The following is a 288,358-nucleotide window of genomic DNA, read 5'->3' as shown; positions in this document are numbered from 1 at the left end:
TCTGTAAGATGAGCCACTTTCAAAGGTAGGCATGCAGAAGCTCAAAAGGTAAATTAAAACCCATGAGAATTATATAATGTAAATAATTTTAGGATTTACATATTATTTGTTCTAGATCTCAATGTCCCAATACTTTTGAGATAAAACATAGACCTGCTTCCCACAGAAAAGTCTTCTGGAAGTATGGCCAGGGGGCTCGGAATACATCCTGACACTCCTGCCTCTGGAACAGGTACCTGGGAGTACAGGGTTGTCCTCCTCCATACCAACACTATTTAAAAACCAAAGCTGTTCAGCAGTGAATAAAATAATCCAGGTTAAAGAATCTCAGCAGATGTTTATTATCTTTTCAGCATCTTGAGTTGATGTTTTCTTTGCAAGATGATGACTTTAACAGCTATGAATTGCATTTTTACTATCAAGTTCTCATGCAGTTTCAGCTGTACATTTCACTTGCATTTACTATGAATAAAGAAATAAGAAACAAGTGTTCTCAATCCTTCTGTGTTTAAAATCTTTAGCAACCCTAAGACACTTGTTTGTCACCAATTCTCTTTTTGGTTAAAAAATTTATTAGGCTTAATACATAATATCTGTGTTGTATGTACCACTTTGTGTCAAACATATTTGCTACCCTAATGTTGACTAAAGGTAGTGGAAAGGCTGGTCATGGTCCCACATTGGGCCTTCCTCTTGGTGAGCAGCAATCCTGGAGCACAGACAATTGAAGGAGCAATTTGTGTGTAGGTTTCAAGTTTTTATATCTAATTTCTTCCTCTGGCATCCTCTTCTTATCACTGTGGTTGCAAAAAGGGCAGGCTTTCCTGCAACTTCTACCACACATGTGTATGAGAGACAGAGCATGCTTGCTCCCTTTCATTTAGTATTTTGTCATGATTTCAAGGCTTTTGTCCTTTTTGATGTACTTCATGCCTCACATGGTGTTGCAGGTACAAGGAAGCAGCAGCTCTGAGATGACAGAAGAGTTAAACAGAGAGGCAGAGACCAAACATGGCATTACACGAACCCCAGAGCTAGAGCAGCCACCAAGAGAAGACAGGCAGGTCCTGCCCCTTCCCACCCAGCAGCGCTGCTCACATCAGGTCTCCATCACCTTGAACAAATGGCTCTGTCTGCTAAACCAGCAGAAAACAAATCTTTTTTTTCTTTCATGGGATCAATTTCCACATCAACTCACTGCACATTCACATGACCTGCAGACACTCTGTGAGGGAGGGGCAGGAATATGTGAATGGGGGCCAAGAGAAAAAAAGTAGATTGTATCAGGTTAAATTGAAGCTAAAACTGCACCCCAAATCCCCAGTGACACATCTAAATTTATCATGGCAGTCATCAGAAGTCGTAATGGGATGCTGAATTACTGAACAATCTGTAAGGCTTTTCAACATAAAGAGAGAAACCTGAATGTTTGAGGAACTTCAGCAAAAATTTTTAGACTCTATATCACATCAGAATATTCATCAGTGAAATTAGTGTTTAGTGGTCTATTTTAATATAACAGAGATAATTTAATTGCAAGCATAATAATAATCAACATGCAGTATATTAATATTTAAAGACTGAAATGGTGTTTAAATGGGGAGCAAGGATGTGTCAGCAGAAACAGTCCTTGTAAGTTAACCCTATCAATAGGATTTGTTCTTCATTAACCTTTTAATGTTTGATAACTCTATGATACTGTAATAAAATAAGTACTACTAACACCAGTTAAAGGAAATGTACTACATGTTACATATGGTTTCTAGCCCATGGGCCTACTTCCTGCAACACATATAATTTGGATGATTTATGGATTTTAAAGAAAACTAAGATTTGTGTTTGAGTTAAAAGAAAATGTTAAAAGAAATCTCTAAATACTGTTATTAGAGATCTTGGTTTTTATTATATGATAACAAGCTGTTAAAATCTCCATGTATGAAGCTTGCAATGAAGAGTAATGAAGATTGTTTATCTTGTAACTTGTATTTTGTGCTGTATAAGCAAACAATATTTTTACCATCCTCTGAATATCTTTCATACAATTGCAGAAAGCTGAACCTTACTAAACGATAGGCATTTGAATATCCTAGATTTCTCTCCATATTTGCTAAAAATATGCAATATAAAGTAGATCTTGAAAGGTATTTTAGTAATATATACAACATTACTGATAATTTGTCAGAATATAAGTTCCAGTCATCATATACATTTTCGAGAAGTATGTTGATAATGTAAGTTCTGAAAAGAGCTAAGAGGATAATGTGTTTTATCAGCCAGATCAGTGAGAAATAGGACTGTAACACCCACAGAAAGTTTGAACTAATTTTAGAAATTAGTTCAGGTATTGATATTGAAGCTTATGCTGAAACATGCAAATTCCTGCCTGTGCCTGTGTTAGCCCTATTAAAGACATATCAATTGTCTCTGCAGATACCCACACCTGCACTCTAGACTAAACCAGAGTGACTTTTGAAGCTAAGGTTAGGAAGAGCTCCAAAACATAACCTCAGCTCAACAGTAAACTCTGCAAATATAGAATTCAATGAGACAGGAGCAGAAGTGCAAAAGTAAAGATGTGCTTTTCAGAATCACAGCCCACAAGAGGAACTAGAACTATTAAATACTCCAGTAGAGAATCAATAATTTGAGAACTAACCCACTGAGGATCTGTCTACTTTTATGGCTCTGTGGCCAAAGAACATGCAGTCATATATTGAATTTTTTAAGTTCCCTTCTGCCAGAAGGGAAGCATGTTGCCATAACTGTTTGTGTTGCAAAAAATATCCTTTCCCAGACATACACACAATAATGTGAGACATAAACTCACCATACTCATGCCATTAGTTAGATAGGACCTTGATGTCTGAACCAAATGTTCCTTTACTGAAAACTGGGCCACTCTTGCTGAATCTGATAGAGAAAATATTTATGAAAGGTGTGAGGAGCCCATTTGTTAAGATATGACTGCTGTTAGCAGAGCAGCTCTGACTGACATAAGTTATTAATTAAAAATACACTGAACTGTCTCACACAGACAGAATACAGATTTGAGAGGGGAGGTCCAGGCTAAGCCCATGTTTCTCCTTCCAGCAGATAGTATTGGAATCCTGGTAAAGGAAGACCATATCCCCTCCCCTCTATTTTTCACCTTTGTGTCTCTGTTCTGAAAAACCCAGAATTGCCACAGTAGGAAAAAAAAGGCTTTTTTTTCTTTGGCAATAGACTGATGACAAAGTGCTGGTTCAGCAGGGCAGGAGAAGGAAAAGGGAACCTGACTGCCTATCCACAGTACTCCCTTCTGGGTTTGCAGTAATAGTTTGACAGTAGAAACCAGTTTCCACATTGACTATGTGTTTCATTTAACAGAATTATACATGTTCAAAAGAGAAAACATTTACCAAGGCTTCTAAAAGTTAGAGAAGTCCAGTGAGAATGAAAAGCTGTCTATAAACCATGTATTTGTTGGAATAAAGGGTCCACTGTGTTTAAAATGAGGATGAGGTCTATGTCCATCCATGTCACAGTTGTATCTGCTGTTCTTAGCAGTTCTATAACCTTTATTGAATGAGTGAACCAGAGGAATGAAAACATGAACAAATTTGGCTGGGGGAAATAAGAATTTGGAAGCAATGCTGATGTGTAGGTGAAGTCTATACAAGACATCTGTGCTGCTCCCTGCTAACTAACAGTGGCAATTCTTTGTTACCAGCCATGTTACCTTTCTCCTGCCTTAGCCTCACCTTTCCCTTTCCTTCCCTTTCTCCTCCCTAGAGGAGAAGCAGTACATGGAATGGCTGAAGGCTCTGGGCTTGTTCAGCCTGGAGAAGAGAGGCTGGGGGAGGATTTCATTGAGGTCCACAGCTTCCTCATGAAGGGAAGCAGAGGGGCAGGGACTGATCTCCTCTCTGGTGACAGTGACAGGACCCGAGGGAAGGGCCCAAAGTTGTGTCAGGGGAGGTTTAGGTTGGGTATTAGGAAAAGGTTCTTCACCCAGAGGGTGGCTGGGCACTGGAACAGGCTTCCCAGGGAAGTGGTCACAGCACCACGCCTGACACAGCAAGAAGGATTTGGACAATGATCTCAGACACGTGGTGTGAGTCTTGGGGGTGGTCCTGTGCAGGGATGGGAGCTGGGCTCAATTATCATTTTGGTTCCTTTCCAACTCAGAACATTCTGTGATTCTATGATTTTGACAGCATTTATTTCTTTGGAGAGAGCAAAAGGACACTTTGAAACCTGTTAACTGTACCTCCAGTAGAAGAAGCTACTGCTGCATCTAGTCTAAAAGTCCTGTCCACTTTATAGGGTTTTCTGAATTTCAATAAGCATTAATAGTCTTGCCTGCTTATAGGCATAGCTCCCAACCAGTTCTGAGGATTTAGTTCTATGGGCTTTAGCTTTTTGACATGTAAAGCTGAAATTATAATCTTTTTCTTCTTCACATGAACACTATGATTTATTCTTTAGTGTGATATTATAAATTATGTGGCAGCAAGGACTAACTGTGAAGTTTTTAGACAACATCTATTCTAATGAGTTAAATAGTGCCAAGGTCATTTCCAGACAAGAGAGCTTGATTGTTACCACTTTTGATAGTCCCTAGTACAGTTTGGTTCTGTGCCAGGCAGTATTCACTGAAAAAAATCCCAAAGCCCAGTTTAGAAGCTTGCATGGACCAAAGACCATTTCCAATAGGCATTTTGGATTCAGCCAACCTATCTGGTATGATAAAACAGATTATTTGTAGGAGATGGGGCAGTTGGGCCCAGTGCCAGAGAATGGGTACACTGTATACCATTTCCTGCCTGAGTGTCCATCCATGAGTGAGGGAACAACAAAGAAATTTGTTAGTGGCTCTGAAACCCTATTTATCACTGCCATAGGCAGACACAGAAATAGATGCACAAGATATTGTTATCCTTAACTATCCTGATGCCATATTTCTGTGACTATGATTGTACTAAGTTAAAAAAGGCCAGGACCTGTCCCTGGATGGAATTGCTGATGCCCAGGCAGCTGGACTGCCCCTTCCCTCCCATACCACACTCTCAGGTGCTGAGCCATCAGCCCAGCCTGCCCCCAGACCATGCCAGAAAAATGCCCAGGTGATTGTAGGAGTGAGCTTTGTCCCACAGTCTGACTCTTCATGTTAGTGCTGCTGAGTAGCTCTGTGTTCTGAAGCCCTTAGCAAATGTTCAGTGCAGCAGGATGAACACTTTTACTGAACACCTGTAGCACACTATTCTACATTCCCTATTTTCTTTACCTTCGAGACATACATCAGTTAAGTGAGGTGCCATGAGGCCCTTGCATCTTCACCTCATTATGAAACTCCCCAGCCAGTGAATGATGCAGATGGAAAGAGTCTAAGGCTCCAGAAGGAAAATCTCTTGTAGGAAGCAGGAGGCAGAGGTCCCCAGCCACAGACTGGGTTTTTGTTGATTCAGCACTATGAAAACTCTTTCTGTTCTCATTCAAGAAATGCAGAATTTTTTTTTAGCATGTTTAAGTGCAGAGCTGGAAAATAGGTCAGGTAGAATAAGTGTGACAAGACAGGCCACTCACAGGGAGGTGGAAAGTTCATCTATTATAAGTACAGTTGTGACAAGTTTAGATTTGGCAGTTGCTGATCAGGATCTCTCAAACCTCTAATAACTTCAACCTTCTCCTGAAAGGACGGTGTGCTTGTATTTGTCCTTAAAACATTTTGTGAAGTTAATGGTAGAAAGTAAAGGATTTATTTCAGGGGCTGAATATTCAATTAAATAAGCAATTCTAAGGTACTTATAACAGCATAATATGGTAGTTTCAGAAATTACATTTAACATTATACAGTCAGTTTTAGGGCACTTCATTCTTAACTACAGTGTGTTAATGAGAAAGATCTGATTAACAATAAAGCTAACAACTGTGTGTGATGATCCATGCCTATTAAGACTTATTAACACAACGTAATGGAACATTTTAAAATCATAACATTACTTATTATGCACAAATGTCTTAAACTTAATTTGGTACAGAAATGAGCAATACTAGTGTTGGTTATTTTATTTATAAAACAGTCCTCAGCTTTCAGAGAGATGTCAAAAAATAATTATAGTAAGTCCATACTTTTAAATATCTCCTTAATATACATACCAGTAAAGCTGGAAATATTGTATAATCTATATATCTACAAAAGTCAATTAAAAGTCAAAATTTCAACCACAGCAGTCACAAGGCTGATCACTTACAGACTAATAGATAGGAACATGGAATTCATATTTCTGCAGTCTTTGTATCAAACCCCACCACACATCGACAGAGCCACACTCATCCAGCTCAGCTCATGCTCATCTCATAGATCACCTTCAACAACAGAACTGGTCTGATATTGCCATTGCACTACAGAAGTTTGTAACAACTTTGTCACCAAGTCTGACAACAGGAACAGGACACTAACACGAGATTTTGAAGATGTCAGTTCTAGTCCCTCCTGGGTCACATGAATCATAGGCCATTTATATTTAAGGACCCCAGAAAAATTATTGCTCCTTTTCCTGCTGGAGTATGCAGAAAGGAACAAGGGATGCTCCACAGTGCTCAGGTACACCAGTGATGAGGGTCACAAAGCACCTTCAGTGTTATAGTATTTTTCATTGTCATCACCCCAAGTCCTCATTCAACATTCGTACACTAAAGATTTATGCCAATGCTAACAAAGGCGATTACCTTGAAAGGTGGAGAGGGACTTTTTACAAGAGTATGTAGTGGTAGGACAAAGGGGGATGGCTTTGAGCTGCAAGATTAATTCAGATTACGTTAGGAAGGAATTCTTTACCACGAGTGTTCCAGACACTGGAAGATGTTGCCTGGAGACAAGGTGGATGCTCCATCCTTGGAAGTGTGCAGGGTCAGAGTGGATAGGCTCTGAGGAAACTGTTGCAGTATAAGGTGTCCTTGCCCATGGCAGGGTGGGTAGAACTAGGTTATTTAAGGTCCTTCCCAAACCAAACTATTCTATAATTCAATGATCTAGGAGGTTTGGGTGGCTTCAAAGTAATCTGAGAATTCATTCAAAATGCAGCAATTTGCACACTTTATGTACTAAAGTCTACTAACTTCTGGCAATAATTTATTTTCCTCTTTCCCAAAAATGCCAAAATCCTGCCTGTTTAAAGAAAAGCCACTCCACAAGCTCTGAGATTTTCATCATAAACATGTGAATGGCCTGCTAGTGCCCCCATACTATAGAAAACCCTATTCCAACATAGAATAGAATCATAGAATTATCAAGGTTGGAAGAGACTTTTAAAATCATCCAATCCTACCATCAAACCAGCACCAGTGTAACCCCTAAACCACTAAACCCCAACTCCAGATTCAGACACCTCTTAAACACCTCCAGAATTGGTGATTCCACCACATCCCTGAGCAAACTGTTCTAATGCTTGAGCATCCTAGCAGTCAAAAAAAAAATCTAACATGCAATCTGAATCTCCTCTGTCTCAGCTGAAGGTCATTTCCTCTGGTTATCTCACTGCAGGTTATGGTTAAAAAGACCAAACGCCCACCTCCCCACACTCTCCTGTCAGGGGGTTGTAGAGAGCAATGAGGTCCCCCTGAGCCTGCTCTTCTCGAGACTAAACAAACCCATCTGCCTCAGCCACCCCTCATAAGAAATGTTCTCTGGTCCTTTCATGAGCCTTGCTGCCCTTCTCTGGGCACTCTGCAGCACCTCAATGTCCTTTTTAAAGTGAGGAGCCCAGAACTGGGCCCAGCACTCGAGGTGCAGCCTCACAGTGCAGGCTACAGAGGAGCAATCACTTCCCTGCTCCTGCTGCCCACTCCGTCCTTGGTGCCAGCCAAGATGCCCCTGGCCCTCTGGGCTACCTGGGCACACACTGGCTCATCCTACCCCTAGCTCCAGTTTGCATACTACCATTCTCTGAAGCACCAAAGTATCCAAAGACTAGCAGCATTTTTGTGTGGTCATGCTCAAGCCAGGCAAAGCTTCAGAGATCAAAACAAACTTTCAATCTCACTTAAATAGCTACAGATACTTGTTGTGATGCTCAGAGCCCTAAGACTCTCTTGGGAATAAAATTTTGGTACAGATTTCACCATATGTCTGTTGTTTACACAGGAAACAATAGGTATGACTTAATAGTGCTGTTATTAAGTTTAGTAAGGGTTTTTAGATTTACTTGGGCATTGTTTTGCAGGGTTTTGTATCCAGGAAAGTAACAGATAGCAGAGTAAAGTGGGTGTAAAGCATTTGTAGAAAGGCTACATTTTGCACTTCAAAATCACTCTTCTGTACTTGGTATTCTTTGCATTTTTAGTGTACATTAATAATAAATTAATATTTAATTTCTTCAAGAAAAAAATCAGACATTCTGAGTTACAAGGAAAATTTGATGCATCTCTCCTACAGACATGAAAAATTTTGTGAGATACCATAGCTTTTAGTGGTTCCTGGCTTTTCAGTGCTTCATCTCACATGCATCAGACTGTGAAAATGCTGGGGGATTTTGAGGGTGACAGGAAATGAGGGGATTCTAGTTTTGTTTTGGCCTCTTCTTTTGAGGTGGAGATTTGTTAATTCTTGTTTTGCATATAATTTCTTGGGTATTTTTAAGCACAAAATAAAGGAACAAGAAAATCTAATTAAGTGTCTAAGTTTTACCTGTTCTCACACTTTTTAAAATCTTTATTCCATACAAAGCCAGTGGGTACGTTTCTCCCTGTGGATCTCCTCAACTCTTGCCTGGCATCCATCACGCATGGAGAGTTTTACTTTCCCTTACATCTATTTGTACTCTTATTGAACTTTTCCAGAGCAATTCTTCTTTGAGATGACCAGCACACTCGTAGGTCATGCACACAAGTCACTGTGTGTGTACTACAGGTTCAGCAGAGCTCTCATATGAACCCCTAACAGAGCCCATATGGTATCAGCATGCACCACACCATAATCCAGTGGGGCATCATGTTCACAAACTCATTTATCCACTTATGTACATGTTTAAGGACTGTGCAGTATCTGGTCCTTAACCAGCAAAATGGAAATGCTGCTTCTTTCTGTGCACTGTCTCTTATTGGCCATTCAGTCACCCATTGTTTCTTAAGGAGGCAATTGTCAAACAAGTAATCTTTGGACAAAACTGAAATCAAGGCAAAGGGAAGGTCCATAAAAAGACTTCAGAGATGTCAGGGGTCTCTTCTGCTAGTTCCCGGCTAAGACCATTTGGTATCTAATGGTTGCAATGATTTTTAGAAAGCCCACTATTCTTCACCATGTCCATAGCATGAGATGAAAAACAGTACAGAGACACCTTAAATGATACAGACACAGCATTTCCTGGGGTGAAGAAAAAATCCATTCCCAAGACATTTTAGGCTTGGTACAGAAGACATTTTCAACCAGATTCAGAAACATTAAGGCATTTATGTTTAACCCATTCCTGGGTTGCTGAGGCTGCCACAGAATTGTGCCACACCAAGTGGATATGCTGGCTTGATCTTTACACATTCCTTTCTCACCCAAGGGCAAGTGCATCTGGAGCCATATGATTATAGTTTTGCAAAGTAAGTGTACTACTGTGGAACGTGAGCCATTTTGATGTGCACTGGAACCTGGCCCAGAATGAGGAGACCTCACAGGATGTGTCAGGTACACTCGGCAGCAGAAGTTTGGAAAAGTCTGGTTTATAAATACTGGCATTAAGATCAACTTCTGGACAAGATCATTTCCCATCCCAGGAAGTCTGATGCCCAGAGAGGAATGTCCTAGATGGCTGCATGCTTATGGACAAAAATTAGCCCTTCTGAATAGTCTCTCAATAGGGTCTTCTCTTGGGCCACTGTTTGTATCTCTTCTTTCAAGCAAGGGCGTGGGGTAGTGAGGTTTGTTTGGTTTTTTGGTTGGGTTTTTTGGTTTGGTTGTTGGGGTTTGGTTTTTTTATTTTTGATTGGCTGGTTTTTCTATTTTTTGGCCACTGACAGCATGTGATTTCATTAGACATGAGTAAAATTATGAGTTTTGTGTCTTCCTCCTGTGAACTCCCCTCCCACTTACCCCATTGCTTCCGAGAAACAAAACCTGAAACAGGCTGCTTGAGATTTTTCTTTCTGTCGAACTGAAAGTGAGAGAAAAGCTGAGAATTTCTGAGCACAGCTGTACTTTCCCAATCAATAAGAGCTGATTGAGAGCCCAAAATGCTCTGCACACAGCTACAGCCCTGTATTTCCTGCCACTGCCCGAGGTGAAACCTTCCATCGCCTGCTGCGATGATTCATTTCCAAAACTTCAGTTAAATTATCACAACGGCAGGTGACCTCTGATTTTCACCCATGTCTTTTCCCCACCCTTGCATTCTTTTATTGTTTTTCAATTAAAATGTGACTCACTGTGGTGGAATTTTATCAGAGTCCATCAACCCCAATCCTCTTCCTCTCCAAGCCTTGCTCCTAATACATCTGTCACCAATTTTATTTTAGCTTCAGTATTCGGTGCTGTCATTTTGTTGGATGTGTCTGCAGCTCCAAAAACCGAATTCAGAAGGGCTCTGTTGTGCCAGGTGCTGCACAAACATAATGAGACCTGTCCCCAGGAGCTACTTTAAAAAGTCCTTTGTGTCCTTTAATGATAGGCTTGCTCTCTGTGTGTTTTCTTGTTTCTCTTGCTAGTTCTCTGTTGAAAGCAGAAGCCTGGCTGCAAACTTATCTTTTGTTACCATTGCAGCAAACCAAATTGTCTTACTGGAGATGGCAGAACTACTCTGTATTCCTAATTTGAGTATCAAACATCAGGACATGCTCCCATCTTTCACTCTTTAAAAATTAGTCATGATAAAATGGCATGATAGGTACTAGAGAAAAATATTTTAAGGCTAGAGATGCAATAAACCTTCCTTCTTTTTTTTTTTTTTTTTGATTTGGTGCAATCCTACCTGTTTTAAGAGACTTTAATTACTAATTAACTATGCTGCTCATTTGTTTCATTATATTCATCCCTCCTTTCTTCTGGGATTTCAGCATCTGTTGGGGAGGAAACCTTGGAAGAAAGCCAAAAAAACTGTGGCTAGAGGTGTTAGTGAGGTGCTCTTTTCAAGTCAGAACTGGAACAGGGACACCATTTGATGGTAGTTACCCCACTGTGTTACTGTCTTGGATCATATCCTGGGAATGTGACACACCATGTGCTCATAAGAGCTTAGAAGTCCTAACAACAAACTGCAGCACATTAAGTAAAATTCAACTGATTGAATGAAAATTAATTTTTTTTTTTTAAGCACTATCTTATAAATTGCCCACTCTGATTAAGAGACTACAGAGGAGCCCTTAAATTGAGCACCCTTGGGTGAACTCATCCTCATAAGCAAAAGCCTCCCACTTTCTCTATGAAAAATTATCTCCACTTCAAGAGATAATAGGCAACAGCCTGGCCTACAGGCAGCCACATGCTGGTGGTGGAGTTAATTGATGCAAATGGCTCCAGGGTGTTTTGCAGAGCATCCCCAGAGGATCTTCACTCTCTTTACCATCCACATTGCAGCACAGCTTTCTTAAAGAAATAGATTACTTTCACAAGACCTTCCTTGAGAAGGAGAGTCTAAACCAGGGTGAGAAAGTCATCACCAAACTCTAGTACTAGGTCTCAAATACCTGAAGTTAGGTGTCATTATTGTTAGTCTCTTACACATTTCAGTCAAGCTCTAATAATATGTTTTCCCACATAAAAGAGCAAATGCTCCTGTGTGTCATACCTTATATTTTCACTTCAGAATTAACTCAGGTGAAGTTGTTCTGTCTTCTTCCTTCATAGAGAAACCCCAGATCTGGGGGTGTATTTTTCGTTCAGAGAGGGATTACCAATTGATGCTCAGGACCTCTTAGTGAGGGCTGGTGCTCTCAGTGCTGAAAACGCAGTCGCAGCATTTGAATGTGGAGTTCCCCAGTGTTTTCCCACACCTCTCTGTCCCCAGAAAATCACTCCAATTTACATATACTTACCTGGGCGGGGATATGTCTACACCATCATCTCACTCGCACTCTTGTTCTGGATTCACTGATCCTCCATATTGCACAAACATTAATTCATTCTCATGCTATTTTTGGAATGTATCAGGTAGGCCCTTTGAAAGAAAAATCAAAGTGTTTTGTCTTATTTGTTCTGCTCTGGGAATATCTCCCAGCAGGAAATATGGATGAGAATGTACCAGGCTGTCATTCTGCTCTGCATCTCTCCTCCAGCAACTCCCTATGGGCTTTGCAAACTCAAAAACTCCAGACCTGCCATGTCATACATACAAGACCAAAAAGTAGAATCTCAGCTTCATTCCATGAGCACACCAAGCATCAAGACTGCATCACAGCTCAGAATTTGAACTGAGAAGGGACCCAAAATGACAGCTATGTCTTAGGGGAGGAAGGACCAGAGGAAGGACATAAGGTGTAGTAAGGAAAGGACAGAGCAAACCTGCTGTCAAGGAGGCCAGCCAGCCTAGTGGGGTTGTAACCACTAGTGGATGTGTTCAGCAGGGTAGATGTAGCCAGAGAACATCATTCAATGCAGTAAAAATAATTATGGGATATTACTTTGATAGGTTCAGGGGTGCAATGGGTGTATGCAATCCCTTTGTGGAAATAACAAATTCAGAATGTGACCAAGGTTTGATAAATGGAATCTAGATGCACATGGAATTCAAGCACATTTCTGAAATAAAGACCTTAATGTGTGATTGATAGTGGTTCTTTTAATGGATTTCAAACTTGAATTTTGTCAAGTAAAAATATGACAGATTCCTTAGATTATGATTTTGTGGGGGGAAAATGCCATTGGTATTTCCTCACAATTCAGAGACCTTTGGGTTACTCTGCTGTGATTTTTTTTCAAGTATGTTATATGGACCATCAGTTTAGGGGCAGCAGAAGCCAGAGAGCTCTCTAACATGGATAACTGCCCCCAGTGTTGTTTTGAATGTGGGTTTCCTTCTGTGTTTCTCTTACAATCAGAAAGGATTATATGCATTTGTGGGTCCACTAACATTGCAACTGGAAACCTGATGTAGTGAAAACACAACATGCAACAATTGTCAATCCACCTTTTGAGAAATGACCTGCAAGTGTGTGCTATTCCATTACCAGCTTTCATGCCCAGCTGGTGCTAGGAACCTGACTCAAGAAGAACCATGAAATTCAAATCTGGGGAAAACATGTTTAGTTTGCTGTTGGTCATGACAGAGGGCAAACTCTCTGCTGCGACCTAAGATGAAAAGGTTGCAGTAATTAATCTAGTTTAAGACTGAAGAGTAGTCTTGTGTATATCTACAGGGATGGGAAGGAATGGAAAAATCTTCTCTGTGCTCTTCTTAGCTGAGGATTGTTTAGGCAAAAGCTGGGTACCTTCAATGCAAGACACAGTGGCCACACTATTTCTGAGGACTTTCTGCAGTCTGGATTTTGTCTGTGGACACACTTAAGGGTTAAGGTGAGGAATTTCCTCAGGAACACACTGTACTTTATGTATCACTGTCTGCTTTATCTAAACCCCTTATATCTGCATGTTTGCCTTGGAGGGCTCAGAAGAACAAATATTTGCATAAGATTTCTTCCGATTTTTACTTCCAGAAAAGTCAGAAATAGTATAAGAATTTCAAGAATGACCTCTTTACTTCTGCTTTGGGTTCTCTGTAGAAGGAGGAAGTACAAATCTCTTAATATATTCAATCCAACAATATTTTTTTCCAGGTCTTTTTGTCAAAGTAACTTCTCCACATTTAAGGGTGGAGAAGTTACAAAACCTGCAAGAGGACAGCACAGGCATCAGAAGTGTTGGGTGGAAAGGCAATAATTCATCTATGCACCATTATGCAGAGGAAGTGTGCTATTCATGGAAGTCTCAGGACTTTCTTATACTCTGGAATTGCACTGACACAGATATTTATTGTGTGGTGGGTATTGCTGGGTGTGTGGTGGGTATTGCTGGAGACAGAAGAAAAATGAAAAAAATCTGTTCCTAAGTCTGCCAAGAGTCCTGTTCAATAGCAGAATGTTGATCTATGTGATCATCTTGTTTAAGTAAAATCTCTCCCAGATCACTTCAAAATATCACTGCAGTTGGCAACTCTGTACCTCCAGTGTGCCTGACCCACCAGCGTGGTCCCTGACTGAGCACACAGCAGAGGGGTCAGGAGCTTTGTTTAGGACAAAGAACCATTTACAGCTGCTTCCCTCAGTGGCGTGGCTCTGCTTTCTGATGTCAGTGGCATTTTTTCCCCTTTCCTTTCACCAGAAAGGCAGTTAAATCTGCATCAGGGACAGCATTACCGGAATGTAACTTGTTAGTGCCAGAGGTATTGTAACACATCGTCTGCACTGCAAATAGGATGGCAGATAAGAATTCTTCACATCTGGGGTGGGCTGCATATCTCCTTCACACTGGCAGAGTAAGCAAACAACTCTGCTAAATGACAGTTGTTGGATCCAGCAATCCTTTGGCTCTGTCCCTTTTCACATGCTGTAAATATGCGTACCAGAAAGCCCACAACTAACCCATACTGAATCTTTGGCAGATAAAAATCAAAGGAGAGATACTGAAGTCTGATGTCTTCATCCAAAGCTGACTGAAGTCAATCTCCTAAAAGATTTGGCATTTAAAGCAATACTTAAATTACTCTTTCATCCTGGGGATGTTAGCCTGGGCAGAAATCTCTCCAAAGAACGTTTGAGGGGCAAAAGCATGACACTATGTGAAACTGATGTTGCCTTTCTCAGATTGTGCCCACAGAATCTGTAGGACTAGCTGAAACCTACACATCTATTGTCAGCCACATAAATCCAGGCTTATTGTAAAATAAATAAATAAAATTAAAAGCCTCCATAGTTAAACTGCCCCTTTCAAATTCTCACTGGCAACAGGAACGTCATTACCAATCACACACTGATGGGAGCACTGCAGATCATTTCTAACATGAGGTACTGGCCACTTTCAATGGCTTGTGCAATCAGTGGGTTTTCTAATTGCTTTGGGGATTAATAACACAATAGGAGGCCATTTCACATTGGTTGACAATTATCCAACTGTATAAAGAACAGGTGATAAATTAATAAATTATAATCAGCCAGTTATTAAAGCTTAATGGCAGATGGTTATAACAAGAATAAAGAGAGACTGAGCCTCACAAAATGGTATTTTGATAGTATTTTTCAATGCATTTTTAATGAGAGGCATATAAAATGCATAAAACTTATAAATCATTTATAGAAGAACAAACTACGGAGTTGAATGGTCCAGTTATAATGCTATCATTATATTATTAATATCACAAGATCACACAGCATCCAACAAATCTGACTGGCAGCTTATTGTGTTGGGGGCTGCACAGAGAGGGCTGCACCAGCGCTGAGGAGCTGCATGGCCACAGCTGGGTGCTGGAGGGCTGCCAATGTCCTGGGAAGGTCCCAGGACTAAAGCTCACTCACCAGCACAAGTTCTGCACTTAAGTCCTTTGTGGCTGTTGAACCCAGTTTAGGACTCCGGAATTTTAATCCAGACGTGTGTGTATTTTTAAGGCATTTTAGTGTGCAAAGAGCACTGTGCTGTGAGACCAGGAAATATCCTGCAAGACCTTGTTTGCCTATGTGTTTGCAGGCATATGACATTTCACAGCACAAATGACTGTGCATGTATTTCTTGAAAAAAAATCTTTTTTTTTGTAATGTTTGTCCCAAAATACAGTCAGTCAAATCAGTCTAGGGCGTCCCTTGTTTTCCTGTCTCCCTTTGCTTCCTCTGGGGCACTGAATAGCCTATTTGTATTTCATAATCCTTGTATACTTTGATGAAATTCTCAGCCTTTTTAGATCAGTAGTAAAACACTTATTGAGTAGAGTTGAGCTACACTTTCAAAACTTGTCTTATACGCTGGGTTATAGGTCTGCAGAATACAATTTCTCTTCTCTTGTACTCATACAGCACTCAGGTCACACCTTGGAGTCCTGGTCCAAATCCTATTAAGAACAGATAACAGTCTCAGAAGCCTGGCTGGTTAGTGACTGGTTCAAATTCACCCCAGCCAATTTTAAGTTAGGGTTTTCCCCATTGGAAATTTGGTGCTAGAAGGACACTGCTTATGGGACATTGATACACATCCATGCACACAAAAATTCAAGCTCCTCCACCTCAAAACTCACCTTAACAAAGTCTTCCTTTATTCCTCCCTGCTGAATATTAGCCAGTGGCTTAGTAAGTTGCATTGAATATTCCAGCTCCATAGAACCAGATGCATTGCTCACAAAAGAGTCATCATGGGCAATATCCTCCCTGGCTGTATTAAACCAGAGATCAAGACCTGAAAAACCTCTGGAAAACAAGTTATGTTTCTTATCCCAAACGTAAATGCTTTGTCATTGCGAGACTTTAAAAATGCAGTTGACAGCCGAGCAGTCACCCCAAACATGGTTTGCCAGTGCAACTGACCCTGTCTCTTGGTATCCCACATCTACTCTCCCTCCCTCCTCTGACTATTGACTGCTTGCTTCTATTTCCATCCTATACCTGAGGCTCTGTAGAAGGAGCATCTCTTTGGTTTTGGCACTTGTACAGCCCTTACAGGCATGAGGATTGGTTGGTACTTGAAAAGGAGCCCTTCCCACAGAACAAATCAGAAAATAAGGACAAATACTCAGGAAGTATCTTGAGAGCATCTTCCCTGCACTGAGTTTGCTGGAACCAGCCTTTGGCTGAACACAGGAACACCAGTCTGGCACCTTTTCCCAGCAATGACACTCATGCTGTTTTCTCCTCAGGCAAGCAAAAGAGTAGCTCCTCTACACATATACTGGCAGAGACTTTTGGGGAGTAGCAGACAAGAGAGAGACTCTTACGAGGTCTCAAGGGGCAGGGACAGTCCAGAGACATGTCCTGGACCCTGGCTGTGAGCAGACCCTAGGTGGGTGTGGGAAAGAGGTGATGCTCAAAGTGCATTTGACCCTGAGTGATCTCCCTCCAGCAGAGCTGTGCTTCTTCTCATGCCTGCTGCATGATGCTTCCCTCAGGCAGCTACTCATTTCACTCCTGACCTCCACTTCCACATGTCCATCTTGACCCTCCACCTCTACCTGTCCTTCCTCTTCCATCAAAGTGAAAAGTGATGTGTGCTCAGCCTCATGCTAAATTGAAAAGGAGCCTCATCAACAGAGACATATAGGCAATAATCTTTCAAAACACTTAAAATTTCATGGTTATTAAAAGAAACACAAGGATTTCCCCATTTCCTTCCCTTCTAACACCTGTTTTCCATCTTCTAATAATGGTGCCTTTGCTCAGCAAGAAATAAAACCTCCACTGAGTCACAGGACTGTTCCTCATCCCCTTCAATGAGCTCTCAGGGTCCAGCTCTTGCAAGCAAAAGAAAGTACCTGGCTTTCCCAAGAACTCAAGAAGGAAGAACTGCTTATGTAGAAAGTGGGTCAAGAGGCTGCACCTGAGTGAAAGTGCTACATCTGGGCTGGGAATCAACCCCTCATCCCTACAGTCCAGGGGTGAACAGCCCTGATGAGACTTGGGAGTGCTGATGGATGAGAGGCTGGGCATGACCCAGCAATGGGCACTTGCAGAAAGCCAAAGCTGTCCTGGGGTGAATCCAAAGCACTGTGAGCAGAGAGGTGAGGGAAGGAACTGTGTCCCTCTACCATTCTCTTGTGATACCCCTCTCAGGTACTACATCCAGCTCTAGGGTCCCCAATACAGGAAGGACATTCACCTCCAGGAGTGAGTCCAGAGGCCACCAAGACAATTAGAGGGAGGAAGCACCTTTCCTATTTGTAAAGGCTTAGACAATTGGGATTGTGCAGCCGTGAGGTGACCAAATTCCAACCTTCCAGTACCTGAAGGGAACCTACAAGAAAGCTGGAGAGGCACATTTTACAATGGTGTGTAGTGAATGGCTTTAAATTTGGCGAGGGTAGGTTTAGATTAAATATTAGGGATTATTAGGAACAAATTCTTTCCTGTGAGGAGGGTGATGCACTGGAACATGTTGTCCAGAGAAGCTGTGGATGCTTCATCCCTGGAAGTGTTCATCGCCAAGCTGAATGGGGCTTTGAGCAACCTGGTCCAATGGAAGATGTCCCTGCCCCATGGCAGGGGGGCTGAACTAGATAATATTTAAGGCTCTTCCCAAAGCAAGCCATTCTATGATTCTAAGAAAAGAAAGGCAATTGGTCTTCTGCAAGCTCTGAGGAGTACAATGGGATCAAAACCATGCAGTTTCCCTGGCTCTGAAGGAATTTCCAGGTGGTGGACAGCTTATGAGGACAGCACCCTTACTCACAGCATACAGATATGCAACAGGGTTCTGAAGGCCTAGAAGTGGGCAGCACTGCACTCAGCTGGTCCTGTAGCCTGTGGGATAGCAAAGCAACCAGGTAAGAGGTGTGAAGAGCTCAAATGGCTTCTCTGCTTCCACATCCCCACTGACTCAATCCCACACCCCAGCTGAGCATCCCTCCACCATGAGCTGTCCCTCAGCTCCAAGCCCTGCTCCTGCAGCACTGAGAAGGTTCATGCAAAACTCTACTTTTCCTCAGTCAAAATGTGCACTTAGGAGTGATTTCTCTCTCCCAAGTATAACTTTAAGCATTTTTAGATTCTGTTTCTGCAAGGATGTGGGAAAACTGCATCTCCTGCCATTCCCATGTTAAAGCTGTCAATACACAGACAAACCCTCCATCCACCCCACCTTTTCCCTCTACTGATTCTAGGCTCTTTGACTTATTATCATGATGCTACATTTATCTGACCTTTATTGAATATGCCATCTGCCATGCTAGAAACTTTAAAAAGCATTTAACTCTTGCTGTATCTAATTGCAATTTTCCTCGCTGTTCTCCAAATTTAGCACAAGATCATTTGGAAACATTGCACCTTTCAGTTAAATCACAAAAGACAATTAGATCAATCATAATAATAATGAATTTATTTTTTTAAGAAGTAAAATATTAAAAGCCATAATGAACCCAGGATTTCAAGAACTAAGAGTTACACTCCCTGCAGGTTTAAATACCAGGTAATTCTGTGTTATATTTTTACCCACTCTGTAAATGTAAGTATCAACCCCAGGCCTTCCTAAATGTGTTTTATTCTCTCCCAGACCACCGAGATACACAATGGTCACAGTGAGTTGCCTTTTTTTGGTCTCCCTGAGCAGCAATATCCTCAAAGAATTCCAGCCAGTTAATGAGGCATGCCCTTCCCTTCCTGAAACCATATTAGATATCCTTAATTAGGCCATGCTTTTCTAACTGTTCCTCCCTTAGTATCTCAAAAGAGGAGCTGAAGACTTTCAACTGCACAGATCTGCAGCTTCCTGGTGCATCCCCAGGCCTTTGTAAAAATAGAAAAAGAGATCACATTACCTCCCCCTCAACCCTAAGATACCTCTCCCCTGAAGGAAGCAAACTTGTAAAAATAGCAACTACAGCTTCTCCAGTTTCCTAACCAGAGCAACAGCAGCCTAAATAGATGTGTATTTTTCTTTCCTCAGCAAGGATGAGTCTTGGATAGGTTGGAAGTGTGTTTCAGATGAGCTTGAGAAAGCAAGGGAGCACATTCCTCTGCTCATCCAGAGCTCATCTTTCTATTGTTTATTCTGTTCACCTGAAACTTCACAAGATAATTTTATGGTTTTCTAAGATAGAAGTTTCTTCTGTTTTTCTTGGTTAGGATTTTCAGTGGTAACCAGAACCGAAACATACCTCTTCAGGTCATGCAAAACTTGGCCTTGTACTGGAAATACCAGAAGCTTCTGGAATTTCTCATTTTCATTTTTCTAAAGATTGACCCAACCCAGATGCTTGAAAGCCCCATGGTTTGTACTAGCTGAGTTTAGAACTGAGGTTTGCAAACCATGGCATAACTAATAAACTCTACCAAAACAGAGTGATCATAGTTTAGTTTTCCAGTCCTGCCCTAGAATAAACCCAAATCTGGCCCTTCTCTGCCTGCAGCGACAGTACTGCCCATGCCTTCCCCATCACTCTTGAAAAAACAATCTAATTTTCAAGCAAAACAATTTCCTATAATGATCACTTTCTTGCCTCACCCCATCACTACACATTTTAGTGTAGCAGCATTTTTTTTTATTTTATGGTTAATTTTATTTTATGGTTCTTTCCTCTTTATTTTCTTGATGCAGGTATATTTTTTTTCTCTTGGTGGAACTAAAGACAAACAGAACATAACATTAATTCTATACAGGCTAGTCCAAAAAGGAGGAAAAAAAACCTGAAGTCCAGCATCAAGTAACTCTGAAAGGTGTGTGCAGGACCCAAATGGAGCCCAAGTCTTTCAGAGTGGTTAGACATGGACTGAACTCTATCTTCCCCCAAAGTGTGGAAGCTGTTACATCTGACAGCAAAACTTTAGAGGCTCCACAGCAGCTGCAGAAATGAACATCTGGCACACAGAGATGGCCACACAGATCTGTGGGACTGTGGATTAGGGGGTGTGAAGGTCTGTGCTAGTGGCCTGAACAAGATGCTGCAGGGAAGCCGAGTTCAACACTGAGAATGTGGTACTCAGAGGAGAGGTGGAAGCAGCTGCTTCAGGGGCAGGGCAGGGTTTCTGCCAAAATCAGCTTCTTGTTTACTGATTTACATTATTCTATTCAAATTACACCAGTAGGACTGAAAGAGTAATTTCAGTGCCTGATACCTGCACCATAAAAATTATTGCCCCAGAGAGCTCCAGATTTTGCCAATGGGTGACAAAATTGGCCTGGAGATAATCTTGGATGTGTCTCAGCTCAGCAAATATTTGACTTCAGGGACAGAAGCTACTTCCAGTATTATGAAAAATACAAGAATTTGTTTAGTCTTCCAAAAGCCTTGCAAATAATGTTGATCTCATGTAGCACTGGTGATTGTCCTGATTCAAGTGGCAGGTGAAATGGGAAATACCCAGAGATTGCAGCCTTTCAACAATTTTACAGATCTCTGAAGTTCAAGTAGACCTCTACAATCCCATATAATAAGAAAATATTGGTGAGAATTATTTTTATAATAATGGTCCAGTGACAAAGACATAATTTGTGACCTTTGAGAAATAACCAGTGTCTGAAGCCACTGAATATATACCAGAATTAAAGGCAGACAAAAACATGAGACTATTTCCATGGGAGACATTCACGTTTGCCCCTATTTCTTACAATCACTGCCATCAAAAATAACTTTCAATTTTGTTTGCACAGAAAGAATACTTGCCCCCTTGTCATTTCTTCAGATCAGTGTGAGAGAAATTTTAATACTTTCTGCAAGCAAAACACATGTCCTATCTCTGTCTTGCTTCTTTGTTTCTTTGTTTCTTCTTTTGCTGAGGACTATCTCTATGGCTAATAACAAGTCATGCTTTCCTTTAGGAAAACACAGACAAGACATCATAATTTAAAAACACAGCACAGTCAAAGCATTCCAGTTTTACCTTGAGGTAAATTCATAAAGGTCAACATCAAATGTGGGTACAAACCTGACCCTGAGTAAGGTGAAGATGCTTTTATGTGCACACATGCTGCGTGTCTGAGTGGTGCAGGTGTCCATCTCTGTGAGACTGCCTGCTCTCCAGCTTGCCATTCAACCCAGGGAACTGCAGCCCTTTGCAGAGGAATTTCCCTGAGTTTTGGGTCAGAGACAGCCCCCTGCCAATATCTGGAGGTTTCAAGAATGTGTGCACATCTGGGGCTGATCCTTGGTCCTTGCAGCTGCACCCCCACATCCTTTGCTGCCATTTCAGGATGGTTGGGTGCAGATAATCTCCTCTTCACTGCCTGGGTTTGTCTGTGACCTGGGGAGAGCTTTTCCACTCACATTTTGTGTAGTATATTTTAACTTTTGTCATTGTTCATTCTCCTTTTATTGCCATGGAGGGACGTTTCTTTCACTTCAGCATTTGCTCACATCAGAAACCGACAAAGCTGTGGGAGGCAGAACTTGTCCTCTTTGCAGGGAGGGGCATTATTGTCTCACCTTCCTCCTTGAATTCAGCATCCCTCTTGCACCAAGTAGTGCTGAGTGCCAGTTCCACTCTGCCATCAGTGCTCCTGCTCCCTGCTTTCCTTCTCCCAAGGAGAGCATCAGAGGCCAAAGGGACCTCCAATACCAAATTCAAAGCCAGACTTACTTTGGTGAAGCACTGGTGGCCCAGCTGCCCACCATGTGTTGCCACATACATGAAGCCTCAGAGCCCTGTCCATTCACACACCAGCTCTAAATAGCCTTCCTGTCCTTGCTACCTGTGGATTTATCATCACAAGATTTCACAATATTAAGGAAAGGCTATTCCCCCTTTTTCACAAATGAAAACTGAGAATCATAGTTCAAAGACCTTAGAAATGTTGGGTTTACTATATCACACTGATTTTACTACACTGTTGCTAAATGGGAAGCTCCAAAGACAGAGAATCAACACTCTGAATAAAGCCCAGGTCCGATTTTCCAAATTATAAATTAATTGTTAGAAGGGCACAAATAGGAGTCAGGTCTCTCTGTTTGCATCCCACTTTTCCTTTTCACCTCAACTATTAAAAATTTGCAAGAGCTGGAGCAGTAAAGCTTAACCAACTTAGAGGAGCCACTGTGGTAGTTAGCAGGCACTCGGTGCTGGAGCCCTGAAAATCCCATAAGCCGTTCATTAAGTGGAAGTGAAGTTATTCCAGTGATAAGCATTTATGAAAAACTCACCCTCAAACTCAAGTTGGAAAAAGCATTATGCTTCCCTTCCTGCTCTGCTCTGGAAATACAAATGTCTCCTTTGATATGTCACAGGCATTTCCTTGGAAAAATTTAAGTAGGAGTGAGGAATTCCCAGAAATATTTCACTTCAGACTAAAAATGTATTAGAATAAATAGTTTTCTAAAGGCAATTTACATCATTAAATACACTTGAATTTCAAGATCACAGAGCTGTATGAATACTGGATCAAACGTGGCTCTGTTCCCTGAGTTTACCCTTTAAAAAGAGTTTGTTTAAAAACAAAAAAGACATCCCTTACATACAGTATTATTAATATTATAATTAAAAGCTGATGCAGATTATTAAAAGAAGATGCATCCTTCTAAGAAATTACTGCGGTGGTGTGTTTTTCTTTCATTTAATATTTGTTTAATATCTGTTTCCCCCCCCCCAACCCCCCAATCTCCTCCTCTCCCCAGTGTCAGTCTTCCCTAGCTCTCCCCCAACCCCCTCATCTCCAAGTGGTCAATCCTCCCTTTCCCTGCCCCTTTCCCTGGAACCTTCCCTGTCTATTTAGTGAGGCTCAACACTCTATTGATCCATTTGTACTATTCCACTCCCCTGTTTCCCCTGATAGGTTTGTGATATGTTAGTTCTGCCCTAAACTCCTCCCCTGCTATTCCCTTAGTGGTTACTGTTCCTACACCCGTCCTCCTGAGTTCTGTATAAAACCTCTGCTCCCACCCCCGAGGGGGTCTTGGGGCTCAGTGAATAAAACCATCCCGTTCACCCCCAAAGTCCCGTGTCACCTTCGTCTGTCCCCACGCGCCACGAACTGAACTGCAGAGCTTGCAGGGGAAAGCGGCCGCCCGTTCTCTTCCCTCACCGCCCAGCACGGCATGGCTCGGAGTGCCGCGGCGACAGGAGCGCATGCCGCGCCACAACAAATTACCCAACAGAAGTAATTCTATGGGAATTCAATTACCAAGTGTTGGAATTGAGGTTGGGGCTGAGGTGAAAGTTGCTCATCCTCATCTGTGTTAAGCCTTTTATGTTGTGAAGACATCAGTTTGAGATGTCTGAGCATGTAAAGACATCACAGGAGTTTAAGCTGTCACATCCAGCCACAGTACAGCACCACTGTATGGTTGTGAGGGTGAGGGATGCTTGTGCAGTGGTCTGACTACAGACAGGAGTCTACACAGTTTGTGTCACCAGGGCTTACCGTGTCACTGCTGTGTCACCATTGACCTTATACCTGTAGGAGATCACCTTCTGGGGAAATAGCCACAAGAAATAAAACAACCAAAGCAGCCAGCTTGCCCCACAAAAAGCAAAGCTTGTGCCTGAAAAAAACAGCAGCTGAATCTTAAAGTGTGGCTGAGGATTATTCCTCCTCACAGCAGAGCCCTTTCTCTCTTGCTCAGCTCCTATTTGGGTCATGTTTACTTCTGCAGCCTGAGCCCTCACTGGTTTTTAGAATGTGGTTGTTGTGACTGAAAACAAGAGTCCCTGAAGCAAGTGGCAGCTCCCTTCCCTATGATTTTACAGCATCCTGCTTTATAGAAATTCCCTAGCTAAAGAGACAATCTAAAGTATTTTTTTTCTGTAGTGGGAATCACAAAGGTGAAAAATTAGAATGCTAAAATCATACTCTGTAACTTTATATTCTCTTATAAAATTATTTGACTACTATAAGAAATGGGCCAAATATCTATTTCTGTGGAGAAGGTTGAAATTCCTGGGAAGCCCCATAAAGAAATAACACAAGCAGATAATTCTCTGGATTAGTTTAAAATAGTCCTTCTGAAATGTTCCCATTTTCCTTTTAGCTGAAGAATTTTCCATACAGATGATATCCAGGTACCATATAGCTAATCTTATGATGTTATTTTAATTACAAAAGCAAAACAACAGTTACCCTCTATCTCCCTCGGTATGAAATCCAAAGAGCAAAAGAAACAAGCATTGAAGTAACCCTTTTTCCTGTTTTCTGTTTGAAACATCCTCCAATTACATACACAATGACCAAAGGAATTGCTTCTAATTTACACTTTTTCTCTCTGTAAACCATAAACTGCCTTTTAGTTGATTCAAAAGGTGGGTAGGGATTAGCAGAATCAAAGTCACATAGGAGAGGGAGATGGTTTTAAAGACTTACAGTCTGTAATACAGAGAAAGGGGTAATGCAAACACAATTAAACTCTTGATGCAAAGGAAGCAAATGCTCACATTGTGACTTGCAAGAGAATGAGTCAAGAAATGAAGACAATCAAGCTATGTCATGTTTTAGCTCACAGTCACTGTAAAGTCTGGGGTTATAAACTCCTTCCTTTCAGACAGGCAAACAGTGAGTGCTCTGTTCTGTTTTCAAGGGATGGATGCTATCACTTAGACAAGATCCTAACTCCCAGTGGGTGATAAAAGCTTATCACACCCATGAACAACACAGCCCAGTAACTGGTGGGTGCCTCTATCTTGCAGCCCCAGCTGCTGACTTCCTCTGCCTTGAAGTAAGGGAAACATAAATAAAATAATCACCATATGGATATTGCATTATATAAATGGCAGTGGTTGTAAGAAATGCAGTTTCATAGAGTATTGGCAAAGAGCTGAATTCATCATCAGCATTTCAAGGTTGGTTGAGCAGAGAAAAATGTTTCTCAGACATTTTCCTCCAGCAGCAAGGGACAACTGAGCATTATCTTCAGGACACAGCCTTCCTGGCTAGCTGACATGGAGACCATGGTGGAAATGAATAGTTGGTGGCTGAGAACAGATGGCTCAAACAAGCTGACTGAAAAGAGCAAGACTTTGTACCAGCAGAAGAATGTGCTGCCCCTTTTTTCTAGCTGCATTACATGTAACATCACCTTCCAGCTTGCTCATGCAGCAAAGGGTGGTTTGGGACAAAGAGCTCCAGGAAGCATCATACTGGGCCTGATTCTTTTGCCTCGTTAAAATCAGCAATAGTAGCACTGAAAGATGAAACACAATGATGCAGTGTGACTCCTGGATTGCAGTGGGAGGGACTTTTATGTTTTGCTTTAGCATGAGAAAAGGCCTTTCTAAGCCTTCCTCCATCTCAGCAGGGCTGTGTGTGCTGGGGCTGATTTGCTGCTCCCATCCATTTCCAGCCAAAGTCTCTTATTCTGTTAAACCAATGCAAAACAGGAGCAACCCCAGATGAAGCTACTGAGGTATCCTCTGTCTAGTAGGGGTGCATCTGCCAGCAGATTTCAGCCCTCTGTTGTCATTTTATTACTGTAAGCATGCAGTTGCTCGGCACTGGATGGGACCAGGCTGATTTACAAGTTAGTCACCAAAGTACACCATGAGCAAATCCCCTGAAGGACAGCCAAAGACATAAGTTAAGACCTCAGACAATTTTTAATGGTTTGAGCATTGGCCTTGAATCATTGCTGGCCACCTAGAAGCAGTTCAGGATTTAGGAATCAAACTGATTCTGACTGAAGCTGTATATCAGTGCCTAATTCCCAGACTGAGAGCAGCAGCCCCATGCTCTCCTTTCCTTACCTTTCTTCAAAATATCTGTGGCACACATGTGTTAACTTTTCTGCAGGCACCAGTCCCAGGCTGGATTCACACTCTGCAGAGTCAGGGCTGCCCCAGCCCAGGAGTCTGATCCATGGAACATGTTCAGAGGGTGCTCAGCACATCCTCAGAGGTAAAAGGTTGTTCAATTTTAAAGCCTAGTCCATGACCTAAAACCAAGGAATTGCAGAGCCCTATGCCTGTTACCAGACCCAGCCCTTCATGTCTGTGCCAGGCTCTCAGTCCAGGTGTGATTTTCAGCCTTAAACAGTTTGAGAGACTTCATTTAAATAAGCCATCAGTCTGAGTTCTCTTTAATCTCTGAGACTGGGGATTTTTTTTTTGTATGTTCTGTGGTTGTAAGAATGAAAAATGAGTGGTCAGACCGGTAGTTTGCAGTTATATTGACTGTTTCCTTTTCCAAAGATAATTTTTTTTTTTTACTCAATGAGTTGGTTTTCTTAATGACTTGCTCATTTTTTTTAACTTTCATTGTTAATAATAACTCTGGAGTAGTCTTAAAGCAGAGCACACAGTTTTACAGAAGTGTGAATGCTCTGCTGTGAACCCCATGCAAACAGACCACAACCCCTAGGAGAGACACACAAGCCTTAAAACCAACAGAGTAAAATGAGTAAACCTGCTTACACAAACCTCCACATAGTCTAAGAGACAACAATTGTTCATTATCCTTTTATTATATTTAAGCAGAGGAATCTTCAACAAAGCAATAGGCTTGTAAAAGTTCCCACCAGTTTAGAGCCTCTCAGAAAGCCATCCCTGCCATTCAGTGCAGGGAAACTCTCTTATGATAATGTTAGGAATACACAGACATAGCAGCAACCATTCAGAGATTTTAGAAATAAATAGATTTCTGGGGTCCTTCTCATGAGCTACAAGCCAGTGTTACTGAAAACACTTTTTCATTTATGTAGTTTTGCCCATTATGAGCCACTTAAAAACATTCACTTTTCTCTTTCCTCCAGCAAAGTCAGATACTGCCAAGCTTGAAATCAGCGGAAAAAGCAGGGCTTCGGATATCAGTACAATCCCAATGCCTTTTGTTCTTTGTAGTGGATATGTGGTCCTGAAGACTGGAGATACAAGCAAAAAGAAAAAATCCTGTAATCCTCAGGATACTCCTAACAGTGGTAGCACAATGATTCCTTTAAGAAATCCACAGAAGATAAGGGGCCTTCAGCCATCGAGGTGCTTACAGGCTGCCTCAACACAGGGCATAGAGACAAGCCTCTGAGATCAGTTTATTGAATTGCACCTGTCCCAGAGCGCCTGAGAAGCAACTTCTATAAATGAAAATGTGAAGCCAGAAAAACATTTCACACCTGAAAGTATTTTCTGATTGTTGGGAACTGATTGTTGCAGTGTACTCAGTTCATATTTTTGACATCCCCTTTTTGTCAACAGAAGACAGAAACAACTTTTGAAGATGACATTGGATCTTTCTGCTCTACAAAGTTTGACTGAGCCTGCATGCCTGAAGCTGGCTAGACTTATGGGGTTACCTAAGTATGAAAACAGATCACTTTTTTTCAATGTTTTTACATCCTTCTCTGTCCCATGAATAATTTCTAGCTTTAACTCTATCAGACCAAGATTTTCTTTGCCTCCAGTCCTTACACAGGTCATTATCTTAGAACATCACCCTGCCCTTTGGATTAAAATTTGCAAGATGCATATAGCTTGTATAATTTTCTGCAGTACCCATAGGCTCTTTGAAGTGATGCCTATCCAGGGACTTAACAATTTAGCATTTGTTGATACACCCACAAGAAGAGCTGCCTCCTTCCTATACAGGCTACTTTTTTCTCTTGCCATCACTTGCACTTTCTCTTCCATAGGCAGGAACATGGTTCCCAGATTACTCACAAGGTATGTCTCAGCGGCAGTCATTACTCATCACAGAGACACAAAGCACAGAATTAACTTCAGGATTCAGCCTGGCCTGAGCAGAATAAATACCCATGTCACGATATCTATGTCACTTTGAGTGTGTGAACCAGCCTTACTCAAGCTAACTCAGAGGTGCCAACAGGGTAGAGCAGAAAAACAAGGAGTTTCCTAAAACACACATTCTAAATTCTGACTTACTAGAAAGTTCCACAGGGTTTGGATGCTCTTGAGTTAGACACAATGGGGCAAACATATTTTTAGTCCTGATCTTTGCAGCAAGTGGAAGAACACCATGGTCACAACAGAGACTAGAGTTCACCACCATGACTACAGGAAGGACCCATAATTCCCTACACTGATATTTAGCACTATTTCAATTTTTGAACCCTATAGCAGTTGCAGTGCTACCCTTTCAACATCAGGAAGACCTTCCAGAAAACTTCATAAGTTGTCTGTCCTCAGTTAGGCTGCTGAGCATAAAAGACATTGTAATTACTCTTTCTTTCATTGTCAGAAGGATGAATTAAAACAACCATTGAATTTCTTCCCATATGTATCTCAAAGCTGACTGAATAATTTTTATTCTTTTTATATTTAGGACAATGCATGAAACCTTGAGTAGCAAGCAGCAGACAATTAGGGAACAATTATTCATTTTTTCCCCTAAAACAAGAACTAGAAAGCAAGCAATGAGTTATCAGTAGAGAATTTAATCCAAAAGGAAGTACCTTTTATGTGATGCATACCTAAACAAATGGAACCCATTGCTACAGGATATTGTAGGTGCCAGAAGTTTAGATGTATTTAAAAAGCCATTAAAAAAGTGTATTGAATGAAAATCCATTAGCAACTATGAAAAATAAATATACACCTCCTTTACCACATGTTGCTGGAAGGAGATGCCAGGGGAAATGAAACTGGAGGCTTGATTCATTTTTATAACTCGTCTTTAAACATTTACAGCAAATTGGTGTCAGAGATGGAAATCCTGGAATACCTGGATCTTGGCTGTGGAGGTGCTCTTGCATTTCTGTATTTAAAAGGCATTACATTTCCTCAATTGCTGTATCAATACCCATTTCTTCTTGGGGCAATTCTTCCACCATCTGTCATTAAAAATATGAATGACCCAAGTACCAGGCAGTAGTTTCAATCTGTTTCTTCTGTGATGTGACCTCAGTTGCTAGCAATCCCTTCTTTGCCAGAAGTGACTGCCATTTTTATTTAGATATTATTAGAACATTTACAGAGCTGCTGGGCATGCTTACCCTCTACCATTTCTCATTTTTATATTTTCAGCTACCATAAATTAAAACACGTCATCATGCCTTGTGTGGCATTATCTGTGGAATAGCTAATTATACACAGTATTTCTGAAGTCTCTGGGCTTCATCATTCCATTGAATCATAGAATGGTTTGGATTGGAAGGGACCACTAAAGGTCATCGAGTCCAATCCCACTGCAATGAGCAGGGGCATCTTCAACCCAATCAGGTCACTCAGAGCCCCATCCAACCTGGCTTGGAATGTTTTCCAGGAATGGGGCACCTACCACCTCTCTGGGGAACCAGTTCTGGTTTTTATATACCTTTACCAATGTCCTTGTGCAGAATACTGGGGTGTTCACTCTTGCAGTTTCTCCTAATTGGTCTCGTGTGAGCACCTCATGAAATCACTCAGAGACTGACAGACAATTACTTCCTGGCAGCCTTATGTGTTCTAGCATTTCTTGTTGCTTTGGACCACTGCCCAAAAATAAAAGCTGTTCATGACATGAAACATCTACACTTGAAATCTCACCTCATAGGTGGGAGTGTTTTCCCTTTATCTTCTGAATCCATTTCAGCAGTACCTGGAAGAGATAGAAAGATGCACTGGCAAGCAGAAATATCTGATAATTGTGGCCACAAACTCCCACTTTCCAGACCCTAGTAAAAATAAAGTTCACATTCTTTTAGTATGTCCTCAGAAACACTGGCATTTATTTAAGGATCCCTCCTGGAAAAATCAGTTAACGATTAGACTGAGTGGGGATTAACTACACAGGTACAGAAGACAGCTGCTAATTGGCTGTCAGTGAAAATAATTTTGTTCTTAAAGGAGAAAATATTAAGCACAAAAGTTCCACACAGCATTTTAGATTGAGGGCCTCAGCCTGCAGCCACATCCGTTTTCCAGGCAGTGTAATCTTCCTGAGGGATATTCTCTGGAGAGCTGGGTACAAATCAGCAGTGCCCAAAATCACTGGGCAGCCCACAAATGCTGATTTAACTTTGGAGCTGGCTGTTCTGCACAGGTGCAAATTTTGTCCTTGGCAAATATAAGCAATGTAAGTGACACAGAAGCAATGACTTCTGTGACCTCTCTTAGATGATTTGCATCTGAAAAGAGACAGTTTTGGAAATAGAACAGTTTTGTCTCGATGTCTCCAAAATTCTCTTTGATTCAAATTGACTTTTAATTTTGAAACTTCCCTCAATGCTCAGCTATTAAAGTTTTGCCTTTTTTTTTTTTTTTTTTTTTTTTTTTTAAGGCTAGACTCCAGAACAATTTTTTTCTTTTGATTTTGACCCCTATATGACTTAAGAGCACATTGCCAGAAGGGAATCCATCAAACTGAGTTATTAACAGTTATGTCAAAGTGAAACAAGGGGGAACTTATCACAAAAGGTGTTGCCCACAAAATTTCCAGAGCTTTGCTCAAAACATGAGGGTCTTTTTTGCTATTTTGGAGCTATTCTTTAAATGTGTGGACAGCAACACTGACATATAAAGAATTAGCAGCTGAGGTTACAAAGGGATCTGTGTGCCTACAGAATTCTGTTCCAGGGACCTCACTGTAGTACTGGGCTTTTGATATCCATGGAAATGTGGATTCTCAGGAATTGTAAGTAACCCTGTGGGCAAATTTATCTTATAACACTTGGGAAAAATAAAAGGCACCAGCATGAGGTCATCAGTTCCTACTGGGGGAACAATTGACCAAATGTGGTTTAAAGCAGAATTCACCTGAAATCTCTCTACATCTGGAGCTTACTTCTCATGTTACAGGAGTCCCAAATGTTCAAAATAGCAAACCATTAGTGACTGAAGGAGCAGCAAAACATCTGTATAATGCATGAAATGTCTGGAAGTGTCTGACTCTCTGGGAATCAGCTGAAGCTTTCAATTGATGCTTTAATGGTGGTAATTGAAGTTTGCAGCACTGGCACATCCTAGCTCAGTAATTAGATGGATTACAATCTTTCTTGTTTGGCAGCATTCTTTAAACAAGCTTCAGCTTTTCATATAGTCAACACTCTAGCAGAGATAAATGTCACATCAGTTCAGAGTGAAAAGTAATTTAAGGAAAGACTCAAATTTATCTTCACTTTGTACCAAACAGGAGATATTTCAAAGACAGGACAATGGCCCTTTCTATCTTAAAAGAATGGCCCATTTCTCCCATATAAAGGCTATCTTGTGAAGGGGAATCTATGGGTGTGCCTTCCCTGAAATCACTGAAGCTAAACCTGCTTATAATATTTCAGTACTCAGTGTATGTATTAATGAATGGATGAAATTCTGGCAAGTAGAATTCTGTAGGGGAGAGAAAAAGGGAGAATTCCAAGGGAGAAAAATATATTGCCTATCTCTTAGCAAGATAGAATTTGTCAGAGTGATTGGTAACCAAATGGCCAGTGGAAAAAAAAAAGGTTAAAATGAAAGCATGAGAAAAAGCTCTATGCTGAGGTTATTTTAAGTGAAATTAAATAAAAGTAGTTGAGATCAAGAAACAACCTCCATTTATAGTGAAATGGGTGACATGTTTTTAAGTCACTTACAACCAAACATTGCTTTTGTAAATAATTTTCACTCTTAGCTTTAAAATGGCAGCATCTAGCTGGTGTTTGTTTTCAACCTCCTGACAAATGTGCTACATTTACCCCTCTTATTTTACTGACAGCCTTTACAATTCCCGAAGCAATGTTTTGAAACAGCCTCTGTTTCCTAGAGCTCATGTTTAGATTTTCTCCTACCTGGATATTTTAGTTGAGTGAAATGAAAATTTCTAAATATCAGTGATTTTGTTTACCTAAAGAACTGAACAGACTGAGGATTTAACTGGGCAAATCCTCATCTCTGTGTCCTGGGAAATGGATTGCATGGTTGTCACCACTGTGATGGGAGCAGACCTCCAAAGCAGAGCAGACAGACAGGGATGACCTTGTGGTCACAATATTGCCTCACTTTCCTCTACAGCATCACACATCCCTTCATCTCCTTCATCCCTCCTTTAGCACTATCCTACCCAAAGACAGAATCAAAATGTTTCATGTCTAGAGCAAATTAGGCTGCCATCATTCCAAAAGAACAAAAGGGGATTGAGAAAGGAGCTCTACATCCTCTCCCAGTCTTTATTCGTGGCCCTCCAGTCATGTGCACTACATTTGGAGGAAATTTAGTACCTGCCACCATCATTATTCCCTTTACACATTTTGCATTCTGTTTGATTCTCCCATGACTGAACAGAGTTTTGCAGTAAAACTTCTCCCCACACTTTTGTTTTAGTACCTTGAAACAAAAAGAGTTTGTGACCTCCCTGTGTGAGCTGGTGTGTCCCATTTTGGTAAAATTTATTAAGGATATAGCTATGGAAATCTGAATCACTGAGGCATTGACCTAGTACCCATTGTCATCAGTGAAGGATCCTGGTAATGGTAACAGCCAGGATCTCATTCAGTCTTCAGCAAAAGTTCCCAAAAAAAAAAAAAACAGCAGACAGGACATGCTTCATTTTCTCTGTAATTTTCAAGGTGCACAGGTACTTAAGTGGTCAGAATAAATAAGCAGAATGACTGACATAGACATATGACTGATAGAGACTTTTTCTGACTGCAGCAAATCATTCAGCACAGGTTGCTTTGTGAAGGCGACAGCTTACTCAGCAGATCTACTTTCTTGAATAGTCATAGTGTCTTCATGTCATTTAAAAAAGGTAAAAAAATTAAAGGGTTATTGGTTTTTGTTATTTGAAGATCTGAGCTATAGGCTGCCTTCTGCTTACTCAACAGAAAAAAATAGTAGTGTCCCTGCAACCTCAACATTACAGGCAGTTCAAACAAAGTCCCTGTGGACTTGCTGGTTTGCACAATGTCCAGTGCAAAATCTGCTTGTATTTCTAAAAATGAATGAGTGTAAACTGATTTTGATGAAAGACTGCAGAACCTCTAAACATCAGGGCAATAGTTTACTAGAAAAAGCTTCATGTAAGAACATTTGGGCATAAAACATATTAACCACTTTAAATCTGAGTTTAATCAGTTCATAAAAGGGATTATATAATGTGATTGCCTACCCACAAGAGGCCCCTTTCAGGCCTGCACTCCTTAACTGCACAATACATCTTAAGGCTAAGAGATCAATTGATGGTAAGGACCCTTCAGAGATTTGCCCATGTACAAGAGGCATAGTATAAATGGAAATGCTATAGCCGTACATCCCCTCCTGTCCTACAAGACACTCAGTAATGTAGCACATAGGAGGATTATGAGAAATTGGTAGCATAATGATAATGCAGGGACATCCTGGGTGAAAGAAAACCCTGGGTAATGATGCTGGCAGGAGTGGTTCAAGTGTCACAATCTTTACCATTGCAGAGGCCTCCAATCCAACATGGTGCAAAAGAAGAACTTCAGTGGAGGTACAACATGAAGCACTGAATCATAACAAGCTGCTTTTTGAGAAGCAAGCTCTGGGGGTGATGGACAAAGCCTCCCATGGTGGCCCTGTGGGACCACCCCCACATTCAGCAAGGGGTACATAAACCCTCTGACTGCCACAGGGTGGTTTCCACACACCTCTGCTGCTTATGAACCAGTGCTGGATAGGGACCTCAGGATCTAATTCAAAGCAATGGGGCTTATCAACAGGCTCAGTGCCATGTAAATTGAAGTATAGCAACATTATTTTGAGACCAGCACTGGCTCTGAGGGCAGCATAGGCACATGCACGTGGCACTGTGTTTGCACTTGGAAATGACGGCTTGGGTGGTTCAGATCTGGATCTCTCAACACCTACTGCATGGCTTATAGGCAAAATCCACCCATGGATAATGGTGAATTGACTATACAGCTAAATAACTTCCTCTCCCATATGCACTGCATCAAACCAATGGCCACACACAAATACAGAAACTGAAATCTCCATGGGAAGCCAAGATAGAATTGCAGGGGCTGCAGGATTTACTACTATCCAACTTAGAAGAATTGCCAACAGCTGTCATTCACACATCCATAGTCATCTGCTGCTGAGCTTTACAAAGCCCTTATCAACAGCTCAGCTGTATCATTCACAAGCACATTTTCCCTCTTTCTCTAGGATGGATCTTTCAGCAACATAATTTGAAAAAGACCATTTCAAAATTCCTTTACAAAACCTACCATCTCATCACCCAGGAACATGACTAAGGATTCTTCAAGGTGACCATGAATACCTGCAGCATATACAAGGTACCAGGTGTAAAGAGTTGGAACAACTGCATCAAGTATGCAGCATAAACTGGATGTTGAATTGTTACCATTGCCATCTGATTTGGGGGATTTGGCACAGGTGAGATACAGAGGTTGATAATCCTTTTTTGCTGAACTTTTCTATGGAAATACATTAATAAAGCATGTTCTCCAAAACACTCAGTTTCCAATGACTCAGGTGGCATAAAAACTGTATAGGCTGTGTGTACCTTGGAGATCAGACCTGCAGCCTTTGGGAGGTCTGCAAATGGCATGGAATTGATATGGCATGATTGCAGTCAAAGAGATGATGCTTGCTGTGGAAACATGGCCAACTGGCTCTACTTTTCTGCTTAAGGGTGGCCAGAGGTCAGACTGATTGCACCCCAGTGCAGCTTCATATTTCCTTTATACTAAATAGAAATGTGCTCTAGCAGTTCCTTTTTTTCCTTCAGATCTTGCTTCATACCATCTCATAAGTAGCTTGCAAGTTGCAAATACATGCATATAGGAGTTTTGTCTTCCATGATCCTTGTGGCTCAGGATATTTTATGATCCTTAATATGCATAATTTTGGATGGGGCTGTAGCAGTTCTTTATGAATAAGATAATATCCATAGACCTCATTCATGCACAGGTATGAGTGTGATCAAGGTAGGACAGAATAATAGTTTTAGCTTTAGCTCAAAATAATTCAAGAAAATAAAAAATGCTGTCTGTGGAATCCAAGTGAAGAAAGTCATTCACACAGTAAGAAATTAATCATGGTGGGCAGAATTAATTTTATCTGAGATTAGCTAAGAGGCAACCATCCAACAAACCTAAGGCAGTTTTCGAGGCTCTGTACTCAATTGAAAGAGAAGGCAACACTCCTGGGCAGGACCAGTGACCCTCTGAGGACCACTCCTTCTGCTACCTAGAGAGGAACATTGCATTAATTACTACTATATTTTAAATGCTTGAGTTTTATGAGATTGAGGTTGCAAGGGAGAAAAATCCTTCCAAATATTTAGCACTTGCAATATTTAAGAGTCATGTGCAGTATGCCATTTTGCCTGGGCTCCCCACCCATTTCTGATAATGGTTTGTTTGGTTTGTTTTTTTTTTTTTTTTCTGATATTAGAATATATCAGATCATAAAGGAGTAACGAGCATCACCTTTGTGGTTCTCTGAATAACACAGAGAGGCTGGGTGTCCTTTCCCTTCATCTGTAAGAAACTTGGGTCATTATTGGATTGAAGAGGGCAAACCAGTCCTGAGTTTCAACAGGATATTCATAAGTACCTGGTACTGCAATGGCTGAGAAACAACTCTCGTTTGGTCTAAGTGCAGCTTAACAGAGTAGGGATGAGAACCATAAAAAAAGTGGACACTCCTGGATTCTTGCATCCTCAGAAGTGTGTTTGAGAAGTAGTGAGTGGTTCACTGCACTATTGTTCAAACATTAAGACAAGCAGAACAAAAAAGCAGCAAGGTCATCCAGTCCATCACAGAAGACACTTTCTGCACTGTGTTTCTGAGTGTTTTGTCTTCTCTCCTTTTAAAATTCTCATGCAGTGGGGGCTACACCAGCTCTTTGGGGAGTTTGTACTAGTCCAATAATAGATTTTGATGTTTGTCCTGTAGTTGCCCTGTTGTTCTTTGAATGGCATTACTACATTGCTACATTTAGCTCTTGGATATTTCCAATAAGTTTTCCTGCAAATTTGTGATTTTCAGATGTCACTGGACATGTCAAAGCACGACGCGAGCCGCTGCTATTGCAAAGGTGAAAAAGAGAGCGTTTATTTTCTGACTCCAGCATTTATACTTTTCCAAAGGTGACAGTGGATTGGAAGGTGAAGGTGCCACCTCTCCAATGACATTGGACAAACTACTAGTACATCAAGTTTCTCCACCTCTATGAAGGAAGTCAAAACAATATGTTGTTTGCAGAAAGTTGTGTGAGAAAGTTTTCTAACAGAATGTAAACTCAGAAGGCTTTAGAAAATCTTAAGAATCAAGGTGACATTCATATGCTTATACACAAGCTTCACTTCATCATCTTATGGATAATACTTCAAAACTTTGCTGCTAGAGACAGCAAAGGCAAAAGACTTTATATGTGAGGCTCAAGATGTGAGTTCAAGCTCATGCAAATACAATAAATACATGGATTTCTGTTCTGGTCAGTATCAAAGGCTTCTTCCCATCCATGTAGCTACACATAAAAGTGAGCTGGATGGAGGAACAAAAGGTAGTTTCTCAGGTGCTTCCAGCTATGGAAATCTCATATGATTTATCTGCTCATTCTAGTTCCCAGCACTCAGGATGTTTTTTTCTGAACTTGGCCTCATACTTTCTTGATGGACTTTCTGTTTGCCAGCACTGTTTTGACATAACAAGGGTCCAGCACTGAATATTTTGTCATAGGTATGGCTATGGAAAACGAAAGCTTCGGTTTCTGTGAGCATCAGAGATGTTTCTCTAGCACCTAGAGGCTTTGATGCCATCATACATGTTGTAAATAAAAAGCATCTACTCTGTCTTGTAATTAAATGATTCATTTTTGCAAGGGAGCCTAAAACAGTATAACACGCTCATTTTCATTAACCCATTGATGACTTCCACAGTGTGACTGCATTTTCTGATCAGACATTAATTATCTCATAATTTTCAACTGAGAAATACCCAGTGTTTGATTAATTTTTCAGTACTAATTTAGAGGAAATGGTGTCAATACATTTGCTATTTCCCAATAAATCAAATATTCAATGACAGTGAAGGGGTTTGTTAAAATTACAACTGCTGTTAAAAGCAGAGATAATATTCAAGATGGAGAAAAGAAAAATAAACTGGTTTTCACTAATAAAATCAAATTAAGTGGAAGTGAGCAAAAGCAAGCCTGAGGAAGAGGGCTCCTAAATATCAGAGCACAAGGAAAAATATACAGAAATGCAAGTAGAGAAATAAAAAATATAACATTTTTAATTTTAGACTGGTGCTAATCTCAATGTATTTAGTATAAATCCTACCACCATGGAAGTTCTAATTTATGAAAAAGTTGCCACTGTTAGGGAACATAACCATAGGAGAAAGTATACAGTAGATTTAGAAATTCACACACCCACATAGTCTTCTTCTGTCCCTCCACCCCAGTTGTGTCTGTCATTTTTCTCATAGAACTTAGTTTATTTTGCTTTCTTGATCAGTATCTGGTCATGGTCTTGGCTGGGGCAAATTTCATGTTTCAGTTTCAAAGCCTCTGCATTGAGAGTAGATGTGTCCTGCCCAGTAGGATAAAATTGTCCAGTGCTTTACTTATCCTAAATCCATTGACTCTTCTTATTAGTAGATTTTTTTATCCTGCAATGCACCACAACCTGCTTTTCCATTTCCACCACATGAACATTTTTTACTCTTTGGTATTCTTCTGACTCTGAACAGGCTTTTCATTAGGCTTTCACTGATGCAGTCAAAGCACCAGTGTCTTCCTTTTATACTACTTTTATTGACAAATGAGCCTGGTGCACTCTTCCGTGATATGGGGGGAGATAAGGCTCTCGATGCCAATCAGTCACTCAACACAGGAGATACGGCATTCCTCTAACAAATATTTGACTAACCTTTCTCCCAGCCATAAATATCTGAGTGAAACTCTGTAAAATTCTGTGACCTACCAGATCCATATGATTCTTCAGGGAGAGGACTTACTGGAAGTTTTAAGGTGGGAGGAGTGGGGTGAAGAAAAAAATGAAATTAATGACCTAAAATTTCAGCTGGTATGAAATAACAAAACTTCACTGAAGTAAGGAGCTATGTCATTTTACTTTGGTTAAGAATTAGATTACAGAAGTTTATATTCCCAGAACCTCTTCTGGTATAAATCTTAGAATTGAAAATTGTTTCAGTCAGGCAATGATTTGGCACTGAGTTCAGTCACTTAATGGGTTCAATATAGAAAAAGTCCTATATAAAAAGCCAGATGAAGTCAATTCACACTGACATTTTCAGTGGTTTCAGTGTAACTCTTTGATCTTTGGAGAAGACCTGACTTTCAAAAGATCACCTCTTTACTGACTTCATATGAATGTCTTACTCTCAGCTTGACTGCCAATCTTTTGTAAGAGGATCACTCTTGGAGGGTGAAAGCAAAGAAAAAATTTCTTCAGAAGGCAAAAGAGGTGGGCAAGAAGTCAGCTGGTGGGAAAGTCAGAGAAAATAATTTAAATGGATGTTGTCTGATTGGGACCATGGAGCAGCCCACAGTGATCAGAGCACAGAGTGACACAGCAACCAGGGCTACTGCAATTCCACATAAACTCAGTTAAAACTCTGACAGGGATGAAGATAATCTCTTTCACATTCCTAGACTATTTATGTTGGAATAGGAAGCAAGACTTGAGATTTAGGCACTTAGGTTCCCAAGTCTGAAACATGCATGCAGAGCTTGCTACCAAAAGGTATCAAACACATATGGAGGTGTTTCAGGATCCAGCTGCCCTCATCACACTTTGGCTGTGACATGTTCCAGTGTCTAGGATGTGGTGACAATGCAAATTTAAAATGTGAGGCACTATTCAAAATTGGACAGAAGGAACTGACTAATGGGGAGATGACAACGGCCTGCGCGCAAAGTGGAACTTTTGGGCTAGAGAGGATATTTTTGGAGTTCCTCAAGGGCTGGTCTCAAGACTGATGTGACAATAATTTCATTAATAGCATTACTTAAAAAAACAAAAGCAGTTTTAAATGGAATTTGCTGATAAGAAGTTTAAAATATTCATCATTATCAATAAAGTAACAAAAGTATGAAGAAATCATACAGTAAGCAGCAGATAATGTCAGAGATGGGCATAAGAGAAAAAGAATGACTTTCAAGAGGCAGAATAAATTTGGCATTTCCCTTACAAGTTAATGCAAGAAGGATATGTGGATCAATGGTATGGGTATATTAATGCAAGTTGAAACAATATGGATGGATCCTTCTAAGTTTCTTGCTGACCAGTCTGAAGGAAGAGAAGAACCAATCAGATAAGCTGGCCTCAGCACAAGCACCTCAACTGAGGGCTGAACTGACTTGCAAAGTCACCAATAAGGAAAATAACTGGGGACAGTGGTGCCCTGTCTGCAACCAAACATTTCTGAACTTTCTCCATTTTATATGGAGACGTGCTTTCAGTGACACAAACCATAAATCATTACCTTGTAGAGGTTGCAGTGCAACTCGTCAAGGACTGGAACTCATCTTTGTGCTGATGACTTTTTGGCCTTCATGTCTTTGTGCAATATTTCCTTCCTTTTTCACTATCCCCTCAGTGAGGAGGAAGCAACAGGCACAGGGCAGGGTTTGTCTGCTGGGCACTTAGGAGGAGCCCGAGGGACATTGCAACCAGTGCCTGCACTCCTCAGTCAGTCTGGGACAGGCTGGTGACTATGGGAGAGGAACAAGTCAGCCAGAGCAGCATCCCTGACTGAGGCTGTCTGGTGGCCCCAGCAGGGTGTTGGAGCACAGTCAGTGAGTCAGAGAGGAGAAAACAATGTCTAGAGCCTGTGAGCCTGGGTCCCAGAGCCATTGCTAGTGCTGCCAAAAGGCTGAATGCAGAAACACCACCCAGGTGACCAGCACTAATCCCTGCTGTCTGAGCTACTGGCAGTCTCACAGAGGTCAAAAATCAAAAATCTGGCCTAGAAGACAGCAAATCCCAAAGCACTCACTTGACCAATTTATCCTGCAAGCCTGGTACACACATGCTGCAGGGCTGGGCATCTTGGAAATGCTTGCTAATATCACCCAACACATTCATTTGGGATGCAGGAGGCACACACACAGATGAATGCACTATCTGGGAGAAACACAGCTCTGACAGGTGTACAGAAGCCTCTGCCCTTGGACAGAAAGACAAAGCCACACCTGCGGGCTTCCATCAGGCAGAATAAATTGCAGTTTTGGATTATAGCCTTTGGGCATTAGTGCAAGCTAGCATATCCAACCCTGAAGTGTTTCCCCTTAAGGTATAAAGCACAGAGGGGTTGAGTTTTGTCCTACAAACTGGTTTTTAGTACTAGTATTGGTTCTGTTTCAAAGCAAATAATGTTAAATGTGGTTTCGGGGGTAGGGGGTGTTTCACACCAGGTTTTTCATCTCTTCCAATAATGTAAGAAATTGTAGGGACCAAGATCCACAGCCTGAATATTGTAGAAGCAAAGGAAGAAAAAAAAAACCACTATCATTTCAACTCCAGGGAAATTAAGTCAAGGTCCATAGATTTCCCACTCTCCACTGCTTTTTGCAAACAAGACAAATATGCCTGAGCAGTTAACAACTCACTACTCCAGTAAGTGAATAAGCCCAAAGCTTCCACTGAAAAAGAACACCTAAAACTACTTCTGAATATAACAGCTAAGACTCATTTGGCTCAGAATTTTCAGTCAATCCATTAAACCAACAGCAAAACACTTGCAAGTTCCTTTTTAGCCACATGCCCCCAGTCCTAAGCTATTCAAACATAAAAGTTTGGTTCAGGCCTATTCCCAGTGAAGATGTTATCAAAACTAAAGATGACTTACAGCTGCTGGTAAATCTATTACTCAGAAACTCTACTTGTCTGGTTTCTTGTCAGCCTATGGAGATTTTTTGTTGTACCTTTTTTTTTTTTTTTTTGACAGCATAGTAACATTTTCTTTCTTCAATGCTTCATTAGCTTGTCTTACTCATGCAATTTTCCCCATTTTACTTCATGTAAATCAAACTACTCATCAGCTCTGTAATGTCATTAGTGTACAAAGAGCCCTCTATTTAAAAATAATCACATAGTAAAAGAATTAGAAAAAGAAAGAAAAACTTAAACTTATGCAGGCAATATAAGTTGTTGGAGAACTATTGATAAGAGGTATATAAAGCTAGAGGCTCTTATGAAGCTAGAAGGACATGGAAGGAATTTTAACAGGATTAGATTTTCTACTGTGTGGCTGAGGTAGGATGGTCAGGAAATATTTTACATAATACGGGATTTTTGCCTTACTATACCTGTTTTTTCTTTCTTTTAGCAAGTGTGGCTAATAGTGTTCATGCTTCAGTGCCTTAATCCACCTGCTAAATATTTCCCTCTTAAAAGGATGTGTCATAAGCAGAATATTCTGGTTTTCTCACCAGCTTAGACAGGTGAACTGCAAGCAGTTTACAGCTTTGCATGTGAGTGTTTTTTCATCTCGTGAAGGATCCAAAATGACAGCAGAACCGAGCAGTGGGGCTGTCAGTGCAGAGCTGTTTGGCTGTGAGAGAGAGGTTTTGATGTGAGGCCTGGACTCACCCACAGCCATGGAAAATGGAGATGCACAGGCTGGGTGAAAGAGGGGGTGGAAGCAGGGTGTGTGCTAGGACAGGACATGAGATCCTTCTCTTGCCTGGGTATCTCCCCACTGAGGACAAAGCCTCCTTACATGTGTAGGACGCAGGGCAGAGAGGTAGAAAGCAGAGGGAGGGGTTGTGAGGATCAGTGCCCTAAAGACCCTTGTAAATCACAGAGTCTGGAAAAAGCAGCTCAACTAGAAAAACCCCAGTTTTTCATTTATTAATTCCTGCTATAAATCTGATGACTGATATTCAGATGCACGGATATATGTGCATGTGCACACTATTCAGTATTTTTGTCCCATTTTTCCACTGCTTTTTATCCTAACATTAGGATAGAGTCAAATATTAAGCAAAAATCACACCATCAAAGCAATAAGAAAGCAAATGGCTGAAGGCTGAGTGAGCACATTAGAAAACAATGCAAATCATACCTAGCAAAACCTTGAGGGTCTTTCCCAAGCATGATCAATACCAAGTCAGTCTTCTGAGAAGACGGAATTTTTTTCTAGGACAGACAGGCAACAGCACCTGACATTTTTTTTTTTTTTTTCATAAACAGTGTATATAGGAAAAAATTTACAGATATCATTATTTGGAATCCAAGAGACACCAGCAAAACTGGTGACTGGTAGGATTGTCTCATATATACTGAAAACGGGGAGAGAGAGTTCCAGCAATGTGCAGGTTAACCCAGAAAGACACGGAAGGGGTGTCAGTATGATGAGACACAAGAAGGAGCACCTGTGAGACTTTTTTTTTAATATTAAAATATAGACAAAACAGCTGTTCAAAATCTCAGGAAGAAACTTGATGTCAATTTCGTTAAAAAGAAACTTTCACTTGTAACTAATGCCCTTGCTTGCAAAAGCCTTTTGGTTTTAATAGAAAAAGAAAGCTGGACTTTGAAAAGATCACTGCTCATGGCAGGAAAGCACTAATTAGCTGGTGGGGACCCTGGGGAGTAGATCTAGTGCCCAGTTGTGAGGCACAATATTTTTGGCTAAGTTTCCTGTCAGCCTGCAGTGAGGCAGGATGCACAGCCAGCAGCAGGCTTTTCTGACAGTACCACTGCTTTCAGCCCTGTCTGAAGCTGGGAAAGGTACCAGTTTGTGAGAGGTAAAAAAATATCAGCCAGCTTTTCACCACAGATTTCAGTTTTCCCTCTCATTCTGGATTGCATTTCCAACACTTTAGCCAGTAATGGAAACAGCTGCAGAAAACATAGCAGCTGTGGCTAGTGAGCCTTCAGCGTGGCTTACACTCCAGCTTCCATTCCCAAGGACTTCTCTGGGTCAATGCAAGGAAAGAAATGATGGGGACATTTCAACATCTACCCCAGTTCTTGCCTGGCAATTGTCCCTGAAATACACACAATAGCATAACAGCAATCCAGAGCCAGCACCTGACACATCTCTAATTAGCATTGTTCTTACAGTTTTACTTTGGATTTTTCCCCTGTGAAATCATTCTTTTTTCAGTCAGGACACTGACTGCAATTTAAAACTCTTTCTGTTGTGTTTGTTTGAGATTATTTTTCCCTACCTGAGCACACCTAAACATTCTTGGAATGGATGACTGTAGCTATCTTTCCAAGCCAGGGGAAATCTTCAGATAACCAAGAATTTAGTACAAAAATGTTGTCCTTCATTCCATTAACTCATTCTTTTACATGACTGCAACTGACTGGGTGGAAATTTGCAGAAGGTAAATGCTGAGCAAAGCTTTCTCCTTGCTCTAACCTCATTTTCACAAGAGAAATCTTTCTGAACTTTTCACAGACTTACTTTATGATTTTTTTCTTTTCATTCTTCATATCCAAACAGGTCAAATCCCTACCTCTAAGAACTTCATCCCGTGTCACTCTTGGCTATTGGGAATCATATCCACCCCAGATGCCTCATTTTTAGTAGGAATTGGACATAACAGATTTGTTGTTTCCAACAGCTCAGTGAAATAAAAGTGTTTTATCAGCATGGGGCATGGATTACCCCATGAACTTTTTTTTTGAGCTCTGACAGCTTCAAGGTCTTCACACATAGGAAGCCTGGAGAAAGGGCTAAAGGACAGAGAGGTTCAGGTGGTCTTGCTAGCTCAGTGTTAGCCTCACTACCAGACTGGGAGGAAAGTGGAGATACAGGAAGGGGTGAAGACATGGCCAATCTGCTCAAAAGAGGCTTGGCTGTTAAAAGGTTGGGAGCTGCCCATAATGATAGACTGCTGCCAGGTCCTGCTCCACTCCTGGAACAGAGAAAAATGTCAACTTGTACTGAATCACTCCCAATTAAAGAAAGAATTTTTAGCTGATTTACTTGCATTTGTCCAAAAGTTGAGAGGATGGAGAGTGTAAGAGCTGTTGGTGAGCAATGGAGTTTGTATTAGGGCTGAGAGAGCCTCATTAAGGCCTTGGTGCTGAGTGATGCCCAAAAAGTGTTTTATAACTGGGACAGAGGGAACTTGCAGGGCAGGCTGCCACCCTGCATCGTGTGATGGTGGCTGGGTTGCAGTCCTGGGAAAGCTGGGGTCCTACAAGGACCACAGGTTCCTATGGAGTCTACAAAAGAAACCAAAGGAATTTTCCCTAGGATAGAACATCCTACATGGGGATCCCGTCTTGCCAAAATAAGAGGATTCATTACGTGCAAAGGAACTGAAACCTGCAGAGATACATGGTAGCATGAAATGCAGGACAGAGAACTTTTTGCATTTTCTGTACGTGCTCTGCTGAAGGGGCACAGCATTTTCACAGCACCTTACAGAGTGTCAGTTAAAGTTTCACTCTTGCCTTCCACTTGTGATGGCTTTCACCCCCACCTTGACATCACCTCCAGCTGTGTCTGCTGCACTTCCCTTGCCACTGCTGCACTGAGAGCAGCCAGACAAGGGAAGCCAAAGGCAGCATCTCTCTGAATACAGATTACACAGCTGAAGTCACAGGGGGAAGATTTCAGAGACAGTCCTCCTGCATCAGGAAAAGCAGGCACTTGCTCTGGCCTCAGGTAGCTCAGAGGGCTACATGAGGATGCTGGTGCTTGTCCCAGGATAGTTTTAACTTGATTGTGTGCAAGGATTATAAAATTCTGGGAAAATAGACTGTGCAGGGTTATTTCAAAAGGGCCCAAAGTCCCTTCTTGTCAGAGGAGAGTCACATCTTTCATTCTGCCCCTCCATATTCTTCTGGGTTGCATAGCTATGAGCAAGGATAAGACCCAAGAACATGGCAGCCCAAATTTGTTGCTGTGCTTTGCAACTGCTGTGGGACGACCTTTGTGAAAATTCTCAATGGCAGGAGGACATCCAGTATTGCACCATTCCAAATAATCCCTAACTCCAGGAATGCACTGGGAGAGCACATGTCACAGATTCATGAGGTTCACTGTACTGGGAGTGCTCTGATTTGTTGTATTGAAGCAAAATATCCATCTGGTGCAGGGATCTGGAAGAGGTGGGCATGTGAGCTTCACTAAGCTCCTTAGTGAATATTGCCGAAGTGAGCTTTCTGAATCCTCAGGTCTTATAGGTGTTGTAAAGAATATTTCAGACTCTCTTTGAGCTCACTACAGGAGTATGTTTTGAGGAGGAAGATGCTAAGATTTTCTCTCCTCTTTCTTGGAGGCCTGTAGATTGTCTATGCAGGGCAGGAAAACTCTCCCCTCTCTCAAAGAACTGGGAAACCAGAGGTGCTGCTGTTGTTCACAACCTCCCTTACCTGCCTGCCCTGACATCAAATTTCTGTGCTGCACTTTCAGCAGAGGTATGCTCTCAGGCTTGCCCTCAGTGGTAGCTGCTTCATCCTTAATCCTCCCAAGAGGTTTCCCCAGCAAGTCTCAGGCTCCTCATAATAATTCAATGACACATATTAATGATGCTCAGGAGAGAGGACACACTCTTTCCTCTGCTCAGCACCAGTGGCCTCTGGTGCAACCTACACAGAAACTGCACCTCTAAGGCAAAGCAGACACAATTTCCCCAGTCCACAGAAAGTAAAAGTATTTGATTTCCATAATACACCAAATATATGCAAGATACAAGCTGTTTCATGCCTCTTATATTTTCTTATATAAAGTCTAAAGTAATAACAGAATAGTAATTTCCTTATTCCACACAACTACATCATCTCCAAAGCACTGGCAAGAGGTGCAAGGGGTCCTCTGAGCAACTGCAGTGTAGTTGTAAACAAAATTAAGTGCATCTGGAACTGAAAATATCACAGGCAGCTACAGGACTACAACTCTGGCTGCTTGCTTCAGCAGATGGTGGAAGAAAGGCTGATTAAGGTCCTCTGTAACACAAGGACCAAAGGTGAGCTTTGATACCAGTTACAGCTCTTTATCCCCTGATAATCTTCTGTGCCCATGGTGGGAATGTGCAGCCATTCTAAAACCAGTGGTCCTTGGGCTTCATGAAGACTTGATGTTTAAGATGTCATCCATGATACAGAAATTAAAGCCAGATAAGAAGTACTGGATCAGTCTGTACCTTCCCTTTCTATAGCAGGGGCCTCTCCTAATGTGCATCAAGTGGTCTTCTCATTTGATTTTTAAAGGACAAATTTGATCTATCAATTTATAGGTGGCTCTGGCATTTTCACCGCTTTTGTCACCTTTCTGATATATCCAACCCTCCTTTCACTTACACCTACTTAATATGAGGGTGAGATGTCTACTTAACATCTCCACCTGTAGCAGGGGCCCCTTCATTTGATAACTTAAAAGACTGATGAAGTGATTGTGGGCAGAGCTAACTTCACCATCCACATAGTGCACAACAGTCAACTCTGATAGGAACTTTAATTATTCACATATTCAGTTTCCCTGACTCAGATAACACATTTTTGGCACCACGAGTCTCAGAACAGCATGAAGCTTGCAAGGCTGAGGCTCACCTTGGCCAGGCAGAGGTGGCCTGTCAAGTCTGTCACCTCTGCCGAAGTGGCCGCGAGTCACAAGGTCGTTAGCAAGAGTTTGCCAGCACACCACACAGTGAGTCATACTTAATAGCCCATCTGCTGTCACACTTCATAAAACATTTTCCTATTATTCCTCCTTCCTGTTCTATTCCTAAGGAGCAAATCAATCCTCAGTGGATGTGTAACTGCCAGAGCCCATTTTTGCAAGTAAAAGAGAAGAAACAGTTGTTGCCTTTTCCGCTACTCCCAAATATCTGATGCTTCTTATGATCCTTGCTGACATTTTAGCAGTGGTGAGTGCTGTTTGGGATAAGCATTAGGATTCCTAGTCACAAGCCAGTGACCCATTTTACTGTGGACTGTAAAGACATAGCACAAAAGCTGCACCCCAAACAGTTCCAGACTAAAGACATTCAGAGGGCAATTCCCCTCTCTCTCAGCATGGATTCTCCTTTGGGAGCAGCTTCCTCATTCTTGATGCTAACTTTAACCAGCATCTCTTTCTGAATACCTAACCAGACTCTTTCAGAATACCTAATTCCTCATTCTTTTCCTTTATTTGCATGCTCAAATCTAAGTTAACGGAACAACATTTCAGTAGGTGCGTTATTTTATTGTTGTCTCTCTCTCTTCTTTCAAAAAAATAAATGAAAGAAGCTTGCCTGTATTTCTAAAATTATCTAAGTAGAAACAATCTTCACAGAAACTGTGTCTTCATCCTGCCATTTTATTACTATGTAAGTCCCATTAGTCATCCTGAATTTTAGTGGCTCCATTTTGCTGTCTGTTGGGGTTTTGTTCCTAGAGGATCTGAAGGGGGCAAGAAGAGATTATTGTGAATGAACTGATCATTTTCTGAACTCATTAAATATGCCATCAATTATCAATAATTAATGATAACAAGGGTACATTCCACTCCTTCCCATGAAGCCAAGAATGCTCTTTAATAGCTGTACAGCAATCCTTTGAACAAAAAATATATCTGCTCCTTAGGGGTAACAGTAAATGATGTGGATTGATGTTTTCCATTCCTCTTCCACTACACTTTGCATTTAACATGAACTTTAAAGAGAAAGGATTTGCTTTCTAGTCAGATGATATTATGTTTATTTCACCTCGGCAAATGCCTCGAAGTCTAAGCAGCAGATGTCACAGAGCAGCCTCTGGAAACCTTTTTACTACTTCAGCTCTGTGATGGAGCTGGACTCTGCAAATGCCAAAAGCCTTCTGCTGAAGAAGCCTGCAGAGACATCAGCTCCTGAAACCCTGCAGCAAACAAGGCACCCTTCCCCTGCCATGGAGGAGGGTGGTGAAGTAGAAAGAGTGGCTCTGAGCAGCCTGAAAGCCAGGGGACAGGAAGGAAAAGTGAGGGTGAGCAGATTCCTGGGACTGGCAGCTGGGCTGTCCTCGTGCAGCCCAGGCAGCATCAATCCTGGTGGCAATGGTCACGTACCCCACACCTCCTCCTGCCTGTCTGGACCACCAGTGGGATGCTGCACATGGAATTTTATTTCACCAGTGGGTGATACAGCTACGGTAAAGGAGGGATCTGAAGGGGAGAATGAAGCCATCTCACTCCGAATGCATGAGGTTCAGAAGATCTGCTTGTACTTTTATTGCAATGAATATTGTCTGTTTCGATCTTATACAACTTAGCTGTTTACCCACAGGCAAAGGGCTGATGAGTTCTGGTCACGAAAATAAAAGTAAAACAACTGAGAGAAGAAAACAAAAGGAAAAGTTAGCTAATGATCAGCATATTTTTACAGAAATTCAGAGTTTCATGTAAGGATTAGTTTGTCTTTATGTCAAAGGGGGGAATGAGATTGCAAGTTAATAACTCTGGTGAAATTTAACTGTTTTTTAATGTAACACAGGCAGAATCTCTTCATCCTTCCAGTTCTAGTAACAGAGGATGCACTTATCCAAAAATTTAAGGACATGGAGCAGAAACAGTAACCCGTGAGTGGACCAATCATGCATAAACCAGTTCTACTGTCCTTTGCATCTTGCACTGCACTTTACAATTGTTTAAAATAAACACATAAATTAGAATTGTCTTTCCTTATTCCAAATGCAAAACTGGAACATTACTGCCCTACAGAGGGAAAAAACAAACAAACAAACAAAACAAAATTAAAAAAAACTATTTAAAGACAGAATAGTATTTCATGGATTTGTTTGTCAGGAAAAGTTATGGTTTCACCTGTAAATAAAGAGGAAGAACTGATTTGCTTTAACTGAAAATAAGGAGACTTATAATTTCAGTATTTCCATCTAAAACACAGGTTCCTTTCCAGTGGCTGATGAAAAATGGGGCACTTTTTTCCATAATTAATTTTTTTTTAGGAGATAGGATAGTGAGATTGCCTGTATGGGTCTGTCAAAGGATGTGTTACTGATCCTGATAGCAATTTTACTCTATTGCATAAACTGACAAAGAGGAAGGAAATGTTCATCTAGAAAAGTAATAGCAATGAAAAATTGAGATTCTTCCTAGCATGGAGAAATAAATGTGTGAAGGCAGTTGTGATCATGTGTAGTGGGGCAAATTATACTTGGAAGCTGGTGTCATGAACAAATTAGGGAAAAGTCTCAGGTTACTACTTTGCAAGTGGTCCTGAAGTGGGAGAAAGCCAGGCTGGACAGGGCCCTGAGCAGCCTGGGCTAGTGGAAGGTGTTCCTGCCCATGGCAGGGGGATTGGAACCAGATGATCTTGAAGGTCCCTTCCAACCCCAACCATTCTGTGAGAAGGTTGAAATTAGCAGCCAACTAACCCAATCCTTGCACTGTGATGACTTCTGCAAAGCTGAGGATGTGAGCCCTGGGACAGTTCTGTGAGATTAGTTTTCCAAAACCACATCCACTTCTGAGATTTCTCTCATTTCATACCAGGACACTTCTGTGATATCTAGCAGATTTTCTTGGACTTCTGATAGGTTCCCTTCTCAGCTGGGTCAGTAATGTCATGGGCAGGGCCTTCCTGCTGGATAGAGATGACCAAAGTTTTTCCCAATCATGGGCTGGAGCTCAGGTTTTTCATGTGCCAAGCAAGTTCCATAAATATCTGTCCTGCGCAAGGCAAGGTTATTAACTAAAAGAATACTACCTCATATGACTCCATATGAAAAGCACAGATTAAAACCTTAGAGAACTATCAGGAAAATTAGTGCAGCTAGGAAAGATTTCAGTCTGGGGAGACTTTCTTTCATGGACTGAAACAGTTTGCACTTATACAGCCCACATGAGCTTCAGGGGGAAGAAACAGTTCTGTGTGAACAAAAAAACCATTAAATTGACTGTGAGAAAAAAAAGACATCGACTTCTGTATTAGGCAGCCCCAGGAAAATGGAAAGACAGTGAAAGAATATGAGCTATACATTGGAAGACTCCAGGGTGAAGGGAAATAGCAGGAGAGAAACCAAAGGGAATATTAAGCTTTAAAATTAGTGGGAAAAATAAAATTATGAAAGAGGTCTCCACAGGAAAACAAGCAGAGGTGGTGGCTTAGGGGAAGTTCAGAGGGTTTCATCTATAAACAAATGCAAGAGATTTCAGAAAAAAAAATAAGGAACTAATAGTAACAGGAGGAGGTACACAGAGGAGAGTGTTTCAACATCATGGGCATAACCAAATCAGAGTGAGGAAGTGAAAGTCTGAGGGGATGGGTCTGAGATCAGGGAGGGGAGTGATGTAGCAGGTAATGACCCAAAAGCTTTCAGATTTTAGCCTAGCAAAATTGAGATATTTTGTCTTGCAGTGGCTTTTGAGCTCATCTGCATGTCAGAGCTGCACTTAAGTCAGCTTCACCTTCTTTGTTAGCAAAAAACTGCCCTCAAGATGCCAGGGATTGTGTATACATGCTCTACCTGGGAAAATTACTGTCAGTTTAAAGGATCAAATTACCACTGAAATCAAGAGTTGGAAGGCATCTTAGGAGGTTTCCTAAGATGGTTTTATCTCCATGCTCAAGACAGAGATATCTGAGCCTTTTTCAATCCTGACAGATGTTTCTTGAACATATTTGCATCCAAATTGAGTCATTGATGTGTTAAGACTGCATCAACTTTTAATAAATAAATCTGTTTAAAACTTGAATCTACTTCTACCCAGAAAGTTTTCATCTCTATAAACTGAGTGAGAAGCCAGGTCTGTCATGGGGCTGCAGGAGGTTGACCATCTTTCTTTGTGAATAGGAATGAAGTTCCATATATAGAATAATCCTATGTGCTATGTACAGTTTTCTTCCTTGAAGCACATATCTAATTCACTCACATATATACACTCAGCATACAAAAAATAATCTGAAAAAGAGACTTTTTTTTTTCAAAAACAAACAAAAATGTAAACATTGCTTTAAATTGTTCCACTTTAATTTGAATGTGAAAGTAGATGATGTCATGTTGCTCAGTACAGCTACAGATCAGTCTTGGGTAAAGCAAACAGCCATGGCACCATGCAGCTTCTTCTCCAGCCTCAACCAGATGCACTGTTCACACCTCACCTGCTTTGTACCACTCGCAGTTTTAAGCCACTCCAAATGCTGTGTTTGCAACTTGTAGGGACTGCAAGACAGATTCCTACAGGATGCCACAGCTGATAAGGGGCTGGATGGTTGGAGTCAGGCAAGGCTGATGGCATGAGCCAGCCTAGCTGGTGTGGCCACCCCAACTCACTGCATTTCCACCAACACTGTCCCACAGCAGCAGCCACTCAGCTGGCCCAGCCTTGGTCTTGTGTAAGCAACCACAGCACAAAAAGTTCACCCTGAGCAACACCACACTGCCAGTTGCCAAATATTTATTGTACAAGCCTGGCTAACCATAATAGGAACTTAGCTTGACTGAAACCAAAAGAAAAAGATGCTTTTCTTGGGATGGAAGCCAAGTCAATTATTTTGTAAACAAGCTTGGTGCTCTTCCTAAGAATGGAGGTCAGATCCTCATTTGAAGTAAGTGGGTATGGTTTAAACTGGTCTCAAAAAGCAAGCCAGGAGAAGGAGCCAGATACTAAAAGTCACCTTATAATGCCTGTCCTGCTCTTTGATGATCTTCGAGAGGTCAATCACAACCTCTCCCTGCTCTCCACGTCCACTCTCCTGCACAGGACACCTGCATTGCCATCCTTGACGACAGCTGGAACTCAAAGCTATCAATGGAAGTGCATCAGCAGCTGAGTAGCAAAATGCTCTAAAAGGTTCTAGACTTCTGCTATGGGAGGAATGCCTCAGAAGGGCATCGATACCTCTCTGTGTAGTTTGCTGCTTTACCCATGGCAGTAGAAAATCAATTTAGTGGGTGATGTCTGTGGGATGAGATGACCCTTCCTCAAGTTACTCCTAAAGGCCACCAGGGAGGCAGCAGAAGAGGGATAGAACCTTGGATGCCTGGTGAGGTGGTAGGCAGGGGACAGAGAGAGTAGAAGAAGAGCCAAGCTGTTCTGCTGTGATTAATTTTCAACTTGAGTTTGTATCTGTTCTTATGGGGGAAAAATACCAAGGCTGTTTTGGGGTCTTATTTTAAATCTTTGTGAGTCAAACAGAGCTTTTCTGCATCTTTTCTGTTTTTCATCTGGAATTTTATTTCTTAGTATGGGAAAGATTATGTTATTTTTATGTGTTACCCCATTTGATAGTTACAGATGATGTGGTAACATTTGTTCACATTTATAAAAAACATAATTTTTTTTTTTCTTATTATGCAACAAATTTGGAATTTGGGCTAAATCTGATTTTCAATGGAAGTCTGTTTCAAAGACTTGCTGTTCTAACTTACATTTAGGGGATCTGAATACATTTACTAGCATTCACATAGTTTGTCTTAAGCCCTCTATTCTTTTATTTTTCTGGCTAAAGATTTATATATGTTTTACTTCATCCATACAAAACAACCTTTTATATATGGTTTTTTTTTCAAACACATGGTGAGATATTTTTCTCTAAAGGGGGATCTGAATCTCTGTGAAAGGAAAAATAGCAAAGAATCACACCCCTGCACACGTACACACACACACACACACACACACACACACACAACCAATGGATTCATTTCAGCAAGAGCAGAGGGAAAACCTGGCAGATGAAGTTTTTCATCCTCTGAGGCATTTTGGCTAATTTACATCCTCGTTTCAGAGCTAAAGGCTCCCACTGAAAGGCAACCATGTGTTCCTTTTAAACAGGTAGATTTGATTAAAGGCTGGACTTCTGGAGCATGATCCTGCTGCCTGTGTACAACCAGTCCTACCAAGGATAATGAGATTACTCACAGGAGTAAAACACTGCGGAGCAGAACCCTGGAGTCTCACCAATTAATAGGAGAATTTTCTTCTCTTTTTCCATCCTCCCCTTTCTTTATTGCCCTTAAAATGCCAGGGGAACTTCAGAGTTATAGCAATTATTGTTATGGAGAACAGGGCATAAAATGAACTGTTATTGCCTTTAAAAGAGCTGGAATATCTTTACCTTTCAAGAGTAGGGTACAAAAATCTGTATGCAAATGAATAAATATAAATGCAAATATAATCTATGCCAGGAAAAGCTGTTTTTCCCTGAGCTAAAGAAGCATAACGATAATCAGGCTCCCAACTGTAAATGGTACTCAGTGTTTTGTAAGAGCTGTGGAAAAGCGAGGCAAGGGTTTAATCCATTTCTCCTCTGGTTGGAGGAAACAGGTGTGGCTCCATTTGCAGGTAGCTTATTATTTTTCATGAATATATTAGAGGCACTCTTTGCATATTTCAAGTGGTAGGAAATTCTGCTGCTCCTGCTCAGAAGCACTCACTGGAGACAGAACAACATGGACTGAGAGGTCTAACTGTGCTGCTTTGCTCAACTTCAATGGTTTATGAGGATTTGAAGAGACAGTAAAACATCCTCTGGCAAACAAAGTCTTCCAAGTGGATTGAATATCAGGCATGCTTTGTTTATCAATGGACAAAGAAGAGTGGAATAAAACAGCAGATTTTCTTCTCAAACAACCTACCTTGTAACATACATCCCATGTGGGAATCTTCCAGGAGATGCCTTCCCCCAGCTCATGTGGGAAAATTGGGATCCCATGGCTGAGATCTTGCTGCCAGCAGAGATCCCTGAAGAAATATTTGGATCAATCCACAATTAAATACCCAGAAAAATGGTGAAAGAATGAGGAGGGCACAGAATATATATCTGGGCTGAGGCACACAGGTGAAAACACAGACACCTGAGTGAATGCTGAACCAATGAGAGCCATGTTATTCCAGCACAACTGGAGGAAGACTGTTGGTGTTAGCACTTAAATTTTCTATGCTTATGGTTCCCATGGCCCAGAGAAACTGTGTTGAAACAAACCCACTCAATACCGCTAATCACTGTGGTTTCAGCACTGAAAGGAAAAAAATAAGGAACAGTGTGCTCTGGTCTCAGTCAGAAGGATTTGGAGCATTTTGGAGGAAACTCAATAGTGCCAAGGAAGGGGACAGAAGGACTAAGTGACCCCCAATTGTGTACTTTGTCCCAAAATTTAGCTTGGTCCCTGTGGCAAGTTGGTGGGAATGAAGTCCATTTAATGAAGAAGACAGTGAAGAAAGCAAGAAATGTGAAAAATAAAGACCATAGGTCATGGGGAAGGAGAGAAACCAAAATGTCTCAAAGAATACCTTTTCAAAGGAAAACTTCTTAAAATGCTAAATGAAAAGACCAGTAAAATTCAGATGCAGACAACAGTCTGGAGAAACTAAGAGTTCAGCAAAGGAGACAGGTTTAAATCCTCACAGGATGTGACACAATTTATTGGCAGAACAGAGAAGACGTTAAAAAGTCACTGGTGAAACAAAAATTAAAGGGCACTATTTTGTTGCAACACTCACAAAAAGACAACAGCGAAACAAACACATTTTCCAGGAGGTGCGAAGGTCAGAGTAGACAGAAAAGAAATCTAAACTGCTAGAGATTCGATTGTAGTGATAGGATTGTTGCCAGCACTGGGAAGAATTACAAACTTCTAAAGAGAATTTGGCAATAAACTAATGAGTCAGGAGACAGCAATGAAACTAGGACACAATGATGACCTTAACTTCTGTATTAGTGGAGAAGAAAAGCAAGGCACAAGATACTTTTATCTGGTATAGAATAATGTACCATTGAGACAATAGGTAATGTGGGGAAAAAAGGAAACAATAAGCAAAATTAAGAGTCAGGAAGAAAACCTTGGGAAGTTTCTTCAGATTTGATGGAAACTTTAGCAGAGATATATAATGTCAGAATCATGGAATAATTTGGGTCGGAAGCAATCTTAAAGGTCACCCAGTTCCAAACCCCCTGTCATGGGCAGGGACACCTTCCACTAGACCGGGTTGCTCAGAGCCCCAGCAAGTCTGGCCTTGAGCACTTCAGGAGAAGGAACATCCACAACTGCTCTGGGCAACCTCTTTCACCCTCATAGCAAAGAATTTCTAATGTTTAATATAAACTACCTTCTTTTCATTTAAAACTTTCTCCCTTTACCCTCTCACTGCAGGCACTGTTAAAACGTTTTTGTCAATATTTCTTATAAAAAAGACAGGAAAGGAAGTTGGTGCTAAATGAAGGCAAATACTCCTGATGCCAACTGGCTCTACTGCATCCCAGCTGGAAGGGTGGCAGGGAACCAGCAGGGTGACAGCCAGGAAAAAATCATGGTATCAAGGAGAAGGGTGCCCAGGAAAACCATGCGTGGGTGGGAGCCATACCACTGGCCTGAAAAGAGCATCTGTAAAAGAAAGGTTGGAGAGAATACACAATGGGGAAATGTCCAGGGAGCCAAAGTGTCTCAGTATGACACTCTGCACACATTGATAAGTCTCTTGTGTCCAAAGCAGGTGGGGAACCGTGTATGGCCACAGCAAGGGAACCAGATGGGACACAACAGGCAGGGTGCATTGGCAAGGGGAGCCATTGCAAGGCACGGAGTAAACCCTTACAAAAACACACACATCAGGCAAACAGCTCTAGTGTGAAACTGGACACAAACAGCCTGCAAGGAGCAAATGACAAATGAGGTCAAGTCTAAGAAGATAATTATCAAGTGCATGATAGAAAAAGAGACCCGAATTTTGTGAGTCGTTCTGCCTGGGCAGGCCCCTAAACTTGCTCAAAATGGTACTGATTTCAATGACTCTCATATCTCTGCTGGCATCGGTCAGAAAAAAGCACCAGGATGAGCTGAAAAGTGCTTACACACTTCAGTAGCTCATTTTCCCTGCAGCAGACCAAGACCCAAAACAAGAAAAGAAGCCTTTCCATGGGCCTTAGTTCAAAAATATGGCCAGGGCAGAGATGAATCATTGGGAATGAAGGAAATCATAGTGAAAGCCCCAAAATGATCAGCAGAGTTTTCAACAGCAGTTGGAGAATTACTCACTGGTGATTCACATATTCTATGCTCAGAAGGGGCTGGTGATCATACCCTCTGGTCCCCTGCACACCAGGCAGCTAAAACCTCACTTTCCTTTAGGCTCTTTATCACTGGCTGGACTGGAGAATGTAATTTAAACTGAGTTCTTCAGAGACTCAGCCTTCAGAGACAGAGATAACCCACCTCCATCTAGGTGTCTGTCATGTCACCTGGTGGTCCTTCTGCATCTGGTGGGGTTAAGGTCAATATATCCACTGGAGCCTCAGAACTTTCTTTGTTTCATCCTAAATTAAGTGACTGTCCTTAGTTGGCTGAATCACACCCTGGTGCTGACTGGATCATCACCCAAAAAAAAAAAAAAAACCAAGACACAGAGTCCTAAAAAGTGGATATAGATAATCATAGGCATCCAGAACTGGGTGATATGTCCCAGGCCATGAATCCCAAGGTCCAGAGCATCCTTACATTTATTACAATTGTTAATCTCATTTATTCTGAATGTGTAGATAAATCACACTAGAAATTAGATATAATTTTTCTACCTTCAGCTTCCAACCACTGACTTTTTAATATAATTTTCTACTTAACTGAAGAGCTCTTCACAATTAAATTACTCTGCTATTATACTCTCATTTTCTCTGGATCAACAGAGTTCATTATGGTCTAGATCTGCTATTACTGAAGACTAGATAATGACATTGGATCAGATCAAATATTTCTATTAACCAGAAAAGAAGGATCTAAAAGAATTTGTGAACCAAATGCTCTATAAATGGGATTTAGTTTGCCACTACTTCACCTTTTCCTGCTAAAAAAAAAATATAGAGCAATAGCAACTCCCACATATTTCCCCAAAATCTTTTACTTCCAAAGCAATTATCCACATAGACAAGTGTGGATATTGACAGATAAAATAGAAGTTCCTTTCATGGGGAAAAATACAGAAATATGTTAGGAGCAAAAAACATGGCAAAGTAATTTCCCCTACTTGTTTGTGCTGGTGGGTTTCCTCTTGGATTGCACAGCAAGTACTCACAAGGTGAAGGCATTGCCCACAAGAATACAGCAACCAAAATGAAGAGTCATCAGATTCTATTTTTCTCTCAATCTCAAAACACAGTTTCTTCCTAAAGGCCAAAGAGAAGATTTAAATAAGCAACACCCACTGCATGTGGATCACAGAAGAAATTCTGAAATCTACCTGTAAAGCTGACAATCAGTTATTACAAACTACTGAATGTTTGAGTAGAAAGCTGCCACTCTGAATGTTGTATTCATGCATAACTTATCTGGAAAGGTGCAGCTTTCTTTTTTATTAATGCATTCTTTTTTCACTAAAACTACTATTTTTATTCCAAAAATAATTTTTCTCTTCTTTTTGTTTCAGAGAGCCCCAAGCCAGAGGGGAAAAATAAAAATCAAACAACATATGCTGCCAGAAAAGTGATACATCATATTTCACACTGCTAAAGGATAGAAGGAGCAGCTCAGAAAGCACCAGGTTAGATTTGGAGCATCTGCACTGTTTGCTTAATAAAAATTGATGCCTGCTTTGCTGTTTCTCTTTCCCCATTCCAGTTAGCTGGAGGCAGACCAGCCTTTCTCAGAGCAGGATCCTGTTGTTAATGAGAACTACTGAAATACAGTGTTGGCAAAGACTTCAAGAGACATCCAGCTCAGTCCCTGGCAGAATCAGGAACACCTAAACCATCTCTGACAAATTCTGATAGCAGATGACTCAAAGGTGCTTTGATGCTGCCTGGAGGCTGGGGGAGATCTGTGCACGCACTGACAGCCCAGCTCAGACAGCAGGACTGGGTTGCACTTGCTTTGGGAGATGCTTTTCCCACCAGCCCTGAGGGCTCTGGGAATTGTGTAACAGCATCCACAGCCCAAGGGCTGACCTTACCTTCAACACTTATCTGCTCCAGGAGCTCAAAAGGAAAGGGAAGCCAACCACAGCTCCCCAGAGGGGTTTCCCAGCATATACAAGGTCCACAGATAGAGAGGAACCCAAGCAACCCTGATGACCCCTGCAGCCCCAGAGCTGGAGGAACGTGAGGATGGAGTCCTCAGTAATTTCACAGAGGACACCAAGCTGGGTGGCAGTGTTGATCTACCAGAGGGCAGGGGATCTGGGCAGGCTGGGTTGATGGGCTGAGGTCAAATGTGTGATGTTCAACAAGGCCAAGTGCCAGGTCCTGCACTTGGGTCATAACAACCCCTGTAGTGATACAGGGTAGGGGCAGAGTGGCTGGACAGCTGCCTGAAAGGATCTGAGGGTCTTGACTGACAGTGGCTGAACATGAGCCAGTGTGTGCTCAGGTGGCCAAGAAGGCCAATGGCATCTTGAACTGTGTCAGTAATAGTGTCACCAGCAGGACCAGGGCAGTGATTGTCTCTCTGTACTCGGCACTGGTGAGGTCACACCTCATATCCTGGGTTCAATTTTAGGCCTCTCAAAACCAGAAAGACATTGAGGGGCTGGAGTGTGTCCAGAGAAGGGCAGTGGAGCTGGAGAAGGGTCTGGAGAGTGAATCACATTAGGAGTGGCCAAGGAAGATAGAGTTTTTTACCCTGGAGAAAAGGAGGCTCAGAGAGACCTCTACAATTCCTTGAAAGGAGATAGCAAGGTGGGGGTTGGTCTCTTCTCCCAGTCAGGAAGCAACAGGACAAGAGGCAATGGCACCAAGTTGCACCAGGGGAGGTTTGGGATGGACATCAGGAAGAACTTCTTCACTGGTTAAGCACTGGAATGTGCTGCCCAGGGAACTGGTGGAATCGTCATCCATGGAAGTGTTCAACAAATAACTGAACGTGGCCTTCAGTGCTGTGTCTGATTGTCATAGTGGCATTTAGTCAAAAGTTGGACTCAATGATCTCGGAGGTCTTTCCCAGCCATAATGAATGATACCATGAATGACCCTGTGAGGAAATGGTGTAGGCCTGAGGGACCACAGGCTGTCAGATACTTCTTCTGAGCTCTTTTGAGCTATTTCCACAGCATTTGCTGTTGCTTCTTTACTGCCTGAGGTCCTGGGAGAAACTTGATCATTATAACAACACAGCAAGACTCCAGCACCTGCAAAACCTGTGCCCCAGAGGGCTGAGGTGTCCCTGATGCCACCTCGCACCTCTCCCACATAAAATACCCGTTCTCTGGTATGCTCACGATGTCCATGTGACACTACGAGGCAACAGCAGGTTCCAGCCTTCCTTCTAACTTAACATCCCCATCTCTTTATCAACTGGATCTCTAGCAGAAGGCTACAAAGAACTTCCCAAGCCTTGGGCACTTAATGTGTTAAGAATTCAATCCTCTTCAAATTCAAGTCATATGGTAGTACTCTCTGCAGACAGACATCTGATGCTTGTAGAAAAGAATGAATAGATAGAAAACAGTAGCACAGAGGTGAAGACTGGAAATCAAAGTCATCAGGGAAACAAATAAAAACTATAAAAAGTTAGAGACAAAACCTCTCTGATAATAATAATAATAATAATAATAATAATAATAATAATAATAATAGTATAGGATGGTTTCATTTCATTATAATATCATCAAAATTGCTCCAAAAAGAAACAATCCAAACATATTTTTGCACCTTAGATCTGGATTGCACCAGCCATATTAAACAAAACCAAAGAAAATAAATCCAAAGGCTCCTCCCCCTTTCCTCTCAGAAAACCCTAATAAACAAAAATTCTTACAAAATGAGCTCTACAACCCTAAAAAATAAAAAAAAGAGGGTTAAAATCTAACAAAAATAGTTTCTAATTAATGACTATTGACAATTTGGATGGATTTATATGCATGACAACAGTGAGCTTAGTCTTCCAATATATTTTTTTATATATATAATCATCAGTGCAGAGAGATGAGCTCTTTTTATCTTTACATATGTCAGTTCTGTTCTCTCTTCTCTTGGAAGAGCAAGAGCAATGTCTGACATGCTCCAAAAGCTGCTCTCAACTACTCTTCTTCCCAGTTCTTTTTCAAAACCAAACTGGTTTCTTAAATAGTGAAATTAAGACATCATTTCTGCAGCAGGATCCCACTAAAGTGTCTTCCAGATACCACCAGATACCATCTTTCCTGCCCTTCTTTTCAACAATTCAAAAATATTCAAATGGCCTCTACTCAAGCTGGGGCATTCTGTGATAATTCTTGTCTCTGAAAAATGCTCTTACCCATTTAGTTTCTTCTTGTCCCAGTGTAATTTTTGCCATCACCTCCCTTTAGTCACCTGTGAAGCTCACCAGGAGAAGATGTGGCAGATATGCGAGTGTGGAAACTGGTTTGGGAAGCAGACAGGCACCCAATTTACATGAGAGCTGGCAGAATTACCTTTCTGCTTAGTGATATCTCAAACTTCCTGAGCAACACAGGGCCCTCCTCTGATTAAAACCAAAGTTATTTTAATTCAGTTATTTGTATTCAGCTATGGCCTTTGTTCTGGGAACACAGCCAAGTGAAGTACTGAATACTTAGTGAGTATAATTAGAAAGGTAAGTGGTTCCAAAAGGAATGAAATCAACATACACATACACAGTCATTATACAGGATGCATGAGGGGAAAGCTGAAGAGCAGAGGGCAAAGATTTGGACACATACACACAATAAAACTCCCCACACCCTAAGTGACCTGTCTCTACCAAACTGACATCTCTGTCAAATTAACTCCATTCCCCTGATAATTTGGAGAAATGTTTGTTTGTGGAGTGGGTGGGTTGGACTCATGACCTATTTGCTGAGGCAACAAAAGCTCTTGAAAAAGAACCTTCCAAAGACCTGACAGGCTTAAACCTTCAGCAAACAACATGTTCAAAATAAGCAAATAGTGAGCAAACTTCATCGATGAACTGCCAGCACAGAATGCCTTGAGATCTCCTGGAGCAGCTCCTGCCTGGCAGTCCTTCAGGCCTTTTCTCATGGCCCCATGTAATCACATGTCCCTTCTGCTCTTCAGCTTTGTTTCCAGCATTTGAGTCATTGCTGTGTTTAACATTCAGTGCAGCTTCATAAAGAAACCAGCTTATCTCTATCCAGATTGTTACAGGTATTTACATGCTACTTGATCATGAGAGAATCAATAGGAATCAAGTACCTAAATATCCATGAGAATACAGGCTGCAGTGACTAAAACTGAGAAAATATGTTCAAAACAAGTGGCTGCAATCACTTAATTGCTCCTGGGTTTATGGACATGCATTTGTTCAGATGAGTCTTTTCGAGCAAGTTAGGCTCTGCCTGAGCACATTGTGCCATCCCTAAAACATCAGACTGTCATCCATAGAGATACCAAATCCTAAGAAGAATCCAAGTTCAAGCCTGATAGAGAAACTACAGGAAGGTCAGCAAAGATTTCCACTAGCTTAAAATTCTCATTAGTTCCTAGCTAGCGTCTGCTTGCCCACCTTAGTGGGGAAGTCATGCAGCAGCTATGCAGGGTGTGTAAAAAGAAGTTCCTCTCCTATGATAAATAATGGTTGAAACCTGCAGGATAAGGACTACAATACGAAGATGCTCACAATATGCTCTTTTCACCATTTAGCAGAACAGCAACCCAAGAATACAGACCTCAGGCCCTATCAGTGTAAGACACACACCCTCATAACTTCTGCAACCTGCTCAGGTCTGCCCTGGTTTCTAGAGCAGGGAGAAGCTGTTTCACAGAGCCCACTATAAACCATCTTCTTCTCCCAGCAGTGAAACATGCATTTATTTCCGAGACAAAATTCTGGATCCAACCCACGTGCTCATTTGAAATCTCACATCTGACTTTACAACCAGGAAGCTTCAGTATCTGAGTTAAGATGATGAGAACATGTAATCTGAGGTCAGGCTAAGGCTACTACATTTTGCCATCCCAGCTTTTTCAGATTTGCACTGGCATAGCTGTGCTAACTCCAGAAGCATGAAAGAAGCTCCTGCTTGCAGAATTTGTTTTGTTGGTGATCAGATGATGGAAACAACAAGCCGAAATCACAAGGCAAAGCAGAGCATCATCAGAATAAACTGCTTTCCCAGTAGGAGATTTGGTCTGAGTATTTCAGACAAATTCAGGTGTTGGTTTAACTTGTAATATGGGTTTAGTTTCTTCACCTCACAACTCATTCTGCTCTGCTCTTAAACCACTGCCTATGTCATGGCATCACAACTGCTTTTCTTGTTTGCTTTTACTTCTACCCATAAATTGCTTTTCCCAAACCAAAATTCCCCTACTCCAAATCTAGTTTTAGATTTTATTTTAACTGATTCCCATGACAGACCATTCACTCAAGCCTGGAATGAAGTATTAAAGTTGGGCCAAACTCCAACAAGCCCAAGGCAGCCTCATTCAGTGTGACAACATACTGTTAAGGTGACTTCTATAGCTAAGGATCAGACTCAGGACTCAATGTTTCACAAGCATTGCTATTGTCAAGCCATTCTCTATTTAATATTCCTACCTTTACTTCAGCCTTCCTTTCAAATCCAGTGTTTTGAAAGGGGGCTGTTTTTCACCTCCCTCAGTGCCTACAGGATAGGTATAACACGTGTGACCGGCACACTCAGGATAAATATCCCCATGCAAGCACATCATCCATATACATGTAGCATTTTTAGGCCCCACAGAGTCAATTGTCACACTCTGAATTTCCATTTTGCCAGTCTGGACCAGGGGCTAATCTCATTGTCAGTCTCACTGCTGTTATCACATTGTGACAAAACATTCAAAGTAAAATCAACAAAATATCCAACATTAAGGGAGATTTCATACACCACAGACTCAGATAAGATATTTTCAATTTCCTACAGTGTTCATCTGTATTACAAGAGACTGGAAAATGCAGTTTTGTTGTGTCAGTCTCCTGGCTAATATTTTAATCATTTTAACCATCCCTCTGCCCTTCAGTTGGAAGGGGAAGTCTTCACTTCTTGGCCTGGTATTTCTGCACATTTCTACTTTCTGCTTCATTTTTATTCCAGAGAGGGCTGGTTTTCAGCTGTGGACAAAATGACCTTTGAATATATGTCTACAAAGAGATTTGAGGTCTTTTGGCTGGTGGTGACAGTGTCTATCTGCCACCACTACCAATGCCCTGATTTAAGTCGGGATTTGACTTTATTACCAAGATTTAAAAAAAAAAAAAAACCAACAAATTACTACAGCACTCACACTGCATACAGAAATCATGTCCAGCTTATGCACTGCAGTACATCTGAACTCACTGTGCCTTTGCTATGCTGTGGCATTACCACTATTCACTGCCACTCTCTGTGAGCCTGTAATAATGTCTTCCTGGTTAATTGCAAGTTTTACTGGTATTTTTTCTACTTATGAAGATGCTTTTTCTTGAACTAGGGTCAGGTTTTCATCATTTTCAGTAAATAAGTTTTGACCAGAGAGCACAGTTTGTGCTGGCTTCCTTATGTGGCCAACATTTCCCTGTGAAAAGCGCGTCATGAAGATGCAGCTCCCAGTAAGTTGCTCACAGTTTTGGCCTTGTCTGCGTTGCCGACAAAGTGTGTTTTTCACACAGGGATTAATTAAGGCACATTAGTCATCTCCTGAAAGCCAACAACAGGGCGATACAGTGCTAACACAATAGGTCTTCTCAACTGCTTGGCAGCGCTGTACTTAAAAATGTGACTGACCTGAGCCTTGCTTCCTATGAGACCCTGTGAGCTCTTACTGCACACTTCATTTCTGCTTCAGAAAAACTCCTTTTCTGAGTAATGAAGAGGCAACCATAATTTTTAGGTTTTTTTCCAGTAAGTGGGTGTGAAGGTGACAGAACATGAGTGCTCAGTGCAGGCATAACATTCTACAGTATTAGATTTATATGTGATATGAAGAGATGTTAAGGCACAAATCCAACCACAGATGATGCAGCAGCCCTAATGGCAGGCAGACAGGTTCTGATCTGAGCCATGGTGATTGCCCCATCTCACACCCAGCTCTGGTTTTGCCCCTAGTTAACAACTGACAGTGAAAACCCATGAAGCTGGAGTATAACGACTGCTCCTACACTTTCAGCACGGCAATCCAAAGCACTTTCTCCTTGATGGGAGGAATGACCAGAGAAAAACTGAGACTGCTGCTTGGCTACCACTGAAATCTAGGTGCCATCAGGATTCAGGTCACTGATGCTCAATTCAACACTGAGCACTCTGCACAATCAGAGTTTGTGTGTGGGTAAGTAGGTGCATACAAAACAGCTTCATCAGCCAGCTTGGGACTTCTGATCATGGTGGTTTGTTAAATGTCACTAAAATTGAAGTGCAGAATTTTGGGGAAAACCCACTGGCTGTCAGGACCTTCAGCACACACTGTCTCCTGTCCAGAAGGAACACAAAGCAAAGGGGAAGTAATTTCTTTATGACAGTGCTCTTCCTGAAGGGAAGGAAAGAAAAACAAGTACATGAACAGGAAAAGGCACCCAGTACAGACTGTCCAAAAGAAGGAAGGGCTAAAAAGTGGAAAAGTCCCCAGTCATATAAAACTAGACTTTAATTTGTGAAAGAACAGTACTCAGCACCTAGGGAAGTTTGAGGAAGAGATGAGCCAGATGACTCAGTTACTTAGGAGGAGACAGACTGTGAGACCAGACAGAAAGAAAAAATGCATGGTAAAGAGAGATGATTTGTGATCGTAGTACAAACACAGGAAAGAAGGAAAAAATTGAAATAAATATGTACAGAACATTGTCAAATGTGAAGAGCTCATGCTAATTTTTTCCTAGTCTTTGGGAAATATATCCCACAGCTTGATGCAAGACCATTTTATCATTCAAAGCTTCTCTGAAGGCCTGGCTTCATTATCCATTGCCATCTTAGCTGCTCCTTCAAGTATTAACTACTGGATGAAGACCTGAGGAATGAAGAATAGAAGTTTGCAGGTAGACAAGAAAAGAAACAGCATCGGAAAGAGACAAAACAACTGGTTTAAAGAAAATGAAAGCTAATCCAGTAGTTTAAAAGAGGAAGGGCCCTGGCTTTAGCTCTTTGAAATACATGTTTCCAGCTTCAGCCTCCAGCTTCCTCTAAAAAAACCAAATAAAATTCTGTGGATTTTTTGAAAGTGCCTGTTTGTCTTAGAAAGAGCCCTTGGAAGCTGAGCAATGACTTGCCCTGTCAAATGTGTAACACTTACCAGCTTATAAATATGCAAAACTAATATAACACAGGCATGGTGCTCTGTTGCCATCTGAAAACTCAGCCATACTCAAGGGTGATTCAATCTGCATTCATTGCTTCTGTGGGAACAATCCATTTGTGGGATGTTTTCCATGTTCATGATAACCTCTGAGAAGCTCAAAATGAATTGCCATCGAGTGGAGGTGACTTCTCAGGAAGGTTTGTCAGTTTAGCTGTAATCATATAAGCAAAACAGAGTCACTGACCCCCCAAGAATCAATACAGCTATGCCAGTGCAAAAAAATTTACAATAGTTGTCCTTAAAGCATGTCTGCAATACAGATTTGGGACAGAATCAGTCATGGGACGTGTGTGATGTGTGACAGACACTGAGTGCCCAGCCCACACGGATTTCCAAATGGCTGTGCCTTAACCTGGGCAGAGAGTTCCACTAAGCCACACAGGCGAAAGAGGAGTTTTGCCCATGTAACCTGTACCACATTTTTCCATGCCAGAAATATGTTCATTGAAGAAAACCAACATTGTCTGGGTGTGAACCAGGTTTTTTACCAGTATAGGTCTTATTTGGGCTAATAATTTTTTTTAAGATACAACACTGAAGAGGCAAGTCCTTTTAGATTTTCCATGTACAGGGCAATGACTTGTGTCATCAGATGTGCCCATTGTCCGAGTTCCACCTATGAAACCAGTGCCCTTAGCTTTGGGTGACCTGAAATGGAATGCTGTACCTGGCTTTGGATGAGCTGTATGATGCTGCTTTTGCCCCAGGAAAAAGTTGTTGAACAGAACGAGTAAATAAAACCCCTGACTTTACTCTCCCCCAGGAAGGCAGACCTCTGCATACAGTAGAATGTCAGGCTCCAACCCCTGGGCAGAGAACAGAAAAGGGGCAACTCCATATCCCTCTCTTGGCACACAAGGGAACACAATTGCATTCAGCACTGCATGGGCTCCCACAGAGTACCCAAAACCTCAGGGATAAAGCCCTGGGCAATTCATCTTATGATCATCCAAATATTTACTCAAGAGCTTTAACAATCCACTGATGCCAATTTAGGTGTCATGTACATCTCCATTCACCAGCCTCAGAGGAAATGACAAGTAAAAATTTCAACCAAATTTTGGCCTTGAGGTGGTGGTGTTTTTTTAAACAAGAAAAAATATAAATGAGGGTTAGCAGCTCCTTTTTTCACAAGTTTCTATCTAACCCACTGAATTGCTTTAGATTAAAAAATTACACTACACTCTGGAGCTATCTCACTCAGAGTTTTTGGTTCTTCATGAGTTTTTTTTTGAAAAAACCCATCATCTTTAGACTGGATTTTTAAAAGCCTTTAATTATTTTTAATTGTGAATGATTCAAATTTGCTTTGTTTCATTTGTTTGTTCCCAACAAAATGTTTTATCTCTCTCGTAAAGTTTGTTTATATAGAGACAAGGACTCCAGTCTTGCCTTTTCAAGGTGTGTATTGGAGCTGCTCATTAGATCTGCAAAAGTGTATTTTAACATAGTTTTGTCAGCGTAAAACAAATGTTGATTGCAGACTTTGAAAGAACAGCCCAACCAAGCAGTAGTTCCTCCTGTGCCCTGAGAGGCTTTTGCTTTCCTCTGTCTCCTGACCTTTTCCAGCTCACCGTGGCTCCTTCTCTTCACCTTGGCTGTTACACCTGAGCACTGCTCTGGAACTCTGTCTTCCCACTTTCCTGACAAAGATTGCCCTGGTAAGTTATCTGGAACAACCAAACAGTATCTGCTAGGCTCCAGATTTGCTGTCCCAGGAAATGTCTTGGTGGGAAAAGGAAGGTTGTTGCTATTGCACACCACGCCCCAGCTCCTGCACTAACAGCAGGACCAGTCATGCTGGACCTGCCATTTCTCTGGAAGGGACCAAACCCTGACATAATCCCAGGAGGATGGACAAGTAGGGATGATGGGACCACTCGTGAACAAGCAGCCCACTAGGACATTGTATGTACCTACAACATTGCTACAGCCTCCCCAGAGGACCTGGAGTTCGTCAGCCTGGGAGTGGTCCCTAAAACAGGAAGACCAAAGAAAGTGACGGGAACTCATTCAAAGAGAGTCCCTCATGTCAATTCTCATGCACTGAGATGTTTACATTAGGTGAGAGACTGACCATAGCTATGCAGCTTGGAAGGGACAACTCCTCGGCAAGACATCTGACTCCTTAAATTTTGCTGAAATAGCCACACATTGAAACCCAGTCAGCTGGTGTGCCTTCCCACCTAGAAAAAAAATGTGAGCAATCTTGTATAATTAGAATAATTACCATTTGTAGTATGATGATGCTTTGATGCAACCTATTTTATGTGGCTTTTTATCATTGTTCTTTAATTAAAAAGATCTCCAGTTATTGAGATCAGCACGAGTGTGTCACACCTAAATAAGTGAGAAAGCAACTTTACCCCAGATCCTAAAAATAAGGGTTATTCATAATTTGGATACTCCTGAATCTGGCAGTGCTTATAGCTGGGGTTTGGTTTGCACTTGTGCCTTTAGGTACCAGCCTGTGCTTGGTGCATAAGGAAAAGAAGCAGAGCCAGGAAGTTTCTTAAAGCTACAGCTGGAGCTGGAATCTGCCATGCTGGGTCTAAGTGCCCTCCCAAATCTAACAAATTCTGCACCTTTCCTACTGTAAAAGTTGCAGATGTGAAAAATATCCTATGAAACAAGCCAGAATTCCTTTTGTTTCCCCTTAACCTTTTAAACAAAGAGAATCCATTAAAGGAATGTGGCGTATTCCAAAATGTATGGACTTTACAGCAGCTTATGAAGTACAGTCATAGAACTGCAGCATACAACAAGTGTTTGAAGGTCCTTAACATTCATTCCATCTTTGTTCTTATTTAATTAGTAAACATCTTCAAAGGGAACTGCCTGACTGCTCAGGCAAAAGGCACAAGCAGTCCAGCACTGCAACAGGCAAATAAATGTTTAAAGGAAGACATTTGGAACATACAAGAGGCTGGGTTTTTTCATGCAAAAAGGAGAAACAAAACCTTTCTCTGACTCACAATCCTAGTTAAGGACAAGGCAAAACTGTTCCTGTTCTGAAGGCTGCTGTGACACTAGGCATTCATTTACAAAGAACTGTGTCTATATGCAGATTTGTGCCGAAATGCACTTGGGATTTGCAACTACATTAGCTACACCAGTACTGTTTCCACGTAAACAGGTTTTTTTGTCACTGGTTAGCATAACAATCTCAGGAGTATTGACCCGTTGGAAAATAGTGCCCCTTGACTCAGAGTGAGCTGTTTTCAGACTTCTGGCAGAGTATTTCTGTGCACATCTCAGTATTAAGCTGGCTGCAGAAAGGACTGGAGAAAGCCCTGGTTGTGTAAACCAGAGACCTCTTGAAACCAAAAAGTTTCTACATAGACAGGAATAGCTCTTACAGGCAGACAGGGTCAAACTTTGATCTTTAAAGTTAAGTAACAGTCTGCTCTCCTTCACAGTGCCTGAGTGTCTCTGAGAAGTCTGTTTTGCAGCCTTGGTGACCAGGTCCCCTAAAACAGATTTTGTGGAGATAGGTGGAAATCAGGCACATAAAGCATCCCAGTGGTCCCTGCTGCTGGCCTTTGCTGGCAGAACCATGCAGTACATGTCCTGCTCTGAGCTGGAGAGGGACCCTGGAGAAAAGCTGTTGTAGGGCTGGGATGGAATCTAGGGTATGAATAGGAGGGGTAGAAATGCACATGTCAACTCCCTTCACTGTTCTGACAGAACTAGAGAGAAACTGGATGACAATTTCTTGAACGATGCCAGAAACCTTCAGCAGAGGTCTTTCCATCACCACACTGAAAGAGATCAAAGGCACTGCCAAAGAATCATGGGCAAAATGAGTTAAAAGCCCCTCCACCACATGCTATAGAAGAAAATATATGAAGAAAAAATATTTGAGACAAAAAGGAGAGCTGTTATTATGTCATCTGACTGTCATGTAAATTCAGTTCTGGATGACCACAAATTTTCCCTAGAATTTTAAACCTTTCAGTGCAATCTGGATTCACTCTGCAATTCATATTCTCTAATCCTTCCTCTTTGCCATCTGTCAATCACCTGTAGTTTGAATAGGAGTTCTTTCTGGCAAAGACATTTTTATGACATAGAAAGATTCAGACTGGCATCACAGAGTTACTTCTCCATGCTGGAACATCTGTAGAGCCTTGAAACACCATTTTAAAAATCAGTGAATTTGTAAATCCTGTAAAAAGAATATTTAAGCACCCACAAGGCATTTTAGGCCTCTTAGATACTGATGACTCAAAAATTAATCATTGCTGATTAAGAGAATTTTATGAGACAAAATAATGGAGTAATAAATATCCAAAGATTCTTTAAAATTATTATGATGAAACCTTATTTTTTCATCATAAATCATACACATAGAGTACATAACCCATATAGAATTTGAGAGTAGGGCTAATGTCTGTAATTAAACAACATAAGCAAATCTAGTCAGGAGATTGTCTTAAAATGAAAAGCCACAAATAGTTGTAGGGGATTTTTCAATGCCTTCTTTCTTGAGATAGATCCATAACAAAAATAAAAAAATAATAAAAATATTAAAAATATGAAAAAATATGTGGATTTGGAGTTTGGTTTTGCTTGGGTTTTTTTTTTTTTGTTTTGTTTTTTTGTTTTTTTGGTAGGCTTTGTTCTTTTGATGGAATTTTCCCATGATTAAAGGAAAAACAGAACTGTTGCAAAAGTTTCCATAGGAAGTACTTATCATTTCCCAAACAGCTCTCATCTTCTTTCTCTTGATTCATCCCTTAGATTGAAGCTGTCTAAACCCTGAGTCCCAAAATGGTACTTAAGCACCGTGAAAAAAGGGAATAATAAAATAATGCCTGGTGGACTATATATAACACTATGTGATTTACGGGCTAATACCTGTCCTGTTATTATTTCTCTGCTACTGTTAAACAGATGACTTCAGGAGAGCAAGGAATTCACTAAAATAATCCTTTCCTCTTCAAGAGTTAAAGCCCCACTTCTTGAACATATGAACCAGAAATGAAATTAACTTTTGCAGCCTTCTCTTTGCCATAAAAGGACTCCTCTCTCGGCAGCCACCAGAGTCCATTAGCTGGGAAAGCAGGCAGGTGTAAAAGAAGTTCATGTTTAACCTCACTGGGTTTGAAAGCCAGCACTGAAGTTTATCAGCTCACAAGCCCGTGAAGGGAGGAAAGGCAGAGAATGGGATTTAGTCAAAGACTTACTCAGAGTTAACACAGGCCACTGGCGCTAATAAACAAACATTGCCAGACATCAAAAGGAAGTAAGTAAATCTGGGAAGGTTTAGTCCAAACAATGGAAGGGCAAGCTAAGCCTGTTGCAGGGTGGGCAGTGGAGCGGGTGACTTAGAGATATTAACCCTTGCCTAGGCCACAGAGGCATAACAACAAGAGGATTGAACCCCAAATTTGTTCCAGAGAAGCAAGACATTTTTAGCCCAAAAGTCAGAAAACCCCTACCTTCTGAATCTCAACTTTCTTTGGTTCTCCACCTTAAATTAATCATGCCATGTAAGACTGGGAGTCAGCCCAGTACAAAGATTAATGGACAAAACTTGACTTCAAGAGTTGAAATCTGTACATTTTCACACAGTGCCCAGGCAATCACTGGGTGATGGCCTCACAGCAGAGGCCATGGCTGCTTGGCACACTGGAGCTTGGAGTTTTCTGTGTTTGGGAGACAATTTCCACTGCAACCAAGCAGTGTGACTGCAGCCCATGGAGCTTGGTGATAGGGAATCTGTGAAGACGAAGCAGCACTGCCTTTTGCAAGAATGTCTCTGAAGTCTGGAAAACTTTTTTGAAAATGCACAGCTCCCACATCTTCCTTCTTTACAGGGCATCTCCTCACCTTAGGTCTCTGCCCTAGGCAGGGTTGATTGACTACAACCAAATTGTGCTCTTAATGCTTATCTCGAGTTTAACTTCCAGGTTGGGAAAAAGGCAACATACTTAACCAGACACAATTCATCACAGGGGCAAAAGTGTCATTCACTCATCCAAGGCTTCCTGATCTGTGTAATCCCTTTGTCTTTTCAGTTCTTCCAGTTTGAGATACCAGTTTTGCTCTGCCCATAACATACTGCCTGTGAGCACAGCTCCAACAATGACTCCATGGAGGACATACGTACACCTCTGCTCTGAAGAAGCTCTTCCTGAAGGGAAAGGCTCTGAGGATGCAGAAAAAAGCTGGAAGAAAGGAAATATCTTTAAGTGACAGGGCTCAGTGTTATATGAGTCTCAGAACTATGGGTGGCCATCCATGTTTAGAAGGGTCATCTGAACCAGCAGAGTTCAGGTGGACTCCACCAGGCTCAGCCAAGGATCTCCTTCTGAGCCCAAGGAGCAGGAGCTACCAGCTTGCACTGGATGCCCTAAAACTGACCTTCCTTCTGCAGAGCCAAACCTGCTACTGAGTATTTGGGAACACTGGGCCATGCTTCCTCTCACAATCCCATTTTTTGGAGGCTGAGGTGGAACCAGAGGCACTGTTTTCAGAAGTCAGAGCCCACCCCTCTGTGCTCATCAGGGGCAGATCTCTCATGGGCTTCTGCTGTGCATCTCCCAAACGTTTTTGTGTCGCCTTGTTCCTGAAAGAAACAACCACATGGTGACAACTGTAAGGAATGGAAAGTTGTCCCTCAGCTCTGTACTTCAAGTACAGATAAAGAGACGAACAGGAGGCATTACACAGCTTCTTTCCCTTTTGCCCAGGAAGAGTAAAGAAAAGGGAAAATCCACAGCTCCTTCCCAGCAGCTGGGCGCCTTTGATGCATGCTCACCCTCCTGAAGGGTGCTCCTCTGGTTGGAAGCACAGGCACTGCCTGCAATGGCTGCCTGCAACTTATCCCCCAGGAAGGGGCAAGTGTGTGAAAGGGAGACCAGAGAAGAGACTGAAGGAAGCAGAGAGCACAGCAGCCCCGAGCAGGACAGACAGGTGTGATCAGGTAGGTTTTTGCTGACCACCATGCTATTGTATCTGCAGGGCTTCAGGCTCCTCTCATGCTGCTCCCTCTGACATTTCACAGCAAGGACAGCCAAGCCAGAAGTGTCTTGCTCCAAAGGCAGGGGATACATTCAAAAAGAACGTCAAAAAAAGGGCCCCCATAGGAACCACAATCAATGTAGCAGTTTAAATAACATCATGCATAATACATTGCAAACTTCCACCTCCAAGAGAGAGAGATGGCTGAAAAGGAATGTAGACTGAGCCAAAAAGAAAGCAAGGCTTTTTCCAAAAGGCAAAGGCTAGCAAATCTGTAAGGGCTCGCAATCTGCTATAGCACAGTTTGTTTGAAGGCTGGGGTGAAAAACAGCGAGCCAAAAAGGCCCCAGAGCCTGAGGATTATTCACTTGTTTTCTCTTCAGTTTTTTATTTTTGTTATTTCTGCTTAGTCAAGGCTCGTTTTGGCACCTCAGGAACTCACATCTGTCGCTGGGAATGCAGGCACAGACCACCCAACACAGAGGAACCTGCAAGTGCTGAGCCACAGCTCCAGGTGGTTCCAGCCTCACTTCTTTGCCACTCTCCTGCCTCCCAGCTCCCTTTCCATCAGCCAGGATGTCTTGTCAGGTGCCGTGTCACCTCAGATCTCTTTCAGATCACGGCGTGCCGCCTTCCTTTGTCAGGCAAGGTAACTCAATGACAGGTTGATGTGCAACGGGTCCATGTTTCTTTTATTAGGATCGTGTACCTGCTGTCACTTTGGATAAGGACTATCTATTTCAAGTGGTTTCCTGCGAAGTCAACAGGGCTGAGTTTCTCTGAGAGGTCATAAGAATCATCTGGAATTCCCAAGTGTGTCTAGTCAAACCTGCATCCCCTATCACAACACGGCCAGCTTTGTTACTTCAAGATCCCATCAGGTACATAAGCCCTAAAGCAGACATCAGAAGCCCAAAGAACATAAGCACATATTTAACTTTGAACTAAAGGATTCCTTTAGATGTCAGTTTTATTACCCCTGTGCTTAAAGCTAGGCACATGTCTTTTGTGGATCCTAACAGCATCAATAATTTACATTGTGGAAGCAGCTAGAGGCCCCATTTATGTTGAGATTGTTGTACAAACAAAATAATTGACAGTCTCTGCCCTAAAAATCTTTCAGTCTGGAAAGTGAATCTGCAATTCCCTTTGTAGCTTGCTTTTCCCAGATTTATTTTTCTCTCATATTTAATCCAATTTAAACACTTCCATGCAGCAACATCAGCATGTTATTTTTAAATTCAGCTTTTACTGACTAATGAGAAGAAGTGACCCTCATCTTTTTTGTTGAAGAGCAGAGGCAGCTAGGCCTAAATGCTGAAAGATTTAGTGTAGAGCAACCAGTAATTTGGAGGCACAAACTGAGACACGAGCCATGAATTAAGATGCTTCTGAAATATTTTGTGAGCTTTCAGCACTACCACAGGCTTCTCATCAGATCAGCTGTTTGCCAGCCAAGACAGTAAAAATGCACCCCTCAGATTAATTCTTCCCCAAGAATTTGGGTTTAAACCACACAGGATGCTTTGCTGACTGTATTTGGCTACACAGGAATTGGTATCAGCCTTCTTGCAATGTGGAACAGATGCAAAAGCAACAAGCAGAACAAAGCTGCTGGGTTTCCATTTTCACTTTGAGATGGTCTCATGCTATTCTATTTGCTGTTTCTTTGCAGTTCTAATCCCATACAGAGCAGGTCCTGGAGACAGAGCATCTCTGAAGATCAGGTGTCTTGCTGCAGTCTGAGTGTTTATGTGTACAATTGTCATGAGGTGTCCTCGCTCACTTCTCTTCCCGTAAGGGAAGCACCCTCCTCTGCAAAAAAACTGATTCCCATTTTCCACAACTGCTGTGCAACTGCTCTGGACTGTCACTTGTCCAATTTTACAACATGAAGCCTGAAACTGCATCCTGTGGCCCAGTCAGTGCTGAAGAAAGTGGAAAATTTAATGTCTGGCTAGTTTTTATTTAGTTTTTTTAAGTACACACCACATTATCTGCAGTACAGTAGAGCAGATTCCTTTAGCACAATGTTGCCCCACTGACTCATAGTCAATTTATCATCCTCTAAAATCCCCCAATTCTATTTCATGATAGGAAAATACTGGTTAGAAAACACAAAATTTCCTCTTTTTCAGGAGACTGACAGAACTATTTAAGGGTTTTTATAGTATCTGCTGTTTTCATCACATCCTTAGTGTGCACAAAGTTGACCACATTCAATATTCTTCTTAATTAAGTATCTGTAGCTGTAATATAAGACCCAAAAGCAAGCCAAAATAAAACAATAAATAAACATTTTTATTAGATTTCAGGTTTTCTGTGGAAAGGGACTGGAGTATCCACACATTTGTTACCAGTTTCCAGACATTCCCCTGTGTTAAATCTACGCTCTCCCAGGCAGACACAGATGCCATCTCCAAAAAGGAACACCCCAATCAGCACAAGGAGAAGAGAAGAAGCCCTTGCTGCTGTTATTATAAGCAAGCATTTCAGTAGCATCCAGAGGTTCCAGCAAGGCCTTCAAAAGCAAGACACAACTCACCTGTAACATCTCTGCCGAGCCTCATAGGGTCAGGTTTAGCCTCCAAAGGTCTCTGTTGAAGAGCAGCAGTAAAATCAGCACTAGTCCCAGCCCAGACACCTAGGAGAGCAGCTGAGATTGCCTCTGACACAGGCAAGATTCATTTTATAAAGTACTAAATTAAAGACATGAAACCATTTCTTTAGGGAAAGGAGGGGAGCACCAAGCCACACTCCCAATCTCACTATCTTCTACCCCTCAAAGCTGCCACCCAGCCCACACAGTTGTCCTTTTTGAATTTTTCTTTCTCAACCCAAGCAGAAGCTGACTTTGCAGCTTTCTCAGCTTGCCCTGTTCCAGTGAAGGCTCTTGGAAAGCCCCAGCTGATCTGAGGACCAGAACCACTCTGTGCACCTGGCTCAGAGCTGATAGAGAACAGCTGGAGTTCTAGAGATGCCCATTTCCAGCTCAGGTGCTCCCTCAGCAGCTGATCCCATCCACCTGGAGTGACTGGTGGCAGCTGTCCCTTCTTCCAGACACGCTTGGCCAGGAGCTCTCACATGCTGTCCTCTTCAGTGATGCTTTGCTCCAAAGTTGGGGTACAATGGCACTGTGACCCAAGCACAAACCCTGGCACAGAGGAGACACCATGGATCTTGCTCCCTGGGGGCTCTCTCTGTGCTTTTCCTGTTTCTCCATGAAGCCACCATCAAGCACCCTTTCCCTTTATGCTCTTCCATCTCTTTGGGACTTCTGAAAATCAGCTGTTCTTTTAATTTAGACCTCAGCCCAGTAGGCCAGAAATAAGCAATATTCCTATTTCCATAAAAGACTCCTCCTCAGTGATAAGGGTAATAACAACAACAACAACAACAACAACAACAACAACAACAATAATAACACTGAATCACAACAAACAAAAAACAGGATTCCAAAACAAAAATCCACATTTGTTGCTGATTCTGGAGTAAGGGTTTGAAGCCTATTTCCTTAGTTCCTACAGTTATTTGATTTAGACTTTTGGTCCACTTCACCCTGTTGGCATATATTAAATTGTGAGAGCTGAATATGTTTTTAGGTCTTTTATCATATCAACTAGGGGTGTAAGTAGTTATCTTGTGGAATTTGTCTGTGGGGCAGAGAAAGCAAGCTCTTCTTTAAGTTTGAGCAAGCTCTTCTCTCACAAAAAGATTCCTTTCTCTTTTATATTTTCTACTGGATTGTATTTAATAGAAAATATTAGAAACCGTACTGTATTCAGGAGAAAATCCTTCCATTGTTATCTCCTTCTTCAAGGTGGGCAACCCTCTGACAGATCTGTTTCAAGCAGAGCACTGAGGTGCTACACTGGAATGATTTGATTTCTACCTTCCTGAGATCATCTTTCTAAGAAGAAGCCACACATGTGCCTCTGGTTTACTGAAGAGCAATGCAAGCGATGGAGAAGATCCAAAGACAGCCAACAGCATTAAGAAGACTTCCCTCAAACTGACTGGGTCTGGATCACACCCAAAGACAGTTGGTCTGAAGAGAAAGAAAAGAAGAGCAGAATTTGAGTATTCCTTAAAGTGTCAGAGACATAAGCAAGGCTGCATGCAATAGAAATAAGGAAAGGCTGGCTGATATAGTGCAGCGGTTTCCCTACAAGCTTTTCTTTGTTTCTATGATTTAGGACAAGCCAATTTCTGACAGATTAGCCAAGGACCCATTTTCCTTTCAGGAGAAGCTGTGGTGAGCATCAGTAAAGGCTGAATATACCACAGTGCAGAACAACTCTGCTGCTTGAGGTAAGAGCCTCCAGCAAGGAGCCCGAGCCAGCTGGTCTGAGCAGGGACAGGCACACAGGCTCTGCTGCCAGACACGCAGCTCTATTTGCAGTACACAGGCACCTGTAGTACCAGACAAGGGCTACAATGAAATTTCTCTCACCCAAATGCTGATCAAAGAGCACTGAGATATTCCAAGCCAAGGTAATGATAATCCAGCAATGTGTTCCCACTCTTGGTACAGAGGCACTAACCCTAAAACAATCAAAACTAGCAAAAGGACATTGGGAAATGACCCAAAGTTACACTAAAAGAGGGTCAGGTTGGATATTAGGAAAAATTTCTTTACTTAAAGGATTGTCAAGCATTGGAAGGCTCCCCAGAGAAGTGATGGAATTACCACCCCTGGGTAGACATGGAACATCATGATATGGTTTACTGGGCATGGTAGTGCTCTGTCAAAGGTTGGACTTGATGATCTTGGGGGTCTTCTCCAACCTTAATAATGCTATAATTTTACAATTATTGCTGCTGCTCTACAGACCAACAGATACAGACCCCTAAGAAATCCCATAGCTCTTTTAGAAGGATGAATACAAAGTTATGATAAAATTCACGTTTTTAAAAGATTTTGTGCTGCCTACATACATCTTTGCCATTGATATCCCCTACAAAAACCCAAGACATTCCTCATCCTTGGTGTTGGCTGCATATGTGCAGAAGGAAAGCATCAACCAATTACTGTTTATAAAATGTTTTTTATTCCGAAAAAAACTGTAACTACCTCTATAAAGATACCACACCACTAAAGTTTTTGCTGGATTCAAATGATTGATGAATTTTCAGGTAAAAAAAAATGTCACTTTGAATCAAATAAGTCAAAACTGGGCACAAGAGAGGCCAGAGAATTTCCTGCAGCAGGTTTCATAAGCAGATTAAAACCTGTGGCTACATCTTAAAATCATAGAATTCTTTAGGGTGGAAAAGACCTCTAAGACTATTGAGTCCAATTGTTAACTCAGCACGTCCAAGTCCACCACAAAACCTTGTCCCTAAAGTGCAACATCTACACATCTTTTAAGTCTCCCTAGGGATTGTGACTTCACCAATTCCCTGGGCAGCCTGATGCTTGAACACCCTTTCAGTGAAAAAAATTAATAAACTATTCCTAATATTCAATTTAAACCTCCTCTGGCACAATATAAGTTCATTTTCTCTTGTCCTATTACTTCTTACTTAGGTGAAGACACTGACCCCCACCTGGCTACAACTTCCCTGCACAGAGTTGCAGAGAGTGCCAAGGTCTCTCCTGAGCCTCCTTTTCTTCAGATTTAACACCCCCAGCTCCTTCAGCTGCTCCTCACAGGACTTGTGCTCCAGCCCCTTCCCCAGCTCCATTGCCCTTCTCTGGACACACTCCAGCCCCTCAGTGTCTTTCTTGCAGTGAAGGGCCCAAAACTGAATACAGGATTGTCCCCCCAGCACAGGGGGACAATCACTGCCCTGGCCCTGCTAGCCACACTATTTTGGATGCAGACCAGGTACCACTGGCTTTCTTGGCCACCTGGGCACACTGGCACATATTCAGCCACTGCTGCTCAGAGGTCCTTTTCCTCTGGGCAGCTTTCCAGCCCCTCTGCCCCTCCCCTGTGTCACTGCAGGGGTTGTTGTGACCCAGGTGCAGACCTGGCACTCGGCCTTGTTGAACCTCATACAATTGGCCTTGGCCCATCAACCCAGCCTGTTCAGATCCCTTTGCAGAGCCCTCCAACCCTCTGGCAGATCAACAGTCCCATCCAGATTCATGCTGCCCACAATTGACTGGGTGCCCTCGATCCCCTCATCAATATCATTGATAAAGAGATTAAACAGAGCTGGCCCCAATACTGAGCCCTGAGGAACACCACTGCTGACTGGCTGCCAGCTGAATTTAACTAAATTTGTTTGTGGCAACAGAGGTAGCAAACAAAAAAAGGAGTGTTTTTTTCCCAGAGAAAGAAGGGCTGATACCTGAAAGAGTTTCAGCACAAATCTCTCAGTGATTTTAGTAATGATAAACATTTCAAGATCCCTTTACTAAGTTTTCACTTAGGGAACATATATCTGTTCTGCCTGTCCTATCTGTTACTGTTTAGGGCAGAAGGTTTTTATCCTCCTTCTTCTTCCCTGGCCCAAAACCACAAAATGGCTTTTCCTGGAATGGTTCAATTGCATGTAACTATAAATTAAAGATGAGCTATCTATACTGAAGTCCTGTTCAAGACCCACATCAAAACAGTTCTGTCCCACATTTACAAAATGTATATTTACTTCATGCTAAGAAAACTGACATTTGCAAGTGGCTGTGTGCTTTGTGCTTCAGTGAAAAAACAAGCTTTAGCTGTGGTTTGTGAAAGGTGGGCTTCTCTCACCAGAGGCACATACTTTCCCAGGAAAGGAAGCACTGGTCTCATTACGATCCAGTAGAGGATGAATTGCCCTGCTAAGAGGAATGTTTTGCAAGTTTGGTATCTAAATAATGCAGAAAAACACAGAACACTCAAAATATTAAGACCTACCATTCATATACAAGTTTAACCTGGAGGCTGAAGCATGGCAGGTAGGAAAAAATTAAAAGCATTTCAAAGTGCCAGGCAAAACTCTGAATGTATCTTCCCACAGTGACATCTGCCCACCCCTTACCATAATGGAAAGTGTGTCTCAATTGTATCAGTATTTTCCCCCTGACCTCTATGCCTACATATCAAACATTATAGGAAAAAGTAATGCAAATAAACATACTGAAAATGAAATTCAGAACTCTTAAAATCAATGGCAGTTTTGCCACTGGTTTCAGCAGAGCCAGATTTCACACACAGATAACAAAGCAGGTCATCGATGTCCATGTCAGATCACTTCCTGACTCTATGAATGGAAGCTCCTCTTGGCAAAGGGAGCTTGGCTTTTACCTTTCTAAAGTCCTAATTCAACACAGTACTTAAAGCCCTTGAAAGAGAGATTATTCAGTGTTACACTAAGTAAGCACTTATCCAACTGCAAGCTGAGTTTGTAGCTTCAAAGAAAACACACAAGTGAAAATGGACATATCCTCGCTGGGAGCATGGCAGGACTGAGTTCCCCCTAACCCTTGCTCTCCAATGCATTGTTTTCTGGTATTTGAGTGACTGAAAAAAACATTTTCCCAGTTTGGGGAAAAGTGGCATTTCTGCATCCTAGACAACAAAGGACTAAAGGAGGAAGTATCTCCAGGCTCTTGCTGAGTATCACATTTCTGTCAGGGGTGGTACCCTCAAAGCTCAGCAGCAGTCCTCAGGAAAATTCTCTGAAACCCAAGGCTTGCAAGGTACCACCAGAGGCCAGTTGAGGTACAGAGTGGCATTATCCAGTCTTGATCATTCTTCCCATGCTGAAGCAGCCATCAGCTATTCAGTCTCCGAGGATACGTGATCTAAGTCTCCACAACAGCCTTAAAACCTGGTCTCTCCATAAAGCCCATCCACCTGGAAAAAAAGGGGGGAAAAAGTCCATAAAAACACACTTCTGGTTGAAAGCAGCTTCCTACATAAGATAGCACATATTCTACATTTTGAGGTCAGGTGGTACAGAAAGGGTTAACCAACATTCAACGAATGGGCAAACCGTTCTTTTTCAGTATTTCCAGTTTTAGAAAGTCCCAGTCAGTTCTCTGGATAGACCACATTTTTAAAGAAAATGGGCCAGAAAGTCCTCTACAGATGAGTCACGCTGACAATATCAGAGCAGAACAACAAAATTGTTGTCCTATCAAGGCTAAGCCAAAAATAGTTGTTTTCATAAGCCTTTCACCTGATTCTCATTTCTCATTTGCACTGAGGTCCAGAGGGGATGGGAGAACCAGTTTACCACTAAACTCTTTCAAAGTGTAGCAGAAGTACATTACTGAAAAGTATGTAACAAATGAGATTGGTGGCAAATTACTCTAATATTGGCAGAAGCAGTGACTGTGACCTTAGAAGCTAGTGGGCAGGTTATGGTATCATTCTAGGTTTCTGCCTCTCTAATAAAATCTTTGTGCATCCTAAGTATTCTTCTTTTCATATAAATACTCTATCACTTGTTTATGAGTATATGAGAAATGTAGGCCTACTCTGGTTATTATTGCTGACCCCAGCAGTCACATAGCTCTTGAAATGAAAGTCTATAATGACTGCAAAATCATTTTCAATCATCTTTTTATTTCCAGCATTTAATGCTTATACAGGCCTTTCATAAAGAGCACAATCCACATCCCCTGTCTTGGAGGGACATAAGAGCATGCTACAAGTAATGTACGTAGGACAAAACTTAGTTATGTCCTCACAGCCTGGGTATCTTTTTATCACCCTCACCTCCAGACTCATCTGTGCTGAGTTAAGCTGTGTGCTCAACCAAGAGAAAACTGTGTCCTGTCATGGCAGAGCTGTTTGACCTAAATTCAAAGTGGGCCATAGTTTTAGATGCCTGAATTAAGACGTGATAAAAGGAGCACATTTTCAAAAGTATTAAATATCTGCCCATAAAGAGAGACATAAATAGAGAAATAAATAAAATTTTAAAAATCCCAACAATTCTTTTTCAGATAGAACACTAGCAAAAAAACAAGAACACTAAAGCCTATATTAAGTCTCTGACACGAAAAACCTTCAGTAAGCCACACAAAACTCAAAGATGTCAGAAAAACAGTACAGTAACTGCCTGGCATAGAGAAATCAAAGTCTTCAAAACTGCTGTGGAGAAGATGGCAGAGCTCAGAAGTTGAATATTTCAAGTGGTTACACATATCCCTCCCTGGAAGCTGGCAGCTAACCCTGTACACATTTTTTAAAAACCATTATGGAAGTTGTCACGTTCTGTGACATGTTGATCAAGGTTCCCGACCAAGCAAGGGGCTTTACTTAACCTCAGACCTGCTTTTGAGTTGTGCACACATCCCAGCACAAACACACAAACACAGTCAACAGACCTGCAGTGTCATGGAGCCAACGATGTTCTTTCACAGCACCAGGCTGGGAGAGGGGGCCAGGAGCTCTTGGCAGAGCTCAGACCTCCCAGCCTGAGAGGAGGCACTCGGGTTGCTCAGTGCACATTTGGGAACACGACAAGAGCTTTGTAACTCCCCCTGAAAGGATCCCCTGCACCCACCCTGGGGAGCATAACGAAGGGATGGGGGGTGAGAGGATGCAAGGCAGGGAGAGGGGGCATTTTTTCCCCCAGCCCCTCGATCCATCACAGCACCTTTATTCTCAGCACTTTAGGGCTACTCATTTATTCACATGGTTCTTCACTTTACCATCCTGCAAACATTGCAAACACTCAGGCAGCTCCACTAACCAGAGTGTTCAGCTACAGCCCAGCACCTCAGTCAAGCTGCATGTCTCTTCAGGTCTAGTTTTATTAAAAAGCGGGAGATTCAAAAAAACTGAATGAATACAGAAATAGGTTCAAGGAACATTCAGGACAGAGAGAGAACCATCCTATACACTAAGCCCTCTATGATACCAAAATAATCCCTGTTGCCTCCTTCTTTGTTTAGACCATGTGTATTATGCTCATGGGACTCTATTTCAACAGGACATGAAGATACATCAGTGTGGTACAAACAGACAGGACCAAGGTCCACCTTCTACTTTTCAAGCCAGGCACATTTCTTAGCTTAGTGTCTTAGCCAACGACATGCCAGCTCCTCTGGAGATAACCCATCATGTTGGTGTAGACAAGCAGAGTGCTGTTGATCTCTTGGCTGATCAACCAGGCTACCTTCTATGGTGAGACAACTGTACAAGTTAAAGAAGTTTTAATTCCCATTTATTTGACACTTGTATGATTGCATCTAGAGCACTGTGTTCAATTCTGGGCTCCCCAGTACAGGCAACACATTGAAATAATGGGCAAAAATACATTTAATCTATAATTCATCTGTGATGGATTGCAGTACTGCTGGTTTATGAAGGATGAGCCTTACAGCATTGAATCAGATCAATTTCAGCTGGAATTTTAAGGGCAGAAAAACAGTATTTTTTCAACAACAAGCATGACCAGTTTGACTACAGTGGATGCCTTTTAATATTCCTAATAATAAAACAGACACTAGTAGAGATGTGTACAGACATAGCTCAGACACTACCATGTGACAAGCAAAACACTGCACATCAGGTTGCATACTATTTAATAGTCCCATATTTTTGAGCTGTCTTTCCTTCTGTGCTTCTTCCTCTTCTCACAAATAGGAAGATAAACCACACTTTCTAATTGTAACATCAGTGATCTATGAATCTCCTACAGTTTGTCTGTAGACCAAACAAAATTCCTCCTGTCATTTAACATTTCTTCCACATTATTTTATGTCTGCTATCTGAAGTCCAAGGGTTTCTTCCCTTCCTTGCCATGTGAGAGCAGTAATAGAAATCCAGCAAGTACAGGATTTTCAAGAGACAGTATCTGAAAGCAGTATTTGAAAGTTTAATAGAAATTGCAAAATTCACATATTTTCTACCTCACCACTGAGGCTCCTGTATTCCAAAACCTTCATCTTGTCCATACATGTAAATAAGACAAGTTGGTTCCATCCCTTGGCACTGGAATCAACTACTCAACTACCCAACTGCTCATATCCAGACAGCCAAGCCCTTTCACATCCCCAGAACAAGGTGTCTGCTGCCTAATTACTACTGGTGATGGCCTCTGGCCAGTGTGCATCCACAGATGGTGCCCAGGCACTGTCTGGAGAAGCTCGAGCTGGGGCTGGAGCTGTGCTACCAGCTTACAGAATGGACAGGTATACACCAGTGCCCAGGGTTATGTCTTGTCCCTGTTTAACCTGCTGGGATAAACCTGGCCACAACCTCCTTCAGCTCTTGCATTTGCAGACCTTTCCTCTCTCTCTTGGTCATCACAGAAGACCAGCATCTGCTAAGGCAAAGCTCAACTGCACTTCAAGAATTTTGTCAGCAAGGGCTGGAAAACAGCTGGTCAATACATAAACTTTTCAAATTTATTGTAATTATTTATCACACCTGGCTGTTTAAGGTGTCTTTAAGAGGCTATGATGACTGTTATTTTTTCAAGGAGCAGACTGGTAGTCAGATGGGGAGGAATAGGGGGTAAAACTTCAAGTACGTGTCAAGTTCTGGAAATAAAATGTTAGACAGGAGGTGACAGATCAAATACTGCATGTCTGTCACTTACAATCTGGTCTCTACAGCTGCAAAAGACAACGCTCTTATTTTAAGGTCATTTTTCCACACCCTTCTAGAGTATCTTTGCACAACTTGATTGAGACACATGCCTGCGGGGCCACCTTGTACACAGTGGCCCTGCCTGCCATTTATCACCGTGCTGGAAGTGCTCATGAATTACTCTCCACATATACTGGTTTATTTAGAGATAATTTGAGTTGCTGCTTGTGTGAACAGAACCTTTCATTGAAAACATGCAAGGAGCCAGACAGAGAGAAGGAGGGCTTGTGGGAGGGCATGACAAAGTGCTTCAAGGAAATGACACCCCAAACTGCTCCACCCCTGCAAAGCCAGCAGGTAGTCCACAGCATGGAGGAAACAGCAGTGCAAACAGCTGCCATTTCTTGCTCAGCCAAAACCAGGCATTCTGCATGTTTATTTAGACTCAGCTGACTATTAATGTGTACACACATAACACTGACCACGGGTGTTGCAATGACATGTTTCAATGTTCCAATGGAATCTTGTTTTCTATTGACCCTTTACAGACAGACCAGAAACAGGTAATCAAAAAATTAGGAATAAAAGAACACTTTCCTTAACATCTTGAAATAACTTGAGGTTGGTATTTACAGAGTCTGGGTGGATGCTGGGTTTCCACTCTTCTAAAGGGAAGACACACAGCTACCTGCTCTGTGAATATAAGTAACAGTGCTAAGCAAAGCCATGTCAATTGCTTTACAATTACAATTGTAATTACAATTACACCTTAACATTTGAATCCATGGGTGCAGAAGAAGGACACCCGTGTGCAGCTGAGTGTTAACAAATCACTGACAAGGAGGATAGTCCCATTCAGAGGCCTCACATGAACCTTCCTGGTCTTTCAACAACTTCCTATTCAACCCTTGCTATCCTCCTCTTGCTCTTCTCAGAAGCCAGGCTGTGAGCGCCCAACAGTTGATATATGAAGGACTTGGGCACTTGTTGAGCTGGAGCAGAAAAACCCATCCTTTGGCAGTGGAAAGAAGGTATTTCCTATTTATTGTGGTGATTATTAAAATGTAAAACTCAGGTATCAATACAACTACTATAGTATCGATGGATAACTCCTAATATTTCAAAATTGGAAAGTCTGAATTAAAAATGTTTATCTTGTTTTGGAACATGAAAGCAGACAAGTCTGAGAGCGCATGTTGCTGTATTTTGGGGTAATCATGCCAAATAACTGCATTGACCAAACAATGTATATGTGGATATATATAATTATTTATATCAATGTAAGACCAAAAACTAGGCAGCTTATTGAGGTGTCTGTGCAAACTTTACACATACCTTACACACACCTAAAAGAACTCTAGCTACATCTCACAAGGTGACAACTCCATCTAAGGACTCCATCAGATGACACCAGTCAGCTGCATGCAGTATCACAACAGTCCCTTGAAACCAAGCTCATTTCTTGGAGAGACCTGGCTTCCAGCTACTGGCAGAGAGGCCAAAATCCTGGCTGCTGAATGCATGCAAGAACAAAGACCAGTCCCTGCAAAATTAAACTTAGAAGAGTTGTATTAAAGATAGCTCAAGCTACACAGAACTGCATTTTAGTTCATCTAGGTCTGCAGACAGGATTATTTCACCATCAACAAGAATTCAGAATTTAGGTTATGACCAAATGCCACCATGAACTATTTCCTTTCCAGTCCAGATTTTGTTCTCTTTAACTAATTTGCACTGGTATCAACACACACAAGGATCTTCTGTTCTATGCATGTGACATCCATAGTGGTATAAGCCATTTGTCTGGTATCAAACACCTTATTTCCCCACCCTGGGGAAGTGAAAAACAAAAGAATAAAAGGTTTGTGGAGAGAGATCTTCCAGTCTAGAGACTATGTCTACCTACAGAAAGGGCCAGAAAAGATCCAGGAAACTGCAGACCAATCAGCCTTGTTTCAGACCCTGAGAGAACTGCAGAACAGGTCCTTACAAAAGCTATTTCCATGCAAACACATTTCAAGAACCTCAACGTGAAAAGCCAGCATGGACAAACTGAAGGGTCAATCCTGATTGGACCAAAAATCCTGCTCAGTGGCTGAAAGTAGTGGATATCATCATCAACTTGATTTTCACAAAGTGTTTGACACAGCCTCCCTCAAAATCCTGTCTGACAAATCAGTAAGATATGGCCTAGGCATATGAAACACAAAATGCCTGAGGAACTGACTAAACTGTTGAGTTCAGAGGCTCAAAATTTAAAAGGCTCAAAGTCATGCTGGCAGCTGGGCACAAATTAATTTCTTCTGAAGTCAATGCAATTCAGCTTTATAAGTGGTCTGGAAGGTAGGCCTGAATGCACTGTTACCAAATTTGAGGAGGAGCCCAAGTTGGATGAAGAAGCAGCGCTAGAAGAAAAAGAAATCACCATATAGAGACCTCAATGGGCTGTCAAGATCTGGCCAACAAGAATGAAGTTTAACATGAAGTTCAGCAGAGATAAATGTCAAGTCCTGAATCTAGGATGGAATAATCCCAAGCAGAAGCACCAGCTGGGCACTGGCTGGCTGGACAGTTGCTCTGCTGAAAAGGCACAGGGTGCCCTGGCAGACAGCAGGAGGAACATGAGCCAGCCAAGTATCCTGGCAGCAATGGCAGTCAACAGCATCCTGGGCTGAATTAGTGACACTGTTGCTGGTAGATGAAGAGATGTGATGTGAAGAGATGTGATCTTTCTATTCAGCTCCTGTTAGGCCACACCTGGAACACACTGTTCAGTTTCTTTCTTCGCAGTTCAAGAGACATTGAAAGCCTGGAGATGGTCCAGAGGGGACCAAAAAGATGAGGGGAGTGGAGAACTTTACGACTGAATGAATTTCACTTGCTCAGACTTCAGCAGGGAAGGTTTAGTGTGGGGAAATCAAATCACTGCCTTCCAATACCTAAAAAGTAGTTCTGGTGAAGACACATCTCTTCACAAGGATGATATGAGAAAAAGCAATGGACAAAACTGGCTTCTAGGGAAGTTCTAGGGATGTTTTATGTGAATATCAAAAAACTTTTTTCTGTGAGAGCGACATTAGGATCAGTTGCCCGAAGAGAGAGCAATCTTTCTCACTAGAAATAATAAAGATGTAAATTGATTTGGCCTCAACTAACACTATTTTTAATGGAAAATTGAATCAGATGGTGTCAGGAGGTCCCTTCTAACCTAGTCTGTGATTCCTTCCCATATCTTCTCAACAGATACTTTGTTATGCACTTATGTCAGGGGAAAAAATTGTCCTGAGCTTTTCAATTTGGAGTAGAGAGCAGTAAGGATCCAACAGCAATTTCTTTCCATGGATGTCCAACACACAAAGATCTTTAAGATCTCTAACTGACTCAAACAGCAGCTCCAGCTCTCACACACCCAGACTTTTAATGCCCTGGGTTGCACCCTAACCTGGACACCTGGCAGACATTCTCTCTGCCAGGTGTCTGCCCAGTCTAACCCTGCCCAGAGGGGCTGTGAGTCTTGTGATTCTTGCTGGCCACGCCTCCCCAACTACAGTTTTGTTTTATGCTCCACATCATGCCAGCCTGGAGCATGAGCCCTGCCCTTCACCTCATGGGCATGGCCAGGCATGCATGGCCCAGCCTCTCACAGGGAGCAGCAACCTCTCATGAAAGAGGAAAAAAAGAAACTGCTACCAGTAAAGGCAAAAGTGGCTGCAACCAAAGGTCTCACCTAACAAAACACCTGTCAGGACTCGAGCCATGAGCCTGAGAGATGAACAGATCTCCACAGATACCCTACTCCAGAGCCAGCAGCCAAAGGGTTAACTATGGTAGCAAAAACAAGGCAAATAACTGAGCTGGCTAACTTTTTGGCTAGCCACCTTTGAACTCATCATCCCACCCACTGCCTCCCTGCTAGGATCCATACCAAGATGAACATGATAAGGACGATGATAAACATTTTCTTGTCTTGCATGTGGCAGGCAAGCCAGGCAGCAAGCAGGCTGGCAATGAGCTGGAGCACTGCCAGGGGCATGTGGCTGGGGAAGTGTCGAGGCCACCAGTGCTGTCACACAACTCTGGGATGGCTTCCACCAGTGTGAAATTGTCTCCAGCATGGAAGCCACACCTGAAACACCTCTCCAAAATTGCTTCTGATAAGCAGTGATTCCTACCCCAAGGAGTTGGAGGCATGTCTAACCCCAAACTCCTCCCTTTCATGGCCCCAGTCACTAGCTTGCTGTAAATGAGGGCGATACAGACACCTCCATTGCTATTAAGTACAATGAGATGTCTGAGACAATGGGAACCTACTCAGTGCAGCAGTCTTTGAGGTACTTGGGATGATGCCCAGCTGTGTTTTACTTGGCCCATCCACAGACTTCCAGGAGACCCTGCGTCACTGCTCCCTGTCCCAGCAACATGCCAGGGCAGCCACACAAGCTGGGGAGGAAAACAGGAACATTAGCAGCAGGGCAGGCAGCAGCCAAGCAGCCACAATGGAGCCACCTGGAAATTGGAAAATAGGCAGAGTAGGCACCTATTTTTATTAAAACTCTCTGCAATTAGATATTAGCTGATTCAGACCATGCACAGGAAGACAACACAGGTTTGAAACAAGTATGAAACACAACTTCACAAACACAGGAAACTCTTGTATATTCATATTTATACCAATTTCCCACATAAAAATATCCAGCAATTCATTGTCTGTCCATCCTCCCTCTGCTGAATACATTGGCCAGAAGGCACCAAACATGTCAGAGAACTGACACGGTAAACTAAGATGGCAATCTTTCAATGCATTTTGTGAAAACAGCTCAGCAGAGGAAAGGAATCCCAAAGCTGCCAGCCCAGCTTGGGCTGAGTTCATGTGCTATTGAAGAGCAGAGGCTTTGTATGGGGACAGCTGTGGTCCCAGGCCTACGAGTACAGGGAAAGCACAGATAATCTCTGGATATATGAAATGGTGGTGGGAAGGTGTCTGGCCTGGTGTGGTCTGGGAAGGTGTGTCTGCAGGTGATTGACTCAAGTGGAAGATGGGACATGGACCTCCCATGTCAAAGAAGCTGTCAGTGCTGGTCTCTGCAAGCTCTTATGCTTGGCAAAACATGGAAAACATAGCATACCCAAAGAAACTGAAGTTTGGTTTAAAAAGCATTAAGATTTCATCCTTACACTGACCTACATGGGTGGGCACTGGTTTTCATCCACTGGTTTCTCAGCCCCTAAACACTTCCAGTATCTCAAAAGTTTTCCCATGTTTGGTAAAATCAGGAGTCTTCAGCACAAATACAAGCCAAGAGAAATGTGGGATGGCCAGAATGCTCAGTGTTCAGGAAGAGCTCAGGCAGAGCTCACAGAAGTGGCCAGCACAGAGCTGGCCACGAGTAGCAGGGATGTCCTTGGGTAGCCTGAGGAGGGGCCAGCCCCAGTTCTTGCCTACTCCCTTCCCTGAACAAAAGCAGCTGGAGCTGCTGAACCACCTGAGTTTGCAGTAGAATTCTGAGGTAAGTTGCTATAGACCTGAGACTCTCCTAAAACAGAGAGCAGATAGTGATTTGAGAATGGCTTAATGCCCTTGGGTGTGGACACCACAATTCAGCTCCACAGTACATCCAGACATTTTAGAGTCTTCATTCCTAATTTTCCAGAGCTATTTGGAGTGACCTGCTAACAGGTTATGCTTGGTTTTTATTGAAATCCCATCCTGATATCCACAAATCACACAAAAAAAGGACATCACCCCAGAAGGAACAAGTATGGACACACAGGTGTGACAGTGAGCATGACAATCAGTGCAGTCCTGGCTGTAAAGAAAATGTAGTGGACATTCAGCCATGTTCATGTCCCCCAGCTGGTTCAAGGTTTAACCACAGAACTCATGGCATGAATGAGACACAAAATAATGAAGACAAATGGTGTGCTGGTGTGGGAATGGTAAGAAATGTCGGGGAATCTACCTCTTACTCAAGGCAATCTTCCTGTGTCCTGTCATAGGAAATAATTTCAAATATTTCACCTATGATAAAAGGGGGTATTATAATTGGGGGTTAAAATGGGAATTCCTATGGCTGAAAGGAGACCATCCATCACAAGGAGATGCCACCTGCACACAGAGAGAAGTAACAGTTTCACAAGAGTTGAGACTACTCTGGAAGTGCTGTATTCTAAAGCTTTTCTTGGACTTGGGATGTTGTCTTCTTAACTTAGCAGACCCTGAGGTCCTTATCAGTGCTGGAAGTTCAGATGACTTGGCAATCTTCCTGAACATTTTCTTTAAAATGAATAAACCTGACAAGGACAATATGAGTAACAAACTGCCTTGACTTCCAGGAATAAGAAGATGGTTCAAAGAATGCAAGCCTGGAGCCCAATGGAAAAAGAGCATATCTTACAGCAGAGCCTTCCCATCCCCACCTGCATTTTTTCAGTCAATTTTCTACCCCCTGCACTTTTGTTACCAGGCAGTTGGGATGTCTCAGTGCAGCAAGACTCATTCCAACTGGCAGCTCTGGATCAAAGAGTCCTGGAAGCATTAATCAGTGTGCCTAATCATTTCCAATCACAAGAAACTTTTCACTGTGACCTGGCATATAAACACCAAGTCATTTCACTCACTGGTTGACACACCAGAAACCAAACAATGCTTATCATGCCTAATTCATCTTACTTCTGTGGGTTATAGACAGATCAGCCTGCAATCATCTAGCAGCAGTGGCAAACTTTAGGTGCTTTACTTAATCAAACTGATTAGCAACCTGTCTGTAGTGCCTTTTATCTGTCGGTGGCAAAGTAGTTTACCAGCATTAAGTGCACGTAATTTTGCGATAGCAAAGCAAGACATGACTGTATTTAAAAGCACCTCCAGTGATATGGGGGAGCTCTTGTTTTAAGAAGGTGGGGAGGTTCAATGCAGCAAGTTTTGCTGATGCATGTAAACTGCTTTGAAAATTAAATGAGTGAATGGTGGAGTCAGGGAGGGAGCCCAGGAATTTTGATTGCCAGATATCTGTGCTGCCCACAGTACCATATGGTTTGTTGCAAAAGGAAAGGAATAATCAAACCGGACATCTGTGCCTAGAGCCTTATCTATTTGGGCACCATCCTCTGGACAGCCACATTCTGAGCACAAACAAAGAGTAATGAGATCTCCTCTACCCTTGGCGGATCTGCAGGGGGACGTGGTGCCTCCTGCACTGGTTCAGGTTAATATGTGTGTGATCGCCACCTGTTTGGGAGTTTGCTCCCATGGTAACACTGATTTCTTACTTAATGCCAAGAGCAGAACAACAGCCCTGTCACTGTTGCAAGGAAAACTGACAAAAAGCCGAGGTTGCTTTAGTTTTCCTCAGCTTTTACTCGGGTGACCCTGACTTCGGGGAAAAAAAAGCAGAAATAATTATACCGAAGGTCAGCCTGTTCCAGGGCAGCTTGTTCCTGCTTTGAAGGAGAGAGACGTGAGGGGTGGCAGAGAAACCTGCTGCTACACCTGACAGGCTCTCATGGATAAGAGCTGGTGATGAAGCCCTGCAGAAGCTGTTTGCAAACTTGCATGACCTGCCTCGAACCTTGCCCAAAACTATTCCATTCTCTTCTTCAGTTCATGGTGCCAGAGGCAATCCAGCTCCCTTTCTGCTCTCTCCTAGACACTGAACAGTATTTCTTCGCCCTGAGAGAAGATGCCTTCAGGGAGAAGTGCAAGGAGGTGAAGAAGGATGGGAAGAAATGCACAAGAGCATGGAGCCTTCCCTCCTACATCAATGCAAGCCCATCTGCTGTGGTGGAAAGTTAAACGAAGGATTTCCTGGTGGAAAGGCTGCCAACTCAAAGCTTGGGAGAGCTGGTTTTCAACACCTGCTCAGCCACAAGTTTGCTGCCTGGCCTTGCACAAGTCACTCAAGACCCACACGTATAATGGACCTGACGTATCTGGCTCCTGGAAGGAAGTCCTCGACACCGAGCTGGCTGGCTGCAGAGGATTAGGCATCTATGAATGAGTTTGGCATGAGGCAACACATCCAGATGACTGCCAACCAGGGCAAGAGGAGGTGCCACGAGCCAGGAGCAAGTCCCCCCCAGGTCTCTGCTGCTTGAATTTCACATCTCTGCAGGAGCCTGCTGGTGGGAGGGAAGCAAGGGGTTGGTTCACCCTCTGTTGATCCAGCACCTGCAGTGGCTTAGCACATTATCACTCCTTGCTCTCATCTCCCTGCCCCAGGTTTCTGCAACCATTCACAGACCCCAAACTGTGCTTTATCCCTTTGATTCCCAATCCCAATCTGCTGCAGAGGTTTAATAAAGATGACTGGACATGCAAGGGACAGGCAGGACATCTGGAAGCAGTAGGACTTCCATGGAGTTTCAGGGAGCAATGCCAGGGCTGGTCCCTGGGTGACTCTCTACAGATGGCTGGGGACAGGGATTTTGTACTTCTGCTTGTCACCTGGTGGTCAGGCACCAGGAAAAGGAAGGCTTTGGATATGGAGTTGTGCACAAACTCTAGGCAGCCCGTAAGAAGCCAAGCAGAGCCATATCTACCTCCAGTTATGACCAGAGTGATAATTCTTTGTTGACTTGGCTGAGACAGTGTTAAATTTTGGTAGTAACTCACACCCTGAAGCTACAAGGTCCCAGGCAGGCAGGAGAGCCACTGCAAGGGTGTCACTGACATGCTCACCCAAGGCTGGGCACCCCCAGCAGCATCACTCCAAACCCTTGGGAGCTGTATCAGCATCCCATGTCTCTTGGGGTTACCTTTTCTGCAGCTCCTCAGCCAGCCATTCACTAAAATGGGAATAAGGACAGAAGACTGAGGCGCTGCTTCAGTCTCACAGTGACAAAAGCAGACAGGCAGAGACTGGAATAATCCCACATATCAATCATTCAGAAACAATTCTTTTTCATAGATAACCAGCTCATGTTACATCTTTCCTAGGCACTGGCTGAGGATAACAGTGAGGAAGGGCTCAGGAGATGTAACACCAAGACCACCCTTCCTTACACCTGACAAGTGCCAGAAAAAAGTCAGGGATTCACGGAAGAAAAAGCACTGCTGCTTCTGCTCTAAGGCCAAAGCTGGGAATGCTGAAGTTACCACACAGTGAAGAGTTTTGATAGTGATTAAGAAATGTCACTGAACTCTCCTGAACCAAACACAAACCACACAGAATAGCTCCATCAAGGTCAATGCAGCAGCTCTAATTTCCTAAGGTAAATCAAACGTACTTCTCCAGGAAGAGGGTAACTGTGGAGGTGACTTTTCCAACCCCAGAGGAAGCTGCTGGCATGCCTTCCCTGAAAAGGCAGACCTGTTGTGGAGAAGAGCAGCTCAGCAGAATCTTGGATGAATCACAGCCAAAGGTCCATCCTCTCACAAGCCAGGAGAGATGTGAGGGAGCTCAGTGGGCCCTGAGAGTATTGCAACAAGCTCCCTGCTGCTAACTGAAGATGATGTACCCTCCTTCCTGGTGAGGCTTTTGTGCTCAGCCTTGGCACTAATAGCAGGCTCCAGAGCTCAGGGACCAGAGCAAGCATCCTCTTGCACTCATCTGCACTGATGTGCTCTACACAAGAACAAGGTGCTCAATGCAGCTGCAGTGACTGTGAGATGCAGGCTGCTGACACCTGAAAGGGAGCCAAGGAAAATGGGCAAAGCACTAGGGGCTCCTTTTTCCTTATCCCTTCCAATCACTGGAAATTTGTTATTGATGACACAAAAAATGTTGTAGGATACACTAAAACATCCCAGTCTGGGCAGATGGTCAGAGCAGGATTGCTGCTGTTCTCTCCTGTCCTGACCTGCTGCACTTTTTAAGTTCACATGATTGTCCTTCCCATCCTGTATTCATTTGCTAATGTGATTTGAAAGTGGGTCAAAATGAAATCATTGCCATTTTGCTGAAGCTTAAAAGGAAAAAATAGGAAATAACTAAAACCCAATGTCTGGTCTCTCCTCATCCTTACTTTTCTTTTGACATTAACTTGTTTATGAAAAACCTTTTAACTTGTGGAGTAAATATTTTGATTACAAAAAAAAAAGCTAAACAACAACAACACCCCAAAAAGCCCCCCAAAAAAGAATAAAAAAGCCCAACACTGCAGGAAGAAAAGGAGAAAAATCACAGCTTTCTCAGACCCATTAAATACATCTCATTAATTCAGAACTTAGAATAAAATTCAGGCAAAAAAGTTTATTCCACAACCCCCATCACTCTCACATTTTCTGTAAAAATTTACACTTTTCACATAGTTCAAAGATACATAATGGATGAGAGGTTTATAATTGCATTATCACTTTTTCAGCTAAAAACCAAACATGAAACCTTTTGCCATCCATTAGTGATTTAATGTCAAATAGGTGAAAGAGGTTTGTACTTAAGTTTTTCAGATAGCCAAAAGAAAAAACTACAAGAAGCAACACCAGCAAATCAATGTGGTTTGTGTCCATGGAGGTTTTCCCTCACTCTTCTGGACAGCCATTCAAAGAGCCAGAGCCTTGCATCCTCCCAGAGTCCAGCACGGGCTGCAGCCAGCAGGACAGGTACATGCAGGAAGGGGAAAGCTTGGTGCTTGTCTGGCAGCTCAGCAGCCCTTCTGAGGAGCACATGGGGACCATCTTCTCAGCAACAGCTACCTGGGAAGGGGATATGGGTTACAGTTTGCTACTAATAGTCCACTGCTATTATCTTCCCAAAGTCCAGAGGTTTTGGATTTGAGTTTTACCCACTTTATCCACTCAAATGCCCTAATATGAAGCCAAGGCAAAATGGTAACACCTCTGAGGAGCTTAGAAATGGGAGGCTGGGCTCATGATGAGCCATCATGGGAGGCCATCCTGACAGTAAACTGAGACAACTGGCAAAAGAGTCAAGCTGCTTCTTACCAGTGGCAAGAGCCCTCGCCCCATCCCTGCAAAGAAACTGACCCCAGGACAGTTACCATGTTAGAACTCAGCCCTGAGGATGAGCTCACAGCTGCTTCCCAACATGGCATGGCTGGAAAGACTGGGGTGGGATGAACTGGAGTGCAGGGAAAGAACTGGGAAAACATTCAATCAGGTTGAAAACAAACCTCTGCCAACACCTCCCTCCTTTCTGAGCACCTCACAAAGAGAAATGCTGCAGAAGGTGGGTTTGCTTTTAATAGAAAACAAAATACCCCAGCTCTTTCTTACTAAAGACTTACCACTGATTGCTGTGCCCTGTACTTGTCTCTTTTCATACTGCTGTCCTTTTATTCTTCTGAAGGCAGGCAGAGGAGTGCCCAGTGCTGCACTGCTGGGGTTCAGCAAGTGGGTCAGGTTTGCTACAGGACCTCCAGGGACTGCTCAGCTGCAGAGAGCTTATTAAGGTTTCCATATTATTTTCATCTCAGGTGGTGTCAGACAGTTCTTTGTTAGGTTCTTTATTCCACAAACTCATCATGCACACAGGTAGTGAGAGGGGCATTCACCTCACGCAGCTTCAGCCATCCAAAGCACAGGAGTCCACACCTCAGCCAGATTTCTGGTCTCCCACATAGCTGCTGGAGGACAATAGCCATTACCAGAGGGAAAGCCAGCTATCTTAGACACCTGTCTTAAGACACAATGGCTCTGAAGCGTTTTCTCCTGACAGTTTATGCTATGCCCAGTTTTGTGGCAGAACTTCCCTACCCCAGGGAGGGGTAGAAAAAGAGTAGAACAAGGTGCTTCCCTTCTTTGAGGGAAGAAGGTGCTGAGGAGTACCAGAGCTCTGAGCATGAAGGCTGAAAGACTCAAAAATATCCATCCTGCCTTCACTACACTGCATATCAGTCCCTTTCACCCAGGATCTCTACATAATAAGCCAAATATTTTAAACTAAATCTGCAATGCTAGAGAGACATTTCCTCTAAAATCTGGAAAAGGACATAGAAATTCTAAGGGTTCCTCCTTACCCCAAACCTGCTGATCAAAACTTTCTTCCTGTAGATGTGGCAGTCAAGTCACCCCCTTGCCAGCCTTCATCCCCATTAATCAAATACATTGCACTCCTCATGCCTGGAGTCAAAGCAAGCCCAAGTCATCTGTGGCTTGCCGTGAATTCTTCCTGGCACTTCCCCTCCCTTCTTGCCTACAGACACCAGGCAGCGTGTCCCCCTTTAAAAGGACAAAGTCACAAGTCACACCCCTGCTCCTACTTGCTCTCCAGAGTTGCAGGGTTCCTTTCTGTCTCACAGCTCCATCACGAGCTCGCTCTCAGATGAGGATCCCACGGACTCTCTCCCTGACACTGTGCTCCCCAGATGGGCTCACACACACTTCAGACAGAACCCAAATTCTTTGTTGCCAACTACACATGTTCAACTACCTAAACAAGTGTGGGATTGATATTTTTTCCACACTGTGCTGTTTAATCAGATACCAGCCTACAAGGGCTGATTACATCCTTGCTACTAAAGAGTGCGAGGAGATATTCCCAGACACTGCCTTGCTGCAGGATCCCATGGTACACAATTCCCATGGGCTATGCTGCAGTGCTGAGTTGGTCCTCAGGTGTTTGTTAAATCAGGGCTGGCATAAGGCACCATCCATTCCTGGAAGTCCATAAAAACCAAGGTAGAGTTGCTCTGGCCACCCATACTGAAATTTAAATAACAAGCCCAATTTCATCCTCCTGGAACAATTCAAAAGCAACACAGCACGATGAAAGGACAAGAGAACAGTTGGGTTTGTTGTCTGCATGCTACCACGGCAAACTTTTCATGGAAACTCAAACCCCCCCCAGAACACCCTGACTGTGATTCATAAATTCTCCAAGAGAAACCAACAAAATTATTTTGTCTGTCCGCCTGCCTAATAAAGACCACAGAATTTCATACAGTGATTTCTGCCCAAAGCCCAGCAATTTGTGGTTCAAACAGAGTATTTCAAGCAACCCACTGTCCAGCTTTGATGTGAGGATGTCCAATGAGGCGCTAACCACTTCCCATGCTGTCAAAATCTGGCTCTTCTACAGGTTGCCTGCATCTCTTCACCACTGCACAACTTTTGTAGCTTTCCCAAGGACCTTAATACTTTTAAGCACTTTTGTTGTCCCTATCAAACCTCTCAAACCATCAAAAAGAAGAAAAACAGAGATTCTAAGGCACAAAAGCACTAAGCAAATATACAGAAAAAGCAGAATAACAGAGAATCTCTATGCACACTTCTGTTGTGATTACATGGATGAAATCTATATTAAAATGCAATGTCTACTAATTTTCCCACTCCAGATAACACAGTGGAAAAACTATTTTGGTACAAAACAAAACAAAAAATTCCAAATGTACATCTGTGTGGCTTGTAGGGAAAGCACATTTGTTTGGTTACAAAAGTGGTTTTTCCTGCCACTTATAAAGCTTGCTACAGTTTCACAGCAATAAATATTTCCACAGCAGAGACATTGAGTGGACAGAACAAAATCCACTTCAAAACCAACTCCAAAAAGATCAGCCTAGTAAAAAGAGCTCACCGCTGAACACCCCCCTTAGGACTTTTTGTTTCCAAAATTCTGTGGTTGGTAGCACTGATGGAGAAAGAAAAAAAAAAAATTCCCAAACCCAAAATGGCAGCAGTCCAGAAGGCTAGAAGACCAGACTTGTCTAAGATGAAAAATATGTATGTTGAGCACAGAATTAACACAAGCACTTCTTCCTTGTATCTTGTAAGGGCAGCATTTGATGGCAATTCTGGTGATTAAATTCCTCCACCCACAGACCCAAAACGGCCCAGGCAACAGCCTTGAGACTTCCCTGTAACATCAGCCTGCGTTGGAGGATGGGAGGGGGCTTCAGGACCTATCTCCTAAATCCACTCCAGTTCCTGTTCACCACTAAGTAACCATATTCACATTTAATAAAACCAGGCCAGAAGGTTCACTCCAACAGTGTCACTTCTATTGCCACTTTCAAAGAGATGCTTTCTCTCTCTGTCTGTATTTGTGCTCCGGTCAAACTTGGGCTGAAAACAAATTCTCAGGATTGGTATTTTGGTCCCCTGGTTCTGACTCTGAAAGTATTCCTGGTGAAAAAGCCAAAAGCACTGCTTTTTGAAGTCCTGGGTAACCAACTTCAAGCAGTTAAAGCTCTGCTTTCAAATCACCCATCCTGAAGTGGTCATAGCAGGTAAAAGTAGTAATCCTCACAGCAGAACAGTGCAGAAAATGGAGTGAAACCCCACAGCCAATTTAAGTATAAGCTTCACAGTTTCCATTACTGCGACTGTAATGATTTTGCAACTCTTATTTATTTTTCACCATTTCAGCTGCTAGTTTGTGGCAAATATTTGGGGATAAATTAAAAAAAAAAAAAGAGAAAAAAGAAAAGAAAAAGAAGCCAAAACCCCAGAGACTGCCCATCCTTGACAGGAACAGTCCTGGCATGCCTGGAATGTGCAAAACCACAAAAGAGCCATTTCTGTTCATATTACTCCTTATGAAATCCCCTTTTAAAGAAGACTCAGCACTGGAGCTTTAGGCACTCAGCAGAGCCCCTGCAGGATTGCCTTTTACTTTGAAATGTGACTTATCAGCCCAAGCCCAGGCGGGTTTGGGTACCTGACTGTTGTGCCCTTTGCTTTGAACTCCGGGACCGTTACGTGCACGGCTGCCAAACTGGTCAAGCCATTTTCCTCCCCTCCTTTGTTCCAAGGTTCAGGATAGATAAAAGCTGCACCAGGCTTGCTGCCTCACCAATACCAATTTGACTGTTCATTTTATATTTAAGGAAAAAAAAAAGGAATAATAAAACCCAACACCACACACAATGATTATCACTGCTACCCACACAAAGGCCAGAACAACCACAGCATGATTCAACAAGACCTGGGCTGCAGTGGCTATCTCTGGACACACAGAGAATGTTCTTTGGCAATGCCGTTCTGCAGCTCTCTGACACATCCTTTTCTGATTCTGAGTCTTTTTTTCACCCTGACAGCCTGTTGTAACATCAGCAGGGTGGCAGCCTGGTGAGAGCAAGGCTTTGAGCAGCACCATCCACTTATAGGGACACCTATAGGGCACAGGCTGAGCAGATGCCCAGGGAAGTTGTGGATGCCCAACCCCTGGAGCGTTCAAGGCCAGGTTGGAAGGGGCCCTGAGCAACCTGGTCTGATAGAAGGTCTCCCTGCCTATGGCAAGGGAGTTCAACTAGATGATCTTTGAAGTCCCTTCCCAAACCAGTCTGTGATTCTATGTGAATATGCCTTGCTGGAGCAATGAGGTGATCAATTCATGTTACTGCATTAGTGCAGTGCTGCCCACACCATCTATTGAGGTCAAACCCTGTTCCTATTTAACTTACTAGGTACAATTTTTGCTGGCTTCTTTTTGCTTTTTATCTCTCTTTTTTTTTCATTCCTGAGGTTTCTGGGATCACCTTTCCAGTAGATCATCACTACAGGCACATGGCAATCTGTAATGTGAGGCTCATGTCTGGCTTGAACTTAAGAAAGCACTGGATCAATGCAAGATCAAGCTGAAACACAGGGACTGTTAACCCCAATTTCCAGCACTTACTGCCTTTTGTTTGTGCAGATTGACACAGAGCCCTGAAAAATGCAAGCACTGTAATTCGTAAGCAAGAGGTCTGGCAGGACAAACATTAAAGACTGTAAGAAAGCACAGGCAAAGAAGTATCTTGTACAGAACTGAAAAAAACAAAAGATAAATGATAAGCAGGAATTCCCCAGTGGGCTGAGTTTATCGTGATTGCTTTCAGGACTTTTTTCTTGTTGTATCACCTTGATTTGCATACAAAGCATCTTTAACGGGAAATAGCATCTGTCCTGGAAAAAAAAAAAAAAAAAAAAAAAAACCAAACAAGAAGGATAAGGATTTTTGCTGCTAAGAGTAAAATGTCATATTACCATATGACGTGCCGGAAAGCCCCTCTCCTCACAAAAGCACTGGCACAGCTCTTCTTCACTCCTTGCTCTGCATCCCATCTCAGGGCCAGCAGCACATAATGCAGCTCCTCAGGAGAGCTTCCATACTTAGAAAATCTGAAAATGAAAGAAAAAACAAGCAGGTGAGTCGATTTGCATTCTAGATTCACAATTAACACTGCATTAAATTAGTTTATAGGAAGTGGAAGAGCAAAAAGGAAAACCACCAATTTGAAAATGCAAATCTTCACCCTACTACAATCACAAGCCGCAGCCAGGATTCCTACAGGCTAGGAAGGCACCAGTAAGAACCCATTTTTCACTATTTTTTCAATGTGGTCACTTCATGAACTTGACAGTGGCTTGTGATATGTGGTTTCAATCCTATACCATATATAACCAGTTTCATTTCCTGAAAAGAACATGAATGGAAAAACAGAAAATCTTTAGAATGATTGTACAGGTCTTTCTGTCATTTCTTTCTCCTTTTTGTCTTTTATTGCTACCTTCCTATACTAAAAAAAGACATTTATTAAATTAGTACAGCATTAAAAAATAGATCTTTCCCCAAGGCTCTTGAATCTTCAAAAATATAGGTTGCTGCTTTGAAACTCACACACCAACTTGGCAGCACAGAACAGAATTGCAGCATTTTGTTTGAGTATGGCATACATACACACTATTCCTCTGCACATGGCTCCAGGGGTCCAGGGGTTCAAGCCCAGCAGCGAGCACAGTGAGGTATGTTCCACAGCCCTGTGCACTGGTATTGCAGGACCTCAGCAGTCCATGGCCATCAAGTCACAGCCCCACGGCAAGCAGAGCAGCGAGTAAAATCTTGCTTTCCAGATGAGTAAGTGGGACAGTGGTAGTTATAACACTACACCTCTCTGCTTTTTTTCTGCAGAACTCATCTGTCTGGGCTCTGTGTCTCTCCCTATGGGAGCCCACACCATTAGCAAGGAGAAGAAGACTTTGCCACCCCAGGGCTCCTCTGTGTTCCTCTTCCCTCCTGGCTGCTGAGAAACACTCAGGCTTTCCAAACACAGTTGCAGGGGTCCTATTTAAGCAATCATCTAGGCACAGCCCCATGTCCCAGCAGCTCTGCCAACTCCTCAAGGGCTGGGACAGTTGTTGGTACCACAGGCCACCTGGACCTTAGGAAAGAAACTGCAGCAAAGCCCAACAGCATACTGGGCTGCAGGAGCAGAAATAGCCAGGAGATCTCAGCACTCATTAGAGCCCATCTGGACACTGCATCTTATTTTGGTACAAGAAACACAGGGACAAACTGGATCAAGTGCAGTGGAGGAGCATTGGTGACTTGCCCAAAGAGAAGAAGCTATGGGAGCTGGGCTTGTACAGCCAGAGCAAGAGATGGCTTTGAGGGATGCAGCAGCAGCCCCAGCACCTGCAGAGAGGTCACTGGGAACACAGCCGAGTTCACCGAAAGCAGGACTTGACCAAAGTCACAAACAGCCTGGTCTGATCTCACAGCTGACCCACCCAAGATCCCTTTCAGCCTGTATTACCCTACATCTCCTAACTGCCACCAGTGCAAGAGCTTTGGAGGAAGGTTGGGAATCACTTAGCACTCGGGGACTGGGATGTCCCCCAAGTGAAAGAGTTAGAGAAACAACCACATCCAAGACCACGAAGGCCCAGAAGGCATCCCTGGGCACTGTGCCTGTGTTCCTCTCAGGACACAACAAACCCCAGTCCTGCATGCAGTCCCACAGTGGCCCACATGCAACTGCTCCTCTCAGCTGGGGTGCCAGTGGCAAAGGAACCTTTGTCCATATCCCACCTGCAGCACACACACGTCCATCCTTCTTCCTTGTGTGTGCGCATAAATACCCACACATGTTACAGAACAAGTGGGATTCCCTAAGGCCCATGGCTAGGCAAATCACAAAAGGGCTCTCCATATACTGCCCAAGGCTGCAGCCTCTATTCCAGAGGATGGAGATGCCTCAAGAAGCCTTCCCTCTGCCCCATAGACTGCACAACTCTGGTGCAGGATGACCCAGCTACACTGTGAACATGGCCACATCATCCTCTCCATCCCTTGTGTCAAAAAGAGTGTTGGAAAAATCTCTTCCTTTCAGTCAAAAAAGCTTATGTTGCTAATGGACAGGAAATGTTCACAACTGAGAAGATGAAAAGGGACTTTACAGATAGCACTACCAAGTTCCAACTTTTTAGAAGGACCCATACAAACTACAAGGCAATTGCCACATGTGCTGGGTGGGCAACAGAGGAGGAGGTGGAAAAGGAGAAGTTCATCTTCTTGCTCCAGGTCACCAAGAAAGATAGTGGTAGAGCTATAAATCAACTTCCTCCCCACTATCTCTGAGTTTGGATGCTCCCCCTCCTCTTAATGCATCTGTTTGATAGCCAACCTGTGCTAGGAAGTAAAGCTGCCCTCCTCATGTTGCACATAACCACACAATTTTTTTTTGGAGACTATTGCCTAAGGGATGCCAGCTCCCCACCAGAAGTCAGTCCTGACCAAATATCATCTTTCAAAAATGCAAACTTGCATCTGCATTAAGAAACACACCCCATTTCGATAATATGCTCACCAAAGTGTTCTGAGATGTGGTCTTGTCTCACAGGAACTTAGAGGCTCTAAAGGTTTCTCCACATGTGAATTTTTTTGCACTTGGAAGTGAGACCAGCAAGCATTTTGACACTTACCTATTCAAAGAGTTTTATTTTCAGTACAAAGAGAGTATCAGACCACTCAGTTTCAACTTCTGCTGAAATTCCTGTGTGACCCAGGACAGCTCATTTCGAGCAGTTCTGAATCCTCATGGCGACTTGTGCTAAACTAAATTTCTGCAACTGCACCCATACCAGTGCCTGCATAAATCACCAAGAAAACCACACCTTCAGTCAAAATTAGTACTTTTGTACAGAAATAAAGACTGAAAAACCCCTTTTCCAACTCCTCATTGATAGGTAAGCTCTTGAAGCCAGATATACTTTCAGAAACAGCTCCTCTTTCTACCCTCTCATTCCTCCAGCCTTTGAGCTAGGCCTCAGGGCAATACTTTGCATCTTTGTTTGCCAAAGGAGAAGGATGCTTTCTGTCTGGGAAGCGGGAAGACTGTGCTGGAGCAAAGCAGACCCTGGGCATGCAATTACCCAGGCAGCAGCAACAATATGTTAATTCACTGGATCACTCTGAAATGAAGCACAGTGCAAGTCCCTGGAAAAAGTGAAAAGGAGGCTGTTAAGGAAACTGTGTGAAGGCCTTGTGCACAGCAGCCCCTTGGAGTCCAGACAAGGATGGACTTTGCACAGACATCATTTTTAGACCTGAACTGGCAGCCAGCACGCCTGCTCTTCCCACCGCAGGGCATCCAGCAGGAATGACGGGAACTATGCTCAAGGCTGACAGGGACATTGGGCAATGCCCTTATTTTTAAGAGCTGCAGACACATGCACTAGCCCCTGCAAGGAGTATCAACAGAGCATTCATCCAGGCAGATCACAGTCACAATGCTGTGCACACTCTGTGTCCAGAGATTCCTCACACTTTCAGGAGAGCAGTTTCCTCATTGGTGTCTGCAGCTGCCAAGTTCACATCCCAAGCTCAGCTCCGCTACTCAGTTGCCCAGAGCTTCTTAGGTAACTCCTGTCTTCCAACAATAAACAACAAACAATAAAGCCAACATAGCAAGGAGAGGAGAAATAGACTGAAGTGGACCTTTGGTGAATTTGTTATGAGAAGTCAAAGCCCTCAGAAGGTCTGCACTGACTGGCTACCTCCTGGTGCATCATCCTTCTCCTACTGATTAGGAGTGTTCTCCACCACCCAGGCAGAAACTATGGCCTTGTGACAGTGTCATGACACAAGTAGTCTTGCACTCCTAAATCAGAAGAGGTGCCTTGCTGCAGGAAGGAAAACTGGCTTCTCTCCTAGGGAAAAGGGACAGAGGAAGAGTCACACAGATCTCTGCTACCTCCCTATGTTGGACAGACTGCCCACCTGCACACTTAGAATGCAGATATCACAAATCTCCTTGAGGAACAAGCAATGATTTCATCAAAGGAAGGGCAGATTTAAACCTGCATAGCCTCTTGTAGAGAACCTTCTTTGTAATCCATACATAGATTAAACTCACCAAGTGGAAGAGTTGCACACCAAAGCTCTTTCTGCATAAGGCTGTTGACCACTGAGCTGATACATCGAGGTCAGAGGCTCATCTATGCCAACACACTTCTTGAGGAATGAGAGTGTGGTTTTCATGCATAAATACAGCTGTTTCCCTGAGGAACAGAAGACAACCAGTTTAATGCCAAGAAATTTAAATTCAGTACTTACATTGCACCAAAACTCCTGGGTTGCTGCAGAAATAGGATGAACAGCAGCAAACATCTGGAGAAAGTCTTCCGCTAGCTTCTGCTATGCACTGGCTCTTTTGGAGACAGTTTTTTGAGTGTAAGACTAAGACAAATCCTGTTTAAAATTGCATCTGTTTTGCACAGATTGGGTTTTGCTCTCCAAGGAGACGGGAAAAGTAAAACACAACACTAAGCTGCAAAGACAACAGCGCCTAGCCATGAGCCCTGGCCTTTGCAGAACTCTTGATGGCTGTCCCTAAATGGGAGCACTTCACTGCCAGATGACGTGTCCCAGACGAGGTGACTTTCCTGAAAAGCACTGACAACACGCGGTTAAAAGCTCAGTTCAGACAAGCAGTGACACAAGTCTGTTTTCTGGTTTTTGAGCTGAATATTCAACACTTTCCATGTTTGCTCTCTCACAGGTTATCTGGGCTGCACAATCAGCAAAACTGCAAAAACACTTGCTGGGGCTCAGCTACCAGGCAGTCTGTAATGGAGCTGTTCTGGAGGAAAACAGAAGTGTTATTGTGCTCACGGCTGTCCCAGTACAATTAGTCATATGTGATGGAGAGATACGCGTCCTCACAGAGCTCTTACTGCCTTGTCAACAGAAGAAGTCAAAATGAAAACATCCTAACTACCAACAACCGACCTGAAAGCTGAATCATGAACCCTGGAAGCAGCCTCAATGCTACAAAGAGATTTCTTCTCTGCAGAAGAAGACAGCTGGATTCCTTCCATCCATCCTCTTTTTCTTCTTTCCATATAGTTTGTTGACACTGGTCAATGAAATAACATTTCTTCTTTCATCTCCCCACCCAAGCTACTGTTCTTTCCTTAAGCTGAGCAATGCTGTAGGGCTAGGAGAAGAAGCCACACTTGAGGCAAGAAGAGGAGAAGGCTTGAGCTTGGGTGGTGGGAAACAACATCCCAGTTGTCCTCTCTGTGTGACGGCTTCCCCAGTGCTGCTTTGTCTTATTTCCTCACTGAAATAGCAAGTCCCCACCATATTGGGTGACTACCTGACCTGGTGCTGCCAATCTGGGCTTAATACTGACAATAATCAGAGGAGGCTGATGGTGTGCCTAAGCTTCCCTTACATGTCAGCATTTCATTTGGTCATATAGGAATATTCAGCACAACCCAGACCATGGTTTCATGCAGCACTTCTATACTTGTGCACTTCACAAACATCTCTGTTGGTGTCTTTGAGCTCCAAAGGTCTTGGCAAACACTCTCTGTCACAGCAGCACCACTTCTGTGCTGGAAGCTTAGGCAATCCACATTCTCTCTTCACCACTTAACAGACATGGTTTGACAGGACATATTCTTGCATCTACAATAATGAGGGATGGAGAAAACTCAAACAAATGCAGTGGAGTTTGGCTAATGGCTGCTACCAAGGGCAGTACATCAGAATGCCACTCAACTGTTGGGACTTCTCTAGCTGGAATGTCACCTGTCCAGGATGACCACAGGATCTCAAAGGGATCCTGTGGTCACTGCAGGGAGGACTCTGGATCTACGCACACATTGCACGATGGCACACCTGGGAGCAGACACTCAGCAGTTTCTCTTGACAACCATTATGGAATTCATTTGGAAAGAAATTTCTATTTTGGAAGCCTCTTTCCTGGCACTGACAAATCTTTCAAGATGCAATTTGCACTGCCAGGGCTCCAGAAAGGTACAAGGGAAACCATGCTCTGCTCCACGCTGAGGGTGGCCAGCAAGACAAGGAGCTGTTCAGTGGCTCCACATCCATGTCAGAGCTCATAACAGAAAACAAATCCTCCAGACTCAGGTGATTCCCAGGCTGAGTCTCAAACAAACCCACACATCTGCACTCATACCAAAGAGCAGACACGCATCAAGACCAAAGAGCCGTAGGTTGCCATGGCAGTGTGCATGGGTGATTTTATCACCCTTATCAGCTGCAACAGCATTTAGGCCCATTATCAGAGAACACTGGTATTTTTTAAGGGTACACTAGGTGGGAGAAGCAGTAAATCAGTATCAGCCAAAAGACAGAAGTCAGCACACAAAGCAGGAGCCCTTGCTTTGAGGGATCTGCCTCCCAAAGGCACGCGGACATTTACCCAGCCCCAGGCTCATGCTGGACATGATGGGCAATGCTAGGCTGGTGAGCTCTGCCATGCACAGAGGGATGCACAGACCTCCAGGGAGCACAGCAAGAGGAAGGCAGTCGCCTGTGCTCTCCATGGAGCCCAGGGAAGTAGGTCAATCCTTCTGCTTTGCTGAGCCTTTTGGCAGGTTGGTGCCACGCTGCCGTTGCTGCTCGCAGCTTGTCACTTGTGCTGCATGACAGCCACATCGTTCAGAAGTTAACGAATTCAATACATCTAATTAAATCAATCTTGGCATCCATTCAAAACTCCTCTCATGGCGCTTTTTTTTCTGCCTTTTTATTCCCTACTGTTGGTAGTAAAGAGACCCAGTGAGGTGAGATGCAAGAGAAAGTTGCTAAGGAGCTCATCTGTTTCTTTATCTCAGTTTTTTATCTCTTCTTTATCTCAGTTTTTATTTCCATTCTGCTCTCCTGTCACAGAATCACAGAATCATTAAGGTTGAAAAAGATCTCCAGAATCATCAAATCATCTGTTGCAGAGATGCTTTCTTTTCCTCAAGAGAATAAAAGAAATCCACATGGCATCACGCCTTGTGCCTCTTTCCTCCTCCCCTGCCCCAAACAAAATGACCTTTTCCATCTCCTTGCAGGCTTTGTGAACAGACTCCAACACACCCTGGCAATCTTTTGGCTCTGCTGCTGACATCTGCCATGCTGAACATGGACTTGGCAAGCGAGCCAATCTGGCATAGCTGGCAAAGGGGGGGCACATCAAAGTGTGACCCACAGCCTCTAGGCTGGGCTGGACACACATCTTCCACCACAAGACTGAGCAAAGGCAGAAAGCAGCCAGAAACCACTGGAAATGGCTCATGCCAGCCAGGGTCACCTGCAGTTGCTCTCCCATGCAGTTCCTGACTTACACCATATGCCAGCACTGCTTGATAGATGTGGTCATGAACATGGGATGACACTGGAGAAGCCATCCAAGACAGGCTAGTGGATGGCTACAGAGCTCTAGACAAAGACTGCAGGATGAGGAGCTGCCAGTTGCCTGCCCTCCTCAGTGTCATCAGGAGCCACTGGTGAGCTGCCCACACCTGCCCTCTTCCACAGACTGACATGGGATCACCCTGCCCAATCTCCCATGTCTCTTCACTACAGCAGATCCTTCCTCTTCCACCAAATCTTCTGCCTCTGCCACAGCCTCCCTGCCCTGTGACCATCATTTGTAAGTCAGGATGGTGACACAACCTGCTGCCTTTCTGTGCTGTGACTAACAGATGCCAACAAAACTGCCATTCTCAGTTGCAGGAGTTTAGTTAAAGACATTTGGATCATCCCAGAAGAACAGTCTTCTGGGTTGGATCTTAGGAGAAAGTTTATTGGTTTTCCATATTCTTCATGTTTTCTATAGCCTTGCTGTCCTGGGGAACCAGGACTAGGGAATATGCCAGGTGCCACCAGACCAAAATTATGCAGTTTCTTTCAACCAAGCATTGTTTCATCAGTAGATTGATATGAAAGATCTCTCTGTCAAAGAGAGAAGTGTTTTGTATCTGTATGATGGCATTATGCACCGAAATTCATCTGCAGTCTGTTCCCTGCTATCACCTCAAAGCTATACTTGCCCTGCCTGCTTAAAATGCAGCTGCTTACTTTCCATGTCTGCACTATTTCCTCTCCTTTAATCCATTCTCCTTCAAAATAGCTTCTAAAAAACTCAAAACAATTCTGGGTAGCTCTTCCTCCAGACTCCTGAAATGACACTGTACTGGGGTGCTGCTTTGCTGGCAAGCAGACGTCAGTACATTGGAAAAGCTCTGGCTCCCAGCGCTGTAGCTGCCACAGTTGGGTGCTGTTCTCCTGGCAGGAAAGGACATTTCATGCAAAACCTACTGCCCATCCCTTCCTCAAGACTATGAAAATAGTCTTAAAAGCACTTTGAATTCCTCTCTGGTGTGAAAGGCACCAGAAGAGTATAAAATATCCCTCTCCACCATGGCAGAGGATGTCACACGAGTCTCTTTGTGAGCACAGGAAATTGTTCTCTACAAAAAAGCTGCCCCTCCTCACACAGCAAAGATGATGTATGATGCTCTGCCAGACCCAGGATCAACAGTCCCCTCTCACCTCTTCCTTGCCTGCTGCATATTGGTCATGCAAGCCTGAGGCTGCACACCAGCAGAGGAGTACTCCTAGGTTGGAGGAAAGTAGTGGCAGTAGAGGATACCAATTTAGGGCAATTTCCTTGGCTGCTGTGAAACAGCACATCTTCCCCAACAGCACCACTGTCTGTGAGACTCTCTCCCATGTGCTGACTATTTGTTCTGTGAACAATACATTTCCATTTCCATTTCCATTTCCATTTCCATTTCCATTTCCATTTCCTTCAAACTGGTCAGATTTGAGCAGGACAGTTCTGTGACCTCATACAACAGAAGTCTTCCCAGCCATATCAGTGGCACTGGGTGCTGCATAAATCCAGGGAAAGGGGCAATCTTGGAGAAGATGCAGGTGACCCCAAGAGAAGCCAGGAAATGCAAAAGCCAACAGTTTCAAGCAGTGGTTGCTCATGCTGCCCAATTAAGCAGTAACTCACCTTTGCAGAGTTAAAGTTAGTGAGAGATTCTGGTGGGTTTAAGAGGGGTGGATGACGGGAGCTGCTCTGACATTCAAACACAGAAAGAAATGGGGTAACCACTAAGAGCAGAGCAAACACCATGGTCTGTGAGGTTCTGGGCGCTTTGCAGTGGGTTTTGCAACTACCTTTTTTCAAAGGATGAAGAAGTGTAAGGAAGTTCCATCTCTGTGCTGCACATTACTGCTCCAATCAGTAAGGATACAGTTTAGAATGATGTGGTTTGGACTGATGAAACATGTCAGGTTCTACAACAAAGACCTAAGAGTTGTTGGAGCACAGACAGGAGAGCAGTGATTTCCACTTTCAGGGTGAGAAAGAAACCAGAAGCTGCCTTTGATACTCATATACATAGAGCATGTTAGTAAATGCAAGTGGAACAGTGTCCTTAGAGGAACAGCCATCAGCTCAGCATCATCTTTGCACTCAATTTTTCATGTTTTCTCTTGAATGAACTTCTGATGCAGGGAGTCCAAAAAGATAAACATTTGCTTTTTTACAACATTTAGGTACATGAGGGACCAAACAGTAGAACAGGTGAACAGCCCATATGCCCATGAGGCAAACAGCATCAGCTTAGGAGCTTCACCATCCCGTTAGCAGCAATTCCTCTTTCTTGCATTTTCTTCTCTCCGAGTCCTAAATGGTGGGTCCAAGGAAAATTACTGGCAGAGACAGGAGAAAAAGATCCAGAGGACCAGTGTTCCCAAATCCCATGCACTCTTTCATGTCTTCCAGGTAACACAAAGCAATTAACATCAGCCTGCTTCAGGGCTGGCCTGGGTCACACCACGGCTGCTTCCAACCCCAACTCAGCCAGGACCGGCCTGCATGGACTCCCTACCCTTCCCCCCTTCCTAAAAAGGATCCTCCTCATCCCCTTGAGCTCAGCCAAACCAACATCTACAAAGCACTGAGACAAGCAAGCAGCACAGGGCAGTGTGAGTGCTCAGCCAGCCCAAGGCAGAAGGCTGAGACATTTCACACCACTGCTGCCAATGCCTCCACTGCCGGCAGGAACACTGCGGGGCCACGGCAGGAAATTGGGTCTTAATCACCATCTCACTTTTCATTCCCCACTTCAGTTCTGCTATTTTAGCAGCTGCTGCGAGCTGGCTCTGCACTATCAGATGAGCAGCCGTTGGGGCACAGGGTTTGGCTTGAGTGTTTTCACTCAAATGAGGCTGCAACTCTAAATGCAAAGAGAAAAATAAAGCTGGAGAGGCTCGGGGTAGTGATCTGGTAGCAATCACGGCTTTAAGACAGAACCAAACAAGCATTAATCTCATGTACAGGCTGACACTGCCTGGGACAGGCAGCCAGGCTGGTGAGGCCATACGGGCAGGACACTGGCACTGTGCAGACCGACTGACTGGGCTTGCTGCCCACTTAGGACAGCTGTGTGACACGGTCCAATGCAGATGTGTCTCCAGGTGCTTCCCCTCCTCCTTGTTCAAAGCACGTCTATAGATCTGCTGCAGTAGCAGGGTCAGCTGGAGCAGCTCCCTGCTCAAGCTTTGCAGCAGCCAGGGAGAACCACCTTTGCAGGGGGGAAATCTACTGCCACCACAACCAGTGCAGATGGCAGAGCCAGCCTCATACACCTGTACCAGGGATCACCTAAAAGGGACAAGGTGCTGGGAGCTGGAAAGAAACACAGCCAGAGCTCAATGGCACAACCATCCCTGTGGACCAGTGTAAGAATGCTCACCCAGTGCCCAGCAGCCCGTGCTCCCCATGCTCGTGCGACCTGTGGATCTCCAGAAGGCAAGTGTTACAATTATGAAGTCCTTGAGCCAAGACAGAAATCAACCTTTGCCACAAAACTTATTGAATCTTTGAGGAAAAGGACAGTATTTACTGTTCCTGTACTGCCTCAAACAACACTATTCCTGAAAAGATTCCACGCTGTTCTTGTGTCATGCCCCCAAGTCCTATTTTGCCTCCCCATCATATCCATGGGTCAAAGATGCAGTGGGTGCACAGTGACTTATCCACTGCTAAATTTCAAGTGACCTACAGGAGATTTCCATTTTTGAAGCTGGCCTTGATCTGATGACCATCTTCTTCAGAAAAAGATGGGAAGTCAGACTCACTGCAAGAAGGACCCACAGAAGTTGCTTTAACCCCTTCTCTCCCCAGACAACCTATCACAGTCCAGGGCATGAGCACTGCTACAGCAGGTGTAGGATTCATCTCACCCACCCTAGAGCCATCTGAAATATTTTACCTAGTCTGATTGAGATGGCTGGGGCATGCCACATCTCATCAAAGAAAGGTGTTTGCAGCCTTGGCACCTGCATTCAAACGAGTGGGCATGGGGTGCTTTTGCAGGTGATGAAGAATCTGCCCCACAGCCAAGGAAGATGAAGGTGCAATCTGTCCCATTCATCAGGGGTCCATCACACCTTAAACCCTATGGACAATGTTGACTAGATCGCCCCTGGCTGCAGCATAAACCAAAAGCTGAACTGCTGACCTGCATGGGGGGGTGATGACTCCCACCTTGCCAACCAGTCAAGTGCAAAAAAGTAGACATTTCCAGAGGGCAAAACTGCTCTCAAAGCCTAACTTCAGCACCTGACATGTCACTGCCTCCACCTCAGTGCACTTCAGCCCTTAATCCTCCACTGCCCCAGTAAGGGGAGGCAGAATAAATATGCCACATTTCAGCTCCTCACCTGGTGCCCCAGTTCTCCCAGTAAGCAAAGATGGGCTTGTGCTCATACAGAGCAAGGGATAAGGTGCAGATGCCCATTAGCTCATCCTTAGCCCTGCCTCTGTGGGTAGCAGCTTTTGGCAACCAGGTAAGTTGGGAACCAGGAGCAGCAAGATCTCAAACAGCTCCACAGGGATTCATTTCACATGAGGATGGTTATCAGAGCATGCAGATGAGTAGTACCTTCAGCACAGCTGTATTAACACATCTCAGTAAAACTCCCTGAGACTCCAAGACAGATAATGCCACATGGGCAGCTAATTTCCACTTAATAGCACATTTTCCTCTGGCAGAAGTTATAGACAGCAATTGCTTCATGAGCCATTTGCAGGAACATTTGTAGGCACTACTGAGGAACTCAGAAACTTAATTATCTCTTTTAAAATGACCTGTGTGATTTAAAAACCTATTTTGACTTCAGATGCCCTGGGATCTGTAATCCCTGATCTAGTTGCCTAGCTGGCACAATCTTGAAGTTACCATACAGGCCACTCACATTGCTATAAATTGTTCTACCTACTCACCAAATCCTCAAACATGACCCCAAATTCACCATCCCAAAATGACAGAGAGAGAAGCAAAGCCCCAACAACCACTTCCTTATCCTTATCCACTAGTTGCCTGAGCTTCCCAAGTGCTGGCAAGAGTACAAATCCCCTCTACTGGGGTCAGCAACTTTCAGCATGAACAAATGCTCAAGCATCTTTAGACATAAAATATATATATATATATATATATATTTAGGGAAGTTATTATGCTTCTCGGAAACTTTTTGCAATACTATTACCAAGGCTCGCCAGCAGTTTTTTAGAGCCCGGTGGCAGTTCACAGCTTGAACCAAAAGACACACCACAAGCAAACCCTCTTACTAATAATGGCCTGAAGGGCTGGAAAGCCCCTGTGCCTTTCTCAGCTCCTGCTGCACCGAGGTGACATGCCTGGGTGCTTGATTTGAATATGCATAGCTGAGACCACCCACGGGGGAAGCACAGATCCTGCCTCTGAGCTGCTGTCCTGACCCCTGTGATGCAAGGTGAATGGGGCAGGAACAAGTACTCTCATTTCTCTACCCCAAAAATATTTCCACCAATAGATGGTTAAGAGCATTCATCTGAGTTTTGGGGCTTTTTTAGACACGTCAGTGCAGGAGGATATGGCCAAAGTGGAAGAACCTGCTGGAAAAATTCCTGATGCCCTGGCCCTGGCATTCACTGACACTACACAATCCCCAAATGCTGAACTCCTTTCTACCAAGAGCAACATCAGATTATTACTCCAAAAAATTTAGTCCTGAGGTGGTTTCATAGTATGCACATATCTCTGATGCAGAGTCTAAAGGGAAGAGGCCTTAAAGGCATTTTCTACTCTAAGTCATCATGTAAGGGTTTCTGCTGGAGCCAGATGCACTAAGTTGTTTTTTTTTTTTTTAATTTTACACATGATCAGGACCCAGTTTTTTACTCCAAAGTACTGTTACAGCCTGAAGAACACAAGCTCCAATGAATGTAGCAAAGTATCACAGAACCACAGAATGGGTTGGGTTGTAAGACACCTTCAAGGATGATCTAGTCCAACTCCCCTGCTATGGGCAGGGACATCTCTCACTAGATCAGGTTGCTTAGAGCTCTGTCCAGCCTAACCTTCAACACCTCCAGGGATGGGGCACACAGTTTCTCTGGGTACCCTGCTCTAGTGTCTCACCACCCTCACAGTAAATGCTGAGACCCAAATCATGCTGCTGGGATACAGCACAGATCCTCAAGCCAGATTTTTCTTCCGGGCTCTGGTTCATGTTTGTTGAGAAATCAGGTGCAGCACCTGACACGCCTGCACTGCCCCACTGGAGCGTCCTGTCCCAGGCTCCTGCTGGTGAAAGGGACACACTGCTCAAGCCACAGCTTCTCAGTCGTGGCCCAGCACCTTCATGGAAACCAAACATCCTCAGCAGTTTAAGGTTGGAGTGAACCACAGGTGATGCCCAAGAGTGTGGTACAGGTGGGGTCCCAGCCGTCCCCAGTGACACCACACACACACAGGTAGGTACATCAGGCAGAGCCACATGTGCTGCCATCACTGGCAGCATGGCCTTTCTGCAGTGCTCCCTTGAAAAATTTCTCCTTTTAACTCCAAATTTCCTCATTGCTGTATGGCCCTTTGCAGCCATCCAAGATAAAGCCACCTCAGTCCCCTGCCAGCCCATGTGGGTTAACACGTCCCCAGCAGCTCCTACCATCCTGTACATATCCCCCACCTTCACAGCTCAGGTCCTTTTGCATCTCCTCCAAGGGCAGGCTCCTTTCTATTGCTCATCACTTCTTAAATCTCATCATCTATTGCTCACACAGCCTTGAGACCAGTGGTTTTGGAAGCAGAGGGAGGTTCAGACACACGCTCTCAGGTAGCCTGCAAATTTGTCCCTGAATGTAGCAATTCTAGGGCCTCTCATGGAGCTGAGTACATTGGGTACAATTCTCACTTGCCATTGAGTCAACAGGGTTTTTTTGCAGTTTACTGCAGCCAATATTTTTCCCTTAATGATCCAAAAGTAACATGCTGCAACAGCAGCTGCCTTACCTGTTTCTACACCTTCTGGTTTGTTCTGCTGAAGAAGGAGTATAATAGCTCTGAAAAAAAAAAAAAAACCACAAACAAAACAAAAAAAGACCCAAAGAATCGAGGAAAGTCACTGATGGCTTCTACTAAAAAAGACAAATATTGCATGTCCTGGAAAACAAGTATAAAAGCTGCAGCCTTTCAACACTAGCTTTCATTTCAAGGTGACATGAGTTGCCCCATACCCTACACCCAACTGAGGGAAGCAAAACCTCCCCTGTGAACTCTTTAGATGGACAAACCAAGGAGAAAAGTGCCAGAGACCCAAAGCACATTCACAGAAAAGCATGGATAGTGAAATTAAGCTTCCTGGCTCTTGGCATCACACTACAGCTGTTATAAAACAGGATATCCATCTCAGTAGCACAGCTATCAATACTCCTGCATGAGTCATCTGCAATACTTATCTAATGATGAGTAAGCTGCTCCTGTCAGTCATACTTTCCACATAAATCTGTGAAGAAAACAAGAAGGAAGAAAAAAAAACAACTGATCAGAACATGTTATCAGAGAAATAAAATGTAGGGGATGGTATGTGGTGAGCAAAGTGGCAGAGGGACAGGTGGTTTGGGGGTCATTGGATGAAACATGCACACCAGGAGCTCCAAGACAAATACTAGGATCCATATGGAGTATGAGTGAAGTACCACCAAATCAACCACAATGTGACCCTTCCTACTGGTGGATGCTTCAGCCAATACCCATGGCAGGGGCTGTGCATGACACAGCTTTTGGGGCTGGGACTCCAACATACAGACGTGTCAGCCTTGGGGGTTGTGCTCAACACTTCCTTGCTTGGCAGTGATTGTCCAAGTGAGGACACAGTGCTCAGGAAGAGTTGCTTGGGTTCAGGGTCTTTAACATCCAAAACAGAAGAGAAACTCCAACTCAGCCACGGACCGGGTGTAAAACAATCTTAAACATGGAGGATGCTTCCCCACCTCCCACTGTTTTGACTAAAGGACAACAACTAAATTGCAAATAATGTAGTGGTGAAAATAATGACAGAAAAGATAAAGACACCTTCTTTCAAGTCTGTTTGATGAAAGCAACCCTGAATGACCAGGGTTGCTCACTTGCACCCAGCCATATGCAACCTTTGCATTCGCTGTCTGCCTGTGCCTTGTCTGACTCTGACTCTGGTGAACCACAGGGGCTGAGGCCCAGCCTCAGAGAACTTTCTCACAGAGAAGTTGCTGCTGGGGACGTAGAGGAAATACCCCAAGGGTCTCCCAAGGGGGTGTGGGTGTCTCATAGAGATTTCAGAGGGGAGCTGGGGAGCAGGGGCTGTGAGAGGAGAAAATTCCCAACACCTCCCCAACTTCACAAGTGAGAGAAAACCCCATGTATGAATCATCCCATGCTGATATTTTAGAGTCACTGAAGTGTTTCACACTGGCTGCCACACAGCCTCCTGCCAGAACAGAGGAGCCCATTTGCTCCTGCAGCCCAGCTGTGAGGCTTTGCAGGCAAGGGGATGCCAGGGTGGGCACAATGCTTCTGTCAGCTTGCTTGCAAGTGGGGAGAGGCACAAGGGCATGGCTGTGGGAACCAACACAGATCCACCAAACCCCAAAGATCTCCACACCCAAGAGTGAAGCCAGAGATGGCCACCTTCATCTCCTTCTACCTGGAAGGGACTGGAAAATAAATGCTCTTGTCGTGGCTAGCATTTCACAGAATCACTGAATGGTTTGGGCTGGAAGTTGATCTTAAAGATTGTCTTGTCCAAATCAACTGCCATGGGCAGGGACAGTTTCCAGGCACAGTAGACCAAGTTGCTTAAAGCCTCATCCAGCCTGGTCTTGGAAACTTCCAGGTATGGGTATCTACAGCTTCTGTGGACAGCATCTCACCACCCTCATAAAAATTTCTTCCTCATGTCCAAATCAAACCTAGTCTCTTTCAGTATGAAGCCACTCCCCCTTGTCCTATCACTCCATGTCCTTGTAAAAAGTCCCTCTTCAGACCTCTTGGAGACCCTTTAGGTGTTCTAAGGTCTCCCTAGAGCCTTCTCTTTTGCAGGCTGAACAACCCCAGCTCTCTCAGCCTTTCCGCACAGGTGAGATGCTCCAGCCCTCTGATCACCTCCATGGCCTCCTCTGGACCTGCTAAAACAGGTCCATGTTCCTCTCAGACTGGGGACCCACTGCTGGGCCAACTTCACACTGCAGCCCCAGCACTGCTCAGGGTGACCTCTCTTTTCCCTACCTGCCCTGGGGACAAAGGCTCTTGTCAGACAAGTGCAGGAACTGACACAATCAAGAACAAGCTAGACTGTGTTTTTTCTCTGGGTTAAATTTTGTTCAAGTCAGTGTTGCAGTGTGCAAGATCACGTGCACCCAGGCACCAGCAGCAGGGATGGGATCAGTCTGAAAGAACAAAGACAGCAGGACCAACTCCTGTGGCACGGGCACACTCACACCAGGTGAAAAGGGCCACATAACCACACCCTCACACAGTCATTCTCAGCACTCAATTTTATCAGCCTTGGAATAAAACTGGTTCCTTCACTGGAGCACAACCTCTGTATAGGGACAGTCATTTAGAAATAAAACCAGGCCAACTTAATCTCTCCTGAAACCTCAAACTTATTTTCATATACATATCTTTCTTCCCCTTTTTTTTTTTAAGTAGGATTGAGAAGGCCTCCCTGAAGCATGAATTCCATAACACGCCACCTCAGGCAAATACATACTCCTGCCCAGATATAAACCAAACACCTTAATCCCAACACTTTTATTAAAAAGCTTCCCCAAAAATTAGAAACTTTAATTTTATGTTCAGCCTAATTACCACTATAACAGGTGAGATCCATCTGCTCCTGAAGCATCAGCATCCTTCTGTCAGAGTAAATCATCCATCTCCTCCCTGATACACCTGTACTGGCTGAACAAGCAACCTGCTGCTCCAGGCTTTCCCATCCTAGGTCTTCCTGTCCACTTCATCCTATGTGAATTTATCTGAAGAACATGAGAACTGGACCTGGTAAGCACTCTTGGGAAAGCCACTTGCCTCTGAAAAACCCTCCTGTTTTTCTAGGTTCTCCTCTGACACCTTCCCACTTGTGTTTTTTAATTTTGGGTTTGGGGTTTGGTGTGGTATTTTTTGTTTCAGTTATGCTGTATGATCAAAATTGCCTTTAAAATGTCTAAACATGCATTTCATACAAAATTAGTATGCAAGGAAGGGGGGGAAAAAACTGTCATATCTTCTTGCCAATATGTAAATAAAGTGCTGAGTAGGAACTGAACTGGCCACAGATGTAATCTAGCCCTGTTGGTGCTTTGGAGCACGTGCGATACAATATTAGACCCAAATTAGGAGATTCTTGCAAATGAAAAGACCATTTTGCCAGCTCAATTTTTGGTGAAAAAAAAAGAAAAAAAAAAAAGAGAGGTCTATTTGTTCTAATATAGCATTTAGCATAGCCAGTTTTGCAGGAGTAAAACGAACAAATCAATAACAACCTATGTAGCAACCTATCACAGTTCTGCACATTTCTATCAGTAAATAAATGTAGCTGTATTACAAGGATTGCCCATCTGTATTACGATACAAAGGCAAACAAATGTGCATTGCCAGCTTTGGACCAAGGCTCTGGAATTTACAGAAGCAAGGAAAAATCAACAGGGGCTTTGCCTGAATAAAGACGGCTGGTTTAAGCACATATGGCTTGTGCCAGTGTTCAGTGAACCAGCTTGGCCTGCAAGCGTGTGTGCACAGTTAAAGATAACCATCTCAATATATTTATATCAAAGAGGGAGAGCAAAAAAAAACCTCACATGCAAAACGTGGTGACGTTCTCACAGATCTTGCAGATCTGGAGGTAACCGAGCCGCACTCTCACAAGTGGTCACGGCTCTCTAGTTAATAACCCTCTGACCTGGGTTTTCTGAAAGGGGAGCTCATTTGGCTGCCCCTACAACTGCTGTTGTACACAAAGCTGGTGCAGAAGTCACATAGCAAGCATGCAGTGAGGTGATGCAGCACTGCAGTAATTTAGCTCCTCATTTTCTGCATGCTGGAAAACATTTTTGGGTTCCTCGTTTTGGGCTTGGAAGTTTGGAGATTGGATTCTTAAAAGAAAATGTGTGAAAACAGTCTGTTCCTCCTAACTAGTTATATGTCTGTTTGCTTAGATAGCTTTGTGCTGGTCCTGGTGAAGTAATTGTGTTTTTAATGGAGCAAAATTGCAGTCACTGGTGGAATTCAAGAGAACTGAAGCTCAGCATCTCCTCTGCAGTCATCTGCTGGATTTGCATCTGGTTTGGTCACTCAGCTCCATCCAGCTGCTCCAAGTGCACCCTACAGTAACTAGTAATTTTCTTGGGGTGTAAATATAGCTGTCACCTAAGGTGTCTGCAGCCATTAATTAAATCTCCTGCTCTAGGTACTGTGAGATGCCTCCTCTCTTCGAAAGCAGCAGCCTTGACTCAGCACACGCCGGAGAGAGGGAGAGACCGTGCTGCTTCACTTTCTTGAAAGGTCAGCAAGGGAACGCCCCGGAAACCCTGAGTAGCAACACCTCATCCTTAACCCAAGTGCATGAGCTGTATTTAGGCAGCTGACTGATCACAAGAGCTACAAGGACACGTGTCTGCTCAACAGCAACCAACTGGAAATGTGGATGCCTTTTATTAGCCGCCCTTGTATTTGGCTTGGCTCGGAAAAGCATGCTGCTCCGCTGGTGGGTCCTGCAGCGTATGGAAGAGCAGCTATTAGTGAAGCTAATTACAAACAATGTGCCTACTTAGAGGCCTAAAAATAGCATGGTTTATTAATAGATGGAGTGAAAACTGGGACACGGAAGATGATGTTTCTGATCACGAGCGCAGCAGCATCCTACATGATCTCGGGTAATTCTCTTCATCTGTGCGTTTTGTTTTCACAGTTTACAAAGCAGGCAGGAAAACCTCTTCTCAGAAGGGTTGAGAGGCTGAATTCCTCAGCACTCAGGAGCACTGAAAGGTGCTCTCCTCCTTGTATCTCCACACAAGTGGAAAACATTCCTGTGTCAGCCGAACCGGCTCCGTGACAATAATTTCACGCCATTTATGTGGCAACTCAGGTGACAGTTCCCAGAAAGCTCTAACATTTACCTTAAATACCTGAGTTCACTAGTCACTGATCAAAGGAATGAAGCCTGTAGAAACGGTTTCCAGTTGACCTGGGGCTGCTGGAGCAGAGCGGCAAGTGAAGCCCTCGGTGCCCGCCACCGATCTTCAGACAGGAAGACCATTGCAAAGGGAGAAGCATCTGACTCACTTATTCCGTGCCAACTTTAGCCAATTTAAAAAAAAAAACTCATATGACTTGCATCTACCTAATGACCAGAGGCAGAAAGACTAGCAATGAAACCATAAACCCCTCTGCCTCCCCATCAGACAAGCTCAGTCTCAGCCCAGCACCTGAGAGCACACACATGAGAAATCAAGCTTTTCCTTCCCCTGGTCTGCAGCCTCTCAGCCAATCTAATAACAAAAGCAAACAAGACCCAAGATCCTTCCAGGCTGAATAAATACCACTGCTGTGCTGGAAAACATCTCTTGGACAGCAGGAGACCACACCAGCCATCAGAAGGAAAGGACACAAGGAGCCACAGCTTGTGTCCCAAATCCCTCATGTCCCAGAGAAGCTCCAGTGCCAAACCTGGCCAGGCTTGCAGGCACCATGCAGGCTCCATCTCCCCATCCCCCAGGCTCTCTCTGAAACTTCACAGTGCTGCTGGCTACATGCAGGGTAGTGAGATGTGTGCAAGCTCACTACCCTGGTCCATAAAAAGCTGTATTTGTGTGGATCAATGCACTGCTACAGGATGCCAAATTAACCCCTCTACATCTATCCCTTTGATAAAGCTGTTTCTGTGAAGAATAAAAACAAAAGGTCTTGAATAATGATGCAACTGCTGTTATAGAAGATCTGTGTGACTCCTAACAACTATAATGGAACATACCTTAATGAATAAGAAAGGGGAGTGGAAAATTAATGTGCATTTGCAGAGGGATTAATCTATTTATTTAAAACAGAGGGCATGCCTCTGAAATGAGACAATGCAATCCCACGGTCAGTGACAGTTCTACCTTTGCACTGATGGAAAAGAGATAATACTGCCCTTGAGTATTTTGTTACCTTCTCCTCAAGAGTTCAAGATGATAAAAAAAAAAAAAAAAAAAAAAAAAAAAAAAAAAAAAAAAAAAGAAAACAAAAACCAAAAACCAAATTCAGGAAAACATAAAAGCCACAAACCATACCAGTTTCAATACAAACAAACAGGAATGTTTTCTTTAGCCTTTTCTACCATGGAAGGAGTGAGATAAGTGGACCTTTCATATGAGTGTTATGAAAACAGCTGCAGGAAGATAACAAAAATTGAAATATATGTCAGATGCAACTGTCAGCTACTGACATCTCAGGCTGCAACTGTTCCCACACTTAATCTCCAAGAGGAGCAAACAAAAGCATCTAACAGCACTTCCAAAAATCAGCATCTCTCAGCTGCACAACTGGCTTCCTGACCAGGAGGGGTGGTGGCACTCCCTTAAGTGGAGGTTGAGTCCCAGAGGCAGAGTGCCAAGCAGGAGGAAGAAAGATGGAGAGGGGAAGGAAGAGAAACAGGAAGAAGGAGCAGTCTCCTTCCTCCTTGCTCTCATGGTACCAAATTTCTCAAGGCTTCTGCCACCTGTTGTGTTTTCTAGTGGACATAAATTCCTTTACCACCCTCAAGAGCAGCAGCTCAATGGAACTCAAAGACGCTTCAAGAGCCAAGCATGGCCTAACACAGCCTGAGCTCCCCACTGAGCACCAGCAGCCCCAGGAGAAGACCCAGCCCAAGGCTGACGTGCTGGAACTTCAGCAGGGCTTCAAGCTCCAGCTTTACCATGCCGTAACCCTCCTTGGATTTGGGTGAGGTGTTTTATCTTCCATAGAACTCCACAGAAGAAGGAGGGATGACCCACTCTTCTTCATTTTGCTCCTCACAGGAACTCAGCTGTAGGCCTGCTGCAGTCCAGGACCTGGGCAGACACACCAGGACTGCCCAGCACCGAGGGTCTGCGCTGCTGATGGATGCTCAGGGGTAGAACTCCACAAACCACCAATGGAAACATGAAAAGAAGGCAGCACCAAGTTATGACTGTGGGAAAAAAAGAACAGACGTGCCTGGTGCATCCTTCTTTTCCAAGCACAGTTCATTTGTTTCTAACGTATGATGCAATTTTTTCTAAAATATCCCATTATATTGTGATAAAGCAATTTATGGAGATGCTCTCTAAAGCCAATATCCACTGCACCTGTGACAGACCGAAGGATTTTTATCTACTTAAAGTAGAATAAGATGTTTCAAACTGAAAAAAATATATAAACTGTCCAAAAAAGTGATTTTTTTTTCTTTTCTTAAATCATCACCTAAATCATAAACAAAGTGAAATTAAATTAGGAAAGGGGAAACTTCAGCCAGACATTGGGAAGTATTTAACAACCTCACGCACCTTCCTGTTGGGAAAAGGTTCCCGTGGGGAGGTCAGCGGCTGCGCTGCCCGATCCGGCGCTGGCAGCGCCCGAGCCGGGACGGGGGCTCCTGCCAGCTGCCCCCGCAGCACGGAGCCGCCTGACTTCATCGGAAGCGAATCCCCCCTTTCCTGCTCCCCCTCCGGCCCCCATTCATGTCGAGAAGGAGCCTGGCAAACCCTGGGGGGATTACAAGGCAGGGGAAGCAGGAGGTTAAAACGCTCTGAGGCCCCTTTCAGTCTAAAAGACAAAGTAATCGCGAAGCTAAAACAGATGCTTTGCTGAAAATAAAGAGTGGTTTACACAATTCCCAAAGAGAAGCCAAAAAATGAAAATACTGTACAGTCCCAGGAAACTGAGAGCATCCTGTTCTTATAAATAGCTACAATAGTTGCATCTACAATAACATTACTGCAGCATTTTGAAATGATGCTAAAAATTACGTGTGTTATTTGAAGGATAAATTTGAGATGGTACAAAAAGGAGACCGTGCTGCTGAATATGATGTAATGAAAGCCCTGAGTTTAAAAATATATATATTTACAATTTACTTCCAGAGTGACACAAGGAGGACTGACAAGACCAGCCACCCAGTCACAGGAACAAGCAACTACCCATTTAAATGAGCTCTCCACAAACAGAGCAAGAGATACCAAGACAAAGCCATAAAGAGATTAAGTCAGCAAATGCCCCTTATAAATGTAATTATTGTTGACTCCTGTTACATTTGGTAGGCTGACCTGTTTCCCCAGACAATCAGAGAGAAGTGATATTTTGAGAGAATATTTCTGTAGGTACACAACATTTTTACAGGGCATTTCATGGTGCTTTGATCCAGCTCACCTGTGTAGGTGAAGGGATGCTATAGTCAGGCTCAGCCATTCCTCCACCTTTCTACTGAAACTGCCACCTCAGCAGTTGCCAGCAGTGTCTTGGCACAAGCATGTCTCTGCTGCTGAATGGACTGAAAATGTCATCTTTCTTCCCTTTCAATTAATGCAAATCGATCAACTGAAATAGGAGATCACAACTTGCAGGATTTCAAGAATCACAAGGTGGTTTGGGTAGGAAGGGAGCTTCAAAGTTCATCTGAAGTTCCAATCCTCCCCTGCCATGGGCAGGGACATCTTCCACTAGACCAGGTTGCTCAAAGCCCCATCCAGTCTGGCCGTGAACATTTCCAGCCATGAGGCATCAGTAAATTTTCTGGACAAGCTGTTGCCAATACCTCACCATTTCACAGTAAAAAGTTGCTTCCTTATGTCCAACCTAAACCTGCCATCTTAAAGTCTGAAGCCATTTCCCCTTGCACTGCCACTCCACGCCCTTGTAAAAAGTCCCTTTCCGGCTTTCTTGTAGCCTCCTTTAGGTACTGCAAGGTGCTCTGAGGTCTTCCTAGAACCTTCTCCATGCTGAACATCCCAAACTGTCTCTGTTTTACCTCTCAGGAGAGGTGCTCCATCAGGACACCAGAGTAGATAAAAGCAGGTCTCCTGAGAGGAGCTTCTCCTGTGGATGCTTCTTCAGAATGGCCAATGGACTCTTGATTTGTCTTCCATCTCTGGTGCTCCAGGTGAGGAGCGAGTCTGCCAAGTGAGGGAGCAACACAACCAGCAAGATTTTTCTCTACATTGTGTTGCTTTCCAGAAGGTTTGAAACACCTGTACAACTGTCCTGGGACCTGCCAGTGAAACTGTGCTGCAGTTGCTCTGCAGCTATTCACACCAGACCCTGCCTCACAAGTTTGACATTCACTGGCTGTTTGAATTCAAGGGTCTTGAACTGGGCACTTCAAGTCATCTCTCAGACCACTGCCAGCACAACTTTTCATAGATTTCCACTCCCTGTCCACAGGTGATTTTTCATCCCCAGGTTGAAGCCAGACTAGTACAGAAGTGACAACCCCTTTGTTTAGTTCTTATATGGTCAAAATACCTGCAGCTCAATTACAGCCAAAAACTACTACCTGGAAAAAAGACTTTTCATATCTAGAATTGTGGAAAACAGGAGAGAAGAGTACAAAAAACAGAAGAGAAAAAGAAGGAAGGAGGAATAATAATAATAATAATTAAAAAAAAAATAAAAAATAAAAAAATAAAAAAAAAAGACCAGAAAAAGGAAAATAAGGGAGAGGAGGAGGGAAGGAGACTTGGAAAAAGGGGTAGAAAGAACAAAAGGACTGGGTAGAATGGCTCTAGTAGGGTTCAGGCACAAATCCAGCACTTGTTCACCTGGCATACTGCCCATGTAGAACAGGCACTGCATTAGGTAGCAGGTCTCCTGCACAGTGCTGGCCCCAGGCTTTAATCTTCCTCCTGCACAGACGGCCCCATGATCACGTTTCGAGCCTTATAAATTATTTACATCAGATATGAGGAAGCAGAGACATTAGAGATGGAAAAGATGCACCAGCCCATCCCCTGGGGAAGAGAGCTGGATCCTTCCCCGTATCACACAAGCAAAGTAGTGATGCTCTGTCTCTCCTTAAGAAGGTGTTTTGCTGCTCCATGCCCTCATCAGGCTGAATTTCTTCATGAAGCCTTTGCATAAATTGCATTTATTTTGACCTCTAATCCTTTCCTTCTGGCATTACCACCTGCCTGCATCCTCTGCAGCCTTCTGGAGTTGTACAGAATCACGAAGATACTTCCTTCTTGAAAGTTTGCCAAAGACATGAAATATCCTGCAAGGCCTAGTTAAAGACACCTCCAAGAATAAGCCAGCAATTGAGTGCTTTAAAAAATAAAAATCAGACTAATTTTGAAAAAGGAGGACTTTCAGCTACAACTTTGCTTTTCCTGCCTTCAGTCCCAGAGTGGGAGGGCAGCTGCTAGGTCAGCAGGAAAATAATGTGGTCAGCAGGAAAATATTTCCTGAGCTATGGACCGACTGCTTTGTAAAGTTACTCCTGCAGCACCAAAGTAAATAAAGGACTCCAGAGCAGCTTCATCCTTCCTCCCACAGTGCTCAGCCAGGTGGAGTTTGAGGGATGGGGCAGAACACATCCACCTGGATGCTTGGCAAAGTCCAAAACACAAAAGCACAAAAGCAAGCTCAAAATAACTCAGTCCCCATCCCCAGCACCACCTTTTAAGAGCTAACTCCCTCCTGACAACTGAGATAGAGTACATAAAGGAGCATGTCATGCTTTGAACTCCAGGGTAATTCACCTCCTTGCCAGGATTTACACATTCTTTCTGTTGGCTCCAAGAGTTGCCAACACTTCCTTCACTTACAGAGCTTCATGCAGATGAAAGACTCCTGCTGAGAGTCGTCAAGATTTACTGCAGTTTTGGTTCAGATTGGGAAAGCATTTGAATGTGCTCCTAAATACTGCCGAAGTCAAGGGCACCCGGCTGCATGCTCCTGTACTCAAAAGCAATCAAGAGGAACCCCTTTCTTTTCATTGGAATAAAAAGGCATATAGAATCTTAATTAGAGCTAGATGGAAATTACCTAAATGAGGTGCTTGTTACTGAAATGAATCAGATGGGAAGATAATCAAGTACAAGACATGAGGGCAGAAAGTGGATGGGAAAAGCTGGCACTGAGGGTTTGGTTGAGCAAACACAAGGTGCAGGACACAGGGCTTGCCCACAGCATGTCTGAAAACAGGCTGTTTTCAAGACACCAAAGTCAGAAAGGAGAGGTTCCTAGGTACTTTTACTGAAGATTCCCCTTCTAAAAGATGTTTTCTGGCTTGCTTAAAGTGGTAGGGACCAAGCCAGTCTGCTTTCCCCCCATGTGTAATGCATTTCTGCTGGCTGGTCCTGCTCTGATTGCACAAGCCTGCGCTGGAACTGGGAAGCCCTGAGCATGGAGCAGAAGTTTTGGAGGCTCTCCTATACTCCACAATTCATACCTGGCTGGTAGCATCTATGATGAACAGATTTATGGACTATTTGGGAATACTTGGAAATTCAGCCTGTTCAGTCCCCATTCCCATACTCCCAGAGCTACACATGGGACATCTGACAATCACCATCAACTGCAAGAGGGCTGCAGCTGCTCCACAGGCACTACATCACCCATGGCTGCAGCAGAGCAGGACCAACACTGGGCACTAACAACGTTCCAGCCATGTGTTAGGGCCAATTCAATTTTCCTATTATGTGTGTCAGTCTAACCCAGATAAAGGTTTCTAGTAAGAGCGCTGCAGGTTCCAGGTTGACTGTGCCTTAGAAGCTTCTAGAAAAAAATTACCTAAGCTGACAAATAAAATGACAGATTTTACTTTTTTTTTTTCCCAACTGCAAACTCAGTCTGTGAACAGAAAGCAAAGATGTGAGTTCTCATCACCTCAAGCATTGCCACCCAGCACATCATCTCGACAAGCCTGCAGTGTGCATGCAACTGGGCGTGCTGCTGTGGGGTACATGCTGTGGTGCCAGGGGTGCATGGGCTGCACGTCACGGGTGTGCAACATGCTCAGTGTGAGTGTGTAGGGTGCATGCTGTGCCCATACAGGGTGCACCCCATGGGCATCTGGGGTGAACTCTGTGAGGATGCAAGGTGCACACTGTGGGTATGCTGCCAGAGTCCAACTCATCAAGATAATCTGCAACAATTCAGAAGTCACAGGCAGACATGATGCCTGAGACAATGGTCAGACAGTGCATGCACTTGGCAGCTGGAGGGAAACCCCTCTGCTCTTTCTTTTAACAAACCAAACATGATCCTGCAATTGTATTAAAGGCAGGCACCCAGCTGGACAGGCCAGGTTAACACCTGGGAGTTACCAGCTGGTCACCTCAGATGGTCACTAGCCCTGAACACAACACTTCCCCATAACCTCCCCAATCCCCCACTGAGGCAACAACCTATTCCCACAGGACAGGAGAGCACTGTATCCAAGGCAAACAGGCAATACACAGCCACCTCAGCAAGAGCCAGGTAATGGGGAAAAGCATGACTGTGGTGCAATGGCATGCAGACACTGCTGGGGAGCAAAGCCCAAAGGCCAGCTGGTCATCCACTGCCCTGGAGACCTCCACTCCAGCATGACCTCAGGGCAGTGGTTGCTCAACTGCTGGTGCAGGGCCAGAGGCTGATGGGCAGCCCTGAGGTTGCTCCACTGAGGCTGGGGTGACTCAGCATGATTCAGGGGGAAAATGGTGAAGAGAAAAGGTCTGAGGGAAGGAAGACTCAGCCCACATGGGACAGCATCTGCAGGACCCCCATGACACAAGCTGTGATGGATGCTGGGCTGCACCACCAGAATGCAGGAGGGAGGACAGAGGAAAAAAAACCTGAAAATCAGGCTGTGGATACTGTTTCAAGAGGAGATGGCTGCACATCCCTAGAAGTGCCACCCACGAGAAGGATGGCACTGTCCTGCTCTCTGACCCCTGCCATGCTTGGAGATGAGGCACCTGGGGATGCTGCACCCATCAGCCCCAACCTCAGCCTCCCCAGGGAGTCACTCAGAGCACAGCCTTGGCCCACTGCCACACCACAGAGGGCTGTTATCTCTGGGCATCTCATGGGCACTTCAGAAAGCAGTGCTGGTGGTTTGGCTATGAAATAACCCTGGGCAGCATCGGTACAAGATGTGTCCCATGCTTCCAAGAGCATGCCAGGATTGAGCCAGGAAGGTGCAAATAGTGGGACCTTCAATGTCCTCACCATCCTGGGCATAGCTACCACTCTTACACTGACCTAAAGAACACCTGGGGCTTGACCTCCTGATGTGCATTACATGGCTGCCACAGGCCAGCTTGAAGATACTTGTATTTAAAGGGGAAGTGACCTTGCCACAGTCACAGATAAACTGAAAAACTCCTTTGGGACCACCTGGCAGAAGAAATTGATGTTGCACATTAAGTGTTTCTCCGTCAAAGATGGAGTTTTACCAGATTTATTTTGATCTGAGATGACCCTGCCCTTAGTACAGCACTACAAGAGTACTGTTCTGCGGAAGACACCCTCCTGTGAGGAAAACCACATGCTAATTCAGAGATGCCTTTCCTAGGAACCTCTTACAGGAAGTTTGACCACACTCGGGTGGCTGGGGGGTAGGTAGTCTTGCTTCCTGCCCAGGAGCACTCCTAGGAGCAAACTTGCCTTTGTGGAGAGAGCTCAGTTAGGGGAGTTCACCAAGGCCACTCTCCATCAAGCGTTTTGCCCAGATGCACTGCACAAGCTGAACACCCCATGCTGTCAGTTCTGCTCTAAGAGGAAAAGACAAGGCAAAAAGAAGGTGCTTGGGCTTGGTGGGAGAAACTTCTCTATCTCTCTCCTACCTGATAAACACCCAGACAACCCCTTGACTCATCAGCAGCTAGCAGGTAACCTCCAAAGACAGAAATGGAAAGAGAAGAAGGGAAATAACCTGTCCTTAAAGAGGCAGGAGGACAGAGAGATGCAAGCTCAAAGTCTGGAGAAAAGCTGTTGCTGTCAGTAGGAGGGGATGGCTTTTCACACCACAGAACTGGAAGCAAAGCTTTTGTCCATTGGGAGAAGAGTCCCTGGATGTGAAGCCTGAAGTTATCAGCTGTGCATGCAAGGACTTGTAAGTGAAGATGCATTTGCACAGCTCTAAGATGCCCTGTTTTAGTCACATGAACAATCTCGCTTCTCCTCCTCAATCCCACATCTTCCAAGCACACAGAAAATCCTCAGAGCTTCGATCTGCAACAAAACCTTGACACAAGCACCTCTGACCTACAGACACAAATCCATTTATTGCTGGGCTGGGAGGCTGGACAAAGAGGAGTGGTATCTCAGAGCTGGATGCCAGGGCCACTCTCTGATTCAGCAAAGCCCTGATAAGAAATGTTATCCTCCATTCAGTAATTTTAGCCCATGAGATAAGAATCTCTATCAGCCTCAAACATATGGCTGGCTGCAGTGCATGCAGCAAAATGAGACGGGTAATTTATTTGCTTGTGCTAAGAGCACTCCCAGACCCAGAAAAGCAGATGCAATTAAATAATAAGTGCCAAATTACACTCTATTCTTCTTTGGAAACCTGGAAGAGGCTCCTGTGAGATACAAGTAGTTGTATCTCCCTCCTTTAAGCATCAAGCCACCAAGAAGACAACAGTCCTACATGACTAACTGAAGACTGAGCTGCACTGGATTTTCTAAAGTCTGTGCTTCTCATGAAATCCTACTTATTACACAGGAATTGACCCCCACAGATATGATTGGTGCTCTCTATGAAGTGCCAGTAGATGCTTCCCAGGGGAAGAAGTGGAGGGGTTAAATGACAGAATTACACAGGACTAAGGGTGAATTCCAATCTCCTGGTCACTGGACAAGGACCATCAGTCCACTGGGTGCTGTGATGTCCCCTGGCCAAATCCAACTTAGCACCTCTGATTAGGTGACTTTGGCTAATCCATATAAATGCAATACTGGGCCAGAGATTGCATGGCTTGGGTTGCTCAGAGTAATGAACTCAGTAACCTGAGTACGACAGGAGCATCTGATCCATGGGGACAAATGGACATAAAGGACACCCCAAGAAACATTTAGCATATTTAACCATTGGATTCTGCAAGGATCTGCTAAGAAAAGCTCATTCCTAAAGCACTCATTCTTATACTCTTTCCTCTCTTAGCTATCACCAAGGGAGATACCAAACTACATGGTCTTGCTCTGTAGCCACTTCTACTCCCTTTCATCCTTTAACAGTGTGGCTGCTGCTCAATGTGTATCACACATTTTGTCACCTCACCTTTAAATGGGGGAATTTCACTGGAAGATTAACATCTAAACATCCACTCTGAAACAGAAACTTTGTCTTAACGAACAAATACTTTAATTTGGTTCTTCCAAGGAACTGGGCCAGACCCAGACTTTGAAAGAATCCTTCATCTCTCTGATTCAAATCTGCTTTAGAAATTTAGCAGCTACACATTTAGTCATATATAGTCTCTTCATAGATGTGAAACCATTGCTGCTTCCCAGACAGTGGTACCTTCCCACCACCGCATCTACCCATGTCACTAGCATTCTCACTGGAAAAATCAGCAGTTAAACCAACAACTGAATGAGTCACAGAGGTTAAAAACTTCTAATACAAGGTGATGGTCCTTCCAGCTCAGTGCTAAGACACGAGGGTGAGGGACAGCCAGAAAATCTCTGATCTGAAGAGAAGGAGGGGATTTTCACCTCAGTGGGGTTCAGTTCAGCATTTTTCATCACTGTCAAATTTATTAGGGCATGTTGCCATGACAGTATAGGTCCCCATGCACACACTGGCATGGCCTTCATGGCAACATCACACACACCACACATACTCAGAGGGAGAGTCTGATGAACCCTTTCCACCCTCACCACCATCCAGCCTTCAGAGTACACAGAGTGCATGAAGTGCAGCAGAGGAAAGCCGTATGTCCCCCGTGCCCATGGAGCTGCATTGCTAGAACAGACCAAGCCTGACACTCCTCTGTTATCCTGGCCAGCCTCTTCCTCAAAGAAATGCTTCCAGCACTCCAGAGCCCAGGGTCCAACATGGGAGGACCCATGCACGTTTATAAGGAAAACCATTTGCAGCAGGAAAGAAGCTAAAAACTAAATCAAGCTTCAACTTTCTTTTTCACAATCAATGTTTTTCAGTTATCTGAAAGTAGTAAATTGGAAACAGGTAATTTTGCTCTATTTTCTGCCTTTCTCCTCTTGTGTCTTTGCACAAAAGCAATGCGAAAACCCATACATTTCAGCTCTCTCTGTATGTCATCAGTTTGGAAAATGTAGAATCACTGTCCTCCTCTGGAGCTGCAAAGAGTGCAGTGCAAACAGTGAGGGACTCCTCATCCTCACTGCCAACAACAGAGCAGCAAGTTCTTCAGGCATAAAGGCGGAAGTGTACTCCAGAAACAACACATTTAATGTGTGTGTGTGTGTGTGCGAGCACAGATGCTTGAAAAATTAAGTCTTAGATATGTGGACAACTAAAGGCAGTTGAGATTTGCTGATGATTTTTACATGAAGCCTGCTCAAGGCATGGGTGATGCAGGACACAGGAAGTGGCCAGGGAACAGGACAGAGACTGGGGACAGTAGGAGAAACTACTCAATGCATGGACTCATTACTCATCTCACTTCTTGTCTGATGGATATTTCAATGAGGTAGAAAGGAAAGAAAAAGTTTTGTGTTTGGTTTTTTTTACCTTGTTACAGAGCTTCAGTTCCAGTCTGGAGGTCAGGAAGCTGGCTTTTAGCATCACCTCTTCTCCTTCTCCTGGGCACATTCTTCCCAGGTAAAATCTGTCTCTAAACCAAGATGTATATGCCAGGCTTTTCTCCTTTTGAGCACTCCTTCCAAGAGCAACACAGCATCGATTTTCATTACTTGTGTAAAGCAGCCAGCTCCATACTATCTCCTTGTGTGACACTGGAAATATAAATTTAAGTTCCTCTGTCCCCAAAGTCGAGGGGGAGGGTTGCCTGGCAAGTTCAGAAAGTCTCCTCAAATACTGTAATCCAAGCTGAATTGCAGCTCATCAAGCTTCATCATCCAAACAGTGAATACACCTATAAAGAAAATATAGCTTTATTATCTGGATCAGGACAGATTGACAAACCTGCAGGTTTTATACATGATTTCTATTAATATCAAGAGAGTGATGTCTGGTACACCCATCAAAGGACACCCCAACCTCTCAGTACTGACAAAAGAACAACTTGTTGTTGCCTCAAGATTCAGCCACTGGAAGGTACTACTCTAACAGAGATGAATAAGACATGTCAAAAAAAAATCCAGTTCTATCAGCCTTGTGGGATTTAAAGATCTTGATTTTTTTTCTACCATTCTGAATAAGTGGAAAGCAATATAAAAGTCTTGAAATTTTGAAAGTTGCTGAATTGAAACTCATTTTGACTTGAAGCACTTAGTTTCAACAGTTGGAAAATTTCCCTTTGGAGTCACAAACTTTTACATTTTGTATTATAACTTCCATTAGAAACAAAGACTCCTTTCAAATACAAACCAAAATGCAGATGGAGTCAGAAATTTTAGATGTACTGTCAGTGGCCAACCCTCCAAATTTTTACTACACTTTTCCCAAAAAGAAGGATTTACTGAAGTTGACTGTCTCCTGAAGGTGCATTCAACTGCAATATAGCACCAGATTAGTGACAAAGTAACAGCTCAAATGCCAAAAGGAAGCACTGAGCAACTTTAATCAAATTAAGTGGATTTTAATACACAATACAATATAGTTAGCTGTACATGTATATTTGACCCTAAGACAATGAAAGTATTTGACTACAGACTGTCACAAACTAGCAAAATTACTACACTGTGTATTGATTAATATTTATGCAGACATTGCTCTGCTGGATATAACATACTGCTCCACTGAGGAGATAGGAACAACTCCAGAAATCAAATCAAGATTAAACTCTAAGTTTTATCAAAAATATTCTTTTTGTGTGTGTGTGCAGAGAGAAACTGAAACACGGCATTTAGGTACTTTATCTAAACTAAAGCCTTTCATGATGTCCAGAAGCTCCTCCACTGGACACTGGCCAGACACAAGCAACCCAAAGTAATGGTCCTGAGAAAGAAGCAGCCTTCATCTGTGTTCAGAGGGCATTTGAAAGAGATGGAAAATAAACATTACAATGGAGATGTCTACAAGGTTTGTTTGGGTGGGAAGAGCTGCAGAAGAAGAGGCCAGCAGCCCTATCCCATTAGGAAGGGACCTGCAAACTAACTCCAGCCCAGCAGAGAGAGGATTGCCAGGGCAGGCCACTGACACAGAAACTCAGGTTTAGGAGGCAGTTGGGGAATAACTTGTAATTTAGCCTCATAAAATAAGATCTCTCTTATATCAATGGAAGTATGGTCCTACCCAGATTTCATGTTCCTAGTTAAAGACACCACCAGGGAAATGGTGGCCCATGGCAGAGGGGTTGGAATAGATGATCTCTACCATCTCTTCCAGCCCAGGCTTTTCTATGATATCATTCTATGAGAAGCAGGAAAGCTGGTCTATGATGCAGAAGAAACCTCTTTCTTGAGTGCAGGATGTGGCACAGGAGGTACAAAGCCACTGATGCTCAAACACACCTTTGCTAGAGAAGCCAAGCACTGTGATTCATTGCCAGAAGAAACGAGATCATAGCTTGGTGTGCTGGAAGTAAATGGCTCTGGCACTGCCTAGGAGCATGGGAGGCACAGCTAAGAAGATGGCAAATGGAAACAAGATGGGCCCCAACCCATGAGGGTGGTAATGCCATCCAAAGCTCCAGAAATGTTTCTCTCTGACCATCTCTTGCTGCTTTCTGTGTTCACGTGACAAACATTTAGAAGCCACGCTGTCTTTCCTTCTTCAAGACCTGCACTGCTGTTTCAGCATCTATACTCTCTGAAGTACCACACACACAAACCAAGGTGCTGCAGGCTCCTCTGGGGCTGTACAATGTCCACCTCTATCCTGTGAATCACTCATTGGGCTGCTCTCTGACATGTAACCAAGAGCACTTGATGGCCCATCCTTGGCCAGCTCACAGGGCTGTGTCATTCATTAGTGAGGAAGAGGCAAAAATAGGATGAGATCTACTCCTTTGGGCCATTCATCTCACAGGCACCTACCACACCAACCTCTCCTCCTCACAGAAGGGCTTTGCCACACCCCAACCACACATTTCCACCTTTTTCCCCCATTTTAACTTGCATAACCTCCAACGTCACCCCACCATCCCTGGAGGGAGATGACACACTAGCCTTCCTATGGGGACATAAGATTCTCTTCTTCTTCAAAGACCTTGTGGCTGCCATCACCTTTCAAGACCAGGCATCCACGTCTGTACTTTGCAGTAAGCACCACAAACTAGTCTGCTCTGAAAACACGCTCCCTGTGAGACAAAAAATGAACCACCAGCAGAAGTCACTGGGGAAGAGGGAGGAAGGGCAGCGTGGTGTAAGGAGCTGCAGAGCTCACCAATCTGAGTCTGGATCAGAAGGGCTGTGACCCAGGGCTTGGAGTGTGCAGCCTAGAAAGGCACTGCACAGCTCAGGGCACTGGGATTATGGAACATTATCCTCAGGCTGCTGGCAACATTTCCTTGGGCAGGGCACAACGCTGACACACTGACATTAAAAGCACAGCTCCCAGTAGTATCCTGGCTGCCCAAAGCCCCGCCATGAGGCGGCTGAGCTGTCCCAAAGCTGACCCTCCCTGGAGGAACAACCACATGCTGACAATCCTGGCGCAGGGATTAGCAAGGCAGGGTTGAAGTGCTAAACAGATACAACTAGAGAGAGAAACAGCTTCCCACTAATGAGGAGACAGGCAGGAGTATCTTCTCACACAAGGAGAGCTTGCCCTGCTCTCAGCTGAAGTCAGCGTTCAGACAGACAAATGTCTTGCCCACATGGCTGAATTGCAACAGCACAGGTACACAGTGACCTGTAACCAGGCAAACCTGGGGCACAGTACTTAAAATTACATGGAAGACTACTTCCAAACACCCTGCACAAATGGTAAAAGCAAGAATAATTTGGGTTACAGTCTGGATTGCCTTCCTTTCCCACGCTTCCTCGGCAGCTGGTTGTCCTTGCTTCTGCTGCTAAATTTCCCCCTCCTCCATTTCTGCATTACTCATAAATTAGCATCACACACAGCAGCAGGCAGTAAAACACACCAGCAGCACTGCTGAAGGCATTGACTTCAACAGTGGCTTAAGCAGATGTGCTATGGAAACATCTGGATGCTATTACCAAAAAGCTTTCTAGGTTCCCCATCAGATCAACACCTCTGCTTCCTCTGAATCATTACACATAAGAAAAAACATAGAACCAATAATAAAAATATCTCAGCTGGAAATACAGTTAACTCTCTGTGTCTAGTATCTAGAAATTCACCAGCACTGACCCAAACCCCCAACGCTAGCAGCCAGTCCATGCCCCCAGGGCAAGAAGCTTGGTGCTACACTTCATAGCCAGCAATGACAGGTTTGACTGGCATAGTGCCTGCAGGTTAACCATCTCCATGGTTAATCTTCACAGGAGAAAACAACCCATGAAGATCTGAAGAGGTCAAAAAAGCCTGCAGGACTTTGGAGCCAGTGGTATGCATCTATCCCGTCCCACCATCCACTGGAGATCTCAGTATTATTTTCCTCTTGTGAACTACCTTCCTTCCCCAGCTCTGTAAAACACATTCCTAGGAGCTCTCAGCTTTGTAAAGATTTTTGACGTGTGGCTGGTACAGGGAGAAAGGTTGGACTACAATTCAGAATACAAACCAAGAAAAAAAAATACATCAAAAAGATTAAAAAGACGCTTGGCATATTAAAGAAATGGGTGCGTGGAAACTTTTTAAACATACAAGACCTACAGGACTGGCTGAGGTAAGAGGCATAATTAGCTCAACGTGAGCTTGCAAGGCAGGTTCATGGTGCCTGGCTCCACAGAGGAGGGATGTCACGTACCAGCAGAGGCCCTGTTATCTTCGGGCCTTGGGCTGGCACAGCTGATGGGAGTGTGAGGTTTCATACCTGTGCCCACACTTCAAGAATACTGCTGGAAAAACTGGAGAGAGTTCAGAGGACAACCACAAGAACAAACCTGGGCTTGTAGTAAGGAGCTCAAGGAAGTCAATCAAAGAGAAAGTTAAAAGGCACCTCGCAGCCTGTAGGTACCTGTCAGAAGAGTGCTCTCAGCCTGCCAGACAAAGGCATAACGAGACCAAAGGTTGAAAGTTGAAGCTCCACAGAAAACAAACCAGAAACAACGATACCATTTTTCAACACTTCAGATAATTAATAGAGAGAAGAGTCCTCCAATTGGCATGGCCAGGGATCCAGCACTGGCAATTTTCAAAATAAAATGGGATGCTTTCACCTTTCTTTTCTTGCTCCCCCAAAAATGTATGCTTGGTTGCATTCACAACTGCTGACTGCAGAGCAGAAATTAATTCAAGGAACCTCTGTTATACAGCAGGTCAGACTAAACAAGCACAACGTCCTTAAAGCCTAGAAATCCATGAGGTACGAAGAACAAGAGGCTCAATTACAGGTGGTATGAAGAACAAGATGCCCCATTATCAGTTGTCAGGCTTGTCCAGCCCCAGACATCCCTGCCCCATCCAAAGGTCCTCTGCATCCCATGACTACCCACATGTGGATTCTGAAGAGCAGCAAAAGTGCCAGATCCATACCACAAGCAGCAAAATAAAATGCTGTTAAACCAAGTAAGCCATTCTGATGTTTTTTTCCCAGCTAAAAAAACAGGAAAAATCATATCCACACAAAAGTGAATTTTAAAAAATACACTCACTGGCCAGAAACAAAGCATAATGTAAGAAATAAGCATTTTACAGTGAGATCACTCATTGGAATAACCTCCCCAGGGAGATGGCAGAGTCTCCATCACTGGACGTCTTCAAGATACAACCGGACAAGGTTGCTACAATCACCTTGGCTCCCTTTCCCACAAAAGACTGAACCAGACAATCCCTTCCAGTCTGGGCCGGTCTGTGGCTCTACAAAAGGCATACAAAACTTTCCTGACTACAGGCACTTGAGCCAAAGGAATGAAGCTCCCAGTTCTGACACTCTGAAACCACCCATTGATGTTTATCATAATTATGCTTGCAGATTCCCTTTGTGCTTCTTGATTCCAGGATATTCACATCTGCTGGGTTCCTCTAAGCCTCAAAGGCATATCCCAGGACATAGTCCCTGAATGCATTCTCTCTCAAAGAACTGGAAAGCCCTCCCCGCAAAGAGAAAGCAAATTTCATCTCTGTCTGGTTTGTTTAAAGTTTTCATCATCAGAGTGCTGGTCCATGGTTGTGCATTTGCAATACCTTCCCTCACTCCTGCCTCTTCTTCCTTTAGGGCTTAAAATGCAGGGGGCTTACTGTGACAGCCATAGGATTAAAAGAGTAACTAACCTGTGGCACAAAAATCAAGGAGCTGCTATTGCTCCCTAAGAAACCTGGAGGCTGCAGTCAAAATCCAGTCTCCAGCAACCCTAAACATGCACTTGGTAGCTGGAAAATACAGAGGGAACCAGGGATGGGGATGAACTTTTGGGGCTGCAAAGCACAGCAATCACCCCCAAAGACTTTAGGACCATTGGGTCACCCCAGTCTGAATCTTGCATAAGGGAGGTCACAGGTTTCACTCCTACCTTTGACTTGAGCAGTACTGAGTGTTTGCCTAAGCCCCACCTTCCAGGGAGGCAAGCAGGCTCCATGCAAAGAGCTCAAGATATGGAGATGGTAAGTCACCTTTTTGATGGCTGGCTCAAATACTTAAAAGCCTTTGGTATTTAAAAAAGGCACTTTAACTCTGATTTATCTGCACTGCATTTGCAGGCCAGGGGTGCCTGTGATATAGCTGCTGGCTGAGGGAGATGCTTTGCCTGATTTTCTCAGCTGTTCACAAATCCCTCTCCAGGAGAAACCCTGGGGCCTCTCTGCTCTCTTCCCCTGCAGACAGCCTGTCTTCTGCCTCCACCCTTTTTTCTGTATTTATAATCGCCAAAGGAGACGAGGTGCTTTCAAAGGACTTAGCACAAGTGCCTGGCAGGGAATTTATTCTGCGGGTGGCTGCTAAGCAGAAGAGGGGAGGAAAGGAAAGGCACAGCAAACACTTTCATCCCCATTGTTTCCATTCCAAGGTGAATCCACACATTTCCCCACACCCATTTCCACCCACCCCCCAAACATCTCCTGCTCTCTTACCAGCTTCTCCATATACTCATATAAGGCTGCCCTTTCCCAAATATCCTCCTCAGATGCCTCACAACCACAAACTCCTGTGACCCTGTGCCACTCTCCCACAGTCTCGTTAACAATAATTATTACCCAAGTTACTAAACCTGCTCCTCAGTGCTAACCTCTCAAAGAACAATTCTAAACTGGCTGGCTAAGCAGCACTCAACACCAAGCAGGGAAACCCAGACTAAAGAAGATGCTCACACCAAATAGGGATCACATTCCACTACCCAGAGCAGCAACTGCACAGAGAGCTCCTCTGGCCTACCATAGCTGCCATCTGCAGCTCATCCCATTTGCATGGGCACAAGGTTCAAGAGCCTTGTACTGAAGCTTCAGCACTTCCACAGAGTCTTTAGTATTCAAAAGGTTTATTTTAAAATTGGGTTTGTTTATCTCTAAGCACAGATTAATTTCCAATTTATGTCAGCAAAATAAAGACCAAAATGCAAAACAAAAATGAAAAAAGAGCTTGCCTGACTCGGAAGCTTAAAAATAGACCTGTGTATTGCAAAGAGTGAACTGTCAGGTAAAGGCTGTGGATTGAAGGTTCAAATGAATAATGTGTTTGTTTTTCCTGCTTCAATACTTTCCTGCTGTTATCACTGTACAAATAAGTCAGCACATGCTAATTACTCTGATGGCAATTTCCTGGGAACTGGTACTTAAGTATCAGGCCAAATTATTGCCAAGCATCACAGACTAGTCCTCCCCCTGCACTCGCAAACAAACAAACAAGCCCAGCTGCCAAATCCCCCTGTCCCTTCCTTCATCACTGCAGACCCACCACTGCCAGCATGGCCCCACTCCTGACTCCAATCTACCTGTAGGATTTGCCCTGAGGAACCAGTGTTTCCCAACAAGCCTGGTTAAATCTAAGGTGCTAGTGTAGAACATGGATCTGGCAGTGCCAGAACCTGGATTTATATCCTTCAAGGCATTTAATGTATGAACAAATTGTGAATTCCAAACAGTATTTGTGCAGTAAAAGCGGTTTAATCTTGGGAGCTGAGAGTACAAGCATCCTTCTGCAAGGCACATACACCAAGAGAGAAAGGATGGGAAATGAAATGTCTCTGTTGTGATTTTATAAGGTACCCAACTAACCAGTCTCAAGCCCCTTTTAGCCCAGAACCATCCCACAAGGCTAAAAGTTTATATTCATGGGTGAAATACATCAAAGAACTACCTAAACAATGCCTGTGGTTTCTACTGCATTTTTTTCTCCCCCACCTGGTATTTATACAGTCATGGATTTGCACTGTAATTCAGTCAAATGCATTAGAGCAAAGATGAAGGAGGAGAGAGAAGACGGGAAAAAATGCTATTACCTGTGTTACATCCCAAATGGCATTGAATTTCTGTATAAGCTTTTGCTGCAACCTCAACCCAGATGCAAGCTGTTTGCTGAACAAGCAATATAAACCCAGCATCCTCCTCTGTGGGCTTTTTCAGCTTTCAGGTTCCCTTTTTTTTTTTTTTGGAGGAAGGTGGGACTGCTTTGGAATTATTGTATTATCATTTCTTTCTGCTTTCTCTGTGAGGCAAAGGGTTAAGTGACCTTTCAGATCCTCCCTGGATGCAACTCCATGCATAACAAAGAAGCTTCCAGCCCAGCGAAAACAACTTGAAAGAAGGGCAGTGACCCAGCTACAGGCTTAAGTTTCAGGTCACAACACCCCTGCTCAAAACCATCCATCTTTCTCTGGCCACAAGTTTGCAGCCAGTCGCCTCCCATTAGTGTGATTTGTCTCCAGGACTTACAGGAAAACACCTTTTGGGGACCCAGCTGTTGTGAGCATCCTCTCTTGCACATGAGATGAGAGTTGTGAGCTAACAAGGGACGCTGCAGGCACACACTGATGCAGCATCCCTTGCATCCAGTAATAAGTGCTAAAAATACATGGACCATTAGGAAAATAAACAAACAAACAAATAAATAAATAAACCAATCTGCAGTTGTGAGCTTTGGTTTCATTTACTCTCAACTTCTGCAAGGAAATGGATGTTTATAGCCCCTGTCAACCTGGACACATGCACACCACATTGCATGGCAGAATCAAAGCTGTTTGGCTAGCACAGGAGCATCATGCTGCTCTTTTAAAAGAATGGATCAAAGGAAAGAGAGGGTTTGCTGTTACTGCACACTGAGTCAGGGAAATAGTGCATCTCAGGAGTACTACATGCTGGAAGAAGGATGTGGAGAGGAAGGATGTGCCTGTTCTCCCTGTCTCCAAAAGAGGTTTCCTCAGGCCTGTTAGAAATATTCACCTGCTGGACTACAGAACTGGGGATCACAGAATCACAGAATGGTTTGGGTTGAAAGGGATCCTTAAAAGTCACGTAGCTCAAGGCCCCTGCAATGAGCATGGACATCAATGGTTCCATCCTCATGCTGCAGCAAGGATGCTGGTAGGTAACCCACTGCTGAGATTAGTCAGCAGAAGGTTCAAAACCCAGCTCCATGCAAGCCAAACAAAAACATGGCTCCTCGGAGGGAGATCTTGGCTTATCTGGAGCAAGAAAGACAAAAAACACACATGTGGCATCCAGCCCCAAGCCTGGCACTCAACCCAGCTCCTCCCAACCTCACATCTACCAGGGGTGGCCTTGCTCTGAACCAATGCTAATAGAGAGCATCAGGAAGGGAAGCAATTGTAGAAAAAGATGAGTATAGATTTATCAAACACTCTCCCAATCTCTACCATTTTGTGCTGTTATCTTTAAAAGCAAGAGCACAAAGGAACAACCTGTGTGTGCAAGGAACTGGGCGCTGAGACTTTGCCATTTATCATCATCAACCAAACTGCCCTGGGAAGTAGGGCAGGCACAAAGCCTGAGGAGGTTCCCAGTTCAGCTGCAGCTCCCAAGGTTTTAGTGTGATTAGACTGGTGACTCTCCCCCACAAGCTTTCTGGCACTGGGACCAACGCATGATATTTTTCCCATTAGTTCCTCCCTCTCAGCCATGCCAGTGCATGCCAGTTTGCCATGTGAGACTGCAAACTGGACTGGGGAACCAAATCTACAGAATAACAACCCAAGGGGGAGGAAAAACATCAACTGGATGGGTTCCCTGCTGCAAGTATGTTCAGCAACATCCTTAGTTGTCAGCAGTCTGAGATTGGTTTTGGGTGTAGCAGTGCAGGACAGACAGATATGACAGTAACACTGCTCAGCTGCCAAAGGAATGAAGCACTGAACTGGGCTTCTAGTTTTTTAGTGACTAGCTGTATTTATGTGTGCTATCAAAAAACTGGACTGAACCTGCTGAAGTGATCCCATTTCTCAGCTGACTGGCTTATGTGATCCTGCAGCACCAGAGGAATCAGCTGGAAACATCGACTGCAAACCCAAGGCAAGCTGTTTCTGACTAGGTGCTGAAGAGAAAAGCCCAAGCTGAAGCTTGGTATACACCAGGAACAATACAGGTATGAGCTGAAACACTGTCAAAGGACATGACAACTTCCCCTGGCTCCCTGACCAACAAGCTATGCAGGAGTAATGAATGCTGAGCCCTTCAAGTGCAGTTATCTTCTACTGCCTTGTATATACTCATGTGGGATGGATATGTGTATTTATTTCAGTATTTGCTGAAAGTATTCACACTATGTCCCAAAAAATGCAAATATGTCCTTCACTGTTCAGAAAGGCATGTCTTGTGGGAAGATTTAAAAAACCCAAAACTTGTTTTGTCTCTCTAGCCTGCTTTCAGACTGACATATCCCGCTGTTGAAGAGCAAGCACAGTAGGGTCTGTATTAATTAGCAACAGCCTTTAAAAAGGCCCTGAGACACTCATTTAGGGAGGAATTTGTAGCTGAGCAATGTGAGTACTCAGATCTCCCCTCAATGATGCAAATATCCCTTTGTTGCTGGGTCAGCCTCTGTCCTCCACTCCTGCAGCTCTGCAGCAAGGTTGGGGGATGCCCTGCACCCCACTTGCCCCTCTGGGTTAGCCAGGCTGGGGACTATCCTCATCAAATCATATGGGTTGTGAGAGACCTTTAACGACCATCTACTCCAAACTCCTCAAGTGAGCAGGGATATCAACTCCATCAGGTTGCTCAGAGCCCAGTTCTACCTGACCTTTAAAAGTTTCCAGGGATGGCGCATCTACCACCTCTCTAGGCAACCTGTTCCCTCCCGCCTTCCTCCTCCTGCTCCTCCTTCTCCTCCTCCTCCAAGGAGTTGAGTGAGCACCCAAACTGCATCAGTCGCACCCTGATAAAGCCGAAGTACAAATCATGATGACACTGTCAGTGGGAAGATGTGGGGACAAGATCATGGTGTTTTACCCAGTAGCTGCAGTAGTGCCAAGACAGGAACCACCTCTGGGGAGATTCTGAAGCCCAGATCTCCTCCCTTGGTTTGGAGAGGGCACAACAACTCACTCTTTGTCTCTGGCACACCTCCCTACCCCTCTTTCACTAGCAAAGTACTCAGTTTGGGTTTTTGAGCTACATTGGAGCAACAAGCTCTGGAAGAACCCTGGGGAACAGCAGCACCAGAACTGGGGACCGTGACACTTTCCCTGAAGATGCTTTTCACCACCACAGAGTCCATGGGGAAACTCAGGGCATGGGATGAGATCCCCAGCCCAAACCAGGGCATGGCTTTGATGGGGCACCTGCTCAGGGTGCAGCAGAACAGCTCAGCACACGCAGGAAGGGCTCGGCCACCCAGGCACTGCCGCTGTGCCAGCGTCAATCGCCACGCCACGACTGACAAGGCTGCCAGCACCAGTGAGAACAAGGCCTGGGGAAGAAACACAGCTCTGTGTCCTGGCTTTGCAGCCCGGCTCCTACAAGGAGAGGAGAAACAAAACGAGAGGCACAGCTCACCCTCTCCAAGGAATACGCCCTTCCTAATGAGAGTCGACCCAGGAGCTATGTGGGAGTGGCGCCCATTCCCAGGCAGGCTTCAATGCCACTGAAAGCCAGCAATGGAGACAGGCAGCCTCTGAGAAAAGAGACACCAGTGGGAATTTTGCTTTGATGCCAGCTCGCCAGCTAGCTCTGGCACCAGGGAGGAGGAGGAGGAGGAAGGACTGCCGGCTCTCGCGATGCTCCCCTGCATGTGCATACTTGCAGAGCTGAGCTCAGCCAGAGATCCTGGGAGAGGGTTGCAGCAACCACAGAGCAAGTCACCAGCTGTGCCCTGCCTGACTGGGCAACACATGGCTGGCACAGCCTGAGCCCCACAGTGGCAGCCAGCCACCCGCCATCGGACACGAGAGACCACGGGGAAGAGCTGGCACTGCAAGGACGCTGTGAAAGGACCATGTCGTACAACCACCCATCGTCCCAAGATGTCGGTAGGAAAAACTCCATTATCTGTAGCTAAATCTGGGCAGAGTGCCGTGCCAGGACCTCTTCTCATCTCAAAGAGGTTATGTTCCAGGAGACACAAATATTTTTTATTGGCCTTGCTGCTGCTGGTAGCACAGTGACGATGTCAAGGATAACCCAGCGGCAACAGCAGCGTTCAGGGTCTTGGATTCACTGCAGTCTTCACCTAGCTCTAGAAAGCCTACAGCAGCAGTGAGATCAGAATAAATACAAAGGTGATACCATGAAAAAGATTTCCCAATTAAATTCCTGACACTTGTGTCCCTTCCCCCACCTTCTCTCCTTATCTTATTGCCTTATCCCTACCACAGATCTCAGAGCACTAAACAACTACTTAAGTGCTGTTAGCACCCATCATCCCCATGGAGAAACTTCCACTGGGTTGAGCAATCCTGAAGTTGCCCAACAACCTGTTGGGCGAGGAGAAAGCAGGACTGGTTGAGCACAAGTCTATCCATCCCTCAGCGCTGTCTTGCTGCAGGGTATGAGTTACCGGCAGGAGCGCAGGGCGGTTGCATGGCACAGCCATTTCCCAGGATAGGGTGTGCCCCACCTTTACAGGCGCTGGAAAGCACTAGGCACTGTCCCTGCTAAAGGAGTAGTCGGAAATACATAACTTTTTCTTTGTTTGTTTTGTGTTTGTTTGTTGCTTTCCTCATTAGAAATTTCCTGAGTTTAAAGCTCAGGAGTGCAGACTTTCTGCAAAGAGCAAGGGCTGTAAGAGCAGGTAGCACATGTGGTTCCGTTTCTCCATTAATGAATAAGATAGATACCTGCAGGTGTTTACAAGAAAAAAAAAAAAAAAAAAAAAAAAAAAAAAAAAAAAAAGAAAGAAACCAAAACAAAACAAAAAACCAAAACCAACACAAAACAAAAACACCAAAAAATCACCAAGGATTTTTGTTCTGTGCTTACTATCCCAAACTCTCTGTGTCCAAGGTCTGAGTTATACAACTACAAATTAAGATGACTGGGAGAGGGCATTTCAGAGAACCAGGTGCTACCAGTGTGTGGACCTTGCCATACAGAGTCCCTATTAAAGCAAAAACAACCTTAAGAGTTGCCAAAGGTTGCAAAGTTCAATCCTTCCAGCAGCAGCAGATACAATGCCAGGGGCTATGGCTGTGATGATGCTTGACTTTTTGAATCACTTGTACAGGTGATCATGGAGGATACACCATGTTCAGCAGGCCCACCCTGACTGGAGGATCACTAAGACAGAAGATGATGCAAAGTATTTCTATTTGCTATATATATTCTCCATTGTACTATCAAGGGACTGCTTATTCTCAGCCCAGGGCAGTGAATGTGTTAGGTGGAAAAAGCAGACAGAAAAGTCTCTCACCTTGCCACAGACTTATTTCCTCTTCTTTAATTCCTTCACTTGCTCTAGTGGACCCATTCTTGTCCATCCCATCCTCTCATCTTCCACAGATTAATTAATTTAGCCTTCTTGTAAACTCTAGAATTAATGTACAGATTGAATAATTTTATTATCATCATAACAATTGAGGATAATGTGTCCTAAGTCACACCTTCAGAGAGATCCAACTTAACCAAGAGGAAACTGGACAGGAACTATCTACTGATGATACCCAAAACTGAGTTTCAAAACTAAGGCTGATACAGAGCAAGGAAGACCACCTCTGACCTAGCTCTTGCTTTACAACTGTGGGCCATGGGCATGAAGCAGTTTAGTGACTTCACCAAAATCCAGAAGTTGGGTACCAAAGCACGCCACCTGAGGATCCCAAACACGGGAACCAGGGGGCTAAAAAATCCTCTTTACCACTTTCCATTGCCCAGTCCTGCCAAGAGAGAGGGTTTAATTAATGTTTCAAGGACAAGTGCAATTAATACTCTGTCCAAATGCATCCCACAATTAGTTTCATCTCAGCTTCTAGGAACAGGCTGTCTCCTCTTTGGCACCATGCAGCAGGTGAAACCTTGGGGTGCCCAGCTGATGGCTGGGCCCCAGCTAATGAACTGGGTTAGGCTGCTTCCATTCTCACTACAGACCCTTCAAAACAGTGTCCTTTAAACAGAGACCTTGAAGGTACTCCCAATAAAACCTTCTCCATGTCTCTGTGCCTCAAATTCAACTGTACCAGCTTCTATTAGGTTGGCAGTGCTACTGTTGCCATGGAGCTAGCTCCTGCTGACTAATTCTCTGGCTGCCCAGCCTGTGCATCCACAGCTCACACACAGTACTTGTCTTCCCATTAGGGATCCAGAGCTACCAGTTCCCTCAGCTTCCCAGGCCCTTTATGTGAAACTCCAGCAGCAGCAGCTGCAAGCAGCCAGGTTATGCAGAGCACCACATTCCTCCTCTGGGAACGGGCAGCACGAATAAACCCAAAATCCAATTTTATTGCAGCTTTCAAATTCTTAACAAGCCAACAAAAATTACTGTTACCTTTTTTTTTTTTTTGTATTATTATTTCAAATTTTTAAAGTGACATGGCTTTTTAAATCAATAGTTAAATTTTAGATGCTAAGGATACTGTTAAATGTATTTGGGGATGGTAAATCAGAGGCACTAAAGAAATAATTATCATTACAACAACGACATGAATTCCCCAGCAGGATATGTAAGAGTGAGAGAGTGACTGTCGCCCTCTTCCCTGCCCAGAGTCATGAGCAAAAGAACATCCATGAGTCCCTCTGCCCATGCTGGCACTGGGGCAGTCCTACAAAGGCAGGGTGGGCCAGGACATGCAGAACAGGTCTTTGGAAAGGTAGGACCATTCAAACCTCATCCTAGGTCATTTGTAGGGCTGAGGGCTTGTCAGGGAGAAAGCAAAGCCTTTTTTTTGATCAGGCAGCTGCCCACAGCAGAGGAGTCTGGGAAGAGGTGTGAGAAGGATGGGATGCAAGATGGGATGCAGAGCAGGATGCAGGGCAGGATGCAAAGCAGTGGTGGAGCGCATCCCAGCGGGAAGCACAGCTCCTCTCCAAAGCATCAATCTAAGCTTTCCCGGCTCCAGCCTTCCTTCCCAGCACTGTGCCACACACATCTGTGTGGGGAGGGCCGTGTGGCAGAGAGCCAACTCAACAGCTCAAGAGGTGCAATTATCATTAAAGCCAAGCAGGCTGGAGCAGGGGAGAGGAGATGCCTCCCTGCCAAATGAATAGGTTTAATGCTGCTCACATTCCTGCATTCCTCTGCTGAAGTGTAATGAATAAACCCTCACAAACTGCTAAAAATGAGGTGGTTTTGGTTAAGCATTTCGAGTGTGTGTTTTGTAATCTTACACCTTTGCAGACAGAGAGCCCTGCTATGCTGGTAATCTGGGAGCTGAGGTTTTCCAGAGCTGGCTTGTGTAGCCAGGCAGAGACATCAGCACATGCCTGTTTTATGGGAACAGCATCCCCATCACAAGTGGGATGGGATAGAAGGCGCTGGAGCCAGGCAGATCCCTTCCCAGGCAGCAGTGCAGCAGGGGTCCCTGACCAAAGCACACACACAGAGACACTTCTGATGGCAGTACAGGACAGGATAGCACAGCACTGGACAGGGCACGATTAGAATGAAATTGAATTGAATAGAATAAAATATAATAAAATAGAGTAGACCATTTCAGTTGGAAGGGACCTCCAACAACCATGTAGTCCAAATGTCTGGCTGCTTCAGGAGTGATCGACAGTTAAAGAATATAATCAAAGGCACTGCTCAAATGCCTCTTAAATACTAACAGGCTCAGAGCATTGACCACTTCTTCAGGAAGCCTGTTCCAGTATCTGACCACTCTACTGGTAAAGAAATGATTCATGAGGTCCAGTCTGAGCCTTCCTTGATGCAGCTTTGGACCATTCCCACACATCCTGCTACTGGATCCCAGTGACAGGAGCTCAGCACTGCCCTCTCCACTCCCCCTCCTCAGGAAGCTGTTAGAGAGCAATGAAGTCACCCCTCAACCTCCTCTTCCTCAAACTGGAAAAGTCCAGAGCCCTCAAACACTCCTCACATGACATAACTTCCAGCAATTCCACCAACTTTGCTGCCCTCCTTGGGATACATTCAAGGACCTTCACAACCTTTTTTAACTGATAGGGTCTAGAACTGTACACAGAGCTCCAGGTGAAGCCACACCAACGCTAGCCAGAGTAGGCTAATCACCTCTTTTGCTCATCTGGTCCTGCCCATCTGTGTTTGGTGCACCCCAGGACGATATTACATACAAAGCTTTTCCCTGTCTGCACTTGTTTATCTGAAGTGGATCCTGCCTGGGTCTGGAAGCAATAATATTGTTTATTCGTGATTCTACTGAAAAAAGTAGTGGCTCTTTAGCCAAAGGTCAAAATCCATATGTCCCTCTGCTTGGCCTTGGCTTCTCCAACCTGCCTCTGTCAGCACTATCATCTCTCCCTTCCTGCCTCTTCATCATCCTCCAGTTCAACTTCGAGTTTCCCTCCCCAAAGCCCCTGTGGTTCAACCCATGCTCCCATCCATCTCTGTCTCCCTTTCACCTCCACTAGAAATTTGTATTGTTATGATGGTCTGTGCCCTCCTCCATGCAGACTCTCTTGTTTACTCCAGACTGGTCTCCTTGTGTTTGAAATTAAGTCTCAGGACATCTTTTGAATGCTCTTTCATCCAGATCTGCCATTGTCATTGAAGCTCTTGCTTTCCCACATCACAGCCAACACCCATCGTTCCCTGAGACACCTAAATTCTCCTGACCAGCAAGAGTACTACCACATGGCTCATGGTTTCTATCCCACTTCATCTTCTCAAGGATAGCCCCTTTCCCTGTCTCATCACACAAGAGCTCTTTAACTTTCAATGCTTACCCCATGCCCTACAGTACCCACTATTTGCTGCTGACTCTTAAAATGTTGACTATTACTTAGGAACTTGGTCTCCTGGGCAAGTCAATGGAAAATGCCTTTGATATTGAATGACATTTTTCCCCTTCCTGCCCCTTGTCTGGTAGAAATTCATCTCAAATGTCTGCCAAACTACCTCAGTGACTTCATCAAAACTCTCCTTTGCATGACATTTATAAGAAAACTCAGCAACTGAGAGGCTGCTGGTGTTCTGAGACATGTCTATCAAGATGCTCAATCGTGCCCTGGTGTTTTTATTTTACTCTCCATATGCATGTACCAATCACAACCTCCTGTCATTGATCCAGACCATGAGCTCCCTGGGGGGTGGACAGCCTTTGATTCAACATTTGTACCAAGGACAACAGACTCAGGGGCACCTTTAGTGCTCCTACTGTCACAGTAGAGAAAATAACACTTTTAAAGACCCATGAGGGTCAAGATATACCTGCTTGCACTAGGTATGATCCCCAGACTAACAGCAGACAACATGACCAAGGAGTCCACTTGCATAATGTTGTCAGGAAGGCACAAGTTACCTGAGGACACTTCACAGTGCATCAAGACCCAGGTGTCCTGTTGCATCTACTTACAACAACATTGGGATTGGGCATCTACTCTAGATGGAGTAGGAACTCTAGGCAACCTGTTCCACCATTTCACCACACACATTGTAAAAAATTGCTTTCCTTTTATTTAGTCTGAATTTACTCTCTTTAGTTTAAAGTCATTACCCTCCATCATTACAAGCCATGCTAAAAAGTCTGTCCCTATCTTTCTTACAAGCTCCTTTTAAGTACTCAAAGGCCACAATAAGGTCTCCCAGGAGCCTTCTCTTCTCTGTGCTGAACAACCCTGGCTCTCTCAGCCTGTCCTCCTCAGGGTGAGACCGATGAGCTGGTCTGGATCCCTGAATCTTTGCCATCCCTCCACTTTTGTCATCTAAAAGTGACCAACACCAAGCATCCTTTGCTACTGCTTGGCCCCAGAAGCAGCCTTGAGCAAGACCTCAAGAGCGTTCTGGTACAAATTCTGCCAGTAGCTCCAACCTCCACGTGTGCACTGGCACCTCTGCTATCCAATCAAGGAGATGCCCAACTGGCCAGGAAGACAATCTGTATCACATCTCACACCCTGGGCAGCACCCTCACACAGAGCTTCTACCAAATTGAAAGACATAGGGGAAAAAAAGCAAGCTCACATGGAGGTGACTTTCCCTCTACTGCCCAGGAGAGACTTGCAAGGCAAGTTCTTCCACCAGGCTCCCAGGCTGGCCATGCCATGGGCCCAGCCACCAGCCTCAAGCAGGACCCACTGACTGATGAGAATCCAACAGCCACATGGGACCTGTGCTCTGCAGCCCAGAACAGAGATGCACACACAGCAGGGATAGCTTTGCACTCATCATTAGATGAACTTGACCTGAACTAATGCTGCAGCGACAGAAGCCAGGAGTAAACCACAGACCTTACAGACTTCAGACACACAGGGAGAGCTCCCCTACCTCCTTCAGTGCTTCTCGCTGGGGCTGGGCTGCATCTCTGCAGATTAGGGATTGACTGGTCCCATAGAGAGGGACACCACAACATCTGCACTGTGCCACACAGGCCCTGCCTTCCCTGCTGGGAAGCACTTCCCATGCTCACATCACACATTCTGCACATGTGCACATGAAGAAGTTTCTTGCAATCACCTGCGCTGCAGGTCAGCAACAGCACTTTCAATCGGGATTTCTCCGAGGTCTGCAAGGCTGAAAACACTGTTCTCTGAGAAACAAGCATGACTCTGCTTGGTTGAACACAAAAAATTCCTTTGTTTTTATTAATGTTACAATTTCACATCACAGGCATTTTCAGGCTCCCTGTGATTATTTTGTATATCCAGTGGTACACAGTTCACAGGCACAGCCAAAGGCAAGAAGGTTCCTCCAAGGCTCTGATGAGCAGGGATTTCACAGGACCCAAGTGGGATGTGTCCACCCAGACATGTGCAGACAGACCTGGGCTTGCTCTGCTTGTGCCTAAAGCTGACTGGGACTCAATCCAGCTTAAGACAAAAGCCACAGAGCCACATTAGTTCAGCACTCTGCCCAAGCTCATATGACCAAAATGAGTACCCTGGGCAAACACCAACAAGACCTTTGATTTTGCTGTCCACAACAGTTATATGAGAATGGAAGGGTTATAAATCACCAACAGCATTGAAAATCCCTAATAACTGTAACTGGTAACTATTAGAAAGAACAGATTTAAGTGAACAAGTGTGCTACTCTATCCCAGTTGAATGATGGATTTCAAACCATCTGGTCCTTGGGGAACAATGTTCCATATTGTACGGATCTGTGGAAAATAACATCAAAAATGCAACTCTATTGTCAGAAGGTTTAAATTTATTTGAAAGTATCTGACATCTTCATTAAAACAAAAAACTAAAAAAAAAACCAACACATTTAGAAACTCACAAGATGAGAAAGGCTTGGAAAACCAGTTAGAGGGTGCATAATGAAAGAAAATCCACCCTTGGGTGGAAAGAGCTGTTAAAAATCCAATCACCCAAACCCCTCACAACATCAGGGACCTCACTAGCTAGTATTGTTTGTGAGGAACAGTTTATTCAACAAAAATGAAGGTGTTCAGAAGGAAGAAAGTGAATTGAAATTTAGCCAATACAAAGATAAATGTGCATGTACAAAGAAATGCTTTAATATTCTGAATGATGATTAAAAGCTACAGGTGGGAAAACAACCATTTCTTGCATCACCAGTGTCCTCATGTACAAATGGCACTTGGAAGCACCCTATAACCCATCCAAGCAGCCACCAGGCTCAATCATGTTTAGCTTGAATGTGCCAGTGAACACAATAACAAAGCAAATTCCTACATGTGTGTGGGTGACAAGACAAAACAACACTGAAATGAAAGGAGCTGATGGTCTACCAAGCTCTTCCCTTCTATAGGAATAACATTTTACCCTATGGCATGATTACCTGCAGAGGACTTGGGCTGCTTTCAAGATAGTTTAGAGGGGAAAAAATCAATGACCATTTATCTGTACCTCAGCACTTTTGGGACTCTCAAAGCAGTTGGGGAGAGGAAAAAAACCTCTTCAGAAAGAGGAAAAAAAATACAAAAAACTTTTTCATGTCTCTAAATGATGTGGATGCAGCCTCGATGGGTGAGGTGGACTGGGTTGAAAACTTCACAATGTGCAAGTCTAACACTTCATCACTGAAAAAGACCAAGTAACCTTTCCTCACTTCCTAAAGCCACTGCTGGCCCTGGTGCTCACCAGACCTCTCCAGCTGCTGATACAGTTCCCTGACCAGCAGGAAGCTCACCCAGTACACACACAAGCTGAATTTCTACCAGCACAGTGAGCTGTGGGTGGATCAGTGCTGGAGCAAGCACAAGAAGCTGAGAAGAGCTGGAGAAGAGAGCAGTGCCATGCCCATGATGGCAGGAACGGTGACAACCCAGCAAAGCCAGCATAGCCCAGCACACAGCCAACAGTCAGCAGCAGAAGGAAGAAGTGGACAAGGAAAGGGGAGGAAGAAAGGAAAATGGCAACAAATATAACACTCGTTCTGAGGAAGCTGCCGCTAATTAAAACCCAAAGCAAACACAAAATTTGGTAGCTGGAGAGAACAGTGCTGGGTTCTGCTTTGGATTTGCCTGGCACTTATCAGCTTGGTTGGCAGGACACTTGTTAAGTAGCTCATCCTAAGGGAAATTCCTGATTTTCCTAAAAATTCCACACTGCTTCAAACAGTGTGTCCTATACCCAGGTTTCCCGACCAGATAAACACATTAATTTTATCTCTGAACAAATATTTTGCCACTCACTACCTCTGTGTGAAGAAACCAACTAAGGGAAAGGAGGACACCTGTTAGTTCAGGAGAAGAAAATCTGGATATGCACACAATGCTTTGAGAATTGCACAAAACACTCCAGTGGGAAAGAAAAGTAAGGGAACAGACAGGAAAGTTGCTCTTGGCCTGGGTACTGGCTATGGTGAAGCTCTGGTTGCTCCTAGAGGTAACTCCTGCCTTGCAACCCGTCTGTGCCCAATATTGAGCTTTCTCTTCTTTCATTAAACAACACGAAAACAGCCTTTTTGAAGTGATTTGACAGAAAAAGCTCTGACAGATTTAAGCTGTGGCTCCAACACTGCTCTGTCAATCCAAATTAAGGATGCTACCTCCTGATTCATAGCCCAAAGGGGTTTCACCTTGTACAGGTGGAACAAAGTGAAACCTAGGTTCCAGAGGATTCTTCTGGCTGTCTCCATTCAGGGTGGGAAACTGAGATGGGTATTGCTGGATCAGAGCAGGTATCTATCACCACTGCTATCCCTATCCCTTGGGATATCACTGAGAGAAGTCAGCATGGTAGAACAAGGCTGATGTGTTGCACAGAAGCCCCTGATGCTCCTACCCAGATGTGTCAGCTGCAGCACTGGGAAATGGAAAGCAATCTAGAAGGAGGAGAGGGAAGAGTTGCACAGAGGAAAGGTACAGCAAGTGGGAAATTTGGACTTATTCCCAGTTTCCAAAGGACAGGGTTCAGTCACATGAAGTACATGTTGCCCCTGCAAAGCTTCACCAAACTCCCAGCCTCTGCTGCTGATGGCCCCAAGGGACTGCCACTTCGATGCTCAGCACTGCAGTGCCCTGACAGGCAGCAATACTTTGGGGCTCACGTGTATGCCCCCAAGTCCCTGCATCTATTACCAAGTAGTCTGCTGGACATCCCACTACAAAAGTATCAAAGTGACATATGTGCCACAAAAATAGCTGAAATCAGTATTCCTAGCCCTTTAATCAGCTTTTAACTGCCAAGGTAATACAGTACAGATGCTCAACAGCAGTCATGCTTGAATGCATTAGAGGTGTGATAGGCCTTTTTGTGGAAATCTTCATTTTTTCAACAAGCATCTTTGAAATCAAAAGCATCCTCTGGGAAGACTTGGGAAAACCCAAAATAACAGCAGTGATCTAACCAGCATGCACTGCTCCACACAGCAAAGACAAAAGCAATAAAAGTCAGTGACGTTAGCAGCACACCTCGGAGGTTTGTAAGCAAACAAAAAGTTAAAGAAGCACAAAGCTGAAAGACTCAAAATTATCAAAAGAGATGGGAAGGAAACAGAAGGAAAAATGGAGAGAAGGTAAATCTTCCCTGATTATACCAACTTTTGGTATGGGGCCATGGGTACCATTTCAGTAACTTACTTCAAACAACAACCCTATTTCATTTATACATCCAAGCACACTGGCACAGCCCTGACACCACTAAAACTTTTTATAAACCCCTCTTTTACCACAGTAAATACCAGAAGGGCAAACCTCCTGACAGCCTCCTGCCCAGAGAGCAGCAGACTCAGTACTTTGTCCAAGGAGCTCTGGCAGATGCTCCAGCTGTGGGTCGCTATCCTGACTTCAGATTCTTGCAAAGACATCAACTGGTGCAAGTGGAGTGTTGTAAAAAAGGCTGAACTCATCCAGGGAAGATGAAGCCCTTTTCAGTCTAGAAAGTCTACACTACATATTTTTAAATCACAATCATGCATGGGGAGGAACCCAAGCAGAGGGCTGGAGCACCAGCTCCTGTGTGTATGCTCCATGGCTGAGCATCATGGGGAACGGGCAACAGCCCCAGCAGCCTGTTACAGCATCAGGTTGTTTATGTTTTTAACTAAAATGGTAAAAACAGAGGTGGGGGCAAGGGTGGATTCACTGCTGGTTATTAACCAGCCAGAAAGAAGGTACACTGTAGCTGCCTCCTCCACACCATATAGTACTCCAGTATCATACCAAACTCACATGGCTGGATTAGTGATGAAATCTCTGTAGAGGTCAGTGAAGGAGCAGGAGGAGGTGCTTCAGACCCTGCAGCCTGCCGTGCAGCCCGAGGTGAGGCAGCTGTGTCCCTGTAGCCCATGGAGGACCACAGGGAAGCAGAGCTCCACCTGCAGCCTGTGGAGAAGACCCGTACCATAGACAGATGAGAGAATCTCCTGCTACTCCTCTCAAGAACTTTATTCACCAATGGCAAAAGCTGCAGAGGGATTGTCAGCACTGATTCAGATGCCTGTGAGGTATTTCCACATGATTTTGTTTTTTACTGGCTGCATATTTCTGGCTAAGTCAACAGATCCAGTCATTGCTGTTACACATTGTCCTCAGTCTGACATTTATTTTTGCTCATAGTAAAAGAAACTGCAGTTCTTTCTGATTAACTCCACAGAAATGCCTATTACTCAGACAGGAGTCTCAAAGTTGGCTTGAACTAATCAGCAAATTGGTTTAAAACAATTAGGTTTTGAGGATGAGCATCCTCTAGCACCCAAAATGCAATTCTGAGGGGTTTATTTACTACTAATGTTATTTTTTGTCTTATTGTCCCTATCAGGTTAATCCCAGACAGGACAGAAATGTCATCAAACCCAGCCAGCCCACTGTGGTATAACCCAAAATAGCACAATTAGTTTCCACAACAGGCTTCTCCACAGAAGGACCCTGTTGCAGTTTTGGCTCTCTACATGCCTTGTGATTCAGTTTTGAGGGGATGAAGTTCACAAAGAAGCTGCATGAGTTAGTGCAAACCCCAGAAGTGCATCCTGCAAAAGCCAGTAGAGATGACCCAAAAGGTGACTGCACAAGTCAATGCTTTGCAGCATCCAATTCTTTAGAAATAGAGAATCATTAATTGAGCTGAGGGGACCCGCAGAGATCATCAAGTCCAACTCCTGACCCTGCACAAGACAACTCCAGGAGTCCCACCATGTACCTGAGAGCATTGTCCAAACACTTCCTGAACTCTGATAGGCTTGGTGCTGTGACTCCATCCCAGGGGAGTCTATTCCAGTGCCAAAAAACCCTCTGGGTGAAGAACTTTTTCTTAATAGCCAACCTGTCCCTGTCTTGCCCAACTCAGCTTCATGCCACTCTCTCAAGTCCTATCACTGCTCACCAGAGAGAAGAGATCAGTGCCTGCCCTCTGCTTCCTCAGACCTGCAGCAGGCTTGGCCAGCTGGCCAGGCACAGCTGTTTGCTGGTGGCCCAGCACAGGACAACTCATCCCTTAAAACAAGATGAATGAGTTTCAGCAAGTAAGCACAGACTCCCTGACAGAGGGACACAAAAATGCCTAAAAAAGACTTACAGAACATAAAGAAAGCCAAGGCTGTCAGGCAAAGAGTTGCACAGTGCCCTTTCATACACCATTCCCCCAAGTCTGACAAGAGAAGAACATGAGGCAGCAGCTGGGCTTTCATGGGAGCACAGTGCCTGTGCTGATGGTTTCAAGTTGGCTCAGGGTCAGTGCAGCTTCTCAGTGGGAAAACAGCCCTGAAGGACTCAACACAAAGCACAGTGACTCTCTTCTCCTCTCCCTCTTGTCAAAGCATCACTTGAAGCAAAAGCCTGAAAATGTGTTACCTGGGAAAGCAAAGCAACCACATTAGGGAGCAAGAGCACAAAGCACACAGTGACATTTACAAGTGAGCTTGAGCACACTCATTTGTATTTCAAAGGCCAGGTTGACACAATATATTTTTCTTGTTCTAGTTTTGGCTGTGAAGGGAATAATACACAATTTTGAGTGCTACTGCCACTGTGTCAACTTTCCTGCAGTCGGATACAACATTCAGCCTGCTTTGCTTGGAGAACATAAGGACCAATCTTGGAAAATCCCCCTTTGGCTGACATAAAGAAAACCAATTTAGGAGGCTTGATCACATCCATACAGTCACCAACCCACCCTCAACTTCCTATGGCTTGCATGAATGAAGCTGATCGTGTTGTCTCCCCTCCTTCAGTAACTTCACACTATGAAAGTTTTCCATCTTCAGAGCTCTAGCTCATTGATGGTGTCACATTTAGTAACAAAACAGGCTCAACAGTTTAACACCCTTTTGGCCTGCATCACACTGTAAGATGTCCTCCTTTGTAGGAAAGGATCAGTATTTCTGACATCACCATCAGCAGCAACTGGACCAGCACTAATCAGACACAGCCCTCCTGGTGACAAGCCACGGCGCTCCTTAGATCAAGAGCTGCCTCTTCAGCCCAGAAACCCAGTGTAAGACTGAGTAGAAATCCAGTTTACAGCCTTCCCTGTCATGCCAGACCCATCAAGACCCTTGTTGGAGGTGGCAATATCCTGCTCTGGCATAACACCTGCCTCAGCTGTCAACCTTGAAACTGGCAGCCAAGGTACACAGTGCACTTACCTGCAATAATTTCAGCCTCACATCCTCCTCCTAATAAACACCCAACTGTCTCAAAGGAACAACCCATCCTCCCCATTTTTCACCTCATATATTTTATGCCTCTGTTTTCAGGTCTTCAGTCCAGGAACTCCAGAGCTTCTTGGAAACCTTTACTTGCCTACAACAAGACCCATCACAGTTCAGCTGGGCAAGTATGTGAAACTGACAAAGCCATAATGAGCCAGGTCTCCATTCCCTTGGTAGATACCGTCATGACAATGTGAAGGCCTTAAAGAGATGCCATCATATAACAAAGACCATGAATGTCCAAGCAATAGAGATCACCCTCTTCTAAGCAGGACCAAAAGACAGGAACATTAGGTGGTCATTTTGCTCCACTGGTTCCTTCAAGTTAGAGTTGACCACAAAGTTTCACTCTTCCTCCATGACTGGATGACACAGTTAACTCTGGCTCCTTTCCTGTCCCCAAACATATTGGTACTGTCACAGTCCTTCTACCCAGTGTTTGGGTCCATGCATGTGACCCAGGCAGGTGTCCTAGGAAAGCAAAATAGCAAACAAAGGTAGGTGTTCAAGAAACTATGGGGTAATCAATTTACCCAACTAATGATCTTCCTATCCACATCAGAATTTTTCTTTCAAGTTTGCTGTCCAGTGCAGTTTCTCACACTCATCTTCTCCACTCAAACACATATTCTACCTCTGCCCTGGCTGCTGTCTCCAGCTTTCATCTACACCTGTGATACTCTAGTCATGGTCCAACATGTCTCCCCTCTACTTCAGGGCAGTTTTATCCCCATTTTTAAAACCGTTTTCTCCATATGCACTTTGATCACATTTGCAGACACATGCAGCTCATTAGTGTGTGTAACTCGGGGATCTGGAGATTTCCACCCAGCAGCTCCAAAGCCCCCACATCCCTCACCTGAAGTCACCTGCAGTGGTGCTCCACAGTTTGTGTCTTCCCTTGCCTGGCTGGGGCAATGGCCTTGCTTGGGAATGAAGTGAAGCAAGACAGAGAGACCTGGCAATGGACTGGTTGGACACAGCATATCCAAGCCAAGATCCCACCACAAAAGTGAGAGTTATTTCGGTGACAGTACAGACAAGACAAGCTTTATATAAATCACATACAGTAATGCATACTCACACAGAGCTATACGTAAGATTTATACACAGTACACACCAAAATAACACCAGGGAGTATAGATGCCAAAGAAGGGGTAAAATTAGAATATTAGAGAAGTGGCAGAATCTTGTAAGAGAATGGAAAAAAGGCCTATTTTGAACAGCAATGAACACATTTCAAAAATATTGGATATTCTTGGCTCAGAGCCCTACATACCACAACACACGACAATCACATCAGACTGAAGAACGAGAAAAATCAGCCAGAAAGTCCATGGGAGATATCCCAAGAAAAACAAGGATTGCATGTGGTAGGGCGCTGCAGCAAATTATTTCCTTGGCGTCACAGAGTGCACCAGTGTTCTGTCTAGTCCAGCCTGCTGCTGAAATGCAACTTTCTGAAGGTCACACAGCCCCTACATGGCAAAAATTAGCATAACCTCAAAAATAATTTTTCAAAATCTATTCCTTGAAGGTTAGTCCAACATTAACAAGACAAAAAGTAGTATTGGCAGGGAATATCAGGATGCCATTTAACCCAGAGAAAGCTAAACTGTCAATAATGTAAATTGGAACCAAATAATACTGTTGTTAGCTCAATGACTTCATAACTTCATAATTAAGTTAAGGAGGAAAAAGGAGATGGAAAATAAATGAAAATGGGCTGGACGGTTTTTACCACAACTGGATAATGTGTCCAAGGGCATTGAAGGGGGCAGGAGCATCCTAAGATTAGGAATCAACCCTGACTTAACAGATCCTCTAGAATGGAAAAACTAATAAATGCAAGGTAGTACTAATCTGTAATAAAGCCTACTATAATATTAAACAATAACTAATAAATTCAAATAAAGGCACTACATACATTGATCAATCATAAGTGCAAAATGTAATCAGAATCACAGCACTCAATAATTAAGACCTACTACCGAGATGGGGGCAAGCATGGTGCATTTGAAGACACATCCATTCTGCTCCACACTTTATGGACATCAGGACTTCAATGCAATACCTTGGGTAAAATACTCCCCAGCACTTTCTGAGGAGAAATCTGTGCCCGAGACACAAACACAGCTCTGAGCATCATTTGCCCAGCTCAACTTACAGCAAAAAGTTTTCCGAACTTTCCCATCCTTTTTGACGCCGTTTTACTGGATTATTTGATTATAGGCATGAGGGATGAATTGCAGGCAGAGGGTAACTCAATCCCTCTCTCCCTGGAGGAGTCCCACTGGCAGCTTGAAGTGAGGTGCTGACTTTGGTTACTTTATCCTGGTTTTTTTCTCCTGCAAGCAACCACAAGAGAAACCTCAAGCAAAATTGTCCGAAACTCTCCTGGAGATATGGAATTCAGTCCAACATGGGTGCTATTTGAACTTCATGAAATGCACATCTTAAATAAAAAGGTTTGCGGTGGTGTGTAGCTGTAAAATTGATTTGAAAGCCTTAGCACACCAGCTCATCAAGAGAAATGCAACCACATTCATCAGCTCTCAGCATGCTGGCAGTTTCAAAGATGCTACCCATGGCCAAGATTAGCCTGTTATCCCAAACACAGGCATTCATTGGCTACTGTAGCCAGGAGACAGCCCCAAGTTTTATATATATTCTCTGTTTGAGGGAAACAAGGACTTAATATGAAACTAATTTTTTACACAAGCAACAGAAACATCAAGAAACTACAAGGTGGGACTGCTCTCGCCCTAATTTTAGCTGTCTGGAAATTGGGCATCTAACATAAGCCAAATGCTCAGAAAATTTCCATGATCCATAGAGGATCCTGGTCCAAAGCATTATTTGTTCCCACTCTTCCCACAGAATTAAGTGGTGTTTACACTGAAACACCATTTTTTTTATTTCACACCCAACCTCCAAACCACAGCCATTCAAGAGCTGTGACATCCACCAAACAGCAGTTGAGACTGGCACAGACATGCTGGTACAACATGTCCAAGTGGGTCAGCATTTTTGATGCTCAGTCACACTTTTGGACATTTCTAGTCTGCCCAAGGTCACTCAGGAAGTATGCTGCAACACCAGGATGTTTCACACTCAGGCTTGAGCTCTTCCCCCTTTTGGAAAATGAAACTGCTTTTATAGCCTTTATCTGCCCTCTCAGAAAATACACAAAAATTGATCCCAAGAAGTATCAAGCTTTTTGGAGGGCTTTTTTTTTAGCACAGCTGTTAAAGAAATATGAAAATTCAGTTCAACAAGACAATCCATTTTCCTCCATCGTTGCGACTTCTCTTCATGGATAACCTACATGGTATGGGATTTGCCAGCAACCAAACACAAGGAATGGCCCTTCTGCCACTTCCCACCTGGTTCTGCTCAACTGCCCAGCAGCCCTGCCCACACCAGTGGCACCATCACAGCAGAGCGCATGGAAAGGGCTGCAGCCTCACGTTCATCCAAAACACCATGGCATTGGAAATAACATAAAAGAGCCAAATCCATCCAATTCAGGCTCTTTGGGACTATGCCCAGTTAGGAAATCTTCCCAGCAAAGGATAATTTGTAAAGCCCTATCTATACAGTAAGGTCTAATGAGTTAATCCCCATCACAATGTATAGCTGATGCCTTCCCACAGAAGAATGCAATCCAGCAAGGAGGTATTCCTGGCATGTCACTACACATTCTCAATTAGAAGGAACATCAGCTCTCCCTGTCATGACCACGCTGAAAGACAAGATAGAAAACCACCACCCATCTCATCCCAAGCCAGCAGCACCCAGTTTGTCTGCTTGGCACAATAAGGGCAACCCTTTCCTCCTCACATGAGCTCCCTTTATTGCTCTTAAAGACCTCTCAGCTCCTCTTTTTGGGAGGAATCCAAATTTGGACAAAAAGACAAACAAAAGAGAAATAATAAAAAATAGGAAACGTATCACACACAACCATTTGGCAGCTTGGACCCTGTGTTTACCTGCCCAATTGTCAATCCCCCTTTCCATGGGGGTATATCAGCATCATGTACCCAGCAGCCCCACCAATGTGGACCCCTCAAGCCTCCAGGCTCCAGCTTCCATGCCAGCTTCTCTAATGTGACACTGCTTTGGTTGGAAGTAGCACTGGGGCGGGCAGTTATGACTCAGGGTTACAGCTCAGAAGCATTACCCCTGGGGCACTGGGATGTTAGCAGAATACACCCCAGTTTTCATAACTAACCCTTCTTGACCTCAGCCCCCTTTACTCCATATTGGTTTTCAATACACAACTTCATAATTCAGAAAATGAAAAGAGTTTTCTTTAAATGGGTCAAATTTATTGAAGAAAAGCATCCACACAAGGCAACATCTCCCTAAAGGAGTCATCTCTGAAGGACATGCTGCAGATCAGAAATTCAAGTTAAAAATACAGACAATACAAACCACCTCCGAGAGCAGCTTTTTCACGCATGTGAGTAAACCACCCATAGACACCGTTAACTTTAGGAGGAAACAGCAGAACCAAACAAACCATTGATGCAAAACCTAAAAAAAAAAACCAAAAAAACAGAAAACACCTGGTTCAACTAAATATATGCAGTCTGCAATTGGATGCCCTCCATGAACACAGAGAATGGCACAGAATGACAGAATAGGTAAGGCTGGAAGGGACCACACGGCCATACATACCATGCAGGCTGCAAAGGAGACTGCACAGCTCCACAGCGATGCTGTGCTCTCTCCAGACACAGACGTGTCACCACGGAACATGGCATGCTGCCGGCTGGCCCAGACAACCCCAGCAGCTGCTGATGAAAAGCAGCTGGATCTCAAAGAGAACTCTGCAAGAAGCTGAAGGGAGACCAGATTGAACAATGTCATAATTTTTCTCCCCAGTTTTATATTAGTGGCTCTGTGAGGACAGAACACCTCAAAACCTTTGTACAAGTGCCTGGGTGCAAGGATGGAGCATGCAGAGAGCACAGAGCCCAGCCTGCTGCTCCCTCCCCACCTTCCTATCCAAGCACCCCTGTACCACTCTGTCCCATGAAGCTACTTTAAAGAGGCAAAAAAGTCTGAAACAGGAGACAGCTCGAACAGATTTTTATCACCACATCCTGCATATATCAAGTGAAATCAGAAAGAGGGAGGTGCAGTCCACAAAATAAATAAGCAATTAAGCCTCACAGTGAAAGAGTCAACGTCTTGGCTTTGGGGAAGGGGGGGATGGCAGCTGGGGAGATTAGTGAAACTATCAATGAAATTAAGCAGGCCACCTGCAGGACAGGAGAGCACAGGTGAGAGTGGGGGGAGACCAGCCATCTGTGGCTACAGCTGAGCTGACAACAGCCAACAGACACATGTGCAGGTCCAAATCACACAACTTGGTTAAAAGTTCTGCTAGGCTGTAAATACAGGCTGGGTGTAGAACTCGACTGAGGCAGAATCAGAGTGGGATGGGCAGAGCAACTGCTCAGCACAGCTCCGCCTGCACTCAGCATCGCCAGGCTGGCCATGGAGGGTCCCGAATCCGCACCAGTTCCGAGCTCGGGCACTGTCGCCACTTGAGCAGCCAGCCCGTGCATTGCTACTGCACCAAAGATGAGGCAAAGCTCGGCCCAGGAGCCGTTCCAGGTGGATTGAAAGAGCCAGCCTCGTGTGGTACTGCTCGGGCAGGAGCTCACTCCGCTTGCCCAGCGCTCCTCACGCTGCCTCCACCACGGGGGCTTCAGCTGCGGCCACAGACCCGCTCTGGATCCCCGCTCTGGATCCCCGCTCTGGATCCCCGCACTGGATCCCCACTCTGGATCCCCGCACTGGATCCCCGCTCTGGATCCCCGCTCTGGATCCCCGCTCTGGATCCCCGCTCTGGATCAGCTGGGCTGCTGAGAGACCTCACAAATGCCAACCAGGGCTCCCACCTCCCCAGCAGGTCAGCAGAGCCACAGCCCATCCTTTTCTTTCTGTATCCTGGCCTCCGGGCTTTCCTTTTTTCGCCTCTTTGCAAGGTCGTTAGGCTTGACAAAGTTATCTTCTGCAGTTGGACCGAACTGCTTTTTCTCAGGGTTGACCAACTTGTGTCATGCAAATTACCCAGGGTGGAGGTAAACCAAGAAAAGGGGCATTCAGATGGTTCCTTTTATGTTTCACAAATCATTTGCATCCTTATTCTCAGCCTTTAGGGCAACTCTCAGTTGATTCAACACCTGCTTTTAGCTGCCGGGAAGCACATAACAAACCTTCTCCACACGCCCCCAATTCACACCCCTTCCGAGCACTTAACTGCTGTCACTGAGGCTTGCAAAACCCCCCTCACTTCAGGCAGGCTGCTCATTTCATATTGGTCAAGGTGGAGATGACAACATTCTCCTGCTACCCACGTCCCAGAATCCCAAAGCATCCCAGCTCAAAGAAATCTCTAACTCAAAGAAAGCAGAGAGCCTCACAGCAGACCATCAGCTTCGTGGCTTTGCATTCCATGAGCCCTGAATATCCTTGCTAATATCCACATTGTTAGCCCCAGCTTCAAGAAGAATGGAGTGACAGAAAAAGAAAGCCAGATGGTGCGAACTTAAATGTGAAAAACCCAGAGAGACGTCCAGCAGCCAAGTAAAAATGAGGCTGTTCCCTGGAATCACTGATACTGCAAAAGTCATCCCCCTTCTTAGATACAGCCCTTGCATCTCCCATTAAATTGTTCATCCTTAACATCAATTCTCACAACTCCAAAGAATCAGTTTATTCCTGCTCTCTGGATGGAGAATCAAGGCATGGATTCAGAGCAAAGAGACCAGTGGCAGAAGCAAGCATCAAATACAAGGGCACCGTGAGTCCCTGCAACATCTTCTGGTCCCCAAGGCAGACAGACAGAAGCAGGAGAGGTATGTGTCAGGCTCAGGCAAAAGGCAGTAACCACATCATTCCACTGTGACAGTTTCCCTTGCTATAAAAAGGAGAGATTCCTCTCTCCAGGGTGGCAATGAAACCACTCCAATTATCAGTAATACAGAAAAGCTAACAGTAAATTGCAGAAAAAACTAAATAAATTAAGAATAACACACACACATATATTTCCTTTGCCCACTTACAACTAAACAAGAGTGATGTACTACAGCAAATTATATTTGTTCTTTGACTTAAAGGTGACAATCTTGACAGTGGACCATCATCATTAATCCCTATTTCTGAACAGACTGCCCTCAAGAGAATAAACATATTGAGGGCATCAGCAGAAACATAAGCATACAAAAAATCTTCCAGAGTTACCTCCGCTTAAGTACAACACCTTGTACATCTAAATTTCAACTGGTGTCAGTATTTATCCTCACTGCAGTAGGGATGAGCCAACACAGGCTGAGTACTCTGCAAAGTGAAGCCGAAAACATCTCCAAGAACTAGGAGGGGAAGCAGAGGGGGCGGCCTAGCAAAGACAGCAGATGTCTGTGCAGGATTTCCCCTGGCTGAGAGATGCAGGATGTGCACAAAAGCTCTGGATGGAGATTCTAATCAACAGAGAGCTGGCATGCAGGTCCCAGTTCTTCACAGAACCAGACCTGGGGGATTCTGCACCTTAGCCAAGGTATCAGGATGTGGATGCTCCCTCTACAGGTGTCAGGTTCCCATGGGGAGATGGCAAGCATTGTTCCAAACCTTCCTGTGGCTGAAAAGCCACAAGCCACATCACTCAAAAAGCCAAAGAGCAGAGCAGCTCCAGGGCTGGTTCCCAGGAGGTTACAGTGCAGCCCAAGCAGCTTCACTGGGTCTTAGTGCAGCGGCTCCTGGGCTGGAATAAACTCCTGAGGCTGGAATCTCTTGCTGATTCTCACTGGGGCTGCAACAGCCAGTGTGAGATGACCCAGTTGGACTGAAACCTTCTCAGCAATCATACCCTATCCTTCAGGAATGTACGTATGCTGCCAGTCAGGCTGTATAAATGCCGAGAGCAGGCTCAGACAAGTGGCTCACAGATTTAAGCTGTGTCCAAACCTTGAAGGAAATTTAAGGGCAGCTTAGGAGAGGCCAAGCTTTTATGCAGTGGCTTTGGACACCTGAAGCCACAGGCAAGCACCCTGAACTCCAGTCCTCCTACACAGGGTACAGACATTACAGATGCCTTGCAGACCCTACAACCAAATAAGCTGCCCCAGCTGTGCTGACAGTGCAGAGAAACAGGTATTGTAGGGAAGGATTCAATCCATTCAGATCCCTACAGCAGGTCAGGGTCAGGCACTTCCTAAAAATGTCTATTTCCCTCAGCAACTGTAAAAGGAGGCTGGGGGGGAGGGGCTGGATCAGTAGCAGGTAATGGCAGCAGAGTTCTCTAAACCCAGATGAGTAAAGTCCCCTGCTGTGAAGCCCAAATAGAACCAGAAACAAGAACTGTGTGATGCACAAACATCAACATATTCCAGATAGACCAACTGTCTATCTGGACATATTCCAGATTGTCTCCAGCCCTTCTGAGACTCCCAAGCACAACAGCAGTCTACAATCCTCCCATCAGCCCTGAAGAGGCAAAATACAGCAAAACCTGTACCAAAAGGAAATCTGGAAGATCAACAGAAGAGGTCTCACACATAGGGTGCAGGGAAGACCTGGAGGGCTTCTATCTCCAGGCTTATGAGTACTGAAAGAGATCACCACTCACCTCATTTCCCAGGAAACCCTGGCAGGATCTGACCTCCCTTTGACACACTCTTCTCTTCTCCTTTTTGCAGTCAACTGAGACCTGTATGACATTACAACAAAAGAAATGTCAGCAAGCTCAATCTTGTCCCCTCCCTCCAACCAAAAAACTTCAATTCACTTAATTTTACAACATAAGGCTGCAATGGAAACCAGTTATATATAAATTACAGCTTATATTAATAGTAGCTTATGTATGCATTTAAATATTTATAATATTCATATATCTATTTAATAAATATTGTCTATTTAAATATATACATACATACATACATACATATATATAAATGTATAAATTGGTGAAGGGACAGGGCCTCATGCAAGTGGCTGAAGCAGCAGCACATTCCTCTGCAGCCACCAAAGTTCAGGAATCAATGATGCAGCCCTACAGCCTGTCCCATGCTGGACTCCCACAATGACCAGCAACGTGGCATAAAGATGCATGTCAGGGTCCTCCTGAGATGTTCACTGCCAGCTCCAGAGCAATCCCTCAAATACTCCTAAGGAGTAATGGGGGGAAATACAGACAGGAGTGACGGGGTGGCCCAGAGCTGTGAGAAAAAGGAATGGAGGCAGCAGACTCCTGCTCCATAACCCAGAGCATCCCAGTGTCATCACAGAGAGGATGTCAGCTTTTCCTCATGGTGGCCTCCAGACATTGCTGACCCCTCTCACTACAGCCCAATGGTCACACACGTCAGCCAGGTGGACATCAGGGTGTGTTCAGGTTCTCAGTGCTCTGCTGGGTTGTGGTCCTCACAGACTGTTTTCTCTCACCATCCAGGATCCCATCCTCTCCTTCTCAGGCCACAGAGCCCTTGTTGGCACAGCCATAAATCACACAGCCATATATCACACAGGCTGCTGGCAGTGCAAGTGTGAGGCAGAGGAGGGAAGGGGACCGGTATCACCATCAAAATCTCCTCTTTGCTCAGCCTACTTAGACTCAGCCACATTTGCACTGCTAAATTTGGGAGAGTATGAGAAGCATTCCCTCTGTAATGGGAGGTGGGGGAGGGACAAGGCAGCTTCTGGCCTTCTTTAACTCCTGCCAAGTGCTCTGCAATTCAAAGTCCATGTCAGGGAAGCTACCCCTGGCTGCACAACAATAGCCTAGACCCAGCAAACCTGGAGATCAGTACCTTAACCCCTTCCAGTCAGCATATGAGCCTGCCAATTTTAAGCAAATGATTGAGTCAGGCTTTAGGAAACAGATCCCACTGAAACAGCAGTATCCAGGAGGTATGTGGAGGGAATTCTGGATACATCCACACATCAGCTTCAGACAGTAAGTTTGAAGGGATGTCCTGAAGGGATGCAGTGCTCAGTCTGGTACCAGCTAGCAGCAATCCTCACCTTCAAACTGATTTAAGAAGCTATGAATGACTATTTTTGGGTGCAAAACAGATTAACTACTCATGAATGACAGCATCAATACCTGCAGCAGGAAGGGGTCACCATCCCTGCCAGCACCAAGCAGCATGATTACCCTTGACCTGCAGCACAGGCACCTATAAAGCTACCATCAGGCTTTGCTCTTGAGATCACAGGAACAATTAAACTTCTCTCTCCTTGTTGCTGGCAGGTACAGGAAGGAAACACAGGTTACAGTAACCTTTCTGGGCCTGTTCTCCATAAACACCATCAGCACCTGCACCCTTCTGCAGATGCCCAGAAAAATCTGGCCCTGGAAACACAATCCATGGAACATCTGGGAAGTGGGGGGGGGCGCGCGCGCAAATGTCTTGCTGCCCACACCCAACAAATAAACATTTTAATTAATACCAGAGAGTGCCAAGTCCAGTGGTGTACATGGTGAGCCAGAAATTTTCCTCAGCATCCACACTGAGACATTGGAGGGAGCTTTTGAGGAATCCAGGCATGAGCCTGGGCAAGGGCCGGAGACATTTCCCAAGCAATTCACACGCGCAGAAAAAAAATGAATAAATAAATAAACAACCTAGGCTTGTTTTCTGCAGAATTGGGCATCAAACGTTCTGACATCAAGAAGGATGATTAAAGACAGCTGAGGTGCAGGAAAGATTAAAAGAACTAAATATGCCCAACCTGGCTAAGCAATGAGTAAGAGGAGACGTGATAAAAGACTCCAGGCATCTGAATGGAGGGAGTGGTGTGGCATTAAAGGACTGAATAAAATATCCTTCTGAGAAATGGATCCATCAACGATCTCTCAAGAGATAAGGTACAAGCCTCATTTTTTAGGCATTTATAAAACCGGTCGCCAGAACTGAGGTTTTTGAGGAGAAATCCACATTGCCCCGAAGGGAAAATACACCAAAGCTTTATATCTCTGCCATGGAGTGCTGCAAACAAGAACCTCAATGCCACCAGGGAGCACAGAAAACCTGGAACAGGGCAAGCATTTCATACCACCTCAAGAAGCAGAAATATGCCTTTTCACTGTAAAATTAAAATTTATGAACATATTTGATTTTTCACTTTCATTCAGCAGCCTTAATCCATAATGTCTCAGGGTTAGGCGAAAATAAAGAACAAAAAATAAAAAGGAAATAACCACCAACCTATTACACAGGTCTAGGGATCTAACAAGCACTAGTTTTTTTTTTCCCCACAATAAATAAAGATACATGGCATGGTACCAAGGAAGGAAGAGCCTGGACTGAGCTGGGCAGTGGTGTCCCTGACAACTGCCAGCCCAGCAGCTCTCTAGACACAGCCAGACACAGAACACACATGGGCAAAGTGACAAAATCCTGGGAAGTTTTTCAATTCTTGGCTCTGATGAGATCATACCCTTCAGTCAAAGTACCCTCTGACCTTCTGAAACCCAGGGGCCTGATACACCTTATAAAGATCAGAAATGAGTCCCGAGGCCTGAGAAAACCACCCAGGAGGAGAGATGAACTCACTATCAACTCTGTGAAGCCAAAATAGTGAATTCTGTGTAATTTCACACCATGTCCTGCTATATGAGGGTCATCTGAACATTCCCCCCTGGCACAGAGCGGTGCACCCTAGGGAAGGAGCTTGACCAGGCCAAAACTATTTACTGAAAGCAGACATATGCATGGTGAGGCTTTACCAACACCAGCTTATCAGTTCATCAGATGTGCCTAGGGACTCCAGCTGACCCCAGAATGTTCTTTCGGGTGCTTCTGCCCCAGTATTGCTGATGCAACTCAGACACTGGGGGTAGGACATACAAAGCTCAGTGGTATACCAGATTTGGGTACTTAGAGACTTCTTCCCCAGTTGGGAAAAGCCAGAATTTGTCAGTGGTGTAATTTTAAATCACTGTTAAATTCACACAAGGGACAAGTAAGTATCCTGTCCCAGCTGCCCCCGACCCCCTGACCTAGTGAGCTATGGCAGAGTAGTTGAATCTAAGAGAAAACTAGATAGGAAAAAACACAGAAGGTGAGTAAGTTTCTTCTAATTAATTCCCTAAACCAGTTCAGTGGGGCTCAGGCAAGTACTAGAAATCTTTACCCTTTTGGCATGAGTGAGATCAGTGGAACTGCAACATGTGACTGCAATCCAAGGCAACCTTTGTTTGCAAAACCAAGACTGGATCTTTTAAATTTTATTTTTTTCCCCCTTTCCCACAGCAACTTCTTAAGTCTGCAACTGTCTTTCTGCATGGGAACAGGAGATCCACCATTAATTGACCACTGAGTTTTATTGCAGAGTTGAAACAGGATGCTCACTGAGGATTTTATTGTGGGTTTTTTAATAAGTGGGACATTTTAGTAGGCAGTGTATCTTCTTGTTTTATGCTTGCTTGTTTCTTTGGGAGGCTGAAGTACAAAACCAGACTGCCAGATTCATTTTATATACTGAAGAAACATGATTTTGTTCTACCCAATTGTAAAAAGAGAATATTAAAAGACCCGTTCAAAGTGGAGGAAACTCTGCTCCTTATGTTTGGAATGAAAAGGAAAAATTAAAACATCTAAGATAGATTATTATACCTTCCATCAAACCTTCATCTTCCCACAGAATCAACTGCTTCCATTACCGCAGCAACACTGATGCTGGAGATTACCTGGCTCAGGGTATCACTGTCATACAGAATTAAAGGATTGCAGGCTGTATTTGGACAACTCCCTCCTTTCCTTTTGATGTTAATTTTGGTTATCCCTGCTCAGGCCATGACTGCAGTTTTATTCTGCTCTCATGCTCTCAGACTGACAGCCAGACCTGGCAGCTGTCACAGCAGGTGTGGCAGGAGGGCACAGCCCCTCTCTGACCCACAACTCATCCTTCCAGGAACGACTTTGGAGTCTGGAGAAGGGAATGTAAAATTCTGACTTGTGCAATTCCCCCTACAGGGAGTGGAGTTGATTTTTTCCCTGTTCAGAGAGTTAATGAGAAACAACTCTCTCCCAAAACACAGATTAGTTTCTACTCAGAAGAGTGGACTGGGGAGATAGCCCATGTGTTTAAAAAAAAAAATGCAGACAGCTCCCATAGGAAGAGGCCCAGGAGAAGCTGTGTGCTGGGAAGCAGGCAGCTCTCCATGTCCTTCCCAAGAAATACATTTCTCATCCTGACACATACATTTTGGTACACCCACTCCCACTCAGCAGAGCCTTTGCTGGCATCCATTTCCTCTGGATATTTTACAAATGCTTATCCAGAGCCTCCCATTCTCACTCTCTCATATAGAAATATATTAATATATTAATAGAACAGTAAGTGCTAATCTATTTTTGCTCCAGTTTTGAAAAGGTGTGAGAGAGAAATGAGTGTTTTTCATGTTTCAGAAAGATGGGCACCTCTGTCTGAGCTGTCAGCAGCTCCTCTGCTGAGGGAGAGGGGATGCACTTGCCCTATGCACAGAGCTCTTGGAGAGGGAATGCAGCAGGATGTAAGTGCCTGGACTGCTGCTGGTAGTCTGGAAAGAGTTACTGCTGGGCTGGGGTGAAGAATGCAAGTGACGCAGCAGCATCCTGCAGGGAGAGAAGGGAAAACGTAAAAAAAAAAATGCCTTACAAAACCTCCAGCTCTTTGGCTGAGGTTCTGGATGACTACACTTTTACTGTAAGTGTTTAGTAACTCAGACTCACATAACCCTCTCTGCCCACTTGGGGCCACAAGATGCAGCTTAGAAACTACAAGAAATGCTTCACACATACACACACACACACACAACCAATCCCTGTCCAAGGGAGGACAAAAAGCTTTTAACAAATTAAGCTGCATTTCCAATTTAAGCAGAGCTCTATCACTATTTATTTAACAATTTTAAAGTGTTATTTTAGCCTTCCTGGTTTTTGTGTGTTGAGAGATTGTTCCTGGGACAGGAGCCAAAGTTGCTTAGAGCAGCTGGAGGGAGGGAAAGGCAGGACAGAAGAGAGGAGGAGGAGGAAGATGACAACGCAATGCTTCACTGTGGTCACAGCAGCCCCCAGTCACAGAGCTGGAGGGAGGTGAATAGAAAACTGGGGACAATGATGGGGAGAGAGAGCTGGGGTGGAGAGCTGGGTGTGCTCTGTCACCATTCGGTGGCTGTTGAGGTTCCCTGCTTTCAGCACCCTGAGCCAGTGTGTGGGGAGATGAGCAGGTGAAAGCGAAGCTCTGGCAGTCCTGCACACACCAGCATCCATCCCAGGAAGATGCCACACAGCTCTCTGTAGGTACCATCCAGGAGAGGTGCTGATCCTGCCTGAGAGATGTGCTTACAGGAAAACTGACCAGAGGATGGATGACCCACCTGGTCAAAATGCTGTTTGGTATCCATCTGCTCAGAATGCCCTGCACTAACAACATCCCTGGAACAAATGCATCAAGGCAAAAACAACATTAAACATTTCCTGTGGCTATCAGACAACTCCCACTTGGACCGACATCCTCCTGCCATGACTATACTTCCAGATTAGCTTCCAAGAATATCTCTTTGCATGAAGTACTAGTCCTGTGAAGTCACCAAAGCCAGGATTTCATCCTTACACATAATTATATTCACCACTGTCATTAACATAATAGATCTGTTCCTAGAAAAGGGACTTTTAAAGAGGAAGTTAGTAGTTATTAGTTTGTCTTCCTTAAAAACATTTAAAATATCCTTTTTGCCAATGTCTTTGCAGTCCTGCCTTTTACTCTGTCCTCTGAAGTCTAGCAGTTGCCAGACTGCACTTCCTCATTTAGAACTGATGCTGTTGAGTCACCTGTACAGCACCCTGAGGTTTCAGGAATGCAGTTCAGAGCCTTCAGCATCACCCAAACCACCAAAGATGGGTTTTCTGTGTGTCCAAAGACACATCCTTGAGATGCCACTACAATTTTGCTGACCCTACTGAAGGGTTCTGGAGCTCCTCTATCAGCAGTCCTGCCACACCAGCCCTGCCATCATCAGTAAGCTTCAGGTGGTGGTCACCCCTTCATCTGGTGATATGATATGGAACTGTCTGGGAATTTGACTTCTTCCCAGAATAAGCCCCAGCCTATCAGCGTGGAAAAGGCAATAATTAGTAAACAGCTTGTTCTCTTCTTCACTTTTTCTTTACCCTTTTTAAGACAAATTACTATGCTTCTTTTATTTTTAAGCAACCGAGATCAACGTAAGTCAGATTCAGTGCCAACATGTCAAACATGTCACAAGCAAACATAGTAAACTTTTTTTTTTCCCCCAGGGGAATTTTAGCATTAACAAGACTGGAACTGAAGCCTAGATCTTCCTAGCAAGGCTCACATCTATATCCTTCAAGATCATGAACAAAGATGCTATGCTTTGAGCTGTACAGAGATGCAGCAAGGCAAATGAACCCTGCAAACCACAGGGAAAAACTCTGCAGCCTACAAAAAATCAACCAGGCATATCCTGTAGGTCTGCCTATCTATGATCTTCCTCTTCAAGGCATTTCTATATCCTCCAGTGATTTCAAAACCCAGCACATACTGTTTCAGCTTTGATGCTCTGTGCTCTCATTATCAACCAACCAATACCGGAATATCCTTTCTTCTTGCAGTAAACCCCCTTTTTTTCCCTAGGGGTAGAGCTGGTTGGACAGAACAGATCAGGCATTTAGCATTTCATCATAAACCTAAGTATCAGCTTGAATCACTACGGCTTGCATAGCTCCAGCATATTCCCATCAGCAGCAAACACCAGCCTGGTAACATCCCAGCAGCTGCAGGGATATTTGGTTTAGCATACACAGCAGAGGAGATCATCAGCTTACATCACAGCACAGAGTGACCACTTTGTGGCCAACCAAACTACTTCCAAGAGCCAAAAAGCCAAGTGCAAAGCAGTAATGACAGGAATTTGGATTCGGAACATCAGGAGCCATTGAGACACTCAGCCTCAGCAGGACTGATGGGGCAGAAACCATGCCAAAATCTGGATGCAAGGACTGCAGAAATGCTGGGCCAGAAGGGAAGTCAAACAGCCACCAAGCCCTGAACCCTCTCTTGGCTTGTCTTTGTGCTGCTCTCCAAGGCAACACCAGCACAGCCCTGCCAAGAGCAAGCAGGACTCGGCTGCAGTTCCCAGCGACAAGCATCACTTGCCCCACCACCCAGGAAGGGCTGCTGTGCTGCTAACAAAGAGGTTTCTAATGCTTTTTGGGTCAGCTCCAGCCTCACTCATTCTCCTTCACCACCATCACCAGGAGCTGGAACCCACACTTTGAGAAATGCCAGCCTACCCTGCTGCTACCAGGCATGACAGGGACGATGCACTGGAAGACAGAGCCCAGACAAGGAATTCCCTGTATGCATTTTTTGTCTAGCCCTGTCTTCAGACATGGAGAGACACTGTGTGCTGCACTCTTCACACCACCTGCCTGGATGTCTCAAATCTGCTGTGTTCCTTCAAGTCTCAGCTCTACCAGGTGCTCTCAACCTCCAGTTCCTCTCCTTGCCCTCCTTCCTCCTCCATAACATCTGCTGTCTGCGTGGCCATACTTTGAAATGAATTTGGAGACACAATCTTTTTCTATACTGAGAGAAGTTCCTTTTCCCAGCTCACAGTGTGGACATAAGTTGTGATTACACAACTGACCACACAATGAGCTGCAGCACAGTCAATACCAGGAGAGCAAAGATACTTAGCCCCAAAACGACTGCTGAAGACAGCATACCATCAAACCATGGCCTGACACCTGTGGGCTGTTGGTTTTGGGTTTTTTCCCTAGCCTTAACGTATGCAAATCTTCCAGCTATTCCTTGTAAGTAAATTTTCCCAAACAGAAGCTTCATCTTCCCAAGCTGCCTGCTTTCATATTTAAAATAGAGGGGCTGAGACTGGATGCTGTGTTTCAAACAGGGTTTTTATAGGACAAATTATTACCTTTGCCATTTTTGTCTGGGCTATTCAAGATCTACCTGTCTTCTAACAGCACCTGACTGCAATTCACAACCAGCTTGCAATTCACTGCAGCTTACAGATTCCTTTCTGTAGTTAACCTGCTCATTTTGAGAGTTACTGCTCATTTTGGATATGTGCACCTGTTTTCCAAGAATGCTGCTTTGCACTTGTCTTTATTAAATTTATTTTTCTTATTTTTAAACTATCCTTGCAGCTCATTAAGGCAACTGTAAGAGAAGATGTTATGACCTGAAGTACCTGCAATGTCCCTGGTTGCATTTTATCTCCGTATCATCTGCAGTCTACCATCTGATCCTCTACTGACCCTGAAAATTACTTCCTGATCCAACAGGGAACTATGTCTTTTAGCTTCTTAAGTACCACCTTACAATGATTTCATCTTCAGCACATTTGACAAGTTTGTTTTCTGAGCTGTTGGGATTTCCTCAAGAACTACTCTACAGCTTTCTGCACTTCTTTGGTAAAGTCACTAAAATACAAGACTTGGTATCTGGCAGTTCTGCAGGCTCTCCATCCTACAGGAGAACTTGGAGGTATCACAGCTAAGGACTAGCAACTCCAGACAATATGAGCTCTGAAGTTACTTGAAATGTTCTTTAAAGTCAGTTCAAGCAAATCATCCATTCCCCATTTAGGATCAGAATCACAGTTTTTCAAGTCCTTCCTACACAGCTCCCTGTTGCTGTTTCCTGTGGCTAAGACTTCAGGGCTGCAGGCACTTTCAAAGAAAAGCTCATGCCCAACAAGTTAAGAGTTGTTATTTTCATTAACTTTAAATCATAAATATGATTTCCACTTGAAAAGTGAACACTTCATTTAACAGACACGGTGGCTCTGATGGGTCATGAAGGGCTTTGAAGGAAATTAAAAAAAGGAAGCAAGGGGAAAAAGAAAAATAACACTTCCAGAAAGTTTTCCAAAGGAAATGAGTAACTAGTTGTTATTAAATGATAAATCACAGTCCTCGGGAAGTGGCATTGTCTGTGGCCTATTTTTAATGAGAAAATACCCGTCACTGGCACAAGGGCTACATGGGACATGTCTGTGGACAGTGGGAGTGTTCACTGGGAGGCATCATCTCACTGCTGCTATTCCCATCACTTATCAGCAACAAAAACAGGATGAAAAGAACATGGCTGAGGAAAAAAATGCATCCAGGGCAACAAGCAAGGCTACTGCTCTCCATGGATGGAAGCCAGGAGGAAACACTAGAGACCAAGGTGAGTCTGAGTGTAGTCTTAGGCTTTGCTTGTTTTCCATGTGTCAGGGATGCACATGGAGCCACCAGGAAACAAATCTGTGCTGATCCCAATGTCTCTATAGAGGGTTAGGTGACCTCTCACATGCACTAGCATCCTCTTTGTCCCCAAGATAGGGACATATTAGGCACACAGCCACAAAAACCTGGGCCTCTTTTCCCTGGGGTTTGCCACTAACACAGTGTTTTCTGGGGAAGCACCTCATGCTGCAGCACCACTGATGCTGAACACTTCAAAGGTGTAATTAGCCTGGTTTTATGCTGATAAATGAGTCCCAGATTCCCGTGGCAAAGTGACTCGCCAGCTGGGAATAGGCACACTGTTGAGAGAAGGGAAGCAAAAGACAGGAGAGTTGGCTGGAGGCTCAGCTATAAACACAGCCTCAAAATCAAATCAGAGGGGTCACAAGCACCCAGGGGCAGCAAGACTCCCTGTACACTGCTGAAGGGACCATTTTTGGCATCTTATGCCAAGCCAAAGTCTCCCAAGTCCCAGCCAAGCACTGCCAAGCCCGAGCCACGGGGGTCAGGTGCAGCCCAGGCTCCCCTGTGCTCAACACATTCTGTCCCAAGACCACACACCCCCACAAACTTTCCAGACTGCAACAGTAATGAGCAGGAACCTATGGCCAGTGTGCTGAAATGCCAGCATATATAATATATATATATGAGGCATATATAATATGCCTCATTTTACCGTCAGGGTGACCAAGCTTGCTCAGGAAGATTGTGGAGTCCCCATCTGTGGAGATATGCAGAAGCCATCTAGACATGGTCCTGGGCAACTGGCTGTAGCTGCCTACCACCTGCACAGGTCCCTTCCAGCTTCAACCATCCTGTAACTTTTTAATTGCAAAGCCAACTGCATCATGATCCTTCACTTTCACTGACTCGCAAAAAAGGACTCTAATTATTCAGTTTCTCAACTATTTCTGACATTCTTTCCATAGATGAGGCTTATGCCTTTTTTTCTCCTTTTCTTTTTAATAGGAGCATAACCCCACAATTCACAGCAGATTATAAAACATGCACACACACATCACTCTTCCCAAACAGCATTTAAAAGTGTTTGTTTGATTTTTTTCCTGCCACCCATAAAACACTACCCCGCTGGTCTCATTCATTGTGTGGCATTTTGCAACGAAGCGTAAAAATGGTATTAATCATAGCTCTGAAAAAAAAACAAACTTCTTCTCTGAGGTTTGAAATAACCACTTGGAAGAAAAACTTCCAGGAGCCAGAAGGCCTGACAGGGCTGGAGACTAAAGTCCTTGTTTTCAAAGGCCAAGTGTATCCCAATATATCCCTTGGACAGTTGCCCCAAGGCATAGTTATAATACTTTATTCTTCAAGTAGCAAGAAGATTTGGTACAAAATCAGTACAAACACCTAAAGGGAATTAGGGAGAAAAATGTGGTAAATCTAATGGGAGGCCTGAGCTCTAACTACAGCTTTGGTGAGAATGTCTGAAGTCTCAGCTGCCTCTCATCTCCAGGATGTTGCAGCCAGAAAGACCAGATAAGGTACCCACCTCTCACAAGCAGCACCTGAGCATCACGGACAGTGTGCTGGCATTCACCCATGGCATAGTGTTGCTTCAGCCACAGGCAGAAGCACAGAGATCTGCAAAGGCTATGCCAAAAAATAAAAATCATTATCATCTTTATGTTTGCTGGCCAAATACCACTGGAGAAAATTACCTTCTACATAAATCAAGTTCTTTGTCCACCTCTGCAGTTTCAGTGCTTCTCACAGAAGAGGAGCTTCTGTCAAAGATGGAGTCAGAAAAAACATGAAGCTCTTTTTTAAGATAGATGCTTTAGCAGATACTTGCCAAAGGCTTTGGAATCCCTCTGCTTCAGTGCTAAAACATTAATAATTTAAACACCTTCTGTTAAATTAGGAAGGCCACTAAAAGAAACTACTGAAAGAGAAAAACCATCGAGCTTGCCACAACCTCCAACTCAAATACTGACATTTTCTCTCAAACCTCAAAAGTAGTTTCAACAACCTGACAAATGAGAAATTTACATTTTTCTTACCTGTCCTTCTTCCCTCACATTTTCTCCTCTGCTATTAATCTTCCAGGAAAAGCAGTTGACCACAAGGACAGGGCACACCAATCATCCTGGTACAAAAAGACCCAGGATGCTGTAATCAGGGGCAGGGGAGGTGCAAACAGTGGTAAAATGTTTCACAGGGTATAGCACACATTTTGTGTTTACTGTTATATTAGTGGGATGGGATGGGATGGGATGGGATGGGATGGGATGGGATGGGATGGGATGGGATGGGATAGTTGGAAGGGACTTACAACCATCATCTAGTTCCAACTGCAAGTACTTTGTGTTAGAAGAGCAAGACAGAGAGAGCAAGACAGAGGGAGGGAGAAAATAATCAATTATTTTCTCTTCTTTTTAATCAGTAACCCCAGACTCCTGTGCATGGTGATGTATGCTGTATGCCTCTGCCTGTCTTACCAATGCCTTTCTTATCAGCACATTTCATTCTTTCCTACTCTTTAAAGAGCTCTGCAAATTTTAAAAAGTGTATTATCTCCATATTTAAGAGACAAAAGAGGCTGGCAGAGAAAGGTCTACCTCACTATCAAGGTTTTTGCAAGAGCAGGAACAATGTGGCAGCCCAAGATCTGTGCTGTCTACACAAACCCCATCAGGGACCCCACCTCCCTCAGCAGCAGCTGGCCCAGGCACAAAGCTCTGTCCTGGTGTCAAGGTGGCCAGATAAAAGCAGACACTTGCAGACACATCCCCCCTTTCTCATGCAGTTGTATGAAGTTCAGATGACCAGTTGAAATTTGAAAAGATGTGTACTGCCAGGGTACACCATCCATTTACTCCATACCAGATCTTCTCTTGAAGAAAACCTCTGTTTTGAGTCCCCAGTGCAGCCAGGTAAGCAATGGCAAAGTGCAACCTTATGCCTCTCCAAATGATCCTTAAACACATCCTCTTCCTCGGAATGCAGGGGGAAAAAAGAGGATTAGCTATTCAAAACCTACATGCCAGGCAATCTGGTGACCAAGTGCCTTCCTCCCATAGTTTTTCCAGACAGTCATGAACTTTAAACTATTTTTTGTCTCCAACTCCCAGCAGCTCCTAAACAGTGTGAGCTAAATATTTATAGAAGAATCACTGTTGGTTTAAGTTTCAATCCATACTCCCTGAAGTCCAATATGCCCAGATCATGAAATGACAGCTGATTATAGAAGAGCCTGAAAACACCACAGAGGGGACACTGAGACTTACCAGATCTTTCATCTGGATGCTTTCTCCACTGGTTCTTTTGGGGACCCTTTCCTAGCTTCTTTCAAAAAGAAGAGGAACTGCAGCTATTGCCAGCAAAGGTCCATGTTTCATCAGACACTTTGGCAGAGCTCTGCTCAATGACACAGAGCCCTGGGTTTTGGGGGGCCCCCACTGTGCTCCAGAGCTATGCATATGGATTGCTGCTGAAAATGCAATGGAAGCACCCAACTTGCTGAACAGCAGACCCCAAGGCACAGTGAGAGCACCCCAACACCAGTGCAGCAGGTGGGGCACACAGTGTCTGGCACTTCAGCTTAACAAGTTCTACTCTGACTCATCTCTTCTGGACTCAGCAACAGCTGTTCCCATTTACAGTGGTTCACTCCAGTTGAACAAAGCAGTCCTCCCATACCTTACAAAAGAACTAAGGATACCCACACTTTTTGCCTAACTGAACAGCCTGTCAGAAGTTGAAAAGACACCTGTAGAAGCTGACACACTACTGCTATAAGATAGCCAAGTCCAACAAGTCAGCTGTTCACCTATGGTGTTACACAGCTTCATGGGTGAGGCAAGCAGAAAATAAGACTGTTCTTTATCCCCTTTAATCGTGTGTGACCAGAGTCCTCCTTTTGGAATGCAACTGGGGACTCGTCACCACAAAGGAGCACACAAGATGCAAGGCTACTAAGCAGGCACAGCTCTATGACAACAGATCCCAAGTTAACATCTCACCCTGTAGACCTCAGTGTCCCTCTAGGCAATCTTCTAGAGGGACAGCAGAGGCTGGGAGACAGCACCCAAGCAAACACACTTCCAGTGACCACCCAAGGCTGGTAATTCCCTTTGTTTTCATGGTTTCGCATACAAGCTCCTGCATGAAGAACAGAGCAGAAAGTGTTTACTCCCCGCAGATGGGTGAGAGTTGGGATGTCTTTGGTAAAGTTCAGCAACCTCAAACCAGCACCTGCTTTGAACAGCCCCTTGGATGACTGGATGTTGCCGAAGAACTCAAAACCACCACCGGCAGCTGCTGCTGTGCCTATCCCATCAAGATTTATTCTTTCACTGCAGCAAGATGGGACTCAGCAATGTTGCTCCATCCTGGGGTTCTCCAAGGGATAGCAGGACTCCCTTGCACAAGGTGTTTCAAGGCATTTAGCCCAAATAAAATAGAAAATGTGATGTTTCAAGCAAGAGGGTGACTTTTGTCATCAGGTGAATCTCAAGGACAAGTCTGCACACTCATCACTCACCTTCCAGCATGAAGGCCCATGCATAGATGATGGACCATTCGTGGAAATGTCTGTGCTCACATGCACTAACAGCCCACACCCACCCTCACACATATTTTCTATCCTGATGTGTCTATGCACACACACATGGAAAGTGCCATGAAGCCTCCTCATGTGTTATATGCATGGGAATATGCAGGAGCTCATATGCAGGAGTACAGAGACCCACCACAAAAGCCAGCCATGCTGGCAGACAAGACTAAGGAGGAGACTGCACCAAGAAAACTGGAAATAATGACAAGTACTTTCATCAGTAAAACTGCAATTACCCAGCCAGCACACAGCCTTGCATCTCTGTGGAGGAAGCAAATCTGCTTATTAGAGAGATGCCTCTACTGTGATCTGACTCAGAGAAAGGGGAGGAACTGCCCCAGCTTTTCTGTGTTTTATTTCTCTGACTCTCGTTCCTCATTATTGGGGAATCACCATGCACATCACCATGGCTGCTGGGTCCACTGGAGCCAGCCATAGCTGGGAGGTTGAAGGCACAAGCCTGCAAACAAGGAGCCTTCAAAACTGCAGCTGGTCTCCTCCAGCATCCTCCACACATTCATGGAGTTGGCTTTACTGATGCTTCATGGAAGAAAATTTTACTAGGGCATAGAAGAGAGAAACTTTTCTATTTTAATTCACCTGGCCCTAAAAAAGAAAAATAAAGGAGAAAATAAAGAAGAAATACAGCCCCCGCTTTCCCTTTTTACATAAATATTGGATCTGAGTACTTTATGCTCCTAAAAAGTCAAAATTAGGAAATAATATCAAATCTGTGTGCTGTATCTTTTATCAAAGCCCTTTATAAACATCAAAACCAGCTCCTCTGCACTCTTTTATACTTTCCTGCTGTCACTCACAATTCATAAAAGGGGTCTACAGAGATACAAAGGCTAAGGCACTTTCCAGTACTGTCACAGAGAGTCTGGGACAAAAACACAGCTTTTCCTCAAAGCTCTGAAATCTAAGAGCAATTTTATGACATAATGTCACTTTTAGCACAAGAGATGAATAATAGATATTCAAAACATAATAACACTTTCATAAGTAAACAATGCTTTGCAGTGTCAAAGCTTTTCAGCAATAGTGTCAAGCCTTTGCAGAAAGATCAACAGTGCAATCACTGAGCACCACCAGGAAGCAAACACTGCAAAACATACATGTTTAACCAAAAGGCAGAGTCTCTCTGGCCAAGCTCCATCTGCTTTCTCTAGAGACACACATCCAGATCCCCTCTACAAAAAAAAAAGGGAGGTAGGGAGATTAACAAGGTCACCCAGAAACCCCTTACACATAAACTCGACTTTGCCATCTCTCTGAGAGACAAGTGATAAATCCAAACCTCCTCCCAACTGAATGATGAGCAGGTTTACACTCACCTATATTCAAGAGATATGAGCATTAATTAACTCTAACATTAAAAAAACATATTTGAATGATGATAGCTGCTAGAATATTCATGTATCTTAACCAGCCTGTTTATATAACTGGATATGAAGCAAATCCTCCACATAAACCATGGCAAACCTGACAGCATCATTTACCTGTTCAGCATCTTTTCCACAGAAGGCAAATTCCATAACTTCTGGTCACCACTATTTTTTTTTACTGCCCTGCACATAAGAATTTGTAGGGAGGAAGTGATAAACCCATGATAAAAAAAATTCCAGTGAACTGTCAGCATTATCCTAACCAAAAAAGAATTTCCTCCTTAGTCATCCACAGGCAGAGTAAGCCAGCTCCCCCATGAACTACAGAAGAGCAGGGAAAATACTTATCTGGGAAATGACTTCTCTTCCTAGTACCTTGGTAGTTAATTTTTAAGCAAGGCAAAGGTCAAACAAAAACCACCTGATGCAAATGGAGCCCTGGATAAAACAGCACAGTGGCCACCACAAAGAGCTGCTCTTTGCAAAAGCTTAATGAAAGCCAAGAGATGGTGCCAGTGGGGAGGATGATGGCAATTCCACATCCACGTGCCACAAGAATGCTGCCAGTGGCAGGAGGGCACATCCAAGCTGTGGAGGGGGCCAAGCCAGGGTAGTGCAGGGTCTCCAGCATCACTCAGCTCCCCAGGGATGCCCCCAGCTAGGTAAACTGGGCTGCTGAGCCTGGGCTGAAGATACACTTCTAATTGGGATAGTAAGAGATCCAGAGGCACTAGGGCTGGAACACAGCTGTGCCACCTTCCCCAAGTTGTCTACAATAATCATTATGAATACAGGTACTTTTGTTTGTTGCACATCCTACTTCTGCTGCTGGAGCCCCAGGTCTCTAACCTGACCTCCTGGCTTTGACACTCCAAAGAGAAAGAGGAAGCAGCACAATGATGGTACCCTGCAAAAGTAGAGCCAGCAAAATCCCAGGATACCCAAAACACTGCCAGGGTAGGAGGATGGGTTTGATTCCAGCTCAGGAAACACCCTGAGAATAAAATATTGCCCAAAATGGCATTTTGTGTTTCTGAACTGGGCTCTATACTTCAGGACAAGAAGATTAGGCAGATTCCCTCCCATGGTGGCAGACTGGCCTCATAGCAGCCATTCCTGCTCAGCAGTTTTTGTCTGCTGCCCTATGTAAGCAACCAAACCAGCTTGGAAAATATTAAACTTAATCAGAAAGTCTTCAGATCATGTCCCATTCGCAGCTTTGGGATGGTGCAAATCCTGCCACCTTTACCAAGAGCCCCTCCAAGGGCCTCTCACAGCCCTGGGATGCCAGCCAGCTTTGGAGGCTTTACATTTTCGTGGCATGAGACAAATTTTGCTAAGAGTTCCTCAATGCTAATCCTCATAACGCTGCCCAGCAGCTGGGAGCACCAGAAAACAGCCTGTTGACACCTTCAGTTCTGCACAGAACCCCTCAAAGCAATACAAAGGATTCAGAAGCCAAGCAGACACCTCTTGCTTTCCTGCTGGCATTAACAATATGTCTCGTGATAGGTCACTGCTTCTTTGCAACCTGAAGAGCACAGTAAATCAGCAGATAGTTCAGTATTTACTATGCATAGTATGTCAGCACTGCAGATGCAGGTGCTCATGGAAAAGCAAAAATCACACATAACGAAAGATTTTTATTCTAAAAGTAATGATGGGATGCTTTGGTTAATTACAAAATTCCAAACAAGGTCTTAAAGCAATCAATAGAAAATCATTAAAGACATACTAGGAGGATTATACCAGATATTTAAAAATATATAAATATTTATTTACTTATAGAAATAAACAAAAACATGGCCTAATGTATCTCCAATTACATGCCCTGCAGTAAGGGCACTAAGCTTGGGCAAAAATGGCAATCAATAAGTGCTCCAAAGGAGAGACAGCCCTAAAGGAGAGAAAATGCAGGCTTCCAAAGGGGTTGATGTTTTTAACATAAACTAAGGACTGAGACCCAACATTAATTGGCTTTGCTCCTGTTGACTGTCACTGCTGCACGATGAACAAAAGTCAGCCTGTGCAGGACTGACCATTCTTCACCCTGAGCACGCTCTTCTCCAAACTCCCCATGCAGGACAGGGGAATAAAGATCAAAGCAAAATTTCAGCATCGCTAGCTTCAGCATTTTCCTCAAGCAAAAGATGCGAATCCAAAGATTCAGCTATAAATATTTTAAAAGTGGCAAATGGACTTTTGCAGCCAAAATAAGAATCTTTAAAAGCACCAGCATTTGATGCCCCTTACCCTCACAAATCCAGCCTGCTGAAGTGGTGAGGTTGCCCACAAACTGAAAGCTGAAACTAGCTTCAGCCCCAATTCCAAAAAACCTGGAAGTAATTTTAGAAGCAGGAAACCATCAAGCAAGAGACAGCACTTGTAGATTAAAACCTCTTCCTCTGTCAGGCTTTGACATATTTGACTCACAAAACCATAAAGAAAGTAAGACTCCCTTTAAAAAGCCTCATTGTCATTTTTTTTATTGCTTTGAGGTTATGTTTTATCCTTAAACCAATAAATACTTGCAATTCCTTAATTTGCTGCCAGCTGGGGAGACATTTAAAAACTTCTGCAAACCTGCAATTTCAGTGCTGGTCTGTGCTGGGCACTGAAAAATTCCACTGGGGTGAGGGTGAGAGGGGTTAGTCATGACAAGAACATCCCTGCAATGTGCCAGGGCTGCTTTTTACTGTCATCCAACCATCCTTAATACCGACTTAGATCACCAATGATTTTTCTAATCAGTTATGTGCTTTTGAAACACACACCCACATACATAACCCTCAGAGGCAGCCAAATAGAAGCTTTCTGTATTTTTTAAATTATTATTAATAACATGCATCTGTGTACAGACCAACCCCCTAAAGGATGTTTCGATCCAAGGATCTGTAATCTGACTCAAAGCAAATATTTGCTACTTTACCAGCAGATATCTTGAATGCTAATGGAGTTCATCTTTTAATTAGCACTTAGGGATGCAGCCAGCAGCCCCCCTGACTGGATGCTTATGCTGACCAACAGCAAAGCCCTTAACCTACTTACCCTCTGAAGCTGCCCCAAATCTATGCAGGGTGAGATCTGCTCTGAAGAAAACCTGAGATGATTTTTCCTCCTGCACATTTACAACTGAAACATTATTCCTGGCCAAGCTGTAATTCCTGGGCTGCTCCCAGGTATCCCAGATATGCCAGGTGCTTGCCAGACTGTGTTTGACTAGGGATTCACACTGCAAGGAGCAATGCAGAACACAAAATTCAGGGTACATCTACCATGGCTTTTCTCCTCGCTCACTGTCAGTGCAGACCCTACAATGCAGAGGTCAAGCACCCAAGGCTGCTCTGGGTTATCCAGGTTACAGGCAGGTTTTGTTCAGTGTCCAGAAGCACCAAAGGGCCTGGCAGCACCAGAGCAGAGCAACTGATGCCCCATTCAGTCCCAGTTACTTATAAAAGATAAAGCTCATTCTACTGCAATGGTAAAGGACTTTTTCACATCTTACAGCAACAGGGGGAGATTTGGTTTGCAGTGTCTTTATCAAACAGCTGACCACAAAAAAAAAAATTAAATACCAATGATGTTTGCTTTAATTGTAGAGAAAAAGAACAACTGCAAGTGATCTGTCTTTCTTAGGTGCTTTAGAAGTTGTTAGGAGCTAGTTAAATAAAACACTAGAGATTTTGGTTATGGGAAAACTGTTAATTCAGGTTAAGGAAGGAAAACTATCTGCAAATGAAGAGCTGGTTCCAGGGGATGTATCTGCAGCAAAGTCCATCCAAGAACACATAAGGACTGAGTATCCAGGCAGTGCTGCTGGACAAGACTCTGCCTTGGCACATGATTACACTGCAGGGGCTTGACATGGACCATCCCCACCAGCCTGGCAGGATGCTGCTTCCACCTCCACCTCCAAATCCCTGCTGCTAGCTCCAGCCTCTCTTACAAGCACAGCAAGCACTTGATTTTGCCCATTAATAAAGCAAAGAACATCTTTATCCCCAGTCTCTGTCTACCATCTCCATCTGCCCTACGAGTCACGGTCAAACTGAAGAGCAAGGCAACTGATTATATTTCCCACTGAACATGCTCTATCCACCCTACCCCTCTCATTTCCTTCCTTTGATAAAAAATTGTGCTTACAATGCAAGGTGAAACTTTTAATGCCTCACAAATGCTGAGGGGAATGCACAATAAATGTATATCAAAGCATTTTCAGCCCTTTTCCTTCAGCACCTCCTCTTTGTATGGTGAAAATAAAAGAGACAGAGAGCTAATTTTTTGCCCATTCTGTAGAAGGAGAGATCTGTTCAATGCACCAGCACACCTGAGCATTTGACTAAGCCAGCACAAGTGTCAAAAAGAATGATTTTCACAGCAAGTTGATACCCAGACACCAAAAAAATTATTAAATTCTATGCTAGAAAGAATGGAAAAAAGACTTGTCACCTCCACAAAAACATCTAATTCATTGTAAATGACTCTAAAAATGCAAATTTGGTTGTTATCACTAATGCTATTGAGTTATACATTTCTATATTATATAGAAATAATTTAATTTTAGAGCTAAAGGCATCTCCCTTTTTATGGGCTAAGTCATCCTCAAAATTATGTTCTTCAGCAGAAATTCTGTTGAACTAAGAAGAGAAAAAAATGTATTTAACACTTGTGTCATCTTTTTTTGAAATGAGATGATGAAGCCAAATAAGCTGATCCACACATGGCTGATGGCAACTGGGGGTTACAAACACACTACAGGCTGACACTACTGCTCCACAAGAACTACATCTCAAACTGGGCCTGTCCCAACAAGGAAAAGTCACCCTCAGAGTATGGCACCAGGGCCTTTGGAAGGTTTCATCTTTAGCAGAAGCTAGTAAGGAGAAAAAAAAAAAAAAGAAAGGCTGAACTGAAGATCAATAAAGCAAACTGGGGAATCAATGAGAAAACCATTTACGTACCTGATGGACAGGAGTGTTGCTGCACTGGAAAAGCTCTGGGAGAAGAGAAAATATCTTCCAGCTGGGTAAAGCAGTGGCTCCATTTCAAGAAGATGCATGGAAAGGTATTCCAGTAAGTGACTGTATGCTATAATCCTCAGGGCAAGACCACAAACGACACAGGTTGATCCAGGAAAAACAGGGTAAAAAGATGGTAGAAACTTCCAGATGTTTTTATCCACAGCCAACATTCTCCAGAGTTTTGTGGGTCAACAGGTCCATGCATCCCATGCTCCCAAAAATCCTCTGGAGCTATGAAAAGGACCAGACTGCCAGACTTCAAATTTTAATCCAGACAAGTGGGACACATGGGGTTGGGACCTTCAGAGAGAAAAAAGGGACAGGCCATTACACAACAGCTCTTACCTCATTGGACAAAAAACTGGATTGGAAACTCCAATCTTTTGATTTATTTTTGCACAGAATGAGGGGTTTAGGTTTTTTTTTTATTTTATTTTTCTATTTTTTTTTTTATTTGCACAATTTATTTAAATTAATGTAACAGCGAGCATAGACACAGCATAGAGCACCACCTCCAGATGCCTCATAGGTTCTAGGGGATGTGTAAGGAGGAGGAGGAGGACAAGCCAGCAACTGGAAGTAGTTCTCACCTAACCAATAGATCTTTCCAAAACTATTCTTTTTCTTTTTGTCAGAGCTTTCCTCCCCTCTCCTTTTTGCCACACCTCCTAAACCTAATAAGGTATCTTCACTACTAGGGAGGAGAAGGATGGAAGGAGTTGTGAGGCAGCAGGCCAGCAGCACCATCTGCCTTCCTGACCTCAGTGGGAAAAGTCTGTCCACCACCAGGAGAATCACACCTCCAGCAACCCACAGAAAGGTCTGGCACAACCCACCAGTGACACAGCAGAAACACTCTGCCCTTCACTGTGACCTCCGACCAGACATAGCCACACTTCCCACCTCTGCTTGCAGAGAAAATAAACACATCCCAGCAAAGTGGCTCAAAATGCCCGAGGAATTAGTCATAAAGATTCTAGTATTTGACATATGTAAACCCATCGGGATCTGAGGGGTTTTGGTTGTTTGTTTTTTCAGTTCTTTTAATCTGATCTTACTAATTGTGCTGGGAGTAGTTGCTGGGATTTTTGTTTGTTATTTTAAAATATGAAAGCTGTCGCATAAACACAGGCAAGTGCCAGACCTGGATATAATGCCCAGCAAGTGCTGAAAGGAAACTCAAATAACTCTGCCTGACATTGCTTTGTAGTTCATCTGTAAAAAGAAAACAGCAGAGAGCAGCTGAGAGCCAAAGAGGTTTTTTCACTTTGTTTTAGCTGCAGAAGCACAGGAAGGTGATAACATTGTGTGTAATGTAACCAAGCAAAGGAGTAATGAAAGTGCAAGCAAATAGATCAAATAGGACAGGGCTAAGGAAAAGGTGTGATAATCATTTGTTTTGCTAATTGTGTCAATAAAGTCCTATCTACCCTCAAACAGCGGAAACGTCATCAGATATTTAAAAGGGAAAAATCAAGTGAATAATTAAATGTACAAAACCCTGACATTTTCCCCCCAGATGTTCTTTTTAAAGGGTTGATTAGGAGAATCACATGTTTATTTGAAATAAAAGTCCACTGACTTTGATCATGTTAATTCACCTCACATACAAAATCTACTTTGAACCAAAACTTTTTCTTCCCTTGGGAAAACAGTCAAATTTGCCTTCTTTGCAGGAAAGATGAACCATTACCTTAGCACCACCCAGGCTAAGCTGGCTTGTGGGGACAACACCATAACCCACAAAAATCTGGTGTGTCTGCAACGTGTTTTTGTTGTTACAAAACTCAGCTAGTAAATCGGTACAAGGCAACTGGAAGTCTGTAAACTTGAAGTCTGTTAATTCTTGGAAAAATAAATCTGAATTGCCTTGTCCTTGCTTCTAGTGTTTTCCCAGTGATGGGAAGGGTTAGGAAATTAAATATTCCCCTACTTTCCCCCAGTTAAATGAACTGAAGCTGAAAAAGGTCTGACCCAAATCCCTGAGCTGATGAAAACATTTTGGAAAAGGATTTGAATCTCCCAAAATAACTCCTACTCACTAATTACACAACCAATCTCAGCCACTCTTGATAACTTTATGACATGGAAAATGCCTCTAAAACCTATTTCTCTACAGCAAGAACACCTGTCCAAAATCCTTGAGCTAACTGTTTTCTCCATAAACTAATTACCTATAAAATATGAGCATGCAAGCAAGAGATGAATCTCTGTTTCCAGAAAAATGAGACTTGTCCCACCGACCCAGCCCCTCGCTGCGCTGTGCCTGATGCCCAGCAGGGCTTTCTCTCCAGGCTCCACCATGGATGTGTCAATACATACTTTGCTCAGTTCTCCTGGGAGACCAGCCCAGCAGTCCGCACTGTCCAGCAAGCAAAATATTTTTTTCTTGTTTTATATCTTTTATATCTCCCTCCCATCTTGCATATATCACACCACTCACAGCACTCCCATCATCCGCCTTCAAGGCCAGCTGGATGGCAGAAGGACTCATGGGCTATGCACGAGCTCAGTGACCAGCATCTTGCACAAGCTATGCTTTTACGTAAACATATGGGCTTTTCTAGTCAGATTGTAACAGATAAACCAATGGCAGATGATTAATGTTCATTTCAAGCACCTTCCTTTGTGGTATGGAGGAACCTCAGTACCTTCCACCCCCCAACGTAAGGAGAAGACACTGTCTAATTGCTACCCTGTTTGAGAGGCAGATGAAATTCAAACCCTTGTGCCCAACACATGCCTGAACTTTCCGGTTCTCTGGACCTTACCCTTAAAATTTTTAAGATTTTTAAGACTGAGCACACTGCCTGCTGGAAAGAACATCACTCTGCTTCCCCCTCAGACTGGAGGGAGGGCCTTCCTTGCAGACTGTCCATGAGCGTTCTCCAAACCCAACAGGAGAGGTCTACTCACTGAAGGTCATGCAGTAGGCTGGCAGCAAAGCCCTGAAGCGCATCCGGATTTTTCAAGTCGTGGGCCAGCACTTGAAAAACACATTCATCTTCCCCATCCCTTGACAAGAACTACTCCATTACTAGTGCACAACAAGGGCTGAATCACTCACACACAGAAACACCACAGACTGAGCACGTGTCAGCTCGGAGCAAACAGAGCATCACCCTCTCCACGAGAGCAGCACGCTGAGCCACGGCTGCTCTCCAAGGGCAGCAAGAACCTGTCAACACGAGCTGCAGGGAACCAGCAATGAGCAAAGTGAGCCCTGCAACAGAGAGACTCCAAATGATTAATAAACACACAAAAAGAGTGAAAAGACTTGTTCCTCATTAGTTGAAAAATGCGTGAGGAAGAGAGGAGTCCCACCTGTTAAATTCTGAATGTTAAAGAGTCCCAAGTGCAATGGCTCATTTTAAAAAACATGGGATGTTGTCTGTGCCTGTGTTTTAGTTGAAGGAAAATGCTGAGTTTTTTTACACTTTAACATGTTCATTATAACCCAGCCATGTGAGTTAAATGCAGTAAGGGACCCGTTAAACCTCAGGATCACTGCAGTAAGCTCCAGCAGTGACTTTATTGTGGGCAAGAATGCAATTGGGGCATTCATGTCTTCTGCTCCTGCCACCAGGCACTGTGAGCAGCATGTGCTTGTTGGCCTGATTTTTAAAAGTGTTTTCTTTTATAGTCCTTTTGAAAGTCTTAAAGTTCTCATAAAACTTCAGCCTTCTGATCTGTTTACATATTTTTACTAGAGTTTTCATGCACTGTTCATGTAAATAATAATTTTGCATTCTTCTTTGTGGGAGAAGAGAATTGATAGACTGCTGGTTTGACCAGTGTGGCTGGAGAGGTGGTAATTCCACTCTCCAATCCACAGTCACCTCTGGAATTCTATAAATATCAGATGCTCAAATAAAACACTCTCTTTTTTGGCCTTTAAACTTGCTAAGCATTTGTGTACTTACTTCATGTCCAATAGCGACATGTGCTCAATTTGCCAACACCAAAGTCCCCACCTAAACACAAGCTGAGCATCCCAAAATGGCTTTATTACATCTCCATGCAAAAGAACATCTCCAGATACTGAGACTGCTTATCAAGGTCAATGTTACCCAATAGAAAGGAAAAAAAAGAAAACAATTCAACCTTTCTGCTTTTTTACAAATTAAATTCTCTAGTAAATAGCTTCAGGTGTATTTCGTAAAAGGCAGCAGTTTTCTGCCATGGGTATCTCAACTACCACAAGAGATTGAAGACTCAGCAAGAGAAACTACCACAAGAGAAAGCAGGCTCAGCACCACCACTGGTGGAAGGAAGAGGACAGGATCAAGCCCAGACTGTCCCCTGCAATCACATCCAGCTGATAAATCAGCTCAAGCCACCTCCAAAACCTCTCCTTGGCTTCTTGTTTTTAGGCATGAAATTTTAGAACAGCTATTGACTGAATCTGACATAGAAGTGAGAGCAGTAAAATCACAGAGTTCTGGGTCAACAGGACTTTTGTTTTGTACCAGTGGGGAAACATGAACTTGTCTGCTTTATGGTATTATGGCAGGACACCAGTTAACAATCTCTTATATCATGTGTCCATAATATTTAAGTCCTTATAAAAGATAAATAAACAAAACCAATTCTTTCCCAAAGAAACACAGAGGAAAAAATTGTAAAGGCTGCTGTGCCTTTTTCTCCTCACTCAGCAACACCAAGTTTTTGGAATAACCTGGCTGCTATTGAGGGCTTCACAAGCTTGGCCAGCATCTCAGGCAGTCCCTGGAGCTGGGGCATTTGCTCCCCCATAAAGATAAAGCAGCTATGGCCAGGACACAATTAATGAGGGGAGGGCACTGCAGATGCTCCACCAGTCTGTGACACGTGCACATCCAAAGCCTGAGTATTTGAGGAAAACAAGATGAAGGCAAGAACCACTTATCTTGCCACACCCTACCATTTTTCATCCCAATAATCAATTCCTTTCTGGAAACTCCAACAAAAAGGGGAGGGTTGAAAAAAGACAAGCACAGAAGGATTGTCTGGTAGATTGGGAATTCCAACCTACACTCTGTCCAAAGATGCATTGTTTAATAAGGCATGAAGTGCAACATAAAAATGCTTCCAAGAACTCTTGTAACAGTTTCACAATGAAGTGTGCATTTTAAAGTGCAAGTCCAGCTATTCCATTGAAGGTATCATCACACAAATAAATTTGTGTCCCTCTCATCCATCCAGGACTCCTCACCCAAACTCAGGATGGGTCTGGTCACCAACCTGAACCAACACCCAAGACTGAACCAGACCAAGAGGCTGTGTATTTACAGCTCAAGTTCTCACACAAAATGCAGATCATGACTATCCTCTTTTGACTTCGCAAAATGACTCCACATGAGGATCACAAGCTGGGATGCTACAATTTGAAGAACTGCTGAGATGCTTTACAATTAACCCCATTCTTTTAACTATTTTTGAAGACAAAAAGCAAAATCTTAAGCAAATGTCACACAATCTGACATTTTAAGCACTTGATGTCACCTTGGACCATTTTCAAAGCAAAATTTCATAACCTTATTCTCCGCCTGCACCAACTGACACAGATACATTAAGAGAAAAAATCTTGAAAACCTTCCCTAAGGAGAAGCGGGGGGAGATTTCTCCTGATAAATGGTAGACTGTTACATAAAAAGACTAAAGGAACAAACTGTAAGATAAATATTAACTCCCCTTTTTATAGTATTCAAGACATTAATGTTTCCCAACTTAGGTGATAGCACCAAAAAAAAAAAAAAAATCTATTTCATGCTATCAAAATCACCTCTAATATGGAACACAGCATTCCACACATCCTTCTCTTGGAAAAAGATGTTTTACAATGAACTGAAGAGTGTGGTTCTTAAGAGATACTGGATTGCCTCACCCAGAAAAATTTAAAGGTCACAAAGAAACAAAGTTCACAAAGAAGGACCATTTCAGCCTTGAACCACTTGCAGCTCAGGTCAATGACCATACTCCTTCTGAGGTGCAATCAGACTCCTTGGGTAGGAGGAACATCCACCTGACCACTCACTGACCCAAGAGTGTGGGATACTCAGTAACAGACATGCAAAAATGACCAGTCCGATGTCAGTCGCCAAACACTTACGGGATGAGGTGTACATCAGGGGAAAATCAGACCTGCAGATCTATTGGACACAGGATTGCAAGGGACAGCACTTCAGGATAACACTTCATACCTCCTGCTCTTGCATGAGACTGCATTCTGGCTTAAAAGGTGTTTTTTAGAAATGCTGGTCCCAAGGCTAATCTTGCAGAGGTAAGTTGTAACCCTTCAAGTGCATGAGGGAATGGATTTTTGCACTTTTTCTGTTTGCTTGCTTTTTTAGAATAGGCTCTCAATTATATCCACTATCTCTATCACCAACTTCAACTACCGCAGGAAGTCAAGACCTGTGCATCAAAAGGAAAGTCAGGTTCCCACACCTGGGTGAAGGAAAGGTCCTTCCATCCTACTGTTCCCACCCAGGTGGGCACCATTTCACCTCCTATGCTGCCAGCAGGCTCGAGCAAGAGCCTCTTTCTTTTCCCTGCCCCTTATGCTGGCACACAGCAGCTCTGTCACCCATGGCGTTCCCACCATCCCATGTCTAGCACAAAAGTGCTGTCCCATGAATGACATGGAGCTGCTGCTCCACCTCCAGAGCTGCTCCACTGCATATCAACAAACAACCCAGTGCCAGGTTCCCTTGCTGGGCACTGCTGCAGTTCACAGAAAACTGGGAAAATTCACTGCAAACTCACTTTGTGCCTTGGCCAAAATGACCCACAGCTCCCACACCTGGCTTGGTCACCATGAACCATCCCAGCTTCCCAGAGCAGGGCTCAGTCTGAAACCTGCAGCCTCTTTCTGATACCTTTTGTTTATGATTTTCAGTCTACAGCATTAGTTACCAGCTTACAATGAAAGGAAAGAAAAATCACTATGCCAGCTACAAAAATAATCCTCCTGCTCATTACATTTTCAGTTCTTTATCTTAGACCTATTCTTTAAGCCTTCAGGATTTACGCTGTCACCATGCAGGCTAACAACATGCTTTGTAGTCAAATAAATGCTGAAATTCTCACAAGACTACATCACTCCAGGAGCAAAGGATTTGTGCTAAAATTATAAAAGTGGATAAGAGACAGATTAATTGGATGGTATTAAAAAAACAAAAAACAAACCACAGAACAGAAGACATAGCCCCTTACTTTTTAAAGATAAAACCAACCAACTCCAGGCATTTTGGTCACAGTTGACATTTGCTTTCATCAACCCCCCACCTCTGCAGACTCCTGAAATCCCTCTATTAAAATGGATTTGCAATTGTACCCATTTATGCCATAATTGTCCTTATTTATGCCATCTATGCTGCCCCTGCTTCAGCTCCAAAAAGGTGGAGCTGGAATGATGGGCTTGGTCCTCTGAAGGCACCAGTGGGACAAAAACTAAGCCAATGGCTCCAGTGCTGGTGAAGATTTATCCCTGTGTCACTGGACCAACACAGTGCCAGCCCCACGAACACCAAACTGATTTGCTGGCCAAAAGGGGACATTCCTGAGCCCTTCTCTGTATCCCTCTGGATCTCAGCTCCTCAACCCAAAGGAAACCACACACTGCTCTTGCTGGGAGCATTTATTGTGGGCAAAGCAGATCAGCACAAAGCTGCCGAGAAGCAGCGAGGGGGTAAAGGCCAAGAAGGAAAAAGACATTTTTTAATGAACTTAAGTCACCCCTTGCAGGACTGACACATTTCCAGCTTAATATCTGGCTCCTTTAAAAGCTGAATCCTTGGTGGCTGCCTCCTCATGCAAGAACAGGACAGAAGCCCAGTGGTAATGACTTTTCCTGTGCACTGTCACACTTGGCTTGAGGTCCAAGCATCCCCGTGGAGCCCAGGAGAAGCCCCACGTGCTCTGGGTTTGGCACAAGGCTCTGAAAAGGCAACTAAGGTGAAGATTTCAAAACAGCACTGGGAATACCAGCACAGAAACATTTTGGCACATTAGGCTCTGTCTTCCTGTTGCTTTTTTGAAAGGTCCTTCTTATTAAGGGCACATGTTCAATATTTAGTAAATAATAACAAAGTGTTTGCCATTAAACTAAAGCCCATGGAATAATCTTGACTCATTCTGACTTGTCAGATCCAAAGAAATATTTGTCCTGCTGTTGCAGGCAGCTTTAACATGCAGCTCAGTGATTGGGACCTTCATGAGGTGAAAAAAATACTATTATTAGAAAAGATTTTGTAACAGAGTAGGACTTGGCTTCATCTAAACATAGATGTTGCATTGGTTTAATTAAATCAGCATGGAAAGGTTCTATTTATTGCATCACACAGCTACACTATTAAGTTACAGGCCAGGACTCATTTTTCTGCTGATATCCAAGAGTACATCCTTTTTCTGCTGATGCAAGGATTCTTATCAGGGGCTGCACTCCAGCTCTACCTGTCCCATCCCATGTGTTTATGAACAGATGTTTTGCTCACTGTATTATACTCACAGAGACCATGCACCAGTTTAGTTTTAATTCTGCTAAACAAAAACAATTCAGTCCTACCAAGTCCCTTTTTTTACCACTCTGCTTTCACCTCCATCTTTAGTGAATATTACTGCAGCCACTTCAAAAGGAAAAAAATAGAAACATAAAAAACATGACCTCTGAAAATGTCTGGCTCCTGTATAACCCTCTCCACCACTGCAAAACAAGCACAGAGCTGCAGGGAATCAGCTGTTTGCTCCTCACCTGGAGCTGCCTCCCACCAGCCCTGCACCTCACACAAACAGGGCATCAGCCAGGGTCTAGCTCAGCTGCATGGATGGATAACCTCCCCAGGATGGAGGTTATATAGTATCATATAAAATAATTTATATATTATGTTATAAAATAATCCCTGTTATTTTGATGCCTGAATGTGCTCACAAATTCAACTAACCTTTCTGTATCCCAGATATTTCTAAATTTTTATTCCAAGACTGATGAAGTATTGCACCTCTTCTCATTTATTGCTAACAATATTTTTATTTTAATCACTTCTAGGCTCTTAAATACTTAATTACATGATTTTCTGAAGAGCTCACATGCTGTGAGAAAAACAAGGGAAAAAGAAGGGATTGTTTTATCACTACATTAGCATCTAAAGGCATCAAAGGAATTCCTAGCCACATACTACTTGCTATACAGAATGCAGTTAAATAGTGTATTTACATACAAAGCCTGTGAGACTCAGGAGAACTTACAGTCAGAGAATCAGAGATTCAAAGAATAGTTTGGGTTGGAAGGGACCTTTAAAAGTCATCTAGTGTAAGCCCCGAATGAGCAGGGACATCTTCAGCTCCATCAAGTTGCTCAGAGTCACATTCATCAATGCTTTAAGTCCAAAAGGCCTCTTCTCTTTTGCAGGGATGATGCTGCCCTGGAGGGTGCAGGGTTCTCCATCCACACACCCTAGAGTTTGGCACTTCTGTCCTCTCTGCCCTGCCACAGCCCCATGGGTGGAAGCTCTGCTACCCATCCAAAGGCAGCAATGCAGGTGAGTGCTCCTTGGCTGCACCAAAAAAAAAATTAAAAAAAAAACTAGGGTCAGATGAAGCTGTTTAAACATCAATTTGATATCACTGAATAGGGAGGAAAAACCTGGAGCCTGTACAACTGGTCCTGCAGCAGTGACTGTACACCAATTCCATGGCTCCACTGCCAAGACTCAGCCAAAGCCTCCACACAGCCTCCCTGCAGAAGGAAGGCCCACCAAAAAGTCTACCAAACCCAGAGGTGAAGTCAGGGATGTCTCTTCCCTGCTGTGCAAATCCTTAACACCACCAGCAGATCCACATGTCACTGCACCCATGTGAGAAGCTGCTGCCTGAGCTTATGCCTCCCCTTCCCAAGAGCTGCTTGGGAGAAGCCCAGACTTTCTTAAGCATCTGACTTACCCTTGCTGGGAGCAAACAGTCCCTGCCTCTCCCTCCAATGCAGTCAGGATTTCTCTGTCATGGGCATAATCCGCTCCAGAGACAGAAGATCTGATTTTATGTCCATCTTTTATCACAAAGAATGGAGAGAGACCACTGAGAGTGACACTATCTTTGTGTAAGTGAAGATACTGCTAGCTCCAGCTTGTAAGTCCTCAGAGCTATTTGGCTAAAATAACTGAAATAACTTCTTTCTGAAGACTGCTCATTAAGACACCCTTTTCACCAGTCTGCTTCCTAGACTGAATTCAATTCTGCAGGGGGTGATGCCGCAGCAGAAATCAGTGCCCTTTCCAGACTCCTTTTCCATGGCAAGTGCAGAGTTGGTACTCACAGTAAATAACCAGAATGCAGCTCCTAAAGAAGCTCCAAGATTAAAAAAAAAAAGGAGGAAGGAGAAGACACTGAAACACATCAAAAGTATCATACTTTGAAACACATAAAGAATGTATCAGGAAATGGTGTACTGACAAGAAAACTTCAGGATTCAGGGCTAAAAAACAGCAACAATAATTAACATGTTATAGGAGATTAAATTTAATCTTTTTTTTTTTTTTTTTTTTTTTTTTCCCCTCAAGAAGATGACACTCCTGCCCTCCTCTGACCCGACACAGGTTCTCTGGGAGTCGGGCTGTCAGGTCAGACACGTCTGTGGCTGATGCAAGCCCGTGGCAGCACTGCGGTGCCCGGTGCTGCTCCTGCAGCTGACCCTCAGCGCAGGCAGGGCTGCAGCGTGAGCAGCAAGGATGTAAAGATATAAACAGCTGAGGACTCAGCCTGGAGAGTGGCAGCCAACCTGGGCCGTGCCAGCATCACCTTTCACCCACATCTGCTGAGCCGCCTCCCGGTGGGAGATTATCTTGGGAAAACAAGCCCTGCCAGGCTGCTGGCCCCAGCTGGTCCCAGGATCAGAGTTCCATCCTTCCAGGACAGTAAGCTAAGGGAGGAGAGGGGGACCCCGTGCCCAAAACCATCCCCAGTGACAGGGGGATCAGAACAGGTTCTCCTAGTAAAAGAGAACTTCTTCCCCTCCCCAGCGGCTCCTGAAGTGTTCAGCCCCACCTGCCCCTCCAGAGCGGGATCCATGCTGGGGGAAGCAATAGCCCAGCTGTCCCAGGCTGGGGACTGATGCTCCCTTCCCGAAAAGGGCCACCAGGGAACCAAGCCAGCACAGCAGAAAGCTCCAGTGGTTTTCTCAGACTTGGGACCTGAGAGCCAGCAACAAAAATCTGGGAAATTCAGAGAGGAAACATCAGAAATCATCAGCCCGAGAGACACACACCAGAAGTCACCATCAGGAGAATGTTTAGAACCAAATCTGATCTTGGTTGTATCAAGATGCTCTCACTGCCTTCTGTATTGGATCAGGATGTGCAGGCCTGGTCATAACCAGGTTTTGGTCTCTTCCACATCCTGCCCAGGGCCAAGGTGGCTTCAGCTGATGTGCTCACTGCAGCTCTGACACCAAGCAGGATAGAATTCCAAGCTACCAGAAGTGCTGGAGCTAGCCATTAAGATGTCAGAAAACCAAGGAAGAAATTATTCCAGCTACTTATTTGCTATGTTCTTGGTCTGCCTATCTGGAGTCACATTAATGGCAATTTCTAATTTCTTTATTTATTTTGCTATCTATCTTTTAAAGTCCTCCTACAACCTTTTAAATTCAATCCCTTACTGTCATTATATATATGTCACCACACCAAAACAATGTCACAAGACTTTTGATTACACAAAAAACACAAAAAACTATTTTTTCCCAATGAATAAACTGGTGTATCAAAGCAGACTGGTGTATCTGGCAGAAAAGTCAGAACACCTTACGAACATTTTTTCAGGAAGAGAGTGGCAAGATCCTTCTAGATATTACCATTTTTTCCTACCTCATAAGCAGCATGAATCAACAAAGCAAATAAAAATGACCTAAAAACCTAACCTGAAGTGCTTTGGCCTTGATTTTGATCTTGAAACAATCTGGCCCAAGATCAAGAATAATTCTTAATATTTATTTTTAGAACACATTACCTTCAAACCTCCAGACCTGTGTTAGATACCTTTTCTATTTTTTCCATGAGGCTGAAAACACAATCTGTGAAGTCACATTAATCATCAGAGACTTGTCCATCATTGATATCTCAGTAAATACTTTTCCAAGGAAAGAGTGTTCTTTGCACAGCATACGTGGGTTTTCCCACCACCTACCACCAGGAAATGCATCATGTTGATATCCAAACCTGCCAAAGCCAGCCTGCTCTTTCCAGAGCCACACCAAAGTTCTGGCCTTGAGTCCACAAAGCCCATTTAACTGGTAACTGTTGTTCTCACCGGCACAGGGCAAATCTGTGTTAGAACTCATCCTCTCATGGCTGTATTTCCTCACAGCTGCCAACCTCAGCCCACCTGGCTACTCAAGCGGGATGCAAACAGCTTCTTGCAAGCAAAAGCTAAGTATCTGCATCAACCCTGAGAACACTTTAACTGAGGAGGTCTAACTACTCTCAGCTTCTTTTGGAAACATGCACAGCTGACACATGCTGCCCCATGTGGCTCATGTACCAGAAACACCACTAGTAAGGACCTGAAACCGAGGGAAATTGCTGATTTTCCTTGAGCTGAAGCAGTTCCATTTGTAGAGATGTCCATCAATGCACCCAAGATGATATGAGGTCATCCAATCTCCTGTCTTCTAATGAACACTCTCAACAGTGTAAAATCATCGACCACACAGGGATTGGGAAGGATGAAAGGAGTCTGTTCTCTCCTGACCCTAACACAGCATAATGAGGGCAACAAACAGCCCCATTTGTGGGATACTGGGGGATGAGAGGATCTGTGATCCTCAGCTGCCTTATTGTCACCATTTCCTGCCACACTCCTTCTCCACATGCCCTAAGAAAGGGACCTCTGTGAAACTGCCTTCTAAACCCAAGCCCTCAAGCAGGAAGCCCAGGAGCCTGTGATAGTTTATTGTACACTATTTTTTAAATGGTTCCTTTGCACTAATGCAGTCCTTTTCATTAGGATGGCCTGAGGCACAACAAGCACAATACCTAAAGATCACAGCTCTGCCTATCTAAAGGCACCAGGAATAGTTCTGAAGAATGTGAACCCTTCAAAGACCATGTGATGAGCCTCCCAGTGAAAGGGATGGTTTTTTAAACATGATGACACAAAAATCACCAGAGGGGACCAAACCCAACCATCACCCTTAGTCAGCATCCGGTTCTCAGATGTTCTGAAAAGCAGAGCATGCAGTTGGCAGGAGTGCAGGAGTGAGAGGACAATCCTGCTGGCACCCATTACTGGCATGCACAAACTATTTGCTGTGTTCTCCAGCTTAATTAAATCAACAGTTTAAACTAATTCCTCAGCTTTGACTGGTAGCAACAGAGAAGCTGACACAGCTCCCCTTCTGCCACCCATGGCAAGCAGCTGACAGAGATGACAACATCTACCATGGGGGATGCATCACTGGGAGATCACCTGCTACAGCCTCCAGGGGTTCACTGTACCACAAGGGCACTGCTTAAACCAACCACTTACTTCCAGATAGATATGTTTTATCTCAAATGTCTCTATTCTTGTGGTTTTGCCTCACCACTCTAGCTAATGGGGGGATGGATGTCTGGATTCAGGGAAAGGCACCAGGTTTCACAATGGACCTTCCCACCTCAAAGACTGAGAGATAATAAAAGTTGGATGAGGAAATGAGGGGGGAAATGAAACAAACACCCCACAACATCACATCATGGTTCATTCATTGTTTCAAACAGCTGCAGCAGAAATTCTGCTTTTTTTTTTTTTTTCTGGCTTTTCCCTTTTTATTTCCCCTGTCCTTACACACAGATGAAATGAAGCATGGAAAGCAAGGGCCCCTGTCAGCATCTGCTCTGCACTGACAGTTCAATCCTCAGGGCCAGCCAGTGTGATCGGCCTCAAACTACAGTCACCACAAGTACAACTGGACAGATAAACCCCTTATCTATGGCAGAATAATGCCTACTGCAAACTGCACCACTGCAAAAAGCTTCTCTGACCCTCCACAGCAAGGTCTAGTCCTGACTGGAGTGCATGAGCAACTGGAGCTGCAATAAACCCACACTGCTGAGGAGCACCCTGGAAAGCCAAGTGAACCCTGACACTGCCTAAAAGTTTTGGTGTTTCAGTCCAGCCCCTGTGGCCCCCATTTAAGAAGACACAACTAGTTTAAAGAAGGAACTGAATCACTCAAAATCTGCAGAAAATCTGAAGCAAAAACTTCAGCTTAGGAGCAGAAAGACTACTATGAACAAAACCATCACAGAATTACAACTACATCTTCTTAGTCATCACTGACAACAGTACAACCATAAATAAATAAGCTATTGTATTACATGTACTTTTTATAACATGCATTGGGGCTTTTATAATGCATATGGTTTCTTTTGGGGACAAACCTTTTGCAGGGCCTGTTGTGATAGGGACAATGGTTTTAACCTGAAAGAGGGTAGATATACATTAAAGAAGAAGCTTTTTAGAATGAAGATGCTTAACACTAGAATATGTTCCTCAGAAAGTGTTGAAGTACTAGAAAAGGTTTCCCAGAGAAATTGTGGATACCCCATCCCTGGAAACATTCAAGGCCAGGCATTGGATGGGGCTTTCAGCAACTACATACAGTTGAAGATGTCCCTGCCCACACAAAGGAGGATGGACTTTACAGGATGACCTTTACAGTTCCTTCCAACCCAAACCATTCTAGGATTCTATGACATTGCCAAACAACCCTGCTAAAGAAGACACAATAATGAAAAATAAGCAGTTTTCATTGTTAGTCCTTTTAAGTACTGACTTTCCTACAGCCACCAAGCTTGGGGCTTAGTACCAGAGCTGGGTGAAGGTTGATTTTAGCTAAGGCTGGTCTCACTAAAAATTGCAGCTCTCTGTGGAGGTGAGTGCAGGTGAACAGGTACGTCAACAGGGTTTCAAGGGCAATGAAGCTCTGATGGCAGCTGGAGGACAAAGTATTTCTGGGAGACCTAAAGATGTCAGGCTGCCCCAGCAGTAGCAGGAGACCTTGGCTCTGAGGTGCTGCGTCCCACCTGGGAGCTCCCAAGATGTCCAAGAAGGATGTGTTTGAACAGAGCCTGGTAGGGGATCCAGCTGTTAGAAGCAGGAGGGGAATGACAAACCCTTCTTGGACTTGAGGACAGAGTGAGTGAGCTGCCTGTGTCAGACCTGCACAGCTCAGGGGGTTTGTAAAGGCAGGAGGTGTGCTGTCTGCATCATGGAAACAGGGATTTAAGCTAAGGACAACACTGACACAGGAACAAATCTGCATCAGCTGGCTATGAATGACTTCAGGCTGCTGCACAAAGGTCCCTGGCCATGCCAAGCTCTGGATGCCTTTCAGCAGTCACAGGGCAGGTAGCCCAATCAGTCTTAAGATACAGCTTGATAAATTTGCTACTGAGATTATACACCTTGGTGCTCTTGAGGCTAAGGAAGAGACCTTCATGATCCATGCCACATTACAACCTCATTCCTTCAAGGACAAGAACTCCCAGAGCTTTCCACTGATTTTTGTTATTTTGGTCATCACAAGCAAGGCTCCATTACCCTTGTCCACTCCTGTAAAGCCCTTCAGATGCACGCTGCAGTAAATTCAGTATCTTCTCAATGCATACAGAGATGTTGTCCCTACCACCTCCAGTGCATCTCCATCCCACTGCTCTGAAGGCCCTCTGCTACATCAGACACTCTAGTTTCTTATTCCCTAAATACTTCCAGCATTTGTTTGGGCTGTCTTTGGAGATTACTGCAAAGTGTTCTTCTAAGCCATTTGTTTTCAAAGGTACTCAGATACTTTGCCTGTACCTTTGATAGGCTTCCAGCTTTCAGATCCCTGTGTTTAGATAAAAATTACTTTCAAGTCCAAGATTCATAGTTCAGCCTTTCAGCTGCAGATTTTCAATGACCAGATCTCAGCTAAGCCAGGAAATGCAGCTGCTGCCTTGCCAATATGGGACACCATTTCCTCCTGGACACCCCAGTGGCTCTGATACAGCTACCAGGACACAGGAATGGATTCATTTCTTGTATTCCAGTGCCTTGTAATGTAAGGCTTGACTGGGAGCTGCAAGGATGTTCATGAGACCAGCAGATTGGTATCACCAGGGCAACCCAGCTCCCTGCAAGGCAGGGAGGTCTCTCCATACACATCTGCTGAGGGGTCCCATAGGCTCCACAGAAAATTTGGGACCCCTAACTTTTCTTCATACTCTCAGCCAAGTGAACAGGAAAGCCTGTCTGTACACAGGCACAGCTGCAGCACTGCCTCCACCTAAGCTGAAATGTCTCACTGGCACTGAGGATATAGGGGGAAACCTGAGCACAGGTGCTCCAGCCTGCAGGAAGCTTGGGGGCAACCAGATGGAGACAAACCTCAAGCCATCCCATTACAATAAACCACAGGATACCATCCCCTAAAATGCTCCAGCTGCAGCTGGTCAGGAATAACCAGGAGTTCTGCTTTTAATCCAGATTCAGATAGCACCCAAATTTACTCTGGAGTCTGAGTATACACAGATCTTGCTGTGCATGGCTAGGCTGTCCAAGGTGGAGGGGGTCCAACCTCTTGGAGAAGCTCCACCAGCAACAAATCCTCGTCAGCACGAGGCCCTCCCACCCTTCAGGAAACTACAGCCAAGGAGAGCTCCACAGTGCTGAGGATTACTTCCTCTTTGGATAACTCACTTGCAAGCAAGGAGCCCTGTCAAAGCACAGGGAAATATGCAAATATAAGACAAAGAAGAAACATCAGCATATTAAAGAGGTTTGCCCTCATTCTATCAAAGCCTAGCAGCAGTGATATGTTCCCTCCTCCAGTAAAGCTGCTGGGATTGTGTCACCTGCGTTAACACACTTATCTTTGGCCTTCGACATGCCAGGAGTGCATGAATTTAGTTCGTATCCCCATTTCATTCACATTTTGTATAAAGGATGGGAATGTTTGCAAAGGGAATCCACTTCTCATTTCAGACCCCTGACCAGGCTCAGCTGGATGGATATTTATTTAAAACATTATCACCCTCCCTGCCTGGGCTGCTACCATCACAGCTTCACAGGTCACAGCAGGCAAGGCGTGCTGAGGCTGCAACCCAAGGCAGCAACCAGGCAGGCTGGGAGCGTGATCCTGTGTAAAGTGCTGGATTTGGTTTGGAAAATGTCTGTCTGCATTCCAGGTCAGCACAGCAGTGTAAGAGCACTTACTCCAACATCTGCATCGCTACAGGTAATGTGGCTATAAAAGAGAAAAGAATTAAATATCAAGTCAGTGAAGACTTTGCATGTACAGAAATGCTGTAGTATTTTAAAAATAAAGTTTTCATTTGAATATACAAAGACTTCCTTTACACTTTAAAACTCATATGCACAACAGAAGAAAAAAAAAATCATCTGTATCAAGAGAACTGCAAATCCCCTATCCTCACACCCAAAGGCATACCAGGTCCTTTCTACAGACAAGCAACAAGCAACCAAGGCATCTCATGTTTGCCTTGGCTTGACCCATACTTAAGATGTCCCAGGAGCCTATGAAATGGTGAAAAATAAAATAAAATTCAGAATACACCCACAGCCACAACCACAAAAAAGGGGTTTTTTCTGCTGAAGAATTGTTGGTTTTTTCCCTGCTTTGGGCTGCACTGCAGAAGGGCTCTACCCAGCAAGAGGGGAGTGGATAATATAACCTCCCATAAGTGATATCTGCATCACCCGATTGTGCACTGCCCTCCAAAATGCTACCTCCTCTTTTGCTGCAGAAAGACTACAAATACTATGAAGGAAACAAAATATGACCTTACAGAAGAGGAATAAACCCCAAACAAAACAATGTAGGAACTACACAGTGCAGACTGTCACTCTATCTGAGCAGTTTAAGGTGTGTGAAACCTAAGGGAAGTAGAACTCAGATCCAGCTCTAGGAGCTCTGAGCTGCCACTCCTGGATGAGGTACTACCAGCTCCTCTCTGGGGGAGAAGCATTTACCCTATCACCAATACTTGTGATAATGAAAAATTTATTAAGGACATTGTAAGGAAAAAGAACAGCCTCATATTCCAACAGGCAACCTTGCTCACTGAAATTACAATCTCACACCACTTTTCTGTGTGTGAGCAAGTACAGGTGTGCATCCAGTTTTCAATTTTACACTCTTTAGGCAAAGAAAATGTGAAAAAATATTTTTAAAAGCATACAGCATCTAAACCAGTAGTTTATATCGGTAATATAACATAAAAAATGTCAGTCAGTTACCACATCCAGGAAATTAACTTAATCAGTTAGAATAACAAGACAGCCAAAACTTGGCTCCCAAAGAGGAAGCTGCCCTTTCTTGGGAGAACCCACTCTGTCACCCATAATCTGATCCCCTGCAGCCTCTCAACCACATTTTTGGGGATATCTGACTTCTCTTAATGTTGATGCCACTGCTGACAAGACCAGTCCCAGGGACTCGTTTTAATATTATTTCCCTGGCCTCAATATAGTGCAGGAAAAGGGCTAGGGGCAGGTATATTTTATTAAATTAGTATTGATTTTATACATGTCTTTTGGGGAGATCTAATCAAAATTAATTTAAGGCAAGACGAATCGTGCTGCCATCTGAATTCAAAAGTACAGTGAGAGCTGGTTGACAGAATAAAAAGGCAAAATTGATATGTCCTCTAAAAATACATCAATTTCAAACTTCTTGGGGTGTTAGCCTCAGGTAGGCTGTAGGAATATCTCCAGGGAGATGGCAGCTAGTTCACTTCAGTGTATTTTTATCGCTGAGCTGTAGGTGCTGGGTGGCTGCCACCATGCTGAACTCCTTTCATAAATCACTTTGAGATTCTCAAAGTGCAGGTGCCCATTGCAAGATGGGGCACTTCAAGGTTGTCCTGCTACTGCCAGTGGTGGCAGAGCTGCAGGGGCACAAACAGGTGCTGGCACATGGTCCTGCCCTGGCATGTCCCCTCAGCTGGGCAAGCACCAAAGCCCACCCTGCTGCCACTGGAATTTGGGGGATTTTGAGGAGGGTGAGTCCTGCTCAGCTGCCTGGGAAGCAGTGGGACTCCAGGCCTGGGTAAGTCATAGAGGCAAGAAGGGGGACATGGGGCTGCATTCTTCATGGGTGAAAGATCAGAGAAAGGGCTCTCACTGCTTCTCTGCACATTAGTCAGCACATAGGAACACGAAAACAACCCTAAGCAAATCTGCTCTGTAGTAAGTATTAGGGATTATGACTCAAGAGATTTTTATTCCTCTCCCCGTGACTCATCCGGTGCAGCCTCATGGCCCAGATTCAGAACAGCCTAACCTTTTTGGGCTCCCTCTGCCCAAAATCCCATTAAATAATTGCCCTTTGCAGTCAGTGGTGAAGAATTCAGGGGATTTTTTCCCTTTCTTCCCCATCAAAACAGGAGCCAGAGGGAGGGAGTGCTGTACCCCAGGACCACGTGCCTGTGACAATGCTCAGCCCTGGCAAAGCCAGCACAGCCCCGTGACCAGCTGCAGCACAGGCACAGCCCAGAGGGGGATAAATGTGATGATATCCATGGCACAGGGGACAGCTGCTGCCCAGTGCTTCCCAGGAGGTGCAGGGCTGCAACTTTAGAGAGGTGGCAGTCATTTGCCTGTCACAAGAAGGTAACAAGAAGATTACAAGAAGCATCTGGAAATGACCCAGTTTAGCTCCTGGGATGGGTTAGAGTTTGCTGGGAAGAAATCCAGAAGCAAGATTGTGGGGATACATGTGAGGTTTCTGGCTAGGAAAAGCTACACTATGTCTCCACTGCACTTTCTGCATCACTGGTGATAAAAGATTACTCAGGTAATGGGGCCCCCAAAAGCAAGCTGTGCACCCTCTCACCTTACTCACAATTTTTAGAGGAACAGGATCTGTAGCTGCAGAATAAGGGGAAAAACATTATTTTGCAGATGATGTAGCCAGGGCAGCCCCATCCCACAGCCCTGATCCCCAGCACAAAATGATCTGGGCTAGGCTGAACCAGAAGAATTCTGTGGCCCCTTTGTGTTGGGATAAGAATAGCAGCAGATGAATTCCACATTTCAAACAAGGGTGAGATATTAAACAGAGCCTCTGTACAGAGATTAGGTGGAATAAGAAAAACAATAAATCCTTATGTTCTTGGACTTGAATGGATTGACAGGGAAAGCCAGAGAGTGGGGCCCCAACACTACCACAGTGCCCTGCATAACCAAGTGCTTTGGGGTTCAGCTGCCTGTCCAAAAGATGAGGACTACAACATGCAAAAGAAAGGTCTCTCAGAAAAAGATAAAGGACTCTGAGAGACCTTTATCCAGGTCCAGTCCAAAATCACTGCATTCCCAGGCTGCTACACCCCTCTGATGTCCCTGCTTGTGCTACCCACACTCACACCAGAAAGACACTGTAAGGGCACTCAAGCTTGAGATGTCAGGTGAGAAGCACCTCTTACCTCCTCTCACCCCTCACATGAAAGAAACACAGTGAAAAAGTAGCCAAAAAAATGTTTTCCCTTATAAAGCTGTAGGGGAAAAGTTACAAAAGCATGAACCCTTTTCCAGGTTCCTACAGGAATGATTTTGAGTCTGAAAACCAGAAAAAAATATTAGTAAAGGCAGGAAGAAGCATGAAGAAGAGGTGGAACCTCTTACCTAACTTTTTTTTCTTCTTTTTTGCTCAAGGTTATTTCTGTTGTGCTTGCTCTGGAGGAAGGCACTGACTCCTAGTGTAGTTTTCAACCTTTCCACAAACCCCTTCGAAGCTGAGCTTCTCAGCTCCCAACCTAGCCTGGAGGCACCTCACATTCCTCCCTCCTGTCCACCTCACCTCTTAGGGCCAATCTGCATGAGGCAGATAGGCAGTTTCAGCCAAAAGACTGAGTATCAACACTGAGATTCCATCTAAATACCCTCTTATTTAAAAAACAGCTTTTAGATTAATAACTGAAGACAACTAGCTTTGAAGATTGAATTTACTACATGGAGGTCAATCCAAGCTTTACTGAAGGATGTTGATGTCCTGTGGGACAGCAAGTAAGTTAAAAACTACACTTTCATGTTTAACATCACACCCTGTAAACATTATTTCTGCTGTGTGCAAAGGATCTAGTAAAACTAACTAGTGCAAAGGGATTCCCATATTCTGCAGAGGGAAATCTACCCTGACACAGCCACATTATCTGTTAATAATGCCTCATTTTGCAATAAACCCCAGCTATAATACTGCATGATATTGCAGGGAGATAAGCATAACTAATGCCAGAGTTGTTCATGCTTCCAGTTATTCTTGACAGTAATTTATAAATTTATCAAGTTCTTTATAGAACACAACTATGAATAACATTTGCTAGAAAGAGCTCTTAAATGTGCTTTAGAGTTTCTAAACCTTACTTCCTTATCCAGATTACTACATCCCTTATGTAAGCCCTGGTGACACTGAAAATTAAGTCACCTGTCTAGAATAAAAGTTACCTCACCCTTATGCAACCACAAGTCACCTTTATCAAGGGGAAAGGCAGCAGGAGGTACTGACAGGACAAACACTGATTCCAAAATGTCAAAAAAGAGCTGGGAGGAGACAGGCAGCAAGTGACAAAAGGAGGAGAGAAGGTATTTGCAGCTCTGAATCACACATTTCCCCAGACATCTTTCCATTAATGATGAATATCATAATTTCCCTAAATAATGCAAGGAAAATTAGTTTAATCATTTAAAGGCATCATCAATAATAAACGTGTCAGCTCCAGATGCTAACCTCCCCATTCCTCCATCCTCAGGGACTGTTTTAGGGAAAACAGTAAGATTGCTGTCACATTTTAATTTTGGAAAGATGCTTCAGTATCAGGGTCAGGAGAATAAAATAAGTGCCCAGGACTGAGGACTGTCAGTCTGAGCCCCTGAGCAGTGTAAAAGCTCTTTGCACCTCAGCTGCCATTCCTGTATGATAAAGCAGCAATCAAACTGCTGCTCTTGTTTGCTCAGGTGAAGTGCTTACAGCAGAGGTATGCACCAAGATAGCTGGGGGCAGATAAGAGGAAAGCCCTTCCCACCTGCCAGGAGAAGGTTCCACCAAGGACCGGCAAGGATAAGGAAGAGGCTGCTCAGGAGGCAGCACATCCATCACCTGCAGCACAGCAGGTGCAAGGGTGATGCCACATCTGAGTGTACCCAGCTGCTACATCAGCACCAGCATCAGCATCTGGATGAGAAGGGGAAGCAGAAAATGATGCATGGCCACTATTCAGTACCAGACTGCTCAGGAATGAGGAGCAAAAGAAGATTTAAGAGCTTTGGCTCCATCGCTGCAATGCTGCTGGCAAAACTCACCATGTGCCCAGGAGCAAGCATCCTCTACAACACAGGAAAATCCAGAGAGATTTCCCAGCTCACCTTGACCTGGGTACTGTCTCCTCTGAGCCATCTGCCACCTCATCAACGCACAAGTCACACCTTCCCTGAGGTGTGGACTCCATTGCTCTGCCATGACAAAATCATTATCCCAAGTGCTGCTGCTGCCATGGCAACCCCAACCACTGAAAACAAAGGTAATGAATTGGTTGTGCAGGACTGGTGGGAGGAACTGGGCTCATTTGGGGATGTCCTACTCACAGTATGAAAGAAGGGAAAGGAAAAGGGGTCAAAACCCAAAATCATAGGGACAACATGTTTCCAAAATGCATTTTCCAGAAAAGCCTTTTGCCTGCAAATACAAGAGGGATGCAAGAAGCAGGATAAAAAAATCTGCATAAAACTGGCATCGTTATGACTTCCAAAGCCATATTATGACATCCTCAAAATGAAAGCACAGTGACCACCAGCAGAGACAGAAACCCAAAGCAACCACCAGCATGTGATTCAGTGTCTCATGGCAAGGAAACCCAGCCTGCTGCCTCTGCCAAATTTCTAACAGGAGCTGGGGTGGGGTGAGGTTTGTGCCACCAGACCATGATTTCTATTGTTTCAACTTTCCTCTTTTCCCTTGGATGCAGAATCTGTGCTATTTTAAGCAACTATGCTAAAAAAAATACCCAGAATGTAATGCCTGTTTGTGCTGCCCATAAAAATCTTTTCCACTGGAACAAAGATTTAAACTTCTGACTCAAAATTACTTTACAATGGGGGGCTGATTATCAAGAGGGCCAGAATATCCTCTTATTAGAAAAATGTTCACTGGGTTTCCTGAACTTTACATGGTGGTATTAATTCAATGGCTTGTTTGGTTGGATGCAGGCAATACCAGCTGTCTCTGACACTGGCAAAAAAGCAGCTATGTTTTTTATAATACAGAAAAAGAGCTTAAGGTAACTGTGTGTGAAAGTGTGGCATGTGTATTCATACACACACATACATGAATGGACACACATGTCCTTCTGATCACTGTCAAAAAAGATACAGGAAAGAAAAACATAAAATCACAACAAAAGATGGGAAGGATCAAAGGATGCATTCCACCTGCTTCTCTGAAGTAAAACAAACCTAACTAAGGCACTATTTAAAAATTTTTATTATTTGTCTATTGCAGTAGCAAGCACCATGGGGGAAGCTTCAAGCCCTATTTGTCCAAGTCCAGTGCAAACACTTAAGTCAGTCTGGAAGAGATTAATCTGGCTTCCTTCCTTTAGACTGATATAAAAGTACCCCCTAGTCATTTTAGCCAAAACCTTTTTGTTCAGAGACTTGTTTCTACTGGTATAATATTTATTTGCAGACAGATTATGTTACAAAAAGGGAGGGTACATAGGCTGGGCAGCACTCAGGCAGGGGTCCATCCACAGATCAGTTGTCTGGGGATGCCTGTCCTGCCACCATCCTCAGGAAGCATCTCCCAAGCCTTGCTGGTTTTTTTGGGCTAGATCAGTTCTAACTGCCCCTGATGCTGGGCCTGCCTTTGGGGTGAGCTCTACCCTAAAGCCACCAGTGATGGCCCATGGCAACCCTATGTGCCCTGTGCCACCTCCCAACCTGCTCTGTGCCAGCAGCTGCCCCGGAGAAACTCTGCCCTTGCTGACCAAGCATAGAAGGGAAAGCTCTGTGTAAAATGCTCTGCTCACTGTTAGGCAGCAGAGCAGATTAGATTTTAAGGCAACAAGTCACCAGGTATGAGCCTAAAACTTGCCTTTATACATGTCAGAGAAGACTCCTATAATATGTCTCCATCTTTCTCCATCCCACTGACCAGGATCTGAACCAGAACCCATGAAGGAGAAGTTCTGGAAGGGTTCCTCAGCTATTTTTTAGGTTACAGAGCCAACAGTCAACAGAGCCAAAGCTTGGCCTCCTGGCAAACAAAGAAATCATATCCAACAACTGCATCCAAATTTAAAAAAAAAAAAAAAATACCCCAGGGAGCCTAGCACACTGTAAAACTCTTATTTACAAGTTTTTTGGCTGTTCTTTCATCACCAGAATTTACTGGAAAAATTCAAAAGCAATCATTTTACAAACATGTTTTGCTCTGCACAGTCCCTGCACCCAACTTTACAGGGAGAATATCAACAGGAAGACAGGAGTCCACTGCCACCCCAGGAAGCTGCAGTGTGCACTCCTTTTGCCTTGTCAAAACCCCACCTCTCAATTTATATACTCTGCAATAATTATTTTGCTAATCACAGGCTGCTCTGTGCTTCTCAACACTAATTATTATTATTAGAGCTGGCTCAGCTACAAACGTTCTCGCTTTCCAAACACACAGTGCTGGGCTGGAGGAGAGGGGTGGAGGGTTAATCCTTTACTGGATGCAGCTTAAGGCAGTGAATAGTATTCTGGCCTGTAAAGGAAAAATAACATCTTTCAGGAGATTTTCCATTTTGAGTTAGCACAGAATCACCACAAAAAGAAAAAAAAATACTGGGTAAGGCAACATAACACATACTATGGTCTTCTTTCAACTCATCAGCTATATTTATCTCTGAACTGCAGCATGGAAGCATATTTCACTTAGAAAAACTTTTAAGCTGCTTAAAAGAGACACTGAAGTAGCAAAGACCACACACTTGGATACTGGAGGGGGAGAAAGGAAAGATTTATATGTTCAGATGCTGTAAACTAGCTGGAATCTGCCACCTACAACTCATCGCCAAGCCCTCTGGTGAGCAGGCATGACTCAGGCACAAGCCCACATGAGCTCGAAATGTTTTGGTAGAAAGCTTCTCATATGACCTGGCTACTTTTTAGCCATCTATTTCACTTTCACCCACAGTTTGTTTTGTTTTGTTTTGAAGCACCTGCCTTTGACCAGGGCCAGAGACAGGATGCTGGCTAAGAACAACATCAGCATCTCTCCCAGTATAGCAAGTCTACCCCACCTGAGCCCAAAAATTTAGGACCAGCAGCATTGCAAGCCTCAGCATTGAATCTGAGAGGACTTGCACAGTGACAGCTCAGCATTAAGTAGACTGGCTGTAGAAACAAATTTTCTGAGCTGTCTGCCAGGTTACCTCTGCCATGATCTGCTCCTTATGCTTTCCAAGGCAAGGTCCTTGGCATCTCCCAAGTCAACCAGTGTCACTCAGTGTCCCACCCTGAGGCTGCAGCTATTAGAGAAGTTCAGGTGCCATCCCTGTGTTCAGTGGACTGACACCACCAAACTTGTGATGAGATAAACAGCCCATTCCTGAGCCAAACTAAACCAGGGAAAAAATAAAAACAAACTGTTTGGGCAATCAAGAGAAATGGAATTGGGCCTGTCTTGAAAATAGCACATCACCCAATCAATTCTCATTAAATGATCCTTGGGTGCAAAAGGCATCAGCAGGATCAGGTTATAAGCATGGCCTGAAATAGCCCCTCCCTCATCCAAGGGGGCTGAGGGGTGGGGGTGAGAGGCACAGGACACCTGCATGACTTATGAAAGTCTGTATTGCAGAGGGGGGAAAAAAAGGAAAAAAAATGAAGTGTCATCCTGGCTGAAACATGACACTGAGTGTTCACATTTCACATAAAAAGCCTCATGTATTATCATCAGCCACATGCAGGGAACAGTCTGGAGTATGATTTCTGTTTATTCACCTTGATGACATCCCTTGAAATGTTCTCCTCAGGTTACATCTTTCCAAGAAACAAAAAACTCTTTTTCCATCTCTTGGAAGGAAAGCCCCTCCAGAGGTCTGTGTGCCTAAACCACGCTCAGCAGAGCTCACCTGACCTGACCCCCCAGGAGTGCTGGCTGGGCACGTTCAGGAATTGCCACGCACAGAAAATAACCAATGCCACAAAATGGGGCTTAGAATCATCATCTTTTCAGGATGGGAAATGCAGTGCTGAGTCCTGGGATTTCTGGGGGGATAGGGAAAACCAAAACAGCTGTGCAAGCAAAATCACCCAACCAATGTGCTTGCTGCAAGGCTGATGCAGCTGAGAATAAAATGTCTGCTGTCAAGTGATATTGAGCATATTCTGCAGATCACCAACATCAAAGCCTTTCCCATTCCAGATCTCTCTCATTCTATAATCGAAAGCACTCAAATGCTGTTTCACTGTCTACAAGGCAACCCCTAAAAGAGGCAGTCTGGCAGCTCAGTGCTTGCACAGACTGGGAAGTGCTGTGCAGGACACGTCCCCAGCTCCCAGTGCTGCCTGCCTGCTCTTCTCAGGTGGCATCTTCTTAGAGGGATGGGATGGCTCAAACCGAGCCATCACCAATGCACACACAAACCCACCAGCTCAGCTCTTCCTACAGCCAAAAGCTCTGCCACCAGGCCATGGCAGAACCAGCACAAACCAGGGCCTCGGTCCCCCACAGGGCACAAACACGGCTGGAAACAGGTGGAAAAGCCCTGGGCTTGCAGTACAACAGAGAAAGATACTAAAATTAGTGGCATAAAGATAACAGAAGGAATGCAGAGTCTGGGCTTGGAGTGCAGACTGCACCCACCAAGGAAGGAAACCACTGATCCTGAGATGCAGGGCAACTGTGGCCATTAACCTCAATTTTATTGTTAACCATAAGATCTGAGAAATATCTACTTAGCCACAGCAGCTGAAATCCAGAGCAGCCAAGGGAAAACAGAACATTCAGGCTGAGAATAATTTAGAAAGAAGGGAAATGAGAGCAGTTTCAATTCCCTTATTCCTTTTTTCCAAGAATTAAGGGCACAGCTGCTGTCATTCTCAGGTCACCAACACTTGGGGTATGCTGAGAGTTTAACAGGATGCTTGGCCAACCTGCCCTGGTGAGAGAAAGGAGAAGCCATGCAAAACAGAAATTATAAACCAACCTGGAGGAGAAATATGTGGACAAGAAGGTAAAGAATGAACAGCCAGAATAGAAAAGAAAGGGGAAAGAAAGAAAAAACAAGGGAAATAGGCCTATGAAAAACACCATAGGCATAACATTCAAACACGAAGTGGAACAGAAACAAAGAAGTGAAGAGAAACTATGAGGAAGAAGCAAAGTTAGAGATACACAGGCAATTATGCTTTCACACATATGTTTGTATATATATAAAATACAAGAAATGTTACTTTTAGATAGATATATTCATACAAAGAAAGTAGAAAATCTCTCCCATGCTTTATGTACACTGCCCTGGACAAAAGCTAATTCTCTCCTGTAAGTATAGTGAGACACTGGCACTTGTTGCCCAGAAAAGCTGTGGACTCCCCATTCCTGAAAATGTTCAAGGTCATAGAGGATGGGGCTTCAAGCAACCTGCCCTAGTGGAAGGCACCCCTGCATATGGCAAGGGAGTTGGAATTACATGACCTTTAAGGTCTTTCCAACCCAAACCATTTCACAGTTTCTGTGATTCTTTATCTTCATCACCAGCCAGGTTAGCACTGACAGTTTCACTGGCATGGAAATGCTTTCTGTACACTTGTACCAAGCTGGCTGCCAGTTTTACTGCTATTGAGAGACAAAACATCACAGGAGCTATTAAAGAAAATTCACTCTACAGCAGCATGTTTATGCTCATCATGTGCACAAACAGCCACAGATGCCCAGGAGGAATATCAGCACTGTGAGCTATTGGCATTACATACAGCACCACCAAGAGCTTGAGATACCAAACATGTCTGTGCTGGATGTTATGTAAAAATAGAACAGAAAGGTCAGACCCTGTCCCAGAGACCCAATGACCTAGGGTAAAACCAAGATAAAGATAGAAAGCAGAAACAAATAAGGCAGGCTGACCAGAATGGAGCCATGCCAAAAGAGACACTGTCAACTCACCATACATGGCAATCCTGGATGGGCACATCTAAGAATCCTGCTTTAGACAGGAAGCTGGGAAGGGATCAGCCACAATACAGAGGGAGCAAAGACCCAGCTATTCCCTGTACTCTGAACTCCTGCTTAAACCACTAATGGATATGGTGTAAAGATTCCCCACCACTGCAACAACCAGCAGTAAGCAGTAGCCCACATCAGAACCACCACATCCATCAAACCACAGAAACAACCCCTAACTAAAGTAGCCACAATGTCCATCACGAGCTTCACTTCAAGATTCCTCTTCTAACTGCTGGTTTGTTTAAGCATCACATTTTGAGACACATAAAACAGATGGAGACCAAGAGTCCTACATTAATTTACTTGGAATCTGAGAGACCATTCTAGGTGATAATTGAGGCAACATAGTTAAAAAAAAAAAGTTTAACATGCAACATATCTGCTAGATAGTAGAGCTTGCTTGAACCTGTTAATGCAACAAGGTGCTGCAAACCAGTCTTGTGATAGCAGAAAATTTCTAAAAATTAACCCTACTTTGAAATGGCTGAAGAAAAAAGGGCAGAGTTAAGGAGGCCTGGGCCCCTACCTTATTCTTGCAATTTTCTAACTTTTTTTTTATAAAGTCTTGAACCACTGAAGGTAACTGTAACTGCAAAGGCATTTTTCTCAATGCTGTTTAAACACTACAGTCATCACCCTATTATCTTTTGGGTACTGTATTAGCTGATGAACTAACATCTAATACATGTTCTTTCTCTTCCTCCAACCCAGCAGTGCAGGGTCTTGTTCTGCTTGTACGTGCCTTAACTGTCTTTAAATATCATACAAAACATTACTATATATTTAGGAAGCGGACCTTCAGTTGAGCATAACTTGGAGCAGAATATTACGACGTTTGTGGTGATCCTTATCTCTTGAAGTTGCACAATTTATGCAAAATTGGACGCTCAAAGAGCAGAGCTTCATATGCTTGCAGAATGCTCCTGTGGCCTTTAGCACAGTTTTAAGCAATCCTCCTGCTACCTGAGGCAGTTCAGGGAACACACTAACAAGAGATCAAAAGACCTCAAAACTTTATTTCCAACAGAAGCCAGCAAAGAAAGAAACACAGCCGAGATGGGCTGCAGCTTCCTGGATGGGTTGATGCTCCCTTCACTCACAGGCTCCCTGCACAAGTATTGTATGTATGTCACTGCTGTTTTCAAACCAAGACACAGCAAATGTCAAGGACAGGACCAGGACTCTTCCCACAAAGAGATGCTGGACCTGCTCAACAGCCGGAGATGGAAGAAACACCAGAAGAAAGTTTATCACCAGGAGAAAGTCAAGAGCTCTCCTACCCCTCCCACTCAACTGATCACGCGGGCAGCAGCAGGCTCTGCACCCCCTTCCCCATACTCTGGGGCACTGCTGGAGCTCAGAGAGCTGTTCCTCATCAGTGAGCCAACAGCATTCAGGAATTTGGCTCCCTGGCAGCAGCTGGGTACAAAAAGTTTAAACAAATGTTCTTCACACTGTGGCCACCGGGGCCTGGGCTGCGTGCAAGGCAGTGTGGGGCTCCACGTGCCAAGACTGGTGAGAGGAGGCAATCTCATAATTTTTCCTGTAGTACCAGACACTTCAATGAACTGATATATGACTTCAAGCTCCTTCTTCTGGTGCCACTGTGCCCTGCCACTGTGGAAGGATGTCAGGAGCCTCTGCTGCAGAACTGCTCTGCTGGTCAAGCCTCCAGTGAAACTGCAGCCACAGGAGTTCAGCCTTAACGCTTGGCAGCTTCTAAAGGGCACTGAAATCCCTGAATATCTTCAAATAAAATATTAATTTTATAAGCAGTATTTCATGGGTCTACAGGTTTCGTCACACGTCAGGGAAGTCTTAAAGAGATTTAGCCCTGATTTTCTAGAGAGCATGGATCCCACATGTCAGCCCATTCCTGATGGTATCTCGTACATTCACAGCCTGAGCTGTCTTTCTGCTGCCACAGTAAAGGCAACCTTTTTACTTACTCAGCATCCAGATTTGCTAAGCAGAACAAGATACAGGTATTTATCACCATGAACATTAGCACTCCTAATATTATTGAAAGAAGGTGAAATGCATTATCAAGAACAACCATAAGCTCTCCCCATCAGTGGATCAGGACAAGTGACTGAAGGTTGTTGGATCCCTGCCATCCATTCCCCTACCATACTGCTGTGATCCATGAGGTGGAGTTAATTAACAGAGGGATGTACAGAATTTAAATACCATTTATTGTAATTTGTCTCACAAAAGCAGCCAAAAAAAAAAATCATTAAAAGTTATTAAAATTATCCTGCAAAATAAGGTATTTGGTAAAAATCTCTCAGGTCAGCTCAGGATTTATAAGGAAGGCCAGGACAATGGGTACCCACAGAGGGGTACAGGCCCAACCCCTAGGAAATATGTTGCATTAACCTAATAGCTACATCTTGAGCTCTGAACAGGCTACAATCCACTCAAAGATAGTTACACCAAACTAGTACCTAGTAACCTGTAGATTGTACTTGATACACTTATCCTTAAAATTACAAAATCACTGCAAATTTCCCTTCCCTTTTCTTCTCCATACGAAGAATGGCCATCGATCATGTTACAAAAGATGAAAAGCCAGTACTTACTCTTACTGCCACAGGAAAATAGGAGTTAGGGAAAGTCTTATTTCCAGACCTTCAACATTTGCACTTGAGACATGCAGCTGCTTGGGAAGAAGTTTTCAAAAGCTTTTTTCTGTCTGGTTGTCTTGGTTGCAGCCGCCAGACCTGCCCCTTAAAGAGCACCTACACAAGTCATCACTGCAGTTTCTGACCATGTCAAGCACAGGAGCTCAACCATTTCCATGAGAATCTGAGGTCCACGTGACATTAGAGCTCTGCTACTCTGTGCTGAGTGTGAACAACCATATGGAAGAGAGTGGCTGCCCTGGCACATTTGCAAATAAAAGAGTCAAGCCGAAGAGTAGAAGCTGGGGGGAGAAAAATGGTTTGTTGAACCACCAAAGTCTCCCCATAACTAATCACTGGGAACCCCATTATGTTTTCAAGATGCTTGTAACAAGCAGACTGGTGGGTCTTTGTACTAACAACTCAAGATAAAGAAAACTTTACAAGACAAATTTCCCCCCTGAACCTGTTTATCTTAATCACATTTATTACTCGTGTATTCAGGAAAGCTGGGCCTCCTTCCATCTTTTTCCACAAATGGAGAATGGAAGCCCAGCTTTTCAGCTTTGCCTCAGTAACCACAAAAACAGAGACATGCTGGTGGGAAGAACCCCCCGGGATCTCCAATCCAACCTCCCAGCTCTTAAACAAGGCTGATTATTTTCCTCTGTAACACCAAATACGCCTAAATATTTGTTATCATTTTAAAATAATCTAACAAGTGCTTTTTAGCACTTAAGAATTGTATAAAGCTTTGTTCACCCCCAAAAGCTAACTAAGAAGAACCAAAACGAGATATGAGATACCTGTAAATCCAAGTATTTATCTTCTAAAATACCTGAGCAGTATTCCAGTTGCTTGTGCCACAACATGAAGCTCTTGGCCTTTGCTCCCCCCGGGAGAACTTCTGGGAAAATGTATTTCAGACTTTCCTACTCTTGTGAAAGAGGATCAAAACTAAACAACCCATTATTATTATTTAAATAGAGCCGGAAAGATAGCTAAATATTTCCAAAAGGATGTATGGTAGCTTTCTGCTCCATGAGTTAAATTAGTCACTGATAGTTGTGACTACCTATTTACAATCCCAGCTGAAGCATAAATGGTTTTTGGTACATCACTTCTAGACACTGCTATAGCATGACTACATGACTGTACAGTAAACATTATGTTTACAACACAGCTTATAAAACAGTAATAATGATTACACTGATGAGGATAATAATAATAATAATAATAATACCAAACATCAATATCAGCTAACAGGGACCTGTGCTTTATCCAGTCAGGAAGATGTCAAGGGTTCAAGCACAGTCTGGGTTTTTGTGACTGCTCCATATCCCACAGGCTCAGCCAGGAGCCCAGGACTGCTGTTTCCACCACGTAAAGGAGCACACACAACACCACATGAACCCAGAGCTGCACCACAGGCAGGGACAGCGATACCTGATCTGACACTAAGCTGCAACAACACAGCACCTCGCTGAAAGATGTCTAGGAAAAGCCACTTTTCCTAAACCTACAGAGGCTGTAAGAGTCTCCAGCCTCCTGCACCACATGTTCCCTGCACAGCTAGCATGCCCCTTCCACCTGTGTATTCAGGGCTCACTCCTCATCTGGGCAGGGAACCGTGCAAAGCAATGCAATGTGTTCTCCTTTGGCTGGGACTTTGCTCAGCCAACATGTTCAATATGAGACAGTTGCACTACAATCAAATCTAGGCCTCAAAATACAAAGTGCTAATCAAGAGTTGCAGGTTGCTGCTTTTTTTTTTTTTAAATTATACTCCTCCATTGGATTTTTCTTCTCCTTTCTAAGTTGCTGGCAATAGCTCCCCAACCAGCTGAGATCTATACAGGATTTCACAGAACACCAGCAGCAGACAACCTGTCCCATGCCTGCTTGCCAATGACTTTGAACCTGTAAGATTTGCTACATTACAGAAATCCCCTGGAGCAGAACTTACAGTGGTACTAACATGATGGCTTCTACCATCAAAACTAACATGATGATGATACTAAGCAAAAAATCAGGATGCTGCACCCACACCAAAAGTATTACTGGGCTGACATGCCTCTTTACTGAGCTCCAATCTGGCAGTAAAGCTAAAGCAAGGATGAGGCAGCCAACCAACAGGCACTCATGGAAGCCAGGCAGCCCAAACAGCCATTCAGAGAAATCCAGGGAAAAGGAGACTGACCATCCATCTGGACAAAGGGAAGATGATGATGATAGGTGGTTAGGAAACCTGAGTTTTCCACCTTGAAATCCATGCACCTGACCCCTTCAAAGTCTGGGGGCTCCCAGCACCACCCACACTGTGCTGTGGGTCTCTGTGAGCTGCTTACAAAACCACAGGATGGGATGTGGTCTTGCCATTCAGCTCTGCTCTGTACCTGCCTCTAAAAAAACAGCCTACAGCTCCAGCAACAGCTCTGGCAGTAGTTACCTCCTCTCCCCAAAACAGGAGAGCTTTTCAGGCTCTCTTTAGGCTTTTCTGCCTTTCCTAGAAGAGGAGCTAGGTCCAGTGACTGGATAAGCCCCCAGCTTATAGATAACAATCCCAGAGATGTAGTCCTGACCCAACAAAAGTTCCCAAAATCCTGCAGCTCTTGACCAGGTACATGATCTGGCACTGGGTATTCCTGCCTGAGACAACAAAAGAGGTGACAAAAGGCTGATTTCCAAAATATCTCATACTAAAGACACTCTGCTGTACCATGACACTCTTCCATGCAAATACACGGTCCTTCCAGGGCTTTGGGCTGCTCTTCCTTGTCTGTGTGCTCCACACATTGCAGCTCAGCTCAGCCCACTGCCCAGCAGCACAGGTGGGCTCCCAACAGCTGCACAACCCAACCTCATAGTGTGGGGGGCATGGTCAAACCTCCCCTCTGTCATCCAGGAACTTTATAATTAGCAGATTTGCAGGAACCTACCCAGTAATTTTTGTACAAAGCTGCTTCTACTGCTCCTTCCAACTCAGGTTTTAAGGCAAAAATGACTGAGAGACAGAGCCTGCCCCTTCTGTTGGCAATTTGTTCTAGAAGCTAATCACTCTTGCCTTTATTTTCTAATTCATCATAAATTCAGATGTGAATTATTTACCAGGCACTGGTTCTAGCTCTGCCTGTCACTGCTGCCGCTCCTTTCTGCATGATGCACTGTATCAACAGGAATTCATGGATCATTCTTCCTTTGAAGTGACTAGAGATTTAATTGTAGTAACTGCTGACAAATATAAGATACTAATAGCAGTGAAGATGTGACAGCACAGGCATCAGAAGGTGTGGGACAAAGCTTCTAGGAAAACCTGGGTGACACTCAACCAGTACATCCCCAGTATTCAGGGTATCCTACCCTGATTTGCAGGACAGAGCTGCACACTGATGTTCAATCCATACCTTGAATTCACATAATGAATGAGACCATCTGAGCGTGCACTAAAAAGCATTCAGATCATACACATCTGGATGTTTTAGATCATGCACATCCAGACCACTCCAAATAACTGGCCAGTCCCATTGTTTGAGTCACAGCAGGCTGCTGTGTTCAGCTGAGGAGAGCTGATGCTCCAGGTAACCATCTCAGTGCTTTTATCTGTAACCCTTGAAGCAACAGAGGGAAAAACACCACCAGCAAGCCCTGTTTTAAACAATATCTGGCACTTGCCAGAGAGAAAGAGAGAGAGAACTGAGAACAGTCCTTAACTGCAACACTGGTAGCTCAAAAAAATGCTGTCCTCCATGGAACTGTACCCACAAGGTGAGCAAATGGCAGGCACTGCACCTCCAGGTATAGTAATGCCATATGCAGGCACACAGCAGCTCTGCTTGCCAGGGCACTGAGCACTTTGCTACATAAGATGGACAATCTCAAGAGCAGATGCATCTGTGACAGAGGGAAAACATGCCTAGATACAGTGATACTGAGTCCAAGAGACAGACTATGTTTTTATTCCCTCCTCACCCTTCGTAAATCTCACCAGGAACCTGCAGGTGATCAGAACTAAAGCTACCAGCCATCAAGAAGACAGAAAACAACATGCTGTACTTCAAAATAAGATCAGTATCACGTTGTTGCAGAAAGGCAAAAGCTTCCTGACCAGAGATGCATTTTCTTCTCTGCTAGCTCAATTTGCAGCTCTGCATGCCTCTTGACTCACAAAGCAGGTCATCACACCAACCCTGGCCAACACTGAGAGGTCAGGGTGTTGTGCCCACCATCCCAGCATCTCCATCAGAGCAGTGATGCACTGAAAGCAGCACAGAGACTCCACTGATGCTCTGATGGACTCATTTGCACTGCTGAACTGCTTGACACATAGCTGCAGTGCAGTGCAGTGCACTGCACCACAAGTTCCTAACATCAGACTTCTTTAAATTCATCTGCTGGGAGCAAAAGACAAACCACTAGTAATCCTGCAAGCAGCAGAAATGCTTCCCATGTCACAAAAATAACATTTTCCCATGGTTTGCCAGCACTGCTGTCTGCATAGACCGATGGGGAAAAATATTCTTGAAGATGTCACACTTGTAAGCATGACTTTGCAATTCTAAGTAGACCTGCACCAGCATAATTACTGAAAATCATGAAGAAAGAGGACTGTAGAGAATGTAATAATGCACTGAACACGTTCAGCTGAAAGGTGTTAAACGAACACAGATTGCATCAATACCCTGAAAGTACAGATACACTTTCCCCTAGCCTTGCTCCACATCAGCTTCCCCTGACAGCAATTTCTCATAAAAAAAAAGGTGAATGAAATATATACAGCCAGGAAGCATAAGCTGCCTTTGTAAAGCATTCTGATTAAAAACAGGAAGATATGGTTCAAATTTTGCAAAGAGTTAAGCGTAAGATCCAATCTCAGAACACAAAAGTCCTTAATGAAACAAAAAGCTGGGCTTTGGTTGTGCAGGGGCACAGAGAGAAGGGCACAGCATAACACAGAGCCGCAGAACCGTGCTGCCATCAGGACACACAACTCACCATCACCTCTGAAATCTGTCAGCTCTAGCCAAAGTCATAGTCCAAGCGTGCACTTTCACCCGGGAAGCCAATATTCCAATTTACAAACTAACTGAACACGTTTCCTTTCTGCAACAAACAGACAGGCTCTTCGATGGAGGCAGGCCTGAGCCCTTCCTTATTTCTGCGACTGCAGACGGCTCTGACGTCGCTGGACATCAGCGAGGAGATGCGAACGATGCCAAATCCTTGCAGGCCTGCCAGGCAGCGAGCTGGCAATGCTCCTGCTGCCCCTGTGCATGCAGCCCCTCTCCCAGGGATGCGAGACACACGTGTGCATTTCACTCCAAGCAGGTACAGAGGCGTTCCCACTGCACCTGTACCACTAATTACCTTCATATAACTTAAAATGCAGAGGCACAGTCAGACCAATCCAAATTACAACAATCCTAAAATAGCTGTAAGCCATACTCCTGACTTAATGCTATGAGACAGAAGAGGGGGAAAGAATAAAGTTAGAGGTGCATTCCTAAACTGATGCTTAGTGAATATAAAATGACTTGAACCCCCGAGGCTGCAAGCTGACATTTATCAACATATGCAGTCCCTAGCACAAAAGAGCACCTTACTGCCTCACGCGCATGGAAAATACATTTGTTAAATAATTTTAAAAATCACATCTGAAAGGAAACTGGATGTTTATGACAGATGATTAAGTATCAGACTGCATGCTTATCTATTAGTGATATCCACACTTCAGAGCTGCATTTTTTAATATCTTTCTAAAGTGCAACTATGTATTTAAGTACTCTTAAAATAATCTACACTAGTGGACTGCAGTTGGTGCAAATCGGCATTAGTGAGATTGCATTTCTGCTCTAGTGAAGAAATAAACACTCTCATCTCATGCAGCTGTAACGTATGTAACATATGTAACACAATTGTGTTCTTTGTATTCAGCAATGGCTAACATATTCTAATACACCCTCGGAAAAGCTCTTTTGTTCCAAATCAATGACTTAAAGAACACAAGTTTTTTAACATATTGATAAAGCGGAACTAGTGTAGAGCTCATGACTCACTGTGTCTGACCAGATATGTGGCCAGGACAACATGTCTAAACTTGCCAACAAGGATGGGATTACAAAGATCTCGCTGAAGGCTGCAGCATCGCTCAGATTCAATTCTCAGTTCTGTTGCGATTTCTCTGCACAATATTTTAAGATGCAGCAACAAAAAGTCTAACAGACTGAGATCCAAGTCCTAAACCATGTACCCTCTCAATGCAAACACATCAGTATCATTTAGGTATAAAAATAAAATGAGGCCTATTAAAGTATGCCAAAGCCCCAAACAACTTTTTGAGGAAAAGACGGCCTAAAAAATTGTTTGTAGAAATGGTCCGTGGAAGATGCAAAGAACCTTCCCAGTCCATTCGTCTGGCCCTCCTGGTACCCAGCTCTGGAGCAGGCTGAGCACACTCACAGCAGCAGAGCGCTGCGGGTTAAAGCTGAATTGACGCCGCAGGGCTGGCAACAGGGCATGCAGCAGGGCATGCAGCAGGGAGGGCAGCAGGGCATGCAGCAGGGCATGCAGCAGGGAGGACAGCAGGGCTGGCAGCAGGGCTGGCAGCAGGGAGGGCAGCAGGGCATGCAGCAGGGAGGGCAGCAGGACTGGCAGCAGGACAGACAGCAGGGAGGACAGCAGGGCAGGCAGCAGGGCATGCAGCAGGGAGGGCAGCAGGGCAGGCAAGAGGGCATGCAGCAGGGCATGCAGCAGGGAGGGCAGCAGGACTGGCAGCAGGGCAGGCAGCAGGACAGGCAGCAGGGAGGGCAGCAGGACTGGCAGCAGGACAGGCAGCAGGACAGGCAGCAGGACAGACAGCAGGGAGGACAGCAGGGCAGGCAGCAGGGCTGGCAGCAGGGAGGGCAGCAGGGAGGGCAGCAGGGCATGCAGCAGGGAGGGCAGCAGGACTGGCAGCAGGGCAGGCAGCAGGACAGGCAGCAGGGAGGGCAGCAGGGCATGCAGCAGGGAGGGCAGCAGGGCAGGCAAGAGGGCATGCAGCAGGGCATGCAGCAGGGAGGGCAGCAGGACTGGCAGCAGGGCAGGCAGCAGGACAGGCAGCAGGACAGGCAGCAGGCCGGCTCCGCGCCCCGGCCTGCGCGCTGCGCGCATTTTCCGCGCAGTTACAGAGGGCTCCTGCGGCCCCGCACCGCTGGGACCCCCCGGCACCTCCCTGCCCCGGGGGTCTCCCCTCTCCGCCGGACGCACCCATTTCTTCGTCCCCGCTCCCTGCCCGGGTCCGGCAGCCTGCGGTGGGGGAGCTGCGGGGGATGGGCGCAGCGCTGCGGGTCGCTCCGAGCCGCGCCGACCCCGCCGCGGCCGTGTGCGCCGTCGGACGGTGCCCGGGCCCGTCTCCTCCCCATCCGCACGGGTCTCGGCGTGCAGTTGTATTTTTAGGCCACGGGCGACCCAGTGCTTTAACAAAGATAAATAAATAACACGAAACGCACCCTCCCCTCCCCCATCCGCGCTGCCCCCGCGCCCGCGCTCCGAACTGCGCCGCGACCCGCACGCCCCGCCGGGGACTCGGGTAACACCGGGGGGGGCTGGGCGAAGTAAAGGCAAAAGCAGAATAAATAAATAAATAAACAAATAAAAAAATAAACAAATAAACAAATAAGCACCCCCTGTCCCCTCGCTGCGGCCCCGGTACTCACCGCGGCCCCGCTGCGGGCAGGGGTCGGGCGGGCCGGGCCGGGCCGGGCCGGGCGGAGCGCGCGGGCCCCGCTGCCCATGTGCTCGCCCGAGCACGCGCTCGGCTCAATGGAACGTTGTGCTGGCGAGCGGCTCTGTGACGTCACCGCCCCCCGCCGCCCGCGGCCGCAGCCCGGGGCAGGAGCGCGGCCCGCCCCGCGCTCCTGCCCGCACCCAACGGCATCCCCCCGCACCCAACAGCATCCTCCGGCACCCAACAGCATCCTCCGGCACCCAACGGCATCCCCCCGCACCCAACAGCATCCCCCCGCACCCAACGGCATCCCCCCGCACCCAACAGCATCCTCCGGCACCCAACAGCATCCCCCCGCATCCAACAGCATCCCCCCGCACCCAACAGCATCCTCCGGCACCCAACAGCATCCCCCCGCACCCAACGGCATCCCCCCGCACCCAACAGCATCCCCCCGCACCCAACAGCATCCTCCGGCACCCAACAGCATCCCCCCGCACCCAACAGCATCCCCCCGCACCCAACAGCATCCCCCCGCACCCAACGGCATCCCCCCGCACCCAACAGCATCCTCCGCATCCAACAGCATCCCCCCGCATCCAACAGCATCCCCCCGCACCCAACAGCATCCCCCCGCACCCAACAGCATCCCCCCGCACTCAACAGCATCCCCCCCGCACCCAACAGCATCCCCCCGCACCCAACAGCATCCCCCCGCACTCAACAGCATCCCCCCCGCACCCAACAGCATCCTCCGGCACCCAACAGCATCCCCCCGCACCCAACGGCATCCCCCCGCATCCAACGGCATCTCCCCGCATCCCCCCACATCCAACAGCATCCCCCTGCATCCAACAGCATCTCCCCGCACCCAACAGCATCCCCCCGCACCCAACAGCATCCCCCCCGCACCCAACAGCATCCCCCCGCATCCACCGCCAGCCCCGCTCTCCTGCCCGCATCCAACAGCATCCCCCCACCACATCCACTGCCAGCCCCGCTCTCCTGCCCGCATCCCACCGCATCCCACCGTATCCCATCGCCCCGCATCCCACTGCCCTGCATCCACTGCCAGCTCCGTGCTCCTGCCCACATCCCACCGCATCCCGCCCCGCATCCCACGACATCGCCCCGCATCCCACTGCTCCGCTTCCACCGCCAGCCCCGCGCTCCTGCCCCACATCCCACCGCGTCCCATGTCCTCCCCATCGCATCCCACCGCCCGCTCAGCGCTCCTGCCCCGCATCCCACCGCCGGCACCACTCCACCCTGCACCGCCGGCCCCGCACAGAACAGCACTACCGGCACCGCACCGCTGTCATCGCTCCGCACCACCCGCGTCGCACAGCACCGCATGGGCACCGCCAGTACGGCCGAGCCTCGGCGTACCTTGACATTTCAATAATTAAGTAAAAGACCACACTTTTTCCGGCGGCACTCCGCAGGTGCGGGGAAAGCCGGCGCGGAGGCACGCAGCCTGCACAGGGAGGTTACGGGACCCTGTCCTGCTCCCTCGCACAGGAAGGTGCCGGAGAAGAGCGGAATCAGCTTCAGCATCAGCGGATGGACAGCACAGGAGCCTTCACTGCCCATCCTCTTCACCCCAGCAGAAGCCTTCGGCCACGTTTCTCCCAAACACTGCCAGCTGGCTTCTTATAGAAATAATTATTTTTTTCTTTTAAATACCATTCTCCCAAGTGCTGACATATCATGTCTGTCTCCAAATTATCACAGGAGAGAAGGATACCAGCATACCATATACTAATGTAGAAAGTAGCTTTGCAGCCCTCTGAGAACTCTAAGAGAGAGCATTGAGAATACAGAACAGGCTGCAGACTGTTGAAACAAGAAAACAGCAAATCCCCAGTATATGAATGGAACAAGCTTTATTTGCATTTTTGATATTTTTTTCTTTTTTAAACAAATTAAGAAAAAATGAAATGTATCCCCTTGATTCCAGGCTAAATCCAAAATTAAGTGGATGCCGTAATGCCATGTGAGATTTTTCTTCATACTGCTATTGCTCTCTCCAGGAGGGAAACCTAGAATCCTGCTGTGGCAGCACCTTTGCAGCAAGGTGGGAGCTGCAGTGTCACCTCTGCAGTGTGTACAACCTGAGAGGGTGCTGGCATCTGTGTGGGTTGTGGTGCCCAGCCTGGGAGCTGCCACTGCCACTCCAGGCTAATGAGCCTTTGCACAGAGCCTGTCTCTATCTACCCAGCATAGTGACATCTTCATGTCGATGACACATGCTGCTCCATTCAGTTAGTAAATACGCTTCCCAACTCCCCTACAATTCTTTGACTATTGCAAGAAATAGCTGATCTGCAAAAACCCTGTCACAGGAGAAGCAAAAGGCACAGAATTAGGGTATAAATCCAAGCTGCAACTCTGTGGTCCTGCAATTTAACAAGATACAACATTGGGTTGAAAAAAGAGGCTTTCCATTCTCATGGTAAGAGAGGTGGGAGCCCTGCTGAGCAGGTAGATTAAAGAGGTTTTGTGCTGTCCCTCTCAGCAAACTGCTGCAGAGGGAAAGAGGTGGAGGAGATCACTTTGGGCCATACTCCTACAACTGGCTGGAGACCAAATCCTAAATAAATGACTTCCCAAGGTCAGTGAACTCAAGAGACAGATCAAAATCTAAGGTTACTCATGAGACCAAAGGTTCATTTCATCAGTTGAAAAGGGCCAGGTGTTGGAGCACCCTGACACATTTTATTGTGGAGCACACTGACACAATTTTTTCTGGAGCAGTCTGACACACTTTTTTCTCCAAGCGCATTCCCACTCCAACATTTGGGAGAACCAGTGGCATAAAACTATTACTTTGCTTTCACATGTGCATTGCCCTTAAATGGGACCCTGATGGTTCCTTCACAGCTCCTGGTGGCTAAAACAGAAGAGAAATATGTATCAAGTAGCTCTGAAAATTGAGTTTTCATTCCTCTCTCCCTAGGATTCCCTTCCTTCCTTGGCAAAACACATAGAGAATCTGCTGTTAAAACATCAGCTCAAATTAATAGAGGTTTTCCTGGTGCCACAGACTTGCACAGGTATTAAGAGCACCAGCAGCATGGCTGTGAACACAACTCTGTGTGCCATGACAAGAGATAGGTATTTCATGTCCAATTCCTGGCATGACAAAGCCAGGAAAATATCATGAAGAGGGGTGAAAATGTTTGCCTGCCTGTTTACACACAGATAAGTCAGATGATGGTCACATTAGGTTATCCAGATGTGGCTCCTCTGTGACCTGTGGCACAAGGACATGCTGTTCCCCTCTCCTGCAAGGCACTCCTGGGGTTTGGAAGTCAGACCCCACATCCCATAAAAATTCACAGACCACCCTTATACCTTTGCAGGAAGGTTGGCAGGGGGATGGCAGCTGACCACCAAGCATTTCCCCCCGTGAAGGCACAGCTGGGGCCTCAGTAACTGGGGGAGACACGCTGTTTCCATCCCATCCAGGGTCTCTCAGTGCAGGAAACAAAAAAAGACCCTCTTTCCACAGGCATGTAGAACATGCCTTGTGTTCTTATCACTCAGCCCTGCAGGCTATCTAGTGTTTGTACTATAAAAATCCTCTCATAATGTGATCTGAATAGTCTCATATCAATAAAGCACTCAAGTGTAATCATTCTTACGACAGCTTAGCACACTTACACAAGGCAATTGCATTGCTCTAAGTTCACCTCTGCAAATTAAACAGCAAAGTCAAGGCCAACTGACGCAACACGCTCTTTCGAGGCCAAAAGAAAATCTGAGGCAAAGATCAGGGGTCAGGCTGCCACGAGGCTGTGGCAGCTGAAGCATTCTACCCTCCAGCACTCTGCTTTTGCTTCCCTGCCTATGACCCCACAAGCTTTGCTGGCAGCAGGCATCACATGTGTGCTTCTTAATCCGTGCCAGTGGAGCCAAGGAGAGCTGAGATGTGTTCTTTGAGGCTACTGGAGTGTGGAGGTGACAGCTTCCAGCTGGTCACCACTGGCAGCTAGAAAGGGAAGTGTCATCAGCCAGGATGGACAGGTAGGTGCAGCAGAGGCTGGAGCAAACCACCAGACATCCCCTGCACACATGGGCCATGGAGAGACACAGAAGAAAAAACAGCTGAGTGTGTAATCATAGCAGTAATTATACCTTCCCTCATCCAGGGATTAAGCTTGTTCCAGGTTAATTCCAGAGCTCTCCAAAAAGCCCTCAGTCATCTCAGACACTCAGAAGGAAGGGTTAGGTCATTGCATCTGCTCCTCTCCCAATAGAAACCAGCATTTTTACATCAGCCTGCCCACAAAGACATTAACTTGAACATCAGTGTCTTGTCCTTACTTCATCTTCTTGGATACTGTCTTGGAACTTTTCTTCTCTGAAGATTAGAAACCACCTAATTGTCATCCTGAATGTATTTACAGCCAGTTACACCCATTTGTTCTGCAGCAGGTTGTCAGAATTTGACACCACCAGCTCTTGTCCTCACTCTTACACATACCTCTCTGCAGTATTTACCAATATCAAGTCCATTCTATGATGAAACAATGGGAAAATGCAATGGTGCTTATTATAATTAAGTTCTTTTCCCAGTCTCCAAATTTAAGTACTCATATTAATTCAAAGAAAAGGCATTCCTGTACCCGAACAGTGATCTGTCTCTAGGTGATGGTGACTCACCTGTGATTTTCGTGGGGAAGCTCCAAGAGCCAGGAGCAGGAGGCAATAGCAGAAAAAATAAAAACTGGAATATTTATGAAGCTGCTGGAAAGATTTCCACTGCCTTCTGTGCCCTCTCAGTGTTCAGTGTGAGATGAAGAACAGATTCTGGGTGGCTTAGATGTGACTCCAGAGCAGAGAAAGTGGATATTCAGGGTTGGTATGAAGCACAGAAATAACAGACTTATCACTGATGGCCCAGCTACCAGTTACAGAAGCATGTGACTCAGATGCTCCATATATTCCCCAAGTTTGTGGCATAAAGAATATTTTTTTTAAAAAGAGAAAAGAAATGACTTTTCAGAGAGAAGTCTTTCTGCATGTGCAGCAAGACTGAACTAGTAGAACAGAGAGGTACAAAAATTCCATTAGAGATTATGAAAAGCATTTAAAATTGCTACCTTGCATGCAATTTAAGAAAGAAGAAAGCCCTGAAATAAAATGAAACCAAATGTCTGCATTACTAGAATTGGAAAGTAGACCCAGAGATGAGTATTCTTGAGTTTGGGGGAGGGCTATCAAAACTGTGAGCTAGAGGTTTAACATCATTAATGAAAAACAAAACAAAACAAAACAAAAAATCTGTGAACAAGAAACAAGAGAGAATTCAAGAGAGAAGGAGGTAGCACCATTCAGGTCCCAGCCAGATTTCCCAGGAAGCTCCTGAGAAAGGGACTGACTAAATCCTTGGTGAGAAGGAGCTTGTTTTGTCTGAAGGGTGAAAGATCACAAAAGAAGTTGCATGCCTTGGGAGAGGAAGTGGCAAGTGGTGCTGTCAGCAGGGACAGAAAACCATGGACATGAAGATGCCCTCAGATGAGAGATAAGGGCCATAGGTCTGGTCACAGGGGAGCCCTGTGCAGAACCGAGTGTCTCAGCAGCAGCAGAGGATGCACAGAGCAGATAAAATGCCACCAGTCTCCAGAGGAGAGTCTGGTGATTGCTTCTCTATTTCTGAAGGATCCAGCTCCAGGGAAAAGAGCAAGATCTCTGCTTTCCTCACACAAAGATCCTGTTGCTAAATCTCAAAGAGGAAACTGTTTAACTTGTAGGTTACTCTTTGGCACCTGTGATTAGGTGCCAAATTTCTAGACATTAGAAACAGGTTGGACCAGCCAAGCTGGCAGACACCACTGCGGTATCCCCAGGGTCCTTCCCTTTCTGTTTACTTTCCTTTTTTGGCCTTTACACTAATCTCTTCATCTATAACAAATATAAAACATTCATGTGAACAATTTTCAAGGGAGAGTGACACTGGCAGCCCATGGACTGTCATGACAGGCCTGTTGACACATCCAAGCCACAACCTGAGCTTTGGGTGATGCACAGTGCTCCACCAGCAACAGGAGGGAAGTGGGGGATGGTGTGTGAAACCTGTGCTGGACCTGGTGTCCTTCTCCTTTCAAGACCAGTTGCTATTTATGCACTCATGTGTAAAGTTCAACTTTTCCACAGCACTTGTTTATTATGGATGTGCTCCACACTGCCTGCGTGGGCACAGCCGTGGGGCAGGCACTGGGGCTGGGTCCTCTGGGGGCTTGGACAGGCAGGTTTGTGGCTGCAGGTTTGGGATCTTCCTCAGAGGCAGCTGGGAGACTTGTGCTTTCATTAGCACAGCTGGTGACAGTGGCACCACTGCCCATGTTTCATACAAAGACCCAGCAGCTCCCTAAGAAGTGGGAGATCTGGTCCAACACCTTCCTTTGCATCTCTCTGCTGCCTGGAGAGTGGCTGCACCCTGAGCCTTTGGCCTGTGCTGGCCCCTTTCTTCCCAGCTCCTGTGTCAGAGATAAAGATGCGCACCACAACAGAATGCTGTCCTGGGATTTTAACTTAATTTCACAGTCATAATGCTGCTGCTCTTATGCTACAAGGCCTAGGGTATGAAGATAGGCAAACTGGTTAATATCCACTAAAGAAACTCCACCAGTACTGGAGGGAAGCAGAAGTACCTGGTGTGGGCATCTGTCATAAACTGTTCACCAGTTTAGTCCTGGAGAATGTCCTATTTAAGCCCTGACATCATGATGGACACCTCTATCCTTGCTGTACCAAGAAGAGATTTAAGCAACTGCAGTGCAGCCACAGTACTCACAAAGATAGATAAGCACCAGGCTTTGCCCCTGCCATGTCTCAAATTATGATAATCAATGTTGTGTTGTGCCATGGAAGCAGCTTAGTAGTAGTGATCAATGAAATCTTAAAATGCCCTTAAGATGCATATATATGCTATATCCAAGTTCACAGGTATGTAAACTGAGGTGCAGATATGTAAAATATCTTGCCTGTGGCCATAGAGAGAGCACACATTGACTTCTGACTGGTGTAACTGGGAGGTACTAGAGTTCTGACTCCCAGCCTCTTGTTGTCAGCATTGGGTGACAGCGTTGGTTAAGTGAGTGGGATAACCATGGCTGACATCTCCACAGTATCACGATTCACAGCTTTTAATTGCTGTTAAACAAATTCAAAATGAAATTACGCATAGAAAGATGGGAACTACAGAGCCTTAGAAAATTCATCCATGTTCTTCCTCATCAAATCTAATTAGATTTGCCAAAATCAGTGTGCACTGATCTGTGATTCAAACAATATGCTGATAACAAATTTTCATGATAGACATGGTTATAAAGCTACTTGACTAAGCCATGAATTAGCCCCTTCAGCAGAAGCTCTCAGCACATTTTGTCAGCATAGTCTTCCACAGACAGCTTTTAATCCCCAAATCAACAGGCAATCCCACTGTTTAAGGTTCACCAGGGTCTGTGCTGAGCCTCCAGCAGAGAAGCAAGACAGGCAGCATATTCATGTTGACTATCAATCTTCATTAAAATCAACACACCGTCTTTAACCACCCATCTAAGTAAACTGTAATATGTGCTGGGAAAAGACCTTTCCACTGCTAGGCAGAGTAGCTTATTTTGCTGTTGTGCTGGGCAGCTTCACCTTGGCAGTGATGGGTAGGGAAAGCATGGATTGTATGGAAAGCATCACGTAAATAGATTATCACCCCAGTAAACCAGCAGCAAACAGGGCTGTGTGCTGACACTTGACTTCCTGACAGTGTCCATTGTCTGCCCTCAGGATTCAGAGATTATTATTTTTTTTTTTTTTTGGTTAGCTCATGGCAGGGAAGCAACTCATTTGTTTGGATAGTTTGTCTTTCAGCCAAATGATGCCTATTGGTACAAGTGACTGGAAATGAGAAAATGAGGGCAAAGCAGGTAAGTTTTAAATAAGTCAGAGTAAATAGATGAGATGCCAGGAGAGACTAAAGGACAGGATTTTCCATTTGTGCTCAGTTTTCAGCTGAGCTTTGCAACCACTGACACCTGAGAGCTTCTGAAAATGTGCCTTGTCTGAAAGCCAGAGTGCATGAGTTTAAAGTTACTCAGAAAAACATGGCAGAGGGCAAGCAGTGCACTTGTATCTGTTTGTACCCGAGATTTATCCTTCCTCTGCTGTCTTTTCATCCAGAAATTGTTACTGCTCCAGAAGAGGGAAACCACAGCACTTTTTTTGCCTGATCTTTTAAAGTAATGAGCAATCCCAGCCGTAGGATCTGCTCATCATCTCTGAAAATTTACATACACTATGTTAAATCTTGTGTAATACCAAGACACACCATGGAAAGAAGCTGTCATGATGAGGATGTTGATCATTGACCACTGGCACAGATTGTCAGGGAGGTTATGTGGAGTTTCCATCCCTGAAGATACTCAGAAGCCACAATCACAGATAAAAGGTCATGTCCTGGGCTGTCTGCACCAGATGACCCTGCTTGAGTAGACGGGTGGACCAGGCTTTACACATTTAAAAAAATAATAAGTTACAGCCACATAGTATAGGCAGAGGTGTGCTAATAAAAATTATTTCAATTTAGAATAAGATTAGACCAGAATAAGGATCTTTATCCCGATGATATGAGATGGATTTGGGATCTTGGTACAAGTCATGCCAGTCTGCATCCTGATCCCTGGGTTTCTCTCGCCCTGGCCTGGCTGCAGTGCCTGTCCTCTTCACTGGGTCCCTGCTACACACCAGCTGAGCCACAGTCACACCCAGGCCAAGCAGAAGAGGGGACAGCTTTTCTACTGAGTCATAGAAACATGGAATAGTTTGGACCTTTCCTTTTAACTGTACAAATGGCACAGCGTTTTCATGACACTAAGAAAAAAAAAAAAGGCAGCAGCTGAGCTCTTTTCATAAACCTAAGTAAATGGAACAACAAAACAGCATGGATTATATATGTTCTAATCTACAGTGCTTGCTGCAAGCTCCAGGTTACAGTGCTTGCCCACCCACACCAGTACCCACCCAAGGAAGTTACCAGAAGAAATCCCCCAGCAGAGATGACACAGGTCCTGAAACTCATTAACCTTGAATGGGCTGTAAAACTTTATGAAATCCTGTCTGCCCTTCAGTTTTAAATTGGATTTGGTTGAACTGGTTTTAAAACTGGCTGGAGAGCCAAGATGGGCCAGCAGGATCAGCTGGAGAGGCAGACAGTGGAGATTCAGCTCTGCATGCCTACGCTGATCAGAGCAGTGCCCCCTGTACCAGGGAGGGTGGAGTGCTCCGCCTGATAAAAGGCTGAGCTCAGCAGACATTAAAGGAAGGTCGTTAGTAAAGATCAAAAGGTAGAAATGGGAGATAGAGCTGCCCTATTTGCAAAGTTACCAACGCCTGCCAGTCAGAATGAAGATCTAGATGCTGTGATGCTGAATGAATGGGGCAATCTAGATAATGATATCAAAATTAAATTAATTAAAAGAAGATTAAAGAAAGATTGCAAAACTAAGGTTGTGATCGTGTCCCTGCTGGAATCAGTGTTTCATGGTTTGTGTGGAGCTTCATGAAGAGGCCAGGATGTTGCTCCCAATGCATACCAAGACAAAGGAAGGTATCAGCTGAAAGCTGATTGGCACAGAGCCAACTATATTATGGAATAAATAAGTTACAGTAGCCTTATAGTCACAAAATTGAAACCATGTATCCTGGAGCATCCAGGAGAATTAATATAATTCATATCAATGTCATCACTGATTTGCAAACCATGGGGTATTCATGAGGACTTTAGGGCAACTGTGGTGGGACACCGAAATTCTCATAAATTGTGGCAGGATGATGTTTATCACTCACAGTTTTTCAAACAGATTTGAACAAGCAAAGTATGCTCACACCAGGTCAGTACTTGGTGTTGTGTTGACACACTGTGACTTGCCAGGGGCCAGCACTTTCCAGTGGGATTTACTGCTCCTGCAAGCAAGGTCCCCAAGGGCCACCACAATTGCAGAGGAACAGCATGGAAATATCAGGTGAGCTTGAAATCTTCTGGAAAGCAACATTACCAAATATGAATGCATGACATGCATGGGAAGTTGGCTACCAATATCAAGAAAAAGGAGTTTGAAATGGAGTTGTATGATGGGGCAACCACGATGGCCAAATCACACAGTGAATCTGCACAGACCTCTGTGGCAGGCACCTCCCTCTCCAGATATTTTGCTCCAGCTGCTAAGCAGGTCATTAATATCTGGTGGTTATTTTGGCCCCTGGAGCTGCCTTAATGCTTTTGCAGTATGTGTTGACTGTTTCAGCTGCCACAATCAGGTCTCAGTTTTAGGACGGCTCACTGAAATGAATGGGGAAAGGTTGGATTCATTTTAATTAAGCACCAAAAATTAAATTTCAAATAAAAATACACATAAAAATGCATACTTTTGCCCTTGTAGACATGGGGGAAATGCTGTATTGTTCCATAAGGGCAAGAGGCCCACGTTTTTTCTTTCACAAATGCAAAAGAAGGAAAGTGATTTTCAGCAGGAATCCAATTTTACAGGGAGGGAATAATATGTTACATAGTCAAATCACTTTGATGTCAATTTTATTTTGCAATCACTTCATAAGATATTCATATAGCCTTTTTATTCCCTTAAAGTGTTCAACTCAAGGCACAATACAGTATTATCTTACTTTTTACCATAATGATGAACGATAATGGGAACACATAATAAGATTTTATGTGTGCCCAAAGAAAAATCTGCTTTAGCCCAGATGAGAGGAATTTTGCAGATCAAATTAATATTATAAAACAGCACAATTTATCAAAATAATACAGCTTTTCTTCTCTCAATCCATTGTGAATCTCAGTGTCTGCAGCCAGTACACAGTGAACTATTAGAGGCTGACGGAATTTTTTTTATAAAATCTCTATGAAAAATACATGGCTGATAAAAGTAAAAAACCCCAAAACAAACCACCAAACCAAAACTCCCTTTTCCTCTCCTATCCATCAAACTTACACACAATAAATACTCTAATATTTAAAAGGTCTGTTACAACTGTTCTACAGTGATGCTGCTTACTGTTGAAAAGCCATCCCAGTCCAGTAGCATCATTGTTTAAGTTCCTCAGAAACTTATGGATCTCATTTGGTTTCCCTGAATTTTTTATTCTCATGGAACATGATTTATAGCAAAATGCTCTCTATATATTTTGTTGCATCCTTTTAATATAGATTCAGTTTCTTCATCTATTCATGATTTCAAAGTGTAGCCTAAAAGTCAATTAGTAAAATGTATATTAGTGGGACCACCCTGATAGAAATTTTGCTGTCTGATCCAGCATCATCACCATATTTTCTACATTTTTACTTGGTTTTAGATACTTAAACATCTGCTTCTCTGGAGAACTCTTGTTGGATAGCCTTGTCCTGATAGCAGTTGTTACAGGGCAGGTTTTCTTTCCTGGGACACAGGTGAATAAATCAAAATTACTTAAGGAGCTGTTGTAGTGCAGTCAAATGAGAATATAAATAGTTCTAGGAAAAAGCATTGGCAGTTTATCACACTGGTTAAACATAAAACTGGAGCTACATAAGACTGAATAAATTTGGAACCTAAGCAATGTGGGGTAGGATCCCACCTGGTATTGCAGACACCACTTTTGTTCAGGAGAGGGGGAGTGAGGATGTTTCTGTGCCCAGGGAAGCACACGCACCTTCAGCTCACATTCGCTGTATCCACACGGTTGCAGCGCTGATCCCTCTTCCCCTAACTCATCCCCAGCACAGCACGGCCTTGGTCCCAAGCCAAAAAAGGCTCTGTCAGACACTCAGCCGGGCACTAGATCACAGAACTACCTGCACCGAGAGGCTTTGTTTGCCTCTGCTGTCGTCACGGAGCAGATTAATGGGAGAAAAAGGAGCGAAAAGAAGCTCTCTCTCTCTCTGGGAGCTGCACCCCTGTGAGCAGCCCCTCGCACACGTGCGGTGCCGGGAAGAAAAATGTGCTGGGAAACGGGAGCGCTGCGGTGCGACCGCAGCCCCAGCGCTCCGGGGGATGTCCCGAGGGTCCAGGGCTGTGGAGTGGGGCTGTGCATTGGATCATGCACCCTCCACCTTCAGCCTGCAGAACTTTGGGGTGTTTGCCCTCACAGCTGTATATAAAGCACAATCCCTGTTATTTTTTTCCCTTCTTTCTGCATGGACACTAGCATGAAGGAAGCTGATGGAGCTAATTAGTTCCAAGCAGTGTTAATTTCTCTGATTGGAACTCTTTATGACCCAGTCAGATTGCTTAATTTTTGCGGTTTATATTTTCAAATCTCTCCAGTTATTGCAACTAATCCTTATTTCTACTTTTTCTTTTTTCTTTCTGATCCTATCTGGAAAACGTAATTCCATGTAATTGGGACATGGAATAGAAATTACACACGGTGACAAGAAAGATTTTGCCTTGAATGGAAATGTATTCAACAGAAAAGTAGCCATGGCAAGATCCACAGACGTATGTGAAGGGTGAATTTAGCAATAAAATGTAATCACCATAACACATAATGTCAGGAACTAACTGCTTTCTCCCAGACTTGTCTAGAAAAAAGAATAGCTTCACAATTCCTGTGTCGAGCTGGAAACTGGAAACAGTGCTTGTGGGAATAAGATACTTCAGACAGCCTGAGTGGTGGGGTCCACTCCCAGCCAGTGATTTCTCCCTTGTGTCTCATGGCTTCTAGCACGACCCTGCAGAAATGCCTTGTAGCTTGGGCTCCCACGCATTGGTGACAACTTGAAGCAAGGTTTGCTCAGTAACGACAAATATTAAATAGTTTTGGCAAGTGGCCAATAATGCTTTTTCATATGCATTAATATTCAGCACCAAAGGTCATACTCATCATTATGAGAAGAAATTACTCTCATTTGCTAGGAAGGCAGAGCCTGGACACACTTGAAGACAAGCTGCTTGGGTTTGAACAGACTTGAAAAAATATCTGTATTATAGTACAAACCAGGGTGATGTTGCCACTGCCTAGTCAGGGTCCCACCCTGCCGCTGTGCTGATGTGAAGGCCCCTGGCTTCCCCTGCCCGGCAGAGTCACCTTCAGCTGCGGGGTCACTGCCCTGGATCTCCCTGGATCCCGAGGAGGGTCAGGGGTGCTGAGGCAGAAAGTCACACTGCCTGCCTTGTCTGGGGGAGAGGCGGCGTCCGAGGAGGTGTAAGGGAGTCGACTCAAGGCTGGGAAAAGAGTTTCGGTTTTAATCCGGACTCCGAGGAGCTCACAGCTACAGAAAATCCAGCAGCCAAAAGTGGCTTTGAGGCTTTTCCAACATCTTAAATACCGGGGCGGTAACAAGGGGAAGGGAACGCCCATTGACCAATGGAGAAATTTGGGGGAGTGGAAGGTGAAAGGACAGACAGATACAAAAACCAATGGGGAAACTTAAGGGAGGGACCCCGGGCCCTCATCCAATCCCTCGAGGCCCAGGGTAGAAGATTCAGGAAGAATGGGATGGAGAGAGATGGGTACCAGGGAGGGAGGATGAAGTGTCTGAGCATTGTCAGGGAGATTGGCACTGAGGGAACCGCAGGAAAACTCAGCGTGGAAACATTGGGAGAAAATGGGGGTGGAGGGGCAAACCATTACAGAACTGTTACCAAAATATAAAGACACAATACACCACCACCCAAACCACCTCCCTCCCTGGGAACAGAGTAACTTTCATGAGGCATATCTGCAAGAAGGGACGGAGGGTGGATCTGGGGAACTACTTGCCCTCAGTGTGACCTCAGTGCCAGGGAGGGAACTATGGAACAGATCATCTGAGTGACATCACCTGACAGGGACAGGACAAGGGCATCAGACCCAGCCAGCAAGGATTCATGGAAGGCAGGTCCTGCTTGACCAACCTGATCTCCTTCTATGACAAGGTGACCCACTTAGGGAGGCACGAAAGGCTGTGATGTCTGCCTAGACATTAGCAAAGCCTTTGACACTGCATCCTTCACAGCATTCTCCTGGAAAAAACTGCGTGTTTGTGGCTTGGACATGTGTACTCTTCATTGGTTAAAAATCTGGCTGGATAAGAATGGTGGTGAGTAGAGTTAAATCTAGTTTAAAGTGGTGTTCCCCAGGGCCCAGTATTGGGGCCAGTATTTTCTGCCCAGTGGAACAGGACCTGGGGGCATTGGTTGGCAGACAGCTGAGTTATCATCCCTGGAAGGATTTAAAAGACTGGTAGGTGTGGGACTTGTGGATATGGATTAATGGTGGACTTGGCAGTGCTGGGCTAGTGGTTGGACTCAATGATCTTAAAGAATTTTCCAACCTAAACAATTCTATGGCTCTATAAAGGGAATTGCTTGCATGGCTGAGTCCACTGCTATAAGCAGGGTGCTCCAAATTCTTGCACCTTCATTTCACTCAAGATCTATGTAGAAAATGATTGGTTAAACTAGGAAAAAAAAAATCCCCTTTGGCTTTCTAGCAGCTACTCTGAATCTCGGATAACATTTTTTTTTTTACAGCCTTTCCCCACTGACATTTACAGCTATGCCTGAGATGAGTAAATGATACAAAGGTACGTAAAACTTGCTGAACATCAAATGTTTTGTACTGGAAATGATATCTGGTTTCTGCAGCTTATCTATCTGATTTCTTGATTTCACTTTTTTTTCTAGGCAAGTTTAGGTCTCATCTGTATAGAAACAGCAAGGGGAAACCAGGCCTTAGTTCTCAGTCTCAGCAGAGCCTTTTTCAGAAGCTCCCATAAATATCCTTTTAAAATGAAGGAATATCAAACCTGTAGTCTGGAAAGTAAATCCTGAGTGTCTCTCCAAGTGATCCTGTGTTAGGATCACTTATAGTTCAGTTTTATTTTTCTATTAATTCCTTGGCAGATGATTCTAACACAAATCAATAAAATAAAAAAATAAACCAAACATATTAGGAGATGGTTCTTCTCTGTAGATGAAACAACCACCTCCACCTTCTGTTTTGAATAAATTCAGATTTCAACTGCAGTGGCCTGGCTTATTTCCAGTTCACAGTTATTGTATTCCACTTACCTGAAATTCTCCCTTTCATGCAACTCTGATGAAATGTTTGTCATCTCTCAACTGCCTGCAAGGGCTGCAAAGTGCTTCATGAGCAAGAGTGCTTACATAGGGACAAGTAAAGTGATTTCTTTATAGGTAGTGATAAAATTTTCAAGAGCATCCTCCACTGGTGCAAATCTGTTTTTCTGGAAGAAGCATGAAATTTCTACAGATTCCGGTGGGAACTGAATTACGCAGACATGGATTCTTTTATACATTCTAGTTCTCCCCCAGCATATTCTGTATTGAAACATTGAAGCCATTTACATGAAAGCTTGGCTGGAAAGACAAAATTTAAGTACAAGAATAAAAATTAAGATGGAATTGTCAAAGTTGGTATTTAATTAAATTAAATCAGTGAGAGTATGTAATAAAGGAAATTTTATTTTCACCATGATGGTTTGTTTCTATTTTCCTTTGATGCCATATTTTGCCTAAAGTTCTTCTGGAAGAGAAGTAGCTTGAAGTGTCCTGTGAAAGTAAAGGAGCAGAGAAGTGAAGTCAAAAATGCTCCTTGTATTTCAAGTAGAGCTTCAGTACAGCTGTTTGGCAGGCACTGTAATTTCTGGATTTCAAGGCTCAGATGCTGCTTTTGTAAGCTTATCTCCTCTATTGCTCCAAAACAGCAGCAAACCCTAACACCTTCCTATCCAGATACAATGCACTACTAACTGAATCCAGCCCAGAAGCTCCTGTGAGACTTCTGAATGTGCTAATCTCAGGTGAGGGGTCGGAAAGAAGCCACATTCCTCTTTATTCCAGCAGCAATTTAATGACCAGAAGAGTCTTCTTAACCCTGTATCCACAGGATGTTTTAATATTTTTTTTTTATATTGCATTATTCAGGTACTTTTCAATCCTACAACAAAGTAAGAAATGGCATAAATATGAAGTGACATCCCATAAACCCGTATTTTTTTAGAGTGGCAGTTTGGGATCATGCTCATGGTTTGCTTTCCAGTAGGACAGTGGCAAGAGGAACTCAATTAAGAGTAAGAAATTAAATAACTGCAAGTATCCTATTCATCAAAAGACTAAGGACCTTCTGCAGATAGAAGAACAAACTCAAAATCGTTCTCCAAATGATATAAGAAGCTGACAAATAAGAAAAGGTTCATTAATCATTGTGGTCTAGCCTCATTTAACGGGAAGAGGCCAGGGGGCTTTGCTAACACATGAAACTAACTCAAAAGTGACATATTTTTCAGTTTTTGTGGATGTATCTACACCTCCTGGTTTATTTTGGAGGATGGGGTTACAGTTATAAATTCTTGAACATCTTGCTTCTGATCTGAAGCAATATCTAAAATAGGATGCACACCAAAAGGCAAACAAAATTAATGTATTTTTAAAATTCTATATCCTGTCCAATAAAAGGCAGAACTTTTATGTTATTTATAGCTGCAAGTTGTCTTGATTTACAGTTCAGATACAATTAACAGTTTCATTTCAAATAATTCTTTTTCCTCATAAGTTAATATCTGAATCACACACTGGAAAAAAGCAACTGCAGACACTTCTCTAAACCCAGTTGCAGAGAGTGATACAAAAAATTAAGAGAAAAGCCTTGCTTTGTCCTGTTTTTCTAATAAAATGTTTTTTTTTTTCCCCCAAGAAACCTTCAAACACCTAAAGGCCTCCATCAAATAGGATTTACACATTTACCTTTTTTCCAAACTGCCTCATGCAAGATTGTTGGGACGGTTACCCAGGGCTTTGCAGAACAGAGACCTTTGGCATCTACCCTGCCTACGTGGTGCTACCTGCCCCTATCCCACATATACCCACGCCAAATCATTCTTCTTCCCATCCTGAACTCAAAAGCAATAGAAAACCTGAACCCTTGGTCCCAGTTCAATGGCTGGCACTGGTGCTATCTGGCAGCACTGCTCCTCTAATGGTTAGAAGCCAAGCAAATATGTATTTAACGGGAATTATGAAAATTGAAAATTGCAAAGCCCAAGTGTTTGAAAAACACATTCTTCCTCCACATCAAAGGGCTCGTTGATTTGTTGCTGAACTCATGACCAAAGTGGTGCTAAGAGGGTGAAAAGGGGAGAAAAGATCAAATCTAATCTTTGGAGCTGTGTCAAGCAAGTACCTTATGGCCCATCTGAAGCTGATCATGAGACAAGTCCTGAATGTAAATATTATTTAATATGTCTGGCAAACGTTAGGAATCTGTCTGAGCATATTCTTCAAGTGAGAAATAGCTCTCCTTTTCCTTTGCTCCCTTTCCTGTGTCCTTGAACTTTGCATCCCTTGAAATCCCAAGTAACTATTCACATTAATAAAGTGTTAAGGTGTTTCACCAAGATTGGCTCTGCTGATTTCAGTACTTAAAAAGGGAAACCGCTCTGTTGTTTTAACCACTTCAACACTCACCATCTCAGTTTATTTTCTTATCCTTCTTAACTTCTGTTAAAATCAAACAGGAAGCAATTAAGGTGAGCCTACTACAAAGCAGCCCTCAAGTACATGGCTAAGTCCCTAGTGCAGAATGAAGGTCATGCCCTGAAAATGTAATTATATGTATGTGGAAGGAATGCAGAGCCTACATGCTGGGGTGATCAGTGAGAAAATACACCACTCCAGCTTTACTTTCATCAGGCAGATGACCATGGCCAACACGGGCATTGCTACCACACCTGCATGAAGGACCTGGTGGCAAAGCAAGTTGAATTGACAGGGCACATTAGACCAACAGTTTTATCCAGTTGAATTAAGAGATGGCGTGGAAGCAAGAAATGAGTCCCTACTAAGCTGCAAAACTATGACCCATTTCCCTTCATCCGACCCACCCTTTGACTTCAGTCAGGTCACTGCCAGGATGACAGAAAAAGGAATGTCACGGAAACAGACATCTAATGACAACAGTGGGAGACAAAGTGAAGTCTTTACACAGGATTTAGCTAATTATATTTTGGGCAAATATTTATTTATCTAAAAACAAAATAAAAATAATTTTTAAAAGGAAAAAAGTACTTAAATAAAAACAAAATTGTGAAATGTTATGGCACAGAAGTTCAAGACAAGTATAAATCCAGTTGCCACAACTGTTGCGTATTAATGTTGCACATTTTTCTATAAAGGCTTTATTAAAGGTATTTACATGGCAATATGATGTGTAAATATATACAGCAAACTGGGGACAACTTTTTCTTTTGGATTCTCGTATGAAAAAATGCCTTAAATACAAAATTTTAAAAGAAAAAAAAAAATCAAAGAGTTCATCCCCAAGCATGAACAATGTCCCATCATCCCTTATGTCCAAAGTATCAATTATGAGGCAGTTTTGAGGTTCTGGCCAAACCCTTGGGAGATTCAGCCAAGGTTGTGTAGTCTCAAGTTAAATCGCACAGCATGCAGTTGCAATAGATCCATACTCGATGGACTGAGTAGTTCATGAGAGATATTAGAATCATTAATATTTTACCATAGTTTCAGTCTAGTTTGCATTATTCTAAGTGATGCTCAAGAGTTCCTATGCACAACAGTTCCTTAGCTGCTCAAGTTTGTGTTTCAACTGTTCTCTCCTCCGCCTCAACTGCTCTTTCTCTGCAATCAGTCTGTGTTCCTCTGACTGGATGGAAAGAACGTACTCTGTCGCTTTTTTCAGGATAACAACCTTGGGAGCCTTTTCATTGTTGGCCACCTCGGGTATCTCGTCACGCAAGGCAAAGAAACTCAACTTCAGCTCATTTCTCCTCTGTCTCTCCAAGACGTTGTGTGTTCGCCTCTTGTCGTTCTCTTCCGAATCTGAAGTGCGTGGACTGGAGCATTTTCGGTTGTTGCTGATCTGTTTGAGTACTCTGCCACTGTCCAACCTTAGCCTTTTTGCAGCTGGGTATTCAACCTTGGTGGAGGGAGGAGCGGCATAATTGTGCTGATGAATGTTGACGTGACACCGTTTGAGAACCAGAGGGCTTTGGTGGGGCTTACTGTGCTCTTCTGATGTCTCTGTGCTGCTGGACTCTGTGCTGGATTCATATTCATTTGCTTCAGCTAATGTAACAACATCAATTTCCTCATCTTCCTCTTGTTCTTCTTCTGCCATTAAAAAAAAAATTAAAAATTATAACTTGTATGAAGGCACTCTCAAGACTACTGTATGTAGAAGGAAGGCTACTCTGAGTTGCACAATGAGGAACCCAATGACAAACCCTTCTTAAATCTATTTGATGATGCTGGACACAGCTTTCCCCAAGAGACTTTCCTTTAAGGAAGCAGTGCTTCAAGTGCAATAGGACACATGGACTGCAGTCCAAACGCCGGCTCCCTGATTTCAAAAAGTTGTAACGATCTTGCGTAATGTCGAGTGCATGAAAGATAGTGGGAAAGTTTAACCTCGGTTGTCAGCAGTACAGCGCAATAAAGCTCCCAGACTCAAGCTGCCCTTAATTATGGATTTAGAAGGCTTTGGCCACGCCTTAAAAGAAAGCTTACTTAACACACATGGGTATTCAGAGACATTTTCTGAATCTCTCTTGATCTGGTTATTTGTGGAAAATAGGAGGGAGTTTGGCGGGGGTGGGGGGAAGAAAAATAGTTCAAAAAAAAGGAAAAAGGGAAGGTTGTACCGCTTTGGGTAGAAACTCACTTTCAAACTAGATTTACGAGGGAGCGGAACCCGCTGTCACATACCTAAGGAAGCATTTCTAAAACTTTCCCAGCCCCATTCACTCCCCTGCAGTCACTTTCACTAGCACCTCCCTGACTGCACATTCTCCCCGCGGCTCTCGGGCTGGAGTTAACTCCTTCCCGGCCCACGGGAGAAACCGGGAGCCAGCCTTATCGGGACCCCATGATGAAAGTTTATCCCTCCTACACTTTTATATTTTTCTCCCATCGCTTTACACTCCCTTATTCCCCGGAGGAAAAACTGGGCTGGTTTTCCAGGAAATAAGCCGGTTAGGACTCTCGGTGCCTCGCAAACGTGGCATTTAAAAAAAAAAAAAAAACCGCATGCGGGGAGGGGGACAAAAGGGGGCTGAGGAGGGAGGCGGGGGTGTGCTGCCTTCCAGCTGCGCCCCGCGAACCGCGCGGGTTCCCACGCCCCCCCGGAGCACGCGTGGGTCCCACTCACCCGAGTCGCTGCTGGTGGTGGGCGGCGTGTCGTCGCCCAGCAGGGACGCGGGGCTGGCGCCGGGCGGCGCGGCCCGAGGGGCCCTCTCGCTCAGCGGGTAGGGGAACACCACCGAGGGGTCGATGCAGTCGGCGGCGGCGGCGCCCAGGTCGTGCAGGTAGAGGCTGGCGGAGGCGGCGGGGGACGCGGCCAGCCCGGGCGGCGCGGCCGGCGGCGCGGCGGGCGGCGGTCCGGGGCGGGCGGCGGGGCCCCCCTCTCGGCGGGCTGCCTGGTAGGACGCCAGCTTCTCCGAGACCACCTTCTCCAGCTTGGCGGCGGCCGAGAAGCCGCTCCACATGCAGTCCTGGATGATGATGGACTTGACGGTCTCGTCGTCCGGGTCGCAGATGAAGCTCTGGTTGACCATGTCCCCGCCGAGGAGTTCGGTCACAATCTCCAGCTGGTCAGCGGTGGAGGGGAAGCAGGAGGCGGCGGCCAGGCTGGAGCGGCGGCTGGGGGAGAGGGGCGGCGTGGGCAGCAGCTCAAACTTCTTCCATATGTCCTCGGACGGGGCGGGGGGCTGCAGCTCGCTGCCCCGCTGCTGCGCCGCCAGGTAGAAGTTCTCTTCCTCCTCCTCGAAGTAGAAGTAGGGCTGCACAGAGTCGTAATCGTAGTCGTAGTTCTTGCTGGAGAAGCCGGCGCTGAGCGGCATCGCGGCGGCTGGTGCCTGCGGGAGGGAGGGGGAGAGGGGCACCCGGGTGAGCCGTGGGGGTCGGCTCCGCCCGGCTTCGGGGGAGCTACCGGCCCCCGGCGCGCAGCGCTCCCTCCCGGCTCCCCACACCGTGCCGGCAGGGAAATGCGCAGTCGCGGTTAGTAAAAAAAAAAAAAAAAAATTATAATAATCATAGTAATTAAAAATAATTTTAAAAACGCAAGAAAAATCACGACCCTCCTTCACCCCGTTCTAAGCGCGGCGGAACAATCGGGCAGCGCGACCTGACCCACCAAGGGGTCGGTCGGTTGTCAGCTCCCGGACCACCCTCCCCGCTCTGCCGGAGGGGCTGCGGCAGCCCGGCTCGGCCGGGCTCGGCTCAGCTCAGCTCCCTGCCGCCGCCGCTCACATGGGGCACGGAGCTCCTTCCCTCGCGGGACCGCAGCGCCATCCCTATCCCGCGTCCCGGGAAGGGGTGCCGAGCGCCCGGCGGCTTCCAGCCGGGAGCCGGGCTTTCCTCAGCTACCCACCTGGGCGTGCTGGCACTGCGCGGGGACAAGCAGCGACCTTGGCAAACTTTGCCAAATCTTGTCACATATATATACACATATATATATATACACACATACCCATATATATATGCATATAAGCAATATATGTAGCAATCATACCCTGCTCGCACATACGCGAGAAGCAAATCCTCCCCTCCCCCCAAAAAAATTAAAATCCGAGCGCAAGAAAAAGGATGGGAACGCCGGAGCCCCAGCAGAGGAGAGCGTCCGTCGGCAGGGACCGTCGGTATCCACGTCCGCGGAGCGCAGCCCCGCCAGCAGCCCGGGTGTCACCAGCCCGTGTCAATCCAAACGCCAGAACCGCGGGAAGCGAGTGATGGGAAGCGAAGAGCCCCGCAACTCACCGGCTTCTCCAACGCGCCAGCTGCGAGACGTAGCGAGGCGATTATTGCAGGCGGTTCGGAAACAACGAAGGGAAAATGGGTAGATGATAAAAAGAACAACCAGAGAAGACGGGGGAAAAAATTAAAAAAAAAAAAAATCGACAAAACGCCGGGAGAATGTAGGTCTCTTCCTCCCACCACGGTTTGATAAAGCCCACGGAGCGGCGGAGCAGCCGCCTCCCGGCGCGGTCGGTCGCTGCTCCGGGGCGGCGCGGCGCGCTAGCCGGTACAATAGAAGTTTAGTTGCTTTCCTCCTTTAAAGCGCCGGCGAGGGGCGGGGGAGCGGTGGCGGGGGCGGGGGCAGCACCGCGGGCCCCGCCGCGCTCCCGCCCGCCCCCGGCGGCCGCACGCCCGCCGCCGCGGGAGGGCGCGCTGCGCGGGGCTGCGCGGGGCCGGCCGTGCTGCGCGGGCTCGGCTACGCTGCGCGGGCTGCGCGGGTCTGCGCGGGTCTGCGCGGGCTCGGCTACGCTGCGCGGGCTGCGCGGGGCTGCGCGGGTCTGCGCGGGCTCGGCTACGCTGCGCGGGGCTGCGCGGGGCTGCGCGGGCTCGGCTACGCTGCGCGGGCTGCGCGGGGCTGCGCGGCGCTGCGCGGCTGGCCGAGCTGCTGCGCGCCCCCTCCGCACCGCGCCGCGCAGAGATCCGCGGCCGCGCTTTGCCTCCGCCGGCCAGGAGGGACAGAGGGAGCTGCACCGGGAGAGGCGATGCCGCGCTCCGCCGCCCTTTTTATTTATTTTACTATTTTTTTGTTGTTGCCTTTTACTACGAGCCGCGCACGGAGAGGTCGGAAGTAAACATAGTAAAAAAAAAAAAAAAAAAAAAAAATTACTAGCAGGGATTAAAGGCAGCTCCTCGCCGCTCCCCTCCTCCCGCTGGCGTTCTCGCAGGGGAGTGCGCGGCGGGGAAGGGGCTTCACCGCCCCTCGCTCCCCTCGGTGAGGCTCCGGCACCTTAGGGGAACTGGTCCCGCAGCGCAGAGCGGTGGCCGAGGGGCAGCGGGGGAGGCGCGGGCTCCCGGCACAAAGGAGCGTGTGTAGCTGGGGCACCCCCAGCCCGGTCGCCACTTGATTATCCCACCTCTGCCGGCGTCTGCAGAGGATTAAAGCGGGAGGGGGCGGAGGCAGAGCCCCACGGGGGTCACCTTGCAGCCACTCTCCCTTTGGCGGTCCCCGCGTGTGCCCCCGCCCCGGCTTGTGCCGCCCCCACTCTGACCACCTCCTCTCGCCCCATGGTGACCTCCCTCCTTTCGGTCATCCCCGAGGGACGCGGAGCTGCTGCGGCTGCAGCGCTCCCTCCTACTCCCGCTCCCCATCGCGGTGGGTCTGGCGGGGACCCCGTCTCCGACGAACCTTCAGCTGCCGGCGACCCTTCCGGGTGTCCCCGACCCCCTCCCGCAGCTCCCGCACCTGCTGTTCTCCCGTCCCCCGGGGCAGCCGCCAGACTCTGACGAGCTGCGCCCCGCGCATCCTGCCAGCACACCCCCACGCTGGCCTCCGCACCCGCGGGAGGTGGAGGGACACCCCGGTGCGCCCCCTGAGCGCTTCCAGGCGGCTCTCCCGTTCCTACCGCGGGCAGCCCGCTGGGATGGTCTATGCCTGTGTGTGTATTTATTCCCCGCTTCCCAGCATTTTGCTAAGCACGGGCGAGCCCGAGCGCTCGGGGTTGCGATGCGGAGCGCGGGGCGGGCGCAGGGCCCCCGGGCAGGGACCCCCGGCGCGCTGACCCCTCCGCGCCGGGCCGGGCCAGCCCCGCGCTCCCCCGGCGGCCGCGCCGCTTCCGCGGGGCCAGCGCGCCCCCTGCCGGCCGCCCGGCCTGCGGCAGCCGCGACCCCCGGGCCCCGCCGCGCCCCGGGCTGCGCCGCCGCCCTCCAAAAAACAAAACCAAACCCACACAAAGCTAAACAAACCCCCATCACGTTGCTGTTTCCCATCGTGTCTGCTGAAGAGCGTTTCGCCAAGCAGAGTGTATTGCAAGCATCACAGTCTTCACGGAGCAAAGGGTCGCGAGGAACCTGTAACCACCTTCTGTCCCGTGTCCTGTTGATTAAAAAAAGGAGTTTTACACAGAGAGGGTGACAAAACAAGAGCCGTGGCATAGGCATGGTGTAGATGCTTCACCTAGTGACATTTCTAGAATGGGATATCCATACCCTTGCTCAGAAACGGCTTAAAATATGTTGTGCTATTTTTAATATCCCACTCTGTCCATAGCAAACCTTGCTGCTGTAGATAGCATGACTAAAGGCAGGCCAAAAAGGGGCAAGATCCAAATTACTCTAGTTACAACTAGTGTAAAATGCAATATGGGCACCTGTCTATTTAGGAATAGCATCGGTTTTGCCAGATACACAATAAATGTCCTCAAAATTGTAAAAGCCATTAAAGTTTGGAGGGAGCTGGTAATAGGTGAAATATTTTGAAATTACTCCAATACAGATAGGGTTGAAAATCATGATCCTATTCATGGTTGCAGTAGAATCACAGACAGACCAATTAACTGTAATATCACAAAGGGTTATGACTTAAAGAGGAGAGGAATAAGTAACATGAGCAGATGGACTTTTAAAATACCCTGTGTTTACAAGAATGGAAAAACAGGAAGGGAAGACTGGGAGAAATGTGCTATTGAAACAATACAGTCTTCAGAGGAAACAGTCTTTAAAATATCCTACATGATTTCTCCAGGCTTGTGCAGACTGTGAATTCTCTTTTTGTTGAGGAGCCAACTCTGAGGTGCACCAGCATGGATCTTATGAGGCAGTTTTAGTGTAGATGAAAAAAAACAAGATATTTTACTCTGATTTCTTATGTTCAGCCCCAGATAAAAAAAGAACAGAGGCAAGGTGTGAAATCAGTAAGTATCAATTTCCAGTAAAAAGGCCATTTGGACAAAATAGCTGTTATACAGAAAGAATAAATTCACAAGTATAACATTAAGATAACAGCGACAGCAGAGCCAATGTGATTGTTTGGCATGGAAGGGTTTAGTGATCAATAGGAAATGGGAGGGGACTGAGCTGGCACCCCAGGTGGAATGTATGTGTGATGGCAGGGTGGGAACCTGTGAGAAGCAGAAATGAAAGCAAAACGTGAGAGAGAACTAGAGATGATGGGAAAAGCTCTTGCACCCCCCTGTCTGGAAACCCCTGAGACATCATGTGCTGTGTGCCTGTGCCACCTACTGCATGTTCTGTTCTCAGGACACCTGAGATCTGCAATTTCTTTTTCAGAGGACAATAAGCTGTCTAATAGTCATAGGGTCCCATGAACACTGTACTGGGTCCATCTCTGGGGCATCCAACATAAGAAAAAACATGGGCCTGCCAGAGCGAGTCCAGAGGAGGCCATGAAGATGATCAGAGGGCTGGAGCACCTCTGCTGTGAAGAAAGGCTGAAAGAATTTGGGTAGTTCAGCCTGGAGAAGAGAACTTACAGCACCTTCCAGTAACTAACAAGGGCCTACAAGAAAGCAGGAGAGGGACTTTTGACAAGGGGATGTAGTGATAAGATGAGGGGAAATGCCTTTAAACTGAGAGTAGGTCTAGATCAGAGATCAGGAGGAAATTCTTCACTTTGAGTGTGGTGAGACACTGCAACAGGTTGCTCAGAGAAGTTGTAGCTTCTCTGGAAGTGTTCAAGTTCAGATTGGATGGGGCTTTGAAAAACTTAGTCTCATGAAAGGTGTCCCAACCCATGGCAGGGGACTGGAACTAAATTATCATTAAGGTCCCTTCCAACCCAAACCATTCCAGATGTATATGAACTCATAGCTATCTTCAGAAATTTCTGCTGAAAGTTTCACTGGACCTCTCCACAGCTTTGCAGGTTTCTGGCCCTCCACAAGTGAGAAACAGGAAAGCACTAACTAGATACTAATTAGTCTTGGAAAGTCCTAAGTCCTTGAATGAGTGATATACCCAAACTGTCAGTGTAGTCAGAGACACTAAAATAGGCTAGCAAACTTTCACTGATAGCATCTCTGCAGAGAATCATGTCCCCACTGCTACCCCAAAAGACCCCAGTCTGAAATGCAGAAACATACTACAGCATCAAGGAGAATCAGTTTTGCCTTATTACTATGAAAGCCAGAAAATAAATGAGTTACTTTTTCATTTCTTTTAGCAGCTGTAATTTCTTTAACAATAGGAGGTGAGATATGTGTAGGCAGAAGCTGACAGTGTTTCTGCAAGCTGCACAGCACTGACTAAATTAATAACATCTTCCTACCCCCCTCCTCCAGGCTGAGAGAGACTCATATGCTGTGCTAATGAGTACTTGCTCGGTGGACTCCCCCAGCACAGGGGAGAAATGCAGACATCTGGGAGGGCCCCTGTCCTTGTCTGTTTACTGTGGTGAAAAACAGAGACTGAAATACACCTCCTGTCAAAGATGGACAGGACCCACCACTGCAGTTTCCACCCAGCCAGATCAGTTTAGCAGCTATGGTTCACGAGTCTTCAGAATGACCATAAAGTATGTAGAAGAAATCAGTAGGTTTTATGGCTGATGTGTTATTAGTAAATATGAATAAGAAAATCACAACAGTATAATAAAATAAAATATAAAATAAAAGAAATAAAATAAAATAAAAATAATAAAAATAAATAAAATAAACCAAACTATTCTAGTTTTAAACCAGAGGTAACATATATCACACATATCACATACTTAAGTCTCATCTGCTGTTGGAAGCCAAGGCTTTTTTACCCTCACCCTGTGCATGTCCATCTTCAGGCAGAGATGTCATGGTGTCAGTGAAAGTGGTTTCTAGTGCAATTTATTTATTTGACTCTCCCTCATCCTCTCAGCTATGTGCCCTAGAGTGTTTGCAGCAAACATGGCAGCTTCTTCCTCGGCGTCATGCCAGCCTGTGATCCTCACTATGGGAAAACTCAAGCTGTTTATTACCAACAGGAAAAAGGGAAATGTAGAGAAGGAAACTGATGAAAACTGAATGGGGAGAGCACTGAGTAAAGAAAGTGTTACACTGCTATTAAATTACTCTCCCCAGAACTACATTGAGTACCACGTCCCTCATGGAAATCCATGGAAGCCCCAGAAAAGTAGTTTTTGTCATAATGAGAATTGGGAAGAACTTGAAGTGCTCCTCTGGCTTGGCAAACCAAAGGAGATTCAAAATGATACTTCTTATGATCCAGAGCTAAGACTTTTATTTCTGGTGGTTTTTTTTAATTTTTTTTTAATTTTTTTTTGTTGTTGTTGTTAAAACCAAACACTTTAGATTCTAATTTTTCAATCTGGCAGTGCATGTGAAATCAGACTTTTTTATTATTTGTAATTGCTAAAGCCAAATATTTCAGATGTTGTTTTTTTAAACTGACTGCATATGAAAGCAAGTCTTCAGTGAAACAGAAGTATTAGCAATTTTTAAAGGTGGTCTGCCATAAGGCATATATGTATTGATATATATTTTTCTTGCTTTGTCCTACTGTTTGGGATCATGAAATTGAATAAGATGTCAGATTGGAACACAGTAATGTGACTAACATTTCTGAATATGGAGAATAAAAGCCTTTACACCAGATTTGGTCTTTCCATGGTGTGAAGCTTTTACCTTTTTTGCGTTGGGGTAAAATTACCACAGCTGTTAATTTAACTTTGTTTACAGACAGTTTGTCTTTGCAGTTCTTTTAAACCATCACAGTACCTTTGGCATCAAATTTTAGTTTGTTTTCAAACAGGGCAGGCCTTGATGAGTTTATTCTTAATTATGTAAAATGAAACTATTTATCTATGTATACAACTAACTTAAAAACACAACTAAACTATTTTGTTTTTTTGCTAGCTATTTTTGTTGCTTAAATAAACGTATCTAAGTCCCATGGAAACAACGCCAAAAATACAAGCAGATTGAGTTAACCTTCCTACACGAATTAACACCTTTTGACATGGATAACTGGAAGGCACATAGCTAACATCAGTAGTTTTGCCATTCCTTGATAGAAGAGAATTTTGTTCATCTGTGGATTAAGGATGAATTACAGGAAATCTGCACTGATTTAAGTGTGTGATAAATGAGATTATTTTCAAGGTCCCTGTGAAAGATAAACAGTTATTTCTGAAAGGCTGGGTAATTTAAATTTCTCTTCAAAAAGAAAAAGCAGAGCTGTTTCAGAACAATCAGTCCCAAAGGCCAGTCACACATCCCTGGCCTCTGCATTCTCTGAATTGTATGCTGCAGTTATCAGATTGTCAAGATATCCTAGCTCTGCTTGATTAAGTCCTCTTTAAAGTATTAAGGTCATTTGCACCTACTTAATGATCCTTTTAGGTACCAACGCTGTCAAGCGCTGATCTTTGGAGCTGTAATGGGATCAGAGGCTCTTCCACGGCTCCAGCCCTTCAGTGTCGGTGCTCCCCAGTACGGGACTATCACCTGGGATGGGTTTTCCTGCCTCCCCACGCGTGGCAGCCGCCTCCACATTGCACCTGCAGAGTCCCCCTCACCTTGGCCCGACACCGAGGGGGTTTGTAACATCGCAGCTGGAAAGCGAGATTTAAAGTTATTGTGCCGGGTTCTTATTAATGCTCAAGGGAGATAAACAAACCCTCCTGTAGCAGAGGAGCAAAAGAGCTCAATGTCATTCTTGCCACAAATCCTGTGGGGGCACAGCTCCAGAAACATCTGAGTGCATCAGATATTATCTGGGGGAAGGAATGTGTCAGCCGACAGCAAGGCTGGAAACTATTGAAACAACTGTCAGCCGGGCCATTCTTAGAGCTGTCTCTTGTCTCTTTGAGAATTCATGTCCAACAATCCTGTCCCATCTCCAACCAGGTGAGAGCAAAGGATCCTTCCAGGAATTATGTAGCTCATTGCTTTTGAGGTATCTGATTGCTATCAACAGGTTCAGCCACAGGAGCACATTCCGAGAAAGAAAGTGGCCCTACTGAAGGAGAATGTCTGGAAAAGTAGGAATTGTGTGGCCTTTAGAAAACACTGGAGATTGAAGGTGTTACTGGTCTTGTTACAGCTCATAGGTGGCTGGATCTGAGTTTGTGGGTAGGTGGAAAAAGGTGTATGCAATCTACTTATCTGAGCCAATGCAAAGTCCATGCTTTCTTCAAAGTTCAAGCTTCTGGTGAAGATCATCAGAACTCCCTTTTCTGGCTCTGTGTTGAGCAAGCTCAGAAATGCTCACAGGTTTTGTTTGTCTTGTCCCCTGTTGTTTGTCAGCAGGTGAAATGATGATTTTCCCATCGTCATTAAACTTGGAGGTCCTGTTAGATTATGTCTTTATGGGAAGGAGGAAGATGAGCTTGTGGCAGTGAGTTTGTAAGTATTTCAAGAAACATTCCTGACTTCTGGCCTCTAAGGGTTTCTGTTTATCCAGTTATGTTTTCTTTGGACCAGTTTATGGAAGAGAACAGTCACATTTAAAAATTATACTGGTGAATGATAACGTTTGGGCTCTGCAATCAAGGGCAAGTCCTTTTCAGTGCTATCCCAATGAAGTTTACTTTCCAGCCACACTCATCCGAAATGATGCTGATTCCAGCACTGAGCCCTTTCTGAATCGGGGCATTCACCAATTGCTCCAGTCAGTGTGATGCCCGACATCCTTCTCAGGAGTAGCACTCTGCAGCTTTCAGAGTAGCTGCTCATCACCAAACTGAGTCCTTAAAAGGCATCAGACAGTTTCTCACTCTTCACACCTAAAACCTTTCCATGCATTCAGTTGCAGTCTTCTAATAATGTTACCTGGCTGATAACCCTAACTTCTCTCCAGCTTTGTTATGCAGAGCAGTTAATTCTGAATTCATTTGGACCTGTGTAGCAAAAGTGTTACCTTGGCTGGATCAGGGCTTGCACTTCCCAGGTTTCTGGGTCCTAGTTGTCTCAGGTCAGGCACCTTCATATAAGGGACAGCATTGAGAAATATGGGTTAAGCCGTCACTCATGGTCATCTCAGCAGGCTTTGGACGTGCACTGTTACAGCTGTGTGTTCCTCTAAACTCTTTGTATGACTGTTTTAGCATCACTTTTGTTACTTTTGGTGTAGTTTAGTTCAGCTTTCCAGCAATCAGAGTAAATTCAGAACTGTTTAACTACACTCAGGCTAGACATCTTTGGGAGATGAAGCTTTCTTATCTGGTGGTGGCTGCTGCTGCATTTTGAAATGACCATAAGAGAGGCAAATACATCCATGAACATTTGTTGCCAGTATGGATTTAAAAGCGAAACACAGTCAGAAAGGCCACCGAAAAACTACTTCACTTGGCTGATAACTCAATTTGTTGATAAGAAAGAGGGAGTGTTTTGTCTCTCTGTATCAGATAAGTGACTTATCACTCCCTGCACTGCTGATGATGAACATGTTCATCTGGCAGATAGTGGCAATAAAGCTGCATCTCCCCTTTGCACTGCAAGACATATGCTGCACCAAATGAAATTAAGGGAAATAGATTTAAATAACTTCTTGGTAAATGCTTTTAAAATCAATTTATAATTAACCTGTGGAACCTCCTGCTGCATTTTGTTAGAAAAGGAAATGTCATGCATGAAAATGGATGTTTCATGTAAGCAATAATATGAGGAGATAAAAGGTGTAAGAAGAAAGGAGAAAGGACATCACTGCTCTGGGCTAGGATTGGCCAATTTAAGAGGTGGTCTGTAATTGAAAGTGAGGTGCTCTTTTCTTCCTACAGTATACAAATATAGGTTGTTGTTAGGCATAGGTGTATTTCTGATCTGGTTGGCATGTTTTTTCATATTGTGAATATGAAAAAATACAATACAGCATTGGGGCACACCAGGAGAGCAGGATGTCTGGGATGGAGAGATCTCCTGTTACAGCTGCTTTCTGAGGTGTTTAAAGTACAAACTGAGCCTAAAAGCACATCTGCTTTTATCTGTGTTTTGTTGCCCAGGCTGGGGAGGCCTCAGGAAGATGTCAGGGTGCATTCCAGCACAATGGGTCTGGCTGCAGAGCCAGGCTGTCCTACAGGATCCCAGGGTGAGTGCAGAACAACGATTTCCACTTGATTTCCACTGCTGAGGGAGCTGAGGCCAAAGGAAGCCTCTGTCTGTTGGTGCTCAGCAATGCAAATCTGTGCAGTGGGTTGTGCCTACACATCTGCATTGATCCACTCCTCAAGATGAAGTCTAAGCTTCAGGACACTTGTGTGCTAGTCCAAGCTTTCACCCTGTAGGAGGAATGCTGTTTCACTGGGCTTGTTTCTTGCTTGCTTTGGTTAAGTTCATGCATGGCAGAAACTGGGCAAAATCTCCAAAAACTGCTGTGCACTGTGCATTGATGGGCAATTCCAGGGGACTGCTGAGACCCAGCACATCAAACCCAGCTACCAGAGACTTGGAGCCACAACTCCTAGTGTGAAAACCCCAAAAACTAATTCAGCCTTGCTACTAATTGTTTCCTCTGATGGTTATTTTTGTTTTATTTCCTGACTTCATAGATTCCTGGTGTTGCCCAAGTCCAGTCCTTCCTGACAGAGTCAGAATGTCCTACTGACAAACTCTGTCCCTTTCCCAAGTGGGAGCAGAGGGTTGCAATTATGACTGCAATGGCAAGAAAAGCTTTGATCAGAAATGGGCCTGACAAGGAGTGTGCTGAGGGATTAATGTGGAACTGACTTCATCAGCAGCTGAGAGTTCTGTGGAGGAGTAATTTAGGTGCTTCTTACAGCCTCAACAATGCAAAGCAGCCGTCATCAACGAGGTGTTCCCCAGAGGATGCTAATCATGATCAGCAGTTAAGAGTGTCTCTCTTCTTTCTACTTATCACTTAGTCAGGGATGCCAGAGGTATTTCTTAGAAGATAAGAACATTATTTACACCCAGTCTTAGAAAGGAAAGAAGAGGTTGTCAGTGAGATACAACCATTATTGTTCCTGTTTGCATGGCAAAGGCACTTCATGCTCAGACCCCATTCCAAGGCCGAGGATGTTGTAGTGACTGCACTGCCTCCCTCAGCTCTGAAAGGGCTGGAAGAGATGTGCAGCAGAGGTGGGGGAGGGAGGGCCAGAAGGCCGAAGTAAATACAGCTACATACATCAAAGGAATCTGGGAAGTCCCAGATTCTCTCACCTATCCTGGCCTGTGTGCTCGGGGAGCAGGGAACTTCCCTTTTCACTTCTATTGGGACTTTCCTGCAGATCCAAACCATGTTATCCAATGGATGTAGGGTAACCCTCCTGTACCAATATAGTTCCAGTCCAGTTCTAGAGTAGATGTATCCTCCTGTTAGAGTCATGGGAAAGGGCACTGAGAGATGCATCTCACTTTTGGTGAGAAGAGAGATAAAAAATTACAATATGTTCTTTAGGACTATGTAGTGCTGCTCCTTATTAAGGACTGGACTTTTTTTTTCTTGTTTTCTTCTTTTTTTATTCTTTGTGGATAATTAAAATTGTATGAGTTAGAGGTGAGACTACTGTGTGCTTCAGAACACCAAGTTCTGTCTCTACATGTGATGAGAAGGCTGGATAGGTACATATGCCAGCCCCCACAAACAATGTGCTAATATCTACAGCTACAACATTGTTAGTGCTCTGATATTTAGCCAAAAGGTATCTCTGCCTTCAGCTCATTTTCTTTTCAGCTTCCCTTGTTATTCTCTCTGCGAAACAGAGAGAAAATTATATTATGTCTATGAAGCCAAAGGCTGTGTGTGTGCTTGCTGTGGAATTTAGTCATGATATTGCTAATTGGAAGGTTCAAGGTCATTCTTATATTCTTACATTTACATGCTCGATCATTTTCTCCTGCATTATCTGCAGTTAATGTGAGAGTGGTTATACTCCCTCTCTCAGAGTTTCAGAAGCTGCTGTCTGCTAAACACTGAGTACATGGGGTTCTTGAGGAGTCCCGAAATGGAAAATGTCCTGGATTATTTTGTGTGATGAAGATTCCCAGCTACCCTTAGCTTTTCTGTACATGGAAAATAGAAGAAGCCATTTGTAGGTCACTCAGTTAAAATGATGCTGCCTATGGACTGCAGGTGTTTTACATATCTGTAATATTATGATTAATACAGATACCAAGCAACTTTAAACCAGAAAACCTCAGTACCTGGGATTCCATGGCAGCTCAGACCTTAGACAAAATTCACTTACCTCACTTTGTCCATAGAGATTTTGCAGCCTCTTCTGAAATCATCAGTTGGTGGGGAAGGGTCTGTATCACAATCTGGGTGGCTCTGAATGTCTCAGTGCATCACTGCATTACTGTGTGCTGTGCAGACCTGCTCTTACTGCCACATGGATTGGTGCACCATCAAAGAGGAGCAGGGTACTGGTGGCCACACAAAGACCCTGGGAGAGGGCAGTGATGAGGGCACATTTCTCAGTGTCCCTTCCAGCTGCTTTGGGAAGCTCAGGACCCTTTCAGACCTGCATATCTGCAGACATTAGTGAACAAAGTTGTGTCCCAAGCATAGCAGCATGCAGGAGAAGCATGCACAGAGGAAGTTCAGAGCTCATTTTGCCTCCTAACAGCTTGCTGGTGAGGTGAGCCACTTGAGCAAGAGTAGAAGAGACCCTCTTTTCTCCTCTGCCACGTCTCTTTGACCTTGCAGCTATTTCAGAGCCTGTGATATCAGAGTAACTACCTTGCTGCGAACTTAGACTTATCTATCTGACATATACATGAAACTCAGTAATAACTAGCTCATATATTCATTCCTAAGTGGCTACAGAGAGATTTGATGTTGCTTAACTCATCCACTATCACTGATCACTTTTTGTTACATCCTTGCCTGAAGGCAATGACTTTGGTCAAGCTAGAAATGCTGGTAGTTTCTGAACAGCTTCAGTTATTGGACCAAATAAGTGTTTGGTGACCTAGAGTTGTGAAAGCAGGGGAAAAAATCCCCTGTGACTGTATATTCAAGCAGAACAGGGAATTCTGTGATGGGGAGTCACTTCTATGCTCTTGCTTTCAGCTGCTACATCAGGAAGGGGTGACTCCACCAGGTTTTCATGCTAGCTCAACTCTTCTGAACAAGAGGCAAGCCCAGATGCAAACTTTGTGGCTTAGCCCCATGTTATATACATTTCCAAACACTAATTAAGAGTGGTGAATGAAGAGAGAAATGCAGGTTAATGTAGCATGCTGGCAGTTTTGAGACTGCCTGCCAAATGAAAACTTTGGAGGTGATGCATAAATAGAGACCAGGAGCCTGCACATGAGTGAGCTGGAGGGTTTGGGCTGGTGTAAATGTTGCTTCCTCTGGAAGGAAGATGAAAAGAGGTTGTAGAGTGCCAGCATCCAAAAGGAGAGTGGAGAGGGAAAAATTTGGGACATGGGAATAGATATTCTTCCTGAGGATGAATGTTGGAGACCCTCTTTGCCTTAGGCAGAGGCTACTGGAAATAAGGTGGAACTGCAGGTAGCTGGAAACTCAGAGACGTGCTTGGAGGTCCTTGCAAGCTCTGCAAGAACAGTGATGTCATTGTGGGTTCCACTTTTGGTGGGGAGTTAGAGTGGCTCTTAAATTCCCAGTCTCTGTGCTGGAGTTCCTCTCCCTGAGCAACCCCCTTTGTCGAGCAAGCCCTGTAGACAAGGCTGCATTCCATTTTCACCTACCAGCTCCTGAGGTAGGGGCTAAATAGGTGGTGGCAGGAGAGTTTTCACTCATTAATGAGCCACTGTGTGATTCCTGCAGGTGGGAGGATGCAGGACTGACCTTGGCAAATAGGTGAGGGGTTTTTGCTGAGCAGTGAGTCAAGAGCTCTGAGCTAAAAGGCAACAGTTTTCCTCTTCAGCAGGTCTGTGCTGTCATTACTGAGAAATCATAACCAGCTTCATGGCATCCAAATGTACTGCTGGACAATTACTCTCCATGAGATCTCCTCTCTCCTCCATTCCTTTTTCTACTGTGTGGGAGCCCCAGGCTTGCTCTGGGGTCCCATGTGGTGGTGAAGTTTCTCCTCCAACCCGTGCTTCCAAAGAAAAACTGCGCAGGCTCTTGCTGTTCAGTCTCAAGGCAGTTTATTGTGACTTATCTAAAGGATTGTCTTCTCAGGCTGCAGCTGCTTGTCAGCGGCCCGGGCAGAGGCACACACACACCCTGACATCCTCTCTGTCTGCTGTCTTCTTCTTCTCTCCCCCAGCCCAGGGCTGCTGCTATCTTTTATATGATATATTACTTATTACATGTTTATAGTTTTCCCCCAATACCTACTACCTGTATTACAAAGTGCTTTTCTTCTCTAAACCAATCTGTGAGTGCCAACATCACCAAGAACATGGAGGTAAGGAAGAAGAAGGAGGAAGAACAGGATCAGCCCACTTTCCTCCATCTTAGAACTTCTGGCCCCCATGTACAAAGTAAAAACCCCCCTGTACAAGTGTTAAAACCCCCCTGTACAATACTAAAAATATTTCCCCTCTGTTTTGTAACTACTTTTACTATACTATCCAACCTTTTGTGACTGCTTGTTCTACCTCCAAAGTTGGTAACTCATTCCATGGCTCAAACTCAAAATCACAGCTGTTTCCAGCTGCCTGTCAGGGTCTAAAATGCTTCTGACCAAGGCCTGGAACCTCTAAAAATGTCTGAGAGACATTTTGAGTTCCAACACTGCTGGATGCAATGCTCCTTGTTTTTTGGGTGAATTGAATGGAAGGTTGAAGGACAGCAAAGCAGTGCAAAGGGAGAAGGAGAGAACATGAGGGAACATTACTATAAAAGCAGGAAGGAAAGCAGATCAACTTCACTGTAAAATATTTACAGTAAAGATGTTGACTTGGAATTTTCTCTCGAATTCCTCCCTCAAACCAAGCTTTTGAAGGGTTTGCTGAAGCTTTCAAACCTTAAGGGTAAGGTCTGTCATGTTCAGTTTCTACTCCTTGTTTTCAGCAAATCTGGTGCAATTTTCAGATTGTTGCAACTCTTCCTGGACCATATGCAAAGGTGTCAATGTGTCACCAAGTACCTGCGTGTCTTCTTGCTGTCCATGCTCCCACAGCATTCATATCTGGAGAAGGGATTGTATAGGTTGCAAATGGTCCAAATAGATTTTTTTTATCTCTTACCATGAGGTTCATTTGAGGATTTTTTCCATCTGTCCTACTTTTAAGAGTTGAATTATAGGAAAGTTCACATCCTGAATTAATCTAGTAGTCCCCAAACTTCTGTATTGTTTTTCCACACAGGTACTCCCATCTTGGCATTGGAGAGTGCAGGCTGAAATGTCTTAGTGCTCAGTTACTTCTATTTTTTGCCTCCCTTTATGGTTTCTCATAGAATTATACAACGGTTTGACTAGGAAGGGACCTTAAAGATTGTCTCATTCCAATCCCCCTGCCATGGGCAGGGGTGCCATCCACTAGATCAGGTTGCTCAGGGCCCCAATGAGGCATCAACAACTTCTTTGGATAACCTGTTCCACTGTCTCACCACCCTCACCTCTGCCTCCAGGGTAACAATGTCAGATGAAGCTAGTTACCAGGCAATATGGTAGTTAGTACCAACATCACTTTAAATTAGTTCTCAGGTCAGCATGTTCCCATATACTTTTTTTTTTATATTCCCTACTATCTCTTCTCCCCTCCTCCCAAGCGACATGGATCCTGAAGTCTCTTCTAAGCATTTATGGTATCATAAATGCATGTAATCATGAATATGAACAAAGGTAATGTTCTGCTTGGAGTATGTAGAGATGATGTGCTGAATGTTCACTTGCCTGATCAGATCAAGAACAAAGGAAGCAAGGGAGCAATCTGAGTTCAGGAGGAGATGAAGCACCACTGAGTTTAGAAATAGTTCAAGCTCATCTTGGAGTGCAAAGACCTAACCTGGTGTTGCATCTGCAGGCAGATGAGGAAATCTAGGATTTGCATTGGTTCAAATTTGCTTCAAGTGGAAGCAGGAACTGAAGCTACAGAAAAGTTTTTTTGACTGATTCCAGCCAAGAAAACAGGCAAGGTCAGCAAAGTCTTGCTCTTAGTTCTGAGCTGAGGAGAGCCCATCTGTCCATTTGCCTGGGGCTCTGCAGGCAGCCATCTGCCTTGATAACCGAGCTGTGAAAAGCACAATCTGAAGGATGGAAGCAGAAGCCAAGGAGGAGCTGGACCTGCCTGTCACACCCACAGTGCTCTGTACAGGATGGCTGTCAGCAGTGAGCTGGCCGTGGCTGCCATCTGAGTGCCACCAGAGCACAGCCACCCATCTGAGTGCCACCAGAGCACAGCCACCCCAGCAGTGCTATCGGACCTCGTGGCACTGCTTCAGCCATCACAGACGACTTGACTTGGGTTGTGTTTGTGTCTGGACTCTGTGGCAAACAGGCATTGAGCAAACAGGGGCAACAGCACCATTTCTGGTTAGCTTTAGAGGTGGGGAAAGTGCATCTTCTCAGCAGAGAACCTGTGCTGTGCTTGGCTTGCTAAGCAGAAGTGTGCTTATGACAACACATGTCACTCATCTGTGACAATGGCACAGGGAGCCCTGTTTAGATTTCCCAGCAGATGTGACTAACAGATGTGTTATAAATGTGACATCTCATGGGGATATGGAACACTCAGACCTGGTGAACTGTGGGGACACATAGGACTTTTACCTGATTACATTTTCTGTACTTGAGTGTAAATCTCAATAATTCCTCAAAAATGGCTCAGTATAGTCATTAAACCCTGTTCATAAACTGACCAATCTTGAGGGGATGTTGTTAAAGGAAAAGCTTGCCTGTACTGATGCTTTTAACAGAGAATACTCATTACTTAGTAAAGACCTGAGATGTAATGAGCTGGTTTACAATTCAGTCGTGTTTGTATTCAAGTAATATTTACAGTTTCCATGTGAAGAGCAGATAAGAATATTCTAATCTAGAGTAAATCTTTAGGAAGTCCACTGCTATTAATAGCTTACTCTAATTTTGCATGAAATCAGGATATAAACTAATGGAAGATATGGGAATTAGGTTTCTTTATACAGTGCATTATACAATTACTGTTAATACCAATGTTTTAGATGGTGTAGTACAACTATAATTTATCTTAAGAATCTCACCTTTTTTTCCCCATAGAAATGGGGATATTTGGGCTGAATTTAAATCCCTTCTCAAATGTCATACACAAAACCAAGACAAATAGGAAGTTATGCCTATAAAATTATATCCATTTGAACTTCTGCATTAAGTTACAGGCAAAATGCTTTCCCAAGTAGGTCACTTAATTTTAGAACAATTAGTAACAGCTATATCACTATTTTTTTTTTTTTTTGGGTATTCACTGAGGCTCTGTAACACATCAAGTGCCCAAAAAAAAAAAGTTTTTTTAGTTGTGAAAAATGAAAGCATATAAATCCTTGTCTCTCGCATCCCAGCTGGGCGGTCTAAGAAAGTTATGCACTCTGCCCAAAATTATGTTTTTATATTTATAAATAATTATTCTAGTTCTTCTCAAAAGGGGATGATGAGTACGTGGTTTGTGAGGGGCTAGATTTGCACCATGCTGGATTTTTAAAGAACATTCTTCCTAGGGCTGCAGGACCCACTGAACATCTGGAGGTCGTGTTCACACCTGAGTGCCTAACCTGTGCTGCTCTGCTCCTGGAGCAGCAGCTTCATCCCTGGGGAAAACACAGTTCTGTGTGAACCTGAACTGCCTGAGCTCATCACAGCAATCCCTCAGTCGCCTGGTAGTGCCCGGGAGTGGCGTCATCGGCACAGACACGGAGGATGCTCTCTCAGCAAATTCCTCCCAGTCCCTGCTGAGGACTTCTGCCAGCACACCAACATCTGCTGGGGCCTGAGGAAGGGGCATTCTCACTGTCACAGCTTTTCTGGCAGAAAATATTTGCAATGATTTAAAGAAAAACAGAATTGCACTTTTAGTAGCATAACTTGTCCCACGGGGAGTGGTTTTCCTGCAGTAATGCATTAGTTCCAAGAGTGCTTTATTTACTGCTGAAGACTACTGATATTCCTGCAGGCTGGAGCACCACACAGACAGTCCCTGTGCAGGTCCTATCCTCTCACAAAATAAGATATTTGTGATACCACTTACTCTTACCATTCCTGAATGACATAAACCACCTCAGCAGAATTCTGTAGAGCTTTCTCTGTGCTGAGGCTATGTGCCAGCAGATCTATCTCAGTCCTGGCTCACGCCTCACCACACCTCCCTGCAGCAGAGTGTGGCTGAGCAGGTTTGCTGTGCAGGTTTCTAACATACTGCTGTGTCACCAGTAAATGCCTGGATAATTTTTAACCTCACATGGGATTGGTTTATCAGCTGCAGGTGTCCAAAATAATTATACACACTGCTCTCTATGAAAACTGGGTCAACAGGATAGTGCTTCTTTTTATGTTCTGTCAGGCCTTTCCAATTTACACCTAGGGTCAGACTTCAGGGAGAAAGACATTTGAGCTAATGCAAGCAGCCATCACATCTATTGATGCTGTCACCTTTCTAAGGCATTTTCTTCCCCCTAATTTTGCATCACAATATTGGCTATGATACAATCATTGCTCTTGACAAAACAAGAAAGGAGAGTCCAGGGGAAAAATATTGATATTTATTTAAAATGAGGTATGATAGATAAATGCACACACTCATTACGTCAGGGCGTGAAGAAGCATGGACTTCCAGCACCACAACTTTCCAGGCAGACATCCTAAAGGCCAATGTGGTTATGCTGGCAGAACTGCATGTTTGGGAGTGCATCTTCCATTGCCCATGGGATGTGGTTTTCCCAGTCCAGAGTGCACTATGTGTGTTTGCACCTAGGAAAGCTGTAAGGTGACCAAGTTCTTCAGCTGGTGGGGTTGTGATCATTTCCATTGAGGGGTGGTGGTTGTTGTTAACACAAATTTTGGGGTACCAAAGCCTGAGAAACACAGTGATAGCCCAATGATTAGCCAAACCTTGGTATCAGTGACTTTGGAAGAAGAGTAGGGAAGGGTCAGGAATAGCATACCCCTAGAGTGTGTTTCTGTGTGATCTCTACCAATACGTGGTTCGCTTCTGCTGATGCGTTTTCCTTCCCCATTGAGTGCAATGCTGGGTTCTGATAAGGATCTTGCACCTTTTGGATTCCAGCTAATTTCTTCACCTGACTGGCCGTGCCTGTGCTGGCACATGAAGCAGGCCAGAACCTGCTCTAGCCCAGAGGGTGAGAGGCATGGCATGGCTTGTACTTAGGCAGTTAAGCCTTCCTTCTTCACAGAGCAGGGCACTCTTCCCTACAAGACCAGCTGGCAGCTCTCTTCATGGCTCTGCTTCTTTTCTGCTGTTCTGGTGTTGACCAGTGGTAAGAACGAGATCTGCAGGTGGTTTTACTTTTACATATCCATGTGTCAAACTGCAAGTACCTCTGGTGTGCTAGGAGCTCTTGTGTGTTGGCAGATGTAACTTCTCTGGACCATTAATTTTTTTACACCCTGGCATCTTGTCACTCCCTGTTTGCATAGTCTCTGAAGGAAGCAGATGCAATCTCTCCCATCTCTCCCTGTGTGACGTCTTTCTGTGCTGCTCATCACTCTCATCAGCTGTTCCTGAGCTGCATCTAACCCACAGTTGGAAATTCAAAGCCAGGCCCCTCCCCAGCTGCTGCTTTGATGTCCCTTTCTCCCCCTCCACATCACCTACATTGCTCCCTTTGAACACCGACATCATGATAAGGTTTATGAAATTACTTCCCGTTAGGATGAGGGCACCCAAACCCTGCATGCCTCAGGACTATCTGCTGCTTCTGACATGGGCATGGGTAAGTATCTTCTTCATTGTGGAGTTGCCATGGTTTGTGAATCAGAGCCTTGTAATACATGCATAAACACTAATTAAACCCAATTTAAAAGTGTCTGATATTTATCGGGCTTCATTTAGTTAGGGATCAAAATTAAATTATTGATTAGTTACTGAGTAAAGCTACATCAGTGTCATCCTCTAAAGTAAACAGAAGAACATCTACCTGAAGGGACCAATTCAATTCTCAGTCAACTTCAGAAAACATTTGATTTGGTGCCACTTAGGAATATCATAAGACTGAAAGCCAAATGCATTTAAATTACATCCCAATTGTAATTTTGGGCTTTGGATTCACTGCATAATTTGCTTCTCCTGAAAGTTAGATCTTAGAGGATGTCTGGATCTAGAGCGGTTATTTTTTTTTGGTTGGTTTTTTTTTGTTTTTTTTTTTTTTGTTGTTGTTGTTGGTGGTGGTGGTGGTTTTTTTGGGGTTTTTGTTTTGTCATTTAGGGTTTAGGAAACAAGAGGCAGCAAAGCCTGCTTGCTCAGTAGCTTGCAGAAAGTTTTCCAAATCTGGCCAGATTATGGGGAGAGGATCAGTGATATCACTGGCAGAATACATTATAACAGTTGCTGTAAAAGACCTTCAAAAGAACACAATACAATAGAAATACTGGAGAAGAGTAAGAATTTCAGACAAGGGTCTGGGATCTGGTCTTGAAAGATACCCAGTGTTAGCAACTTCACTAGAAGGCTACAGCAGACCATTAAGAGACAATAAATCTCTGTGCAAATGTTGTCGTAATCCAAATAGGTTTACGGATATTTTATACCACAAAGAATAGGACAGATACCAAGAATTTTCTGGAGAGGAAGAAAAACTAATATTACCATTTCTTTCTTGAATACTCCATCTTGCTCTTCAGCACTATTTTTATTTTAAATGAGAAAATATAAACTGCAGATTTGCTACTGCTACTAATTTTAAAATTAATAGCTCCTTTTAATTTTTTTTCCCCAAGAACTTTTAACTTGTTAGTAGTTGGTGAGATATGTGGACCTTGGAACCAGCTGGAGTCTCACTATTTATGTTACAGTAGAGCCTAGAGATTATAATCAGTCTTCCAGGTGCTACACAGAGGCAGCCTGCTCTAAAGAGCATCAAAATAGGTAAGGGGTAGAGGGGGGACAACAAAAACATAGAGACAACAGTGTGAGCTCAGGCTGTCAAGCTGGGACTTTTCTCCTTCATCCTCCCTCACCCTGTGCTCCGGGAGGGGTTTTCCATTGTTTTCCTGAGTGTTGTATTTCAGCAGTTCTAGCTGTTTTCTAACTCTTGTCACTGACATGGCCAAAAGTCAGCCTATTGCATTGTTTTTTTTTCCTTGGAGAAGGGCATATATGTGTTTCCCCCCTTGGAGATACCAACCCCATTACATAGAAATGCTGCCAGAATTTTCACTCTAATGGTACAAAGGATGCCACTACAAAAACCTTGCTGCTATTTTTATCCCTCATCCAGCTGCCCTCCATAGCTTTCTGTTTGTGTTTTCCTCTTTTAGTAAACAGCCTTATCATCAAGCAGAGGGCAGGGGCTAGAGCTGGGGAAAAGCATTTACAGAGAGCTGACTGCAAAGCAGAGGTGAGTTGGCAGTGGGGGTGGTGACAAGGAATTCTTCCTCCAGAGCCAGCTTTGACCATCAACTCTAGTTCCACTTAGTAACCTAAGTTGCCTCAATTTTGTCCAGACTCTCCACTTCACTCATATAAAGAGCGATAAAGGACGACAAGGGTAAAATAATCTCTAAATAAAAGATGAGGTAATTTTGAAGGCACATTAGACCTTTATTATGTATTATGGTTTTTATATAAGCCCACTGAGTGCTGGAGCATCTCCAGTATGGAGCTGTCACCTGGTATTTTCCACTTCATGGCAGTTTGCAGAACATATGACTGTTGCTGGTGCAAATTACTCAGAATTCCTCACTAGCTTTCTGGAGTAGGGAGTTGCACTGATGGAGATAGTTTTGTTGTTGTTGTTGTCTCCTGTTTTCCTCTAACTTAGCCATAGTTTTCAAAGGCAATAGAAAGGAACCATCTGTATATAAATCAAAGCTCTCACTGAGCTCAAAGAAGGTGTTTCCCAAGCAATCTGCTGAAGTGAATGTATAGGATTGATGTGGGTGAAATTCTGGCAGAAATTCAGCAGTTTATGTCATACTGCCTGGATGATCCCAAACATCAGACCTTAAAATCTGTGAGCCATACATAGCGGGATTAGTGCTGGTATGGATGATGTAGCAATGCCACAAACAAACAACTACTGGTCTGATATATTACAAAACTTAGAGTTTTAGAAAATTACACTCTGCCTGAAAAAGAAGAATTCTTGCAGGGATTACTGACTAGGAAATTTTTAATTTTCCTCTTCTGTCTTCATTTTCAGTCTTCTTTGGTGTATGAGCTGATGTGCTGTTGGCAAAGAAGGCCAGGCAAGGAACAGAGAGGCCAAAAGCAGTAGGAGCTGTTAGCCATGATATGAACTACTCTGTAGACCAAGCTCCATCTCTGCTTCTCTTCCCTGAAGGGCAAAGGGGAGAGGAGATCAGCTGTGTCACCTCTGATGGAGATCAGCTTGCTGTAAGGCAATTGCTGGAAGGTCTAAAACCTACTTGGCTACATTCAGACTTGTCAAGTCTCACGAATTATCTGGGAGAATCACTTGCTCACCTCATGTCTCATCTCAGACACTGGCAGCAGGGTGGCCTAACCTCATTCTTGCAGTGGGACCTAGAGGGCCAGTGTAGTTTACTGGGGAAAGCTACCAGGATTAGGGGATGCATTGCATGGAAACCAGATTACGTGCACTCAAGGGTAACTTCACATCCATAGGAGACTTGATGGAAGAATGTCTTCTGATGCTACTAATCAAATTATCTGACTTCTGAAATCTCATAGAGGAATCAGAAATCCAGAGGTCCTCCAACATTCCAACATTCTCCTCACCTTTTATTTTTCTTTTTTTTTTCTTTTTTTTTTTTTTTTTATTAAGCAGGGTGTGCTGTAGGAAGGAATAAATATTTCTGATCTTCTTGCACCATGACTGTCATTTGTTATGGTATGTTCAGAGACACATGGACTCCAGGTTAAGAAAGAGGCAGTGATTAGCAAATTTCACTCCCCTTTACCCTCTGGCTCACTTAGACAGTAGAACTTCTCCCCAGAAATGGGATTAAGTCATAGGTTTGATAAAGAGATCTAATCTTGTAGAGGATCTAAGTGATTCCTCCTCTCACTTGGCAAACTGTCCCAGTGTTTAATCATTCTTACCCCCAGGAAATGGCATCATGTTTCAAGGTCAAGTTTATCATTTCCACTCCAGCTACTGAAACCTTACTTGACTTTCTAGGAGGAGGCTTCCCTGGGAGCTGGGTTAGCTCTCTATACTGAGATGCCCAACACTTCAGCACAGTGAAGTCACCTCTGCATTGGCCTAATGTGCTCCCAAACTGCAGGAAGGCAACAGCTGAGAGGAGGCTGGGGACACACCAGCTAGGAGGGAGAGAAGAGAGTCAGTAGTCATGCTTACAGGGAGCTGGACAGGAGGGTTTACCTCCCCAGTTAGCTCAGTGTGTTCTGGTGTATCAGTCATCATTGCTCATGGGTCTCCAAAGGGGCTGCATTCACATCAGAGTGCAACCAAGAGGGTAGAAGCTCCTCTGGTTCCATGATGTGACACTGACCCCATTGCTGCACAACCCCTGCCTTGTTCCTTTGGGGTTGATTGGTGGCCAGGTTCGCCCAAGGAGCTTTTGCTGTGCACCAAACTCCTGCAGGGCTCTGGGATCTCAGGCAATGCTGCAAAATTGACCCAAACTGTTGTAAGCTTGTCCTGATCCCCTCACAGAAGTGCTTTGTTTATTCTGCTTGGTGACCTGGAAGAAATGCTTCTGGCAGAAGCTCCTTTTAGATGGACTGGTTTTGGCCCATAAAATGCGCATCTACAGGAAGAGGTTTTCAATTTCCTGCTGTAGCCCTGTAGTCAAAACCTCAGACCTTTTCTACTATGTCCCTGGTCCTGGGAAAAGAGTCAAACCTGCTGCCTGTTGTTGTCTGAACAAATCCCTTATTATTCCAGCCAGAGTCATCCAGGTCTCCTGGCCTGCCTTGACCCTGTGCTCCTCAAACCATTATTGAACAGTGACAAGGGAAGATTCAGGCCAGCTGTCTGACAGTGGCCAAAGCAAACGAGGAGGAGGCAACATGTGCTGGGGCCTCTGAGCCAAAACCTCTGTGTGCAGCCTGCAGGGAGCCAGGGCTCAGGGTGCACGGCTCCAGCCTTCTCCTAGCGGACCTGGAGCCAGCAGCCAGCTTCTGGCTGGAATCCAGCCACAAGGGGGAACTCAGAGGAGGTAAGTCCCTGGAGTCTTCTGCTGAGTAGTTTATTGATGTCTTGGTTAACCACCTGTGGTATGAGCCAAGCATGTCTGTGAAACTTACTGCTCCAGAGCTGCCAGCGTAGGTACCTTCTGTCACTAGAGGAGGGAAAGATGGATGGGGGAGAAAGGAAGAGCGTATGTTCCTGCTTGTAGTCCTGCTAGTTAGCATGAGGGAGTGGGAGGAATGTGTGTGGTGGAGTGAAGGCATTTTTCACTGTACATTCCTTATTGCCATGAAATGAATGTTTTTTTCCAAGTAAAGAATATAGCGCTTAATGTCTCACACAGCATCGGAGACACAGAAAAACTCAATGTCCTCAAATACCTCAAGAAACTTTTCCTTGAGTGTGCAGGGTCTTGACTCCACTCCAGCTGAAAGTACTTGGGCCAGCCACATTCCACATATCTGTTGAAATGTCAGCCCTTTGGTGGTGGCTTTTGAAATGAACTCCTAGCAAATTTTCCTCTGCAGCCTTTTCAGTCTTGTCCTTGACCATCTAAAAGAAACAGATGTAGCTGGCACATATTTGCTTGTACCTCGGTCCTCTGGTTAAAAATTGCTAGTGGGTGTGGACAGCCTTGTCATCCTGGATGTTCCTGTCTTCCCCTGGCTCACCTTCACTACTGAATAATCTGCAGCCTTTCATCTGTCAGAAAGGAAGTCTTGTGAAACTCCCTGTGCCATCTCCAAGCTGGCTCCTCAGTTAATGAAAAGGGGAGTGTCTCCATGTTCCTGTGTGTTGACTAAGTAAATCTAGAAATGATCCTTTGGCTATCAACACATTCCTTAATGGTTTTTAGTTTTTGTGCATGTTTGTGTATGATTATCTGTTGAAGCATAGGAAATGTTGATAGTTAATAGGCCTAAAAAGGATACCATGTTCTTGTCCTTGTTATAGTAAATGAAATGATTTTGTGAGCAAAAGAATAAATATTGGTTAGAACAGTACACCGCTTTGCTCAAAATAAGCACAAAGTTGGGTTGTTCAGGAGATGAGCTAGGCTTGCAAGTTCAGCATTCAGCTAACTAAAATAATAGCTAAATAAAGGTAAAAAAATAATTCTTAAGCACTTGCTCTTCAACTAAAAATGTAACTGAAGATATTTGTGCTTGTCACTGGAGGAAGGAGGTCACTCATGAGCACAGGTAGATGGAACTGAGATGACTGAGGAAGTTGCATGTAGTTGTCCTCCCCATTTCTCTTCTGGTGGTCAGCATCTTGCCCAAATGCTGATGAAGCTGATCTTGACCTACAAAGCTCAAAGCCCAAACCAAAGTTTACTTTCACATGCCTTTCTGTAGACTGCAGTGCCTGTGGGTAATTTTGCTGGGCTGCCCCAGTGGCAGGGCTGGCAATCTCTGTGAGCAGTAACTGCTCCAGTCAAATCACTAGTCTTTGAGATGAAGGTATTAATCATAAATTTTGATTTACAGCAGCTGAAGATGTGGTTGTACCTTGTTTGTTTTCTAAAGTCATGTGTGGTTCTGGTGGGGAGGTGCAATTTGGCCACTAGTACAGGAGAACCAAATGATTAGATATGATCTGTAGGTAAATAAATACCCATCAATAACTTGGCCTCTGTTCTCTACTCCAATCTTGTTTCTTTTTACAGAGACCACTGACTTTAATAACTGAGGTTCAACCTGTGGCTGTTTGAATAAGATCCTGTGTGAGTTTTTTCATAGTCACTGCAGCTTTGGAATTTTCCCTCTGGAACCATTCAGTTATTACCAACATTGAGAAAATAATTTTTGTTCTCAAGCAGTAAATGTGTATGAGACACACACACAGTGAACACTACAAACCCGCAGGCTTGTGTGTCTGTTTAGTCCCTTTTGTTTGCCTGGCCAGTGTCCTGTCCTGATGGCACATGGGGACATCTAATGGCTGAGTAACAGACCACAAGGAAGATTCCCATTGTATGTCTTTGTTGATATTTTTATCAGAATTTGTCTCTTCTTTGCCACTTTTTACCTTTAAAAAATTGTCAGTTTTACTGCTTAGCTTGTTTAATTTACTCACTTTTAGGGGCAACTGTAACAATAAGCTGTAATTTCACCCTAGTTAGAAAACATTTCTTCTAAGCAGAAATAGCAAAGAGACACCTATGGATACTCATCTGCTTAATATAGCAAGAAAGAACAGGAATGACTTCACTGTGAAACAAATATGTTCAATAGAGAAAATACTAGTTGTTGAACCCTGCTCAGTCTATCTCAGAAAGATTTAATCAGAAACAAGAACTCTGAACTGAATGAAAATTTTGCCACTAAAATAGCTTAGTTATTTTGTTTCATTTTGGGTTTTATTTGGGTTTTATGTTTGTTTTGTTTTGCTCTGAATTTTTTTTTTTAAGTTTTGTTTTAGTCTGGCATAGAGTCCTGAAGGAAAGTACTGGATCTTACATTTATTGACTTTTTCAAATCAGGCATGTATGCATTTTTGCAAGATGGGCTTTAGTCAGACCTAAACTCTTACCCTCAGCCCAAGAGTGTAGTATGTGGTTTAATGGCGAATGTCATCCAAGAGGCTAGGCTTAATCTTTTAATGGGCCTGTCTGGCTTAGATTTATGGAGAAATATTTGGTGTCTTTGTGTTCTTATAAGACTCTCCTCACTGCAGGGTTGGTTGGCACATAGTTTTGTAATTCCTTTTGCCACATCTTCTTGTCTTTTTACTTTGATGTATCTCTTTATATTAGCAGGGATTCTGTCTTCTTGTGCTCACCTTTAGCTTCTTCTGCCCTGCTCTGTACTTCAGCTCAAAAATTTTATTGCCCAGAAGGGATGAAGGCTACTGAAGTTAAAGTGTATTCAGGACAATACAATTTTCTTTCTTCTTTGGTTCTTGTACATCCTAAACCTGCACATGGTGTCCAGATGTTGGCCTACAGATGTCTATAGCTATTGAAGAAATTCCTACATAGCTCATCAAGTTTTCTATCCAGATCTTTATACTGTAAGGAATCCTTCAGGTTACCACAGTTGCAGGTTACACAATATGTGTGGATGTTCTGCTATGGCTTGGGTAGGCAATCACTTGGCTGATTACTCATTGGAAACCAGAATAATTAATAATGTTAAATCAAATATAACCTAATCTAAAGGCATAGCTGATGATGTGCTTATCAACATACTTTGCTGATTTTTATCAGATGGAAAGTTGTCTCTTCAAAGATTAAAGGGAAAAAAGAAATCTTAATACTCAGTGATGAAAGTATTGGTGGCATCAGTGCAATCTGCAGAGCTAACGCAATATTATTTTGGAAAATGAATTTGCTGTTTCAGAGTATTAGTGAGCATGCCTGAGGTTTCACTGTTGAATAGAATACAGAGTTCATCCACATCACCCTAATCTGGCTTTTGCATGGCTGTAAAAAAACCTTCACAGCAGTGGGGTGTGAAACAGGTGCCAGCCTCCCGAGAGGTGCAGGAATCTATCTGGGCAGATGAGGTTTTATGGTCAGGCCCTGCAATTAGCTGCAATTTGGTAATGGGTAGAAAAAGCAGGAAGTGAAGCAGAATTATGGGGTACTGATAGGAAGAAATCAGAAAATGAGCTCAAATGTAGGGATCCACTTGTCTGTCTTCCTAAAGCACTTGCTGCCATTGCCTGAGCTGGACTGGAAATAAATGTGTGAGAGCAGTGTGTTACATCAGAGCAGAGGGTGGTGTCTCAAACAGAGGCCAAAGCAGAAGCTGTTGATGGAAAAATGGATTTATTAAATGTATATTAAGGGAGGAGAAGCTTTTTTAATCTGCGATATTTAAAAATAATGTAAATACATACATGTATTTTGGACTCCTGATTTGCCAGTGCAAGGAGGAGTAAACAGTAGATTACTAAAATAAAGCAAGATTAAGACAGATTAAGTAGTAATGCTATTTATAACATTTTCAAAGAGTTTCCATTCTTGTGTCCTGTGGAAATGAAGAAACCAGTTCAGTCACTGGATGAAAATGGAAAGTGAGATCAGTTGGAGCTGTGTTTGGTGATATTTGTTTGTTAGATTTTTAACTGTATGATTAACTAAGCTAGAGATGGGAGCAAAGCTTTAATTTTTACAATTGCATTCAGAAATTAAAAGCCTTAAATAACTCAAACTTAAGGGCGATTTGACACATGATTTGTGCAATGTCAGATAATGATATTGTTTCTGGAGGGATATTTTTTTTATGACTAACATATCAAACATCTCATTCATACTGGAGCATATGACTAAAACATACAGAATTGTGCCAGGAAGGGGCTTTTGTAGTTAACATCTGGCTAACACCAATTTGAGGAAAGAAAAAGGTAGATAAACTGGAATCAAGTCACAGATTTCTAGCTAGAGAAGGTTACAGGCATATGCAATCAAGTATGACATTTGTTGGATTAAAGTATTTGTGAAATGCAAAGGTGGCAAATTTGATTCAGTTGGCTTTGATGGTACAGAGATGCACAGGTCTTTGCATATGCAGTAGTTCAACTTCAAACCTGATAGAGCTGGGATCTGACAAGGCACCTTGGGTTTTGTTTCCTCTGATTTCATACCCTTGCCTTCATTTTCCTTAAGAAACTTTCCTCACTGAAGAAGACCTCATCCATCTTCTCCTGGCCCCACAAATGTTTTCAATGTGCAAGGCAAGGTGCTCATTCAAAGACTGGTGCAAAATATTTATAACAGGATCTAAAACTTGAAATAATCCACTTATTTTTCCACTTATTTATCCTCATCACAAACAAGCTGGTTTAGGACATGGTTTTGAAGTTTTGCTTAGTTTAATCCATGTCTCTGTCCAGGCCCTGCTTTCACTGGACTATGGGAACACCTCAAGTACATGTGGAAAACAAAGGCAAGGTAGAGAAAGGGGGTGTAATTTAAGGTATTCAGTTCCCTGTTCTGCAATAGGTTTTGTAAATTCTGTCCTAACACTCTATCTACTGATTAACCTTCCTCTTTGAGCCAACCCTTGATTTCTTTGAGTGCTGCTCAAAAGTGTTGCTTTTATTTGAAATACCTATGAGTGAGCACCCATTTTAATTGAAATGGGAAAAGAAATTCAAGGGTTCTCTCACAATTCATCTTTAAAGTGATCCTCCGTTTCCTGAGGCCAAAGGAAGTAGAAAAAACATTAGACTTTTCTTCCTAAAATTTGCTTCTCAAATTCTGTCCTTTTACAGATAAAAGACCCTTTGGTTCTCTTTTCTCTGCCACACAATGAAAAATTTCCTTAAGAAATCCTATAAGTTTTGTTTTTTTTTTTTTTTACTGCCCCACATTCATTTTGTCTTACACACCCTGGATTTAATGTGCAAAGACAGAGACACTTATAAAACCTTGTTTTGGCACAGTAAAAATGGCAAATCACTGCAAAGTGGGCAGTAGATATTTTCCTTATGCAATAACTGTAAAAGAGGCAAACTTTTACCATCAGCACAAATGATGCAGTTGCCACCCTTGTCTAGACTTCCTGAAACACAAACCTTTGGACTGTCCCCCCTACATTTCAGAGTCAGAGCTCTCTGCAGCAGTTATGACCCAAGATTAAGCTTTTTCTCAGAGGCTTTTTCAGCAATTCCAGAACAATTTGTGTCAGTGGAAATGCTGTGGTGGGATGAACACAGTGCTCCAGCCAGAGTCAGCACTTGAAGTTATGAGGACCAAAATAATTCTGGGCTTTCTCTGCCACCAGCATAGAGATGTCATGGGGAGGCAGTTCTGACTTTTTCCATCTCCACTAAGTACAGACCAAATCTTCAGCCTGCATGAGATGGGATGAATCCAAGCCTTGCTGCTTCTGTGAGTGCAGTTATTAATCCTGTGCCCATCAGATAGATGAGAAGTCCATGAAGTAGAAGCAAAGCTCTTTGTATCTCAAGTATTGAGAAGAAAAGTAAATATTCTTCTGTGCTCTAGCTTATTTTTTAGATTTTAGAACAGGTTTCCTAGGCTTGTTTTCAAAGAAAAAGGGACATATGTTCCAATGTACTGCTCAAGTGTGGCCATATGTCTTATGCTGGTACATTTTGGACCTGTTTGCTGACTCTGGTCAGAGTGGAAGGGAACAAACTGTAAATATAACTAGGTTCTTCTAAGTGTAGTGAAAATTGTTGGTTAGATTAAAAAATGTTATCCTGTACACACCTTCAGCTGTGGGAGAAGTAGAGAATTCACCCTGGAGGGGGGTCCTGTGGACACCTCAGACATGGGAAAACTTCACCCACAGCTTGTGTCACAAGGTGCAATGAGAGTCAGCCACAAGGTGCAGAAATCAGCTCTCAGGAGTGCTGGTGTTCATGTTGACACGCTTTGATGCAAAGGAAGGTTTGTAACATCTCTGTCTCCTGTCCTTAAACATGACTACATGCATCAGGACCTGCAGGTTAGTCTTCTGGGAGGATCTGAGTTTAACAAAATAGCAAATGAAGGTTGGTTGGAGGGGTTCAATCCAAATGTGAACTTCCCAGTTTCCTGTAATGCTCACCTTGACTTTAAATCCACTGAAACAACCTTGGGTAGGACCAGATCAGCACAGGGTCAGGGTGGCTGAGCCCCTGAGCTGTGTGCAACCTGGCTAGCACATTTCAGCAATTTGTTCCCAATTCCTTGATGCATATTGATTGAAGAGCAAATCTGACCTGTGCCCTGCAGAACAGCTGCCTCTGTCTTTCCTACTCTGTTAACTTGTAGCTTTCTTTCTATGGAAGCATTTCCAACACTACTTTTTCTAAGGGTTGTCCTTCTAAATTGGGCAGGAAAAGCCAACATAAGCACTAAACCAGTCATTTTCTGCAGCAAGTTCTGGCACTTTCCTCCAGCCAGAATGAATATTATTATTTCTTGTTATATTTTCCCTAAGCTTTTCTTGGTTTGTGTTCCCAGATGTAAAAATGCTGTCAAGATGAGGGAACCCAACAAAACCCTGTTCTATGGCAAAGGAAGGATTAAATGTTGGCAGGGATGTCTGAGATGGGTTTGATGCAGATGCTTTTAATCTGGTGTTTGGAAGGTCCACAAAAAAAAAGAAAAATCCCTCAAAAGAAAAAAATGTCTCTTTAAACTACATCTAAAAACCTAAGAGCCAAATATATGTGTGATATAAAAGGTATGAGCCATGTCTGAAACTTTAGAATCTTAAAATTATTTAAAACTCTTGTAAATGTTCAAACTATAGACTCAAGGTTATTTATATTTTAAATTTTGCATCTTCTACAACGGGTGCATATTATTTTAGAAATAGAGTGGAAAGTCACATCCTGGTTCAGTAAGTCTGTTCCTATTCTGTTAGATGCAAGTATAAAAATGTACTTATATTTATACATAAAAATGTATTTATTAAATTTATCAAGTTCCACAATAATTCTCTTTATGCAATGGGGTTTTTCCTATGGAAATTTCTAGAGATTAATTGCTCAGATAGATAGATAGATATTTCTCTTCCAATTTGCAAACTGACTGCATTTATGGCTGGTGTGTACTCAATTCCCTCTTGAGTCAACAAAGTCCTTCATCTTAAGTGTCTTTTTTTATTCAATAGTTCAGACCTGCAGTTTTATGGAAAAAAAGTTGTATTCCTGACAATCTGTTTTATTGGAATGAGCAAAAAATGTATCTGTTTTCCTGTCCATTCCCATTTTAATTTGCTTTGAAAATGTGTGGCTGCATTTGCAGACATATTTTCACATTTTGGTACGCTAGCTTTAACCCTTCTTCATTTTTCCTTAGAATATCACTTCCCATAACAGTTTAGGACTGCATTATTCCTCTTAACAGTTATATCATAAGGGTTACCTGTTGCTCTTTGTTGACTGTATACACAAAATATTTTGTCTCTCTTTTTTAGCCTCTACTCATGACAAATACTAGTGGTGTTTATTCCCAGCTGTGGGACCTCACATTTATACTATTGCATTCCAGTCCATCTCCACTCCAATTTATTTCCATTTCTCAAATTTCCTTTTTACCATATCCTTTTTGTTTTTCTCCCAAAACAGCAAATGAAAGTGTGCGAATGTGCAAACGCTTAGTTTTTCATTTCCCATTTTGCTCAGTTTAAATAAATGTCTGTTGCTCTGGAAGTATCACAGCACAATTGCACCTTCTCGTTGAAGAGGGCCGTTTGTTCTCACAGATAGAGAATATCTATTTATCTAGACAAGGAAGGAGGAAAGAGAAGGACGTTGGAGCCCTAGCTCATACAGCCTCTCCCCATGCAGAGCACCTCAGGCTAATTTCAGAGGGACTGTAAGAACGTGCCTCTCACTCCAAGCCTTTATCCTGAGATTGTGGTGGGTACCTCTACTGGGATTTTTAAGAAAATATTCTTCATGAGTCCAGAAAATAGAATCATAAAATAATTTGGTTTGGAAGAGACTTTTAAAGATTATCTAGTCCAACCCCCTGCCATCAGGTTGCTCAGAGTGCTATTCAATCTGACCTTAAATGTTTAAAAAAAAAAAAAAATCTTTCTTACAGCTAGTCTAAATCAACCCTCCTGCATTTTAAAACCACTACCCTTGGTCCTATAACAACAGGCTGTGCTGAAATGTTTGTCCCAAAGATCTCAGATTATTACTGCATAATGGGTTCCCAGTATTGATCATGCACTGCAATATCAAATTCCCATGAAATTAGCTCATTTTCTTTCTCTTCCTGTAAATTCTGTTCTTGTCATGGCACAGCTGTGTGTAAACATGCACTATGTCTGATGATTGTTCGCTGGTTGTAGCAACATGTTCCTGCCACATAAACTACACAAACATAACCTTGTCACCCTCTGACTCTGTCACCACTAACTTTCCATAAATCCAGCTATTGCTCATCATATTTTTATGTGATGTTTGCTCTCCTTCACTTCCTTCTTCCCAGATTTGCGCATTTCCAAGCATATATATGCATTGTCCCTACTTTTCTTTGGGTTTGTGGTACCACTCTGAGCCTGAGACTACCAGGTAGCTGTACAATGTCGAGAGCTGGTGCAAGCCCTGGTGTGCTGCCAAAGCTTTTAGGTGTTCCTGAGTTACAAAGGAAAAGAGATAAGGATGGTGTGGGAGGGAAGAAAAATGTATGGTGTGGACAAAATTTCCCTCCCTTTTGTATTAGTCTGAATCTGTGCTAAACATAGAGTTTTTATGCTTATGTGGGAAATAAACTGAAAATCAGAAATATTTGTGAGTTTGAGTTAGATGGTAAAGTACTGAATGGCTGCAAATGTATCTGGTGTTTAAATGAAGATGGTCCTGATGAATGCTCCACAGTATCAGCTCTATCAAGTGCATTAACCTCATTACCAGGGGGGATGTTGCAAACATACTGAGCCTCTTCTAAAAGCAGCTTCACTTAATAGATAACCATGTTATTGGAGGAAAAGATCTCTTTTATCACAGACTCAATCCAGCTTCCTGCTGCACCTGGCAGCTTCCTTTAGATAAATGATGTGATCTGAAGGGATGGGAACCAGCTTGTGTGTTTGGAGTAGGAATGAGAGTGCCCTTCTTTCCCAGTGACCTGCAAACCCAAACCACACAGGAGTGATAGTGTGGGACAGTCTGTCCTATTGACATGGGCTTGAGATTTACATGCACTGGGTATCTCAGTTGTCTTGCATACTGCACTGTCCACAGAAAATATACTTATCCTTCTTTCTGCTTAATTGAGTCACTATTTTTTCCAGTTCCTTCTTGACTTTCTTGCCTGCAGCTCCATACAACACCAACGGCTGGTACCACTGTAAAACTGATAGCAGCAGGATCAGGATATAACTCCTACAGACCTTTTCTGAGGTTAATATAGATGTGAACCACAGTTTCTGGGAAGCTCTTGAAATAAAGTACACTGTAAGCTCCTTAAGTCTTCCCGCCTTTTTTTCAAGGGGTTTTGTGACTGGCAGCCTCCTGTTAATATGCTCTGTTTAAAACCCAGCAACATACAAGCCAACAAAGGCAATTAAAGTCTGCAGTAATGATCAACTCTGGGAAATGATCGGCATGGATTAAAGCAAATCTAAGGAGTAATTGCTTGGCAACAAGTTCCATAACCCTGAGTGCTAAGTACAGGAGGGGACTTTGAAACCTTGGTAATTACATCAGAAAACCTGTTTGTATAATGAACATTGTTCTTTTAGCTTGATTGAACTGAAAAAAAGTTACTCTTTTAAAGGAATCCAGTATTTTGTTTGTAGGAGATTTTATCTATCTGAGATATTGCTACAACTTTATTGCCAAAATATGTGGGTATATCACAATCTTTGATGTATTGAGCCTTAGATAGGGAAGTGCTGCTCTGGTTTGCTGGTGAGAAGAGGAGGATAAGGTACAAAGAGGCTTGGCCACACACCTAATGGGCATAGGAAATTTGTGGAAAGACTTCATTTGACCCAGGTGGCAAGTCCTGAACTTCTGAATTTTCAGTTTTATTTGTGTCTCTTTGTGTTGTTATTTTTTCCTGCAATTTCCTTCTGGTATGTATGGAGGGGAAGCCTGTGGTCACCGTTAAACAGCACCGTGATTTATTGCTCTTATGCAATGTTTAGTGTGCACCATCAAGGGAGTTGTTCACCAGGGTCACTAATATCATGCTGATAAAGAAAGGCACAGCTTATGCCCTGAGAAGGGAGACAAAGTTTGTATTCAAGCAAAAGCAGGAGGCAGAGGTGAGGAGGTGAGGAGGTTGATCCCTGTACAGATAGCCCAGCCCTCTGATCATTCCCACTTTTTTCTCTGTAGAATGTGGAGCTCGCTCACAGGCAGGCTGAGGTGGAGTGGCCATTGCCCCTTTTGCCAGGATCAGTTGGACAGGCCCATCACAGGGATCAGGACAGCAGGAAGGTTTCTGGGCAATCATCTTTATGATATACACATGGCATTGTACGGGTGGTTTGGGTTTTTTGTTTGTGGGTTTGTTTTTGTTTTCTTCAGCTGTCTTATACCTAAACTATGGGATAGAAGCAAATAATATAATCTCTTAAATGTACTCATGGTCTGCCAGCATGGTGTTTGTATTTCCTGAGCCATTGGGTACTTGCAAGTAAACTCTTCCTGTGCTCTTCTGGTTCATTTTCAAAGAGGTGATTTATGAGAAGCTTATTTAGTGGTGGATGAGCTGGCATGCCACTATGTGTCATGTGTCCCTAAATCACATTTTTAATAAAGAATTCTCAGGCACATTAATCTTATTTAGGCACACTGACATGAATAATATTTAAAAGATACTTACACTCTGGTTCTCAAATTGTTAGGCATGGATTAGAAGGGCCCTCAACTGAGGATTTCAATACCATTTTCCAGTGTGGGAAAGGTTCAGATTGAATAGAGATGTGAAAGTGAACTTCCTCTAGTGTTGAAAAGCTAAGAGCATCTAGCAGATCAGCGTGAGGTCCATGATTTTTAGATCTCCAAATCATGAACATGTAATGTAGCCAAGGGAATTACAGCCAAAGCAGTTAATAGAACTGGAAAGATGCAATTAAAAATGTAGGAAACTAATGAGGTAAATTGTGTCACCATCTTCATTAGTTTGTTTAATTCTCTGCTGCATGTAAAGACATCTTCAGGTGACCTACCCAGATACGGACACATACTCTGGTAGATAGACATCAGCTTTTTTGGATTCTAGCTCCAGAGTTTTGTTTTGTGTATTTTTTTTTTTGTTTGTTTCTGTTGTGGATTTTTAAAAACTTTTTGTCTGTTCTATATATATTTAGATATCTGGGGTGCTAATAAGGGACTTGTTCCTTTGGTCACTCAGTGAGTAACAATTTGTGAGTTTGTTTTTTTTAGTGATTTATTGTTTGATTTTATTTGTTTTAATTGTTTTATGTTTTCAAACATTTTCCAAACACTGTATTCAGCTTTCCCAGGAGAAGCTGTTCCAGGAAACAAGCTACAAACTACTCATTTCCATAATCACAAAATTAACAGCTTGTTTGATGTTTTAAGTATCCCTATAGTTTTCCACAGCTCATAATGTATTAAACCCAAGAGACAATGGTGGTGTGCATGTGGGGAAGGTTCAATATGTATTAGAAATATTTTAAAGATATAAGGCCACAGTAAAAATTACTTTTTTAACAAGTAAAGTACTTCCTATTACAAGTAAATCTCCATGTAAGAAAAATAATTCCTCAAAGGTGTTTGAGTGGCATTTTTCATCTCTTTATGATTTCTTCATCTGTAGCTCCAAAACAGAATTTTTCCTTGGTCTGGGTGAGCTGTTGTAAAGGTTGTGATTGAGCCACCCACCACAAAAGTTGGACAGGATTCCTGTGATAGCAGGAGCAGCAATTGTTCCTTGATGTTGTTATGGGTTGGAGTTTTACTGGTTGCATGCCAGCAGCAGGCTGTGTATGGGGAACAGCTAAAGGGTGATACACGTTCTCGTGGAGGAGTTTAAAGAACAGAGAGAGAGAGATCAGACAAAAAAAGAAACCCGATCTTTGCTGAGGGCATGTGCAGATGAGAATTTTTCTTCCAAAATTAACTGATTGCCAGATCATTTGAGTTGATTCAAGTATTAGATAAAGGCAACACAGAAACTAACATTTATTCCAGGACTGAGGGGGGTCTGTGCTACTCTGTGGGAAGGGTAGCTCTAGCTTATTTTACTCTGTAAATACTCTATTGAAGTTAAGATAGAAGGAAAATCTCCAGTTGGATGATATCCTACGAAGTGTTTCTGGGATATACTATCTCCCAAAAAATATTTTGCAGAGGACACACTACCTACAATAAAATTTCATGTTACTTATTATGAAAGTGGCCACATTGTGCTAAAAAGGGATGTCCTGCTGCTGGTGCCTCCAGCTGTATGATTTCCTTCTGCTCACTCTGTATCTGATGTCAGGCTCTTGTAGCTCCTGGGTGAGCAAGCTCAGATCAGACAACCAGGGGACAGTTTTCATGAGATCAGGAAGGCAGAGTGTCTCTCCTTGCAGCCTCAGTTTCTCTGGGCATGCTGCAGAGGGATGGCAGGAGCACGTTGTCACTTGGAAACGGGGACATCCTGATTTCAGAGAGGATTTGGTGTGAGGTACAGTGCTGGCCACAGAAGTTCAACTCTGTGTCTGACTCAGCCAGAGGCTGAGGGCAGCAATTTGTGAGGACTCTGGAAAAACAATCCCCTTCTCATGGCAGGGGAAAACCTGAGAAATCCAACCCTACCTACTGCATTTGGGAAATGAGAGGAGGGAGAGAGAAAGGCAAGCAGTGGTGGGTGCAGACCCAGGCTCTGGAGGCATTTATCCTTGGTCTAAAATCCTTTGGAGGTGCTTGTCCTTGGTCTAAAATGCTGTGGAACAACTGAGATCCTTTGTGTAGCCCTCTTAGAGGAGGGCAAGTCAGTGAGATCCAGGCACACGTCAGCAGGCAGAAAGACTTGATAGGAATTTGAGATTTTGAGGTGCTGAATCCCTCCTAAAACCACTAACTTCTGGGAAGATAAGGTTGCTCAGCAAATTCTGGCCCAAGGGAAATTTTGTAGAAGAAGCACCATAGGCAAAGCAGCAGAAAATTCCAAAACCAGATGGTGTTTATTGCTTTATAGTGAAGCCAAACAGGAAAGAGGGGGAGAAACTGAGAAGGAATAAGTAGCTTTATCTCAAGTCTTTCATCCAAACAGCTCTTTAAAATATATACTTGGATTTTTTTTTTTTTTTAAATATACCTCCTTTGGTTTTATTCAATACTTCACTTTTTTACCAACTCAGTTTTATTCTAGTATCTCTTTTTCTTTTGCTGGTGGAAGAGATGAAGAGACCCTCTAGATTTTTTTTTTTTCCTTTAGGCTGATCAGGCTAATTGTATCCTTGGGATTATTGTAACCATTTTTTCAGACTTAATCAAGGAAAATTTTTCCCCTGTACATATATATATGACAAACATAGGTGAATTTCCTACTAATGTATGCTCTCTCTCTCTTTCCCCATCATGTTATTATTTGCTTAATTTGTGGAATCAATCTACTATTTTGTAGAAACTGTAAATATTATGATTAAGTGTATAATAAAACCAAATATTTCTAACTGCCTCTCACTGGAAATCTTGGCAACTTTTCTTTCCTTTCTGTCATTAAATATCCAGTGAGTTATAAAGCCAAAATTACACCTCAGCCTTTCACTTTAGCAATTAAATAATCCTGAGTGAAATTATCTGTGTAATATTAGAACCTCATCTCTTAAGAAATACAAATATTCACTGCTGTCTAATCTTGTTTCAATATTGTAATTAACATTTGGCCAGTACTTTTATCTTTCCTGGAAAAGTCTATTTATATCAACATTTTGGTAATTTAAGGAATATCAGATTATCTACTTCATGTACAAAGACATAGCATGAGGAATGATGTTTGTCTGTTGGAAAATTTTGGTGAAAAAAACCCCATAAAATTTCTGTTGATATGTTAAGTTTTGCTTGAAAATCTTCCTCTCTTCTTTCCTCTCTTTTATCTTAACTACAGACTGATGAGCCTCACTTCTAGGTTTAATGAAATTCCATTGCATCTAGAAAGGACCCCATTTCTTCCTCCATTGCAGACCATCAACAATGATCTGGTAATAAAAGATTTTTGTTTGGTGAGTAACCATTAGTCATCTTAGAAATACCAGGGAATTAATCAGACAGAATCCACACTTCCACTTCTTGACTTGTGTGAGAATGAGCAGTATCAAGTAATAACCTCTTGACTTAACATGGTCAACTGCATGTTGACCAAACACAATACCAAGAAATTGACATCATCAGCTGTTTTTTCAGAGGGTTGTGTAAAATTAATTGGTGATTTTAGTGAAGTTGCTGAGACACCACAGAACTGGTAAGTTTTAATCAACTTAAAAGAAAATTAAAGGTATATTTTTCCCTTTACTGACTTAGCAATAAGAAGCATAAAAATGTCATTGAAATAACTCTAGGCTAGCCTGCTAGCAATATTTATGTGGAATTCTGTATTTATAGAGGTGTAATATGTAGACATTTATTGAAGGCTGGCAAGATTTTGAACCACAGACATAGATCATGTCGGAATATCCAAACTGCAAGAAAATAATGATGCTTATGACAGGTATCTGAAAGTGGTCATCAGCAAAGCCAAGACCATATCAGAGCTGTGATCCTAACTTTTCCATTTTACTTTATTTCTCAGGTGAATGGCAGGAGCATTAAAGTTAGTGGACCTGCCATGGTGATAGATTCCCCACACAGAGCACAAGAGCTGAATACATTGTCACTTATTAGTCCAACTTATGTCTTAGTTTTGGGAAGACAGGCATAAGAATGTGCATTAACTCCCTTAAGTCTTGAATTAAATTATCAAGATAAATTTAAAAGAACTGTTAAATCTATTGTTTTCAAACTCTATGTTTTCTATTACTGAGATCTGTAACCACCAATAAGAAATTTTAAAAAAAGGGATCTCTTCTCCTCAGGTTGATACAAAGCTATCACTTGCAATTCAGGGAGATAGGATTAGTTTATTTGTTTACAGACATACAACCAGTTAATTAAAATTTATCTTATCTCCATTTTAATAACAGCTGTGGTTCTATAGTCTGTGTTTATGATTAAGTGTGAACATTCAGCAATCCTATAATCAGAGAACAATTGGAATGGATGTCTTTGGGCTGGGCTGCTGATTTGAAATATCTTGAAAATGAGTTGCAATATTACCTTGCAAAATTATAATTTAAAAGCTTTACCTTTGCATATGCTTGTGCAGTGTTATACAGTTATAACAAGAGCTTTAAATTTTATTTAATTAGAGGGAGATCCCACATTTTCTAGAAAAAAAATTTCTGCCAATTTCTTTTTCAGAAAGAAATATAATTTTGATTATATTTTCTATTTTGGATATTCAAGGAAATAGACTTATTTTTAAATGGACAAAATCACAACACATAAAAGTGAAATTTCACATTTCATGTTATAACATGTTTAGTATTCAGAAATCCAAAATAAGACACTGGAAACTTGGGCTTGAAAAGTGCCCTTCATTGCTAATCAACTAACAAAATAAAATGAAAACTAATAGAATAGGTTACTGCCTTTTTGAGACCCTTTTTATAGCTTTATGCTCTAGTTACTTTCTGATATAATGAAGGTAACCAGGAGGGAATTCTGTGTATGAAATGTTCTTTTCCAATGGGAGATTCCCCTGTCTGCACCATTCCCTAGACAGAACCACTTGGACAATTAAATCAAGAACAAGGATCCCGCAAACAGGTCAACAAACTCCTTGAGTAGGGTTGGAAATGTCCTACCATGTTAGATGAAATTGGGTTAAACGTTGGTTTCAGGTGTCTTGTCATTTCCATGACAGGCAGGTGTTATTCTCCTTCTCTCGGTCACACAGCCTCAAGATTCTTGTTTGGACTGATGATCTCAAAAATCCTTTTTAGTCTAAGGTTCTGTGATTGCTCTGTCTCACTGACTTTGGACCTTGAGTTTTCTTCCTGTGAGCTCACTAATCCTACAGAAACTGCTATCTGATCTTTTCCTCCCAACCTACAGCATCGTTTGTATTTTCCTCCCAACCACAGCATCAGTGGTTCAAAGGCATCAGAGCCAACATAAGATAAGAACAGGAGGAGGACAAGTGGCATCGGGAGGAGAGGCAAGATGGGGAGAACCACAGTGTTACACCAAGGTGTTGACAGTGAGTTGTTAGGTTGGCTCACTCCAGCTCATGGGACTGCACTCTAAAACCTGCTCCTCTGAACATTTTCCCTCAAGTCTTTTCCTTGCTATTTTCAGTGCTCATATCAAAGTATAGAATTTTTTTTTCTGTGTGGTCCTCGACAGTGTATTAATCCCATGTACTAGCACCACCAGAAAAGACATCAGGAAATGCCATGCAAAGTTTTAGTGGTAAAACACTAAAATGCCTGAGGAAAAAAATTGAGGTTTTACAAGAACTGAAGAGAATAGTGGAGTTAAAATATATTTATCACTCTCTAGTTGTATATTAAAACCAGAGAAATCATCCAACAGCAGCTTGGATTTTAGCAGCTCATAGCTTGCCTGTACTGGAGGAAACCTGGTGAAAAGGGGGATTGTTAAATTATATTAAGGGAATGCTGTTATTAATAAATAACTTTGAATCTTTCTGGGCACTGAGAAGATAATGCCCTCACAGGGGAGATGGAAAAGTGGAATGAACAACAGCAATGTTGACAGCTGAAATTCACAACTTAATCTGTTATTTGGTTAAACTGAGATGGTAGGATGCAAATTGTGGTGTCTGCTGAGTGGTTCTGCCTCCATGCCAGAGATGGTATTTGCTGCTGGCAGGAAAGGTGGGAAGCCAAGGGAATTGTCTCCACAGCTGGCAAGGCGGGATTTGGCTGAACTTGTCTGCTGAAGTCCTAAACAAAAGAAGGCCTCCTAGACAACCAGTGTTATGTAGTTTTCAAAGATTTATTTATAATTTTAATGGAGAGAAACATAGGGTAGGAGATCAAGATCACTTTCATGAAAGCTGTAAGCAGCTTTTTCTTCAGTAGGCTTTGGTTGCAATAATTCAAGGTGTTTACATTTTGCCATAGAGCAAGTACTCCCCAGACAGAATATGCACAAACTGCTTCAGACGTGAAGCTTGCAACAGATCAGGACATGGTGGTGTAAGAGGCCATCCTTCAGTCAAAGATCATTTTAAAGTAAGCTATTTACATTTTCCCCAATGGTCTGTGAATCAAAATCTGGTTATTTACAGCATCTCAGCTGAAGGTCAGTGACTTCTAAAAATGCATTGGCTGATTGGCATTAGACATAACTGATTTTAAGATCAAATAGTCTTAAATGTTAGGTAAAAATGTGGAAACATCTTGTGTGGACACTTAAAAATTAATCTACCCCTATTTGCATTTGAAGTCAATTTTAGGCCATTAGTATGAAGCAAAACTGATTCAACTAAAAAGGTACAAAATAACGCATTTACTTAAATCAGTGTAGGTTTAGGTTTAAACCAGGTCTTGGACGACAGGCAGAGCAGCAATGTGTTGTACTTACAGAAAAAAATATTGTGGTGATTGTTTTATTATTCATCTTTAGCACAAACCTACCCTAAGCGTGTCAAATATAAGAAATTCATCCTTTCTCTCGTATAGGTCCCCCACTATAAAAAAGAAGCAAGGAGATTTAGTGTTTCACTGGCAATAAGTCAAATGCTGCTAAAGACATAAGTCAGTGCCATTTGACACAACTGATAGCTTCCACTTGAGTAAAATTCATGAATGTTACCTGCATGAGATCTGAACAGATTTTTAATCTCTGGAGTCAGTGGCAGGGCAGTATGGGGAAAACTAGGGTTATTTTCAGTCTTATATTTATCTGATGAATAAGAAGAACCTTTTTGAATTCTTTGCCTGAGAGCTAGCCTGATTTTTATCCATCTATCATTGTCTGTTTTTCCTTTGCATTCCTGTTTTATTCAATTGTGAGTTGCTCTGTCTTTTTTAAAAAGGACTTGTGTGTTGTGTGAGTAGCCACTCTTAATATTGTAGTTCTCTTCTTTCTGAGATGGAGATTGTAATTGCTTATTGATGGCCTATTTGTATGCTAATGTTGCTCAATAAAAAAAGCAAAAGCATAATTAACACTCCTGTTTCACCAAAACAGAAAGGGAAAAAGGAAAGCTTGGAAAGGTCAGTGGATTTCACATGATAAATTATTAAATAGTGGAAGACATAGAATCCTACATCCTACAGTGTAATGCTTTCACTATTTATTAGCTATTATTTATTACAAGTGCTGACTATACTTACTTTTCGGTAACTATTTTCTACATAGAATGTATTTAGATATTATGACCCTGTGGTTGGTGGTATAATGTACTGCAGCCTGCCAATTTTCAGATGTAGTGGCTTTCAAGGGAACAGCACCTCTGTTTATTCTCCTATGTTTCATTAAGGCAGAATTCACTAAAAGTGCAGGCAGAGCTGGCTGGCTCTTGGTGCAGAAGCACAAGTCAGACGGAGGCTCGGATCCCTTTGCAAACACTCAGGGAGCAGCAACCTGCAGCCCCCAGGGCAGAACAAGCAACACATTTACCACTGGAGTCAGTAAGTGCTGGCAGAACAGGCTCCTGGCATACTTGGAAAGCAAGGAAAATTGAAACTCCACAACCCTGTGATACAGTTGGGTTTGCTGGAATTTTGGGTTATGCTGTTAGACACAGAACAGTGACCCTGCCTTGTTTTCATGCTGCCTTGGCTGTAAGATGAAGCAAACTGGGCTGCCTTACCTGAGGTAAATTAATGTGTAGCCTCGTGACTACACCTGTGTGGAGCAGGTGTGACTATAGGTGGTTGTCTCTGCTTGGACAGGAGGGCACTCACAGCTCGCTGAGCAGCCACAGCGTGATTGCATTCAGCCATATGGCTGAGCCTTCAGATGCTGTCCAGGCTTTACTGTTAAAATTGCATCAAACTTCTAATGGGAAGGGAAAAAAACCCCAAATTATGACCTGAGTGGTTATACATAACTTTTAAATGTAATGTCTTGTAATGGAGGTGATAGTGCCCTAACACCACTGTCCATGGCTTCCTATTAGCATAAAACACATTTTCAGGATTAACACTCAGAAGTTATTGAATTTTAAAACTACTTCTTTATGACAATTTTATTTTGTTTTGTTTTATCTGCAGAAGACAGAACATAGGAAACAGGGCCTTCCCCACTGTGTAACTTTGCTTCATTGAGTATATTACAAAATACATTTCTTGCATTAAGTGTTTTCTTGTCACT

The 288,358-nt window shown here is 44.0% G+C and overlaps 2 protein-coding genes and 1 long non-coding RNA gene across 28 annotated transcripts; 1 reads left to right on the top strand and 2 right to left on the bottom strand.

Moving 5' to 3' along the window:
* Positions 1-54,647: 54,647 nt before the first annotated feature.
* On the bottom strand, positions 54,648-223,879 carry LOC110476993 (uncharacterized). 26 transcript variants are annotated; one of them, XR_014953067.1, is made up of 11 exons: positions 223,705-223,862; positions 185,114-185,473; positions 176,210-176,295; positions 175,699-175,799; positions 164,555-164,635; positions 144,130-144,246; positions 130,872-131,235; positions 114,206-114,698; positions 103,960-104,104; positions 99,809-99,943; positions 54,648-80,250 (listed from the first exon to the last, which is right to left on the bottom strand). XR_014953067.1 is itself a non-coding variant. In XM_085572564.1 (5 exons), exons 2-5 carry the CDS (start codon positions 185,341-185,343, stop codon positions 80,199-80,201), a joined length of 498 nt encoding a protein of 165 aa, XP_085428690.1. In that variant the 5' UTR covers positions 185,344-185,473; positions 223,705-223,862; the 3' UTR covers positions 54,648-80,198. The 26 variants fall into 26 exon arrangements, 3 of the variants coding, with proteins under 3 accessions (XP_085428690.1, XP_085428691.1, XP_085428692.1); XR_014953061.1 differs by lacking the exon at positions 144,130-144,246; XR_014953066.1 differs by lacking the exon at positions 175,699-175,799.
* LOC146768467 (uncharacterized) lies at positions 144,215-163,654 on the top strand. Its single transcript, XR_014953087.1, has 2 exons — positions 144,215-155,830; positions 155,959-163,654. It is a non-coding gene; the product is annotated as an uncharacterized LOC146768467 (long non-coding RNA).
* Positions 223,880-241,862: 17,983 nt separating the features above from the next.
* On the bottom strand, positions 241,863-245,760 carry MYC (MYC proto-oncogene, bHLH transcription factor). Its single transcript, XM_021542316.4, has 3 exons — positions 245,492-245,760; positions 243,885-244,590; positions 241,863-242,848 (listed from the first exon to the last, which is right to left on the bottom strand). Exons 2-3 carry the CDS (start codon positions 244,573-244,575, stop codon positions 242,283-242,285), a joined length of 1,257 nt encoding a protein of 418 aa, XP_021397991.1. The 5' UTR covers positions 244,576-244,590; positions 245,492-245,760; the 3' UTR covers positions 241,863-242,282.
* Positions 245,761-288,358: the final 42,598 nt, after the last annotated feature.

The sequence above is a fragment of the Lonchura striata genome, chromosome 2, assembly GCF_050655825.1.
Source record: "Lonchura striata isolate lonStrDom1 chromosome 2, ASM5065582v1, whole genome shotgun sequence".
NCBI lineage: Eukaryota > Metazoa > Chordata > Aves > Passeriformes > Estrildidae > Lonchura > Lonchura striata.
Note: the sequence above shows the minus strand (reverse complement) of the source record. Positions and strands in the feature narration are given on the sequence as shown.

What these genes read in the sequence shown, in the direction of transcription:
- LOC110476993 (XM_085572564.1), bottom strand. Translation starts at nt 185,343, where the DNA reads ATGTTGGCTGTGGATAAAAACATCTGGAAGTTTCTACCATCTTTTTAC. An exon ending in AGGGTTTCCTGGGAAATGAG is followed by an intron (nt 99,944 to 164,554) that starts GTGAGTGGTGAT and finishes TTTCATTTTCAG; the next exon opens with ATTTTCTAAGTATGGAAGCT. An exon ending in GCTTTCCGGCACGTCATATG is followed by an intron (nt 80,251 to 99,808) that starts GTAATATGACAT and finishes CTTTTTTTCCAG; the next exon opens with GTGGATGGGCTTTATGGAGA.
- MYC (XM_021542316.4), bottom strand. Translation starts at nt 244,575, where the DNA reads ATGCCGCTCAGCGCCGGCTTCTCCAGCAAGAACTACGACTACGATTAC. An exon ending in CACCACCAGCAGCGACTCGG is followed by an intron (nt 242,849 to 243,884) that starts GTGAGTGGGACC and finishes TTTTAATGGCAG; the next exon opens with AAGAAGAACAAGAGGAAGAT.